Here is a 288,358-nt window from a genome sequence, read left to right as displayed (position 1 = left end):
TACATGGGCCAGTACCAGCCCTGGTTCCCGACATCTGTTGGGGGCCTTGGAATGTATCGTCCATGAGTAAGAGGGACGACTGTATATATTTCCACCCAGGGCTGCAGAGATGAGGTTCTAATAATGATAGCTAATATTTATCAAATATTTAATAGGCACTGCTGCACTGGCCAAGTCTTTCACACGTATTATCCAACCTATATTTTGACACAGGTACTAATATCAGTGACAGTTACAGTGAGGGGATTGAGAAGCAGTGGAGTAAGGTGAACAATATTGAGTAATTAGTATGAATCAAGAATGATTGTTCAGGAGACTTCCCCGGCAGTCCTGGGAACCGCTGCAACTAGAGAAAACCCTCGCACAGCAATGAAGAAGCAGCGCAGCCAAAAATAAATATTTTTTTTAAAACCTAGAAAAAAAATTTTTAAACAGGGAAAACAATAGCTAACATTTTTGCGTATTTGCCACATGCCTGGCTCTGTCTCGCCCTTTATAAGCAATGACTTTAGCTCATTTAATTCTGGCAAGAACAATCATGAAATAGGTAGTGAGATGTTGAATACACAAATAGACAATGGCCGGACCGTCTATGACAGTGAACTCTGACCCACGACCTCTGCAGCAGCCACTCCGAGAAGCCAAACCACAATGTCTGCAACAATTGACCCAGACTGGCCAGGATTTGACGAATGACACCCAAGTGCCCTGTATTTTGTTTCTACTTCCAACTCAAGACCAAACAGAGAAAGCCCAATATGAGCTGAAAACCCACAGCAAAGTATGACCCGATTCTAGTTCGCAACACTCCCTCTGCTTTCCCAGTCAGTACCCTACAATCAGAGCTCAGCTGACTCTCTTTCCTTACTAGAAAGTTAACCCAAGTGGTGGTGGCTGATTCGCCTGAGTAGCAAGCTCTGAGTCAGTTACTCTGCTCATTCTCACTGGGGTCGGCTCGGCTCATTTCTACTGTAGGACAGTTTAGGGCCCTTTTGCAGAAGACAAGAGGCACAGAGAGGCTAGGAAGCAGATACCTGAGTCACAAGGATGGTAGTTATCAGAGATGGGATTCCATCTCTGGCCACAGACTTCCCTGGAACCCCACCTACTGACCAAAGGCAGCCCTGGTAACCTGAGACGGAAAGCAAGTAGGGATCATCCAGAGCGCAGTGTGTGATTTGTGCTGCGTAGATTAGCCAGTACGTTTACCAAGAGGCTACACTGAGCTGTTGCTGTTACTCTTTTTCAGGAGTCAATCTGATCCTTTAAAGAAACTACATGAAAGTCACTCAGTCGAATCCAACTCTTTGCGACCCCATGGACTATACTGACCATGGAATTCTCCAGGCCAGAATACTGGCGTGGGGAGCCTTTCACTTCTCCAGGGGATCGTCCCAACCCAGAGATCGAACCCAGGTCTTCCCCACTGCAGGCAGCTGAGCCACAAGGGAACCCTTAAAGGAACTAAATGGTTCCCACATTGCTAGAGCATAAGGATCACAATTCGGGGGGAGGGTGTACAGACTCCAGGCTCCCGCTCCACTTGGAAGGGATCAGAATCTCCGAGGTAGGTCTGACAGGTTAAAAAAGGCTCTTCCCCTCAGAGGAACTTAATTGCACTCTGGGAAAAAGGTGAGCTCCCTGCCCTCAGGCCTAGGGTACTGCGAGGTAATTTAAAGGCAATTGTTCTATACAAGCCTAAACAGAAAGAGGGGCAGGGGTTGGAGCGGGTACTTTATTGGGATGTACTACAGAAGGGATATTGGAGAAGGAAATGGCAACCCACTCCAGTATTCTTGCCTGGAGAATCCCAGGGATGGAGGAGCCTGGTGGACTGCCGTCTATGGAGTCTCACAGAGTTGGACACAACTGAAGCGACTTAGCAGCAGCAGCAGCACAGAAGGGATATTGGAGAAGGAAATGGCAATCCACTCCAGTATTCTTGCCTGGAGAAGCCCAGGGATGGAGGAGCCTGGTGGGCTGCAGTCCATGGGGTCACACAAAGTCGGACACGACTGAAGCTACTTAGCAGCAGCAGCGGCAGCACAGAAGGGATAACTCAGGTTATTCCTGAAATCTGAGAAAGGACACCTGACTTTTGAATACCGCCAAGGAAATATACTAGCCCTCCCACTCCTTATCCCAGGGGAATGCATTCCAAGCTCTCCAGTGGATGTCTGAAACTGCATATAGTACCACGTCCCATACAGTCTTTCTTGGTATTCATGAGGAATTGGCCAAGGACTCCCACACGCCAATCCCCAAATCCGCCAGTGCTTTAAGTCCTTCATATAAAATAATGTATAAGTTGCTTTCACATGATACGACCCTGTATACTTTACATCACCCCTAGATTACTTCTAACACCTAATACAATGTAAATACTATGTAAATAATAGCAAATACAATGTAGCAAAAAGTGTTACTCACTCACTTGTGTCCAACTCTTTGCGACTCCATGGACTGTAGCCCGCCAGGCTCCTCTGTCCATAGAATCCTCCAGGCAAGAATACTGGAGTGGGTTGCCATGCCCTTCTCCAGGGGATCTTCCTGACCCAGGGGTGGAACCTGGGTCTCCTGCATTGCAGGTGGATTCTTTACCATCTGAGCCACCAGAGAAGCCCAAATACAATGTAAATATTATGTAAACAGTTACTGCTGCTGCTAAGTCGCTTCAGTCATGTCCGACTCTGTGTGACCCCATTGACGGAAGCCCACCAGGCTCCCCGTCCCTGGGATTCTCCAGGCAAGAACACTGGAGTGGGTTGCCATTTCCTTCTCCAATGCATGAAAGTGAAAAGTGAAAGGGAAGTCGCTCAGTCGTGTCCTACTCTTAGTGACCCCATGGACTACAGCCTATCAGGCTCCTTCGTCCATGGGATTTTCCAGGCAAGAGTACTGGAGTGGGGGCCATTGCCTTCTCCGAAACAGTTGCTGGTGGGTGGCAAATTCAAGTTTTATTTCTTTGGAATTCTCTGAAATTTCTTTTCCAGAGTATTTTGGATCTGAAGTTGGCTGAATCCAAGGATGCAGGCTCCACAGATACAAAGGACCTACTACTGCATACGCTGTTTTTTTCTATACTAGTGGGTGGGTCGGAGAAGGCGATGGCACCCCACTCCAGTACTCTTGCCTGGAAAATCCCCTGGACAGAGGAGCCTGAAAGGCTGCAGTCCATGGGGTCACTGAGGGTGGGACACGACTGAGTGACTTCACTTTCACTTTTCACTTTCATGCATTGGAGAAGGAAATGGCAACCCACTCCAGTGTTCTTGCCTGGAGAATCCCAGGGACGAGGGAGCCTGGTGGGCTGCCGTCTATGGGGTCGCACAGAGTCGGACATGACTGATGCGACCTAGCAGCAGCAGCAGTGGGTGGGTAACGTGTATAGCATGGATATGAAATGGAACAACTTAGATCGGGATTTGAACCCACAGACTGGAACTCAAACCCAGACAAAACCCAGACTGAGACTTAACCCACTTTTTTTTTTTGGCTGCGCTGAGTCTCCATTGTGGTGCTCAGGTGTCTCTTGCTTTAGGGCCTGAACTGTAGAGCACACAGGCTCCGTAGCCCCCACAGCATGTACGATCTTAATTCCCCAAGCAGGAATCAAACCTGCTTCCCCTGCATTAGAAAGTGGATTCTTAACCACTGGACCACCAGGGAAGTCCCAAACCCACTGTCTTTTAATTGAAATCACCCATCTGGTTTCAGGACTTAAGGAAGCTTATATTCGTTATGTCTAACCACAGAAAGAATTCAGTGAGAGACAAAGTGAAAGATAAGAAGTGGATTTATTTAGAGAGATACTCCATAGAGAGGATGTGGTCCATCGCAAAAGGCGAGCGCGGCCCTGGAAGACACATCATCCAACAGGGTGTTGGACATCTTGCAAGGCAAGAGGCCTGGAAATATGGGGTGGTTCGGTTTCACGGGCTGGGTAATTTTATGGGCTAGGTAATCTAGGCTAATGAGTGGGAGGATTATTGCAACTGTCTTGGAGAAGGGGTGGGGATCTTCAGGAGTCGGGCCCCGCCCACCTTGCGGCCTTTTACGCTTGGTCTCCGACCGGCCTTGGCGCTGGCGGCGCGTCCTCCAGCGCATGCTAATATATTAGTACCACGTGCACATAATAAGGCGCAGGCTCCTGGAAGCCGGATGCTCCGCCATGTCGGGCCAAGCCTGGTTCAAGCCGGTGTTTGAGGTCTCCCGGGTCTGTCGTTCCTCTCCGGTTTCACGTACGCTGAACAAAGGGGTGAGTCACAACCCCGGACGGAGGGAGGCAGCGGGAGTTTCCATCACACTCTTCAGAACGGCACCCAATTTAACAGTCAGGAATTGTTTACTTCTGGAATTTTCCAATGTAATGTTTTCTGGCTAAGTTTGACCTTGGGTAGGTGGAACCTTGGAAATCGAAGTTGAGGATAGGAGGGGATGACTAGAATAGTGTGAAATTATGAACTCCCTGTTTACAAACAGCTCTGAGGAAGCTCTGCCACAGAAGGTAAATATTAGTTTACAGCAGGTTAAGTGAGGACAGGGAGAGTCTAGGGGACTAAAAGAGACATGGTATTTTCTTTGCTCTTTGGACTTGTTCTTTAGTTGGTTGTTATTGGGCATATTTGAATTTTTTCCCTCCCTCCATCAACAGCTGTTACTGTTTTTTGTGTGTTTTTTTTGGCCATTTGCACAACATGCAGGATCTTAGTTCCCTGATCAGGGATTGAACCTGGGGCCCTGGTAGTGAGAGCGCTGAGTTCTAACCACTGGTCTGCCAGGAAATTCCTGGCTTCTGAAGTTTTAAAACTGCCCAAACTTAAAAGATGTACCAGCTACACCTAAATTCTGAGCAGTACAAAGTTATCTGGCAGCAGCAAAAGGGTGTTGGCAAAAAATTGACCAGTCAGTCTAAGACAGAATTGGTATATTTTATTCAAACCAAATTTGAGGATTATAATAACCCGAAAAGAGTATCTCAGAAATCTCTGAGAACTGTTTCACCCATTAGAAGTCAAGACAGTTTACATAAGTTTTGTTTTTGTTTTAAACAGAAGGCTGTACATTAATTTTTTTATTTTTTATTTTTATTTTTTTGGAGATGGGGGCGCTGAGCCATGCAGCTTGCAGGATATATCTTAGTTCCCCTACCAGGGATTGAACCCAGGCTCTCGGCAGTGAAAGTGCAGAGTCTTAACTACCAGGAACTCCCAAAATGAGCTGTCTTGTTGATGCTAGGAGAATGTTTCTGTTTATGGTTGAGCAGCAGATATTCCTGCTGATGGGGGAGGTTTTGGTCAATGCATGGTGTGGATATATCATAGTTGGAGGAGAGAAGAAACCGAAAGAGAATTTTTAAATTGTTTAAATTTTTTTTATTTTGCCCTAAAATGCAAATTTTATTTCACAAAGAGAAAAAGGCACATCCAAAGACCACTCTAGAAAACCAGCCAACTCCCTCATAACTTCCACTAATAAAAGATGAGGGGAAGGAATCTTATTGGAAATGATTCCTCTGACAATGTGTTTCTTTTTGTGAAGGGTGCTTATTGCCTTCATTCAGTATGGTCCCAGGGATCGAACCTGGGCCTCTTGAATGGGCAGGCAGAGCCATCTGAGCCACCAGGGAAGCCCATTCAGTATGGTCGGGGGAGATAATTAGAAATACAACTTCTCAGACCCCATGCCAATCAGAATCTGAATTTTAGCAGGCTGCCAGGTGGTTTGTCTGAAGTTTAAAGTTTGCGGGCCACTGCTTTAGAAAGCCACGGCCGTTTTCCAAAAAAGCAAAATATCCTCTAGATATTTATTGGTAAGCTTTTAATTGTAGAATCGTTTTAGAGTTACAGAAAAATTATAAAAAATTTTCAGACGTCTGACACCCAATGAATATTTTGTATTAACATTTCCCCTATTAACATCTTACATTAATATGGTGCGTTTATTTTATGATTAACAAATCAATATGGATATGATATTATCACTGGAAGTCCAGAGTTTATTCATATTTCCTCAGTGTTCCCCAGTGTCCTTTCTCTCTCCTGTGAGTCCACCAAGGACAATTTAGTCTTCATGTCTCCTTAGGTCCTTTAGATTGTGACTTTTTTGTTTTAATGACCTTGAGGGTTTTGAGGAGTGCTGGTCAGGTGTTTTGCAGGATATCCCTCGGCTGGGATTTCTCTGCTATTTTTCTCATGATTCATCTGGGGTTATGGGTGTTTGGGGAAAAGACCACAGAGACACAGTGCCACTCTGCTGCTGCTGCTGGTAAGTCGCTTCAGTCGTGTCCGACTCTGTGTGACCCCATAGACGGCAGCCCACCAGGCTTCCCCGTCCCTGGGATTCTCCAGGCAAGAACACTGGAGTGGGGTGCCATTGCCACTCTTACCACATCAAATTAAGGGTGTCTGACATCCCCATGACTTATCAGCATTGAGACTGACCTTGATCATCTGGCTGAGATCCTGTTCATCGGCTTTTAATTTTTTTTAATATGCCCGATTTAGTGCATATTAACTAAAATTGATATCAGGAAGGGAACCAAAGGAGACCCCAGACAGCTGCCAGGAGCCCCAGCACGCAGGAACTGAGTCCCTGGAGGTGCTGGGCAAGTCCTCCCAGTCCTGGGTCCCCGGCTTCCGCCTCATGAGCTTCCAGACCATCTGAGCATGTGTTTTTCTGGCCTGGGTCCAGAAACCCGCTGGAGGCTAATCAGGTCCAGAAAGTGGATCGGATCTGGAGTCAGACTGGGTCTGACTTAAACTGGAATGGAGTCAATGTGATGTCGCTGGTGAATAAAATTTTTCAGGCTGAGCTAATAGGTTAAAGTTACTAAAGATAATCAAGAATTGCAGTGCCCTCAGTGGGGTCACTTAACCCTCTTAGATAAGCTTATCCGTCTATGAGATGCCTAGAGAAGGCGTTCTCAGCCAGGCACTCTTTGTAACAAGCAGAGGAATAATAACTTTACCTCCTCTACAGTTTCTGGTGACCAGCATGGAACCCTCTGGGACACCCTACTCACTCCAGAGCCCACAGACAGCATCCTGGGAAAGCTGGCGGAAGCCGACAAAGGGTAAGAACTGTTACCAAAGTCAGCTCTCGCAGATGGCAATCCGTGGTGTCTGGTTGATCCAAATTCCGCTGGCAGGACAAACATTGGTTATCATCCTTTCTTTCCCAGGAGAGCTACTGCCTTGCTGTCTCATTTTGTGTCCTGAGAACTTGGCTTGACCACCATCAGGTTGGGACCCCCAAAGTATGGCCAAAATATGCATTGCACCTCAGTTTGTGGCTGGGGTCCTACTGACTGTTACCACCCCTCAGGAGAATTGTCTAAGTCCTTCTTCCTTTTAGCTGTCTTTGAGAGTGACTCTGGATCTGCAGAGGGCAGTAGCTTTTGCCCTCTCTTTGGGGACGTCTCTTGTATTCAAGCAGTTGTTCAATACTACCAGGCATATTTACTGCTCTCTCAGCTGAAACCTGACAACATAATTGAAAGGAATTTTTTTTTTTTTAAGTAACTCTGTGGTCATACAGGAGTGGAAAAATTCTTTTCTTCCCTTCTAATTTCTTCGACTGATCTGATAATTAAAATGGTATAAGACAGATTAACAGAAGAAAAACAAATGTCGTACATCAGGAAGCCCCACAAAAATGTGAGGTTCTCTGGCAATCAGGTAGCTGAGGCTTACATGCCTAGCTAAGCAGAAAGGGGTAAGGGCCAGGAGCTTCAAAGGGGTGGGAGATGGTTCACAAGAAGATGAGAAGAATACATGTTTGGTAAACAAATGTTTGCCTTGCCATGCTGATAACACTTTCTGATGTTGACTTTAAAAAGTGCTCAATTTGAGAGGTGTGAGTTAAGTTTTATTTGGGGCAAGATGAGGACTGCAGATAGCGCTAAGAAACTGCTCCAAAGAGGCAGGAAGTAGGGTGGTGCAGGGCGGCAGGGAGGTCAGTATACAAGTGATTTTGGTGAAGGGGGGATACGTGCAATCACGCTCACATTTTTTTGCAGAATATTTCTGCTAGTCATGTGGACCAGGGATTTTAGTGCTTTAAATATGAGGAGATACAAGAACTGGGCTCATGAAATCATCTCCTGAAAATACCTAACTATAAGAACCTGTCTGGCCAATTTTTCCGTGGAGCACAGAGTGCCTCCTTTCTGCTCTCTACCCTGAACTCCTTTTGGAGATGTTGAAAATCAGCAGCTATGGAAGCACGTGATTTAATCCTTGTAGAGGTAGATGGCAAGTGCCAAGTTGTGGTTGACACTGTGTAAAAAGTTATCTCTGGTGATAGTTCTCTTCCTGGGACCAGCCCCCTATCTAAACTCTTTAAGGCAGTTCAGAGGGAGGGGTGAAGGCCAAAGCCTTTGACTGTGTGGATCACAACAAACTGTGGAAAATTTTTAATGAGATAGGAATACCAGACTGAGATTCCTGAGAAACCTGTATGCAGGTCAAGAAGAAACAGTTAGAACCGGACATGGAACAACAGACTGGTTCCAAATCGGGAAAGGGGTTTGTCAAGGCTGTATATTGTGACCCTGCTTATTTTACTTATATGTAGAATACATCATGCGAAATGTGGGGCTGGTTGAAGCACAAGCTAGAATCAAGATTGCTGGGAGAAATATCAATAATCTCAGATATGCAGATGACACCACCCTTATGTGAAGATGAACCAAAGAGCCTCTTGATGAAAGTGAAAGAGGAGAATGAAAAAGTTGACTTAAAACTCAACATTCAGAAAACTAGATCATGGCATCTGGTCCCATCACTTCATGGCAAATAGATGGGGAAACAGTGGAAACACTGAGAGATTTTATTTTCTTGGGCTTCAAAATCACTGCAGATGATGACTGCAGCCATTAAATTAAAAGACTCTTGCTCCTTGGAAGAAAAGCTATGACCAACCTAGATAGCTCATTAAAAAGCAGAGACATTGCCAACAAAGGTCCATCTAGTCAAAGCTATGGTTTTTCTAGTAGTCATGTATGGATGTGAGAGTTGGACTATAAAGAAAGTTGAGCGACAAAGAACTGATGCTTTTGAACTGTGTGTGGTTTTGGAGAAGACTCTTGAGAGTCCCTTGGACTGCAAGGAGATCCAACCAGTCCATCCTAAAGGAAATCAGTCCTGAATATTCATTGCAAGGACTGATGTTGAAGCTGAAACTCCAATACTTTGGCCACCTGATGTAAAGAACTGATTCATTGGAAAAGACCCTGATGCTGGGAAAGATTGAAGGCAGGAGGAGAAGAGGGCGACAGAGGATGAGATGGTTGGATGGCATCACCAACTCGATAGACATGAGTTTGAGTGAATTCTGGGGGCTGGTGATGGACAGGGAAGCCTGGCGTGCTGCAGTCCATGGGGTCTCAGAGTCGGACACAACTAAGTGACTGAACTGAACTGAGGGAGGGAAAAGATTATTCTTCGATCTGCTGGATCTAATTGTTTTAGCTCAAAATAACCCTCATGCCAAAGTGGCACATACTGGGATAGTATATTCTCCTCCCCTTAGTCACAAGTTGCCCAAATTGGAAGCTGATATTCGGAGACTCAGAAACTGTTTTTTAGGCCTTCTCTCTTACACTGAAGTGAAACTAAGACCCAGAGCAAAAGAAAAATATCCCAAAGCCTTTGGGGAAGTATTTACTAAAGGATTCTAAAGACACAAAGCTCTAAGGTCTAGAATATAGGAATTTTTTGATGTCCATCTTGGTAGAAGGTCTGGGCTTTCCTGGTGGCTCAGACTGTGTCTGCCTGCAGTGTGGGAGACCAGGGTTCGATTCCTGGGTTGGGAAGATCCCCTGAAGCAGGAAATGGCAACTCACTTCAGTATTCTTGCCTGGAAAATCCCATGGACAGAGGAGGCTGGTAGGCTACAGTCCTCCTGTAGGAGGGTCACAAAGAGTCAGACACGACTGAGCGACTTCACTTTCACTTTCACTTGGTGGAAGGTCTACTTCCTGATAAGAAAAAGCGAGGATAATGTCTTTGAATGGCTGGGTCAGCATCAAGATATGGTATCATTCAGGTTGCAAGCCAGTTCTTTGAAGAATTAAAAACAACTGTGTACTTGTCATGGGGCTTCCCTGGTGGCTCCGACGGTAAAGAATCTGCCTGCAATGCAGGAGACCTGAGTTCATTCCCTGGGTCGGGAAGATCCCCTGGCGAAGAGAAAGAAAGTTGGCTGGTTCCTCAGTGTTTTATTGTTATAGAGACCGAAGGAAGTCTTGTTACTAAGGTGCTTTTGTTGGGGATGACAGAGACACCCAAACAGTTGTCTCAGGACTGCTATTGACAAGCATAGACGTTAACTGACACATCTCCACCCCTTTTCCCTTGGATGGTGTGAACTCCTGTGATTCCTAGAAACTTGTGAGGCTATAAAAGGGAGGTTTCAAGAGGGAGATTGTCAGATAAGGCAGGTAAGTTTCAGTAACTCATGCTTGGCATGAAACACTGACTTTCTTTTGATCATGAGTGGCTGTGTGCACTCTGCCTCTGGTTACTGCCTAATGTGCGTAAGATGATCAGTCAGTTCCTACAAGACAGGATAATGAATTCTCTGGCCAATATTATTTGAGATAACCAGTGTTTTGCCCAAAGACTGATTGTTCTGGTTTTTGGGTTTTTTTTAATTAGATGCTTAGCTATTTATTTACTTAACTGAAGTATAGTTCATTTACAGTGTATTAGTTTCAGGTATACAGCAAAGTGATTCAGATATATCTACATATAATATATGTATATAATGTATATTGGAGAAGGCAATGGCACCCCTCTCCAGTGTCTTGCCTGGAAAATCCCATGGACAGAGGAGCCTGGTAGGCTGCAGTCCATGGGGTCGCTAAGAGTCAGACACGACTGAGCAACTTCACTTTCACTTTTCACTTTCATGCATTGGAGAAGGAAATGGCAACCCACTCCAGTGTTCTTGCCTGAGAATCCCAGGGATGGAGGAGCCTAGTGGGCTGCCGTCTATGGGGTTGCACAGAGTCGGACATGACTGACGTGACTTAGCAGCAGCAGCAGCAGTATAATGTATATACATTCTTTGCAGATTCTTTTCCTTTATTAGTTTAGTTAGTTCAGTCACTCAGTCGTGTCCGACTCTTTGTGACCCCATGAATCGCAGCACACCTGGCCTCCCTGTCCATCACTAACTCCCGGAGTTCACTCAGACTCACGTCCATCGAGTCAGTGATGCCATCCAGCCATCTCATCCTCTGTCGTCCCCTTCTCCTCCTGCCCCCAATCCTTCCCAGCATCAGAGTCTTTTCCAGTGAGTCAACTCTTCGCATGAGGTGGCCAAAGTACTGGAGTTTCAGCTTTAGCATCATTCCTTCCAAAGAAATCCCAGGGCTGATCTCCTTCAGAATGGACTGGTTGGATCTCCTTGCAGTCCAAGGGACTCTCAAGAGTCTTCTCCAAAACCACACACAGTTCAAAAGCATCAATTCTTCGGCGCTCAGCCTTCTTCACAGTCCAACTCTCACATCCATATATGACTACTGGAAAAACCATAGCCTTGACTAGACAGACCTTTGTTGGCAAAGTAATGTCTCTGCTTTTCAATATGCTATCTAGGTTGGTCATAACTTTCCTTCCAAGGAGCAAGCGTCTTTTAATTTCATGGCTGCAGTCACTATCTGCAGTGATTTTGGGAGCCCCCAAAAATAAAGTCTGACACTGTTTCCACTGTTTCCCCATCTATTTCCTATGAAGTGATGGGACCAGATGCCATGATCTTCATTTTCTGAATGTTGAGTTTTAAGACAACTTTTTCACTCTCCTCTTTCACTTTCTTCAAGAGGCTTTTTAGTTCCTCTTCACTTTCTGCCATAAAGGTGGTGTCATCTGCATATCTGAGGTTATTGATAGTTTCCTTTATAGGTTATTACAAATATTAGGTATAGTTTTCTGTGTTATACAGTAGGTCCTTGTTTATTATCTATTTTATATATAGTATTGTATATGTATTAATCCCAAACTCCTAATTTATTCCTCCCTACCCCCTTTCCCCTTTGGTAACCATAAGTTTGTTTTTATGTCTGTGGGTCTATTTCTGTTTTGTATATAAGTTCATTTGATTTTTTCTAAGATTCCACATATAAGCCATATCACATGATAATCGTCTTTCTCGGTCCAGCTTACTTCACTTAGTATGATACTCTCTAGGCCATCCACGTTGCAGAAAGTGGCACTGTTTTATTCTTTTTATGGCTGAGTAATATTTCATTGTAGGTATGTAGCACATCTTTATCCATTCACCTGTCAATCAACATTTAGGTTGATCTAGATCTTGGCTGTTGTGAATTGCACAAGAGTGATACATGCACAGTCCATTGGGGTGCATGTATCATTTTGAATTATAGTTTTTTCCCCAGATATATGCCTGGGAGTGGGACTGCGGCATCATATAGTAAGCCTGCTTTTAGTATTTTTTAAGAAGCCTCCATACTGTTCTCCATGATGGCTACACCAATTTACCTTCCCATTAACAGTGTAGGAGGTGGATGGTCACTCGTTTTTCTCTACGTTCTTTTCTGCATTTATTATTTGTAGACTTTTTGATGATGGCCATTGCAATTGGAATGAAATGATACCTCAAGCATTCTGGGTCTATGTCAGGTTATGTTCATTGTATCATTAGCACAAATTGATTAGAGAAGTCACAGTCCCTAACACTCCCACTGCTGATTACTCAGCCATGGAGCTGCCATTATGCAGTCCAGTAGAACGATCACTTGATCAATGTGTCCTGGAAGCCATCCACAAGTATTCTTTGTAAACAAGTTTCCAGAGGCAGAACAGACTAGTCTGTAGACAATAAATGAGCTAATAATCAACTTTCTGTTTTAGAATGAGAGCTTCCCTGGTGGTTCAAATGGTAAAGAATCCACCTGCAATCTGGAGACCTAGGTTTGATCCCTGTGTCGAGAAGATCCCCTGGAGAAGGGAATAGCTACCCACTCTAGTATTCTGGGCTGGAAAATCCCGTGGACAGAGAAGTCTAGCAGGCTTCCATGGGGTCACAAAGAGTCAAACATGACTGAGCAACTAACACTTTCACTTTTACTGGTTTGGATTGAAATGAGTGGGGAAAACAGAGTGTAAAAGACCCCCCAAGGCTTACCCATCTCTGGTCCAGCCTTGTGATGGCAGCATTAGCCCCACAGGCCTTGCAGAAGGCCACCACACGGTCTGTACTGAGCCCCAGCACATAGCCGGCCTCCCCAAGGGAGCCATCAACCACCACAAAGATTTGGGGTCAGACTGGTACTATCACCATTCTCATAAGGTCATCTATAAACTGAGATCATGCAGCGGGACAATGGAGCCTGTGTCCCGCAACCACCGAGCCCACAGGCTGCAACTGAAGAAAGCCCAAGCACCACAGCAGAGACAGCACAGCCACAGTTTAAAAAAATTTTTTAATTAATTTAAAGAAACATAATTTTATTTGTCACAATAGTTTTATTAACTCAGGATTATAGCTACAACTTACAACAATGCTAGTTATTATCCTAGGCATTGTGCTAAAAGGTTGACATGCACTCTTGCATTCAGTCTCCAAAGTTCCATGAAGTAGGTTATTACTAGGCCCATTTTATAGTTGAGAAAGATGAGGATTGAAGAAGTGAAGTGACTTGTTCAGTATCAAAGGACTAGTTAAGTGCCAGAGTCGTAACGGAAGCATAGGTCTCCTACTGAAGCCAATGCTTTTGCCTCTCCTTTGGTAGGTGCTGGAGCTGCAGAAAGCAATAAAACACAAAGTTTGCCCTCAGACCTGCAAAGTTAGATGACTCGTGTGCAGAAATAATTGTTGAAGTAGAATGTAATCTTTTGCCCATTTTTAAATTGGATGATATTTTTATTGTTGACTTGTAAATAGGTCTCTGTGTAGCCTAGATACAAATCTGTTATCAGATGCATGACTTACAAATATTTTATCCCTTTCTGTTGGTTGTCTTTTCATTTTTTTCATAGTGTCTTGTGAAAAATCAGAAGTTTTTAATTTTTTTAATTAAATTTTTAATTTTGATGGTCAATTTATCTGTTGCTTTCATTGTTGCTTGCTGCTGCTGCTGCTAAGTCGCTTCAGTCATGTCCGAAAAAGACATGACTTTTGTATGTTCTGTATGTTCTGGTTGTGGGCATTGCCATATGCATCTTAGAACCAACTTGTCAATTTCGTGTCGACTCTTCGCGACCCCATAGATGGCAGCCCACCAGGCTCCCCCGTCCCTGGGATTCTCCAGGCAAGAATGCTGGAGTGGGTTGCCATTTCCTTCTCCAAGGCATGAAAGTGAAAAGTGAAAGTGAAGTTGCTCAGTCATGTCTGACTCTTAGCAACCCCATGGACTGCAGCCTACCAGGCTCCTCTGTCCATGGGATTTTCCAGGCAAGAGTACTCGAGTGGGGTGCCATTGCCTTCTCCACATTGTTGCTTGAACTGTTGTCTAATCCAGGTCACAAAGATTTGCACCTATATCTTCTTCTAAGATTTTTATTGTCTTAGCTTTTCCATTGAGGTCTTGGATCTCTTTTTAGTTAATCTACTATACAGTGGAAGGACATGTTCCAAATTGACTATGATGCATGTTGACTGTCCAATTGTCCTGGCATCGTTTATTGAAAAGATTATTTCCCCCCATTGAATGATCTTAGCACTCTAGTCAAAAATCACTTGCCCATAAGTATACAAGTTTATTGCTGAACTCTATTCCACTGATATATGTCCATGCTTATACCAATATCTGGATTACTCCAGCTTTGTAGTAACTTTTGAGGTCAAGGTATGTAAGTTCTCCAGTTTTTTGTAAGTTCTCTTTTTTTGTTCTTTTTCCAGATTGTTTGGTATGTTCTGGTTGTGGGCATTGCCATATGCATCTTAGAACCAACTTGTCAATTTCTATATGTGTTTTTGCTTCTGCCAAGATGCCAACTTGGATTTTGACCCTGATTGCACTGATTCTCTAGATCAATTTGGGGATTCAGGTTAGGGGGAACTCAGTCTATGTCAGACTCCAAGCTGGGCACTCTACTGGCATTATTTCACTGCATTCTCCAAGAGCCCTATGATGTAGTGATTACCATGTGCATTTTACAGATGAGGACAGAGAGGCTTTTAGAGTGTCAGAAGGCAGGTTTCTCAATAAGTAAATTCAGAAATGAGATTTTCATGCTGCAGTTTTGTTGGGGGCAGGTGAGGGGGATGTCTCCAGGACCAGCACCAAGGGAGGAGAGGAAGAAGTTGAAATGGAATGCAGTTACAACAGAGGCCTCAGCTGACCCTGTGCAAAGAGCTAAAGCTGGGATGTCCTTTCAGCAAGGCCCAGAACTGAGGCAAGGGGCCAGGTCTTTGTCTCTCCTCATCATTATGAGGTTCCCCAGGACATGGTGTAACCCTGAGTGAAGCAGCTCCCCTTAGTGGAGGGCGGCTGCTCAGGAGGCTTCATCTGTGAGCAGCTGGGAGCCAGCACTCCCAGCAGCTGGGGTGAGTGCCTGCATCCCAGAAGGGAGTCTGGGTGCACCGCTGCATCTACTGGAAGGCTGTTCTCTCTCATCCTAGGCCATGAAGATAGTCAGTGCTGAAGGGTAACATTGGAAGTCCACCAACCTCACTCTAGACTATGAACTGGAGTGGACACCTTATTCCCACATATATTAATTTACTAATATCATTTGATTCCATAATCAGCCCAGTTAACTTATAGTTTGGGCCTAAGAATATAAGTAGATTTTATAAGAAGAAATTTAACTCAAAAATTACAATATTATTTGAGATTGTTTTTGATATCATGCTAAAAGACAGCACATATTAAAAGTGAGTGTTCACTGTTAAAAAGGAATCTCTAGGACTGATTTTGGTTGCTTATTCTGACTAAATCTACACCTTGGGAAAAAAATTCCTGTCATTTTAATCTTCTTCTCATTGTTCTCTGAATACTCAGGAAATTTCTTTTCTCAGAGCCACCTGATATTTGAGTTTTGAGTACTTACCTCTAAAAAGATGAGGCCCACCCATCTCCAGGCCTCAGAACTCGGTTTGCAGCAGATGGTGATGCTTTTCATCTTCTGAGCATCTCCTACGAGCAATGAACCTGGGCAGTGTCCTTCTGCCTGCACTATCTCATGAAATCATCACAAAACTTCAATTGAGTGGGAATATTAATTTCATTTTCTAGATGTCCTCAAATATTATCTGCATTTTACAGATGAGAAAACTGAGTCAGCTTGTGGGCTGCTTCCTCCCTGTCAAAAAGGTGGCTTGATAATTAGCTTTGCCATTACAAGGCAAGGAGAGAAGACAGTCATGTCCATCACCTGTCACTGGACCCCTGTGGTCAGCTGGTGTTGGCAGTTGAAAGGGTAAGACAAGGAGCAGTGGATTTTCCCAGACCCCTCCTCCCTCACCTTGGTGCCCAGAAGAAGGCAGAAGCCAGACCGCTGCCCTTTCCTCCCCAGGAAGCAGGTGCTCCTGGAAGACTCCAACCTAGATGAAAAAGTGGCCTGGCTGTTGGGCCAGAAACCCTCTCTGTCGTTGAGGTTCACTCCCAGTGGCTGGAGATGCCACCGAAAGACGCGCTCTGCGCGGGCGTTCTGAAGCATCGGCTTCAGCACCCGTCCCAGGTGGACAGCGACGAGCGCAGCAGCCCGCCTCACCCTCCCTGCGCGGCCACTGCGCGCGCCTCCAGCACCAGCACCTCGGTGCTGTCGGGCCACGCGATCGCCTTGCATACCGCCCTGTGCCTCCTTGCCCAGGCCTGCCAGGGGCTGTGTGCACGTGTCCAGAGCTGCAGGTGCTCCCCAAGGCAGGGCTCCCTATGTGGCCCCCTCTGTTGCCTCTCTCAGGGCTTCTAGGCATGTCCGTGGGGAGGCAGCAAGAACATGTAAAAACTTCCCCAAGCGGGTGCTGATAAGTATACCCCTTCACGTCATAAAGGGCTCTAGTCCCCGTTGAAGTCTGTCTTGCTTCTGGAGATTTTCTAAAACCCTGTTTTGTTTTAAAATGCATTCATCCTGTTTTGTAATTATATATATTTCTGGTAACTTTTTATTTCATGCTGGTCTCCACTCCCAGTTTTTAGCACAGCTTGAATTTGTGTAACTCAAATGAATATAAAATGAAAGTGAAAGTTACTCAGTCACGTCCAACTCTTTGCTACCCCATGGACTGTATAGTCCATGGAATTCTCCAGGCCAGAAAACTGGAGTGGCTGGGCTTTCCCTTCTCCAGGGGATCTTCCCAACCCAGGGATTGAACCCAGGTCTTCCACATTGCAGGCGGATTCTTTACCAGCTGAGCCGCAAGGGAAGCCAAATGAATATAACAAATAATATTACCTGGTACCAAGTACTTCTCTCACTTCCACCATCCCACTCTTAACTGAATAATTAATATATCCGAAATCAACTATTACCAGCTATTAACTCTGTGTTTATTTTTAATCCTAACAGTTTTCTAAGGTAAATATTAAGAATCCCTTCACATTGTTTTACTTTTATTGTTTATTGATAAATTAGGAATGTATTCAGACAGGTAAAATGATTTGTTCAGGTCACAGAGCATGCATGCTGGTATTCAAACCCAGGACGAGCTGACTCCAAATTTAGTGGTGTTACAGGGCATGCTGCCTCTTCAGTTAGCACAATCCTTTCGGAAAGCGATTTCACACCATGATCCAAAGTGGCTAAGATTATTCCTATCCTTTGATTTAACAATTCCACTTCTGGAAATCTGTCTTTCTTTGCTTAGGTTTATTTTTATTTTGTTTTTGGCTGCTCAGCACTGCATGTGGAGATTTTAGTTCCCCAGCAAGGATCGAACCCTTGCCCCTGGAGTGGAAAAGTGGAGTCTTAACCACTGGACTGCCTGGAAATCTATCTTAACAAGGGAGAAAAATCTACAGTCAAAGAGAAAAAAAATTGCCAAAAAATATTCATTAGAGCATTATTTACAGAATAAAAATGAAAAGCAAAATTTCTATTTATTTACATAAAGACTAAACATTTATATTTAGAAGTTTAAGTGAAATTCCACTCATAAATGGCAAAATGGTAAAGAATCTGCCTACCACTGCAGGAGATGCCAGAGATGTGGGTTTGATTCCTGGAGGAGGAAATGGCAACCCACTTAAGTCTTCTTGCCTGGAGAATCCCATGGACAGAGGAGGCTGGTGGGCTACAGTCCATGAGGTCGCTAAGAGTCAAACGTGACTTAGTGACTGAGCCTTCGTTCATTCATTTATGTGCTCAATTAACATTGGAATATTATGGAACCATAGAAAGTGCATTATGGAAAAGCTAGGAAAATGGTTATAAGTAAAATAAAGCAGGATATAACATTGCCTAATGATGTAACCTGTACCTTGCATGGAAGGTGGTAAAAAGATACTGCTGGATACATGTGCTGAATAACTATTAACTAGATAAATGAATAAAAAAGACCAAGGTAAAGGATAATTTCTAATTTTTTCCCCCCTACTCTTCAGATTTTTCTTTCGTGAGATGTTTTGGTTATTTGATGGAACAAAGCTCGTCATTTTCTTAAAGATGCGATATCCAGAGTGCTTGCTTGCTCAGCAATTATATTTTCAGATTTCTGTGGATGATCTATCATTTCTGTTGAGAGAGGAGGAAGTGAGGACCCAAACGTTTATTCTTACCTGAAATCACGCATGTAGTGAGTGTGGAGTCTAGGTCTTCTGACTCCAAGTCCCTTGACCTTAACTGACCTTGACCTGGGCTGGCATTGGGAGACAGGAAATTGAATTCCAGTCCCTGCTCTGTCCCCAGCTTGCTGGGTGATTTGGGGTTAGTCAATGTTCTTGGGGTCTCTCTAGGACTTTTGCCCTGAAGATTGATGGATCGCTTTCTTTTCCATCCTCTTTCAACAGCCGGGGGAGTGTATTACAAAAGTTGTCTGTTCTATCTGGCAATACTCCCTCTCGTCACTCCATCTTTCATCTCCTTGTTTGATTTCCTTCCTGTGTCATTTTAATTGTGTCATTTGTTATGCCACGTTGTCATGTCAGTCCTTTGACATTTCGTCATATTTTCTGAGATGATCTTGTTTTTTTCTTTGCTTGTTTACTGTTTGTTTGCCTCTCTAGATGTAAGCTCTGCAAAGTCATAACCTAGGCTATCCTGGTCAGTGTGCCAACTCCAGCTAGCTCAGATGCAAAAGGAAAGGGATTGTACAGTAGCACAGAGAATTTGCAGAAATAAAAACCAGGGCTTTAAGAATGATCAACTCAGCATTTTGTGAAAACACACACTCATTTTCTCTCTCTCTCTCTGTCTCTCCCCTTCCCTGTTTTCCCTCTCCACCCTGTCATTTCTCATCACTGCTTATCTATGTTTGGCTTCATTCTGCACATTGCATCCAACTGGAAGGGAAGAATTCTGTCAGAAGCCTAAATTCTCTTTGTTCCTGTTTAATGTTTCTAGCAAAAATAAAATAGCAAAAAGCGTTTGATGACTCCCAGTGGCATTGGCAATCACTGGGAAAGATTCTGAATGGGTTTGCCTGGAATATGCATGCCTCTCTGGACCAGTAGATGTGTTAGCTCTGCTTGTTTGAATGTGGGCACATTTTCTCTTACTGTTAGTGTATGTTCAATGTGGTGTTTCTTTGTGAGAATCTGTTTAAATCAGTGCCCATTTTGTGGGTTTCAGTTTTAGGTTAAACTAGATAGTAATAACCTGTAAATTCACAATTTTCATATGTAATTAGAGCTACTAATATTTTTTTCCTGGACTCCAGTGGCAAGTCCTGCTCTCCTCCTGTGAGTTAGTATAGATACCATCCCTTACTTCCTTTATGTCCTTACGTATTATGTACCATGGTGCTTTATAGTTAGTAGGTGTCCTTTGAATCTCTGACATCAGATTAAATTAATAATTTAAATAGCTAAAATTAGTGGGCTTCTTTATCTGTTAGATGTACTTAAGTTGGTGAGAATACAAAAGTTCTGTGTAATCAGAGAGCAGGAAAGACTTTGTATCTTTATTTTTAGCATAAGAACTTCTATTCAACTTAAGCCTTTGAGCCTTGAGCTACGTTTTCCTTCAGATCACTAAGTTGAGTCTCAATTACTGTTTCCTTTAACTAATTGATTATTTTGTAGATCATATAACGATATGGCTGGAAGCATCTGTGATGGGTGGGAAAATTGCTCTCAGTATTGTTCTTCACACAGATTAACTGTAGGTCCTACCCTTGACTTGAGTTAAAGGGGAACAGACCTGAATCAGCAGAGACTGTCTCTGGGCAAGTAGTTACAGGTTCAGACCCTTGCTCTCAGACTGTGGTGTGTGGTCCAGCCCTGTTGGCTTCCACTAGATGCTTTTAGAAGTGAGGAATCTGGGGCCTCAGCCCAGACCTATGGGATCTGCAACTTGAAAAGATTCCCACGCGGAGACTGTGGTTGCATTGGAAGAGGAAATTGATCAGGGTCAACCAAAAACAACGGCGGGTACAACTTTTAAAAAGTTCTCTTCCTCCGTCTCCACTTTACTTCTTTATTCTCAAGTAAAACTATCCTTACAGTACATCTAAATCACCAGTTTGATCAAATCTAGTGCATTTCTCCCCCAGTTTCTTCAAGTCTGATGTAAACCAACATAGTTTGAATAACTGCAGACAATACCCATATAACCCCACATTGATCAGAATTCAGGCTTTATTATTATTGTACAGTGTGAAGAACTAAAACTTAACTCCAAGCATACATAATTAAGTTTATAAAGAAGGATTTTGTTCCCAAAACATATTCAACATTTAAAGGAAAAAAAAAAGATGTTTATGTGAAGAACAGAATATACCTAGAATTGTTTGCTTCTAAAAAACCCATTTTCCCCAAGCCTTAACTTCATAATTTCTTATTAAACAATGGCATTACATTACACAATCTAAACAATTTAGGGGGAGCAGCACTTGGCAGAATAAAAAAATAGTATAGATGTACATGTAACTCAAAAAAGGTTTTTTAAATCCACCTACCAACTTTCAATGTAAATATAGATTTTTCTCCTAATAGACTTAAATATATGATTGTTAAAATATATATCTGTGTAAAATATATTTTAAAAAAGGAAACTAAGATGTATAATATCCGCTGTTGATTTCATAAAACTAAAGCAGGGGGAAAGGAGACTTTAAAAAGTTTCTCTTTTTCTGTAGTCTGGTACTCTGTTCTGCCTTTGGTTTACCTATTCAGGTTGGAAACTGTAATGTCATACTGGGGTGGAAACTGACCAAATATGCTGCCTTAACATTTCCTTTCAGATCTTTACTGGGAACTTAAAACAAAACAAAACAAAACGATGTGTATATCACTGGGGGCGGGGGCAGGAGTCGAGTGGGTTTGAAGAAAACAGAGTTAAACCAGAGCTTATCTGAGACCTCTGTGTGTCCATGTGACAGAGCAGTTACATGTCCCACCAGGGGATGCTGCGACTCAAGCAAAGGGTGACGGCTAATGAGATGCTGTCACTAGGGAGGAGCAGACCGAGCATCAGACTGAAAAGGTTTTGGATTATGTAGCACCTCATCACTCAGATACATACGAACCCTTTAACAGAAAATCTTCCAGGTAGCCTACAGCTTGCTTTTCTGGCCATTGTCTTTTTAATACACACCTGGTCTATACAAGGAAGAGCGACCAGGAATGAGGAAGATCTAATAGCCCATTTTTGCAGAAGCTGCTTGAGCAGTGTGTACATGACGGAATGATTATTTCCCGATCCCCCAATCCCCGTGGAGGGCAAAAATCACAATACAATGTGGTAGCAAGCTTGGCTGTCTCTCGTATTCCTAGGGACATCACCTCCCCTATGACGATTTTGAACCATTCTTGAGAACCATCAGCCTGTAAATCATGACCGGTCTTTCTGGGAAGATGTACCTGAGAAGGGACTATTGGGGGATGGTGAACTCACATATGTACCTCTTGCTGCTGTGACAGGCCTCGTCACTCCACTTGCCCTGAGCTGCCTGGGAGAAGAGGGCACAATTTTCCCGCTTGCCACCGTTAGGCTGTGCCTGGTCCCAGTTAAGGAAGGAGATGGCAAGCCCATTGACGTCAACAAACTTGCCTTCTGCGACCATGTCGTTGATGCCCAGCCAAAAGTCATTGACCCCAGGCAGGCTCCTTTTACCATAGTCTCGGAGGGCGTTGATTTCATCCGCGCTTCTGGGTACAACCAGGGTCCCGCCCTTGGAAATGCAGTCTTCATTGGCTTCGTGGAAGTGCTTCGAGCCTTCCGCGGCAAGGTAGCACTTCTTGTGAAATTTTGTGCCTCGGAGACAGACTGTAAAGATGTGAGATTTGGCATATTAACATGCTGTGGGAGTATAATAATCTAGAACTGGCCCTGGCCAATAGCAGCAGATAGTTGTGGAAAGGATGATGCATAGAGACAATGGTGAGTCAGCGTGTAATGAAGACTCTGTGCACAGAGTCAGACACTGTGCCCAGCATTTTATATAAATGAACCTGTATCATGATCACAACTGTCCCATGATGTGGGATTCTTATTACACTGTCCTTACATATCAGGGTAGTGAAGCTTGGGGCTTCCCTGTGCCTCAGTGGTAAAGAATCTGCCAGCCAATGCAGGAGACACGCGTTCGATTCCTGGATCCCAAAGATGCCCTGGAGGAGGAAATAGCTACCCACTCCAGTATTCTTGCCTGGATAATCCAATGGACAGAGGAGCCTGGTGGGCTACAGTCCACGGGGTCACAGAGTCAGACACGACTGAAGCAACTGAACGCACAATATAATGAAGCTCAAAAGAGTTGTTAGCATATAAAAAGGTGACTTACATTGCATGTAAGATTACAGCAGATAACTGAGCCCACAGCACATAACAATAAGCTAAATATTGTTTATCTTATCCAGGATATAAGCCAAATATAAAGATAGTTTTAAGGCATAGCATTGGAGAATCAGGCTTCAGGGCTGTACTGCCTCAGCTTAGGTGTCAGTTCTGATATGTATTATCTGTGTCAGCCTTAATTTCCCTGTGCCTCAGTTTCCTCATCTGTAAACTGAGAAGAATTATAGCAGCATCTGTCTCATAAATTATTGAAGGATTAATGTGCTGATGATGGATATGAGTTTGAGCAAGCTCCGGGCGATGGTGATGGACAGGGAAACCTGCAGTCCATGCAGTTGCACACGACTGAGCGACTGAACTGGGTTGATGTTTATAAAGTATTATTATAGCCCCCAACTATAGCTGAAGGGTTAACCAAGCTCTTTCCCCTTCTGCAAACTCATTTGACGTTCCTTTAACTTCCTGATTCTGTTCCCAGGAAACTTGATAAAGGGACCTGCCAGCAGCGTAACTAGGCAATATTGCTTATGGTAAAAATGGCTCAAGACTGGTAGCATACAGCTGGCCTGGGAGCTGTCAATGTGCCGAGCTCAATCGCTCAGGTGCGTCTGACTCTTTGGTCACCCCATGGACTGCAGCCCTCCAGAATCCTTTGCCCATGGGATTTCCTAGGCAAGAAGACTGGAGTGAGTTGCTATTTCCTTCTGCAGGGAATCTTCCTGACCCAGGGACTGAACCCATGTCTTCCATGTCTCCTGCACTGTAGGGGGATTCTTTACCACTGAGCCCCCTGGGGAGCCCTGGGGGCCATAAATAGCTGATGAAAAAGCCGTAACTTTGGTCTTCCTTGAAGGCATTAACTCGTATGATTGGGCAGCTCTCTTCTGGGACCCTCAAAGCTCTGCCTTTGGAGTTGCTATGACAGCATTCCTCCCTGAGGATGTGAACATTGCAGGCCAAGGTGTTCCTGAGTCTGCCCAGCGTGGCTCTCATTTCCTCGCCCTGGGAGCTTCATAGGCTACTGGGAGCTCTGCTGCTGCTGCTAAGTTGCTTCAGTCGTGTCCGACTCTGTGCGACCCCATAGATGGCAGCCCACCAGGCTCCCCCATCCCTGGAATTCTCCAGGCAAGAACACTGGAGTGGGTTGCCATTAGGAACACTCACTGCTGCCCCCTGCTGGCAAGCTCTTCTCCAGAGCATCTGACCCACTCAGTGTGGCCAGAGCTGAGTCCTGTGACCCTGGGTTTAGTTCCACCTCGGCTGAGCTCTCAGTGGGTTATTTTGTTGTCGTTGTTTAGTTGCTAAGTCATGTCCGACTCTTGTGGCCCCATGGACTGTAGTCCGTCAGGCTTCTCTGTCCATGGGATCTCCCAGGCAAGAATACTGAAGTAGGTTGCCATTTCCTCCTCCAGAGGGTCTTCCTGACCCAGGGATCAAACTCAGGTCTCCTGCATTGGCAGGCGGATTCTTTACCACTGAGTTGCCTGGGGACCTAAACATCTTAGTAAACAGCTAAAGGAATGCTGGCTATTTTATCTAGTTAATACTTGCTTCAGTTTTGTTCCATTGCCTAATAAAGAATTAGGAGGACTTCCCTGGTGGTCCAGTGGTTAAGACTCTGTGCTCCCAAAGCAGGGGGAAAGAGTTCCATCCTAGGTCAGGAAACTAAGATCAGGCATCTCGCATGTTGCACAGCACAGCAAAAAAAAAAAAAAAAAAAAAAAAAAGGATGGACTTCTAAAATGTATAAATAATGCCTGGTTTGATTTTTATTCCACTCATTGAGAGGTGAAGGAAGTGGAAAATCAAGCTGATTTCCCAAAACATTCATCCTCCCAGCTTTTGAATCCTTTGTCCTGGACTCATCTCTGCCTTGTCAATGTCTCTCTCTCTCTCTTTTTTAAAATCTCACCTAGAATGACATGCACTCTCAATGTGGTTTGAATTGCTGCCTAATCACAATTTCTTTTCCTATCTTGTTGAGATAAGACGAGTCTCACCTGTCTGCAGGGCTTGGATTTCCTTCAGGGCATTGACTTCTCTCCAGAGCTTTTCCACTTGAGTCTTCAGGTCTCCATCCTTCTCTGAGGATTTTTTAGAGTGGGATGGGGTAGGATGAATAAAACAACATATGATTAAAATAAAGTACAAATAAAACAAAATAAGATAAAGTTTCAGGATACAGAACATAAGCCGAGGGTGATTTTGATGAAACTGAGCCCAGAGTACATGAAAAACAATGAATGAACACAAGTTGTTCAGGAAGATTTGCAAGGGTTTGGTGGGGGTAATAATACTGGAAGTTTCTTCTATGAGGTGGGGCGCCTGTCTGTCTCTCCAGCCGTATCCCGTGTGACTCACTGTCCATCACTAGACTTTAGACTCGTTGATTTTCAATGCACTCTAGAACATCGCAGGACCCTTCGAGTGTGTTCTTTCTGCCTGGGACACTCTTGGTCCAGGTCTTGTCCTTTTTCTTTTTCTTAAGACTTCAGTTTTATTTTATTTTGGCCTCACAGCATGTGGGATCTTAGTTCCCCAACCAAGGATCAAACTCTCACGCTGTGCATTGGAAGCATGGAATGTTAACCACTGGACTGCCAGGGAACTCCCTTATCCATCGTCTTATCAAGCTTAAACATCTCCTCTTCTGAGAAGACTTTCTGATCATCCTCTCTACATCTCTCTGGCTGGTCTCTTTCCTTGAACCTTTGTTTTTCTTCCACACACTTTCTCCAATCTATAATCATGTTTCTTTACTTACTTAATTTTATCTCTCTGGTTGTCCATGGTATTCCTGATGTTTCACATGATGCTTGGCACATAATCAATCTCATAACGTTTATTGAGTGAATAAATGATGGCATACAAAATACTTTCATGTTATTTTCATTTAGTCTTCAAAGATAGTTAGGAATGGAGGAAAATGAGATTCCCACTGAAGAGTGAGAATGAACTCAATAAGCTAAATTGGCAAGTGGTAGAACTCATACTCAGACTTAATTGGGTCTCTAAGTCCCCTGGCCTCAATACCCCTACTCAACTGATGCTCCCATGTAATGGCTCCTAGCAGGGTTAAGTGGTTTTCATGGAGAAGTATGGAAAGGCAGTGATAAACAGCCCTATGAAAATACTTCTGTGTTAAGGACTAGCAATTTACTTAGTCTTGGATGTCCCCTGATTAGGCTAATCTTCATGGCTCTCCTTGGGTATAAGTAAGGAGTAGGAAATTAGTAACTTTGACTAATCAAAAATCCAGACCTGCTGGGCAGTGTCTTAGAAACTGAAAACTTGTGAGCTCTTCAAAAGCAGGAATGATAATAAATAAATCTTAATACACAGTTAAAAATATTAAAGCCACCATACACTGTGTGCCAGGAGCTGAATTCTTTCAATGTTACTATGAAATAGACAATATCACTTCAGAAAAAAAGAGAGGCACAGAAAACTGAATGAACCTGTCGAAGACCACCCAGCTGTAAGGTGCAGCGTTGGGATTTGAATCTTGCTGTCTTCAAATCTGTTCTCTTTCCACTCCTCCCATCTGTTTCTGCACAGTGATCACCTTTACCTGCTTGGTCCCTACTACGTAGCCTCAAGCAGCTAAGACACTTAAAGCTTGATATGGCTGTTCCCAGCTGCCTCTTTGCGGGGGTACCAGTTGGAGAATCTGTGTTCTGTCTTGGGTGTTTTCAGGACAGGCCAGTATCCAAACATGGCTGACTCATCTCCCCCTTAAACATGTGCTTTGCAAGTCAGGTGTTCCCACATTCAGGTTGGGAAATGCCTCCTGGGGTATCCAGGCACGGACATCCATTCTTAAGGCATCCAATAGCTCAGCTGCTGCTGCTGCTAAGTCGCTTCAGTCGTGTCCGACTCTGTGCGACCCCACAGACAGCAGCCCACTAGGCTCCCCCATCCCTGGGATTCTCCAGGCAAGAACACTGGAGTGGGTTGCCATTTCCTTCTCCAATGCATGAAAGTGAAAAAATAAAGTAAAGTCGCTCAGTCGTGCCCGACTCTTAGCGACCCCATGGACTGCAGCCTACCAGGCTCCTCTGTCCATGGATTTTCAAGGCAAGAGTACTGGAGTGGGGTGCCGTTGCCTTCTCTGATAACTCAGCTGAGAAGCACAATAACAAGGGTTTCCTCAACAGGGCCATTCAACCCAGAATAAATATAGGGGTGCATTCACCAACAGCCAGTGGCTGTTGGAGGCCAGACTTGCAAAGACTGCTAAGTTTTCTTCCAGGTTACAAGTTGTGAGCCATACAGATGTCACCCCAGTTCCTCCCAGCTTCCAGCTCTACACTATTTGAGTAAATGGCCTCCACAGGGGAGCTGTAAACATTGTAATTAACATGAAGGCACATGAATTAATATTAGGCTCCTGGGAGACCATTATGGAAATCGTTATCCAGGTGGCTTGGAGTCTGCTTCTGTCCTTTGTGAGAAATGTGGTTGTGTTTTGTCAAAATGAATGCAGGGAACAACTATATCACTAAATAGAGATTATATTTAATTCATTACTACAACATAACTTGCATTGCTCAACCTAATTTGTTGAGGCCCATGAAGTGAATAGCAGGGGAAACTTGTTTTTGGAGCTAAATCACTGTTACCATTTTAAGTTTTTTAAAGGCTCCCTTTCATTTTATTATTGTTGTTCTCCAAAAATAGGTACCGGATAAGAATACAAAAATAATTGCTGGAAAAAATGACCAGTAAATACATGAAAAAATATCTCAACCTCATTAATAAGCAAAGAGATGCAAATTAAAAGTCTTTTGGGGTTTTGTTAGGCTGGCACAGCTTAAACTGACGATAGGTCAGGTTGTCAAGGTGTGTGTGCATGTTAGGCCCTCAGTCGTGTCTGACTTTGAGACTCCCTGGGCTGTAGCCCACCATTTTCCTCTGTCCATGGGATTTTCCAGGCAGGAATAGTGGAATGAGTTGCCGTTTCCTTCTCCAGGGGTTCCTTCTGACCCAGGATTGAACCTGGGTCTCCTGTCCTGCATTGCAGGCCAATTATTTAACTTTTGAGCCACAAGAGAAACTCAGTAGGTGCTCTCATATACTGAAGTTGAGAACACAAGTTCATGCTACCGTTTTGAAAGACAGGTGGTGTAACTAACTTACCATTTTACTTCTAGAGAAGTATCATCACGATATTCTAGCATTGGGATCAATATCTATGTACAAAGCAATTCACTGAGGCATTGGATCAAAAAGAGATAGATTTGATGAACATAAAGCTTCACCAAGAAAGAAGAGATTAAATAAGCCATAACCCATCCACACATGGAATGTTACGCAGCTTTTAAAAGGACTGAGGAATGCCTTATATGTGAGGTTATCCAAGAGTTAACAGATAAAATCAACTAATTTGTCTGCCAAGTACTTTAGACAGCCAACACTTATTTTGTTAAAAGTAGGGCTTCCCGGGTGTCAGAGTAGTAAAGAATCCGCCTGCCAAGTGGGAGACTCGGGTTTGACTCCTGGGTTGAGAAGATCCCCTGAAAAAGGAAAAGGCAACCCACTCCAGTATTCTTGCTAGGAAAATCCCATGGACAGAGGAGCCTGGTGGGGCTACAGTCCATGGGGTCACAAAGAGTCAGACACGACTTAGCAACTAAACAACAACAAATCAATTTTTAATTGGGCATTAAAGAAAACTCTGGGAATATTATCTCTTAGCAGTTAATCGTGGTTAATTCTATGGAAAGAATTGAGAGCAAAAAAAATGACTTTTGCTTTTGCTTTCATAAGATTTGGTATTATTTCCAGGCACTTTAAAAGAACTGTTTAACGGTTTAGGCTAATGGCTTCGCGTATTGTAGAATCTACTTTCTTGGGTCTCACAGCAAAAAATGAGCCAAACTGCTTTGGAAGGATGATATCTAGGATTGGACCCAGTCGGTTAAAAAGCAAACAAAAGCATGTGTGTGCACTTGTGTGTGTGTGTGCTTTGGAGGATAGAACATAATGCCCTGAACTGTAGTTATTTCAGAAACACCCACAGAGAACACACACACACATTCACATATTCACACCCCTGCTGGGTGATCACCAGCTGACCACGCCTTCTTCATGGCAAAGAGAGGCTGGCGACAAAACATGCCTCATCACCCAGCAGAAATGCCACATCTCTCCCCTTCCCGTCCCTGCCTTTGTCTTCCACAAGATGCTTCATCGCTCATGAGGGATATTTTAATCTCTCTTTAAAGGAGGTAACAGAGAAGTGTAGTATTTCTTTAGGAAAAAAAAATTCCATTTAAGAGGGATGGGCTGGGGTGGGCCATGGGAGGGCAGTTCAGAAGGGAGGGGACGTGTGTATACCTGGCTGATTCATGGTGATGTGTGGCAGAGGCCAGCACAGTGTTATAAAGCAGTTATCAAAAAACCAAAAAGAAATCTTACATCAGACTAAAGCAGGGCACTTCATAATCTTAACAACATGACACAGCAAGAGAAGCTCCCTTCTCACCAGCCAGCCATTCGTTTGTGTTAAATCAAGACTTTAACTTTGCTGGTATTACTGTTTGTGTGTTGTTCCTAATGAAGTGAAATTGATGAGGAAATAGTGTCAATATTTACCTTGAAATCTCTTGCATGAAAATAACTCAGAATGAGATGCACATCACACCACGCCTTTCTCGATGATTTAGTTTTGATTTAGTTTCAGTGTGTTGCGTGTATCTTGCCATTATCTCTGTTCCTTGCAAGACTTTTCAGCTCTTTTAAACCAATTCAGGGCTTCCCTGGTGGCTCAGTGGTAAAGAATCTGCCTGAAAAGCAGGAGACCCTGGTTCGATCCCTGAGACAGGAAGATCTCCTGGAGAAGGGAATGGCAAGCCACTACAGTACACTTGCGTGGAGAATCCCAAGGACAGAGGAACCTGGTGGGCTACAGTCTATGGGGTCATAAAGAGTTGGACACAACTGAACGACTGACACTTTCACTTTTTCAATCCAATTCAAGCCACCCCAAATTGGGATTGCTTGGAGATTGTTTTGCATTAACATATTTTCAAATGCTGTATGACTTGTGTGTTGAAATATTTTTAAGTGAAAGACTTAAAACTTCTCTATGACATGAAGAAGCTTAAACATATAATATAGATTGTCCTTATATTCCCAGGGATATGAAAATATATCTATTGATGAAACAAAAGTCACATTACCAATAGCTCTATCCTCTACTACACATTGAATAAGATTATAATTATCTTACAGATGAATTTGAACAGCTGTACAATATCTATGAGTGAAACAGTATACTCTGTTAATTGATTTGTTCTACTTGATCCCTCATTCCAAATAGCAGGCGTTGTATCCAGGTTGTCACACTCTAATGAACATTCTCTTGCCTAAGCTCACCTGATGAAGGATATACAATACAGAAAGTCTTTTTGCAAGAGCCTTTTTTATCCTACGAACCCAGAATCCTCCCATATGATTCCCTTAAATGTCAAACAGTCCCAGAGAATTAAGAGGTCACTCTGTCCCCTGAAAATGCCAGATCCGCATGAAGACATGGTAACCCCCACCAGAGATGGTCTCCGGGGGGGAGTCTGGAAATGAACGTCATCCACCTCCTCCCCACCCTGAGCAAGCCCAGAGTTCTGCTGGATGGAGGCACCTTGTTACCTTTCACTCGGCGTTTGCTGTGCTTCCTGGCTTTGAGCTTGGATGCGTGGCAGCTGGTTAAGTCCAGGAGCAAGGTGATAACCAGGATGTAAATTACAAGTCCATTCTTTGCCATGGCTGTGGGGCGAGTCTGACAGCCACCGTGCCCGTGCCTCTAGAGTACTAAGGGCAGAGTAGACGTCACAGCCACATCTTGCCCTGAGATGCCTGGGGCCAGCTTTATAAAAGCGCGCTGTGCAGCTTGGCTGGGATCCTGCTGACGGAAAGTTTGAGTGCCTCTGCTGGCTGCAGCATAAGGTGGCCCCTGTTCTCATGTCTCGTTTAGGCATTAAAAAAAAAATTCCTGCGAAGAAAATTTTCCTACTTGACTTGCCTTTTCAGAGCATATCAGAGTTTATAAAGGGACTAAAAAGTTTTGTCTTTCTTTTCTTTCCTTTTTTTTCAATCTAAAGTCCGGGAAGCTTGGGGTCTCTCTGTGAAGACTCTGAGGAAGTCTTTGGTTTGGAGCTCTGCAGTTCACTTAATATTCTGAGAAGTGCGTTCAATGACATACACAGATCTAGGAAAGTTACTGTGTGGGAGTATGTGCATGTTATGCCAGAGCACCACCTGTGTGTCTACCCACACTCGTGTGTCTACACAGCTCATATGGAGCTTGGTAAGAGTTCATTCACACGGAGTAATGGAGATAGTCAGAGGGCCTCCTATTAGGATTTTCTGGGTTTAGCAAGAGTTAAATTCTTGGGGAAACACACCTTAGAAAGAAAAGAAAGACAGTGAATTTTTTCCATAAAAATTAATGTAAAATATCAACCATCACTATCTCTCGGGTCTCCACCAACTAACACTTTATTCCTTTGAAATTATCTCAAACACTTAACAAACACTTTCAAAGGAAATACAGAAATTACAGAGAAATACAGTGAAAGACTTGCTGTAATTATTCTTACCTGGACAATAAATGGGCTTTAGGAAAAGTACTGAGAACCAGGGACTTCCCAGGTGGTAAAGAATCCGCCTGCCAAGCAGTAGACTTGGATTCAGTCCCTGGGTTGGGAAGATCCCCTGGAGGAAGAAATGGCAACCCACTCCAGTATTCTTGCCTGGGAAATCCCACGGACAGAGGAGCCTGGTAGACTACAATCCATGAGGTCGCAGAGAGTCAGACATGACTTAGTGACTAAACAACAACAGTAACAACTGAGAACCAGGTAGACTCTTATGACAAAATAAGGAACTTCCAGGAGTGTGTCCAAGGTAGACCCTGGGGAAAGACCTCCGTCCTGACTGACTGACATCACTATCTGGATCACCAGGTGTGGATGGAGGGCAGGGTTTGTAGGTTTTGGAAGGTCCCAAGGACCAAACTCATTGTATCTCTTTTTTTTTTTTTTTCTTTTGGAGACAATCCAGGAAGAATCAAGGGGTGATTCATTTCTTCTGAATCTTAGTGAGGGAAACCAGTCTAATCCATCTTGATTTCCCTCCTGCTAAAGCCACCTTGTAGACTACCTACAATACTGACGTCGAAGTAAGACCAGTGACGTAGGAAAATCTAACATAATGTATGAAATAAAAAATAACGTGTGAGTTTAAAAATAAAGATTTTATTTATAATGTAAACTCGTACTGATGTGGGCAATCTATATATAGGCCATTGAGAGCATCTTGGACACAAACTTGAGCTGGGTTCATATTTTACTCTCAACCGTTTAGCAGCTGTGGGCTCTTAGGCACGTTACCGAACCTCTCTGAGTCTTTTCTCATCTTAATAATGGGTTAGCTAGGGATGCTAACTTTACAGCGTTGTTGGAAAGAGTCAACAAAGTTATGACAATAAGCATTCAGTGTGATGTCCAGTGCTTAATAATAGCGATGATGATAATAGTAATAATGCCCGTAATTTCCTTAACGTAATTTATAGTCGTGCAGTAATGCCACACGTTTTTAGTCTTCACAGCAAGCCTGTGGTATACACATTCTCTGCATTTTACGGATGACTGAAACTGAGCCGCAGAAAATTGAAGCAGATTTGCTCAGTGTCACTCAGGTCCCAAGAGTGGGAGTTGAATTTAAAATCTAGTTCTGAGTGACCCAGAGGATACTTCTTTTGACCTGGGAAACATGTGTTTTGATTTGACAAGGGAAAAAGGATCAGTGTTTTACAACTATCTTGTGATTGATCCAAAAGCTTTCTGCCAGCTTCTCAAATCCTTTACTCTGAGAAGAGATTTCAAGTTACAGACAGTAGTGGATAGCTAATGATTCCTCTTAGATCTTTGGTCTGTCCTGTGCTAAAGCTAGGCTTATCTTAAAAAAAAAAAAATCCGTATTGTTTTAAGCTGTTTTCCCTTTCCAGGAAAGCCTCGGACACTTTCCTGATTTGTTTGTTGTTAGCCAGATCCGAAAGCCAGATTCCATGCTTGCTTCTAAAATTAGCAAACAATTTTTAGAGCAGTTTTTTTTTTTTTCTAAATAAATCCAGGTTTATTTTTTATCACCCATCTTTTATTTTAATTGAAATTAGTGAATTTACAATTCTGTGTTTTAAGTGTACAGCGAGTGGTTCAGTTAGACATGTTAGTTAGCATTAGCCACTCAATCGTGTCTGACTCTTTGTGACCCCATGGATTGTAGCCCACCAGGCTCCTCTTGTCATGGAATTCTCCAGGCAAGGATACTGGAGTGGGTTGCCATTCCCTTCTCCAGGGGATCTTCCCAACCCAAGGATCGAACCCAGGTCTCTAGCATTGCAAGCACATTCTTTACCATCTGAGTCCCCAGAGAAGCCCTCAGTAAATGTACATATATTCTTTTTCAGATTCTTTTCCATTATAGGTTATTACAAGGTTTTGAGTATAGTTTCCTTTGCTATACAGTAGTAATAGTAGTTATCTATTTTATACAGCGCAGTATGTGTATGGTAATCCCAAAGTCCTAATTTATCTCCTTTTCCCTTTGATAACTCTAAGTTTGTTTTCTATGTCTGTGAGTCCCTTTCTGTTTTGTAAATAAGTTCATTTATATCTGGAGCAGTTTTAGATTTACAGAAACATTGAGCAGAGAGTATTGAGAATTCCCATAGATCTCCTCTTCCCACCCTGCCGCGCAACCCCAGTTTCTCTTATTATTACTGCCTTGCATGTGTGTGTGGTATGGTTCCTCTGTCCATGGGAGTCTCCAGGCAAGAATACTGGAGTGGGTTGCCATGCCCTCCTCTAGGGGATCTTCCCAAGCCAGGGATCGAACCCATGTCTCATTGTATCTCTCGCTTTGGCAGGTAGGTGCTGGACCACTAGCGCCAGCTGGAAAGCTCATGTTATTAGCTGACGTCTGTAGTTACATTAGGATCCACTTTTTCACTTGGAGAGTTCTGCGGGTTTGGGCAAATAAATGTATAATGTTGCAGCCAGCAGTACAGTAGCATGGAGGGTAGTTTCATGAAAGCCCACAATTTTTGTTCTAATTAAATATTTGAGTATCCACCTCTTCCTCGCTGCTAATGCCTGAGACTGCTTAGGACTCCCTCCTGTCTGTCCTGATCTCCTGCACACTCTCCTGAGATGCCCGAGTTCCTTCTCCAGGCTTCAGACTCCGTCTGGGACTCTCCACTCTGACCTGTCCACCTGGAACTCCTCCTTCAGCCTCACAGCCCTACTGCTCATGTGATGCTTCCAGCTGGATCTCAGAAGACACCTTCAACTCATGATGCTTTAAATGCAGTTCTGCATTCTTCCCCTACTCATGTCCCATGGTTTTTAAATTTACTTTTATTTGTTTTTCTGTGTGTGCTGCACCTCATGGCTTGCAGGATCTTAGTTCTCAGATCAGAGATTGAACCCGGGCCACTACTATAAAACTGCCAAGTCTTCTTAACCCCTGGACCACCAGGGGATTGCCCCATGAATTTTAAAAGGTCCCATTCTTCCTGAGCCCCCTGTATCAGAGTTAATGTTCCACCGTGTGCCAGTTCCAAAACCTGGGTGTCGTCTTGGAGCCATTGGCACTCACTGTTGCCCTGCACACCCCTCTCCACGGCCTGGCCAACAGCACATGCTCCTGTGGTCCCTGCCTCCACGTGCCTTTGTCATCTCTCCTGCCATCATCCCGCCCTGAGGCACTAAGAGCTCCCACCCTAACCCGTCTCATCCCTGAGATGGAGCTGGGCTCCCGTCCAACTCACAGGAACTAGCCACAGGTCACTGATATGATCGTCACTCTCCTACTGAAAACGCTCCACATCTTTCTATGGAAGCTTAGACTTCTCGCCGTAGTTTCCAAGGCCCTCTTACCTGCCAAGAACTTATCTAGTTCTTCCTGCTGACTTTCTCCAGTCATCGAGACCTTTTTTCAGCCTTGACTCATTTTTAATTCCTCCATCCACCCCACCATTCCTTTCCACATATTTTTTTCCCTGCCACCCTATCTCATCCCTAGGGCTTCCCAGGTGGCTTAGTGGGTAAAGAAACCACCTGCCAAGGCAGAGATGGGTGTTCAATCCCAGGGTTGGGAAGACCCCCCTGGAGAAAGGCATGGCAACCCATGCCAGTATTCTGGCCTGGAGATTCCCACGGACAGATGAGCCTGGTGGGCTATAGTCCACGGGGTCGCAGAGAATTGGACATGAATGAAGCCACTGAGCCTACGCGTACATGTGCATACCATCCCTTCCCAAACTTGACATGTGCCCAGATCGGTAACGTTCAGTGTATGGCTTCCTATTTTCATGTCTGAACTCCCAGACACGTCTTCTCTAACTGCCCAGTCTAGGAAGGTCCTGCCCTGTTTTCTCCACCAAAGGACTCTGCTTCCTTTATAGCCCTTATCACAATTTGGGACTGACTTCTAAATGTTTTTACTTTGTTGATCTCCTGCAGGATGTCAGTCTCACCAGCTAGGCTGTAAACTCCCAGACGGCTGTGGCTGGGTCAGATTAACTCGACTTTGCACATGGTGTAGTATTTGACACTTAGTATTTGCTCAATGAAACATTTACTGGTGTGGGGCAGGACAGTTTTGCTTTGCTTCCCTGCCTTCCCACCTCTCCTCCGAGGCTCCAGTAGCAAGGCACTTGGCCCAGGAAACAGCATCTCAACTCATGGAAGAGGAAAGAGCCTGAGGCTCTTGTTTGGAGGAATAACACTTGGAGTCATGCTAAGAAACCACCCATCTCAGCACTGGGGACGTTGCAGGTGCTTGGCCCTGAGACCAGACAGGGATGGGAACTTTCCTTTCCTCCTGGAGAGACATCCGGTCCAGGGGAAAACAGTGGAAACTCAACGTCTGCACAATCGGCTTGGAGAAGAGGGGGAGGGTAGGGGGAGGGGGAGAGTCAGATCTGAGGATATTCTCAAGGTAAGGATTTTTGTCCCTGTCCCCAGTGTGATTCCCATCAGACATGGCCCACCCCTTGAGGTGGACCCCCACCCCCCAAGACTGCCAAAGGAAAAGCAGGAAGAGAAATGACGGTGACCTGGAAAGAAGGCCGTCGTGAGCCACACACACATCAAAGTGACAGGGCGGGCGGGGCGGACGGGGGATCTGGGCCGCCCCGACCTGGCCCTTGGGAAAGACGGGCCTCGCTGGGTTTTCCTGGAGGCCGAACAGTCGCTCTTTTATGGAGCAGCATGTTGTCATCAGCTTGTCCCCTGGGCTGCACCTGGGCCTCTGAAAGGGCTATTTAAGAAAAAGCCGACATTTACAGCCAGGGAATAGGAGCTATAAAAATATTGCCTTTAGTCCCAAAATGTTTGGTGAGGATTTTAAAACTGTCACCAGGGTTTTCTTTTCTTTATTAAGTTGCTGTTTACAATAGGTCCCCTGGTCGCCCAGCGTCACCGGTGTGTTGCTATTTTAAAGCCGCTTCAGGCTGTTTTTCCGAGGATTAGATTCTAGCAAATGTCCATCTGGCCCCGTGGCTCTTTGCTGTTCATCCTCAAGGTGGAACACACGCGAGGGCTGCGTTCAGAACCCGGGGCAACATTCAGGGGGAGGTGATGGAATGAACGTGGAAATAGCAGGAGCAAGGCTGAGCTGCTTGGAGGAAAGACTGGTGACGGTAGATGTGCAGGCTGCCTTCTTCCCATGCAGGGCTCTGATCTGTAGCTGTGACCCGTGGCCCTGGAATTTGAAGAGAAGGCTGGGGCAGCTCTGGAGACAGTAAAGGCTCCAGCGTAGAACAGAGATAAAGAACAAGGGCACTGATAGTTTTGGGGTTAAAACTTCAGATCTGGTCCAGCAGATAAAACTCTGTGCGTCTGCTCCAGGGACACAAGTTCAATTCTTGGTTGGGGAACCAAGATCCCACAGGCCACATGGCATGACCAAAAAAAAAAAACATATTTCATATAAGTTATTAGTTATATGACAACAGTCAGAGTTTGTCAACTCTCTGAACCTTGGTTTCTTCATCTGTCTTGTGGAATGGTTGAGAAAACCAGAGTGTGTGTATAAAACATACAAGCCACAACTTACCACAACAGGTGATGGATGAAAGGGCTTCCCTCACTCGCGTCATACAGATGCTTGAGGCACCAGCCCCGTCCCACCCCCAGCCCTACAGATTTGGTCCCATTGGTTCTTGCACAGAACATACTTCTATCTAAGGGCTTCTACACACTTTGTACTTATCTTGTATTTGTTTTCCCCACATGTGTTATCTCGGACAAGGATCCTGTCCTGTTCCCTTCTGATTTCCTAGACCAGCGCAGTCTGATGTAAGTGTTCAGTGGCCACTTGCAGCTAGTAGCTGCCAGGTTGGATAGCACAATTTTGGAGCTTCAAAACTGGCTGATGCTTAGTGGACACTTGTAAATGTGTGTTGCATGAAATGACCAACCAAGAGGGTTTGGAGTAAAGAGATGAGTGATTTATATTCCTTCAATCCTATCCAATCCCTGGGTCAGGAAGGTCCCCCGAGAAGGGAGTGGCTACCCACTCCAGTATTCTTGCCTTGAGAACCCCATGGACAGAGGAGCCTGGCAGCCCATGGGGTTGCAACGGAGTCAGACACAACTGACCATGCAACACACAATCTTATCTGAACTACTATGCTAAGATTTTCTTTTTTAACCTAAATAGAGTAAGAAAGGGCCTTTTCAGGTGGTGCTAGTGGTAAAGAACCTGCCCGCCATTGCAGGAGACATAAGAGATGAAGGTTCAATCCCTGGGTCGGGAAGATGCCCTGGAGGAGAGCATGGCAACCCACTCCAACATTCTTGCCTGGAGAATCCCATGGACAGAGGAGCCTGGCGGGCTACAGTCCATGGGGTCACAAAGAGTCGGACACGACTGAAGCAACTTAGCACACATGAATGCATGCAGTAAGGAGGCATTGTTATCCTTGTCTTGTAGAAGGTGAGACGTAGTCTTAGAGAATGAAACGGTTTTTCTTAGAATCCTCAGTTTCTAAGTGTCCATCAAATGGGGGTCTCCCACTCAGGAATCAGCAGTGGGGTGAGGCCCACCTGGCAGTGAAGGAGGATTTGGGGCTTCATGGGCTTACCTAGGAGATCAGTGTGAAAATTTCTGGTAAAGTTGGGGTAGTGGAATCTCAAGTTTAGGAGACACTTGTAGTCATATATTTGAACTTGAGGCGTGAGTCCCTGTCCAGTCTACTTTGAATGCTTCTCATGATGGAGGGCTCACTACCCAGCAGGGCAGCCAGTTCTTCTGCTAGAAAGTCCTGCCGTTCCTTCCTCCGTGCCTTCTCCCAGCTTTCTTTCTTGGATGCCAGCCCCAGTTTAGTTCATGAAGGCCCCTGAGGTTGCTCTGTCTCTCCTGCCCATTTGCCACTATCCCGCCACTGCCCCAAGTTCCTCGGGTTCTCCCTGACGTTGGTTACACGGCCCCTCCCAAGGCCGAATCCCTCTGCTCTGCCCCAGGCCTGTGGGAGTCACTCCTCTGGGCCAGTGTGTGGTGCGTGATCTCATTTTCACCCAGCTCCCTCCCCTCTCGCAGGACCTCTATCCACCCTGCCTCCATATGGAGCCTCTCAGATGGTGGCTGAAGCTGCCGCTTCCTTGGCCCCAAACAGACACCTCACTGTGTCCTTGCTTCCCACGCTGGTGTGCGGTTGTGAAAAGTGTGCAGACGACATCATCCCGACCTGGGGGTGAGTCGTGGTGGCTCGCTCATTTGCTAGCTCTGTGATTTGGGCGAGCTCATTAACCTCTCTGATCCTCATGCTCCTGTAATTTGGGGACCATAATGACTATATGCCAACATGATTGGAAAGATTAAAAAGATGCCCTAGAAGCAATCAACAGAGTGGCTGATACAGAAGAGAGATTTCATATGCGGGCTTGCTATTAATAAATCATTCATCATTATTACACTGTCCCAGCTTTTAACGACTTCACCCTGAAGTCGCCCACCCTGCCCCCGCCCTGGCCACCCCCGCTATCCCATCCTCCAAATACTTACGGTAGCAAACAGTGCACTTTTCATGGAAGGCAAACACTGGTCTCTCGGTCTGTTTTTCTTAGGTGTACCGATGGTCCAGATTTATTGTGAGCTGTGCCTGGCCCTGCTGCCAAGGTAGTTTGAGAACACAAATAAGTCAGTCTTCATCTCCCGTCCACCGAGAACAAGGTGGGCCCACAGTGGGAAAAGCCTCCACTGCTCCTCTCTGTGGGTCTCCCGGGGGGCTCCATGGACATCGTGCTCAGCCTTCAGGGGGCAACAGTGAGGCCCTTGTTCTCCCTCGGAGTTCAGGGGCTTGTGACCCCGCCTGTGCTCCAAGCAAGGTGACAGCGGGCTGCAGTGACCCTCTGAGAAGGCCCGCCTCTCTGGAAAATTAGCTCAGTTTCCAGCTTTAAATCCATGACGGCTTACTGGCGGAAACTTAGCAACAGAAGTCCAGTCACCTCATGTTCCCCTTCAGTGGGCTTGAGTACACAGTCAAGCTATTCCTGTTGGTTGAGATGATGTAAAAAGGATGGCCTTGGGGTCACTTTTCCAGCACATGCTTCCTGAGACTGAAACCCTAAGTGGGTAACCAGAGGAAACCAGGTCCATGGGATCTGATTATCAGAAGGAATAGGAAAAGGAGAAAAAGCTGGGCGGGTTATAGGTGCAAGGTGTTACTTACACTTTTTTTGACTCTGAGTAATTGTGAGGAAGAGAGGCAGCAGGTGGGGAAGACATGAAAGTCGTGTCCGACTCTTTGCTACCCCATGGGGGTCTATACAGTCCATGGAATTCTCCAGGCCAGAATACTGGAGTGGGTAGCCTTTACCTTCTCCAGGGGATCTTCCCAACCCAGGGATCGAACCCAGGTCTTCTGCATTGCAGGTGGCTTCTTTACCAGCTGGGCCATGAGGGAAGCCCAAGAATACTGGAGTGGGCAGCCTATCCCTTCTCCAGGGGATCTTCTCAACCCAGGGATGGAACTGGGGTCTCCCACATTGCAGGTGGATTCTTTACCAACTGAGCCACCAGGGAAGCAGATGGAGGGGGTGAAAATCAGTTTGATGTTGGACGAGTCAGTCTTAAGGTTTTCATGGGACACTCAGCTGCGTCTGTCTCATTGATGATTGGATGTGATGGTTGGACACTTGAATGAGATAGAAAAAGAGAGTTCCATAAATGCATCAATCATTTGTTAATAGAGAATCAATGACATGTTAATAGTGGGAAATTGATGATGGGGATGAAGCCAGGATACTCAGATGGTGAAAAGAGTAGAATCAGCAGATGTTGAAGGGGTGGAAAGAGACAGGAAAGGGCTTCAGTGGCCAGAAAAGCCAGAGAAAACCTGTATTTCCCTCTACTGAGTCAACAGACTGTGTTTTAAAAATCTCAGATGAAGTTTCCTAGGGAGGAGAGAGAAGGAACTGGCAAATAGGTCAAAGAAGCAAAATAGGAAAAAGACTAAAATAAACACTGGTCTTGGGAGTAAGAAAAATGACTTGAAGCAATTTCTGTAATGCATTAGACATGGAAGCCAGACTGCAGCTAAGTAGAGATTCAAAAGTTAATTTTTTAAAAAGAGTTTTTATGAAAGAGGAGTTTTAGGTTCACAGCAAACTTGACTGAAAGGTACAGAGATTTTCCACGCCCTGCATAGGTCCCCGCTTGTGTGCTGGGTCAGAAGGGGAGGACGTGTTGGTGCGCAAGACGACAGGGGATCTGGCCCCCGTCCGCAGGCTCCCCCCGGGCCTGGCTTCTCTCTCATCCCCTGCGCCACCCAGATCCAGCCTCACAGTCCTGCACAGACCTCACTCCTCGTGCAGGAATGTGCTGGCCATGGCCACACACATCCATGCCCACAGGCTGCTGACCAGGGGGCGGCCCCCCTGCAAGCTCTGGGCTGGGAGGGGCTGGTTAAGGCCACAGACTCTGGAACCAAACGGCCTTGGATTGAGTCCCAGCTTTGACTTTTCAGTTGTGTGTCATTGCTGCAAGAGAAGGTGGAACAGCAGTACCTACCTCTTAGGTGGAGACTGACTTCGTCACAACACAGAAAATACTTAGAATGGTGCCTGGCCAATGGCAAGTGCTAACAATGCTTATCAAGTAGGTGGGAATGTTGAGTGATTCTAACCCTGGGCTGAAGTTTTTGTCTCAGAGTGAGGTGGATTCTCCATTTAGTGAGTTTTCTCAGACCTTCTGCGGGAACCTGGCCTCCACATTCTCCCCTAATATAATAGGGGCAGGAGGAGGCTGGCTGAGAGCTCAGAGAAACCCTGAGAAGCAGGCTTGCAGGTGGGTCTGCGACAACCCGATGACCCGAGTTATTATACACTGTTTTAATGGATACATTAAAATGCAAAGGTAGGAAGTCAAGAAACTCCTGGAGTAACAGGCAAATTTGGCCTTGGAGTACAGAATGAAGCAGGGCAGAAGCTAATAGAGTTTTGCCAAGAGACTGTACTGGTCATAGCAAACACTCTCTTCCAACAACACAAGAGAAGACTCTACACATTGACATCACCAGATGGCCAACACCAAAATCAGATTGATTATATTCTTTGCAGCCAAAGATGGAGAAGCTCTATACAGTCAGCAAAAACAAGACTGGGAGCTGACTGTGGCTCAGACCATGAACTCCTTACTGCCAAATTCAGACTTAAATTGAAGAAAGTAGGGGAAACCACTAGACCATTCAGGTATGACCTAAATCAAATCCTTTATGATTATACAGTGGAAGTGAGAAATAGATTTAAGGAACTAGATCTGATAGAGTGCCTGATGAACTATGGATGGAGGTTCATGACATTGTACTGGAGACAGGGATCAAGACCATCCCCAAGAAAAAGAAGTGCAAAAAAGCAAAATAGCTGTCTGAGGAAGCCTTACAAATAGCTGTGAAAAGAAGAGAAGTGAAAAGCAAAGGAGAAAAGGAAAGATATACCCATTTGAATGCAGAGTTCCAAAGAATAGCAAGGAGAGATAAGAAAGCCTTCCTCAGTGATCAGTGCAAAGAAATAGAGGAAAACAATAGAATGGGAAAGACTAGAGATCTCTTCAAGAAAATTAGAGATACCAAGGGAACATTTCATGCAAAGATGGGCTCAATAAAGGACAAAAATGGTATGGACCTAACAGAAGCAGAAGATATTAAGAAGAGATGGCAAGAATACACAGAAGAACTGTAGAAAAAAGATCTTCACGACGAAGATAATCACAATGGTATGATCACTCACCTAGAGCCAGACATCCTGGAATGTGAAGTCAAATGGGCCTTAGGAAGCATCACTACGAACAAAGCTAGTGGAGGTGATGGAATTCCAGTTGAGCTATTTCAAATCCTAAAAGATGATGCTATGAAAGTGCTGCACTCAATATGCCAGCAAATTTGGAAAACTCAGCAGTGGCCACAGGGCTGGAAAAGGTCAGTTTTCATTCCAATCCCAAAGAAAGGCAATGCCAAAGAATGCTCAAACTACTGCACAATTGCACTCATTTCACACGCTAGTAAAGTAATACTCAGAATTCTCCAAGCCAGGCTTCAGCAATATGTAACCATGAACTTCCAGATGTTCAAGCTTGTTTAAGAAAAGGCAGAGGAACCAGATATCAAATTGCCAACATCCATTGGATCATCAGAAAAGCAAGAGAGTTCCAGAAAAACATCTATTTCTGCTTTATTGCCTATGCCAAAGCCTTTGATTCTGTAGATCACAATAAATTGAAAATTCTGAAAGAGATGGGAATACCAGACCACCTGACCTGCCTCTTGAGAAATCCATGTGCAGGTCAGGAAGAACTGGACATGGAACAACAGACTGGTTCCAAATAGGAAAAGGAGTACGTCAAGGCTGTATACCATCACCGTCACCCTTCTTATTTAACTTATATGCAGAGTACATCATGAGAAATGCTGGGCTGGATGAAGCACAAGCTGGAATCAAGATTGCTGGGAGAAATATCAATAACCTCAGATATGCAGATGACACCACCCTTATGGCAGAAAGTGAAGAAGAACTAAAGAGCCTCTTGATGAAAGTGAAAGAGAAGAGTGAAAAAGTTGGCTTAAAGCTCAACATTCAGAAAATGAAGATCATGGCATCCGGTCCCATCACTTCATGGCAAATAGATGGGGAAACAGTGAAAACAGTGGCTGACTTTATTTTTCTGGGCTCCAAAATCACTGCAGATGGTGACTGCAGCCACGAAATTAAAAGACCCTTACTCCTTGGAAGAAAAGTTATGACCAACCTAGACAGCATATTAAAAAGCAGAGACATTACTTTGCCAACAAATGTCTGTCTAGTCAAGGCTATGGTTTTTCCAGTGGTCATGTATGGATGTGAGAGTTGGACTGTGAAGAAAGCTGAGCGCCCAAGAATTGATGCTTTTGAACTGTAGTGTTGGAAAAGACTCTTGAGAGTCCCTTGGACTGCAAGGAGATCCACCCTAAAGGAGTCCATCCTAAAGGAAATCAGTCCTGAGTGTTCACTGGAAGGACTGATGTTGAAGCTGAAACTCCAATACTTTGGCCACCTGATGCAAAGAGCTGACTCATTTGAAAAGACCCTGATGCTGGGAAAGACTGAAGGCAGAAAAAGGGGACGACAGAGGATGAGATGGCTGGATGGCATCACCGACTCAATGGACATGGGTTTGAGTGGACTCTGGGAATTAGTGATGGATAGGGAGGCCTGGCATGCTGCGGTCCATGGGGTTGCAAAGAGTCAGACAACGACTGAGCAACTGAACTGAGCTGAACTGAACTGAGTATTTCATGTGCCCTACTTTACTAAAACTTCTTCACTTGTTTTAATTTCCAGTTTTTCCTTTATTGTAAATAATGATGAGATGAACATCTTTGTGTGTTAATCCTTTTTTTTTTTTCCCTACATCCAGTACTTGTCTTAGGAGGCACAATTCTGTAAGTGGATTTACTGAAAGGCAGTAGAGTCTGATGCTTAACAACACGGACTAGAGCCTGACTGCCTGGGTTCACAGCTGGGCTCTGCCACCAGCTCTCAGGTCATGGGCAGTTTTCTGAGCTGTTCCACATTTTTGTCTCCCATCTTTATTTTTTTTTATTTTATTTTATTTTTAAACCTCAAACACTGTATTAGTTTTGCCAAACATCAAAACGAATCCGCCACAGGTCTCCCATCTTTAAAAAGGACAATGTGTGTGTTAGTTATTCAGTCGTGTCTGGCTCTTTGCAACCCCACAAACTGTAGCCTGCCAGGCCTGTCTGTCAATGGGATTGTCCAGGCAAGAATACTGGAATGGATTGCCATTCCCTTCTCCAGAAGATCTTTCCAACCTAGGGATCAAGCCCTGGACTCCTGCACCTCAGGCAGATTCTTTACTATTTGAGCTAAAAAGGACAATAGACGTACTTAAAATACAAGTTTATTGTGGAGCTTAAATAAGTTAGTACTTTTAAAGCCCTTACTTAGGACGATGTTTAGCAATATTGCTGGACTAAAGGGAATGACTACTCTAAGATTCTTAATACATAATTGCTAATTATATCCCATGGGAAAGAGGAGTAGGTCTTAGCTTTTCTCCTTCCCAGGAGGCGGGGACAGTGATTGGATCGGGTCAGCTTCAGGACAGATCAGGCCGCGTGGATCAGCCCTCAGGGTTGTTAGTTCTTGGAAGTGTCCCACATAGAAATGGCTAGCTCTTTCTTTTGCCTCTTCCTATGAGCTTCCTTCTCATGGTAGTTAAGTCCTGAGATGTGGATCTAGCAAAGGGAGACACAGAGGCTCTTAAATTCGGGGTAGGTTTCAGAGCGCAGGACACTGGGGTGCTCTGTAGTAGAGTCTGAGCCTCAAGCTCTGTTCTAACCGAGTTGCTTCTTGTGTTCATTCCCCACTGTCCCTCATGCCTGGGGCAGGAGGGATGGGTGGGTCAAGGCAGGATGCCTTGTATCAAATTGTCAACATCCATTGGATCATCAGAAAAGCAAGAGAGTTCCAGAAAAACATCTATTTCTGCTTTATTGCCTATGCCAAAGCCTTTGAGCTGTTCTCTGACCATAATATCGTCTAATAGTGCCCCAGGGCCATCATCCTTAGCTCTATTTTAAAAGGCTGTGTCCATTTTCCCATTAGGAAAAAATTTGTAAGAGGTGGATTTCAATTTTATATTTTTTCTTAGTGGTGTGGAGAGGTCCTTCAAGTTAGGGAGCAGGATGGCTGGGCGTAATGGGGGTGGTGCTGGCATCCAGAAAATACTGATCTTATTTTCAGAGTCAAAGATTTGGGGCTTTAGAATATGAACCAGCTTTTCTTTCCTTTCAGGAAACCACTTGCACATCCATTCTGAAAGTCTGGTAAACATGAAGGAGTCAGTGTTTTATGAGTGTCTAGTTTTCATCTCGGGACATCCAATTTGCATTGGATGTCGTTCCTTGCTGCAGGGCTCCTTCCAGTGGAAACCAGACAGGAAATGTTCCCAGAGCCTGGCCGCTTGGGTGTGGAGACAGCAAGTCCAGGGGGCAGTCTGATGGTTTTGAAAGACCCACTTTCACCACGCCTGCTTCCTTCTGTAATTTATGTCTGCCCAAAGCGACCAGGCCATCCTCCAAAATATATAACAGATAGCTGGAATTGTTGAAAAACCCAATACTTGCCTTGAGTATCCCTTAGTGGAAATAAAGGAGCAAACAAGTCTCTGGCTTGCATCTGTTGACAGTAGTTTAGAAGGAGTAAACAAAACAATTTTTTTAATGCCCCAAATTGAAAGGGGATTACTCAAAGGGGAATTAGTCTATTGGACTTTTAAACCATCATTAAAATTCTGCTGTAAAAGAATACTGATCAACATGGAAAATTCCTACAGTATATTTCTAAAAGGGAAAAGGCAATTATAAACAGAATTTACACGCACCGTAATTTGGGTCGTTTGTTGTTTAACAGCACGTGTATATCTTGTTAGATCGCACATCTCCTGTTTCGTACTCAAGGATGCAGGCTCTGGAATAAGTGACTCCATGAAGTCCATTTTCATGCCTCCTCAGTCTCTCTTGTTTCTTTCTTTCTTTCTTTCTTTTATTTATTTATTTTTGCTATTCAGAAATAGAAATCCATTCGATAGAAATCACTGTAAGCAGGTTATTTTTCAGTTTTCCACTGACTTTTATTTGTAAATCTGTCCCAGGGATGTTCAATTGACTTGTTGGGTATAACCGCTTAATGAACCAAGATGTTGGATATTTAGCAAGTGGAATGTCCTGCTATGAATGATAAATCCCACGACAGGGGGATTGTGCTTCTCCTTTCTTTTATTTAACTGACAGGGCTCGATTAAATATTAATTGACTCTCCTGGAAACGGCCAGAGTTTAGTGCTATAATTGAGGCCCATCTTCATAACTTAGGATTCATGCTCCTTACTGCTTCCTCCAGAATAATAATGCCATTTCCCCCAAGGCTTGTCAAGTCAGGGAGGATAGATAGAGCAGCGGGAGGAAGGTGACACGTGTCACACCTGGTTTGCTGGGACCACTGATTGGTTTTGGCTGGAATATGGTGCCAGTCTGCATACCTCTTTCAGACTTGTCCATTTGTTAAGTATCAGTTGACTCCTTCCAGGAGGGTTTCTAGGTACAAGGATACAAGAGTAAACTCACAGACAAAACCTCTGCCCATGTAGAACGTAAATTCCAATGTTTCCTGATGCTGGCTATTTTGAGAATTATTATGTGTTTTCTCAGTTAAATGCTCACAATTACTAAATGAAATTTTTAAATGTGCTAGTAAGCACATTTAAATAGGCTAAATAGGATCAGTCCTCCAATCTTGGCCTCCTGCATCCTCTTGTCCAAACAGCGGCCCAGGGGCAGCTTAATATAGCAGAAAGCAATGGAATCTGGAATTGGTCAGAACCTGGATTGGGGGTCCCGCCTTGCCACTGATGAGCTATGTGACCCTGGAGGATTAACCTGTTGAGTCCAGTTCTCTCGTCTGCAAGATGGAGATTATGCTTGTACCGTGTTGTGTGATGATCAAAGGCAAAAATAGATTTGAAGGGAGTTTGTAAACAGTAAAGTACCACATAAACAATGATCATCATCACACGGAAAATTGGGTAAGAGCCTAGTAATCTAAAAATGTTTTCAACTTGGTGTATGTATGTGTGTACATAAGAAATTAATATCAGCGGAGCTTAAAAAAATATACTCACAATGAGGAAGCCCATCCTAGGCTTTAAGAATCTGAAACTCCAGGATTGAGCCCCTCCCTGGACAGGTGAGGGCTTCCCTGGTGGCTCAGATGGTAAAGAATCCCCCTGCAATGTGGGAGACCTGGGTTCCATCCCTGGGTTGGGAAGATCCCTTGAAGAAGGGAATGGCTACCCACTCCAGTTTGCTGGCCTGGAGAATTTCATGGACAGAGGAGTCTGGCAGGCAACAGTCCATGGGGTCACAAAGAGTCGGACACGACTGAGTGACTTTCACTTTCACTGGACAGGTGTAGTGTCAAAAGGCCCCGTAGGTGTTTCAGATGTATATATACCCTGTATCATGTGGAGTAAGAAATGTTTGAGATGAGCTATAAGAGGAGTTGACATGGGATCTTGTGTAAGTCACTCCCCTGCTTCTGGGGCCTCAGTTCCATCACTGGGAATGACCTAAAAGGATTGCTAAGGTTCCTCCCAGCTCTACAAGACAGCCCAGCAAAGCCTTAGAACCTCCGTAGGAGCCTGACCATGATGCTGGACCAGTGGATCAGAGCCAAGTGGAGGGTGAGGTGGCAGGAGCACCAAGGGCAAGTCCAAGCTGCTCTGGGGAGGGGCGGGGCAGGAGGCGGGGCTGGGGCGGGGCTTGGGGGCTGCCTGGGAGGCTTCCTTGACCAGCCTTGAATGTCCTTCCAGGCTAAAGCTTGTTATGGGGTAGTGGGTGGGGAGAAATGGAGGAGGCCTCTTTTACAAAAGGCCTTGCACTTAGACTTTTCACCTTATCTTCAAATGCACATATTTACACTGTCATAGAAATTCATAGGTAGGATTGGGGGAAAAAAATCATGCAACTACAGATCTGGAGAAGATTCTTGAGAGTCCCTTGGACAGCAAAGAGATCAAACCAGTCAATCCTAAAGGAAATCAACCCTGAATATTCATTAGGAGGACTGATGCTGAAGCTGAAACTCCCATGCTCTGGCCACCTCATGCGAAGAACTGACTCATTGAAAAAGACCCTGATGCTAGGAAAAGTTCAGGGCAGGAGGAGAAAGGGGTGACAGAGGATGAGATGGTTGGATGACATCATTGACTCGATGGACATGACATGAGTTTGAGCAAACTCTGGGAGATGGTGAAGGACAGGGAAGCCTGGCGTGCTGCAGTCCGTGGGGTTGCAAAGAGTCAGACACAACCTAGTGACTGAACAACAGCAACAACAGATCTGTGTATTTTTGTAAATACAGCCTTTCTTACATTCTTTAAATGAATGGATAGTCTCAAAAGCAGGAGTGGCAGGCTTTCCTTTCTCTCTTCCTGCACTCTCCCCAGACCACCGCACTTGAGAGATCCTGCGCCCCTGACCTGCAGAGTCAGATGTGGACAGGGCTTTCTGGGGGTAAGATGACACTGGCCGGTCCAGCCTCAGAGCTCACTTCCTTTGCAGGAGGAGCACTGAATTTCAGCCCCTTCAGGGTCCTGGGGCTATTTGGGGGGCCATTTGAAGGCTTCTGTCTACATCTTGGGTCTGCAGGTGCTAGGAAGGGGCTGTCGGGGTGGCTGACAGATGGTTTCTCTTTCCGTCTGAGTGTTCTGGTGTGGAAGAAACAAAACTTCTGTTGATGAGTCACTGCTGAAGCCGGCTGTAGCCAGCATTTAAGTAGGAACAGCTGGCTGTAGAAAATATTGTCACCACCCAGAAGTGAGATCTGGTTTAAAACTGTTGTGAGCAAAGTGGATTTCTCACAGGCGACACCAGGGTGTTCAGTTACATGCACTGGCCCGTCTTCTCAGTCAAGTGCTTGCAGGAAAGTCAGACCGCCCCAGCGTCTGGCCTCCAAGGCCTCCAGCTGCCGGGCAGACCAAAGCTTCTACAGACCTTGTTTGCAGACAGCAGGCTTCCCTGCAGTTTGGTGTGCAGAGCACTGGGGTGCATACATTAAAGAATGTCGGATGACACAGTGAGACGGCCATTCCCCTTGCCAGCTCCCTTTCACTGTTGATGATGGTGTCCGGCAGACAGTCTAAATTTCATGTCATTCTGGCTTATAATTCTTCTAAGACTTGCTAATCTCTTTTTTATTAACCAGGCACTGGCCTCAAGTTCAGAGACTTCAATGGACTATAGTTTTTTCTTTCTTTCCTGACCAAAAGGCATGTGGATCCCTGACCAGGGATCCAACCCGTGTCCCCTGCAGTGGAAGCATAGAGTCTTCAGCCCTGAACTCCCAGGAAGTCCCATATGGACAATAGTTTTTAACCAGACTCTACTAGTATGTATTACTATATTAATCTTGTATTATTCTTTGGGTCATTTTTTATTTTGATATAATTTCCAACTTAGAGAAAAGTTGCAAAAGCAGTGTAAGGAACTCCTTTCTACCTATGATCCAGTGTCATGTACTGGCTGCATTTTGCACCCCTGGCTTTGTCATTTTTTTTTTTTTCCCCTCAGGATATTGTTTTGGAATTTTAGAGACATCATTTCCTGTTACACCTAAGTCTTTAAGTGTGTGTTTCCTGAGAGCCAGGACACTCTCTAGCATGGACACAACACAGCTCTCACAAGCAGGCGGTGTGCCGCCGAAGCACTGTTACTGTGGACCCTGCAGTTCCCCGGTGACTTCAGCGGCCGTCCCAGGAGCGTCCCTTTACAGCTCGTGCGCTGCCACCCAGCGCATAGTCCAGTACGGGGTCACACACCAGCCGTAGCTGTTCCGTTATCTCCTTAGGCTCTCAGTTTGTAATAGTGCTTCAGCCTTTCTTTGACTCTCTGGAGTGTTACTGAAGAAAGCAGGACACTTCTTTGTTTTCTTAGAACATTCTTCAGTTTGGGGTTGTCTGCTATCTCCTCCTGAGTAAATTCAGTCTGCGTATTTTGGCAGGAATATCATAGAAGTGATCCTGTGTCCTTCTCGGTCCATCCTATTAGGAAGCATCTGTTGTCAACTGGTCCCTTTGGATGAGAGAATGCCTTTGATCACTTGGTTAAGGTTATCGCCTGCCAGGTTTCTCAACTACAAGGTTATCACTTTTCCCCGCATTTGGGGGGAAAATATTTTGAGACTAGGTAAATAAACTGTTTCTCATCAAATTTTCACCAAGTAGCTAATTTGCTAAGTCTGTCATTTCACTTGCTTTCGTTTGTTGGCATTTTATTGCAGTCAACACATTGTTTATTGACGGACTCACAGATTTTTATTTTATTCATGGCTTAAATTGAATTACTATCATTATTTATTTTGAGGTTCAAATTACTTGATGTTTGGGCAGTGGGAGTTCATAATCTGGCTCCATGTATTAATGCTTATGATTGCTCTCTCTTTTCTATTCTTGGCAAGCAGTATTGATTTTCCATTTATGGTAGGAAGGAAATTTTAAAATACATATTTTAAATCATCAAAAGGTTGGTATGTAAATAGCTGAAATTTGGGAGATACTGCTTTTGTATTAGGAGGTATGTTGGCTCTATTTTTTAAAATTTTGTACTTTAAATATTTGATAATTGTGTCCCAATTAAGAGCTTGGAGCATTTCCCAAGTGGCTACATTTGGACATATACACTCTGTCCCTTATTGTTTATCCCCAGGTTCATCTTATCATTTACCTTTTACAGAGGGGGCAACAGTGGCCTAGAGAGGGTCACCTGTTCGAGGTCAGGCAACTGTAAGAGTCAGGATCCTAACTCGGGGCGTCTGTCTTCAGAGTCCCTGCCTTTGGCCATCAAGATACAAGTAGGGTGGAGTCAGTTCTTGACAGGCGAAGCCTAGAGCGTCCTTTACTTTCATTCCAGGGAGACTGTCTTACCCCCAGGACAGACGCCCCCTTTCTCAGCTCCGTACCATGCAGTCCCCTGCATCCCTCCCTCCGGGCTGCTAGCCTTTCTTGGTCATTGCTGTTCCTCTTTCGCGCCGCGAGCTCTGTGCCTGGCGGTGGCCAGGCTGTATTTACCTCTGAATCCTTCAGAACACAAAGAACAGGGCCATGCACTTAGGCAAAGCTTCGTAAATATTTGTAGAATTTAATTGAGTCACCTTAGTAATTTTTACCTTAGCAGAGTTAGTTTTATAGACAGATAGACAGCGATAGAGATCCTGAGTAATAATGGGCATTCTGATGTACTCCTTAAAAAAATTTTTTTTATTGTGGTAAAAGTCACATGAAACATACTATTTTAACCATATTTAATTGTACAGTTCAGTGGTACTAAGTACATTCATGTGCGTGTGTGTGCATGCTAAGTCGCTTCAGTTGTGTCCAACTCTTTGCAACCCCATGGACCGTAGCCTGTCAGGCTCCTCTGTCCCTGGGATTCTGTAGGCAAGAGTACTGGAAGGGGTTGCCATGCCCTCCTCCAGGGGATCTTCCCGACCCAGGGGTCAAACCTGGGTCTCTTATATCTCCTGGCGGCACTAGTGGTAAAGTACATTCACACTATTGTGCAAAGCTAGTTAATAATTAAAAACTCAGTGTCGATTAGATGGTGCATAGGCTTCCTGCCTTGCTAGCTGACTAATCTGAAAGAATCCTTGGAATTTTCTGACTTCTGCCCCTAAAACAATAGACAAACCAGCTCTTAACATCCGTAGTCAACCTGAGCCTGAGCCTTGGCTCAGAAAATAGTGTTTGTGCTTGTTTTTGTGAAGGATGAACAGATCAGCTTGACTGCCATTATGGGATGGTCTTCCCCCCGCTTCACAGCACAGCCCTTTAACTCATCAGGGTGGCTGGGCACCATCCTGCAGGCCGTGGATAGAATGCCCCAGAGTCAGGGAGACAGCACTAATCCCTTCTTACTCCCTGGGCAGGCTTTTGAAAAGCTAAGGAGAGCTGGCCCCCAAAGTCTCTCTAATTGTCACTTGCTGTGCTTTGGAATAATTGTCTCCAACTTGTTAAGCATTTTCAATGACTTGAGCGTTGGAGAGAGCTTAGCTTGACTTCTGGCCCAAATTCTGGAAACTCAGTTGCTATATGTAGTTGGGGGCACTTTATTTAATTTCTCTGGCTTCATACATGCGTGCGTGTGTGTATTTATTTATTTTGTGATGCCATGCAGCTTATGGGATCTTAGTTCTCTGGTGAGGGATTGAATCTCAGTCCTCGGCGGTGACAGTGCCTATTCCTAATCACTGGACCACCAGGGGATTTCCTGGCTTCATTTTCTCATCAGTAAGGTGGGGATAGTGTCACTAACTTAAGGTTGTTATGAGTATTTGGTGAAGTTAATACATGCAAAATGCTGTTTTTATTTGCATTCCCCCAAAGTAGCCCTTTGCTCCAAAGAATAGCAAGGAGAGATAAGAAAGCCTTCCTAAGTGAACAAGGCAAAGAAATAGAAGAAAACAATAGAACAGGAAAGACTAGAGATCTTGTCAAGAAAATTAGAGATACCAAGGGAAAAGTTATGCAAAGATAGGCACAATAAAGGACAGAAATTGTTTGGACCTAACAGAAGCAGAAGATATTAAGCAGATATGACAAGAATACACAGAAGAATTATACAAAAAAGATCTTAATGACCCAGATAACCACAATGGTTATCTAGATGATCACTCACCTAGAGTCAGATATCCTGGAGTGTGAAGTCAAATGGGCTTTAGGAAGCATCACTACAAACAAAGCTAGTGGAAGGTGATGGAATTCCAGTTGAGCTATTTCAAATCCTAAAAGATGATGTTATGAAAGTGCTGCACTCAATATGCCCAGAAATATGAAAAACTCAGCAGTGATCACAGGACTGGAAAAGGTCAGTTTTCATTCCAATCCCAAAGAAAGGCAATGCCAAAGAATGCTCAAACTACTGCACAATTGCACTCATTTCACATTGCTAGCAAAGTAATGCTCAAAATTCTCCAAGCCAAGCTTCAACAGTACGTGAACCAAGAACTTCCAGATGTTCAAGCTGGATTTAGAAAAGGCAGAGGAACCAGAGATCAAATTGCCAACATCCATTGGATCATAGAAAAAGAGAGTTCCAGAAAAATGTCTACTTTTGCTTCATTGTCTATGTTAAAGCCTTTGGCTGTGTGGATCACAACAAACTGTGGGAAAATCTTAAAGAGATGGGAATACCAGACTACCTTACCTGCCTCCTGAGAAATCTGTATGCAGGTCAAGAAGCAACAGTTAGAACCATATATGGAACAACGGGCTGGCTCCAAATTGGGAAAGAAGTACTTAAGGCTATATATTGTCACCCTGCTTATTTAACTTATATGCAGAGTACATCATGCGAAATGCCAGACTGGATGAAGTACAAGCTAGAATCAAGATTGCAGGGAGAAATATCAATCACCTCAGATATGCAGATCACACCACCCTTATGGCAGAAAGTGAAGAGGAACTAAAGAGCCTCTTGATGAAAGTGGAAGAGGAGAGTGAAAAAGTTGGCTTAAAACTCAACATTCAAAAAACTAAGATCATGGCATCTGGTCCCATCACTTCATGGGAAATAGATGGGGAAACAGTGGTAACAGTGACAGACTTTATTTTCTTGGACTCCAAAACCACTGCAGATGGCAATTGCAGTCACAAAATTAAAAGACACTTGCTTCTTGGAAACTTGTTTTCTATGACAAACCTAGACAGCATATTAAAAAGCAGAGATATTGCTTTGCTGACAAAGGTCCTGTATATCTTCAAAGCTATGATTTTTCCAGTAGTCATATATGGATCTGAGAGTTGGACCATAAAGAAGGCTGAATGCCAAATTAATGCTTTTGAGCTGTGGTGTTGGAGAAGACTCTTGAGAGTTCCTTGGACTGAAAGGAGATCCAATCAGTCAATCCTAAAGGAAATCAGTCCTGAATATTCATTAGAAGGACTGATGCTGAAGCTGAAGTTCCAATACTTTGGCCACCTGATGTGAAGAACTGACTCATTGGAAAAGACCCTGATGCTGAGAAAGACTGAAGGCAGGAGAAGAAGGGGACGACAGAAGATGAGATGGTTAGATGGCATCACCGACTCAATGGACATGAGTTTTAGCAAGCTCTGGGAGATGGTGAAGGACAGGGAAGCCTGGCGTGCTGCCATTCATGGGGTCGCAGAGAGTTGGACACGACTGAGTGACTGAACAACAAAAATAGCCCCCCAGGTGAGGACTCGGGTGCAGCTTATTTGGTGGTCTCAGGAAGCAGGAGTGGGGGTGTAGGGAGAAGGAGATAAGGAAGGAAGAACAGCCAGTGCACTTGCTAATGAGTAAGTCACAATTGTGACAACTTGGGGTCGACCCCCACGAGGGGGCCCTTCAGACACCGTGTGGAGCATGGAAAGGGAATCTGAGCACTGATCTACTGGCTGCCATTCTGCATGGCTGAGGCTGCCCCTGGGGGTGTGGCTCGCCTGCCCCCAGTCCCCACCACAGTAATTCTGGCTTACCTTGGTGCACTTGTGCCCTGTGGCACTGGAGTGGAAAGAAAGCATAAAGAAGAAAGACCAAGGCAGGTGCTTGAGTGATCCGCTGTCCATGGATAGGAACTGTCCACGGGCATAGTGGACTCGGGTGTCAAGTGAACCAAGGCAAAAGAGCAGAGAGGTGTCAGTGGTGGTTCCCACAGGGGCTTAAAACAGAGTCCAGAAAATAAAACTAGTAAAACACCAACACAAACAAACAAAAAAACCAGTGTCTGGTATACAACCAATGTTCAGTAGACCGGAGCTACAGTAGACCCAGTTTTAACTGCCCAGCGTCCTATCCCGTGAGGCTCTAACTCTCTGTGACTTGAGGTGGTTCTGGTAGGACTGTCAATCCGGTTGTCTGCACCTACCATGACCAGGTACATGGGTAGTCACATGACCCAGACTGACCAATCAGAAGAGCCATCCCTCTGCTTCAATGATTGGTTGATGGATGGGCATGTGACCCAAGCTGGCTAGTCAGAACCTTCCTGAGAGTGCTTTGGCTCACACCAGAGCTAATGGAGAGGAAGTTGTGCTTAGGAGGGGGTGGTGAAGGGAGTGTGGAGGAAAGTATGCAAGGGAGGAATGACCACCTCCCCAGGAGGCTGTGAGGTTGAAACTGGTAGTCCCCATCTTCCCTAGCTTCTGAGAAGAAACCTTTCTGTTATATGGAGTCCTGGACTCTATAGACAGAACTTTACTCTGTGACCTAGTGAACATGAGCAAGCTACCTCTCTGGAATTTAATGTCCTTGATCTATAAGCAGGAACGATATCTATATTTTGAGGTAATGTTTTGATTCAGTGAGAGCATGTGTAAAATGCCTGGCAAAGAGCAAATCCTCAGTAAATGTGTGATTCACTTTCATGCTTTGCCTTGATTTGATTTCACTCTATGAAAATCTCCAAACTCTAAGGTGGGATACTATTTTGAAAATGACCCCAAGCTTTATGCCCATGAGCATTTGTAAGTATGCTACCTGGGTCATTGTCCTCTGTTGGTTTTGACTCCGAGCTCCAGTAGTGATTTACATTTGAGGGGCACCTCTGGACAAATGGCCCCCCTCTTAGGGAAAAGCTTACATCACCGGCCCCTCTTTGTTTCACTCCTGAAAGAAAGAGGTTCCCCCTCCCCCCCACATTCATGTCAGTTTAGTGCTGCTGAAATTCGTGATCAAATGTGTTATAGGTGGACTCTGGCAGGGGGGTGGGGGACTTGCTAAAGAATCGTGATTCTGATAGGACCCCTGCAATCTGATCTGCCTCCCAAAGCTAGAAGAAGGTCTCTGCATGCATGCTCAGTCATGTCCGACTCTTTGTGACCCCGAGGACTGCAGCCCACCAGGCTCCTCTGTCCATGGAATTCTCCAGGCAAGAATACTGGAGTGGGTTGCCATTCCTTCAGGGGATCTTCCCGACCCAGGGATTGAACCCGTGTCCCTTGCGTCTCCTGCATTGGCAGGTGGATTCTTTACCACTTGAACCACCTGAACCATATAAATAATGGTGTTCATCTGGGGGAGATTTCTCATGATCTCCTCTTACTTGAGAACATTCTCCATTAATCCCTGGGTTAATCCCTTTGTTTAGTACAAAATCCAGAATCTTTGAAAGGATATTAATGTATTTCTGTAATTCAGCCATATTAATCATTTGTCTCTTCTCCCGATGCATGCAGTAGCTAAATGGACCATTCCATGAACTCGGCCTGCACTTTCCCACTAATGCGCCTAAAGATAGTTCCTTCTCCTGGACCACTCTCTTCCCCTGTTCCTGATGAACATGGTTCATCAAATATAGCACTGTTGACTGCTCAGACCACACCACCTCTCTGTACCAAGGCAGGCTCTACAAATAGATTGCTGTTTGCACTAGTGAGAAAACTTATTTGTTGTTACATCATTCAACTGTAAACTCCTGAAGGGCTGGAATAGACTGTCTACTTATTTTTCCTGCTAAAATACTAAAAATACTGTGCTGAGAACATGTTTGTTGAATGAATGAAAAAAAAAAAAAAAAACCCTTGTTTTGAAAGCATCTGCCATCTGATTTCCAGATTGGAACATGTGGGTCATGGTTTCAATCTGGCTATATAAACACTTTACATTTCATCTTCATAACAATTCTAGGACATAGACCATATGATCATCTTCAGTAGTGAAGTGAAGTGAAGTGGCTCAGTCATACCCAACTCTTTGCAACCCCATGGACTGTAGCCTACCATGCTTCTCCGTCCATGGGAGTTTCCAGGCAAGACTACTGGAGTAGGTTGCCATTTCCTTCTCCAAGGAAGGAAATTCCCTTCATTTCAGTAGGGGAAAGCTCAAATGCCAAGCATTTTACCCAAATTTGATTCTTGATTTGCAGGATTCCAAGGCGTGTGCTCTCAGTCGCTGCACACGTGAGAGCATATGCGTGTGGTGTGTTTGGGTTTCTCTTGCTCCTATCTGAGTCACTCTTTTGTTTGGGTGTTTGGGAGCCAATTTGAATAACTCATAGGACAAATTTCCCAGAATATTTGATTGGATCATAATAAGAGCTTTGCTCATTCTGCTCAAGACAGAGAAGGTAAAACATTTACGCCTTAGAGAATTCAAGCTGCTATAGCAAAATATCATAGACTGGGTAGCCTCCAAACAGCAAAACTGTATTTTTCAGGGTGCCAGCATGGTCGAGTGTTTGAGAGAAAGTGCTCTTCTGGGTTGAGGACTGCCAGTAAATGAGGGAGCGGGGGGAGCCAGTTTTCTCATGGCTGTTTTATCTATCTGTGTTAGTTTTCAGTTGTGTCTGCTTCTTTGCAACCCCATGGACTGGGGCCTGCCAGGCTCCTCTGTTCATGGAATTTTCCAGGAGAATACTGGAGTGAGTAGCTATTCTTTTCTCCAGGGGATCTTCCCAGCCCAGGGATTGAATCCTTTTCTCCTGCATTGCAGGCAGATTCTTTATTGTCTGAGCCACCAGGGAAGCCCCTCATGACCCTTATAAGGGCACTAATCCCATTCATGAGGTCCACCCTCAAGACCTCACCTAATCCTGATTACCTCCCCAAAGCCCACCTCCTAACACTATCACACGAGGAAAGAGAAGGATTTCAAACTATGAATTTTGGAGGGACACACTGAGTCTATAACAACTTCTTTCTTTTCCCACAAGCAAATCTGAAAGTGAAATAGTGAGATCTATGTATTATCTGTTGTTTAAGAAAAGGAAGCTATTGAGTATTTCCTAATCACCCCATTTTCCCAGCCCTTGTCATGCTCACTAGGTACGCTTACTCCTTGGAAGGAAAGTTATGACCAACCTAGACAGCATATTGAAAAGCAGAGACATTACTTTGCCAACAAAGGTCTGTCTAGTCAAGGCTATGGTTTTTCCAGTAGTCATGTATGGATGTGAGAGTTGGACTATAAAGAAAGCTGAGCACAGAAGAATTGATGCTTTTGAACTGTGGTGTTGGAGAAGACTCTTGAGAGTCCCTTGCACTGCAAGGCGATCCAACCAGTCCATCCTAAAGGAGATCAGTCCTGAGTGTTCATTGGAAGGACTGATGCTGAAGCTGAAACTCCAATACTTTGGCCACCTGATGTGAAGAGTTGACTCATTGGAAAAGACCCTGATACTGGGAAAGATTGAAGGCGGGAGGAGAAGGGGACAACAGAGGATGAGATGGTTGGATGGCATCACCGACTCGATGGACATGGGTCTGGGTGAACTCTGGGAGTTGGTGATGGACAGGGAGGCCTGGCGTGCTGCAGTTCGTGGGGTAGCAAAGAGTCGGACACCACTGAGCAACTGAACTGAACTGAACCTAAGGTACCAAGCTCTGTGCCGTGTGCTTTTATACTCATGAACGACACTAAGTCAGCTTGAAAGACTGCACTCAGGGCTTGCCTGGTGGTCCAGTGGTTGACTTTGCACTGTCGATGCCGGGGGCGTGGTTCTGATCCCAGATCAAGGAACTAAGATCTCATGCTCCCTGGTACTGTCAGAAAAAGAGAGAGATGCACTCAGCCATCACCTCCCCGTGTGCACTGTCCTCAGCATCGTCTTCCATCAGCGTCAGACCCTCTGCTCTGCCCCACCCTCTGCCCCCTAACATTGCCTCTTTGAATCTGTGTTACATATCTTGGTGTAACATTTCTTTTTGAAAAACATTGCATTTCTTTTTTTTATTTTTTATTTTTGAGTCTTTTTTTGGTTTTAATTGGAGGCTAATTACAATATTGTGGTGGTTTTTGCCATAAATTCACATGAATCAGCCATGGGTGTACATGTGTTCCCCATCCTGAACCTCCCTCCCAACTCCCTCCCCATCCTATCCCTCAGGTTCATCCCAGTGCACCAGCCCTGAGCACCCTGTCTCATGCATCCAACCTGGACTGGCGATCTAATTTATATATGATAATATTACATGTTTCAATGCCATTCTCTCAAATCATCCCACCCTCGCCTTCTCCCACAGAGTCCAAAAGTCTGTTCTTTACATCAGTATCTCTTTCGCTGTCTTGCATATAGGGTCATCGTTACCATCTTTCTAAATTCCACATATATGCGTTAATATACTGTATTGGTGTTTTTCTTTCTGACTTACTTCACTCTGTATAATAGGAATGCATGAGTCTTTTATAGTCAATTTTTCAAAATATCTGGAAGGATTTGGAGTCAGCTCTTAGCTTTCCAACATTTATATTTATAGCACATTGTAATTTACATTTACCTTGCCTGAAAATGTTTGGTGGTAACTTTGTAACATATTTTCTTACTTGGTTAATATTTTTGATATTTCCTGGTACTGATCTTTAACTCAGCTTTGCAGATAGTTATGTGTTGGTTCTGCATTATCTTGTTGGAACTTCTGGTTTTTAGCATTCATGCTGAAGATGACCAATAAAACATCATTATTAGGCAATTATGAGTTTCCTTCAAAGATAAAGGCCTTCTCCATGGCAAACCGCTCATTTAGGCTGGAAAGGATGACATATGCCTGGCAAGGGTGCTGCCACTGCTCTTCCTGTGCCTGTGGCAAGATCATTAAGCCACTTCTCCACCTCAGAATCTCTTGGCATTCCAAAGGAAATCTGATTGTTATTTCTGGTCTAGAAACTCCGAGCTATCCTGAGCCTTCTACATGATCCCCAAACTCTAAACAGGAATCAGGAGACTGCCTCCCTCTCTCCCACCATTCTACTTCCAAACATCTTTTGAATATATATTTTTGTCTTCTTCATGTACCTTGTGCAAACTCTCATCCAGGTCTTTGGCAGGTCTAAGGTAGCCCATCAGATTCAAGGTGCAATGGATCTTTCAGACTCCAATACCTCTAGCTTCCCTCCATCCTCCACTCTGCTGCCCAGGTGGTATAGAACTCAGAGCTTATTTATGACTTTTTATTTTAAACATTTCCAACTGTGCCCTACTCTTATGGGGTAACACCCGAATCTCTTAGACTGGTAATCAAGACCCTTAAAAATCAAGCCCCAGTCTGTCCTTTCATTTTAGTCTTCACTCACCTAATCTCATGTATCCCTGTTCCAAACTATTTCCCATCAGTTCAGTTCAGTTCAGTAACTCAGTCATGTTCAACTCTTTGCGACCCCATCACCAACTCCCAGAATCCACCCAAACCCATGTCCATTGAGTCGGTGATGCCATCCAACCATCTTATCCTCTGTCGTCCCCTTCTCCTCCTGCCCTCAATCTTTCCCAGCATCAGGGTCTTTTCCAATGAGTCAGCTGTTCGCATCAGGTGGCCAAAGCATTGGAGTTTCAGCTTCAACATCAGTCCTTCCAATGAACACTCAGGACTGATCTCCTTTAGGATGGACTGGTTGGATCTCCTTGCAGTCCAAGGGACTCTCAAGAGTCTTCTCCAACACCACAGTTCAAAAGCATCAATTCTTCTGTGCTCAGCTTTCTTTCTTTACTTGGTTGCACTGGGTCTTAGTTGTGGGAGTCTTAGGCACCGGGCCACCAGGGAAATCCCTTGGTGTCCATTTCTGCCCTTCCTCTAGACCTGTTGTCCAAGATGGAAGAGCATCAGGGAATCAACACACTTGTTAGGAGTTGCTCTCATCCACTGATACTTGGAAGTTAATGGAGAAATACATCCTCTTCCTCAGGTGAGTTAGTTGTAGGTCTCTTCCAGTAGTCACCTGCTCACAGACGCACCTGAAGTGGCTTCTCCTCTTCCAGTCTTATATCCCCTCTCCCCTCATCTGTGCTTCTTGGGGTCACCTCCCAGTACTGCTGACTTTCAAATCCTTGTTTCAGTGTCTGATTCTGGATGACCCGAACCAGGGCAAAGGAATCAAGGGGCTTGCTATCTACCTCCGGATCACCTTTAGGCTTATCTCCTATCCCTCCTCCCACTGAACCCCACATTTACCCTTTGTAATCACTTCCCACACCCCCAGGCTTTCATGTCACCCCACTGCATACCCTTGTTCCCTCCCCTGGAAATCCAGGATTATTCATTTGGCATTCAAAGACCTCCATGCCCTGTTTGGGCTTCACCTCATGCCTTTCTCCAGCCCCAGTCCAGCCCCACACAGGGGAGTGTGTATTTCAGCTGCAGGGCTCTGTTCCCCATCCTGCCAAAATGACCTTCAGTGATCCCACCTCCTGGCTTTTGCACAGATGTTTTCCTCTGCCCCAAATGGTACATGAAAGTTTTGCCTCCATTCCTGGTCTACTTTTGTCCACGTGGCTGAAAAGAGTCTTATTCCCAGCTACAGGTCCTGCTCCCCACTCTCAGATTTGCAAGTGAAGACACGGGTTCTAGTTTATGCTGCAGTTTTTTGCTGAACTGGGCTTCCCTGTGATAGCACACCAGCGCTGGCTGTGCGAGGTCATGCGCCTTACACGGAGTGCGGGGGCATTAAGTGAGGACAGAATGAGAACGCCCTTTGCACACTGATCTTGTAAGACTAACACGCACAATGTGACTAACTTTTCTGCCTTGTTAATTCAAGTTTATGTATGTGGCATTTTATTAACATGAGACCTAGCTCTAATATTTTGGGCTTCCTACCGAGAAGGAAGGAAGAAGCCTCCCTAATCATGAATTCCTCCTTCACAAAACCTTTGCCCTTGGAGATTCACTTCTGTGCATCTCTTTGATAACCTTGAGGGTATTGATTTGATCATAAAAAGGAAAATGGTTGAAATGTGTGAGGTTTAAAATAGCACTTCACTGCACACTTGGATCACAGGCTGGACTGAAAAAATGCTTCTTGATGTGCATATTATTTGCTGCAAAACAAAACAAATGGCCAAATGTATCCTTGAAATCAGAGGAAAGGGAATCCCTGAAGAGTTTCTAGTGAGAAGGGATGGTAACTTGAAGTGCATTGTATGTTACCCCTTATTTGAGCCAAGAAGCATATGGGGCAGGTAAGGGCAAGGATTCTACTGTGGCTTTAAATCCTGGCTCCACCACTTCCTAGCTGTGTGATCTTAGTGCAAAACCTGTCTTCAGTTTTTTCACCTGTAAAATGGGCATAACAATGGACCCCACTTCTTAAGGTTGTTGGGAGGGTAAGAGAGTGTCTTTATATATACATATATGTACAAGGTGTGTGTGTGTGTGTGCGTGCACATGTGTATGTATGTATATTCAGCTTGAGGGAAGCTAAGTGCCTTTTTTCAAAGCTGGTGCTTATTCGCTCAGTTGCTGAGTCGTGTCTGACTTTTTGCCATCCGTGGACTGGATTCTCCAGGAAAGAATACTGGAATGGGTTGCCATTCTCTTCTCCAGGGGATCTTTCTGACCCAGGGGTTGAACCCCAGGCTCCTGCATTGCAGGCAGATTCTCTACCATGTGAGCCACCAGAGAAGCCCCTTTAAAAGCTTGTCTCATCTCAACTCCTATTTTTTCTATGTAGCCTTTAGTTCCCTCATTGGAGGATTCTTCTCGGACGTGTTTTTTTTTTTTTTTTTTTTTTAATATTTTCTTTTTTAGCCACTGGTGCCTTGCGTTTTAATAGCAGGGCTGTTTTTGCAACAACTATGTATGTAGAATAACTGATGCCAGGCAAGGGTATGCTATGCTGAATACTTTTATTTGTATTTTTTAATGTAAACATGATTTGCTTTGTAGGCACAAGATAACGAAAGCTCTAAAGCCACAAATACATTAGACAATGCTTCAGTTCCCTCGTATCAAGCTGACATTATGGAGAAGCCTGCACAGTTCCTTTAAGGCAACCTGAGACATTCTGTACACTTCCTTCAGGAAAACAACCACGTGGCGGCAAAGATGCTTCAAACAAGAGTGTTAAATGGTTCATTTTGATACTTTAATTTTTCCCCCCGGTCTTCATGGCATTAGTTGATCTTATTGGTCAAACACTAGTTTTCTCTTCTCCTTCTGTATTTCACGGAGACAAAAGGGATTTCTTTAACTTACTGGCACAATATGTGATTAAAGTTGAAAAAACAGACTTGGGGAAGAAGGTCTTTTCATGCTAACCCACTGGACATAACAAAGGGCATTTGGCTTCTGAACGGACAGTTCTGTCTCCCCAGCCAGAGAAGAGACTTGGAATGCTCACTTGTCTGCTCCCCCAGCCCAAGAAAATGCCATTTCTGTCTAGCTCACCAGGAATGCCGCTTGGGTAGCGGCTCTTCTTAAGACCTCAGGGGACACTTGGCTGTGGGAGAAACAGGGCCAGTAGCACAGCATTTAGCAAAAGTGTTGGGAGAAGGGGCAATACCACCTCTATGTTATCTTTCTCAAGTGGCCAAGACCTGGAACACTGGCGTGTCCTGGAGTAGGAAGAGAAGCTGATGCTGGCGTCTTCTTTTGAGATACACGTGCCCCTTTGCTCATCAGATGGCATCACCCTTTCTCATCTTCATAGCTTATGTGTATGTACAATGAGGAGACACTTCTTTCAGATAAATATCTGGCATAAATAAGTCATCATCACAAGCTTAAGATAGGGGGGGAAAAGCACATGTTCAGGGAGGTGACATTTGTTACAAAGGGACTTAGGAAATAAACAGGTAATTGCTGAGATGCGTTCATTGCCATCACTTGGGGAAAGAGTGGGTTCTACCCTAAGGCTCAGTGGTGGAGAGATCGGGCAATGTGGGAGCCCTCTGGTAACTGTGTGGGCTCCTGTGTCTGCAGATTGGTCTGCTAGTGATGGAATCGACCCCTTGGTTCAGCTGGACCGGGAGAAGGTGATGAGGACTCCCCCCCCACAATCTCCATGGATTCACTGACTCTCTTTCTCTTCCTCCAGAGGAACTGTTCGCCTCAAGCCATATCAAGTGGGGTGGGGCTAGGGGTGGACTCCTTAGGAATTTGGGAGCTGGAAAGTTCATCAAGGGTGTGTGATCAAGTAGTTTGGTCCCTGATTTCTGAAAAGCAGGGTCTTGCAAAGAGTCTGCACCATGATTTTTTATTTCAGAGGAGAGGAACGCACATTTGGCATCAGATAATAAACATCAACCTTTTGTATCACTAGAGTTTGTTACATGTAGGAACATGCTTTGGCAAGAAAAAAGATACTTATTGATTTTTCCCCCCAAATAGGGCTCAAAAGGGGGGTCTTCCCTGGGGGAGGAGGGGAATCTACGGTAAAGGTGGTTATCCGGTACCTGGAAATGAAAAGAGGAAGAAGGGTAATGCCATGGCAAGTGTGCAAACAGAGGCAGGTCTCAGGAGTGACTTTGAAATAGTCCTGCACCTGGCGCATTTTCTTAAAATGAAATCTATACAGCAGCGAGAGGATTTTGCTCTCATGATGGGGTTTCAGAGGAGGAATCCCTGTGGCTGGTCCTCACACTTTGCTGTTGACTCATCTTCTGTCCTAAAAAATGCACATCTCTTCCCCTATGTTTGTGGTTAAGAACCAGTGAAGGGATCAAGCATCAGAGGGTGGGAGGAGGTTCTTCCAACCTTTTGACCATGAAACGCCTGAATGAAGGTGAAGAGGTTGCCTCTTCAGTGGGAGGAAGTAGAGTACGACTTGGGGAGATTCTACAATTAATGGGCTCGTGAAAACATCTCCCGGCCTACCCTCTTTCTGCCGGCCAAACCGGCAAGTGCTCCTGTCGGAAGTATGGGCGGCTGGCAGCAAAAAGGATCACTGGCCCGAAGAATTCTCGGATCTGGACGGTGCTCTCTGGTAACACGATATCAACCCCAAATCGTCTTTGCCCACGTCTGGCCTCCTAAGCGACGGACCTGTGGGCTCGTATCAATTTGCAAGGCTGTTCTAGAACTGTCAAGAAAGACCCAAAGATGGATGGTTTTGAAACAGAGAAGAGGGCAGAGTGTAAAATACACAGTTGGGGGAGGGACGTAATACCGCGTGATATGGGCTTGGCACTTAATTTCAAAAACAACAGTGATCAACAGCTTTTTTTTTTTTAGCTCGGCTGACAGCAGACAAACACGACACGCACTGGACTACAGCGTTTGTTCACTGGGGCACAGGAGGGTTTTCTCAGCTGGGTCCTCTTCTCCCAGAGCATCCGTCTGTCCTCCTGCCTGGGCCGCAGGCTACTGGATGAAGGGCATCCTCTCCTTGTTCTCGCTGTCTCCCTCGTGGTCCTCCTCCTCTTCGCCCGCCTCGCTGGTCTCTGTGCTGTCATTGGCCATCTGTAATCCAACAGAAACAGGGATTGGCCCCTGACTCTCAGCACCACCCCTCCCTCGTGGTCTAACCTGGAGCTGGACTTTCTCTCTCGGCTACTGACGAATGCGGGGCCTTCTCCCTGGAGCTCCACCCCTCCACCCTCCTGCCTGCGCAAGCCTGCTTCTCCTTTAGCACGCATCCTGCCTCCTCAAGGAAGCCTTCCCAGACTTCTCTAATGGCAACAGTCCCCCTGTTGTGAGCGCTCCTCTGTGGCCCGGATCCATGGCTACTGTGTCCCATCTATACACATGGCTTGTGGACAGATGACACCCTGCCCCGCTGTGGGAAATGCAGGCGACACGGCAGATGACCCAGGCTCCTGCTTTCTTCCGTTTTATCTTCTGCAGCTAGCACAGTGCCGGACACACGCAGGAAGGCAATGCACGTTTTAGAACAGTGAACACATAATGGTGAGAGTTCTTCCTTATTAGTACACACGCCATATTCACCACCGTGCAGGTACCTCATGTCCATCACCCCGCTTTTTCTCAACAGCCATGATGTAGTAGCCATAGCAATAACTATTGCTGGCAGTTGTTTTGCAGCGGTGCAAAGGGAGACTCAGAGGTGATGTGCAAGTGGGAAGTCGTGAGGCAGCGGAGGTCAGCAGGCTGCAGAGAAGGTGGCCAGCCCTCTCTGGGGCCGGGGCAGACGCCAGGCCTGGGGCGTGGGCGCCGTCTGACGCCACGGGGTGTGCAGGCAGCAGCTCCCTCTAGGCTCTGACCCCGCGCGCGGCGTCAGATGAGCCCTGCTGCGCTCGCCCGTCCCTATCAGGAGAAGGCCCCGGCAGAACAGATGCTCCCGGTGCTCGTCTGCATGTCCACTTCCGGACCTTCAGCCAGCCTGCTGCCCCCATGCCTTGGACCCCAGACGGTTTCGAGTGGCGGGTGTGTGCCCTGCAGTGGGTTCAGTGGGGCAGACTCAGGGCGTTTGACGCCCCCTGAGCTCTGACGGGTGGCCGTTCTGCCGGAGAGTGTGCCCCTGGGAGCCCCTCACTGAACATACCCACACACACACACACGTGCTGTGGGGCAGTGACGCGGCCCCACAGAGCCCAGACCCTGTGCTGTTTGCTCTCCCTAGAAATACCCTCACCACTGGCTGCCTCTCCTTCAAGCCTCCTCTCCATCCAGGAGGGACGGGCCCCTCCCGCCAAGAGATGCTCCCCGGGCCGCAGGTCTGAGCTGGCCCATCTGCCGTCAGCTCAGGTCCCAGGGGTGAAACTCCCCCTGAACTCCAGCAATGAGGACAACGACACCTGCCATGGCACGGCATGGGCTTTCACTCGGAAAGGTGGCTTTGCAGCTCCTGTCCTGTTGAGAATATGCCTGTGGTCAAGCAGGCCTTCCTACCAGCCCCACCACCCAGCAGGACCTCAGGTGTAATGGGCGGGCAGGAAGCCAGGAACAACTCTGGTGCTTGAGCGCAATAAGCTGTCCAGCCAGGACTGAAATAGACTCGGTCACGGGTTTAAAAAACAGAACACAGGTGCACAGAACACCTGCAATTCTAGCCTAACCATGACCCCTTATCTGCCTCCAAACACTTGCTGGCCCAGTCCTGGGACTTAGAAAGCATTTAGAAAATTATATCCAGATTGTTATCAGTCACTTCCATGTTGTAAAATATCCTCTCACTAAACTGTCCTTCATTGTGTGAAATGGCCATCATACCCAAACCACATTCTGGTTACAAAAGCAAGGAAAAACTTTTTAAGCATGCACGTTGGACTAAAACATGCCAGGATTTTAGTTCTTCCTCTTTCATCAACCATTGATTCAGCTCCAAAGCTAAACATGGGAGAAAACAAACCAAAAATCTTCCCGAGTATTTTCTTGCTTAAATCTTTCCTAGAACTTAGTTTGTATGAGACAAAGTTTTATGTGTGTCATTGTAACTGACTTATGAGGGCGTATTCAGATCCAGTTTACAGACGGTGGAGCTGAAGCCAGAGTAACAACGACTGCCCAGGTCATGCAGGGGTTCAGAGCAGGGCTCAGGATCCATGCAGCCTGGGGGCAGTCTGCGTGTTGACCGGCACTCTGCAGAGCCCCTCAAAGGACCCTTGCAAGAGGGTCTGGGATGTGTGTGTGTGACATGCTTCACCCCTGAGGGACAGGGTGTGTGTGGGGGGGTCCCCGCATGTAAGGTGTGGTCCTGGTAAGAGAAAACAAAAGCCCTGGGGCCAGCAGGAGGCAGCTCGGAGGCAGGTGGCATCACTCTGTTGGGGATCTGAATGTGAGTTTATGAACCTTTACCAGGAATTCCTCCCACCTGTAACCAAGAGTGAGCTCGGGTAAGGGGCACGGGCTATGGTTTCTGTCCTCTCCCTTCTGCCCTTGGATCGTTCTGGAAATGTTCTCGCCGAAGCCTTTTCCTTTCCTTATTGGCGTTCATCCCATCTGTGACTAATCCCTCACTCACTTACCTAAGGTCTCCCCCACCAGCCCCAGCAGAGAGCTGAGAGAGCTGAGAGCAGGGAGCTCTCCTCCACCCTCCGTGTGCCTGCCTCTGAAAACCCTCTCCTGCCGCAGCGAACAGATGCCTCTGCTTCGACTCACCAGTGGCGTCGGGGTCTTTTCTACGTCCAGAATTAACTTGCCGATGTTCCCTCGGTCGTGGATTCGCTGCATGGCTTCCTTCACCTGGGAGACAGGGAGACAAAGGTGAGGTGAGACGTCACCCAGGTGACAGGCTCAGTTTAGTCGCTCAGTCGTGTCCGACTCTTTGCGACCCCATGGACTGCAGCACGCCAGGCCTCCCTGTCCATCACCAGCTCCCGGGGTTTACTCAGACTCATGCCCATCGAGTTGGTGATGCCATCCAGGTGACAAGAGGACCTGGACAAGCCAAACCACTCGCTGTCCACCAGGGGGAGCTGCAGTCCAGGTTTAGCAGCTCAACCGGCGATGGTTCCCAACTTAAATTCTGGTTGTCACTCACACTCTTTGTTGTTATGCAAGCAGTTAGGTTTCCTGGGTCTAAAAAATGAGCGTGATAGCTCCAGAAATGAAAAGAGGAACGTTTCTTTAAAAAAAAGAAAAAGAACTGGGGGAGGAAAGGTCTGTGGGGTTCCAAGAGTTACATGCTGCAGAACGTGTCAGGGCCCATTAACCAGAGCAAATTTTGACCAATAAAATTATAAAATTATTTTTCTAGGGTCATTTGTGCCCAGCTTACTCAAATGTTACATAATCTGGTTTGCAGTTTGGCAAAAATGGCCCATGACCCAGGAACATTTTTCCCACCCGAGTGGAGGCTTCTCCAGACTAGCATTTTCCCCAGTGAGGGGACTTCCTGTTTCTCCCCAAGTGACGAGGGCTTGTCAGACAAGCACACAGGCGCCTCCTGGGCCCCCTTTGCAAAGGCAGGTGTGGATGGAGTGTGATGGGGGCTTCCAGCATTTCATTGTTGCTGTATGGAAAATGAGCACTCGGGGGTGCTGTGGGGGTGAAATAAAAGAAGGAAATGGTAACAACGCCAAGCTTGGCGTGGATAAATCCTCAGTAAAATCTAAATGGGAATGCAACATCTCTTGATTTTTTTTTTAAAGAAACAACAGATCTAGTTAAAATATTTTCCCTGAAGTTTCCGTTTTAAACATCTTTGTTCATGCATTCATTCAATCCACAAATATTCACTAATTGTTGCTTATAGGCTAGGTGCCATATCTTAAAAAAAATTTTTTTTAAGTAAATTAGGTTGTCTGCCTTTGAGGAACTCAATCTGGAGTTTATGGAGCAGTGTTTGCTTATAGAAAAACCAAAGCCAGCTTCCCATTTGAATGAAAACTTGAGAGAGCCATTAAGAGGTGCATATTCTAATTGCTTTTGTAGGACTTTTGTCCTAAAGACACAATTCAAATTATGGGGAAAAAATTACCACAGAAAAGATACTCAGTTGCTTTCAATGGCAAAACATTGGAGCAACTTATATGTCACAGAATAAAGGAATGGTCAAGTAAATCGAAGTTCTGACATATATCTACCAATTGGAAATGTTTTGTGGCTGTTAAAGTGCTAATTATAAAGACTGTGCAGTAGGATTAAATGCCTTTATAATACAGTTAAATGAGAAAATCGAGGTGCATCTCTTTACATCTCCATAAAAACGTGGGCATCCTACAGTAACTAGAAAGAGATTTAGATATAAAACATGATGTAGGGGAAATAGGCGCCTTTCAATTCTAATGTCCAAACATGTTTATCTGGTAACCTGTTGTCAAACCAGTGTTCATTATAAATTCAGTGTATCTTTAAACGCGTTCTTTGGACAAGGTAGCGTTGGTTAGAATCAGCCTCTTTTGTAGACTGATGGCACCATGTGACTGCTGAGTTCCCTGCCCCTGATACATAATCCAGGAGGTTTCTCCCATTTCCGTGGTGAACATTGCTTTCCGAGTGCTTTCATATTTTGGTGCTGACAACTAGTGTTTACTAAGAATCTTTAAATATTGTGGCAGGCAGCGTCTAAAACTGCTCCCAACCCCTCCTGGGACTCACCTCCATGTGTATCCCCACGGCCCCCCCGCCCCTTCCGCCCTCACCATTAAATGTGAGCTGGACCCAGCAACCTGCTTCTAACAAACTGAGTATAGCAAAAGTGATGGGATGTCCCTTCCTGATTCGGTTATGAAAGACTGACTTCTGTCTTGCAGTCTGTCTCTTTCTCTGGCTCTTGCTTTCTTGTTCTGATGACACACATTGCCATGTCGTGAGCTGCTCTATGGAGAGGCCCCCCCATCACCGTGGCAAGGAATGGAGGGAGAACTCTAGCCAACAGCCAATGAGAAGCTGATCCCCGCCATCCAAAAGCCCCCAGGCTCTGGATCCTGCCGACAGCCAATGAGAGGGCTTGGAAGCAGATCCTCCCTCAGTCCAGCCCTGAAATGAGGCCACAGCCTTGGCTGACACCTTGACTGCAGCCAGAGGACCCAGCTAAGCCCTGCCCAGAGTCCTCACCCACAGGAACAGAGATCATGGAGTTATTTTAAGTCAGTAAGTCTTAGGGATAATTTGTCATGCAGCCACAGATAATTAATACATTGTTACCTCGAATGTATAATTCTTCCCTTGCAAGGTACATATTATCCCATTCTACAGATCAGTACCTTGATGCTCAAAGACATAAGCAATTTGTCCAAAGGTTACATGGCTATGGGCGACAGAATCATGTTTCTGATTCAGTTTTGTCAGACTTCAAAAACCAATGCTTTTCCCCAGTTCTGCCCAGAACATGCGGCTTCCTTTGATGCTCACATAATGATTTCCCAGAATTCAGTTGTTTATTACCCAGGCAAGTTATTAAACACCTGCAAACTCCTTGGAGATTAGGAACTGTTTTTAAACTGCTTCTCCAATAAGGTAGAGCCCAGGGAGACAGAAAAGCTGATTGTGGTGCTAGGAAAAGAGCTCCCTGCCGGGCTGGCTCTAATCTGCATATTTTTTGTAGATTGCTTTCTGAAATGAACTGACGCCTTGAAGTTCCGTACATGGGGGATGGAGAAAGGATTAGGAATCTGATCCCCAGTCATGCTGTTTGAGTTTACAGTCCTCCTGGGCTGCTGTTGGGGGTAGGAAGAATCTTTTATGACCGCTCTCAGAGGGAAAGAAACTCAGTACCATTTTTTGATCAATTCTTGATGAAGCACAGCGTGAGGCATTTTACACATGTTGCTTCATTTTATCTGCACCTCAAGCCTCTTAGGTGACCACAGGCAGGCATCAGAGTTTCAACAGAAAGAAACCCGAAGATGAAAAATCGAAGGGGTCTGTGGCAAGTCATCATCTGAATGGTGTGGGAACCACGTGGGAATTGAGAGTGCAGCTTGCCCTTTCTAGGACTCTGGGAAAACCAGAGCAGATGGGTCTCGGCTGTGTGCACCCCAAAGCTTCCCTCCAACGACATCATCAAAAGATAAAATCTGCAAAGAGAGATGTTGCTCCCAAGTTGCCAGTTTATGAGCTGAAGCACCTGTGTGGGTGACAGTGCCCAGAAGATGGAAGTGACAACGTTCAGAAAGCTACTGATCTGCCTCGTGGCTGCCAGGGAGCTTTTTCTACAGCACGCCTCTGCTTGGAGCCTCTCCCCACTGCATTCAGGAGGAACATCCAGCCAGTGTGGCACAGCCTGTCACAGTGACCACTAGCTGCACGCGACACTGAGCACTTGAACCACGGCCGTCCCAGCTGTGATGTGCTGGGGTGTGAAATACACAACGCACTTCAGTGATTTAATCATAATGAAAAGGAGTGCAGACTCTGTGCTTCATGTCAGGAGATGGCCAGTGCATGCTCAGTGCATGGAGCAGGGCGCCAAAGCCAGTGCTCTGGGGCAGCCCAGAGGGATGGGGGGGGAAGGCGGTGGGGGGCTCAGGATGGGGGACACATGAGTGCCCATGGCTGATTCGTGTCGACGTATGGCAAAAACCACCACAATATTGTAAAGGAATTATCATCCAATTAAAATCATTGATTTAAAAATTTTGAAACAATAGCATTTTAAATATCCTGGGTAAAGGATAACATATGATTAAAGTTAATTTCACCTATTTCTACATTTCTGCCTGTGAAAGTGAAAATGTTAGTTGCTCAGTCATGTCTGACTCTTTGTCACCCTATGGATTGTAGCCCACCAGGCTCCTCTGTCCATGGGATTCTCCAGGTAAGAATACTGGTGGGTTGCAGTGCCCTCCAGGGGATCTTCCTGACCCAGGGATCGAGCCCACATCTCTTATGTCTCCTGTGTTTTTTGGCAGGAGGTTTTTTCGGGTTTTGTTGGGTTCTTTACCACTAGTACCACCTAGGAAGCCCCAGTTAGACCCAATTAGAAGTGTAAAAAGAAGCTGCTGAGATTCATTTTAATAATATATTTTCTTTAACGAGATTATCTATTATCTTATATACCTTATATCTATAATCTTATTATCTTATCTATTATCTATCTGTGGAGAAGGAAATGGCAACCCACTCCAGTGTTCTTGCCTGGAGAATCCCAGGGACGGGGGAGCCTGGTGGGCTGCTGTCTATGGGGTCACACAGAGTCGGACACAACTGAAGCGACTTAGCAGCAGCAGCAGCATTATTTATCTGAAATATTATCATTTCAATGTATGCTCAATATAAGAAAAGCTATGGATAAAATATCAAGTGTTTGGAATCCAGGGTGTACTTTACTCTTAGCGCATGTCTCAGTTCAGACCAGCTACACTTCAGTTGCTCACATCTGCCGTATTGGAGAGTACAGCCTGGATGGCATGACAATGGCACCAACCTCAGGGATCCCAGTGCAGAGGAGCGTCTGGCATACGACAGCTTGCAGAACGAATGAATGAACGAACAAAGGAGTCGATTTGTGGGGAGAGTAAGACATCACACGGCTGAGCCAGCCCAGAGGTTTCTGTCTGGTCTATGCCACGTCCCAGAGCCCCCAGCCCAGGTGGCCTGCTTGGTGGCTGCCAGGGCGGCCCAATGCAGTCTGCTCATAATCAGGGCGTGGTCCCCCACCCAGGCTGAGACACCCCTGCCAGCTGCGGGAGAGATGGACTGACTGCAGCCAGGATCCCAGCTGTGGGGCTGGCCAGAGCTGGTCTCAGCAGCTGGATTCTCCAGCCCAAGAGGATGGTGGCAGGAGGCAGGGGTGATATCCCCACTTCTCAGGCTCTGCTTTGACTCAGCAACATCATTCCAGCAAGCTGCTTCACCTCTTTGCTCCCCATCTTCTTGATGTGTTATTCTGTCCACCTGTTCATTCGGTCGGTCACTCAGCCAACAGTGCCAAAGCCCTTTTCCAGGAGCTGTGTGCAGAGTGGTGGTCGAAACAGACACACTCGCTCTGTCCAGAAGGAATCACAGTTTCACTTACTAAACAGGCTAATCGTCGTAAGAGTTTCATGATCTAAAAATTGTTTATTTCACCCCAGTGGGTGACAGTCCATCACAGTTGGTCATGTACCTCTAGTTTGTGTTTCAACCAAGTCCCGTAGCGTTCAAGTTGGTGTTCACGCATGACCCCTGGGGAAAACGTGATTCGCTCAGACTGTGTTCACAGAGGAACACTAGCTGTGGTCGTTCTTCTTTCCTCCTGCGACGGATCTAGGAGAAGTGGTTTTCTGGAAGTTGCGGAAAATGATGATGAGCAAACCCACAAGATCCCAGCCATCATGAAGCTCATGGTCTTAATCAAAATGACTCAAATAAATGTAGGCTTGCCACTGGGTAATTCCGAGATGGTGTTAAGAGAACGTGGATAGGGGAACTGACCTGGTTGGGAAGATCATGGAAAACTCCTCTGAAGAAGCAACAGTTGAGCTGGGTTTTAAAGGATGAGTAGAAACATGACTAGGAAAAGAAGGGAGAGAGGACCATCGCAAGAAGAGGGGGCCAAGTATGAAAGGAGAGACTGCAAAGAGGCTAGGGACATGAGGACAGAGAACAAAAGTGAGCATTGGGCAAGATGCTGGAGAAGTTGGCCGGGGGTGTTGGTACTACATTCCTGAGCTTGCCAGGGTGCAGTTGTCCAGGGCCACTCACACAGATCTACACCCTCCAGTCATCTTCAGACTGGTCAGTTCCTTCATGCTTGAGCAATGAGGGTTAATGATGCTCCATCTTTGTTTTGGGTCTCATTTAATGTTTCCCAATATTTCATTTCCTTTTCCATGTTGTGAAAGGCACACATTCATTAGAGTACAAATGATACCACTTAATAACCAAAGCATTTGGCTTGTGCTATGAATAGTAATAAGCCTAGCCACCTAAAAGAGGAAAAAAAAATTAAGATGGATTATTCCATGGATCACTGTGTCTATTAGATGATAAATTAAAAGCTTTGAAAAGGAAGAAATGAGTAATACTCTAATTAAGAAGCACATCTACCCAATTCGTATTTGGAAGATAACTCATATTAATGACATTCATCTTTGGGAGGAATGGATGATTGCTTAAAATCCAAAGTGGGTGTGGAAAAGTAACACATTTATTGCAGGTAGACTTGAAATCTGGGGCTTATGTTCTGTCGAGAAGCTGTGAGAATCTAAAGTGAGTGAGCCCTGAGATTTTGACCTATATGGAAGAGTGACTGAAAAAGCAAAATGTCCAGAATCATGGATTGACCCACTGGGAAGGTGGAAAAAAAATCAAACACAACTCATGTTTGGATTAGATGCAAATGGATCTGTGCAATGACGCAAGGCGTGGGTTAAGGTGGGGCATTTAAGGGGGTGCTCACTCCCAAGGTCATTTGAGTGGTGGTTTAGCACCCAAGAGTGAGTGCGTCCTTAAATTTTGCACCCTGGTCACCTGCCTTGCCCCATTCTAGTTCTGGCACTGCATGGAAGCCAAATATTGTTAAAAGAAGGAGACAATAAGTTGTCATTTTAAAAGAAGTGTCTGCTTGGCCACAAAATAGCGTGGATGGTCCAAGAAGATTTTTAAAGGGCCATTGGTAGGAGCATGGGTTTAGAAGAGGGGCAGGATATTTGGAGAGTGAGGAAAAGGGAAGACAAAACAGCAAGACAATAGAATCAGATGAAGCAACTGGTCCTTTTTTCCTTGGGAACCTAGATGACGTTGACACTGATGATCAAGTATGCATTGCGGTCATGAGGAGTTCAAATGAAGTAAACATTGAGTTAAAAGCCAGAATTATTCTGCAGAAATCTACAACCCATAATCAAGCTGCACTGTATATTCTAGTCCAATTGTATTTTGAACTAAAGCAAAAGATGAAAAAAAAAAATCTAGTGAAATGCCTCCAACATTTTTGATTTTCTTTAACAATGCTCCCCAGTGTCAAATTTGGATGGTGGAATAGAATTAAGCTGGACACTTCAAGGACGCTTATTCCAACATATAAGTGAGGTCTGGGGGGAAGATTAAAAAAAAATGCGTGAAATGATTCTTGTTCCCTGCAGAAAAAAAAAATCTGCTGTACAATCTGTAAGAGAAATGTTTGAAGTGTGACGGGCACAGAAGAGGAAGCAATTGGGGTTAGGAGAAGGATGAAAATCAGGGGAAAACTCTTGGCAGGAATGAACTTACAGACTGAGACTTGAAGGTCAAGGAGAAGTTTGTCACTCAGCCAAGGAGAAGGACATAGAAATATTAAGAGTTTAAGGAAATATTGCTCTGCTCCAAGAATGAGTCATTGACAGCCACCAGAACTCTGAGGGCGATGCTGGTGACGATGCTTTCAAAATCCTCTTGAATTAAGATTCTCAAGTCTGCTGCAAATGGGTTACATCATCGCTTGAGCTCCTGCTACTCCTGAAATCCCACACAACAGTGGTAGAACTTACAGAATATCATGTCAACTGATTCTTGCTTCCAATCCTTTAGCAAAATCCTCCAGCCAGGGAGAGAAACTCTTATTCCTGCTTGGAGGACTCTAGTTCCTTACTAATAAGGTCATCCCCTTGCCTCCAGATAATACTAGTTTTATTCATTCCCTAATGGATAATGACACCTGAAGGTTTTGTGTTCCATGACACTTGAAGGATTTCCCTTGGAACGATGAAACGTGCAAGTTATGATAAAGGGTTAGAACTATAAGGAGGCCAAAGACCCTTCAAAATCTTGAAAGTTCTCGTCTTTCCAAAGGGATGACGGCCAGAGCTGCTGGCATTTAGGAAACTACAGTTTAGAAGGCAGAGGTGACCTTTCCTTAGACTTCCATAGAAAGGGCTTGTTTGCAGACTTCACTTTCACACATTGGAGAAGGAAATGGCAACCCACTCCAGTGTTCTTGCCTGGAGAATCCCAGGGACAGGGGAGCCTGGTGGGCTGCCGTCTATGGGGTCGCACAGAGTCGGACACGACTGAATCGACTTAGCAGCAGCAGGCTGTTTGGGGAGCATTTTTGTACCTAAGGGAACTGAGATGACATTGACTGTCTCATGTAGACATGGCTGTCATTTAGATAAGGGTTAGGATGTCCAGGGTGCAAAATGAGCGGTGGTCAACAGAGGCAGATATGCCTGGGACAACTTGTCTGGGGACTGTAGGATTCAAGGAGTAGAAATAAAAGAGTAATTGTGTTTGTATAAGAGGCATTTGCAAGCAAAGCACTCCAGTAGAAAGCTGATCCTCCACTACTTTGAAGGGGATCTTGGGGATCCTCCACTAAGACAGGAAGGAAAAGAAGGTTTTAGGCTCTGGACTGCAGTGATATAACCTGCCCTCAGGTTACATTAGGAGAAGGTGAGAGTCTCAGGGAAAGGGCCAAATCTGAAACTCAGGTAACTGTAAATGGCCAGGCAGTGGCAGTGCATCCCCCTGGGGCTGTGGGGGACGACGCTGGCTCTCATCACAGCAGCCGGCACATGACAGATGCTCAGCAGGCGCTTCACCAAGCAGAGCACTTTCCGCGCCTGATCTCTGTGAGGGGAGCGGGAGCTTGTCAGACTGTCAATCAAGGGTACGGACAAATAGCCTCTCTTTTCTCCTGGAGCCCCTGTTGCTTGCGGAGGAGAGCTGAGATCACACTGAGGTCTGGCAAAGTGACGTGGCTTGTGCCAAGTCAAGCTGTGGGAAGTGATGATGTCAGCTTCAAACCGAGCCCTGTGAAGCCCCAGGGCGAGGTGCACTGTTGCCGGGTGTGTGGAGCCAGGAGGAGGCAGGAGGTGGGGAGGAGGGGCCATGGGGCACCCTGTAGGGTGTGGTATTTCCTCTGCACTTCCACACGCACCCTGTTGCTCCTGGGTTGTAACACTTAATGCCACTCTCTCTTGAAGAGTTTCTCAAGCTAGGAAGCACTGACTTTTGGAGTCAGAATTCTTGGTTGCGGGGGCTGTCCTGTGCATCACAGAACATGTAGCAGCGTCTCTGAGCTCTACTCACTAGATGCCAGTAGCACCCCCATTGTGACAAAGGAAAATGTCCCCAGGCATTTGCCAGATGTCCCCTGGAGGGAAAGAGTCAGCTCTAGCTGAGACGGTGTGAGGTCTTAGTCCGCTCTCCACACCTCCCATTCAAGGGCAGAACCTGCCTCCGCACAGTACGCACAGGACACCTTGGCCAGGGACTTGCCACCAGAGACTGGTTTCCGCTCCATCCTCAGGACTAGGAAGAGAATGTGGTACACGGTGGGTGCTGCGTGGTCTCTGACCTCAAAACACTCATTGGTTAGGTCAGGTTTTCATAAAATGTGGACGGAAGACAACTTGTATCAATGGGGTCACCACTGATGAACCTATTTGCAGGGCAGCACAGGCTTGTGGACACAGTGGGGGCAGGACGGGGGAGCAAATTGACAGAGTAGCATGGAAACATACACTTTACCATGTGTAGAAAAGATAGCCAGTGGGAATTTGCTGTTACGACACAGGGAGCTCAAACCCCATGCTCTGTGACAACCTAGAGGGGTGGGATGGGTGGGAGGTGCGAGGGAGGTTCCAGAGGGAGGAGGCGACATGTGTATACCTGTGGCTGACTCATGTTGATGTATGGCAGAAACCAACACGATATTGTAAAGCAATTATCCTCCAGTTAAATACATTTTTAGAAAAGTGTGTTGGCTTCAGCTTAGACCTGTTTGTTGAGAATGCAGAGGCACGCCACTCCGGGCGATCCTGGGGGTCTGATGTTTTAGACTCTTGACCTAACTGGTGCTTCATGTAACAAATATCCACTGCCCACCACAACTGAGGCTCTGGGCTTGACTGACTCGCAGCGAGAAATAAGAAAGACCAGTCCCTCCCCAGGAGAGCTAAGATCTCTCTGCGAGGGCTGGGGTCTGGTATACCATGTTTCAGTATCTGGATAGGACCTGTTTGGCACGTGGCTTAAATATCACTGCATGTAGGAAAGTAGCAGAGAGTCACAGTTACAGCCCTTCTCATTCCAGGGCAACTGAGAACGAATTAGCTCAGCTTTGATTCTGCACACCTGTGTGGACATCACACAACTTGCTTTCTGCTCAGCGCATGAAGAAAGCTTCAGGAAAGCTAAAGGCCTGAAATCAAGGTGTCAGGAGGATGGCTTCCTAGCAAAGGCTCCAAGGCAGAATCTTTTTCCAGCCTCTCTCCTAGCTTCTGGGGGTTGCTGACAATGCTTGCTGTCCTTGGCTTGCAGCCACAGCATTCTGATCTCTGCCTCTGTCATCACGTGCCCTTCCTTTCTGTGTTTCTGTGCCTTCCCTCTTCTTATAAGGACAGCTCATATTAGATTAAGGGCTTATCCTATTCCAGGATGACCTCATCTGAACTCAGCCCTCTGCAGCTCAGCTGTATTGAAATACATCTGCAGCGAGCCTAGCTCCACACTCATGTTCTAAGGTTCAGGGAAGGACATGAATTGAAGGACACACCTATCCAAGCTGAGACAGGTAGTAACACCTTTAAGTTTTTCTTTTTAAACCTTTTTTAAATTATAAAATAAAACACATACACAGACAGCCACACATGTATAGTTTGTAAGCATGCAGGTAAAGAAACAGAACTTTGCTGGACGTCCCCAAGGCCTCCCTGTGTGTTCTGTCACAGCCCCAACTCCCTCCCCTTCTCCACTGCATCCTGACTTTAAGAGCTATCACTTCCTCGTATTTCTTTTGTTTTTCACCTAACTGTACATCCCTAGGAGAAGGCAATGGCACCCCACTCCAGTACTCTTGCCTGGAAAATCCCATGGACGGAGGAGCCTGGTAGGCGGCAGTCCATGGGGTCGCTAAGAGTCGGACAGGACTGAGTGACTTCCCTTTCCCTTTTCACTTTCATGCATTGGAGAGGGAAATGGCAACCCACTCCAGTGTTCTTGCCTGGAGAATCCCAGGGATAGGGAGCCTGGTGGACTGCCACTATGGGGTCACACAGAGTCGGACACGACTGAAGCGACTTAGCAACAGCAGCAGCAGCAGTACATCCCTAGGCACCGGCGATTTGTCTTGTGCCATTTGAAAAAACATACACCTTCAGGTCTTTTTAAATCCACAGGCTGTCCTATTTCATTATTGCTGCTGTTCCTTCCAAGTCGAAAAGTCTGGGTTGCTTGGCGGTGGTTTCCTTCCCACGGTCTGGATTCTGTGAACTGCAGGCAACCAGTACTGTCCAGCAGGGCCCCCTGTGCTCTGCATTTCCTTCAGGTTGGTAGGAGGTCTGATCAGACTGAGACCGTGGGTGCTGCTGTGTCCTCTGGGAGACACACGTGGCTGGTTGGCCCTCTTTTCCTGATGTTCAGTGCCCAGACCCATTAATTTAGTGGGGGTTGTGAAATTCTGATTCCAAGACTCTGTGTTCATTTATTACCTGCCTTCATTTTATAAGGAGCCATGCCCTTCATCTGTTTAGTTGATTATGACTGGTGAACAGCTCCTATAGGAATGGGAGGATAAATAACGTGATTCTTTCCTTGGGTTTACTAAGAGCAGCAGCCTTTTCAAAGAAGCAAAATTAAGGAACTTGAGTAAAGCTTTATGCGTAAAACATTCACTAACTGAATATTACTAAATTCTTATTTGATATTTAAAAGGAAAAAATTGGAAGCAAAACATGTCTATCAATGTCTATCAGGATGGTTAAGGGAATTATAGGATAACCCTGAAAGGTCACCTCATCCCATTTCTTATTGACATGCTAAGGAGAAAGAGTAATTATATATTCAATGTGCATACCTTCATAGAATACATATTAATGTAAAGAATAAATGAGAGCTTATATCAACCCAGCTACCCTGGATATATCTGTAGTAGGATTATGGCTAGTTTTTATTTTCTCCATTATACTTTTCCTGTTTTTTATCTTTTTTTTTTTTCAATTACAATGGAGTTTATGCTGAAATAGTAAGAACACAGATACAGTGTAAAAGCTACAGATCAAGCTGAAGGTAGGTTAGAGATCTGCTGTACCCTCCAGAGAAGCGCCAAGAGAGAGGCCACGGTGAGGAGGGGCGGTGGTGAGGAGAAGGGGTCAGAGTAGCTGGGGAAGGCTTCGCGGCGGGAGGAAGACCCCGGAAGACGTACTACTTGGATGGGGGAAGAAAGAACCCTGAGGCAGCAGCGTGAACACAGGCGGGGAAGCAGGAATGAAGACGGTGTGAGGCGCGGCCCGGCCCTGCCGGAGCAGCGCCCAGGCCTAGAGACCCCGCGAGCTGCGGATGCAGGGGCCCCGGGGACGCGGCAGGGCCGGCCCAGAGCCTGGCTGCATTTCTCCTCCACAGGCTGCACTTGCTGACGCCGGACAGGCAGCCGTGGCACTTGCAGGCTTTCCCACGCACCTTAGTCCATGCAGCAGGCAGCAGAGGAGCAAGCCTCTGAGGGCACAGAGGCCGCGGCAGGCCTGCGGAGGGCGACTCTCAGATCGGCCTCAGCACTCGGGCTTTGAAAGTAAGGCCCTGTGTCAGGCTTCCAGTCTGAATCCCCATCTACTATTTCGAGGCGGCATGAAGTGCTACAAATGGAAAGACTGTGGGAAGATCCTCCGATGTAACTCAAAGCTCCTTCGGCACCAGAGGAACCACACTGGGGAGAAGCCCTTCAAGTGTAAGGAGCGCGGCAAAGCGGTCGAGTCCAGCTACGCCTTATCGGCCTTCCCTGGTGGCTCAGACGGTAAAGAACCTGGCTTCAATGCAGGAGACCCGGGTTCAGTCCCCAGGTTGGGAAGATCCCCTGGAGGAGGAAGTGGCACCCCACTCCAGTGTTCTTGCCTGGAGAATCCCCATGGACAGAGGAGTCTGGTGGGCTACAGTCCATGGGGTCGGAAAGAGTCGGACACGACTGAGCGACTTCACTTTCACTTTTACCACTGTATCATACACGAGAAAATTCCCAGGGTTTCTCCTGGGCGTGGATGCGCCGCTGGACAATACAAAAGTGACCTACACCCGACACCTTTCCAGCACTCCTCCCATTTAGCTTCTCCCCCGTGCGTAGCCTCGGTGCTGCAGGTAGGTGGCGCTCCGACGGAAAGCCTGCCACACTCCTTACACGCACAGGGCTTCTCCCCCGTGCAGATCCTCTGATGCTGGGTCAGCGTGGTGTTGGAACGCAGGCCTTCGCCAGGCTCCTTACATTCGTAGGGTCCTACCACCAGCTCCCCTGTCTTGATGCGGGACTTGCCATCTCAAAACCTCTGCTTCCCAGGGATTGGGGTCCCCTGGAGCTTACCCTCTCTTCAGCTGGGAGACCAGATCGGGTCTGGAGGATGGAGACACCAGGGAAGCCACATTTGTATAATTCTCCAGCGTCACCTCCCTGCACAGGGCCCTCTGTGTAGAGTCCAGACTGGCCCACTGGTTCTGAGTGAAACACATAGCCACGTCCTCAGAGGTCACTGGCTCCTGAGGCCAAGTGGTTTGGAGCATGGCTGTTGTCCATGGCTCTGTGCACTCTTCCCAGTTTGCAAAAGCAGGAACCTTAAACGCCTCTTCCCATCTGAACCCCAGGAAGCGGGTCTCTCAAAGATCATGCAGATCCGAGTGCTGGGGCCCAGAGCACATCTCGGTCTTTCTTTTTATCTTTATTTTTTAAGCCACACTATTAAAGTATAATTGCCATATAAAAAGCTGTACATAGTTAATGGTTACAACCCAATGAACTTGAGGATAAGTATACACCTGTGAAACCATCACCACCGTCATGGCCATAAACATATCCGTCACCCCTCACCATTCTCTCTCACCCTTTTTATCACAGTTATTATTTGGGGGTAAGAACAATTAGGAGATGCTGAGGATGTGGGTTCAATCCCTGAGTTGCGACGATCCCTTAATTCTTGCCTGGGAAATCCCATGGACAGAGGAGCCCAGTGGACTGCAGTCCATGGGATCGCAAGGAGTCAGACACCACTGGGCAACTAAACACACAGACACAAGAACAATTAATATAAGCTCTACCCTCGTAGCAGACGTTAAGTACATTGTATAGTATTGTTAGCTATGGGCACTACGCCACATTAGCAGATCTCCAAAACTTACATATCCTGCATAAAACTTTGTTCCCTTTGACCACCTCCTCTCCTTCTCCCACCGACCCAAACCCCTGGTACACACCCTCTGCTCTCTGCTTCTGTGATTTTGCCAGTTTAGATTCCACGTACAAGCGAGATCATGTTTGTGTGTGTGTCTTTTTTAAAAGGTCCACGGTGAGCATGTATTCATGGAGAATACGTTTTAAAAGTGGTGGTGGGTAAAGCACCACCTCCACTTTGATTATCAGGACAGTGAAGGGAGGTTGCAGAGCAGGGCGGAGGGGGACGGAAGCCCACGGGGGTCTGGAGCCTTTCACAGAGTTGTGTAAGTGGCTTCAAAGTGAAACTCACCACCAGCTGCACAAGGGAAGCCGTGTGCTGCCGTAATCAGCAGCCTCACGCGTCGCGCGCCTTCCCCAGGATGTCCATCAACCAGTGCAGCAGAGACAAAGGCTCTCAGAGGACACTTCACCGTCCCCCTCCTTCTCCCCTCCCTTAGCTGACTCTCTCCAGTCCACCGATACCCAAACTTGACCTCAGTTGCAGCAAGCACCCCCCGGGGGTCTTTGCTCCCACCTCCCGGTGTGTTCTCTCCACCTCCATCGCTGTCTAGTTCAAGGCCCCATCACCTCCCTCCGGGATGACTTTTCCAGCCTCCTATTTGATCTCTGGGGCTCCAGTGTCTCCACGTTCCAATCTGTTCTTCAACTGCCAGAGCTATGATTAGTGGTTGATACATTTGTATGTCTCTTGTGTCTCAAATGCTTGGGACTTGGGCAGTAGATTCAGTAAGTAAAATGGTAATGATGGTGATTTTAACGGCTAACATGAGTAAAGATGATGGTAATGATGGTATGATGCTGATTTTAGTGGCTAACACCAACCACTCAGCACACAAGCTGGGCAAATGCCAAGCATCAAGTGTTTTTTGCAGAATAGTCCATTTGCTCCTCATTGTAACCCTCTGATGGATGTGCCATGATTATTCTCACGTTACAGACACGGAACAGGAGGACCAGGGAGGTTAGTCTGCCCAAGGTCACAGGCAGTGTAGGCAGAAGGGGTAGGATTTTCACCTAGACGGCTGATGAAATGTTGTTAGATGAAATGACATCGTGTCTGGGATGTGCCTTAAAATACTCCAGAAAAGCCGTTGGGGAGGGGAGACAGCAAAGGAGACAAGCTGACCAGGGGTTCATCACGTGAAGGCTGCCTCCATGGGTACCTGGCTGGTGGGGGCGGAGGTGGGTCAGGATTTGCTGCTTGTTTGAAATTTCCCAAAAAAGGTTCTAAAATATGAACTTTGAGTTCTGTTCCCCAAACAACAGATGCGGTACCCAAATGCTCAACGGTGTGTGTTGGATGCTGATGTTATGAGTGAGGGGTTTGGGCTGGAGAAGGTAGAGGTCTTCGCCCATTTCCCCAGATACAATCATGTTATTCTTTCCAGCAAATAACACGGCTTTGTGAGGGTAATAGATTCCAGTATTGGATACCTACCCCACGCCAGGCAGCATTCAGCTAGATGAACACACACAGGCAACCCCTTCCCCAGACAACACCCCCCCACCCCACTGGCTGCCACGGTGGGGACTCCACCCACACAGTCCATCCAGGACAGTGTGGGGAGAGCTACATTCTGGGCCTGAATGAAGAGCCCAGGGGGGTGGGAAATGACGCTACTTAGAGAAAAATGGCATTTTCCTGGGGCTTGTAAAGGTGGGAGGCGTTTTCTTGGAAGAGAAAATGTACACACCGAGTCCTGAAAGGGGAAAATGGCTCATGCAGGGACCCGAGAGTCAGTGAAGGGGACGCTGTGCCGAGCTGTGTTGGCGGGGCTCTCTTCGGTCGGGGCTGGGGGGCTCAGACCTGACTGGAGGTGAGTCTTGAGAAGATGGCCCGGGAGGGATGCCCGCAGGTGAGGCAGGGGACGAGGAGAGAGGGGGAGAGCAGCGGGACCTGGGAGTCAGGGCAGCTGTGAAGTGGAACTGACAAGATCCATGGTGGGATACTGCAATAGGCTGTCTATCCCACCGGACCTGTGCTATCATTTCAGGCTCTTTGGAAGTCATCTAATTCCTCAAAGGGAAGAAAGAGCCTCTAAAAAGACCTATGCTTAGAAAGGTTCTCCATCAAAGCAGAGAGGAGAGCTGAGGTCATCTGAATTATCCTTGTCCATTTTAATCAGCATTGGAAACAGATGACTCTGCTAAGGCCTGGAACCTTCCTTCTGTTGGAGTCTGCATGACCCTAAAGTCGAATTTTTAATGATCTCTGCCGCTTTGCCGAGGCGTGGAGGGGCATCTGGGGCTAACCTGTTCCTTCCTGCATTGTCCTGGCTTGTCTGGCAGCTGAGATTTTTCCTCTAAGCACCAAGGAGTATCTATTAGCCTGAGGTTGCATTGCTATGGCAATGAGACAGAAAACAGGCTCAATACACTGGGGGGAAAAGTCAAGGGATGAGGGAGGTTTTGTCTTCCAGACACTTTCCTTTCCCGCTCAGGGGCCCACTGTCTCAGCTGGCAGGGCCATGCCTTGGGCTGGGGTGACCAGGCTACTCTGAATTCACAGGTGGTCACAGGGACTGAAACCCAGGGGACAGCTTTAGGACAACAGTCAGATCCTCGGGAGTCATGGAATGAGGGTGGATCTGGGAAGGTCCCCACAGCTAAGAGTTGGGTAGAGGTTGGGAAGGTGGGTGGCAGTTCACCCACATTTATACAAAACTGAAGTCATATCCGCACCAAGCAGTGTAGGAAATGCTTGCAGAGTCTACATAGTCTTTAAAGCACCTTGTAAAGTATTTAAAATTCTCTGACCTAACAATTCCACTTTTGAGAATATATCTTAAGGAAGTAGTCCTACATTTGGAATAACAAGAAGAGAAAAAAAACTTTATATCCAAAATACTTATTGCAGCTATAACAATAAAAATAAAAGTGACCTGGATGTCCAGGAGTGGGGAGGGCAGTTGAATAAACCCTGACATAAACATTTGTTGGAATAATATGTGACCATGAGTTTGAGGAAACTCAGGGAGACAGTGAAGGACAGGGAAGCCCGGCGTGCTGCGGTCACGGGGTCGCAAAGAGCCAGACACGATTTAGCAACTGAAGAACAATAAAGGTTAAAAGTGCTGAGAGACTCTATTAGAGGAGGGGGAAGCAGTCTGTAAAAGTTTTTACAGTGTGCTTATCATTTCTGAAAAATGTCAATGCCCTGAACAAAAGAAAATCAAAACAAACCCCCAAATGCACAAAAGAAAAATATTGGAAGGAAAAAAAATAAGGTTATTTTGGATGATGGGAATTAGACAGTTTTGTCTGCTTTGCTTTTCTTTTCTTTGAAGGGGTATATTTTTAAATGTCTGCATTGAGTATGACATTTTTCCTATTGGGAGAAAACATTTCTTCAATGGTTTTAGCACTTTTCTTTTTGTAACTTATTTTTTATTGAAGTATAGTTGATTTGCCACGTTGTGTTGGTTTCTAGTGTACAGCAATGTGATTCAGTTAGAGAGAGAGAGAGGGAGAGAGAGGGCAGGGAGAGAGACAGAGAGTTTATTACAGGGTATCAGAGTTCCCTGTGCGCTCAGTGGGTCCTTATTGTTTATCTGTTTTACATATTACAGCAGGTATCTGTGAATCCCAAACTCCTAAGTTATTCCTCCCTTCCTCTCCCCTCGCAGCCACAGTCTGTTCTCTATGTCTGTCGGTCTGCTTCTTTTATAGATAAGTTCACTTATGTTAGATTTAGAGTCCACACTTAAGTGATGTGTGGGATTTGCCGTTCTCAGTCTGACTTTCTTCCTTTAGGATGAGCGTCTCTGGGCGCACCCTGCTGGCTGCAGATGGCACTATGCCGTTCTTTCTGGCTGAGCAGTGGCCTATTGTGCGCCCTCGTCTATCCACTCCTGTCAGTGAGCGCTTGCATTGTCTCCATGACTTGGCTGAGGTAAATAGTGCTGCTGTGAACTTTGGGGTGCATGCATTTCTTCCAACTACAGTTTTGTCTAGATACATTCCTGGGGGAGAGAATTGCTGGAGCTTTTAGTTTTTTTTTTTTAAAGATTTCCTTGGTGCCTCAGATGGTAAAGCATCTGCCTACAATGCAGGAGACCCAGGTTCGATCCCTGGGTTGGGAAGATCCTCTGGAGAAGGAAATGGCAACCCACTCCAGTACTCTTGCCTGGAAAATCCCATGGACGGAGGAGTGTGGGAGGCTATGGTCCATGGTGTTGCAAAGAGTCGGACACAACTGAGCAACTCCACTTCACTTCTTAGTTTTTTAAGGAACATCCACACTGTTCCCCATAGCAGCTGTAGCAATTTACATCCCAACCAACAGAGCAGGAGGCTTCACTTTTCTCCACACCCTCAGCAGTATCTGTTACTTTTGTAGGCTTTTTAGTAATGGCCATTCTGACTGATGTGTGGTCACTGTAGTTTTGATTTGCACTTCTCTAATAATTAGTGATGTAGAGCATCTTTTCATGTGCCCACTGGCCATCTGTATGTGGATGAAAATAACTTTTTTAAAAAGTTCTACAGTCTGGAATTGGTCATGCTTCCAAGTGAATGAGTCAATGGTCTCACCAAGTACAGATCCCAGAAGTCACTTACTACACTATTTTTCAGACGCTTCTATTGTCAATGAAATCCTAGGCATTTCTGTAAAACCAAATGATACAGTATTTTGGCTCCCATGGACTTGACAGAGCAGGTCTGTTCACTTCCTGATGTTCCGTAATTGAGCACTCTGAACAGACCCTGACTCAACCCAGATCACCTGTACGAACCAGGGCAGACAGGCCTGTGTACAACGTAGTCTATATAACCAGGCTCGTTGGTTTTCATTGCGTGGGATTCCTCACAGGTTTTAAGGAAATCATCGCACAGAGGAAGAGCGCTTGGGAGAGGGTTCAGCTCATGACTGCATGAGTGTAGGTGGGACTGAGCAACCCGCCCCGTGGAGGACCCATCAGCCTGGGTTGCTTTCCCCTCCTGCTGCTCATCAGGGTACAGCCTTGGCACAAAGAAGAGGCAGGCATACGCGCCTCTCAGCCACCCACGGCTGTTTAAAACACTGAAACAGATCTAAAATAATGTGGATGAAAATAGCTACTTCAACTCTGATTATTGCAGGCAATATAATAGCAATAGATAGTCATGATTATAATGGTTATGTCTATTGAGTGCTTACAACATGCCAGCAGTAACATGCTAACTGGCTTGCAGGCATCATCTCCCTTAATCTCCACATCGACTCTGTACATGGCGGGTCATTATTTCTACTTTACAGAGGACAAAACTGAGAACCCTAGAACTTAATATGCTCAAGGTGACACAGCTTAAAAAAAAAAAAAAACAAAAACTAGAAGAGCTAGGATGTAAAGATGGGAACTAGAGGATTAAAGCCTGTTCCGTCGAGACCGTTTAGTCATTTAGCTTCTAACAAGTCTGGACATGATGCAGCACTGCCATTTTAAAGGGTGAGGAAACCGAAGCTAAGAGAGGTTGAGACGCTTTCCCAGCATCGTACAGCTAGAAGGCAGCATAGCTGGGATTCGAACCCAGCCAGTGTCTCTGCAGTCGGCTCCCTTCCCCACTGCGACTGCACTGTGGCCCCGTCACCTAGCGCGACAAATAATGTCAGGCAAATATTTCATCTCTAACACTTAACATCAGACGTAGTGCAGAGCAGACGCTTAAAAAGATTTGTGGAAAGGATGAATAATGGACAGGTAAGTGTCGAGTCACTGAAAGCCAGACAAGGAGCCTCTATCCATCTCAAACCAAACAATCAACTGGCAATCACGCATCTTGGAATCACTATTGAAGGAGTGGGTACATCAAAGTGTCCATCCACACCTATGACTGCAGAGGTCTAAAGAAATATGTCACCCCCTGAGTGATTGGTTTTGCTCTTCCAGAAACTGGGTGCTGCTCCATGGGGTTGCCTTGCTGGGAGGTGTCTCTGAATGTCAGATAGGAAGCAGTCACCAGGTAGGAGAAAGTGAGGGGGGAGATACAGTGGAGAGATGAAGGAAGCCCCCTTGCAATCCCAAGTAGATGGTCCCCAACCCTCCCAAGGGAGCCTGAGATTATTTCCAACGCCCGGAGGCTGTGCCAGGCATTCCTTCTCAGGATGGAAGCTGAAGGGTTTTCTCTAGGATTACAGTAGAATCAATTCAGCCTCCTGAGTGGCCCAGCTCCCTAACTCCTTACAGGGGGGTTTTCAACCTCGACATTAGTGACATTCCGGGCTGGATGACTCTGTGGCACGTGGAGCTGTCCTGCCTATTGCAGGATATTTAGCACCGTTCCTGCCCTCTGCTCACTAGACACCTGCAGTGTCCTCCCAGGCATGAGGACCCAGAGTGCCTCCAGACCCTGCCAGTAGTCCCTGGAGGACAGAATCTCTCCCAGATGGGAACCGCTGCCTTGCAAGTAGGCATTAGCGACTAGAAGCTGGAGGGGAGCCTGTCAGTCATCCTGGGCCCCCCGTTTAACTTGATCCTTCTAAGCCAGGAGGTCACTAAGTGGAGAAGGGGAGGGAGAGGGCTGTGGATGCAAGGCTTCTCTTCCCCCAAGGAATTACCTCTCCTTCAAAGATTTCAAACTCCCAGATAGCTCAGTGGTAAAGAATCCACCTGACAACGTAGGTGACGCAGGAGACAAGGGTTCAATTCCTGGGTTGGGAGGATCCCCTGGAAAAGGAAATGGCAACCAACTCCCGTATTCTTGACTGGAGAATCCCATGGACAGAGGAGCCTGGCGGCCTACAGTCCATGAGGTTGCAAAGAGTTGGACACTATTGAAGGGATGAAGCACACACAGATTTCACAGGTCACCGCTGTCATTGCCACTCTGACCTCTAGAGGGTGCTGATGTCCTTCACTGTCTGCCGCAAGCCTGGTGCTGTTCAGTTCGTTCAGTTCAGTTCAGTTCAGTTCAGTCAGTTCAGTCGCTCAGTCGTGACCGACTCTTTGCGACACCATGGACTGCAGCACTCCAGGCTTCCCTGTCCTCCACTATATTCTGGAGCTTACTCAAACTCATGTCAATGGAGTCGATGATGCCATCCAGCCACCTCATCACCTGTCACCCCCTTTCTCCTTTGGCCTTCAATCTTTTCCAGCATCAGGGTCTTTTCCAATGAGTCAGCTCTTCACATTGGGTGGCCAAAGTATTGGAGTTTCAGCTTCAACATCAGTCCTTCCAAAGAATATTCAGGGTTGATTTCCTTTAGGATGGGCTGGTTTGATCTCCTTGCAGTCCTAGGGACTCTCAAGTCTTCTCCAACACCACAGTTCAAAAGCATCAATTCTTCGGTGCTCAGCTTTCTTTATGGTTCAACTCTCGCATCCATACATGACCACTGGAAAAACCATAGCTTTGACTAGACGGACCTTCTTCGGCAAAGTAATGTCTCTGCTTTTTAATATGCTGTCTAGGTTGGTCAGTGCTTCCCCCATGGCTCAGTGGTAAAAAATCCAGCTGTAATGCAGGAGACGCAGGAGACTCACATTCGGTCCCTGGATCAGGAAGATCCCCTGGAGGAGGGCATGGAAACCCACTGCAGTACTCTTGCCTGGAGAATCCCGTGGACAGAAGAGCCTGGAGGGCTACAGTCCATGGGGTTGCAAAGAGTTGGACACATCCGAAGTGACTGAGCACACAGGCATGCACACACCAGGTTTGTCGTAGCTTTCCTTCCAAGGAGCAAGTGCCTTTTAAGTTCATGGCTGCAATCCGAGTGCTGACTGAGACCTGGGTTTAAATCCCAGCTCCATTACTCACCAGCTTTATAACTTTGGGTGTGTTCTGTAATCTCTCTGCCCCAAAGCTGCTTATCTGTAGAACAGTGATAATCGTTACCAGCAACTATATATAGCCTTGGGGGCCAGCGTGAGCTGGCATGAGAAGGCATCTTACCTGGAAAGTATCTTTGCGACCCCAGGGACTGTAGCCCACCAGGCTCCTCTGTCTGGGGGATTCTCCAGGCCAGAATACTGGACTGGGTTGCCATGCCTTCCTCCAGGGGATCTTCCCAACCCAGGGACTGAACCCAGGTCTCCCACATCGCAGGCGGATTCTTTACCGTCTGAGCCAGCAGGAAGGCCGTCTTGCCTGGTGCCTTCCACATAATCCCATAGCGACTGTAAGCGGTGGCCACATCCAGCGTGTGCTGGAGCCACTCTTACCGGTCCAGGGAAGTCTACTGTGCACATTTCTTCCCCAATCTCAGTTCAGTGAAGTCACGTCGGTTGCTTGAAATCAGCCACGGTGGGAATATTTACACCAGAGAAACAGGCAAACAGCGACAAACCAGCGCGTGATAGCACATACGGCTTGAGCCTCAATCTGTGTGATTTAGACGAAGGGGGGCAGGTGCTCCCACAGACAGAGAGTAACTGCTGAGGCATCCAAGCTGCCTCTGGCCCATTCTGCCTCCAGAGGGCCCAGCAAGCAGACCACACGAAAGGCTGGGTCTCATCTTCAAGGTGCTGAACAGCCAGTGACTTTTGCTTCATCCAGGTACCTCCTCCTAAGTACAGGGAGCATATTTAATAACACATTGAAAAGAAAACTCCGTGCTACTTCCATAAATGCGGGGGTGGGGGGGAAGATCGGAATTGTTTGCCATTAAAAGCCAAACAGGTGGCATAGATTCTTTACTGTCTGAGCCACTAGTGAATCTGTAAAGAGGTTTAAACAAGCTCAAAATAGCATGGAAAGCGTTAAGGGAGCCACCTGCCAATGCAGGAGACACAAGAGATGCAGGTTTGATCCCTGGGTTGGGAAGAGCCCCTGGAGAAGAAAATGGCCACCCGCTCCAGTATTCCATGCCTGGAGAATTCCATGGACAGAGGAGCCTGGCTGGTGGTCTACAGTCCATGGGGTCACCAAAAACTCAGACACAACTGAGTGACACTCATGAAAGCCAAACATAACGAGTAAGACAAAAGGAAACGTTTTTGTCACACTCTAGCTTGATGCCCTTGCCTCCCTGAAGATGAGAACCCAGGGTCTGTTCTCTCTTGGTTCAAAAAGGAGAGGACATGTGTCCTAGAGTTGTGGAAGCACACGGGCTCCCTGCTGACTGTTCTCCTGGTGTAATCAGAGGATTGAGGGAGGAAATGCAAAGGTCATATTCTTCTCATTACATGATTCAATGTGAAGCTGCTGCTGCTGCTAAGTCACTTCAGTCATGTCCGACTCTGTGTGACCCCATAGACGGCAGCCCACCAGGCCCCCCCACCCCTGGGATTCTCCAGGCAAGAACACTGGAGTGGGTTGCCATTTCCTTCTCCAATGCATGAAAGTGAAAAGTGAAAGTGAAGTCGCTCAGTCGTGTCCCACCCTCAGCGACTCCATGGACTGCAGCCCACCAGGCTCCTCCATCCATGGGATTCTCCAGGCAAGAGCAAGCCCTACTCCACTGGTGAAAGGAGGGCTTTATTGGGGAAACACTGTGTTAGATGATGCTAGAAGATTTGAAGACAGAAAAAAAAATGATCATTTTTTAAAAATGAAGCATCATTGAGCCAAATGCAAAGTTCATATTAACTTTAAAGCTAACATCAGTGGCACATTGAAGCCACCTTGTACTGGCTCATGGGGCTCAATGGTTAAATTTTCAGGGATTTAGCTAATCAGTTGACAGTGCATCCGTTGCTTGGAATTGGCCGGGGGGAGCTTTTACACGACGGAAATTGACAAACACTACAAATCAGAGCTTCCCACAAGCCCAAGATCTGATTATGAAAACATTCACAAGTGTGCTACTCGCTAATGCTTTCCATGCTATTTTGAACTTGTTTAAACCTCTTTACGGCATCCCTGTGGCTCAGACAGTAAAGAATCTGCCTGCAATGCAGAAGACCATCTACAATGCATGAGACATGGGTTCAATCCCTAGGTTGGGAAGATCCCCCTGGAGGAGGGCATGGCAACCCACTAAGCCACTCCAGTATTCTTGCCTGGAGAATCCCATGGACAGAGAAGCCTGGTGGGCCACAATCCATAGGGTCTCAAAGAGGCGGGCACAACTGAGTGTCTAGCACAGGAGTACACACACACCCCTTTAGGTTATGGCCTTAGACAGCCAGGAACATCCATTCCTTCTCTTACCTCAGAGTTTGTGTGCAACAACTTGAGATACACAGAGTAACAAACATCCTTAAAGTCTGATGAGCTCATTTCCATTATAGCATCTTAAAGAGGAGTGATAGAAACCACTGCTGAGAAATTGCCGTAATTGATTATTGTATATAAAGTACACTGACAATCCTTATTTCCAACCCACACTCTTTAATGAGCTATTTTAGTGCTGGTTCTGCTAAATGCTTGGAATTTATAATGCCCTGGAAACTCATCAATTTTTAAGGGTGCAATCAATGACTGACTATTAGGGGAAAAGCAGCAACAACAAACATGCAAGATACGAGACGATGAAATGAGTGCAGAAAGCTACACCCTTGGTAATCCCTCATGTCACTACCATATGTTTTATTCCAAGCCTTTCTGCGTATGTTTTGGTCCAGAGCCTCAACTCCTTTGGTCTTTACTTGTGTGTATGCATGCGTGTGTGTGTGCTCAGCCATGTCTGACTCTTTGCAACCCTGTGGACTGAAGCCCGCCAGCTTCCTCTTACCATGGGATTTCCCAGGCAAGGATACTGGACTGGGTTGCCATTTCTTACTCCAGAGGATCTTCCTGACCTGGGGATCTCTTGAGTCCTTGAAATCTAGAGATCTCTTGAGTCCGCATTGGCAGGCGGGTTCTTTACCACTGTGCCACCTGGGAAGCCCTGATCTTTATTTACCCAGAAAGCAAAAGGGAGACACACCCTGGTCACTTGATTTGGGGAAAATGGTTGGGCTCTGGAATTTAGCTTCTATCCCCTGTGACTCTATCCCCTTTGCGGTATTACTGCGATGGTGAATGTGCAGCAACGCTTTTGTTATGGAGCTCACGGGTGGGGAGTGGGCACCCTGCTGATTCTGGTGGAACTGCTCCCAACACAGCTGATTTGAATCTACTGGGCACCATCACGGGGGCAGAGCTGGAAGCCCTCAGGAGCTGGCGCACACAGGCTTCAGCACTCACTGCTGCAGAGAGCAGCTCCAAGAAATCTCCGGTCCTTCTAACGTTTTGGAGACCTGGTAGGTAGGTGCTCTTTCCTTCAGAGAGCTGTAGATGGTGTCGACCTCGGAAATAAACCAGCCAGTTGTTTCACCAGCAAAATGTGTTTATTTGGGAATAGCAGGGAATTGCAATGCGACGGGACAGGTGAGCTATGGTGAAATTTGCAGGCGAGCTGGGAGAGACAAAGAGAAGGTCAGCTTTTCTCTGGCTTTAGGAGGAAACTGGGGAGAGTTTTGAAGGAAACCTTCACTGGAGAAGAAGAGTTGGAGGCTGTGGCAGTTTCTCATTGGCTCCAAGTGGTTATTAGAGCCTTGCTGCCGGGGGCAGGGAGGGAACTTCCTTTTTCTTACAAGCAGGGGATAAAATTCTACAAGTAAGAAATGTCCTTCCTTGTCAAAACAATTCCAATCTTCCTTCTCCCTGCCGGTGAGGCTGGCTGAGTGGCACTCACGTGGGAAAGCCCCCTTCAGGGCTTTCTGACTCCATTTACAATGAGTTTTCCTTCATTTTCACAAAGGGTAGTTTGCCATTTACAGGCTTGGAAAGGTGATGGCAAATGCCAGCCAGCAACGGACGGGTTACTCCACTGTCCAGGGTTTATTGCTCATTATTTTTCTCTCCACTCACTCACTCATCTCCCGCCTCCCCCACACACAGTAGAATGTAAGCACTGAAGATATTTGGGGGGGGGGGGTTCCATTTTGTTTACATGTAGCCAAAGTGCCTAAAACAGCCTGACAAATAAGTGGAATTTCAATAAATATCTGTCAAATTAATATCCAGTAGGCAAAGACATAAGACAGAGCTTAGAGCAGCTTCCCAACTTGCAGTGGGCTTTAGGGTCACTGGGACGCATAATAAAATCGAAGACCCCAGACCTATCTCTGCTGCTACTGCTACTGCTAAGTCGCTTCAGTCGTGTCCGACTCTGTGCGACCCCATAGATGGCAGCCCACCAGGCTCCCCCGTCCCTGGGATTCTCCAGGCAAGAGCACTGGAGTGGGTTGCCATTTCCTATCTCTAGGCTCCTCTAACTCACTGGGTTGGAGGCGGGGCTCAGAAATTGGCCCAAGGAGTGCACACCTTGAAAAACCCTGCCTGTCCAAGGGAACAACTGTGGCCATTGCTTATAGGAGAAAGGCTTCTGCCCATCATTTCAGAGTCACCCTTCCCAGGCGGTGGCTCCAAGCCGGGTGGACCCACCAGTAGGAGCCTGGGCAGAGGGGAAGGAGCCAAGCTGTGTGGTCTCTCTGGGTGGGTTCAGACCCACTTCAGTATCGGGGTTTTTCCAGTGCGTGGCTTCAGCATCCAGTAGGCTTGGTGATGAAATGAGCACCCATTCCACCTGCTGAGAGCAATGCTGAAGTCTAGAATTGCATGTTTTCCCAGTCCCTAAACTTTCAGTGACTTAGCATCTTCCTTCATGAGACTGTCGTTCTGTCTCACATCTCTGGGCACATTTTCTCCAGTGATTGTCGACTCTATACCATGGGCTTAGTAGCCTCTTTTGAATTTTCACCTGGTAGGGGCGTCAGCTTGTCTCTCAATTTGTGTGAATCCAGAGATTCAAGAGGCTTTCTCCTGGTGTCAGAACTTGGCCCCTTCCCTTTGCTCTTGGCTTTACCCAAAGGTGGCAAGGTTGGGGGAGGGGCATGTGTGATGTGGCATAAAGAGCTGCTGTGTGGTGATTTGGGAAGATTCAGGCTCCTCTCACTGGACTTTGTAATCCTGGGCATATCAAGAAGCCACTCTGAGCCTCTCTTTCTTCAGCTCGAACATGGGCAGTATATTGCTTCAGAGCTATAGAGGGAATTTAGCTACAGAAGTACAGGTGTTCTTTAACCTTAAGTCTCAGGATATTACAATAACCAGGAGGATCCAGAGTCTGGAAGCACCTACTGTACCATGCGGAGAAGGCAATGGCACCCCACTCCAGCACTCCTGCCTGGAAAAGCCCATGGACAGAGGAGCCTGGTGGGCTCCAGTCCATGCAGTCGCGAAGAGTTAGACACAACTGAGTGACTTCATTTTCACTTTTCACTTTCATGCATTGGAGAAGGAAATGGCAACCCACTCCAGTGTTCTTCCTTGGAGAATCCCAGGGACGGCGGAGCCTGGTGGGCTGCCATCTACGGGGTCGCACAGAGTCGGACATGACTGAAGCGACTTAGCAGCAGCAGCAGCAGCAACTGTACCATGAGGTCTTTCCCCCATCAGTCTAGGGAATTTGTAAGATAAGTCATTGGTGCTATGATCTCTTTACAACCTTATCTTTCCTCCCACCTTCTTCCTACCTGCTTCCCCCCACCCCCCAGGCATATGTCACTGACATTTGGAGGAGGAAGTCGTGAGGTGTCAATAAGGAGAGGGAGGCAGGATGCTCTGGAGAAGGAAATGATTATTCATTAAGTAACTAGTATGCTTTGACAGTGCAGAGCACTCTAGATACACCATCACACCACAAGTCTAACAGCCCTGCAAACAGATGTTACCACTTCACTCTGATGGATGGAAACGCTGGAGCTCAGAGGGAGTGGACATCTTATCCAGGGTCCCGCAGGTAGTTTATGCCAGAGATGGGCTTCAAATTCCGGTCAGCTTAACTTTATGACCAAGTATTGATTTTACTGAGCAACTCTGTCTCTGGCAATAATGGCTGGAGACACAACCCAGGAAGTCTAAACCTCTTTCTCATGCTTTCCACTTTTCTTTTTAAAAAAAAAAAAAAAAAAACCTTTTAAATAATTTCATTGATTTATTTCTTTTGGCTGTTCTGGGTCTCCGTTGCTCCTGCTTGGGCTTTTCTCTCGTTGTGACAAGCGGGGGCTCCTCTCTGGTCGTGGTGCCTGGGCTTCTCATTGCAGGGGCTTCTTGAGGGCACTCGGGCTTCCATAGCTGTGGCTCCCGAGCTGTAGACGGCAGGCTCAGCAGCTGTGGCACATGGGTTTAACTGCTCCAGGGCATGTGGGATCCTCCCAGACCAGGCATCGAACCCATGTCTTCTGCATTGGAGGGGAAACTCTTTACCACCGAGCCACCAGGGAAGCCCTTTTCTTTTTTATAAGTTATTTTATTTACTAATTTTAATTTTATTTTATTTATTAATTTTTAAATTAAAGTGTAGTTGGTTTACAATGTTGAGTTCGTTTCAGGTGGGCAGCACAGTGGTGCATACACATACACATATTGTGTTTTTCAGATTCTTTTCCCTTACAGGTTATTATTGAGTATAGTTGAGTATAGTTCTCTTGTGCTACACAGTAGGCCCTTGCTATTTAGTTCACATACTGTAGAGTATATATGTTAATCTCAAACTTCTAATTTACCCCTCCCCCGGCCCTCTTTGGTAACCATAAGCCTGTTTTCTATGTCTGTGGGTCTATTTCTGTTTTGTAAATAAATTCATTTGTATTATTTCCCACTTCTCTTTCTGATCTTCATTCTCCCCCTACCCCTTCTCATTCTCTCTCTCTCTGAGATTTGGGGTAAGGTGAAGGTTTTCTCTTAAACATTACTGAATCGTTAGTGAAGAAGGACGGGGGACAAGGTTTCTTCTGATTGGGAAGGGTTAAAAAATTCTTGATGCCCTGAAGAGGTGGCTTTCCCCTGATTTCCCAAAGAGTTGTAATTCTGTAGAATATCAGTTCTGTTACCTGCACTGCCAATTTATTTCATTATCTGTAATAAGCAGTAATGACATTTCTTAATTGCATTCCATAAAAATCTCAATTATCACTTTAGAATTACATCAGATTAGATGAAGCGACATCTCCCACAACCAGAAAGAAATTTCACTCTTCAAATGAAACTTTGATTATGTTTTTCAGAGATGCCCTATGCTCTAGAATCAGTTGGCTGGTTTCAATTGAAAGGAAGAACCAAGTGAAATAAACTACTTTTGGTGAGGCAAAAGAAAGAGAGAAAACAAAAATTGCCTGAAGGAATGTTCTTCGGGACCATAAGGAAACAGAGCATCTTGATGTGTTTTTCTCTCACTCAGAAATGAGGACTAGATCAGAGTTCCTTTTGCTGGTAGTGTGAGAGGCAGGTCCATTAAGCTTCCATGAAATTGTTCCCCAGCCTGTGCTTCTCCACGAGACCTGGCCCTGCTTCCTGACACTTCCATCGCCTTATACAGGACATGCCATAATTGGCACCTCCTGCTTGACCCTGAAGCTCTAAGTTGGCACCCAACTGAGCACTTTTCATCTTACCGTTGAACCATAAACCATCCTGTCTCTCTCTGTCCTCTCTGATGTCATTCCTGGTTTTTCATGGTGGTTATTGTTCAGTGTTTTTCAGAAGACTGTTCCACATACCATCTTAGTTCCTTTTGCTGCTGTAACCAATTACCACAAACTTAATGGCCAAAGTCAATACAGACTTATTATCTTACGGTTCTGGAGATCAGAAGCCCATAATGGCTTTCACTGGGGTAAAATCACGGTGTCAGCAGGGCTGTGTTCCTTCTGGATGATCTAGGACGATCTGTTTCTTTGGATTCCACCTGCATCCCTTGGCTTGTGGCCCCTTCCTCTATCTTCAGAGCCAGCAGCATCTGCAAACCTCTCTGACCCTCATGCTCCATCTTCCAAGGACCCTTGTGATTACAACAGACCACCCTGGATAATCCAGGAAAACCTCCCTGTCTCAAGATTTATACCTGAGTCACCTCTGTAAACTCCCTCTTGTCACATATCATACTCACAAGTTCCAGGGGTTAGGACATGGACATATTTGGGGCCATTATTCTACCTATGGGGCTTCCCTGGTGGCTCGGTGGTAAAGACTCTGCCTGCGATACAGGAGACACAGAAGATGTGGGTTCGGTCCCTGAGCTACAGTTTCCCCACTAAAAGAGGAACCGAGATATATTGCAGGTTTGTTATAAATTCAGGTGAGACAGAGTCATGAAACCACAGGATGTGACACCTGAAGTAAGCTATCAAGTAAATTTCCATTTCTTCCTCTGCCTACTGAAATTTGCAAGAATTTAGGGGCTTGAAGTAGGGACGCTTGTGCTACCCACATCTGGTTCCCCTCTCCTTCCTGGACGCCCAGGAAAACTACATTTCCCAGCCTCCTTGCAGTGAGGGGGACCACATGACCAGATTTAGCCAATGAGATTTGCATGGGAGGAATGCCCCAAGTCCTCAGGATCTCACTGCCTCATCAACCACGTGGAGACTTAGCATGTGCCCATCCTAACATTCCTCCTCCTGTGTGCCAGCTCAGCATTCCTGGTTAAGAAAGGCCCCCTTTGTCTTTCCCCTTTGGATTTCTGTGAATTCATGGAGGCAAATAAGAATGCAGGTTTGTGGGCAGAGCAAAGACACAAGCCTGGGGGTTCACAAGCCATGAGCCATGACATCTCAGCCATTGCTTCACTGGTAGGAGGCTATGTCCTTCTCCCTGGCACTCACTGTTTCTACTGTGGGTCCCAAATGATGAAGCACCGTCGTGTTCTTCCCCTCGAGTCGGAATCATTGCATCGCTAGGATCTGACATTCTGGTGGCAGAGACAGAGCTATCTGTTTGTAAAGAAATTAGTTTTCCAAGCTGTGTTCCAGGGAACACCTGTGCCTCAGGAAATTGCATTAAGTGAGCTGCAAAGAAAAAGGCTTCCACAGTCAAATAAGGACAGTGCAGTACATTCTCTGATCAAGGAGTCCTGAGGGAAAGAAATTTGCTGAACTTTGTTTCACCTAGCGTTTCTTAAACTTTGTTTCAAACTCACAGGATACATTCCCTGATTTCTTCTCCCTACCTTGCAACAAAAGAATAAGAATCCCAAAATTGCCTTGCACTCTATGTCCAGGTATGGATGAATAATGAGAACCCAAGGCAAAATAATATATTGGTAACTCCATTAGTGGTGAAACAGGCAGCCTAAAACCATGACAGTCATGATACATTCCGCACCCTATCCCCTCCCCACCACATTCAATCAGAAATTTTCTTATCAAAAATAGCAAGTTAAAATCAACATAGCTGCTTAAGTGTAGAAGTTGGGTTTTCTCCCTATATTTTAAATTTTAACGTAATGACTACTAAGCCTGCCAGGTGCCAGCATTCACATAGCTATGTGATTTCCATGCCCCTCAGGGCTTTGTAAGGTGTAACTACATAGCTAGACTTTGCAATTTCCAACTAGGATTCCACTATACAAATAGTGGAATGTAGAGTTTTTTTGCATGTATAATTTTTATCCCTCTGCGAAGTCACTTTCTAAAAAGTATAGTTAAAACTGTGATTTTGCACAAAATTTATGGCATTGTATAGCAGTTCAGTTGCTCAGATGTGTCTGACTCTTTGCATCCCTATGGACACCAGACCAGGCCTTCCTGTCAATCAACAACTCCCAGAGCTTGTTCAAACTCATGTCCATCGATTTGGTGATGTCATCCAACCATCTCATCCTCTGTCATCCCCTTCTCCTCCTTCTCTCAGTCTTTCCCAGCATCAGGGTCTTCTCCAATGAGTTGGTTCTTCCCATCAGGTGGCCAAAGTATTAGAACTTTAGCTTCAGCATCAGTCCTTCCAAAGAATATTCAGGACTGATTTCCTTTAGAATTGACTGGTTGGATCTTCTTGCAGTCCAAGGGACTCTCAAGAGTCTTCTCCAACACCACATTTCAAAAGCATCAATTCTTCGGCACTCAGTTTTCTTTATGGTCCAACTCTCACATCCATACGTGACTACTGGAAAAACCACAGCTTTGACTTTGGAGTCTCCGGCAGAGACGTGGGTCGGCGGTGGCCTGCTGCAGGGCTGGGGGCACTGAGTGCTGCAGTGCATCATGGGAACTTCTGAAGGAGGTCACCGTGATCTTCATTACCTCCACCATAGTTTGGTCTCAGGTCAAACCACAGGGAGGGAACACAGTCCCGCCCATCAACAGAAAATTGGGTTAAAGATTTACTGAGCATGGCCCCACCCATCAGAACAAGACACAGTTTTCCATTCAGTCAGTCTCTCCCATCAGGAAGCTTCCATAAGCCCCTTATCCTTCTCCATCAGAGGGCAGACAGAATGAAAACCACAATCACAGAAAACTGATCAAACTGATCACATGGACCACAGCCTTGTCTAACTCAATGAAACCATGGGCCACCCAAGAGTGGTGGAGAGTTCTGACAAAACATGGCCCACTGGAGAAGGGAATGGCAAACCGCTTTGGTATTCTTGCCTTGAGAACCCCATGAGCAGTATGAAAATGGCATTGCATAGGTCTCATATAACTAACTGGTGAATTTTGCACACAGCAAATAGAGTATTTGACCTCAGAACCCTTTTCTTTCCCTCCGCTGAGTTACTTTTTAACATTTCCCAGGCCGTACTCTTCCAGGGAACACACTTCAGAAAATCTGATGTAAAAGTTAATTCTATGTAAACCATTGTCAGTTGTTTCACAGACAGAAAATGTGTGACTTTGGCAGAATTACTTCCTATCTCTGGGCCTCAGTTAGCTTCTCTATTAAAAAGGAAGCTATTGAAATAGTTAAAGCCCAGAATCTTCCAGCATCCTCTCTTCAGTGTACAAGAATGTCATTTTGTATGTAGCCAAGCTGCTGAATGGAGGCTTCCCTGGTGGCTCAGTGGTAAAGAACCCACCTGACAATGCAGGAGATGTGGGTTCGATCCCTGGCTCGAGAAGATCCCCTAGAGAAGGAAATGGCAACCCACCCCAGTATTCTTGCCTGGGAACTTCCATGGACAGAGGAGCCTGGTGGGTAGAGTCCATGGGGTTGCAAAGAGTTGGACACAGCTTAGCGGCTGAACAACTGGACATGACATCAAGGTGTCATCCATATGACCCTGCCGACTCCAAATCTTTCTCACGGGCCATGGCAGAGAGTCATTCAAAGGACAAGGTCAGACACAAGTCCTGCTGGTCCTCCTCGCTGTGATGAGAGACGGGCCAGTGGACGGGACAAGAGGAGGTGGCCCTTGTGCAGGAAAGCGCTGACCCCAACATCCCTAAGAACACCAGTAGTGGTAATAGTGGGGGATATCTAGTGGCTGCCACTGAACAGGAAACAGAAAGAATACAGGCTAGGGGTCAAATTCGGTGGTTCATCCCAAGAATGATGAGTATGTGCATGGGGGTGGCTGAGTGATTCACCCCAGGAAGTATGAGGAATACGAGCTGGGGGTACTGGTGATCCATGCCAAGCACGATCAGAAATTGGGCTTGTGGGTGGAGGTGTCAGTGGCTCCTGCCAAGAAGGATAAGGGGTGTGGGTTGGAGGAGGGGCTGGGTTGGTGGTGCATTCCAGAAAGGGTAAAGAGCATGGGCTCTGGATGTGGCTTGGAGGTTCATTTGGAAATATGGGGCTTTTTTTTTCTGGAAGGACATGCAGGAAGCAGAGTGCATTGTGCTGGGTTGGACAGCGGCTTGGAGGGCAGGTTTTGGATTCAATTCTGCTGGCTTCAAGTCCCAATCCTATCATTTACCAGCTGAGTCTTCTCGGATAATTTGCATAACCTCTAAGTATTTCCTCAACTATACCGTGGCGGTAATTACAGCCCCCTACACTATGTCATCATATGAAGACTACAGCGCTTGGGAGGGATGAGGGTGGCCTTGGTGTCATTCTGTTAGGGGTCTCCATCCCACCAAACAGTTCTCTTCTGATCCCCTATCTGCCACCCTCCCCGTTCTGCAGATGTCAGTGGTTTGAGATAATGCCGACTGCTTGGGAAAATGGGGCTCTTCTTTTCCATTTGAAATTTACTTTTATATTTTAAATATTCTCTGGAACACATCCACGATCTGCTAGAGCTGAGAATTGCTGCCAAGGCTTTATTTATGAAGTATTAAACACCGAAAGAAATTCACCATGCCTTGAGACTCCTTAGGGAATAATACAAATAGATGGCCTTAAAAACAAATGCACAGAGCGATCGTATAACTCCGGTTTCTATCAAAGCAGAAAAAAATGTTGCTGATCCTTCCCTCACTAATGACCCCCGTCTGGAAGACAGCGCCCCACTGCTGAGGTGGCCCTGAGTCTAGCAAATGATTATTGATGGAGAGGGAGGAGGATTTCTGGAAACAGAAGGATGTCATATTCCATCCATCCAGAGAAGTCAGAGCTCAAATAAGGACCAGAGTGTGTCAGTACCATGCAGCTTAAAAGTAACAAGGGTATCCTGGTACAGCAACTGGGACGTTGCAGACACTCATTTTAAAAGAAAAACAAGCTTACATTTCTGACTCCACTATTAATCAACTCCTCTTAATCAAGATAAGATGTTTTGTGCAACTGGTTTTATAACTGATTTTGGTGAGTAATATCAAACAAGTCATCCAAAGAGCACTTGCTTTCATATCTTATTTCCTTGACCATAACTGTATTTTTTTTTTTTTCCACATGTCACTGTGGTGGAGAGAGTGAGGGACAGATGATTTAAGGGGAAAAGGTTGGATGTAAAACCCAAGATTTTCCGGGTTTCCGAGATGTCAGCGACAGAACATTTGTACATGACTTCTGTCTCACAATAACATGGTGTTATAGAAAAGTTCAACACTCGATGGATGAGCTTTTAGAAGCTGAGGGACAACCTCCCTCCATTTCTGAGTCCTGCCCCATCCACGTTAGAATAATTGTTGTTGTTCAGTCACAAAATTGTGTCTGACTCTTTGTGACCCCATGGACTGCAGCATGCCAGCCTCCTCTGTCCTTCACTATCTCCCGGAGTTTGCTCAAATTCATGTCCATTGAGTTAGTGACGCCATCCAACCATCTCATCCTCTGTCACCCCCTTCTCCTTTTGCCGTCAATTTTTCCCAGCATCAGGCTCTTTTCCAATGCGTTCAAATAATAGTAAGAGAGAAATACTAGCAGTAGCAAGAGTGGAATGAGTGAACAATGAATGCGTTTTCGTAAGTGCTCGCCACTGTGCTAGGTGATTGTATAGCTTTTCTCATTGAAAATTATCTGACGCTCATTTGTCAGAAAGGAGGCTGGTGATCAGAGAAATGATGATTTCCCTGGAGTCTTAAACGAAACACACGGTCCACAGTCAGGTCCCACTGTCCTCACGCCTTCACAGAGGGAGACCAACTCTGGGGTCTTTGATTGGGCTCAACATTAAAATGACTTTGCCAATAAGTCCTGCTGTGACAATGTTCTGCTTGAGCCAAAGAAACACCAAAGATATGAAATTTTGCTCTATTATTCTAACAGTGCAAAGAGGAGGAGTCTCATTGTAAAGGGAAGGATTGAACTGGAGGTCAAAGGACTTGATTTTCATGAACAAAAAGGATCAGAACCAGGGGTCAGAAATGCCAAGAATTTGAAAAGAATTTTGAAAACTTGATGGCTATGGCAGTTTTATTTTCTAAACTGCAGGTCAGGACAGCTGGCCTGATGCCAATTAGTGGGCAACCAGAGGGAGTCAGCACAGATTTGTGGCTAAGAGTGCAGCCTCTGGAGATGGACTCACTGGTTTTGATCCTGGTTCTACTTCTTACTAGCTGTTCAACCTCCATCATATTACTGAAACTTGCTGAGCCTCAGTTTCTCTATCTGTAAAACAGGCACAATAGCAAAACTCTCTTTATGCAAAGCCCACTAAACCATGTAATGGGTACTAAGTTCTGCACTCAGTAAATAAGTAAGACATTCCTAACTAAGCAGACAGGGTTTCCCTGGTGGCTCAGTGGTAAAGAACCCACCAGCCAATGCAGGAAACTCGAGTTCAATCCCTGAGTTGGGAAGATCCCCTGGAGAAGGAAATGGCAACCCACTCCAGTATTCTTGCCTGGGAACTTTCGTGAACAGAGGAGCCTGACGGCCTACAGTCCATGGAGTGGCAAAAGACTCGGACATGACTTAGTAACTGAACACTCATGAACTAGGCAGACAGCTGAAATATGTAAATGTGTAGAGGACTTTAAAGCTCCAGAGGAAGCAGTTGGTTGATCTCTAACTTTAGGGGCAGCCAGGTTGGAGTGACCTACGGAGACAGAGTCCCTTTCCAGGTCACATGTAGAGGGAGAGGTGCCCCTGCACAAGAGACTGCAGAAGAATGAGACAGGGTCGAGTCTCTGGGCCGAAAGCAAAGGCTCAGTCAGAGCTGTAGGTTGGGAAAGTGCTCAGTCAGAAAAGCCACTGGGCGTGGGAGGAGGAGGGGCTGGGGAGAGCTGTGGAGCCAATTTTATTTCTATTCTGAGATACATAAGAAAAAATCTGGCCGCATTTCCATGCGCTTAATCAACCACCGCATCTCTGAGTGTTCTATTTTTTTTCCATTATTTTTTAATGATGAATCATTGGCAGGAAAGGATCAAATGAACACGTACCATTGATGATCAAAGGACCAAATAAAGCATCTAGTCAATTTCATGGTCAAGGACTTTCAAAGCAAGAGGTGGGGGAGGGAATTAAAGAAAGATGATGCTTCTGGCGTTTTATGTTGTTTTAAAGATTTCTCAAAGGGCACCCATCTTGTGATCTAGCAATGACTCCCTAAGTCCACAATGTATTTTATTCTTTCAATTTCCTTTAGTCTCCCCTCTAGACTTTACATCATTTGCAATGCTGGGGAAAAAGCAAAATTGATTTCAGGAAGGGAAACTGTGAAAAATGGTATGGGTTAGTCTCATCTCCTGCTGAGTTCATTTTATTAAACGAAGCAGAAAAATCACCAGAGCCTGGGAAGCTGAAATGGTCCCTTTTTCTTAAATTAGTTCTGGGCAGAGACGAGCAGCGTTTACTGAATGAAGAATTCTGCATCCATGGACCCCTTTCATCCCCTCAACAAGCCTTTACCTTAAAGGGACGGGGGAGCCTGGTGGGCTGCCGTCTATGGGGTTGCACAGAGTCGGACACGACTGAAGAGACTTAGCAGCAGCAACAGCAGCCTGGTTTTCTAAAGAGTTCAAGCAACTTGATCAAGTTCAAATAATAACTATTTGGTTAAGCTGAGATCAGACTCCAATCAACATAGGGGACAGAGAGTGCTGTAACCAGGGCTAGAACCAGGATGGGGCAAGATGTAAGGAGGCTCCCAGAGGCTCAAGGCTGTACCTGAACCCGGGAGAAAGTAAGCATCTCCTTAACTTTTGCTCCCTGTGTGCTTCACAGCGCCAGCTCAGTCCGTCCATCCACCCTGCTCACCCATCCACCCAGCTGTCAGCATCGATTGATGGCAGGGGGCGGGGACGCAAAGGAGCCTCCTGTGAGCCGGACACTGCTGGGAGCTTTATGCACACAAAGGGCCGCCCATCCTCTTACACGCCTTACCTGCAGTGTACACATGCTTGTGAAAAAGTGCAAGTGTTAGTCGCCCAGTTGTATCTGACTCTGTGCGAACCCGTGGACTGTAGCCCACCACGCTCCTCCGTCCATGGGATTCTCCAGGCAAGAATCCTGGAGTGGGTAGCCATTCCCTTCTCCAGGGGACTCTTCCTGAACCAGGGGTTGAACCCCGGTCTCCTGCATTGCAGGCAGATTCTTTACCGTCTGAGCCACCTGGGAAGCATGTTTAGGTAGAAACAGTTGTATGCACCAGAATGCCTTTTCCACCAAGAGGGCCGTATATTTTTAAAGAAATCCTTTAATTAAAAGAAACAGGACAGAGAATGGGCTGGCCTTCTCCTTGGTCCAGAGCTTAGGTATTTGCTAAGACCAAGTCCAGAGGGAAGAAAAGAAATTACTCTGCCAGCCAGAGGGAAATGAATGTGATAGTCCGGGAGGCAGGTTGAGAGGAGATAGAGAGAAGAGAGATTGGGTGGCAGCTCAAAGACTGGGGGTTCTTGCCGCTTGATGTGACCCCTACCCCCATTGTCAAATGCTCCTGAATTGCCAGCAAATTTACTAAGGTTCAAAATGTGTGTGTATGTGTGCAGTGGGGGCGGGGTGGCAGGTGTATTACGGGACTCAGTGAAGGTGCCGTGTTGGTGCCTGTGTGATCCCAGGTGAAACAGAGACCCTGCCCATAGACACAGGGAAGACCACCAGATCCTAAGCCCCAGGAAATAGCAAATATGGAATGAAGAGTTTCAGGCTGAGTCAATACAGCTCTTTAAGGGGAAGTGGGGGCCCTCGACAGACATCTGAATTATGGAGAAATGGAGACAGTGAGGTTCAGAGAGGCTGAGTCAAGTGCTCGATATCCCAGAGCAAGTCGGAGGTGGGCTGCAGCCTCAGGCATGCCCGTTTCACAGCTGCAGAGACGGGCATCATCACCCACGCTGGGAAAAGGGCAAGTGGGGCCGGGGCCCAAACCTGGAGGGGGACGGCAGGGCTGGCGGCAAGGGGCCAGCCTGACACTGTACAAGCCCAGTGTGGGCCAGCGTGTGCCTGGGAAGCCCACAGCAGCTGCCCTGGATGGCTTTCTCCACGGTCACTTTTTTTTTTTTCAATGAAGACCGTGTGTTTTCAGAAGCTGTGCCCTCAACTTGGGTAGAATCTTTGGGCCAAAAGGAGGCCTTAGTAGGTGTCCTAGCCCATCTGCTTTGTTTTACACGTCGAGAAATCGAGGCCCAGAGCAGGAAGCCCTGTGCCCGGGTGGGAGGCTGGCTTCTGAAAAATGCCAAAGGGATTCTCACAGAACAGAGCAGAAAAAGCCCGGCAAGTGAGAAAGTCTGCTTAACCTGATAAAATTAACCCCCCAGGGACAGGGATTTGAAGACCTGATTCCAGGCCCCTGGAGTCGTTCCTTTGGGTGGGTGCTCCTTTGGGTGGGTGCTCTTGGCTGCCCAGCAGGTCCCTGACTGCCGCTCCATACTGCTGCCTGAGAACCGCCCCCAGCTGTCCCCTGGCCATGGAGCTGCCCTCTGGAAGCTGAAGATCTGGGGGTCTTCAGGCCCCGCTGTGGCGGAGGCATGGTGAGCTCGGGGAGCTTTCCAAAGCCCACCTCTGTGACAGGACAGAGCTGCCTCTGAGAGGCCTCCGGGGCTGGTGTGGGCTCCTCAAGATGGAGTGCCTGTAGAGACTGCCCAAGATTCTGAATTGAATAGATTTGGGCGGGGCCCCCGAATCTGCATTACAAAGCTCCCAGAAATTCCCCCTTGGGTGGTTCACAGACCACACTTGGAAGGGCACTGGTACAGAGCAAGCTGGGCGGGCTGGGAGCTACGTGGCTGCGTGGCTGTGGGGAAGGAGCTGGTCCCCCTCTGTGCTCAGTGATATCTCCTGTGGTGGCTGCTGCGTCTTCCTCCTCTTTTTCCTCCTCTCTCCCTCCTCTTCCTGTTCCTCTCCTTCTCCTCCTCCACCTTTATGATCCAACTGGAAGTCCAAAATTCATGAACAGAATTTCTACTACAAAACGTAAAATAAAAGGCTGCTGATTGCGGTTAAGCTTCCTCTCTCATCACACGGGAAGTGTTTCAGGAAGTCGAATGAGGCTTTAGGAAAAGTGCCCAATAGGGCCTGGCACACAGTAGGGAGGCACTTGGAAACACAGACCCTTCTCCCTCTTGGACCCTATTTGAGAGCAGAATCCTTTCCTGCTTCTCCCACCTATGACTCTTCCCTGCCAGCAAAGTCCACGTCACTGCTCTTTCCATGGCGTCCCAGCTGTGATGAGCCGCCCGCAGCCGCCTGTCTTTTCATCCTATGGAATGAATTGCCTCCCCTTCTGAGGCCGAGGTGAAGAATGTTCGCTTGCAGCCATTAGTAGGCAGCGCGTTTCTAAAAATGGTCCGGGCTCTCTTTGTTCAGTTGCAACCTGTCTTAGCTCAGCTGCCTTGAAGGAACTGGCCTTGGTAATTACTGTAATTCTGTGGCTCTGAGTAGCTCAGCTTGAAGATGATGCCTTTTAATTCCCAGGCATTTTAAAAGCCGCATATATTTCACACACACACACATACAGAGTTATTCTTTTTAGCAAATGCAATGTTCCACATGCTTGAATTTTACACACACACACACACACAGAGTTATTCTTTTTAGCAAATGCAATGTTCCACACGCTTGAATTTTCCAGGTAGTCACGACTTGTCTCAATAGATGCTAATCTGAAAAGTTTCTCTAAAGTGTCCACAATTCCCTAATTGTTATTTATTTCATTAGGATTTGGGGGGGACTGAGAAAAATGCATATGCCCAAAAGTCTCAAAGTGATCACATTAGGACAAAGGAGAGATATTAATAGAGAGATAAAATAAAGCCAGGGGTCGGATGGGCAGGTAAAACGCACAGAACAGGCCGTGTGCAGGCTTGCAGGGCAGCTTACATCCAGGTCTCACCGGCACCGTGAAAGGGGGACACGGTTCACAACAGGACTCGGGGTCCCCCAATGACCAGCACCAACCAGCCTCTTAAGAGAAACACAGTTCCATCTCCCGCTGGATGGTTTTCTCCCATGTGTCCTCAGAACTGGGACTGTCTAGAATGGATAAGTCCTTAATACCCCTAGGAGATACACAACGGAATTTCTTCTTATAGCTATACCTCTGGCTACACGATAGGAAAAATGTCAGCACGGCTGAGTAAAAGCAGCTCCACGAGGACTTGGAGCAACAGGGTTTTGATTTATAACAGTGTTCTTGGGCTCTGACGTGCTCACCAGAAAAGAGTAGAAAGACTGTCACCACTTGCTTCCCTCCCAGGTCCCATGACACACGTTATCACCTCTAAGAAGGAGCCTTTTTTTCTTCTAAGACAAGTTTTGGCCTCAGAATCCTTCCTAGCAGATTTTCAGGTAGCTACTGGAAACCTACTGACATTGGTATATGAGATAAAATTTATTGGCTACTGCTGGTCTAGAAGGATGGATATTTGTGTTAACTTCTGATGGATTCACTCTGTGTGTGTGTGTATACACACTATATATATGTACATCCATATATACACATATTATATATGTATAATACATAAACAGGCTTTCCAGGTGGCTCAGTGGGAAAGAATCTGCCTACCAAGCAGGAGATTCAAGTTTGATCCCTGTCCTGGGAAGATCCCCTGGAGAAGGAAATGGCAACCCACTGCAGCATTCTTGCCTGGAAAATCCCATGGACAGAGGAGCCTGGTTGGCTACAGACCATGGGGTTGCAAAAGAGTTGAACACAACTTAGTGACTAAAGAACAACAACAATACCTACCCAGACATATTATATATCCACACATATAGTTAGATATGTATAGTCTTCTGAGAATCGAATTTGGATACATTTGGATACAGCATTCATCCTTCTGAGAAGATACAACACAAGGTCATCATTATGATTGTCAAGTAATGTCTTCAATTCTAATAAGTTAGTGGGGATTTTCCAAGCACTAATTAGGTGCATGGAATTAGTGTCAATCACTCAGTCATGTCCGACTCTTTGCGGCTCCATGGACTATAGCCCGCCAGGCTCCTCTATCCATGGGATTCTTCAGGCAAGAATACTGGAGTGAGTAGCCATTCCCTTCTCCAGGGGATCTTCCTGACCCAGGGATCGAACCCAGGTCTCCTGCATTGGAGTCAGATTCTTTACCATCTGAGCCACCAGGGAAGCCCTATGGAGTTACTTTGCTTTTACTATAAACAGCAGCTCTGTTTTGGGGGAGGGCTTTGGGCAGCTTTTTGGAGTCTACTCTGCGCTTCCCTCCCCCGTTGCTGGGCTACTGGCTATCTCTCTGGACCTGACTCCATCAGTTTCCTCTACCTTTTGAAACTTCAGATACCATAACAGACCAAGATGCGCAGCAGTTAGAACTGTGTGAAAAGTACAAGTCCCCAGGAGCTGAGCTAGGTCTCGCCTGACTGGGCAGATGCTTTTGGCCCCTCTCTGTGCTCCCAACAGCAGTCACTTTGCCATTCCATCTGGACTTCTGGCTGCATTATTCAGATACAGTTTGCTTTTTAGATAAATGACATATATTGAGCCTGTCTTAATAGTTCCAGGTATTTCTTCTTTCTGAACTGCTGCTCTGTATACCCAAGAGCCAAGGAGATTTAGCTAGTAAGGGATATCTTACAATGCTTCTCCCTTTCCCTGTCACAGTGGTCTTACCTCTTTCCTGCACAGAGATTCACTTTAGCTCATGCTACCTAAGAGCCATCACTTGAAGGAATGGGATCTCAGAAGGCAGCTCAGACTCCCCCAGGAACCCTCACATAGCCCCACAGCCTGTTTCCCAAATCCCAGCCCTGAGAAGCAGGGAATGGGGTCTTCTAAGGGCCACATATTTGCATCTCAAATTCATTTTAAACCCTCTGCCTGGCAACACAGTTGCTGTTCCCATCCCAGCTCCAGACTCTTATTTCTGTTAATTAGAGAGTGTTTTGTTTCCACTTATCAGCCCAGCATCCTTTCCAATCAAAACACAATTCTGGTCTGAGTCCAACACCCATCACCAAGGGGCCTCGTTGGGTTTACCAATCAGGAAGCACAAGCAGCTTTGTGTTTCTCTCTGGGTACCCAGGTTGTCAGCAAAGCATCTGGACACACACAGGCATACACACACATGCTCATCTAGAGCTCTGAGAGGACTCTTCATTGGTGGCTGGTTGGTTTCAATGCTCCTTCCCTTCCCCATTGGCACAGCCTCTACTGTGAAAGAAGATACAGATGCCTGAGCACCGCTTATGGAGCCAAGGCTCTTACACAAGAAGCTAGAGAGAGAGAGACACACACACATATTCCAAACATTTACTCAGACCCTGTCCTGGCCAAATATTCTGTTATGCATTCTGAACCCCAAGATGATTAAAGGAAGGTTCCCCCTCCAAGGAGCTCAAAATTGAAGGCAAAGTAGGAACTATGTCGACTGTGGTAAGAGGTAAGACAAAGTCAATCAGGGGGTCCCGGAAACAGTGGAAGGATGGTTGACTCTTGTTGGGGAGTAAACAAGTAAGGCTCCCTAGAGGAGGTGATGTTTGGTTTGAGTCTGAAAGAATTCCTGGTAGAACAAGATTTTCTTTCTCTGCTTGTGCCCTTCCTCCCTACCCTCCTCATCCATGGTGTTTATTTGTGTGTGTGTGTGTGTGTGTGTGGTGTGAGGGGCTAGCCTCTGGGTAAGAGACTAGCAAGAAACAGGCACCTTAGTAGAATAGTAACATGTTAAAGTTGTATTCTATGGCAGGCATCAATGTCAGTAAGAGGAAATGTGGATGCTGTTTTGTACTGCACGCAAGGCAACATGCCTCTCTGGTTACACAGCAGGCTGAAGACTGGAGTGATATGCAGCAGTGCTACTCCAGGATGGAGCCAGGGCCCTGTGGGGTGTCAGGGGAGGAGAATGACCCGGGAGATGGTGGGGTAGACAGAAGATGAGGAAGCCCTGGAGCTCATACCTACTAGACCATCTCAGTTCAGTCACCCAGTCATGTTGTCCCACTCTTTGTGATCCCATGAATCGCAGCATGCATTCCCTGTCCACCACTAACTCCTGGAACTTGCTCAAACTCATGTCCATCAAGTCAGTGATGCCATCCAACCATTTCATCCTCTGTCGTTCCCTTCTCCTCCTTCCCTCAATCTTTGCCAGCATCTGTATCTTCTCCAATGAGTCAGTTCTTATCAGGTGGCCAAAGTATTGGAGTTTCAGCTTCAGCATCAGTTCTTTCAATGAATATTCAGGATTGATCTCCTTTAGAATGGACTGGTTGGATCTCCTTGCAGTCCAAGGGGCTCTCAAGAGTCTTCTCCAGCACCACAGTTCAAAAGCATCAATTCTTCAGCACTCAGCCTTCCTTATGGTCTGATTCTCACATCCATACATGACTACTGGAAAAACCATAGCTTTGACTAGACCATTTATGGACTGCAAACTCAAGGCACCTTGTTTGCTGTCCTGTGGGAGGCACACTCATGGTCAGCTTGGGAGTGGGGGGAGGATAGCAGGACAGATACACTTCCTTCCCCCTTTAAGCCTGTATTTTCAGGGATGGAGCTGGATGTTGAGGAATAATTGGAAGAGGAGGCTTCTCATCCCCCCACAGCTCTGGTTGCCTGAGTGCACCATGGGTAGCACCTAGACTCCCAGCATGCATCTGGCCCTAATGTTCTCAGGCTGGCCAGGGAAGACTGGGGGTCCAGGAACAGAGGCAGGGAGAGAGATGGCCAGTGAAAGCATCTAACTAAGGGAAAATGATGAGGATGAGAGCAGTGGCTGTAGGAGTGAAGAGAAAGTACTGGATTCAAGAGAAACGTAGAGGGAGGAATGGACCAAACAGTGTTTGCATAGGTGTGTGCGGCGGCAGAGACATTTCTCCCATGGCCGCTTGTATGTACGGTAGTACCATTAAGTGGGATATAATGGGGAAAACATTTCTAAGCTTCTTGGACCCACTGTATCTCCTTTTCCTGAACTCTGAGACGACACAGAATAAACAGCTTGCTGGGCCAGCTGCAGTGGGGTCAGCGAGAGAACCTTCCAGCGCCTTCAGCCAATTAGCAAATCCCTCAATGCTTCCACTTTGCATTCCCATAACTTCCCTGTTCACATGCTTATTGGGCCGTGAAATTCTTCAGTGTGTGTCTTTGGATAGAAAAGATTTGGGCTTCTGTCTCTGCCGTTTATTTCCCTGCCTCATTGGGGGACAAATAACTGATCATTTCCTAGGATGATGGCAGGGGGCTGCCTAGGTTCTAGAGGGTCAAATCAGCTGATTTCTCCATTCCCAAGGCTCCCTTACGTATGAAGATGGGGAGACTGGAAATTCAGAATCCTTGCAACCTGCAAGTCTCCCGCTGAAAGGCAGAGCAAATCGTATGCCTTCCTCATCACTCCTTAGTGTACTTCTATAATAATAATGTCTCGTGTGTGCTCAGTCGTGTCTGACTGTGCAACTCCATGGGCTGTAGCCCACCAGGCTCCTCTGTCCATGGGATTTCCCAGGCAAGAATACTGGAGTGGGTTGCTGTTTCCTCCTCCACAGGATCTTCCTGACCCAGGGATCAAACCCTCATCCCTTGCATCTCCAACACTGGCAGTCAGATTCTTAACCATCATGCCACCTGGGAAGCCCATTCCAAGAAATTCACTGGAACCAAAAAGCAAGGCAGCAGAGTAGAAAGACCTTCAGATTAGACAGAAAGGACCTGAATCCCTCTGCACGCCGTCTCAGTCTTTTAGAGCCTCAGTTTTGTCCTATCCAGCCTTGTAAACTGCCTATTAATAGAAACTACAAACAAAACATAAAGAAAATGTGGTTAAGTCTCTGAGCTGCACTGAAAATTGCCTTCTTCAATGCAATGATTTGAAGTTGAACAGGGGGGTCTTTGGGATTGCTTTGGGATGAATTTTATTATCTCTGTTAAATCTGGAGTGGGATCCAGCCAAGTCCCTTTAGCAATTTTTATTACCCAGCATTAAAGGTGATACAGTTAAAGGAAGTACTTTAATAAAAGGTAATATCACTGAAATTATAAAGCACAGATATGTCTTTCCCCTGTAATAACTGTATCTTAGCACTCAAGATAGATCACCCCTCCCTTTTTCATCTTATTCGATTCTCCTCCCCTTCTGATTCTACCTCCCATCTTAATACTTCTCAGCAGATGAGCCTAGATTTCCTCTAACCTCCTCCTCTATTCTCCTCTCATCCTCTTTCCAAATTGGCCCTCAATTAATGAAGTGAGTCTTCCAAGATGACTCTGAGAATCAGGTTATTTTTCAGAGGCTCCGTTAGGCCAAGGAGACGATCACTCCTGAGTATCTCTTATCTAAATCCTTCAACTGCTGGTGGGTGAATAATAAACTGTGATTCACTGGAGTAATACGCAGAGACTTTTTTTTTTAGTTTAATCAAAGCAGCATCTGTTAGAGCCGCTGCTCGCCTGGGTATAACAGTGAGAATGACTAATGTCACCAGAGTGCCATCATCATGAATCAGAGGTCACTCTCCACACAAGATGCCCACAACACAGTGGAGGGAGGCTGGGGTCAGTTTGAACATATGCCTACCTTAAAAGAAAAAAAAAGGAACAAAATTCAATATGTCCTAAGAAGGATCCTCTTAGGCATAGGTTTTAAAAAACGAAAACCTCTGCTATAGAGTCTTTTGCAAACCTCATTTTTTCTTCTTTGAAATTTTGACAAGTGAAAACAGTATCTAAATGCCAGTTTATAAAACTCCCTCACATGTATTCTTTTCACTTAGTTAAATCACCTTATTTATGGACATTTGGTGCCCAAACAACAAAAATATTATTTAGAGGAAACTCTTGCAGTATTTTTAAATCATTTTTAAAAAATGTAATTGGAGGATAATTGCTTTACAATGTTGTATTGGTTTCTGCCACACAACAGCACGAGTCAGCCGTAAGTATACATGCATGAATGCTAAGTCGCTTCAGCTGTATCCAACTCTTCATAAGTCTATGGAGTATAGCCTGCCAGGCTCCTCTGTCCATGGGATTCTCCAGGCAAGAATACCGGAGTGGGTTGCCATGCCCTCCTCCAGGGGATCTTCCAGACCCAGGGATCGAACCTGCGTCCCTTACGTCTCCTGCATTGACAGGCAAGTTCTTTACCACCAGTGCAGCCTGGGAAGCCTCCTATATTTCCATACACATGCTTACTAGAAACATTACTGACATAAAATATGTATAGTCCCCAATTTTAAGTGATCATAAAATATGTAATGTACTCTTTATGAAATCTATATAATGAATTGAACCCCACAGAATGCTCTCATTGATTTTTGCCCACCCATGGTGGCCCATCTGTAACCAACCTGTGGCCACAATTCAATCATGATTTGACAAATTGATTTTTGCCCTACCCTAATCCAATTACTCACTACCCGATAGATTTGTTGTTGTTGATCCTGATATGTGATTGATCTCTGATCTGCTGCTGAACTATTCCTTACCCGCTTATAAATCTGTACTCGGTCCCCTGTAATCTCTTTCCTAGTCCACACTGGCCACGACACATTTTAAAAGTTTAACCTGAGCTAGCCATGTTTTCTCCATTCCTTTCCCAAGTTTGGACAGTCGACAAAAAGATAAATGATAAATCAAGCGCTGATTTCTGTGGTGTAAATACTCCCAACCAGGCTGTTTTATGAGCTTTCCCGAGTGACGTCACTGCAAGCAATTAGGAAGCAGTACACACAGCAGGCCACTGCGCAGAACTTTCCCCGCAGATAAAACAAGCATTAAGGAACCCCAAGCGCATACAGAGTCAAGCGTAGTAAAATAATTAAGAAGTGGTGAGTTTTAAGTATTTGTGACCTTTGTCTGCAATAAAATTTTTTACCGTAAGTTTATATGCTTCAGTATTTCATATAACAGTTATGTTGATTGACCAGCTCACCAAGTTCCCGAACGTCTGACAATAGGCCCTTGTGAGCAGGTAGGAGCCAGCCCCGGCACACCACGCCATCGGTGTTGGGATTCCGAGTGCTGAGCGTGGTCTGGGCAGCAGTCAGAGTTCTTGGTGCTTGCTGTGTGAGTGGCTTTTTAGCTCTCAAAAGGGCTGGTGAGCAAAGAGCTTGAGAAAATAAGACCACCGTCAGACATTTTTCTCACTGAACTGCTCCAGGCACCAAGCTGGATGAGGGGAAGTGATGGTCCCTGGGCTGATAGTGGAGACATGAGTCAAGTCATGGAAGCTGCCCGTCGCCTCTTGGTTCCTTCCTTGTTGTATATAACCAAGGAGCTTGGCTGATTAGCAGCTGGATTCCCCTGTTTTCTCCTCAGCACAGACACGGGCCAACCAGAGCTATTGTGTGTCTGAGACCGAGGTTATGTTTCTCATGGTCAGTTAACAAACTGGCATTCTGGTTTGGACACTGGTCTTATGGGTGGCGCAGGCTGAGTTAGATGCTGGCTGGCCATTGCAAACTAGCTTGGGGGTTCTGTCCTATTGCATGATAGTAAATGTGCACAGATAACTGTTACCAGCAAGGCTTCAGAGTCAGACTGCTTGTGTTCAGATGCCAGTGGCTAGCCGTGTGCCCCCAGGAAAGTTATTCAGTTTCTCTAAGACTCTGCCTCATCATCTATAACATGGGGTAGTCACTGCACCTTATAATCTTGTAAAGATTCAACATGAAATTGCACATTAGAGCTCTTTGCACAGTGCCGTGCAGATAGTATGAGCTCAAATGATGTAAAATGATGATAATAACAGTACTATGGTAGTATCCTAACAATTTTGGAAAATGGTAGTTCAACTACTATTAATGAGGTTTCTTTAATACAGGACTCCAAAAAGTCTGTAAGATCTCAGAATGCCCACTGTCACACTAAGAAGCAATCTTGCATGCTGCTTTCCAAAACCACTAATCCTGGCATTTCTGAAACACTCCCTGAGATGCCCGTTTTTAACATTTGTTGAAATTTCCCTTCAGGAGAAAAGAGGGGCTGCTATTCCCCAGCTTTTCACTTTCCCTCCCTTGAGGCAGAATTCTTGTTGATCCCTACACCCCAGAGGCAGAGAGTCAAGTAGAGTTATAGGGACCCTCATTTTTCCTATTGAAAGAATTCACATGTCTGCAAAGAGTATTCCAACTCAGACTGAATTTCACCTTGTTGGTCCTTCTTGGCTTCCAAAAGACATCAGAAGAGGAATCTCTTAACACCACCCTCTCTAGCAGTTGGGTTGTTGACATAGTCTTGATGTGACTTCCATTTGTTTTCTTCCAGAAGCCTGAGACGTTCCTATAGGACTGCACTCAGGACGAAGGAGGGGAGGGTGAGCTGGAGGCTGGGCTGACAGGCAGAAGTAGCATGCACGCATGGAAAGGGTCAGAGCCCTGTGGTTGGGTCCACACCCACCTCCTCCACTGAGCAGATGGGTAGTCTCACACCAGAGGCTGACTCTTTCTAAGCCTGCATCTCCTGAACTGCCATAGCTGGACTGTTGTGAGTGGACTGCACAAGAAAATACAGGTAGAGTGTTCAACACTTAGTAGCTCACAAGTCTTCACGAGTCTTACTGCAGAGAAGTGAGGAAAAGAAGCACAGAAGGGGATGTCCCTGGTGGTCTAGTGGTTAAGAATTCACCTGCCAATGCAGGGGTCATAGGTTCAATCCCCAGTCAGGGAAGATTCTACCTGCCGCAGGACAACTAAGCCCAAGCTCCCCAACTACTGAACTCTCATGCCCTAGAGCCAGTGCTCTGCAACGAAGGGCAGCTCCCGCTCGCCGCAGCTAGAAAAGCCCGTGTGTACCAACCGAGACCCAGTGCAGCCAAAAACAAATAAATGAATACTTTTTAAAAAGAAGTGCAGAAGGAGGTGAGGATTGGAGGAAACAGGCAATTTCATAAAAACTGTCATCACCTACTTTTAAAAGAAAGCCTCTCTAAAAAGAAGTGACTTATCTTTCATGTCTTATTGTGTGATCTTGGGCAAGTTACTTACCTCCTCTGTGTCTCATTTTCTATCCAGTTGAATATCGATAAATAATACCACCTACTTCCTGTGGTTACTGGCAGGATGAAATGAGGTACGGAGCACACAAAGGGGTTGGGATGGTGCCCAGTTTGTAGCAAATGCTCACAGTGTTCTCTCCACCATCATCACCACCATTATTATCAGCGTCCTTCGCCCGGCTCCTCTTGTTTGCCCTTTCTTCTCCCTCAGCTCTACTTTCCTTTTCATCGGTCAAGCCATTAGCAGAGCCTCACTGTCAGAAGATGAACACCCATCCTCCTGCAGGTTCCGCAAGTGTTCTTGACTTTTTCCAAGCTCTGACAGCTGCTGTTGTCTGGGCTTTCAATGGCAATTAATCACAGAGAGCCTTCTGGAGGCTCCTCTGTTGCTGTCTGAGCTGTCACCCCAGTCCTTCACTGCAACTCCGTGCTTGTATTGCCATTCTCTCTACACAGGCACTAAGCAATGATTCCAGGCCCTCTTTTAATCATCGATGGTGAGAAACAGCTTTCCACAGACCTAAGCTGCCCCGCTCGGGGGCAAAGAGCATGTACTCTCCTCAGCACTTTTCCTTGAGGGAAAAGAGAGGAGAGGAGAGAAACAGACAGGTTCCAAATTGGGAAAGGAGTACGTCAAGGCTGTATATTGTCACCCTGCTTATTTCACTTCTATGCAGAGTACATCATGAGAAATGCTGAGCTGGAGGAAGCACAAGCTGGAATCAAGATTCCGGGAGAAATATCAATAACCTTAGATATACAGATGACACCACCCTTATGGCAGAAAACAAAGAAGCACTAATGAGGCTCTTGATGAAAGACGAGAGTGAATACGTTTACTTAAAACTCAACATTCAGAAAACTAAGATCATGGTATCCAGTCCCATCACTTCATGGCAAAAAGATGGGGAAACAATGGAAACAGTGAGAGACTTTATTTTCTTGGGCTTCAAAATCACTGCAGATGGTGACTGCAGCCATGAAATTAAAAGATGCTTGCTCCTTGGAAGAAAAGCTATGACCAACCTAGATAGCATATTAAAAGCAGAGACATTACTTTGCCAGCAAAGGTCCATCTAGTTAAGGCTATGGTTTTTCTTGTGGTCATGTATGGATGTGAGAGTTGGACTATAAAGAAAGCTGAGCACTGAAGAATTGATGCTTTTGAACTGTGGTGTTGGAAAAGACTCTTGAGAGTCCCTTGGACTGCAAAGAGATCAAACCAGTCAACCCTAAAGGAAATCAGTCCTGAATATTCATTGGAACGACTGATGTTGAAGATGAAACTCCAATATTTTGGCCACCTGATGCGACGAACTGACTCATTGGAAAACCCCCTGATGCTGGGAAAGACTGAAGGCGGGAGGAGAAGGGGATGACAGAGGATGAGATGGTTGGATGGCATCACTGACTCAATGGACATGAGTTTGAGTAAACTTTGGGAGTTGGTGATGGAGAGGGAAGCCTGCCGTCCATGGGGTCGCAGAGTCAGACACGACTGAGCAACTGAACTGAACTGAACTAAGCAAAGATTAAGGAAGTTTCAGGCCCTGTGCCAGTAAATCCAATGTCGGGAACATCGATTCAACACAGTGTCTGCCCCTGTCTTTAGGAAGCTTAGGGTTTGGTGGGGAAACCGGAAGATAAGAAGACAGTGTATCTGGAAGCACAGGGTGTGTACAGGAGCTGGAGGTGGGAGTCTGCGTAAGGAGAGCTTAACAGAGGCCTGAAGAACAAGGCAGGAATGGACCTGAGGCCTGGCACTGCTAAGGGAGGGAGCTTCTGCCTGGATATTGATTTTTAAAATATTTATTTGATTTCCAATATTTGTTAGTTTCAGGTATACAGCACAGTGATTCAGTTACACTAAATATATGTATGATGTACACATGAAGCAAAAGTCGCTCAGTTGTGTCTGACTCTTTGTGACCCCACAGACTATACAGTCCATGGAATTCTCCAGGCCAGAATACTGGAGGAGGTAGTTGCTCCCTTCTCCAGAGGACGTTCCCAACCCAGGGATGGAACCCAGGTCTCCCACATCGCAGGCGGACTCTTTACCTCATCCAGTATTCTGGCCTGGGAAATCCCGTGGGCAGAGGGGCCTGGCAGGCTACAGTCCACCGGGTCGCAATGGAGTCATGCACGACTTAACAACTGAACAACAGCAACAATACACACCTTCTTTTTCAAATTCTTTTCCCTTGGAGGGTATGACAAAATATTGAGTATACTTCCCTGCTCTATCCAGTAGGTTCTTATTGGTCGAATGTTCATTTTTTTATACAGTCTCCTAGTAAACATTCCGGAATGTTCTGAGATGATTTCCCCAGTTGCACTGCACAAGGTAGGCAAGCCGGCACAGAGCCAGGGTTTCTCCACACAGGAGACCAGCCGAAGCGAGGTCTCTGCCTGATGGTGCTTGAGGGACCCCACCCTCCAATCGCTATCCTATCACTGGCCAACCCGGGGACCTTGGTACCAGGAGACGTGTCTCAGGGGAGTCAGCTCTGACAGCCGATGGTGTGCATCTCTCCCCAGCTGTGCACTCATGATGGTAACTCAATCCTGGTCTTGATGGAAAGCATTTGCAACAGGGAAATTGGCAAATTCTCCCCATCAGGGAGTTCTTTTCCAAGGCTAGCTGTTAAACAGCTTGCAGCGCACCACTCTGAGCACCTTGCACTCGAGTGCTGCCTCTTGCAAGACCTACCGCTTTCGAGGTCTCCAGATCTTATTCTGCTAGAGAAACTTTCCATCCATTGGATTGGACCCTCTTGCACAGCACTTGAAATCCTCTGGGTGCCCTTCATTCTCCAGCTATTGCTGCTGGGACCCATTCCGTGCGATGCTGACCAGCTTCACGCAGGCGCAGCTGACAGTGCTCTGGGCCCTGCCCGTACCCGGCCTTCACCTGCAGTGTCCCCGACGTGCGTGCAGGGGAAGCCATCCTCATACACGCGCAGTCCTGGGGGCCTGGTGCCTGTGGGGCCACCTGACTGATGGGGAGTGACAGTCAATGGACACCCTGTGGTTTCCCAGGGAGACGGTTCTGAGACGCATTTCCTAAGTCTCCCCAGGAACCCGGCCGTCTTCCTGCGTCTTCTCATGCCATCCACCCATCACAGCCAGTCTGACTAAGGCAGGTAAGGAGATGAAGGCTCAGAGAGTCAGGGACTTGTCTAAGATCACCATTCTCGGTGGTGGAGGAGGTGGGATTTGAACCCACTTCCTGGAAACAGTGTGTCTCTCCACGTCTGCGCATTGCCTCTGCCTGTCAAGTCGGTCTTGCCAGCTCACCCTGCCTTTCTTCCTCCTGAGAGTGGCTTCTAGGGGAACACCCCAGGCTCTAGGAATTATGCGGTTGGAAACCGCTATAGCAATAGCTGCCTCTGATAATAGTCTTTCCTTCATGTCCTGAATGCTCTGCATCCCTTTCACTTTTCCTCCCTGCCATCGTTTCTCACATAAATTCTTGCACCCAAGCGTGTACCCCAGGCTCTGCATTGAAGGGATCTCAGCCTAAGACATCATCTGAGTCTGTTGATGCCTGTCCGTAAGTCACAGGACTCTCCCCTTGTGACAGCAGTCATAAGCAGGAAGTGGCCTGGTGATGGAGAACCAGGTCAAGGTGACTGACCTCCTCTTTGAAGGAAGCCTTGCCTGCTTCCCCCCAAGACCTTGTCACACTTTGTTCCCATGGGAATCAATTGCACTGGAATGGATCAATTTACACATCAGACCTCTCTCCCTAGAGACTCTGGAAGAGGAAACATTTTCCATTATTTTCTTCATCTTACAACATCCCCTAGCACAGAGTAGGTATCAAAAACATTTGGGGGACTTCCCTGGTGTTCCAGTGGCTAAAATTCTGCGCTCCCAATGCAGGGGGCTTGGGTTCAGTCCCCCATCGGGGAACTAGATCCCACAAGCTGCAACTGAGAGTTTGGGTGACACAACAGAAGATCCTGTGTGCTGCAATGAAGGGGGAAGATTTCATGTGCCACAGTTAAGACCTCCCTCTGCCAAATAAATAATGTTTAAAAATAAGTAAATAAACTTCGAAGAATGAATGCAGAGAGCATCCCCCCTCCGGCCCCCGCAAAAAAAAAAAAAAATATTTAGCACATGTTTGTTAAAAATGTTTGCGCACAACTAGGGAAAGTCATTCATTTGACACTCATTGTTGGTAGAAGGTGGGGAAGGGCATTCCTGATGTGAGCCAAGGCCATCCAAACACCACAGAGCGATGGTGAGCAGAAACTCAAACTACAGGCAAGGAAAGGTACAAAATTAAACCCGCAGCAATCAAGAAAATACTCAGCCAGCACCTCCTAGAGCCAGTAAAACGCTTGGAATGTCAGCGCGAGAAGCAGCCATCAACTAGTTTGCTTAAGTATTTTTTTACATGTATCGCTGCCTTGGTCTTCACGGCTGTGCGGGCTCGTCTTGGTTGCAGAGAAGGGGGCTACTCTCTCGCTGTGGTGCGTGGGCTTCTCACTGCAGCGGCTTCTCTTGTGGTTCCCGGGTGCCGGGGCGCAGCCTCAGTCGCGGTAGCCCAGGGACTTAGTTTCTCTATGCTAGGTGGGACCTTCCTGGACCAGGGGCTGAACCTGCGCCTCCGTCACTGGCAGGAGGATTCTTAACCGCTGAGCCACCAGGGGAGACCGATCACTCTTTTTTTAAAGGCATGTTTCTCAACACTGCAGGAGTGTAAGTTTATAATCACTTTGGGGGAAGTACAAACCTAGGTGATGAAAGTTACAGTGAGGGAGTCCTATTTGCAGCGCTTTGAGGATGATCCCATCACACCACAAGCCTAAATTGCAGCTAATGATATAAACAGAATAATGATGTGGGGAAGCCTGCCAGCCTAGGAACGAGAAGGAAGAGAGTCAACTGATGGGTAAATAATAAGGCTGCAGAGGACGCTGAAAAATGGCAGCCACGTGGAAGCCAGGGGCAGGAAAGCAACTTAAAAATGGACCCAAACAGGAAAACCATCGCAGCAGGGGTAGCAGAGGCTACTCCGTGCTTGCTCTTAGAAGCGTCCTCTAAGGAGGAGCTGAAGAAATCCCCTCGTCCCATTTTTAAACACGAAAAATAAACATCTTGACCAAAAAAAAAAAAAAAAAGAGCGTAATTTCAAGGTATCTCCTTTTACCTCTTACTTCTTCTGTCTTGATTCTGCCTTAGGTTTTTGGTTTTTTTTTTTTAATTCTTCTTCTTTAAAGACAATGAAGATCTACCAACATATTGAATGCACCTTTTTCTTCTTCTAAAACGTTGGATTGCGAGCACCTAAACCTTCAGCTGTCTAACAAGTTGCCAACAAGAGGTAGATAAATAAAGCCTGCACCCCTGACGGGGAGGGTGTGGTTTATAAGGGTCTCACCACCATGAGAGCACTCGAGCAGAGCTGAAGGCCTGCCATCTGCCACCAGTATTTCTCATGAATGTGCTCACCAGTGAGCTTGCAACGAAATACTGTGACTGTCTATTTACATGTCTACCACCAGCTGATGTTTGCTCCTTGAGGGTACCCTGCTTTTCTGTCTCTTCAGGGCCTAACTCTGGGCTTTGGTAAATAGTAAGTGCTCAGTAAATGCAAGCTGGTTTGAAAAACTATTGTGTGCAACTATATGGAAATTGAAAAAAAATAAAACACCTTAAATGAAAAACAAGTCAAGGAAGGAATCCAAAGGCACCTAAACAGTATTGGAGGCACATTGCTTTACCCCGTTTTTATATTAGAAAGAAAAGAAGGATTAAACTAAGTCTCTTTAGGTAATTCAGGGAGTGTTATGAACTGAATGCTTGTGTCCCTGCAAAATTCCTGTGTTGACGCCCTAACCCTTCAATGGCCCAAAGCAAAGACCTCCTCCATTTCGTTGTGGTTTCACGTCCCTCCTTAGATAAGCATCATAATATTCTCCTAACGTGCTCACACAGGCTCAGGAGGGATCTGGACCGCTTGCAGCTGTCAGGGTGGAGGGGAAGAAGATGTACAGGAATAAAACCGAGAATGAGTGCGTTAGGACAGCAGCAGTAGTTTTGTTTGCTGTTGTTTAGCTGCCCAGTCGTGCCCGACGCTTTTGTGACCCCATGGGCTGTAGCCTGCCAGGCTCTTCTGTCCATGGGATTTCCCAGGTAAGAAAACTGGAGTGGTCTGCAATTTCCTTCTCCAGGGGATCTTCCCAACCCAGAGATCAAACCTGCATCTCCTGCATTGGCAGGTGGATTCTTTACCGCTGAGCCACCAGGGAAGCCTTAGGGTAGCCCAATTATGAGTGATATTTTTTCTTTTTCTTCTATTTCCTAAATGAGTGTTGTGGTCATATGAAATTTATATCATTTAATCTTTTAATTGCAAGAAAAAATTATGCTGGGGAAATAGGCAAAACACACATAATCACAGCACACACACAAATACACAAACATACACCCTACACACAAACACACACAGATTCACAAACACAAAGACACACACATCACACACACACACACACACACACACACACAAACAAACACATACTCATGAACACACAAAGACACATGAACTCCAAAGTAAGAAACCTTTCTTGGATTCCTGGTTCTACCACTTGGTACCATTTATCTTCCTCAGTCCCTCTTTGTAAAAATCTGTATAATGGGCACAACTCCTGACCTGCCTATCTCTGTGGGATAACTGTGGGGCTCAGTGCCCACAAGGCAAGTAAAATGCTGTGTAGATAGAAGGGGTATGGTGGGTGCAGCCTCTGTGAATCGTCACCTTTACTTCCCACCACACCCTTGGACACAGTGACGTGGATGGTAAAGAGGATCATTTGGAACATATCCACTTTCCAAGAATAAAAGTGCAGTGATCAGCCCAACCAGCTCATAATTCACGGCCACTGGGGCAAGGCAGAGAGGGAGCTGGTGAGACCCAAGTGCTGGCCTGGGAGTCAAGGGAATTTGTGCTGTACTCAAGTCTCACGTCCCGGAGGAGGGTCCGCACCCCTCACCTGAGTCTTCTCATCTGAGACGTGGGCAGAGCAACACCCACCCCAGAAAGCCGAGGCGGGCATGACATGACTGAAGGCAGTTCACCACGGCCCCATCCTCACCCAAGAGCTGTTTGACAACGCATGTGAGGTGATGTAAATGACACACGTTTGGGAAGAGACAGGGACAGGAAGAAATGAACGAAAAGTTAGAGGAAGCCCCCACCCCGAGGCATCTGTATACAGCACCTGCTTTACTGCTGCCCCAGAGTTTAACACCGGCAGGAAGCATGAGGGTCATCGGCCCCACTTTACAGAGGAAGAAAACCAAGGCTTGAGGTTCAGAGTCAACTGTCTACACTCACAGAAGTTCGGGATGGATGCACAAGGGCTTTGAAAACCAGTCTCACCCCTGACTCAGGAAGCATCCAACTGGGGAGTCGGGGTGAGCAGGACGTAGGGCTGGGGTAGCCACCCCCTTACAGGAGGGGCTGAGCCTTGGCTGTGAGATCGGATGAAGGACAGAGCCAGCCTGGGAGTCGAGGTTCGGCTCCACCGCTTCTCCGCCGTGTGACCTCATCTGGGCTATGTAACCCTCTCTCCGAGCCTCGGTCTCCCCATCTGTAAAACGGGTGACATCATGTCTCCATCCAGGACAGTCGGGAGTCTAGGCAAGTGAAGTGCTCGGTGCAGACAGCCACCTGCACCCACCGCTGCCACTTTGTCACTTGTCCAGGACTCGCAGCTGCACATTTAGAGTTTATTAAATGACTAACCAGAGCACAGCACTTTCCTGGCAGAGCCTCCCCCAACAAGCTGACAGTTTAGAAACCCGAGACGAGACGGGTGGAGGCTCCGAGGATCCAAACAGCAGCATGTATTTTTCGTCCATGCTGCTCTGAGCTTCTGTGCCTCGAAGCGGCGCCCACGGGAATGAAGGGAAAGCATGAGGCTAGGGCCCCGGTTAGCCTGCCTACATCACGCAGTGGCAAATGGAGGGGGAAATCAGCCCAGGGGCTCAGCTGCTGAGGAACAGAAAGATGGGACACCCCCCCATCCCACCCCTTGGATATGGTGAGAGAGGCTGACTTTTACTCAGGGCAGTGACCCCACAGAGGAGGCACTGCTATTACCCCATCTCACAGATGGAGAAAGCGAGGCCTCAGGAAGTGAAATACCTTTCTCAAGAACTCACAGTTATCACTGGAGGACCTGAATGATTCAGGAACCTGCCCTTTTAAGCCTAAGGCGAAATTGTGCGTCTGCAGCCCTTCATAGTTCACAAACTATTTTTCTGTTTGATCTTGTCTGACTCACCATTTGCTATGGATTGAATTGTGTCCCATCCTCTCCCACCCCCTGCAAGTTTGCATGCGTGCTAAGTCGCTTCAGTCAGGTCCGACTCTTGGCAACCCCGTGGACTTGTAGCCCACCAGGCTCCTCTGTCCATGGGGTTCTCCAGGCAAGAACACTGGAGTGAAGACCTCCTCCATTGGATCTTCCTGGCCCAGGGATCAAACCCACATCTTTTACATCTCCTGCAATTAGCAAATGGGTTCTTTACCACTAATGCCAACTGGGAAGCCCTCAAAGTCCTAACCCCCTAGGACCTCACAATGTGACCGTGTCTGAAAACAGGGTCGCTGAAAATAAAATTAGTAGGGTTCACCCTAGAGCAGGGTGGGCCTTATCCAATATGACCTATGTCCTTAGAAGAAGAGGAAATGTGGACCACCCCCACACACACACACACAAGAGCACCCCATGTGAAAAGGAAGGCGGAGAGGGACGACGACGCTTCTACACGCCAAGAAATGCCAAAGACGGCTAGCAAACCACCAGACATGGGGTGAGAGGCCGGAACAGCCTCCCTAACAACCCTCAGAGGAAACTAATTCTGTTGACACATGGATTTCTGACTTCTGGCCCCCAGACCTGGGAGACAGTAAATGTCTGTTGTTATTCAGTTTGGGATACTTTGTTATGCCAGCTCTAGGAAACAAATATATAACTCTTCTGAGAAATAGGGTCAGTTGTTCCTATTTTATTTTATTAAAAAAATTTTTTATTTAAAAAATTTTGGCTATACCTCGCAGCATGAAGGATCTTAGTTCCTTGGCCAGGTATCCAAGCCTGTACTCCATGCAGTGAGAGCAGGGTGTCTTAACCATTGGACCACCAGGGAAGCCCCCAGTTGTTCATATTTTATAGGTAAGAAAAGGAGACTCAGAAAAGAAGTGTTAGAGGCCAAACAGCCAGAAGCGAGAGGGTCAGGAAACCCAATGCGTTTGTTTACTGTCCCAAAGCTTATCCCATCTGATTGGTGCTGCTCTCACATATTATAATATGAAATTAAAAGGCACTTGCTCCTTGGAAGCAAAGCTATGACCAACCTAGACAAACCTAGTATTAAAAAGCAGAGACATTACTTTGCCAGCAAAGGTCCATCTAGTCAAAGCTATGGTTTTTCCAGTGGTCATGTATGGATGTGAGAGTTGGACTATAAAGAAAGCTGAGCGTGGAAGAATTGATGTTTTTGAACTGTGGTGTTGGAGAAGACTCTTGAGAGTTCCTTGGACTGCAAGGAGATCCAACCAGTCCATCCTAAAGGAGATCAGTCCTGAATATTCTTTGGAAGGACTGATGTTGAAGCTGAAGCTCCAATACTTTGGGCACTTGATGCAAAGAACTGACTCATAAGAAAAGACATTGATGCTGGTAAAGATTGAAGGCAGGAGGAGAAGGGGATGACAGAGGATGAGATGGCTGGATGGCATCACTGACTCAATGAGGTTGAGCAAGCTCTGGGAGATGGTGAAGGCCAGGGAAGCCTGGTGTGCTGCAGTCAGTCCATGGGATCGCAAAGAGTAGGACATGACTGAGTGGCTGAGCAACATATTGGCAGAGTGCTTTACAGTTTGCAAGGATTCAACATCTATCCTTCGATGGCACAAGAACCACAAAATCCTTTGCAATTACAGGGAATGTGGTAGCAGCCCCATTTCCAGTGGAGGAAAGGGGTGCTTAGGGAGGAGGATGGATTTCAGAAGGTGAAACTGAAATCAACACCCACAGTGTGTTCACCTGCTGTGGTGTGACCTTTATTCCTGCATTCCCTGATTTAAATGTCTGTTCTCCTGCTCACATGATCCTGGTCTGAAGAACAGTTATTTATCCCTCTTCTCTGGTCTAGCGAATAGGCCAGAATCTGTGATGAACACATCAGGACAGATACCTCGAAAAATGTTTGAAAACAGTCCTTTGATGCCACCTTGCAGGTAAGACATGTACCCTGATTCCCCCACCTCCTAGGAAGGCAAGCGGAAGCAAACAGACGTGTCCCTGTCCAGCCTCTGGAAGCAGCAGAATCTTGTCCAGGTCTTGGAAGAACACAGCAAAGAGCAGCCTACACTGACTCCATCCCCGGCTCGCGAGGAAATCCAGTTCTGTGACTCGTTTTCAGCTAGATAACAGGCGTGAAGGCGAAAACAATCATTTCCTTCACAACAGACGTGTATTCAGAGCTGAGCTCCCAGACCTCTTAACAGGGAGTGCCAGACTGCAAAAAACCTAATCCTGCAACACACCGGGGCCTCTGGCGGTGATGAGTTTGTGTGGCTAGGGCCTGAGTGGCCGGCGACCTGCCCTGAGACCCCAGGCACCTTCTGCACTCCATCCTTGCTTGATACCTTGTCTGAGAATCCCTGACTGCAAAGACCACGACCCCACGGGGAACACACTTGCGACGGCGCTGTAATAACAGCTTGCCAGCTCTTACTCTCCATCCAGCTGTGGGCGCAGCGCCTTTTGGTTCCACCAGACTGACGGAAGGTACTGTTATCGTCACAGGTGACTGTGAGCGTGTCAGTGAGGGTGGCTAACCCCTGGGACCCGAAAGCAGGGTTCCTAAGTGGGGGCTGGTCAGGGCAAGGTTAGGGGACGTCGGGGGTGTTTTTGCAGAGGAGTCAACAGTGCCCCTGAGTCTTGACAGGTGAGCAGGAATTTTGCAGAAGGACAAAGAAGAGGGGAGGGCGTGGCAGGTGGAGATAAGAGGAGGGATAAAAGCAAGGAGGCAACAGAGACTTGGGTCTTGGAAGAAGCACCATGGTCCCGGAGGCTGGAGTGATGGGGAGCTGGGCGGTTGGTGGGGATTTCTCCCTACCCCACCTTCTCCCGAGGCCTGCCTTCCTGGCCTCCCATCTCTGCGTTCCGCCCAATGCATGCCTTTCAAGGCTTGGATGCTCCCACCTCGGTCTCTCTCTAGCTTCCAGGCCCGTCTGTGGGCCGAGGTGTGCACTGGTCACGCTCCCATCCAGCTCCACCCCTCGAGGGCTCACCTCCCGCTCGTGTAATTATCTGACTGCTCCTCTCAGCTTTCAGAGCCCGGGCCCTGTTAAGTATCTGTTGAATGGATGGCATGCTGATTTCCAACTGTTGCTCTGGTACATCAGCACAAACTCACAGTTAACACAAAGCAAATGTACTCTTCTACGGTTCTGCAGGTCAGAAGCTTGAAATCAGCCAAGGGCATAGAAACCAAGGCGTCCGCGGGCCTGGTTTCTTCTGGAGGCCGGGGCTTCCCTGTCCTTTCTGGTTTCTAGAGACCACCTGCCCTCCCTGGCTTGTGTCCCCACATCACATGGCCTCTCCCTGCTCCGCTTCCTTGCTCATGTCTCCTCCGACTCCCCTGACTCCCTCGTGAGGACTCGCGGGATAGGATCAGTCTCTCCCAAACAGTCCAGGGAAGTCTCCTCATTGCAAAACCCTTAATTTCATCACATGAGCAGGGTCCCTTTGCTACATAAGGGAGCATACTCAAAGACTTCGGGGATTAGGATGTGGACATCTTGAAGGGGCTGTTATTCATCTTGCCACGGAGGAGGATGCTAATGCAGGGGGCTCGATCTGCTGGACAACTAGAGTGGGGTGAGAGCAGGTGCACGGCAGCGCTGGGGAGCATGATGGTGCTGACACGTTTGAGGTGCAGAAAACCTGTGAGGTAGGACTCCCTGGTGGCTCAGATGGTAAAGCATCTGCCTACGATGTGGGAGACCCGGGTTCAAGCCCTGGGTCGGGAAGATCTCCTGGAGAAGGAAATGGCAACCCCCTCCAGTATCCTTGCCTGGAAAATCCCATGGATGGAAGTAGGCTCCTCCATCCATGGTGTTGCAAAGAGTCGGACACGACTGATCGACTTCACTTCCACTTTCACACCTGTGAGCAGGGCATGCCGGGAGAACTCGTGTGGAAATTGGAAAGCTGTGCATGGGGGACTGATTATGTTAAAGTGAACAGTCTAGGGTTTCACTTGAAAGAAAGGGGGACATGCTGCAAAAAAAAAAAAAAAAAAAAAGGAAGGGACACAAAGCAAGCCTACTGGTTACTTCTGTGGCCTTGGTTTCCTTGTCTGAAAACCGGGAGGATGGGCTAGGCTGAATGTCTGGTTCCATCAGGCCATGCAGCTAGGATGTGAGTAGGGCCCGAGGCCAGTGATCTGACTGCCCAAACTGTAGCCCCTTCCCTGCTCTCCTGTCCTCTTAGCCCATCCTTAAACAGCCCTGCTCTCTCTCCCTCCTCCTGTGTGTGTCTGCATTGAGAGACACTTCACACAGCACACGACTCCCCCAGAGGGCGCAGAGCGGTGGCTTTTAGTGTCTTCACAGGCTTGTGCAACTGTCATTGGCTTTAGAACAGGTTTATCTCGCTAAACAGAAATGCCCCCGAGCCCATGGAACCCATGACCTACTTGCTAAGCAGCCCTTCTGTGGGCCTGCTCCTCCCGGCTTCTGCCAGTCCTTTCCTCTGCTCGCTGCCAAATGGGAGGCTCACGCTGGCTGTCAGCCTGTCCTACCCACGCATTCACTTCCTGACCCTCTGCCTTCAGACTTTTGCCCACATCATTCTACTGAAAGGCTTTCTGAAAGGTCAACAGTGACCCCTGGGCCAGATTCAAAGGCTTTTCCTCGGTACCTCCCAACTGGTCAGCAGTCTGGACACTAAGGACCTGCCGATGGTCATGGTGGTCCCTTTACCGGCCCCCACGCCCTCCCCTGCCTGGGACGCCTCATCTTTTACGGGCAGTGTGAAGGGTGGGGATGGGGTTCTGGCCTTACCCTCCTCCTTCTTCAGTAGAAGCTAATGCCTGTGATCTGAATGCCAGCTTCACCGCACACCAGCCCTGTGAGCCTGGGCAGCTTACTTCATCTAAGCCCTCTTTCTTTATTGGTACTTCAGGAAGAGTAACAGTACCTACCCCTTGGGGTTGCAATGAGGATTAAGTGGGTTAATTCATGGAAAGTGCTTGCTTGGAGAACTCCTGGGGACATTTGTTCTCGTTTAGGCGCTCAGTTGTGTCTGACTCTCTGTGACCAACCCCCTGGACTGCAGCCCGCCGGGCTCCTGGCTGTCCATGGGATTTCCCAGGCCACTGGGCACATACAAGCATGCTATGATAAGTGTTTGCTAATATTAGTTTGCTCCTTTTATTCAATGAGTTTATTCATAGTCATTTTTTTTTTTCAATAACTTCTATGCATTGGACTTCCCTGGGGTTCAAATTTCCATTAAATTCAATTGTAAGCAAGGACTTTGGGCATGGATAACTCCCCCCAAAGCCTCACTTTTGCAACCTATAAGATGAAGATCATAGTAGCTGGGTCTTAGGCTTGTTGCATGCTCAGTCTCTGGCTTAGCTGTGTCTGACTCTTTTGCAACCCCATGGACTGTAGCTCACCAGGCTCCTCTGCCGTAGAGTTTTCCAGGCAAGAATAGTGGAGTGAGTTGCCATTTCTTTCTCCAGGGGATATTCCCTATCCAGGGATCCAGGGACATGTCTCCGGCATTGGTAGGGGGATTCTTTACCACTGTGCCCCCTGGGAAGCCTTAGGGATTTTGGAGAATTTAAATAAATTAATCCATGCAAAACCCCATGCAGTATACAGTCCATGGAATTCTCCAGGCCAGAATACTGGCATTAGCCTATCCCTTCTCCAGGGGATCTTCCCAACCCAGGGATTGAACCCAAGTCTCCTGCATTGCAGGCGGATTCTTTACCAGCTGAGCCGCCAGGGAAGCCCCAGAACAATGCCTGGAATGTAGTAAATCCTCTAGAAATGTCAGCAGTAGTGGCAGTTGTAATTATCCTGCCTTCTCTCAAGTTCAGGTGCGTTTGACTTGCCCATGGACATCACTTGCTGTTCTACCATCACTTTAAACCAAACCCACATCTGAGCACGTTAATTTTTTCACAGCAGCTTCCATCACTGCTAACCCGGATCACACTGCGAGCAAGCGCAGTCCCGGTTTCCCAGACTGACTGATCATTGGTCATCTCGCTTCCCCTTTGTCCTTTATATCGGCTTTCCATCCTTCCCAATGACTCGCATTCGCTCATTCTCTCCCATTCCACAGCTTCCACTTTTGCGTGGGGCTTGTCCACCCAGGCGTAAAAATGTGCAGTTACCTCCTGCCTGCCCCAGTCCATCCTCCAAACCAATGAGTACACGACATACCTGCATGCATTACGTGCTTCAACATGACGCTGCCAAGCACTCTCCCTACACCCAGCTGGGCCTCTGAAGGAGCTCCTAAATCTTCTCATTTATTTATTTTTGGCTGCGTGCAGTCTTTGTTGCTGCATGCGGGCTTTCTCTAGTTGCGGCGAGTGGGGCTACTCTGTAGTGGACCGAGGGCTTCTCATTGTGGTGGCGTCTCTTGTTTCGGGGCACAGGCTCTGGGGCACTCGGGCTTCAGTAGTTTCGGCGCACGGGCTCAGCTGCCTTACACACGTGGGACTTCCAAGACCAGGGATCGAGCCCATGTCCCCTGCATTGACAGGCGGATTCTTAACCACTGGACACCCAGGGAAATCCCAAGGGCTTGTAAATCTTTAAAAGAGGTCTCTACCAGCCAACTGCCGTCTGCCATAATTAAGTGGGACTTTCCGTGGTTTCTTCTTCAGTCTTTGCCTCTTGGTTTTGGCTTGGGTATCTGTTTCAGATAATTGGCTTCATCCTTTTTTACCTCCCCAGTCTGGTATTGGAGTTGAAGTCTGGGAGTTCTTTAAAAGCGACAACCACACCCTCACCCATCCTTGCCTCTTGAGCCATTCCACCCTCCCTGTCACTGGTTCAACAGTAATCTCCCTTTTATCATGTCAACCTCTTGCTCTGTGTCAGATAAGGGTCCCTAAACGAACTCAGCATCACATTATTTTTCCTTCATTTATTCTTTTAGGCAGACCTCTATCTTTGTAGGTTTCATGATGTCATAGAATGAAAGACACATGTATAATTAAGCCACAGCTAATAACATGAAGGGGAAAATTCAGGGGACCCATAATGAGAGATTGGAGCACTTAAATCAAATAAATGACTGCATTTGGGCAGTGAACTTCACTATAGCCAAGGCAAAGAGAGACACACAAGGAAGGGCATAATTAACATAATTTACTAAGGGTAATCATACCAGATTGCTAGGGAAACAAATTCCTTTCCTACCTTCAAACAGGAGGATGATATCATCTCACAGACCAGCTCCAGGAGAATTTCTGCAGTGATGGGAATGTCCTTCCATCTCTGCATGGTCCAAGATGGTAGCCACTAGCCACAGGCAATTACTGACCACTTGAAATATGGCCAAGGAACTGAATTTTTCATTTGACTTAATTAAATTTGGAGAGCTACCTGTGGCTAATGGTACCATAATTAGAGTGTAATCACAGACTTATATGTAAATAATATTATAAAATATCTTTAATGGAATATTATAAAATTGTCAAGACCTTCCTGCAACCCTGTATTTGTTTGCTAGGGCTTCCATAAGAAAATATTGCAGACTTGGAGGTGGTATTAAATAACAGAAATGTATTTTCTCAAATCCTGGAGGCTGGAAGTCCAAGATCACAGTGTAGGTGGGGTTGGATGCATTCTGGGCCTCTTTCCTGGGCTTGCAGATAGCCATCTTTTCATGAGACCATGTCCTCACTTAGTCTTTATGCAAACATCCCCCATGTCTCTCTTCAACCTAATCTTTCTTCTTATAAGGATACCAGCTGGGTTGTATTAGGGTTACTCAAAGGCCTTATTTTAATTATCTCTTTAAAGGCCTGTCTCTAAATACAGTCCCATTCTGTGGTACTGGGATTTGCAGCTTTAACATGTGAATATCAGGGAGTACACAATTCAGCTCATAACAGTTTCCTCTGTGTGCTATTAAATAGCAGTCAGGTAAAGGCATTTGTGATCGGAAGCCATAGCTGTATACTCCAGGCGTCTATCCTTCTAGTGCCATACTTGGGGCCAAGGTGTGCTTCTAAGGAATTGAGAGATGAAATGACGTCATATTCCTTAGGCCACAGTCTCTAAATAACAATCTTCTCACCCAGAATGTCAACTCATTCTCCTTTAAAGTGAAGTCTCTCAGTTGTGTCCAACTCTTTGCAACCCCCTGGACTGTAGCCTACCAGGCTCCTCCATCCGTGGGATTTTCCAGGCAAGAATACTGGAGTGGGTTGCCATTTCTTTCTCCAGATCTTCCCGACCCAAGGATTGAATCCGGATCTCCCCCATTGTAGGCGGACGCTTTACCATCTGAGCCTGGCAGCAAAGGCAAGGCCAGTTCAAACCCGAGATTTGAACTCCATTGAGCAGATCGGCCTTATTTCTTCTCGTCCTTTGTTCCCGTTCCTCGGCTTTGTTCAGACTTCTCTACCCCAGGTACCCCATACTCATTCCCACTTCTCTGATTTTCTTCACACTGTCCCTCCTGATGGAAATACTTTGCTTTTATTAACCCCAACATCATCTTAAGAATCTATATTCCGCTAATCTTAACCAAGACCTAACTCATTCTCAAAACCATCTCTGAGCATTCATTCTTCCTTAACACCACTCTCCTCTGTTTTCAAATTCCAGTCACACTTGAAACTGACATCCCAAAATTGAAAATGCAGTTCTTCTGTTTCATAGGTCTTAGGGATTGTCTCAGGAATGAAATCATAAATGTAAGGGTCAGGGAACAAGTGACCTATCCCTTCTGTAGATGTGACATCTTAATACAGTATGAGCACATAGTAGGTGCCCAATAATGTCTCTGCTGCTTGATTGACAGATGTATTTTTCTCTCCCTTTCCCATCTCTGAACTGTTTTTCCAGTTTTATGTACAGCTGCACATTTAGTATCTGGAGCCAAAGCTGTGTATAACATTTACAATAAAGTTGAAGATAGATGGCTAAAAAGGAACCCTAATCATCTCTGATATTATCAAATCCTCTAGTTTGAGTTCTCAGAGAGCCCAAGAAAATTTTCTTTTAATCTCTATGGGCTTCCTGTCCCATAGATGAAGTTATAGAGCTGGCCTGAGAAGTAATTTTGTGAACTCATTTACCAAAGGGGATGGGGGAGACTCACTGTAGTCATCCTTCAGAGGTTTGCAAGTAATAAGCATGCTCTGTTCTCTTCAAGCCCAGAAGAGCTGTGTGGGCTTGATAAATAGCCAAGCTTGGCCCAAGTGCAGCTTCTAAAATGCTGTCTGTAAATACTGCTGAAGAGAACCATCAAAAAGTTGGTGGGTGTTGCTGATGAGTGACTGTGGGTGCTTTTGTTAGCAAACAGGGCAGCAGCCGTCTCTCTCCACTCTGTGAATGACTAGCCTGCTACAGGGACTATAATTCCTCCAATATGACGTCTTTGATTTTCTTTAATCAAATCAAATTCACTAGTTATTTTTGGCTATGCTGGGTCTTCACTGTTGCACGGGCTTTTCTCTAATTGTGGTACTCAGGCTTCTCATTGCAGTGGCTTGTCTTGTTGTGGAGCAGACTCTAGGGCACACGGGCTTCAGTGCTTGCAGCTCCTGGACTCTAGAGCACAGGCTCAATAGTTGTGGTGCAAGGGCTTATTTGCACCAAGGCCTAGGATGAGATGGCTGGATGGCATCACTGACTCGATGGACGTGAGTCTGGGTGAACTCCGGGAGTTGGTGAGGGACAGGGAGGCCTGGCGTGCTGTGATTCATGGGGTCCCAAAGAGTCAGATACAACTGAGCGACTGATCTGATCTGATGTGATATGGAATCTTTGAGCAGGGTTCGAACCTGAATCTCCTGCATTGACAGGTGAATTCTTTACCACTGAGCCACCAGGGAAGCCTCAATACAGCTTCATATAAAGTGGTGGTTCTCAACTAGGGAAGGTTCTGCCTTCTCCCTGTCCCTCCTGGGGAACATTTGGCAATGGCTGGAAACAGTGTTTCTTGTCATAGCTGGCAGTGGGGCCGGGGAGCTATAGGTTTAGTGGGAGCAAAACCACCCCCAGAGGGGTGAGAATTGGCTCCTGGAGGATTTTTTTTTAAAAGTCTTACACTTTTAATATGTGTAAAGCAGAAATATACATACAGGACATAGATAGATGATAGGTGGGTAGGTAGGTAGATGGTGTATCTGTGGGACTAAAGTTTCACAGAGGAGGTTAATTAAGAAAAAAGTATTAAAAAAAAAAAACTCCATAGGGGACAATAACTTTAAAAGGTTGAAAAGACTGCTTTGTAGAAACTTCTCCCCACTCTCCTCCACTTATTTGCCAACATATACCCTAATTTATTCCTTCCAGAACTTACTGCAGTTGGAGAATACCCTACTTACTTTTGTTCACTTGGGTTTTTCTTTTTTTGGGGGGGGGCTGTTATTTTTTAAATTATGAAAGTGTGATAACACATTTACAGGAGACTTGGAAAATATGGAGCAAGGTTACATTTAGTTCCACTATACATTACAATTATTTTTTAAGTAGATAAATTAATATTTTTAGTTGGTGTTTCAATATCAAACTCTCAAAAATTAATAGAATGAATATATAGAAAAGTAGAAGGACGTAGTAGACCTGAAAAGCACTATGAACCAATTCAACATAATTCAGATTTATACAATTTTCACACAACGGTAGGATACAGATTCTATTCAAGTTCCCATAGACTATAAACTAGGAGACACTGGAACATATCCAGGGACATAAAACAAGGTGCAAACATGTCATGTCTAAAAGCGTTACTTGAGTTTTTCTGCCCCACCCCTCTGAAAGTAAGCTTGAAACAGGGACCTTGGCCAACTGCTTGCCACTGTGACCCCCAACAATGCATAGTGTTGGGCATGCAATTGTTATTCAGTTCACATTTGGTGATTCAAGAACATTGTAAGCAAGGAATGATTTCCAATACCAGACCAAGGACCCACTGGATCAACCAGACCCCTCTTCAATTGTAAGCCTCACTTCAAGGCTACCAGATTTGTTGGATCCCTTCTGGAAACTAAGCTGAAGTCCCCTTCTTTGCTCCACAGTCAAGTTAATCTCTTATACCTGGTCTCCACTAGCCCAAGTTTACCCTTCTCCCCGACCTCTGAGACCAGCCATTCTACAGTCTAGCCCTTTTCTCTTCCAATGAGAGACCACAGTGAATACCACACAGATGTCTGACCCATTAAATTAAAACATTTTCAAGAAAAATATAACCGTAGGCTAACCATCTTGGAAATTACACAGCAGAGGAAACGTATGATTATCTGATTTGACTTGGCAATCAATGGAATTACAGTGAACACGGGCAGAAGAAAAAAGACTGGAAGGAAGTAAACCAAAATATTAACAGTGTTACCCATCTCTGGAATGTGGATTTTCGGTTTATTTTTTCCTATGTTTTTGGATAATTTAGGAGTTTCTTTTAATAAGCACACATTTCTTTTACCATAAAAGAGAAGGGGTTTTGGTGGCTGGGTTTTTAAAGCACCATTTATGATACTGCTGTGTCAAGGAGGCATATATAGGCTTGATCCACGGATCCAGGACTGGCCCTATTTGATTACATGGTGATTCCCACAAAAATATTTTGGGTGGGAGGGATTTCTGTGCTCAGGAAAGCCATTGGATTTTGGCCAACCTAGTCCTTTAGGCAAACAGCACCAAGTTTCATGCCAGGATGATGGCTACTATTTGTCCCAAAGAATATTTTATATTTGTTAGATTTTTCATAAATGTCCCTGATTCCCCAAAATACAAGACATTCATTCATGCTATATGCAAAAACCAACCAAACAAACAAAAGAACACAAGCCCACATCTTTCACAGTATTTTCCAAGGGCTTCTTGGCTGCCTGAAGCCAAGCTCGTGACATCCGGACCAAGGAAGATTTCTTAATGAAATGTCTCTTGAAGCCCAGACCACATTTCTACATTTCTTCCTCACGGGTGGCTCCCATGACTGACTTCCCAAATATCCAAAACCACTCCTGTCCTGAAGAATTTTCTAGATACTCCCTCCTCCTAGCCCATCTCCCCGGAACCACTGCAGCCGTTCACACTTCAGTATTTGAGGAGTTCTTGTTTTGTGTGATCAAGGAATGCTTTCAAATACCAGAACTTCGGCAGATCGGTTAATGAAAAGACTCAAACACTAGATCTAGCAATTCGTGAATAATTACAGTGCCCAGGGTGAAGCTAACGACATCTGGAAGGGGATCCAAGCACCCGGCTTGGCACACAAATTATTTCAGCTCTGAGTCATTGTCTGCTCTGACCTCGGTCTCATATACCCGCAAGTGAGGATGTAATTGATGTTGCAACAATGTACACGCTCTCTTGGAGTCCAGGCGAATCGTACATACCCATCAAAGTTCAGTGACCTACTGGGAAAGGTCCATGGCACAAGAGGCATATTGACACACGTGGTTTAAGAACCACTATGAAACTTGAAGTATATCTTACATTCATAGCACTCCACACTCTAGGACAATGACATTTAGGATCCTCATTTAAAACAAACAAGCCTGGGGGCGGGGGTAAGAATCCCTTAATAAAAGATTGGATCTGGCTACCCAAATCTGCCAGAATTAAAAGGAAGAGACTATCTGCTGGGGGAAACATCATCCTTACCTCCTCCAGGGCCCATAGAGAGTCCACCACGGGCTTGATCTTCTTCTGGTTGTAGAGTGCAATGAGCTTGTCCACCACTCCCCGAATGAGGCCAGCACGGCCCTGTTTGAAGAGCAGGTTTAGAAGGGAAAACCCAGCGATGACTTTGTTCTCTTCATATAGCTTGATGGGGTTCACCTTCTCGACTTGCCACCACTGGAAAGAGAGAAGGTGTGGGTGACAAGGAGTCAGTGCTGGGCAGGCTGGGGGGATTCCAGTCGGCCAGGAGGTACCTCTGGCTGGTGGATTTTTGTAAGTGCCTCCTACGCAGGGCACTGCCATGAGTGCACAGCGATGCTTCGAAGATGCTCAGGATCTAGGTCGGGGAGAGCCCTTTACTAAGACAGCTCCTAGGCCACATGTGACCAGACTGCTGAGTCACACAGTTGGAATCGTGATCTGGAGCTAGATCCTGCATGACAATCTGCTCCCAGTTACTCTCCAGGCTTCATTTTTCTCAGTGACGGACCATGGCAGGATACGGCCTCTGAGGTTTCCTGGAAGAATTTAGCCTAAAGCACTTGGCTTAATGGATGGTGGTGGTGGTGGTGATGGGCTGGTGAAGGGAGCAGGATGGCAGAGAAGTCCAAGCGAGGTGGGGGTGCGGTGGGGTGCCTGTGAAAGCAGCTTTCCTTGCTGGGTACAGCAGCAAGGCTGGGGAGGGGGGAGGGGGCTTGGAAAACACCAGATCAAGAAGAAAAGAGAAGCATAGCAGAGGAAGAAGGAACAGCATGATGGAGTGATGAAGCCAGAGTGTTGGGACTAAATTGGTGGTCCTCAGCTAAGGGCAGTTTTACCCTCCCACCTCCCAAAGGACATTTGGTAAATGTTTGGGAATTTTTTTTGTTGTGATAACTCAAGGCGGGGAATGAACTAGCATCTACTGGGAAGAAGCCAGTGTGTGTGTGTGCTCACTCAGGTCCAACTCTTTACTACCCCTTGAACTATAGCCCGCCAGCCTCCTCTGTCCATGGAATTTTCTAGGCAAGAATGCTGGAGTGGGTTACTGGAGTATTTCCTACTCCTGGGATCTTCCCAACCCAGGGATAAAACCCATGTCTTGCATCTCCTGCATTGGCAGGTGGATTCTTTGCCACTGCACCACCTGGGAATTGGAAAAAGCCAGGGATGTTGCTAAAATCCTGCAATACACAGGGCAGGTCCTTGAGACAAAATTATCCATCCACAAATGTCACTAGCACTAAGGTCCTAAGTGGGAAAGCCGCACCTGACAAGTATGGCTGCCTTATTTCCTGTCTCCCGTCTTCCACTTTAGACATGAAAAATAAGTGAGTGAAAGTGAAAGTTACTCAGTCGTGTCTGACTCTTTGCAAACCCATGAACTATACAGTCCATGGAATTCTCCAGGCCAGAATACTGGAGTGGGTAGCCTTTCCCTTCTCCAGGGGGTCTTCCCAACCCAGGGGTTGAACCCAGGTCTCCCGCATTGCAGGCAGATTCTTTAGCAGCTGAGCCACCAGGAAAGCCCAAGAATACTGGAGTGGGTAGCCTATCCCTTCTCCAGCAGATCTTCCCGTCACAGGGATCTAACTAGGGTCTCTTGCATTGCACGTGGATTCTTTACCAGCTGAGCTATCAGGGAAGCCATAAGTAGGAAAAATAAATAGATAACCCATTAACAAACCACAGAAATATTTATCCAATTGCTTTTCTCTGTCTTGATTATGTCCCCTTTGGTTCTTGTTAGACTTTAGAAATTTGAAGTTCCAGCTTCCGGAGGACTCTTAAGAGATTAAAATGGTTACTAACTAGTTTAATACAGAAGGCAAAGAGCCATGTGATGGACACTTAGGAACATTTATGATATTAACATTTATGTTATGGTTTGTTTCCTTTACATCCTGCCTCCTTCCAGGATTGAGGAAGCTCAAAAAAGTAAAATACTTTTAAAAGCGGGGACATGAGATGGTTGGAAAATAAGTCTAAGAAAGACAGGTTGTCAACAGGGGTAAGGTTCATGCCCAACATTTTCACCAAAACCCAGTCCCCAGGGGCCGCAGGGCCGGCTCTAGAAGAGACATGTATTTGGCCTGGGCTGCTTGCCACAGACACGGAGGCAGAGAAATGATTAATAACTTGATTCATAGTGTATACATAGTGCTTCCAGCAGCGTTTGTGAAATGGAAGCTCACTGAGCCTATAGTTGCTGCCCAGTCGTGGTTAAGTGAGTTCCAGAGTCCAGCGCCTGGTTCTGAGTCCCAGTCTGTCACTCACGAGGCATGCAACTGTAAGCAAGTCGCTGAACCTGTGTTCAGTGTCCCCACCATACCTCACAGGGGGAATAAGTGTGTTAATACATACAAACGACTTAGCTCAGCATCTGGCACGTAGTATGTGGTCTATAATCTTTTTCTCATCAGAAGTTGGAGAGATATTCTGGCTTGAGTGAGTAAGAGTTTTGGATCTGGAGTCAGACTGCTCTTGAAATGTTGATTTCAATTGTTATTATCATTACCCTTATGATCTAAAAACAGATGGCATGTGAACACACACTCTGTAAGAGTTTTAAGTGGGAACATCAGTAGGATAGCTGTGTGAGAAATTCCTGTATGAGTCCAACTATGTCTTCGATTTCTAAGCTTTTCTCCAATGTACAGAAGAAAATGCCTTTCTAGAACCTTCCAGAACAAAGCCAACATTCCACTGCCTCAGCATGCCCTACCTTCAATTTGCTTCTAACCGACCAACTAATATTGAACCCGGCCTCTGAAAGGGAACGAACTTGATTCTTGACCTCCAGCTATAAAGCCTTCTGGTAATCAGAAGCCTTGTTCTGGGCAGGAGAATCTTACCCTCCATCCTGGCTGTCTTTATAAGCGCCTTCATCAAACCTGGGCACACTGCAATTATTTCATTAACACTGTGTGTTGTGATTGTGCATGTAGGGGAGAAAGGGAAAACACTTCTTACAACTGTATGTAATTTCAGAGCAATTTGGTTCCCCACAGCAGGCCGTCAGCATCACATTAATTACAGCCACAGCAATGAAACAGCTGCCAAGGACACAAAGCCTGTCTTCAGGGGACATGATCCAGACAGCATCCCTCATTAAGCTCCATTCTTGCTCCCCTGTTTATCCCACGGCTGCGTAATCCTTGACTTGAACTTTGAAGTTCAAACGCAAGCAGAGGCCCTTTCATTCCACTCTCAGGGCAGGAAGTATTGATCATTCCACAATCAGGGGGCGTTTGGGGATAAAGCCTTTGGCAATCAGAGTTGGCACTTTGAGGGCATCTGGATACCTCCACAGTGTCATGCTGAGAGTAAATTCTAAACCCCTTGCCCCGGCTTTGTCTGACTGCCCTATTCATAATGCCTCCACCCCATCCTGCTCTTTTCTGTTGCAACACCCTATCTTCATCCCTTTCAGAGATGTTATGCCAAGCATCTTATTAATATGTGTTACTTATTTCAGCTTGTCTCCTTCCCTCCCAAGGACATCAAGTGCACCAGCCTAATTCACTGCGGTGCCTGGTGCTTGGCACAGCACCACAAACAGTAGATGCTCAGAAGATGCTCACAAAGCGAGTGAGTCCATCAGCATCTCACTGGCTGCTGGGGAGAGTAGAGGAGAGAGGACGAAGGCAGGCTCTGATGAGACGCTGCCACTCCTTGTTGTGGGAGTGGAGGTAAAAATGCAGGTTCAATTCCAAATTAGTTTAATTCTAGCAACTGTAGCTCTAGGTGGGAATGCAGACCTGAGTAGGTTCGTGATGCAGTGAATGTACCAGGAACATGGCTTCTCAATTGCAGACACAGTAACCACTGTATTCAGAACATGAGCATCTACGCTAGTGGTTCACACACTTGCCCCTATCACAATACTGCCCCAGGAGCTTGCGAAAATTTGAGGCCCCATTGTATCTCCCAGCCAGTAGAATAAGGATACGGAGAAATGTCAGGCAGCCCTGGAGACCCGGTTAGAAAGTAGCCAAACTGAAAGGCTGGTCTCTCCATGGACCAAACAAACTTCACTAATGCTAGGTTTATTCTTGACCAATGATTAAGAACACCAACAATCTCTGTTGAAATTAAAAAAAAAAAAAAGCTTTCTGGAGTTTCTCTGACTCTCTCACCTCTTTGCTTCATTTGAACAAAAGCGCCCCAAGTCACAGTCCTGACCATGTGTAATGAGCAGGGTGGGAACACAGGCTGTCTTGCAAATGAATGATGCAGATGAAAGACAAACAAGAGTTAGCCTATCAGGTCCATGTCCTTAGAAGAGCTTACAGCATGCCAAGCACCACACCGCCCCCGTACATTAGACGTGCATGGATACTTACCGATTTTGCAAAGCTGAAGAAGCTCTTGGTCTCTCCAGTCACCATGTTGGATGAACCTGCAAAGGGAAGACTCCTAAGTCAAGCTCATGAAAATCAATCTCTTGGTTCACATGGAAGAATGGCAGTTGTTTGGCCCCAAACTGTCAAGAGCTTGAAAATAAATTTAATTCAGCCTTGGAAAAGTGAGGGAAAAGGAGGGGGTGGGTGGTGTCAAGCCGACAATTTTAACTAAGATCTAATTTAACTAACTGGATCAAAGAGGAAGTAACATTTCTCAAGGCGACCGTTTCATCACTTGGGAAAATTGGTCACGTGGCAAAAATGTGATTTAAGCCAACATTCTAATAAAGTGATGGGCTGCCAAAACGTCTTGTTGGTTCCATTCTTGGAGACTGAGAAATGAACTCATTTGTGAGCTTCCTTTATGGTTTTAATTTGACTCCTTGGTGAGTGAGAGGCTTGGGGAGATGACATTGACTGGGCATTTAAGTGGTGGGGAGAGGCAGGGCTGGGCTAGAATTTAGATGGATGGAAAAATAGGGTACAGAGCAACAGGTGAGGGTGAAAACAGGTTCAGAAGCCAAGGAAATGGTGTGACTCATGTTACCTCCAAAGAGGTCTGGGCAGAAAGGAGAAAACCATTTGAGACCAAAAGTGTAGGTAACCGAGCTTTGCTAGTGAGAACAAGTGATATTCAGAGGGAAGACAGGAAGCTGAGTCAGGGAAGCTTCCCTGAGATGCTCGTGCGGAAAGAAAAGACCTCCTCCTGGGTTCTGGGTTGGGTGGAAGGTGAGAGATACTATACAATATTGGTGCCTTTTCAACAACTCCTCTGTTTTGTCCCCACAGATTTGGGACTAAGATCTTCTCAGAGAACCGGTAAATGAAAAAAACAATGTCTGTCTTAAACTCACTTCTTTGGCATTGGTGAACTTGCTTCTCCTTTTATGGCGTGGCTTTTATGGGATACAAACATCACAGCACTAGGCTTTGATTACTTAGTAGCCAAGTGATTGATATAATGAATTAGATACTTGTGATATGATCGAGTTGTATTACACCAGAGTGACATCGGGAAACTAAGGCAAAAAAACAGAACTAGTACATGAGCAAGGATGGATAAAGTGTTCATCTGCATTTGACTCACATGTCGGTCATAGCCAATATCCATACATTGTACATTGACATTCATAGCTTCTGTTATCAATAGTAATAATTTTAAAATTATGCATCCGCCTCTGAAAACTTTCAACTACTAATACATGGCCACTACTGATAATGCCAGAATACTCCAGCAACGAAAACTTCTTCCTTCTCTTTCTGTCACAATGATCTGATGACGACAAAGTGATGCTTGGCCGCTTATACCTCTCCCGGATCCCTTTTATAAACTTCTCAGCAAATAGTACAGAACTGAGTATTTTTTTCCTGAGTTATACAGAACTAAGGCTCAATTTTCTATTCTATTCCCATGGGACAGAGTGCCAAAAATCTCACACACTGGAGAACCCCAAGATCATACGGCTTTGGAATGTGACATCTGGCTTCAGATATGTTTTTTTTTCCTTTGTGGAGACTAATGTTTAAATTGCTTTCTATGCCTATAACAAAGAGAAGAAGAAGGGGAAGGGGAAGGAGGAGAAAGAGGAGGTGGTGTTGGAGGAGGAAGACGAGGCGAGGAAGAAGAAGAGGGAGAAAAGAGAAAGAGGAGGCTCTGGGGTCTCATTCTTCTGGAGGAAACCTCTCCCAGATGTCCTTCATAAATCCCCCCAGACCCAAGAGCATATAAGTGAATGTAGAGGCAGATGTGGAATTCATCCCTTCAGAGCTTCTGTCTTGATTAGGACATACAGGAGTAGTTTAGAGGAAGGAAATCTTGTACTTTGCAACTTCATCTTCAGTAATGAAGCTCTTCCCATTTATCCCCACCCCCACCTGCATCCTATCCACTCCTCTCCATCCTCCTGCGGGTCCTTTATTGCTTCATTTTTGGAACTTCCTTTGAAGCTATTTGTATTTCCCTCCTGTGCCACCTACTGTGTTCAGGTTCCATCTCATCACTACCTTGGCTTGGCCTTGCTTTATTTCTTGTAGAATGAGACATGCTTATAGGATAATAGTGCAGTAGGCACTTTTAGAATAGAAAACAATGAACAGCCATAGCAATATCATAGAAAACATGAAAAAGTTGAGAGCACCCCCATCTTATTCTGCCAACATATCAGCACATCTCGTCTTTCAGAGCTTCTGCAAGCACACATGCTTCTGTTGAGCACTCACCATATAAAATGTAGGTCCCCAGTGGTTTGAGAAGGCTGAGGCCTTTCCCGGTGTTGTCCCCACAGAGGCAATCCAAAACAATATCCACTCCTTCAGCAGAGATTCTAAATGGCAAGACAATAAAGTAAAATATTGTAACCTGTCAGGGAACAAACTGTTAGTCCCTCTCCCCTCCCATGTCATACTGTTGACTCTCAGGAACACAGAGAGCTCTGAAAGCATCAAGACGTACAGCAGAAGCCTTGGAGGCAGAGGTATCCTCCTGAGTCCGTCTCGAAGAATTTCACAAAGCTGGAGGATGCTAAGCCCAGCGGGTGGTGCCAGCGTGGAAGGTCACAGTCTGTCTAGCCACCTTACTCAACATCTCTGAGCCTCCGCTTTCTCCTTTGGAAAGTGGACCTAGCATGTCTTTTTGTGCTAGGAATGAAGTGAGATGAAAAATATGGTGCTTGGCCGATTGCCAACCACAAAACAGTCACTCTGTTTTGTGACTGTCAATCAACAACTCATATTTATGGAGCTTGGGTCGTGTGCCCGACTCTGTCCAAGGTGCTGAAGACAAATGGTACAACCAGCAAGCTCCCTGTCTTCATGGGGCTTCCAGTCTAGCAGGGTTTGCCTTTTTCCTTCTCCACCTCCCTCCTCAGTGAATCTATAAAGGCATACTAATTTAACTTGCAAACTTCTGTTTGTCCAATCTCCAGGTTCAACCTATAAATACACTCTCAGAGGAAGAGGGTTAAATAGAGGGGATCTTCCTACAGTGATGGAAGGTTCCAGCATAGAGGGAATCCACATCCGTCCTCTATTAGGAAGATTCCTTCATCCGTTTATTTATTTAACATTTAGCAATTCACTTACTCATGCACTTAATAAACACGTACTGGGCTTCCTGGGTTAAAAGAGATTATGCAGGAGGGGCTGTAGGACTGGAACTCTTGGGAGATGTGTAGGGAAAATATTCCTGCCCACGGAGTTACCAGCTGTGGCTGGACCCTGCTCTGGTCAGACAAGAAAGGCATTTCCTCAGGTTTGTGAGTTTGCAGGGGCTATCTTGTCTTAGCACATCACTCAGTTTTTCTACCCCCTTCCCCATCCTTCAGCAAAGTTCAGCCACTACCACTAGCTGATGTCACCAGCTGTGTCCACAGTGGCGCCAACTAGGAAATTATACATGCACCTCCAGGGTTCAGACGCGAAGGTGACCTTCTCATGCCAGCAAGAGCTGAGTCTAACAAGAGTGTGCCCTTTAAAAGCCCTCAGGCCTTGTCCAAAACCCAGCCCACTACAGACGCCCTTCCAAAGTGATCAGCTTTGCTTTCTACCCAATAGAGGGCTTATCTCATGGGTGTGTCTGTTCAAGTTCCATCTGTAAATTAGCAACTGATGCTTTTGAACTGTGATGTTGGAGAAGACTCTTGAGAGTCCCTTGGACTGCAAGGAGATCCAACCAGTCCATCCTAAAGGAGATCGGTCCTGGGATTTCTTTGGAAGGAATGATGCTAAAGCTGAAACTCCAGTACTTTGGCCACCTCATGCGAAGAGTTAACTTATTGGAAAAGACTCTGATGCTGGGAGGGATTGGGGGCAGGAGGAGAAGGGGACGACAGAGGATGAGATGGCAGGATGGCATCACCGACTCGATGGACGTGAGTCTGGGTGAACTCCGGGAGTTGGTGATGGACAGGGAGGTCTGGTGTGCTGCGATTCATGGGGTTGCAAAGAGTTGGACACGACTGAGCGACTGAACTGAACTGAATGAACAAAATTGATTGCTTCATGTGAAAAAAATGCTCAATGTTGCTAATTATTAGAGAAATGCAAATCAAAACTACAATGAGGTATCACCTCAGAGCGGTCAGAATGTTCATCATCAAAAAGTCTACAAACAATAAACTCCGCAGAGGGTGTGGAAAAAAGGGAGCCCTCCTACACTTTCGGTGGCATTGTAAATTAGTGCAGCCGCTGTGGAAAAACAATATGGAGGTTTCTTAAAAAACTAAAAATAGAACTACCATATGATCCAGTAGTCCCACTCCTGAGCATGTATCTGGAAGAAAACACAATTCAAAAAGATACATGCATCCCCATGTTCATTGCAGCACTATTTACAACAACCAAGACATGGAGGCAGCCTAAATGTCCACTGACAGAGGAATGGATAAAGAGGATGTAGCATACACAGACAGACACACAATGCAACATTGTGTCATGAAAAAGAATGAAATAATACCATTTGCAGCAACATGGATGGACCTAGAAATTATCATACCAACTGAAGTAAGTCAGAAAGAGAAAGACAAATATCGTATGATATCACTTACATGTGGAATTTTAAAAAATGGTACAAATGAATTTATTTACAAAACAGAAGCAGACTCATGGACTTATAAAACAAACTATGGCTACCAAAGGGGAAAGGTTGGGGGAGGAATAAATGAGGAGATTGGGATTAAAAAAAATAAATTGTAGTAAGGGTATTTCATTTCATCAAACTTTTATTTCCATTTACATATTTTAAAAATATGTGAATGAGGGTGTGTGAGTTTATATGAACATGCAGAAGGATATGTGCATGAAACAAATGTGTGTGTAAATAAGTACTAAGTCTGAACCACTATAAGATGAATTTTTCATGGTGTGCAATAACAGAAGAAAGTGGTTACAAACTTTCCTTGGTAAATGTTCTTTTCTTCTGGTTTGTACACTAATTGAAATGAAGCTATTTAGAATGTTAAAAATTTTTTAAAAAGGGAGGGAGCCTGCTGCACAGCGGGGCTGGAGAGGCAGCAGGAGGCGGTGCACAGGGGAGCTGCGCGCCTTCCTTTCTCACGTCCACAGGTCAATTTTGCTCCCTCCCGTGGAAGTGAGAGCCTGCCCTGCCCCTCCTAGCCAGCCCTCCTGGACCAAGTCCTCCCCGTGAACTTCACTTCCCTAAGACCCTTCCCTCGGCCTGCAGGATGCCGCCCAGGTGCAGGAGTGGCCTCCCCGACACAAGGCTGTTCACACCTTCCGGGGCATCCGCGCTGGCCCTGCCTGTCCTCTGCTCCCCACTTCCTGTCCGGGGCTCCTCACATCCACATTCTGCTCATGGGCCTACAACCTCTCCTCTGCCCATCCCAGTTCCTTGCACTGGCTGCCTGGCCTCAGCCTGTGGCTCCAGCCTCTGGACTGTGGTTCTGCAGAAATGCAGGGCACGCCCACAGAAACACGTGACCATATGCTCCGCCCACTTCCCTATCCTCGCCACCCTAGACACCCTGACTTTCTAGCTATTCCTAAAACCCCACATTCAAGAGCACCTACTGTGTGCCAGGCGCAGCACTGTCTCATCTCATGAGGCCTGGTGTCAATCCTGAGACTCAGGGCCAGTTATACCCATTTGATGGATGAGGAAACTGAGGCTCAGTGGAGTCAGTTGACTGTGTGGGGAATAGGAGGGCCCTGGTTTGAACGGGACGCCAAGGGAGAGCCCCAGAGATGGAGTAGGTTTTGTAGGGTGGGTTGTGGCCAGCCCGGGGGTGACTACCACTGCCACTTATAGTGCCCGGTGGAGGCTGAGCAGAGTCGGGCAGTGCGCAGGGCTTGAAATCGGCCAGCAGTTCGCTTCCATTGCTGTCATCACACCTTTTGAAGTCAGTGGTGCAGTGCGGCGAAGGGAAGGCAGGAGATGGCTTCTGTGGATGAGAAGCTGGGTACAGGCTGGCGTCATTCCTGGGGGCCCTGAGGGTGAGAACGCCACCGACCCAATTTGGTTACAGAAGTCAAACCTGCGAGACAGACATTGCTCCTTTAAGGGCCAGCAATGTTCCTTCAGGTGAGAGCGGCAGAATGGAAAAGCGCTCCATCCCCTTGTTTACTCACTAGAAGCGCAGTCAGTGGATCGGACTGACTGCATCTAGTTAAAATGCTCAGGCCCCGCAAGTAGGGACTTCCCTGGTGGCTCAAACAGTAAAGAACCTGCCTGCAATGCAGGAGACCTGGGTTCAACTCCTGGGTGGGGAAGATCCCCTGGAGAAGGGAACGGCAACCCACTCCAGCATTCTTGCCTGGAGAATCCCATTGACAGAGGAGTCTGGCAGCCTGCAGTCCATGGGGTCACGCCGGATATGACTGAACAACTAACACTGAACAACTTTCTTTCCACAGGGAGGCTTGGGTCAGGTCCTCCCTTGCTCATCCTTCCATTGACAAGCACCTTAGCAGCATCTTTTAAAGGAAAAATCATGAATATCACAAGCAGAGCTACGCAGCTCGTCAGAGGCACAGAGACCATCCTCATTTCTGAGCTGCCCCCAGGGCTCCAGTTTCTGGGAATGTCCACCTTGCCTGCATAATTACACAAACACAGAGAGGGCAGAGTTAAAGGCAGCAGTTCCTACTCTGCTTTCTCCTGCTGTCATAAATCTCTGCAGACTTAAGAAGCAAACAGAAATAGCCCCAGCTCGGAGAGTCTCTATGCCAAATTCAGCAGCAAGATATTTTGGGATGGCTGATCCGAGATTTTCCTGTCTGTCTGTCCTTGGTCCCCAACCCCCTGCTCCTTTTCTGAAAGTGACGACTCTTTGCGTCTCACCCACTCGGATCAGTGGGGGATTTCTCCTGAGTGGTAGCCTTTGCCATTGAGACATTACTGGGTAAGCGGCCCTTCGACTTTGTCAATCAAGAGATCAATTCCCCTTTATCATCGTAACTTCCATTTCCAGCTGGGTCCTTGGGCTCTCCTGCAAGTCTTCTCGTTCAGAATCCCCTTTTCTCTGAGAACTCATCCATGTCATGGCTTTAACCATCACCTCTGAACTCATGACACAGGGATGAGGCGATTTCAGCGCGCCTGGCACACAGTAGGCTGCTTAGTAAAAGTTCACTGCGATGCCTCCCACCTGCACTTAGCAAAACCACCTCTAGGAGGGAACCCTTTCTCTATTGTTTTCTCTCCTCTCTCTCCTGCTGGCTAGGCTTTTGTTAATTTCCACTTGGCCTCAGTTTCTTTATTTGTAGGATGTGGAATTTCCATCTTGCTGGAAACACATCAAATGGTCTCACTAAGATGCTCAAAAGAGCGAAAGGACTGACGCAGACCTGGCGTGGGACTCACTCCCCGCCTCTCTACGGACTAGGATACTTCCCAGTCTTCGAGCTCCCACGCGGGGGCTGTCCCCCTCTGTGCTCCCTCTGGTATTTTTTCTCTCCTCTTTATTTTTAAAACCCTTACAGTCAGATGCACACAATTCAAAGCTTCGAACTCTTCCACTTTGTTTCATCTCCTGAAACAAAGAACATACTCATCTCTCTCCTGAAAAGAGAAGGGGGAGTGACATAAAGGCTAGGTCTGTATTATAAGTATTTCACCTTATTCCCTTTAGAATGTCTGGTTCTAGGCTGCAGACATGTTCAAAAGAAGCAGACTGACGGACTGGTTGATGAAAGAATTTCCGTCCCAAGAAATTTTACGCTATTATTTTTTTCTAGTTGATCACACACAACATTGTGTAACAAACAATATCCACGGATCAGAAAAGAAGGAAAAGTCACTCTGCATTCCACTCCTGTTGCATCTTAGTGGGTGGATTTTTTTTCCCTTTCATTTTATGTCCGTACACGCCAAGGATTTATACAAAGCTGTGATCACAGTGTAGCTGGAATTTGGCATACTGCTTTTTTCACTCAATATGCTACTATGGATATTTTTTTCATTTTCTGACAGAGTCTTCATAACTAGCATTTTTTTTAGGGGCTGCATAATACTCAAGTGTGTGGGTGTAGTGTAATCTACCGAGCTGTTTCCCTTCTGTTGTTGATGGGGGCTGGTTCTGAATTTTCACTATTATAGACGATGCTGTAATTCACGCTGTCGGTCCATCCTGGGCGCCTACAGCGAGGCAGAAGGAGTACTTGGCTCTGCAATAGGCAATATGGACCTGTGGCTTTTATCTTCTTCAGGATTATTTCCTGAGGGTAGGATTCATGGGACAGAGAGTTGAAATATACCTGTGACTTCTCAAGTCATTTTTAGGCTAATCCTAGGATCTCTACTTAAAAACTCAAGGAAGTGTTGGAGGTCATGTTGGCAGGATGGTGGTCGGAGGAGATACTCTCAGATGCTGTTATCTTCCACTTTTCTGACATCAGCAGAAATCATCGATTCTGGGCTAATGGGAGCAGGTCAAGTACAGTGAGGGGATGAGGGGATGGTTCAGCTCCTGGGGTGTGGGGGCCACAGAGGCTCCCTGGTATGGACGGCCACCTCTTCAGAAGAGCTGCCATACCCTGCTTCTCTTCTGCTGCTACCTCCCAAATCCTCTGACCACATCCTCCAGCCGCACTGGTCTCCTTGCAGATTCTGCAACTGACCAAGTCTTTCCTGACCCTGGGCCTTCGCACACGCCATTCCCCTTGGTCAGAAATGCTCTTCCTTTGGCCCGATTCTCATCCCTCAGTTCTCAGTCCAAATCTCACCCTTCGATGGATGACACATCTGATTTCCCCATGTGCCTGTGCTTATTTCACTAGCACCTTGCATTTCTCCACCAGAGTGCATACCAAAACTATAAAGCAATGAACCTTTCAATATCTTTTGTCCTGTCTTCCCCACTGAGACTGTAAGCTCCTTGAAGACAGTGATTCTCAAGGTGGTTTCTGCTGGATCTGCTGCCCTAGCAGAGTACCTGGCCCACCACAGATACTTGGTATTTACTAAGTTAAGTTGGTCAGGGCAGGAACAGAGAAAGGGATGCTTGCCAAAATATCACTTCAGAGGATGAAAGAAAAGAGGACGGAAGGGATCAGATCACAGCTTGAAAGATACAAGCTAAAGAAAGGAAGGAACTTCCCCGGGGGCTACTCAGTAAAGAATGCACCTGCCAAAGCAGGAGACTCGGGTTCAATTCCTGGTCCGAGAAGATCCTAGATGCCACGGAGCGACTAAGCCCGTGTGCCGCAAGCACTGTGCCTGAATGCTGCAACTCCTGAAGCCCGTGCACCCAAAGCCTGTGCTCCACAACAAGAGAAGCCACCACAACGAGATGCCCGAGAGCCACAACCACAGAAAGTCACTCCCTCTCGCTGCAACCAGACAAAGCCTGCGAGTAGCAGCATCCAAGACCCAGCGAGCCAAAAAAAAAAGGAATAAAGAACCACCTGAGGGGTATAAGAGTAGGCAAAAATATATTCTGAGAGTCTTTCAGACTACTATATATAAAATAAATAAGCAACAAGCATTTACTGTATAGCACAGGGAACTCTATTCAATATTCTGTAACTACCTACACTGGAAAACAGAATCATCTATACTTAAATTTTTTACAAAATGCCTGCGATCTCTGGACATCTGAGAAATGGATGGTGAAGTTCTAATATCTAGCTTTTAAGCTCTCTTTTCACACCCCATGGGAAATACTGGGGCAACCTTAAATAGCATGTAGATCTCCCCATTCAATATCTAAAAACAAATTGGGGAATTCAGACCATCAGAAGGCTTTCCTTTCCAAGAAACTTCCCAAGTTTCACCTAATCTGGTCCAAATCTATCACTTCAAGCAACCAGATCTCCTGTCTTGCAGCCCTTAATCAGGGGTGTGGAGAAAATGGTTTCTTTGTTATGATGTTAGCTAGACAACTTAATCGTTTGTAGCTTACAATTTTGTGCTGGAGACTGAAAATACATAAACAGTGGCTCTGGGACCTGGCTGAATCCTCCCAGGGACTGCGAGTGGAGCAGAGCCTGGGAATCTGCCTTGAATGCTCAGAATCAGCAGGGGGAGACCCACAGATCATCTGCAAGTGTGGCAGCAGCTGAGTGTGCCATCTGATCCCCTGTGTTGGCATGCACGTGGCCGTGATCAACGGCTTCAGGATCACAGGTAGAATATGGATCTGGTTATAAACCAAAGTCTCCCCTGTGGAGACTGCAACAGCCAGCAGACTGACGCCTCTGCCTTCAGACTCCCGTCTCCCATTCATTCTCCCTGCAGCACCAGGGACTGTTTCAAGCCCATGTCCCATTTGTCACCACCGTGGTCCTTTGGTGGCTCTCAGTCACACCCAGGTTGGAGTCCACATCCCCTGGGGCTGTTATGTGAATGCATGAGAAATAAACTTCTCTGTGTTAAGGTCATGTTGTAGCAGCTCTCACAATTCAGCTTGGTGAGTTACTTAACGTCTCAGTTCCTTGGGTTTATCATCTCCAAAATGGGGATAATAATAAGGTTGTTGAGAGGATTAGATGAGCGAATTACATGTGAAATAGCCCAGAGCTAGTAATATGCATGTTCAGCATTATGGCATTATGACACTGAGAAAGAGAGCGTGCGTGCATGCTCAGTTGCTAAGTCGTGTCTGACTGCAATCCCATAGACTGTAGCCCGCCAGGCTCCTCTGTCCATGGGATTTCCCAGGCAAGAATTCTGGAGTAGGTTGCTGTTCCCTTCTCCAGAGGATCTTCCCGACCTAGGGATCGAACCCGGGTCTCCTGTGTTGGCAGGCAGATTCTTTACCACTGAGCTGATGACTATTATTAGCCCTCCTCTAAATGAATGCCCCTGTTGTTTAAGAAGGGGCTTCCTTGATAGCTCAGTTGGTAAAGAATCCACCTGCAATGCTGGAGACCCCGGTCTGATTCCTGGGTTGGGAAGATCCCCTGGAGAAGGGATAGGCTACCCAACTCCAGTATTCTTGGGGTTCCCTGGTGGCTCAGCTGGTAAAGAATCCTCCTGCAATGCAGGAGACCTGGGCCTATACAGTCCATGAGGTCGCAAAGAGTCAGACACAACTGAGAGAAATTCTTTAAGAGAGAAGCGCAAGGACCATCCCGGTGCTCTTTACAACAAACATCTTACCTCTTCACTTCCTGCACATAGTCTGCGTTTCTGTCGAAGAGGTGGGTCACGGAGTCCTTGATAGCTTCGTGCTTGAAAGTAGAAGCTGTTCCAAAGACGGTCACGTTGGGAACAGTGGAGCACAGCTGAGCCACAGCTTGGCCCTAGAAGTGAAATATAACAGACAAGTCACACAGGAGAGCTACCACCCGACAGCTAGTCTTGCTGGGCGAAAAGCAGGATTTCTCGGCCTTGGCGCTATTGACCTTTATTTTTTGGCTGGACTGGTCTTCATTGCAGGGGGCTGAACTGTGCATTGTGAGATGTTTAGCAGGATCCCTGGCCTCCACCTACACGGTACCAGCAGCATGCCCCCAGCTGTGACAACCAAAAGTATCTCCAGTCAACATGGCTCGTTATTAGATGCAAATCAAAACTACAGCGAGATACCACCTCACACTGGTCAGAATGCCCATCATCAAAAAATCCACAAACAAATGCTGGAGAAGGTGTGGAGAAAAGGGAACCCTCTTGCACTGTTGGTGGGAGTGTAAATTGACACAGCCAGTATGGCGATTCCTTAAAAATACTAGGAATAAAACTAGAATAGGACCCAGCAATTCCCACTACTGGGCATATACCCTGAGGAAACCAAACTGAAAAAGATACAGGTACTGCGGTATTCATCATAGCACTATTTACAATAGCTAGGACATGGAAGCACCTAAATGTGTATCAACATATGAATGGATAAAGAAGCTGTGGTACATATACACAGTGAAACATTACTCAGCCATAAGAAGGAGCACATTTGAGTCAGTTCTAATGAGGTGGATGAACCTAGAGCCTATTATACAAAGCAAAGTAAGTCAGAAAGAGAAAAGCAAATATCGTATATTAACACACATATATGGAATCTAGAAAGAGGCACTGATGAACCTATTTGCAGGGCAGCATCGGATGGGCTGGAAGAAGCACAAGCTGGAATCAAGACTGCCGGGAGAAATATCAATAACCTCAGATATGCAGATGACACCACCCTTATGGCAGAAAGTGAAGAGGAACTAAAAAGCCTCTTGATGACAGTAAAAGAGGAGAGTGAAAAAGTCGGCTTAAAGCTCAACATTCAGAAAACGAGGATCATGGCATCTGGTCCCATCACTTCATGGGAAATAGATGGGGAAACAGTGGAAACAGTGTCAGACTTTATTTTTCTGGGCTCCAAAATCACTGCAGATGGTGACTGCAGCCATGAAATTAAAAGATGCTTACTCCTTGGAAGGAAAGTTATGACCAACCTAGATAGCATATTGAAAAGCAGAGACATTATTTTGCCAACAAAGGTCCATCTAGTCAAGGCTATGGTTTTTCCTGTGGTCATGTATGGATGTGAGAGTTGGACTGTGAAGAAGGCTGAGCGCCAAAGAATTGATGCTTTTGAACTGTGGTGTTGGAGAAGACTCTTGAGAGTCCCTTGGCCTGCAGGGAGATCCAACCAATCCATTCTGAAGGAGATCAGCCCTGGGTGTTCTTTGGAAGGAATGATGCTAAAGCTGAAACTCCAGTACTTTGGCCACCTCATGCGAAGAGTTGACTCATTGGAAAAGACTCTGATGCTGGGAGGGATTGGGGGCAGGAGGAGAAGGGGACGACAGAGGATGAGATGGCTGGATGGCATCACTGACTCGATAGACGTGAATCTGAGTGAACTCCAGGAGTTGGTGATGGACAGGGAGGCCTGGTGTGCTGCAATTCATGGGGTCGCAAAGAGTCAGACACGACTGAGTGACTGAACTGAACTGAACTGAACTGAATGGAGATGCAGACACAGAGAACAGACCTATGGACACAGGGATAGGGAGGAAGGAGAAGGTGGGACAAATGTGAAACAGATAGCCCACGGGAACTTGCTGCCTGACTCGGGGAGCTCAGACTGGGGCTTTGTAACAAGCTAGAAGGCTGGGATGTGGTGGGAGGTGGGCGGAGGTTCAGAGGGAGGGGACATACGTATATCTATGGCCGATTCATGTTGGTGGGTGTATGGATGGCAGAAACCAATACTGTGGAGCAATTACCTTTCAGTTAAAGAATAAATGAATTTAAAAAATATCTCCAGACGTTTCAAAATGTCCCCTGGGAAACACGATCCCCCCCAGTTGAGAACCACTGGTATAGAGGAAGGAGAGCCAGCAAAACCCTGGTACCAGACGTAACAATGATCATTTAACTATCTGGACTTCAGGTTCTCCATCTATAAATCAGCACTGATATTACCTACACCCCCAGGGATCTTGGAGGATGTCCTAGTTTGGATTCCCCAGAAGCAGATCCTGAGGCAAGGATTTTGAGAGCAAGTCCTTTATCTGGAATAGGATTACAGGAAATACCAGGGTATTAAGACAGAAGTAGAAGGCAGTCAATAAACAAATCAACCCTGAATATTCATTGGAAGGACTGTTACTGAAGCTCTAATACTTTGGCCACTTAATGCACAGAGTTGACTCACCGGAAAAGACCCCGATGCTGGGAAATATTGAGGGAAGGAGGAGAAGGGGGTGACAGAGGATGAGATGGTTGGACGGCATCACTGACTCAATGAACATGAGTTTGAGCAAACTCTGGAAGACAGTAAAGGAAAGAGGAGCCTGGTGTGCTGCAGTCCATGGAGTCGCAGAGAGTCCGACATGACTGAGTGACTGAACAACAACCTTTATCTGGAATAGGATTGCAGGAAACACCGGGATATCAGGACAGAAATGGAAGGCAGTCAATAAAGGCTGTGTTTATCAAGTCAGCATCCACCATGGGAACTGGAACTGGGTCCCTCTGAGGACCTCCAGGAGCAAATGCAGATTGCACCTTGCATTATCCCAACCAAGCGGTGAGGAAGCTGGAGTATTTATCCACCAAATTTCCATCTGATACGGGTTCAGGGTTGCTTCTGCAGCAGTAACCCTTAGGCATGTCTGGCTTGTCCTTAGAGACCAAGCGTGCTTCCACAGCCAGTTAGGAGCCCTAAGTGAGCAAATTGTACCACACTGAGTGCAGAGAAGGTGTGGTGTGGCTGACAGCCTCTGCTCCGGGGTGTGGAATGAGGTAACATGTGACACAGGTCAGTGCCTGGCACAAAACATGGGACTCAGTCACTGTTAATCATCCGTACCCCATAGTAGCTTATTACAGCCTGAGCTGAGATGTCCAACCGTATGAAGAAAAAGCCAGTACTTGAGGTTTAAATACCAAATGATTCAAGAGAGATCACAAAAGTAGTTAGGAATGGGTAATCTTCCCATGTCCTTTTTCAGTATGGTCAGAAGTTTGAGTCAGTAGACAAAATACTGTGATCGATCGCATGCATTCACAAACCTTCCAGTAAAACCCAATTTGCTAATTAGGATGCATCCTAAAACCAAATACTATCTTTTTCCAGTGTTCCATCAACCATCTTCATGAGGCAGAAATTATTAAGGAGGGAAATCATTCCACCAAAGGCATCTGTGATATGAATTACTGCCTCTCGCTTTATTTACATTTTCATGTTGGTGGACTCAATCAGGCTGGAAGGTCAATTTGTGGAAATACGATTCTTCCCAACATTTGCAATGAAAGGTAACATTGAGAGCATCAGAAAATGTCAGATTTATAAACTCATCTGGTTACCCCCTCCCCCTCATTGTTTATAGAGCAGGGACAGGGGACTTGGAAAGGTTAAGGTGACCCAGTTCTTCTGAGGCAGACCTGAGATGCAAAGCAAAGTCTCTTGACTTCCAGCTACTGCCATTTTCTATTATGCCACGCTGTCTACTTATTTTGACATTTTGCACTAAGTGGACTTTTATGTTGCTGTCTAAAATAGACACATTACTGACATGCTCGCTTGGAGGTCAACACATCAGAAAATGGCCATGAACCTGAGACTCTAGACAGGCTGTACTTCTCTGCTCTAAGAATAGCTTTGGTATTTTGGTTAATTTCTTCTTAAAAACATTTTATTTATTTATTTTTGGCTGCGTTCGGGCTTTCTCTAGTTGTGGCAAGTGGGGGCTCCTCTCCAGCTGCAGTGTGGGGGCTTCTCGTTGAGGCGGCCTCTCTGGGTGCAGAGCATGGGCTCCCGGGCGTGCAGCACTCAGTACTTGCACACGTGGGCTCTAGACTGTGGGCTCAGTAGCCGTGGCACACGGGCTCAGCAGCCCCGGGGCCACTTAGTTTCCCCTTAGTTGCCCCAACAAGGGACCGAAGCCGTGTCCCCAGCATTGGCAGGCAGATTCTCTTTTCTTGGCAGGAGGATTCTTAATTACTGAACTACCACGGAAGTCTGGTTCATTTCTTTATCTCCTGATTTTAGAGAACAAAAAAGGGATTATCCTTCCTATGCATGCGTCCTGAGTTGCTTCAGTGGCATCTGACTCTGTGACCCTGTGGGCTATAGCCCACCAGAGTGTAAATGTCAGCAACGAATGTGACGATCCTTGAAGATTCGACAGGTACTGTTAGTACTGCTGGGGTGAGAGCTTAGAGCTGGTGCTCATAGCTGTGTAGTCCCTCCTGCCTTCTGTCCTTAAGCAAGTGAGTCAAAGTGTCCGACTCTTGCGGCCCCATGGACTGTAGCCCGCCAGGCTCCTCTGTCCATGGAATTCTCCAGGCCAGAATACTGGGGTGGGTAGCCGTTCCCTTCTCCAGGGGATCTTCCCAACCCAGGGATCGAACCCAGGTCTCCTGCATTGCAGGAGGATTCTTTACCATCTGAGCCACCAGGGAAGCATTAAGCAAACCTGACATTTATCCACTCAACTCCTTTTCAGATTCCTACTATATGCTGCCTCGTCACACTGTGTAACAGAGGCTGGAGCAGCAGACTCCTGATACACCTTCATCTCTCTAGGCACACCGAGGTCCACGGTTGTGTACTGAACTACATCTTACCAGCTGTCTTCACCTGGCTCTCCGGAAACCACACGTCAGACTCAAGCAATCCAAAACATAACTAGTGGCTCTCTCCAAAAGAGTTACTCCTTGTATGAGCTTGCGAGGGCTGCCGTCACGAAATGCCACAGGCTGGGCGGCTTAACCAACAGGACTTTGCTGTTTCACGGTTCTGAGGCTAGAGGTCTGAACTCCAGTGTCAGCAGGGCTGGCTCCTTCTAATGACCATGAGGGAGGGAGCAGACCAAGGCCTCCCTCCCCGGTGGTCTTCTCCTTGGGTGTCCTCACACTGGTCTCTCCCTGTGCCCATCTGTGTCCACAAATCCCCTTCTTGTAAGGACAGCAGCCTTGTGGTTTAAGGCTTACCCTCATGACCTCATTGTAACTCAATGACCTCTGTGAAGATCCTGCCTCCAAACAAGGGCACATTTTGAGGGTGCTGGGGTTTAGGATTTTAATTTATGAACTGGACGAGGGCAGGGGGACACGATTCAACCCCACACACTCCTCCCGCTGCATTTTCTGCCTCAGTGGATGGAGCTGCACCATTCACACATTGCTAAAGAGAGAAATCTAGGAGTTGTGCTGAACTCCTCTTCCAAATGGCACAGATTGCTTCCCCTCACCATCTCTTGCGACTGCCACTTCCTCCCCTGGACTATGACAACACCCTTCTCACCGGCCTGGCTGTTTCCACGTGGACTTCGCACCGTGAAGGGCAATTTTCCTCAAACACACCACTGAGCATTTCTCACGTGCTGCAAGGCTTCCCAACGCCTGTCCCACCTCCGGATGAAATGCACACCCTGTAGGTGACCGCACAAGCCCAGCCCCCCGGGATCGACCCAGTCACCTTGCTAAGAGACAGCCTCCGCCTTGCCAATATCCACTCCCTAGCTACACATACTTGCGCCGTCAATGACAGTGGCCCTGACCCTCATCCCAAGGCGTTCGCAGAATAAGCCTTCAACCTTCTTTTACTGAGGAAGGAGCTGAGGTTCACGGAAGTCGGGGGCCTGGGCCAAGGCCACCAGGGTACGATGCGGCAGAACTTGATGTGCTGTGCTCGCCGGCTGAGCGACCCTGAGTAACCGTCCGCTCCTCTGCATTTTATAGTATATGCATCATATGGCACTATATAAATTCTAAGACTGCTGTGGGGCCGTATGACATAATGCATCCACAGGCTTAGCACCGGAACACTCAATAAGCATTTGCACCCATTACCACTAGGACTCCTATTGCCGGTTTTCTCCGTATTATTATGGTTATACGGGCAGTGGGAGCAGATCCACAATCTACTGCTACTCCATAGCCCCACATGCTGCTTGCAGCAGTGCCGCTTTCCCCGAATGCGTCCCCTCCCCTGTCACGCCCTGGCTGTCCACTCCCTTCTGCAGCTCACAGTGCTTGCTCTGAGGCCGCCCGTCTTCCAGCATCCCAGGCAGACCCTGTCCCCTCTTCCAGGGCCACCACTGAACGTCCTCCAGGACAGCAGCCACCGCCGCCTTCTGCGGCTGCTCGCGGACCCGTCCGTGTGCCAGAGACGGTGCCTCGTGGGCTCCACACCCCAGTGCCCAGGGCAGAGCCTGGCACGAAGCAGGTGTTTGGTAAAGTGTGTTGAACTGATGCACAAGAAATAACAGGGGTTTGATGTAATGGGGAAGCCCCTTGTCACTTTGCAGATTTCTTTGTTTTTCAGCTTTGCAGAGCAGGAATAAAGCATAGATTTAACATTCAGCATTACTAGTCTCTGGCCCAAGCAGAAATTTACCATTTTCATTTTAAAGAGAAAGATACATGTGGTAATAAAATGAAGTGACAGAAGTAACTGGGTTACCTACATATTTATATTATTATGTAATATATGTGAGCACTAAATGTAATATATAATACATAAACATATTATATAATATAATTACAGTCAGCCCTCATGGATACTGATTCTGCATCTGTGGAGGCAACAATTGGTGATTTGAAAATATTCTGGAAAAATTAATTCCAAAAGGTTCCAGAAAATAAAACTTGAATTTACCACATGCTGGCAACTATTTACATAGAATTTATCTTGTATTAGGGCTTATAAGTAATCTTGAGATGATTTAAAGTACATGGAGGATGTGCATAGGTTATATGCAAACACTATCCCATTTTATATAAAAGACTTGAGCATCCTTGGATTTGGGTTTCTGTTGGGGGAAGGGTGTGGTCCTGTGGATGCCAAGGGACAACTGTGTATATATAATTATGTTATACAATATATAGATATGCATATATGAATGGGCTTCCCAGATGCCGCTAGTGGTAAAGAACCTGCCTGACAATGCAGGAGACAGGAGAGATTTGAGTTCGATCCCTGGGTCGGGAAGATCCCCTGGAGGAGGGCATGGCAATCCGCTCCAGTATTCTTGCCTGGAGAATCCCATGGACAGAGGAGCCTTGTGGGCTACAGTCCCTGGGGTTGCAAAGAGTCAGACACAGCTGAGCACACATGCATGCATATATATAATATAAATGCACATATAATTACCATAGTATACAAGTAGCATATGTAATATTCGCTCAGTCATGTCCGACTCTTTGCGACCCCACGGACTGCAGCCTACCAGGCTCTTCCATCCATGGGATTTTCCAGGCAAGAGTGCTGGAGTGGGGTGCCATTTCCTTCTCCAGAGGATCTTCCTGACCCACGGATCGAAGCCAGGTCTCCCGCATTGTAGGCAGATGTTTTACCGTCTGAGATTATAATGTCTATTATTATATAAATAATGATGGGTAGTAAACACAAGTTCAGTGCACCTCTATTTGCAGCACTCCCACCCCCTCTTTTAACTCTTAATTAATTCACTCAGGCAATGAGAGGCCCTTGCAAGATCCTCAGTGATTTTCTAAAATAAATAATACCCACCATTCTGTACTTAAGCAGAAAAGTGCTCTCCCTCACATTTATAGAAAATCTGTACCCTCCCTTCTCCAACTCCCAAGGTGAATGCAAGATCAGCATCTAATTTATCCTCGGTTTCTCCCACGTGCCTGGCAAACAGCATGGACTCAATAAACATTTGCGGAAGACGGAGTGAATTTTCAATAAAAAGGATTTTGCAATTTACCTGCAGACCCAGAACATAAAATGAACAAGACAATCTAGTCTCCCAGCAACAGCAGTAAATGGAGATTTGCATGTACTTGTTTCTAATTGATTCCCCTTCCCTTGTAGGATGTAAGAGCTTGCAGCAAGCCTCTGCCTCCCTTCCCTGCAGTGGTAACAGCGGCGTGGTTCCTGCCTCCCACCTTGTGCCAGGTACCGGGCTAAAGAGCTGCCTTAAATCCTTAAATCACTTGTAGGACACTTCGTTTCTCTTTTATACGTGAAAATGGGGATTCAGAGAGGAAAAGAACCTGTCCAGGGTTATGGCGCCTGTACGTGATAAGGCTGGGGTCAGACTCAGCTGTCCCTGACTCCATGGCCACTCTGCTATTAGTCTTTTCCTCCATCCTGCTAAGCACTCAAGTTGCTGACATGGAAATCTTAGAGAAAGCCATGGGTCCTTGACATCAGTCTGGAAGGCTTCATTGATCTACTCTGGATAGCTCTGTCTCAGGTTGAGACAGGTGAACAGATTTCAACCAGCTCGGTCCTAATCCCAGGGCTATTGAGGTCTCCTCAAGCAAGCACAGACAGTGGGAAATCCAGGGCCAATAATTTCGAGGAAGTTGTTTGTGGGGGGCGGGGAGGGGCGGGTCCTGCAATTCGACTCTTATCAACGGACTGGCAGTTCAAAGCAAGATCTTATTCTAGAAAGTTTGGGCACAGTAGATGAACAATTTGAGGAGGAGGTCGCTGTTTTAGTTGCTCAGTTGTGTCCAACTCTTTGTAACCCCGTGGACTGTAGCCCTCCAGGCTCCTCTGTCCATGGGATTCTCCAGGCGAGAATGCTGGAGTGGGTTGCCATTGCCTTCTCCAGGGGATCGTCCCAACCCATGGTTCAAAGCTCCACCTCCTGCTTGGCAGGCGGGTTCCTTACCACTGTGCCACCTGGGAAGGTCAGAGGAGCAGGTACATCTGTGTAACAGGCTTAGTACATGCCTGAGACATATTCAGCTTGTTACACGACAGTTTTTAACACAGCTGTCCTGGAATTAGGACCGAGCCTGGCTGAAATTCTGGTTACCCCCCCAACCTGAATTTAGAATGGATGCTCTCCCTTATGTGTAGAATCTAAAAAGGCATGCTACAAATGAACTTGTTTACAAGACAGAAGCAGACTCACAGACTTAGAGAGGAACTTACGGTTGCTGGGGAGGAGGGGGAATGAGGGAAGAGATAGGGAGTTTGGGATGGACATGTACACACTGCTGTATTTAAAATGGATCACCAACAAGGACCTACTGTATACCACAGGGGACTCTGCTCAACGTTATGTGGCAGCCCAGATGGGAGGGTTTAGGGGGAGAATGGAAACATGGCTGAGTCCCTATGCTGTCCACCTGAGGCCATCACAACACTGCTAACTGGTCACACTCCAGTACAAAACTAAAAGTTCAATTTTAAAAAATCTAAAAAATCTTAACAGACTTTTGGACACAGTAGGGGAAGGAGAGGGTGGGATGATTTGAGAGAAAAGGATTGAAACATATGCATTACCATATGTGAAATAGATAGCCAGCGTGAGTTTGCTGTATGATGCAGGGAACCCAAAGCTGGTGCTCTGTGACAACCGAGAGGAGTGGGATGGGCGGGGGGTGTGGTTCAAGAGGGAGGGGACATATGTATCCCTAGGGCCGATTCATGTTGATGTACGCCAAAAACCATGACAATATTGTAAAGTAATTATCCTCGAATTAAAAAAAAAAAAGAAAAGAAAAAAATCTTTGATTATGGAATAGGCGCTCCTATCAGGGCACTGAGATGCAGGATGCAGCATCAGATTCTCAAGTAAGGAGGAGACAATGGAAAGATGGCTTCAAAGGGCCTCTCTGATGCAGAGGTTCTCTACCTCCTCATCATATGCCACAACTCTAGCTCTGGACAGACTGAGCATATGGGGAAAATGCCAAGTCTTTCCTGAGCACCACACCCTCTGACCACAGGACCTTTCACACGCAGGCCCCCTGCCAGTAGCCCTCTCCCCTGTCTTTCTCTTGGCTGATTCCCGGTCATCCTTTGAGCCTCAGCCTCTTTGTCACTTCTTTGTTGCTCATTCCATCATTAGAGGGCTATTTCATGACTGCCTCTAATAGGTTAGACCCTAACCCTAGCCCTATGGGAGTTCCTGGAAACATAAAGGTGAACAAGTTATAAATGGTCCCTATCACTTTGGGGCTTGCATTCCTCTAGAGGCAACAGATATTAATAAAATAAAGATACTATTAAAAGTACAGTCATACACTTAAACAGTGGAGTGAGAATGCCAGTTCCAACCACTGAACCACTGGGATAAGACCACGTGGGCACACTGCACTCTTGGAAAATAGGGGGCACACACTCCAGCGCATGTGGACATGTGGAGGGAAAGACTAGACAAAATGGGAACTTGAACTTGATCCCTGTGGTCTCTCAAGTGCCATGATTTCTAGGTCACACAGACTGGTTCTTAGCTGGTCTATAAAAAAATCTATTTGAAAAGCCTCCCAAAGAGAATGAGACTTTACACAGTATCCTACATTTAGTGAAAAATGGAATTTTCTACTGCTAACTTGACATTTCCAAGATCACTTATAGAAGAGAGTTAGGGTTATCTCTTCCACGAGTTGTGTTTGATTTTAAACAGCTCCTGGAAGCCACCAATCATTCTTGTGGTCAAAGAATGGAAAAGAATGAGCTTGGGGTATATAGAGGAGACGCCTGGAGGAAACAGTGAGGGTGGACTGTTGTGTTCCCAAGAACCACCAGTTTACTTTTTCATCTTTGTCAAGGCAGAAAGGCACTTGGACCAGGAGAGACAAATGACTGTTATCACAAAATTTAGTACACTGGAGACCTGAGCCCTCCTTATGCTTTTCATATGACAATACTGAGTCCCACACTGGGATTCAGACACGGGTTTAGAAACTCTTCTTTTTCCCCAGATCAGGGCTGTCATTTGCCTGCTCAGCAATTCGCTTGACGCAATTGTTGTAAGAAGAGCAAATTCACATCCCACTGCGTGGGCTGATCCATGTGACCCGCCATCAAAGGCAGCAAAGAACATTCTATGCTTTCCCCTAGTACGTTTTCAGAATCAGCTCCTCTTTATCTTGTCCGTCGCTGCAAAACTCTTGAACTACACATGACACTCCCTGTAACATGTATGTGCTGAGCATCCCTACAGCGAGAAGTTCCAGGGGGCAGTGGCTGAGGGAGAAGAGAGAGGAGGAAAAAAGTGAAGATCAATGGAGACAGGCCTTTTTCAATTGCTCAAGGTCTCGTGGCACTGGAGAGACAACAGAGGATGAGATGGTTGAATGGCATCACCGACTTGATGGACGTGAGTTTGATCCAGTTCCAGGAGTTGGTGATGGACAGGGAGGCCTGGCATGCTGCAGTCCGTGGGGTCACCAAGAGTCGGACATGACTGAGCGACTGAACTGAACTGAAGGTCTAAATATGGATTTTTTTTTTAATCCAAAAAAGCAGTAGACACATTTCTCTGGGAAGACCTGGTGGATGATCCCTTTGATCGATGATTGATTTTATCTGTTATACAGCTCAATGCTTCCCCTTGTGAGCTGCTAATGCCACCTCCCTTCATCTGCAGACTTGTTAGAAATGCAGGTCCTCAGGCCCCCGCCCCAGACCTGCAGAATCAGAATCCCCAGGGGGTGGAGCCTGGCATCAGAGGTTTAACAAGCCTCCCAGGAGCTCCTGATGCCACTCATCCTTCACGGCGCCATTCCACTTGCCATGATTCAGAGGCTAAGGCCCCTGGGATGCTCTGAATTCCCTAATGGCACATGTTTTATTTCAAGCCAGGATGGCGCCTAGTTATTTGTCCGTATTTTATAAGTTCCAGAGGGTGATTCTAATGTGCAGGGTCTGCTGAGATCCAGTGCTCTATAAAGTCTCCTTCTTCTAATTTGGTCAGTTACAGCCTTGACTATGCACCTCCCCGATGGCTCAGGGTGTAAAGAATCCACCTGCAGTGCAGGAGACACAGGAGACACAGGTTTGATTGCTGGGTTGGGAAGATCCCCCAGAGGAGGAAATGGCAACCCACTCCAGTATCCTTGCCTGGAGAATCCTGTGGACAGAGGAGCCTAGTGGGCTACAGTCCATGGGGACACAAAGAATCAAATACGACTGATGACTGAGCACAGCACAGCCTTGACTACAATCCACTTCCTCCCTTCTGAGTCGAGGTTGACGTCAGAGCCCATGGGTTTAGCGTGTGAGATCCTGTAGGTGAGGATATGACTAACAGTCTTCTATAAGTCAGAGAGGCAGAAGAGAAAACTGTCGCCCCTCTATCAGCATGGTCTGAGGCTCTGCAGGCCTGGAGACGTTCAGCCTCCCTGCTCCTGGGGCCTCGATGAGGCTGCTGAACACCCAGGTCAATTTCACTGATTGGAAGTAATAGACATTTCCCGGCCACCCACAGCTCTGCCCATCCATTGATGGCAAGGTGAATATTTAACGTTTTTCCTCTGCTCAGGCTGCACTGAGTTCACAGAACAGGCTCTCAGGTGAGAAGCAGTGGGGCAAGGTGGTGAAGAGTCTAGATTTATTTACCCAGTGTCATCTGCGCAGAGCTTCCTGTGTACAGGGCAGGGTTCTCTGCGCTCCGCAAACACCAGCTCATTCCATCCGCATCCCATCCTCGATGAGGAGGGTACCACTTCATCCTCATCTTCCAGAAGGAAGAACTGAGGCACAGAGAAGTGATGTAACCTCCCAAAGGCACACAGTAACAACCGAGACTAGATCTGAACCCACGTCGCCTGGCTCCAGCGTCCACAGCCTTAACCTCTGCCCTGAGCTGCAGGACAGTAGTGGGTCTGGGGGCTACGAGGAGAGAAGGAAGGGGAAGCATCTCTCACTGGCCGGGTGCTCTTTGCCAAGCACTGTGCCAGGACCTTCCACACACACCTCATTTCACCCTCCCAGCAAAATACTCCCGGCACGAAGACAGACTCAGAAGGATCAAGCTTATCCTGCTAGTTGCTGGAAACCGAGGCTCAGAGAGGCTAAAACTAGAGGCAGGAAGTGATGGGATCTAAACCCAAGCCTCCTGTCACTAAAGCCCAAGTTCTTTGTTCTGACACCAAAACAATTGCATAGAAACGAGACCCATCCATGGCTGCAGAGCAAGCTAGAGCTCTTGGACCCCAGACTCACTTCTGTCCTGGAGCTGCTGTGTAAGCTGGTTGACCCCTAGATTCTTCTTCTCTAATTCAGGGATAATAACATTTACTCAATGAGGTCAACTGTGGGTCAAAGGAGGCAACACGTGTGATGTGATTCACCACAGAAGACTCAGAACAGGTGCTCAATAACCAGGCTTCCAAAGCCACCTCTTCCAGGAAGCCATCCTGGAGATCCCTAGTGGAGTTAATATCTCCTCATTGCTCAGTTGTGTCTGCTCTTTGTGACCCCATGGACTGCAGCATGCCAGGCTTCCCTGTCCTTCACTATCTCCTGGAGTTTGCTCAAATTCATGTCCATTGAGTCAGTGATGCCATCCAACCATCTCATCCTCTGTTGCCCCCTTCTCTTTCTGCCTTCAATCTTTCCCAGCATCTGGGTCTTTTCCAATGAGTCAGCTCTTCGCATCAGGTGGCCAGAGTACTGAAGCTTCAGCTTTAGCATCAGTCCTTCTGATGAATATTCAGGGTTGATTTCCTTTAGGATTGACTGGTTTATCTCCTTGCTGTACAAGGGGCTCACAAGAGTCTTCAACACCACAGTTCGAAAGCATCAAATATCTCTTGCTTTGCCCTAAAACTCATACACGTCACTCTTCAACCATCTTCCACTCTGTGCTGTGATTCTCCTTCCCTCCTCCTCCCTCCTGTTCCTGTCTCTTTCTTTTGAAAAATCTCTTTCTCTTGTGTCTCCCACGAGCCTATCAGCTCCTATAGGGGAGGACCATGTCTTATTTACCTTTATCCACAGCAGTGAGTCGCATTGTACAGGTCTCAGTATCTTCATGTCGAATGGATAAAGTAGCAGAAGAGATGGAAGTTTGGTGGCAAAGGGCAAGGTGGTCACAGAGGACCCACGATGTCAGAGGGCGACTGAGGGCTGGGACTGCACACGTGTGCCCTTTCTAGAAGAGGAGGCTTGGAAGGATGGTCCTAGCTGCTGCCCAGAAGGCTTCCTTGCTTTCTCCCTTGCTTAGATGCTGATCTGCCCCACATGCCTTGGGCAGTTCTGACTTTCCATCAATGACGGGAAATGGGCTGGAAATGTATGTACTCACGCTACGGATGGGCTGTGTGACTGTGGAAGGATATTTCATTTCTCGGCGCCTCCATGGTCTCATCTATAAAACAGAGAACGGACTATCGACTCCAAATGTTGGTCTGAGGCTCACACACAGACAGATGAGTACTCAGCCCAGTGCCAGGCAGCGAGCGGAAGCCCAGCACATGATTAGTGCCCTTGTGCAGTCCTCACATGCATGCTGTTATCTTCCGCCTCCGGTTAAGCCCCACGTGGACTGCAAGGCAGGGAGCTGAATTGGAAGGGTTTAGTTTAGGGCCACCACTCTCCCCTTCTCTACCTCCAGGCAGGCACAGCTGTGAGCCTTGGCAACCGAAGTGTGGGCATCTGTATTGTAGATGTTTAAAGTTTTCTGTAAATTATGTGATGTTTTGACATGTTAAGAGCCTCACTGGCTGGGGAGAGGCAGGCCCCTCCTGGGCTTTCCAATTCAATAACAAAGGGCTCCCCAGGGAGCCAAGGGCACTCTTTGATATGCAAACTAACCAATCCAGAGTCCCTCTCTTCCTCAGTATGTGTAGCTGGTTCATACACCCCCAAGGCAACTCTCTTCTGCCTTATCCAACCCTCAGCCAGATAGGAGGCCTGTAATTGTTGTTGTTTGGTAGCTAGGTTGTGTCCCACTATTTGGGACCCCAGGGACTGCAGCACACCAGCCTTCCCTGTCCTTCACTATCTCCCGGAGTTTCTTCAAACTCATGTCCACTGAGTTGATGATGCCATCCAACCATCTCATCCTCTGTTGCCCCCTTCTCCTGCCCTCAATCTTTCCCAGCATCAGGGTCTTTTCCATTGAGTTCACTCTGCATCAGGTGGCCAAAGTACTGGGAGTTTCAGCTTCAGCATCAGTCCTTCTGAAGAATATTCACGGTTGATTAGTGACCGGCCCTATAGCCCAATCCCCGCTGAAATGCTTCAGAATAGCCAGTCCTTGACTGTCCACCCAGCCCAGCCTGGCCTTTCCCACAGAAACCCCAGTAAAAGTCATAGCCAGTGTCTGCCCCGCTCCTTCCTTCTGCCTCCTGAGCACCCCGAGGTCTTTCCTTTTCCTTGCGCGTGTGGTGTGCTCCTGTCTCTAGGACTAGAGAGTATCATAACCTTCATTTTCCTGAGCCTTCCTCTGTCTCCACCACCTGGGTTTGCATCGGACTGACCATCTCATAAAAGAATATAAAACAGCATTCCTCTCTGTTGCCCCAGGGGTTGAGTGTTTCTGTGCCATGTACAGCCTGCCCAACTGCACACGGTAACTCTGCTAACCAGCCCTCCTGCGGATCCGTATCTTTCATTGGGACAATTTTCCCATAGACACCCGGGTACCCATAGGACAATCCAGAGCCCACACTGCCTGAGGACTGGACTCTGGGAACCACATGGCTGGAATCCTGGCCAGGGAGCCAGTCCAGGCTGCCAGATGGCAAAGTCCCCTTCACAGGGCTCTAAATCGTGGTGGGTCAGAGCCACTTCCAGGCTGGCTGCCTTCCACGCAGTGCATCTGGATACATTTCCTGGATGATTACTGTTGCACAGTGGGATGCCAGATTCACGGTTCCCAGCCAAATTATAGTTTGTACTCACATTTCGGAGCTGTGGTTTTGATAAATGTGTCTATTTCAACCCAAAACTTGTTAGGTAGGGTGAGCATATAATGCATCATCCAAAACGGGATACTCTTTGAGAGCAGGGGCTGAGTGGGATGCTGTTACTAACTTGGCTCACTCAACATGCAGAAAGTGGAAGTGCCCTAGGTAAACTGGGTGGCCACACCAATTACTGGGCTTCCCTAGTGGCTCAGATGGGAAAGCATCTGCCTGCAATGCAGGAGACTGGGGTACTATCCCTGGGTCGGGAAGATACCATTCTAGTATTCTTGCCTGGAAAACGCCATGGACAGAGGAGCCTTCTGGGCTACAGTCCATGGGGTGACAAGAGTTGGACATGACTTAGCAACTAAAACACACACACACACACACACCCCTATTGTGTGAGTGCCCTAATATCAAGTCAAGGACCAGAAGGAACAGGGTGGCCAGGAGCAAAGGGCAAAGGTGTAGGCATCCATTAAGACTTGGACTTTGACCCTTGATTGACCACTTACCACCCGTGGGCTGTGGCCCAATGCTTCTCAACTGACAGCTTGATCTCTAGAGTTGGGATGATAATACCTACCTCTGTGTGCTAAATAGGGATTCCCAGTTGGTACTAGTGGTAAAAAACCCATGTGTCAATGCAGGAGATGCCGGAGACAAGGGTTTGATCCCTGGGTTGGGAAGATCCCCTGGAAGAGAGCATGGCAACCCACTCCAGTGTTCTTGCCTGGAGAATCCCATGGACAGAGGAGCCTGGAGGGCTACAGTCCACGGGGTCTCAGAGAGTCGAACACGACTGAAGCGACTTAGCACACACGCATGTGCTACATAGACAAACAGAAGTGCTGCCCGAGTTCAAGTACAAAGTGGGGGCTTAGGCAGTAAAAGTTCACTTCCCTGCCCGACGACTACACTGTCCACACCCTAACCCCGGGGGCTTGTGAAACCAACTCGTGGCTGTGCCTGGGAGGCAGTAAGAGCCCCTGCTCAGGATGACGGTTTTCACGACTCAGTGCTCTGGCTTTGTGCCTTTTTCTGAGTGTCCCTGTTTGTTGAAGGCACCTCATTAGTCAGGCCTCTGGGCAGGACCAAGAGCCGGACCTTGCTTTCAGCTCCCGTCAGATACGAGGACAAGTCCACAGGAAAGCCCCGACCCCGGGCATGAAATAATCAGACCCTCAAGCCCCTGCTCCCGCTGCCAGCTCTCCTGGATCAGACATCTGGGCTCTTTCTGCGGCTGCCAATCCCTTGACTGAAGTTCTGAAACTGGTGTGGGTGTGGAGCTCGTGACACCTGGAAGGTGGTGTCAGATGTTCCAGGTGAGAGTGTGTTTCAGACTCAGTCCCATAGGGAAGAGAAGCACCATCTCCAGAGAGGAATTCCCACTGGAGTGTTTAGCCCTGTCCGATCCACCTTTTCTTCCTCTCCAACCCCTCATGATCTGTTCTCTTTAAAGAGCAGCTCACTTCCCAAAGCTTCGTCCTGCTGTTTCATACGAACAGCAGACTTTCACAGTCCACTGACTTTCTTTGTAAATGCAATAAATGTACAGCTATTTAACTCTTAATATTGTTTATCAAGCCATCTCCCTTGGGTAAACATTAACACCACCAGTTTCTACATCATGTCTTGGATCACCTCTTTATCTGGAGCCCCCATCACAGCAATAGGCATGCAGAAGGCTTTCATAAAACGTGGGAGTGAATGAATGAATGAAAATCTCTGCATTTTTTCCTTCTCTGACACATCTTGAGATCAAATTGCCAATATCCATTGGATCATCGAAAAAGCAAGAGAGCTCCAGAAAAACATCTACTTCTGATTTATTGACTATGCCAAAGCCTTTGACTGTGTGGATCGCAACAAACTGTGGAAAATTCTTAAAGAGATGGCCACCTGACCTGCCTCCTGAGAAATCTGTAAGCAGGTCAAGAAGCAACAGCTAGAACTGGACATGGAAAAACAGACTGGTTCCAAATCAGAAAAGGACAATGTCAAGGCTATATTGTCACCCTGCTTATTTAACTTACATGCATAGTACATTATGTGAAATGCCGGGCTGGATGAAGCACAAGCTGGATTCAAGATTGCCGGGAGAAATATCAGTAACCTCAGATATGCAGATGACACCACCCTTATGGCAGAAAGTGAAGAACTAAAAGGCCTCTTGATGAAGGGGAAAGAGGAGAGTGAAAAAGTTGGCTTAAAACTCAACATTCAGAAAACTAAGATCATGGCATCTGGTCCCATCACTTCATGGCAAATAAATGGAAACAGTGGCAGACTATTTTCTTCGGCTCCCAAATCACTGCAGATGATGACTGCAGCCATGAAATTAAAAGATACTTGTTCCTTGGAAGAAAATCTATGATCAACCTAGATAGCATATTAAAAAGCAGAGACATTACTTTGCCAACAAAGCTCTGCCTAGTCAAGGCTATGGTTTTTCCAGTAGTCAAGTATGGATGTGAGAGTTGGACTATAAAGAAAGCTGAGTGCTGAAGAATTGATGCTTTTGAACTATGGTGTTGGAGAAGACTCTTGCGATGCTTCAAGGAGATCCAACCAGTCCATCCTAAAGGATATCAATCGTGGGTGTTCATTGGAAGGACTGATCCTGAAGCTGAACCCCAATACTTTGGCTACCTGATGTGAAGAACTGACTCATTGGAAAAGACCCTGATGCTGGGAAAGATTGAAGGCGGGAGGAGAAGGGGACGACAGAGGATGAGATGCTTGGACAGCATCATCGACTTGATGGACATGAGTTTGGGTAAACTCCGGGAGCTGGTGATGGACAGGGAGGCCTGGTGTGCTGCAGTTCATGGGGTTGCAAAGAGTCAGACATAACTGAGCGACTGAACTGAACTGAACTGAACTGACCTGACACATCTTAGTAAGGGAATACCATGTTTCTTTCATGGTATCCTTTTCACTGTTGTATAAATTTTGCTTGTTTATTTATTGTTCTATTCAGTGAAAATGCATGTGTTGTGGACATAAATCAATGTTGTGCATAGAAATCAAGTTGGTTTGTACACATTTCCTCTGTGCCACATGCTGCACTGGGTTCTAGGAAACCTTAGTGGGAGGTTCTGGCCTTTGGGGTACCCCTGGCCACACTCATCAGCCATCTGGAAATGGACCAGTCCTGTGAGTCCTCAGAACCCTAACCTCTCACGCATGCATGGTAGCAGTGCCCTGCTTAAGGTGGGTGTGAGGAAAGAAGAATGTGACCCCATGGAGGCCTGGGCATCCGGCCTAGCACCAGGCAGCAGGATAGTTAAGGATTTCAACACCTGTTTCCCCAGCAAGATCTACACCCAGGCCGCCATGCGGCACTCAGGGGCTGCAGGTTGACCTGTGAGAAGCCTGGGGGACCAAGAGAGCAGGGGACAGAGTGGTTTCTGTCCCCTTCCTCCTCCCCCACACCTACTACTTTTGGCCACCAAATATTTATAGGCTGCAGTCAATGAAGGCGCTTACAAAGGTACACAGCTCTCACGGGTCCAGAGTTTCCTAAATGTTTCCTCATTCTCTGAAAGCTCTAGGTAAGACTGAAGCTATTATTTCCCCAAGCACAGGACAAACTGATCACATTAGTAAATTCTCCAGGTAGGTGAGAGAACGCGATGGCACGTTTGGCAGGATCTATGCTGATCTCTTGGAGAAGGCAATGGCACCCCACTCCAGTACTTTTGCCTGGAAAATCCCATGGACGGTGGAGCCTGATGGGCTGCAGTCCATGGGGTCGCTAAGAGTCGGACAGAACTGAGCAACTTCACTTTCACTTTTCACTTTCATGCATTGGAGAAGGAAATGGCAACCTGCTCCAGTGTTCTTGCCTGGAGAATCCCAGGGACGGTGGAGCCTGATGGGCTGCCGTCTATGGGGTCGCACAGAGTCGGACACGACTGAAGCGACTTAGCAGCAGCATGCTGATCTCTACTAAGCTCTTTAAAAAATATATTATTTGAAAGCTGCACATGTTAGTGTTCCTCATAAAGAATGAAATTGGGAAAATACAGAAAACAATAAAAATGCCAACCATCATGCCAGTCTCAGAGATAAATATGCTACATAAATTGACTCTTTTTGTTCCAGTAGTTGTCTGACATGTATAGATTAGTATCTGGTTGTCTACAGAATTGAAATCACACTGAATATACCACTGTGTACCCTGATTATTTTTTTCTAAGCTTACACCATGAGCACATTCGTGGGTCATGAAACATTCTTTAACATCATTATGTTGAATGGTTGGGGAATATTCTATTGTGGGATACACTATAATTCCTTGTAACCAATCCATATCTTAGAGGAAATTATAATTCCATACTTCAGTGACCATCTTGGAATGTAGATCTTTGATGGTAAGTTTCAGATGGCAGGGTCTGTATCTGCTTTATTTGCCACTGCGTACTTTGGGCCCAGCCCAGTGTTGGATAGACTAAACAGTCAATGTTTGAATACAGACTTGCCACTCGTTTGACTAACTCCTTGATTATTTCCTTATTAGACACTGCCAGTAGATAGGGTTCTATCCTATAGTTGACATGGCAACCCTACCACTATAAATTATGAGGTCCACCAGCTTAGTATAGTTCTAAAGAGGAGATGTGGGAGGCAAAGCAGGAATTCCAAACTCGGGAGTCCACAGACTGATAAAGCAGAGAGAGTCGATGGACTGATAAAGTAGAGCAAGCCGACGGCCGTCTCTGCTTTGAATAATACATTTTGGGACTGGGAAATCCATCGTGGTTCCTGACTTAATAGCTGACAAGCTAGTTTAAGTAATGAAACAGTGTCTACGTGTGGTTCACATTTTGACAACATGGTCATTTGTTAATTCCACATACTTAATAAACGTATCCTTCTCTGTGTAATTAGGAATCTCATTATCATTGCACAGATGCTGTCTGCCTGGAACAGGTGAAGTTCATCAATTTAATTAGATCAAACAATTAAAAATGGCCAAGCACCCACTCACTCCAGCTGGACCCTGTACTACATGCTAGAAGCAGAGAGATGCCTAAGACTCACTGTGAACCTCAAGATTTAGATGAGAAGACTGGAGAACAATTGCAGTACCTGATATATGGAGGTAGGTGATGGGTGGATGGATGGATAAATGGATGGATGAGGTCTGATGAAGGCATTATCCGTAATACAATTGTGAAACATTCTTTAACATCATTATTTTGAATGGTTGGGAATATTCAAACTGTTGAAGCTGTAGAAATGGAAAAGCAGGGAAGGCTTCCATGGGGAAGTGATTTTTAAATGATGAACAGGAATTTGTCAGAGAAACAAGGGGAGCTGGGAAAGGCTGTCGGGAGTGAAAATGCATGGTTGCAAGGGGAAGATGAACAGACGAGTATGGCTGGAGATGAAAAAGTTGGTGGCAGATGATGGAGAGAGGTGCTTGAGTTCATCTTTGGCCGATCATGACTTGTTCAAAGGTTTTGGGTTTCCCCCTAAGGACACCCTAAAATGAAGATATGTGTGCACATGGTTTCTTTGGCAATTGATCCCAGGAAGTAAGATGAAGCAGTAAGGCAGTGAGGCAGGAGAGAGGAAAACCTATCAACCTATAAAGCAGCTTAGCCCAGTGACTAGCTGGAGTGTACTTCTAGTGGGGATCTTCTAAACCATGCAGGACACACCTGGTAATTCTCCCAGTTCAGGGATTTATCTGCCAACTCCCATCATGCACTTGAGGACACTCCTGGGAGTGTTAACTCCTAGACACTTCCACCTTGCATCAAGCCAGGGCCAAGTTGCAAACCAGAAAACGACCTCAGGCAGAGAACTGCAGGAATCTGATGGCATGAGCTGGGGCTATACACTGACCTCAGGGGGGTTGGCTGGGCAAGGGGGGCATCTAAAGCTTAGTGGGTAACAAGCTAGATCTCGGCATGACAACACTGTGATTCAGTTCAGTTCAGTTCAGTTCACTCGCTCAGTCATGTCTGACTCTTTGCGATCCCATGGACTGCAGCACTCTAGCCTCCCTGTCCATCACCAACTCTCAGAGCTTACTCACACTCATGTCCATCAAGTCAGTGATGCCAACCATCTCATCCTCTGTCATCCCCTTCTCCTCCCACCTTCAATCTTTCCCAGCATCAGTGTCGTTTCCAATGAGTCAGTTCTTCGCATCAGGTGGCCAAAGTATTGGTTTCTGCTTCAGCATCAGTCCTTCCAATGAACATTCAGGACTGATCTCCTTTAGGATGGACTGATTTATCTCCTTGCAGTCCAAGAGACTCTTAAGAGTCTTCTACACCACAGTTCAAAAGCATCAAATCTTTGGTGCTCAGCTTTCTTTATAGTCCAACTCTCACATCCATGCATGACTACTGGAAAAACCACAGCCTTGACTAGACGGACCTTTGTTGGCAAAGTAATGTCTCTGCTTTTTAATATGCTGTCTAGGTTGGTAATAGCTTTTCTTCCAAGGAGCAAGTGTCTTTTAATTTCATGGCTGCAGTCATCATCTGCAGTGATTTTGGAGCCCAAGAAAATAAAGTCTGTCACTGTTTCCATTGTTTCCCCATCTATTTGCCATGAAGTGATGGGACCAGATGCCATGATCTTAGTTTTCTGAAAGTTGAGTTTTAAGCCAAGTTTTCCACTCTTCTCTTTCACTTTCATCAAGAGGCTCTTTAGTTCTTCTTCATGTTCCGCCATAAGGGTGGTATCATCTGCATATCTGAGGTTATTGATGTTTCTCCAAACAATCATGATTATACAAGAATAATCTTCTTCCAGTGACTTAATACCATCAGTAATTCCTGCCTTGGGTGTTCACTGTTTCCTAAAGCCTGCAATGGACTTCTTTCTTGCTTTTCATGTAATTGCAACCTGTCTCTGCTTAAATGTCACCCACTCAGTGAGGTCATCTTTGATGATTCAGTCTGCAGTGTGTCTTCCTCTGTGATTATTCTATAATAGCATCTTGATCCTTTCAGGTGTATATCATGTAGTATGCATTCATGTATGCATACATGCATATGTATAGGCATATGTATCGGAGAAGGCAGTGGCACCCCACTCCAGTACTCTTGCCTGGAAAATCTCATGGATGGAGGAGCCTGGTGGGCTGCAGTCCATGGGGTCGCTAAGAGTCAGACACGACTGAGCGACTTCACTTTCACTTTTCACTTTCGTGCATTGGAGAAGGAAATGGCAACCCACTCCAGTGTTCTTGCCTGGAGAATCCCAGGGACGGGGGAGCCTGGTGGGCTGCCGTCTATGGGGTCGCACAGAGTCGGACACGACTGAAGCGACTTAGCAGCAGCAGCAGCAGGCATATGTATGCTTGTGTATATATAACGTATGTCCACATGTGCATACACTTGTTTGCTCTTTGGCTGTGTGCCTGTCCCCATTATTTGCCATTGCATTCTAGACACCTAACATGTTGCCTGGCACATAGCAAGTGCCCAGTGAGGTCTGCTGGGTAAAGGCATCGGGGCAACAACCTGCCTCCTGTACCTTCTGGCAGAGGAAGTCTTCCCCATTGTCCTGGGGCTGGGGGGATGGGGAAGAGCCCTGAGCAGTGGCGGGTTTTGGGGGGTGGAGGTGGGGGGTGGTAGGTAGGTGGGAAGACTAGCCTCTGCTTGGCCCTGGGAAGGGAAGTCCAGGTCTTGGCACTGCACGGAGCCACTTTCTCATCGTGGGGATGGGCTCTAGAGAACAGGGCTCCTTTCAGTTGCATCTCTTGGGGCTTAAAATATTTGCCCTCCTTAATGCATTCCTGCCTGGATGCATCCCTTAATCTCCTCAAATCCAGGATTTCAGCCTCACTGGTGTAATTAGCTCCTTGGAAGGTTTAAGAGTTTTTGTGTGAGAGCTTGGTGGCCCCTGGGAAGGAAGGACTGCCAAACCAAATCTGAATTTTGCTAAATCTGGCAACCCTACTGGGCTTGACCTTCTGCTGGGGCCCCGGAGAGTTGGGGGGGAAAGTGGCTGTCCCTCCAAGCTGGCTTGGTGCGTACCACGCCCCCTCCCCTCTACCCCTACAGACTTCACTCCTGCCCCGCACTGCCCACCTGGCTTCTCAGAGGCCAGTGTGACCCCATACACCATCAAAGGAAACAGCTTGTAGCAAGGTCCCTTCAGTGTGCCAAAAATAGGCAGTTGGCAGAAATCCTGAGCAGATGGGTAGACCTTACCTGCTGTCTCCTTCCTATTTCCGGACCTGCCTTAGAGGTTTAAACACAGGCTTTGAGAAAGACCCTTCTGAGTGTGAATCCTGTTTCCGTCTTTGCCAACCATGTGGCTTTGGCTAAGGAACTTCACTTCCACAAGCCTCAGTATCCTGAACCGCAAAACGGGTTGATGATAATGGTAAATACCACATAGGGTGGTTGTCAGCCACATAAAATGAGTGCAAGGTACTTGGCAGCACATGTTGTAAAAAATTAAGCAACACATACATTCCTGTGCTTAAATTTGTGTATGAAAATGAAGTTGCTCAGTTATGTCTGACTCTGCTTGCCAGGCTGCTCTGTCCATGGGATTTTCCAGGCAAGAATACCAGAGTGGGTTGCCATTATAATTCACAAAATTTGAAAAATTGAAATTTTATAACTAAATTTAAAAACTGCTACTAGGTATTATCTTGGATCTCATTTATTCATCAGTTTGTCTGTTCAAAGAGTTATGAATAAAACTCAAATCGTGGTGCTGAGAGTACGAGTGGGGGAGGGTCTTGGGAAGCCAGCGTGACAGGCAGCTCAGGGCCCCTGTGAGAGAGCCTTGTCTTCCTTCCTCACTCATCACTGCCCACACACTACTTGCAGCTCCACGCTTTCCGTGACCTTCTGTGCCGTGTTTCCCGGCAGCCTGGAAAACTCACCTTTATCTGTAAGAATTCTGCTGACATAGCATCCCTCCCGCATAAAGAATTAACCCTTCTTTCTCCCAAGTGCTTCGATTAGTGCAGACTCCACATTCTAGTTCATGTATGCAGTTGTTTATCCATCTCCTCCAGAGAGCTGGGAGTCCTCACAAGGCAGGAACTGTCTTATGCAACTTTGTCCCTGCAGAGGCCTCTCCCGGACCAAGCACAGGCCGGGCACCTGTATATATCACTCTATTTCAATGGACTCTCAGGTTTATTCAGCCCCAGGGAAGAGTTCTCCTTCCTTGGAAAAGTGTGACTAGCCTGATTTTGAAAGCCCTTGATAGCATCCCCTGATGGACAGTCTTGGGTATCACTTTTTATTGCTGTTGTTGTTATTTAGTTGCTAAGTTGTGTCCAACTCTTTGTGACCACATAGACTGCAGCATTCTCCACTGTCTCCTGGAGTTTGCTCAAGTTCACGTCCACTGAGTCAGTGATGCCATCCAACCATCTCATCCTCAGTCATCCCCTTCTCCTCCTGCTCTCAATCTTTCCCAGCATCAGGGTCTTTTCCAATGAGTCGGCTCTTCACATCAGGTGGCCAAAGTATTGGAGCTTCAGCTTCAGCATCAGTCCTTCCAATGGATATACAGGACTGATTTCCTTTAGGATGGACTGGTTTGACCTCCTTGCAGTGCCAAAGACTCAAGGTACCACTCCCTCTTTCCACAAAAGTCAAGTCCAGACCTGACCTTGCATTAGCTGGACTCTTACTTTGACACCACATCCCAGCCCCAGGCTGAGCCCTGCACTGTTACCTCCCAAGGAAGAAGCCTCCAGGCTCCTCCCATCACCAAGGTCCCCTGCCTCTGTCTTCTTGTCAGAACAATGAAGCCCCAGCTCGGAAAGGCAGGGTGTTCAGGAGACAGGCTGACAGCCCAATGGAACTTTCTGTCAGCTCGCTGACATGCCTGGCATCCCCATACACCTGACTCAGCCTGACCATGGCTCGACATTTATAACAGAGAACAGGGGGCCCTTAGGTGGCCCTCCACTGCCCCCAGGACCACCACTGTTGGTGGGGGTGATGGTCCTTGGTCAGCAAGGAGGGAGTAAAAGGGCCACCACCAACTGATGTCAGAGCTACATGTGAGCAATTAGAGATGCTTGGGGAAACGTGTCATCGTCATGCAAGAGGGCTTTGAGTTGATGGTTAACTTTAAAAAAAATTATGTTTAATTGAAGGATAATTGCTTCAGAGTATTGCGTTAGTTTCTGCCATTCATCAACGTGAATCCATATAGCTCACTCCTGGTTTGAAGTGAAGTTATCGTAACCCCGATTTAGCCTGAGAATAACAAGGCAGGAAAAAAAAGTACAAAAACAAGCACGTTTATGTAATTTGAATATCTGTCTCCTTAAATCCATGCTGGACAGTCTAACATCATTTCCAACAGTACAATTAAAAATAGCTAAGTGGGCGTCATGTGCTGTGTTGACTACTTGTATAAATACTGAATGAGTTTTCTCATTTTACAAATGGGAAAAAATGAGACTTGTAAAAGAGATGATACATAATCAGCAAGTAGCAGGGCTGGGGTTTGAACCCACATCCAGGTGCCAAGGCCAGAGCCCTAACCTCATGAGTAGACATATTCTTTCCTTAGTGGCTGAGTATTTGGTCTGCACCTCTTCTGCCAGCTCACAAAAATGAATGCCTGCTCCAGGCAGAGGAACAGGACACGAATGCCAGACAGATTTTATGGATACAAAGTAAGCAATGAAGCCGAGGAGGATAAAAAGCATCCTTAGCGTCCAAATATTCCTTGTGGGCTATTTTTCTTGCTGTTTTACACTAAAGTGCGTCCCTTGCTCTCAGACCACAGACTCCCTCCCCTATCAAGAGTCAGTCCTTCCACCAGGCGGGCACGCAGCCCAGCAACATGGGATTGAGAAAAGCTCAACAGTGGAAGAGCTCACAGCTTTGAGATTTTAAAAATAACCATTCACTCCAGTGTGATACAGATGGGTACCATTTCACGAGGACTTCCCTCCTGCACACACAACAAGCTGGGTCCTACATCTGCTTTTATGAGCAAACACGGAAACGTTACAGGATAATTATGCCGTTACGCCTTCTCTCTGACGTAGGGCATGACTTGGATAGAATCACAGTTACCATTTACCGTGCTCTCACTTGGGGTTGACGTATTAAGGATTCCATTCTCTTGTTAACTGCATAACAGTCTGAGGAGGGTTGTGCTATGATGTGAATTTTACACACAGGAAAACTGAGACTTAGATTAAGCACCTTGGTTAAGATCATCCAGTAAACTGTCGAAGTTGGGATGCAAATACAGGTTGGTTGAGTTTAAACCTCTGTGCCCTAAACCTAAACTAGCATACACTAATACAGAAGGCTGAAATGAATACTAATTCTGTCTTTAATGCATGACATTTCATGTGCATTACCCACTACAATGCACCACCACCCAAATGACAGTGATATCTAATTCCTAGTGAATTCTTCCGAGTGTCAGGCTTATTAGAAGTTCCGTATCACTGATTCTCAAACTTGACCTTGCATTGGAGTCCCCTGGTGGGCTTGTTAAAACTCAGGTTGTTGGCTTCCATGCCAGAGTTTCAGACTCCATAGTTGGTCTGGGGTGAGACCCGAGGACTTGCATTTCTAACAACTTCCAGGTGATGCTGATGGTCTAGGAGCCATGCTGTGGGAAACCACAGCTCTATATGAATTTACTCACTGACTACTCACATCTCCACTTTCATCCTCATTGAAAAGATGAAGAAACCAAGGTCCTGAGGGTTAAGTAGCTTCCCCAAATAAAGAGAAATAGGCCTTTAACCTGAGCTTCTCTTCTTTAAGCCGAGCCCAGAATAGCTTTATTTCTCTTTTCTTGATACTAAAAGCAAACCCCACCATAAGAGCTGAAAGCCCAGGGCCCAGTTTTCCCAGCTTGGGGCCATATTGCAAAGTTATTCTGATGTTTTGTCTGGTGTATATCCTGGGTTTAGTAATATCAAGTGGAGCCCAAATGGTTTAGGAGAAAGAAAGTATGCACCAGCCCCATTGTGTACACACTTATTCAGCCCGCCAGCACTTACGAGCTTCTTCTGGGCACTCAGCAGTGCTCCAGACAACAGGAAGGATTCTCAGAAAGGAGAGAAGATAAGCTTCCAGAACTAAGCACAGGGCGGAGAAGCAAGGTCTAAAGGATGATCATTGTTGGGAATTCAACCAAGGAACCAGGCAGGCAAGCGGGGTATGATGATATGATGATGATAACTCATAATGGTCATCACAATAACTGTCGAGAGCCAGGTTCTCTGAAAAAGGACTCTGAGTGCAGACCTGCGGGCAGAGTGCTTATTGGGAAGTACTCGTGGGAACAGCATCTGCAAAGGAGTGAGGGAAGCAGAACTGGGCAGAGAGAGAAGTTGAGCTGTGGCATACCTGCAAAAGATGATCATGCCAGTCCCATAACTGTTTCAAAGACGGGTGAGTCCTACAGAGCTGTCTCTAGTCCTTCAGAGCTGTCTCCATGGACGCAAGGGGGCCGGGTTTCTGTAGCCCTGAGTCCAACAGTGATTAGACAGGGGCTGCCCCAGCAAGGGGCAGAAACCTTGAGCAAGGCAGCTGCCTCCCTCGACAGCTATTACTGAGGGGGGACACAGCCATGAGTTATCAGTAGCCAAAGCTTCCGGCAGCTCGGGAAAATGTGTAGCTCAGTTCTGAAGGGTGTTCTAGATGGCACAGCACAGCATCCCCTACAGTTTCATTAGGTAACATTTGAGTAATTACTAGGTTTGGGCACTGTTTACATGTTTTACATATATTAATTTATTCAAGCCTCCCAACACTATGAGATAAGTACAATAACTCTACTATACACAAGGAAATTAATAAACAGCTAAGTGGTAAGTCATAGAAATCAGGAAGTCTGTTCCAAAGACTGAACATTTAACAACTGTTAACTGTTTCTCTGACTCTTACGAATTTAAAGAAGGGAATCATGGTCGGGGTGGATGAATAGGGAGGCGAGTTGGTGCTGGTGAAGAGTGATAGGTAAGGAAGTTTTCATCTAGGAGGTAAAGACTGGCCACATCACAAGAGAGCATGGCATCACCAATGAAGGTGGACAGGACCTTAGAAACCATTGGGTCTATCTCAGTTTACAGGAGAAACATCTGGTCTACCTGATTTTACAGAAGCAGCATTGCATTACCTCATTTTATAGGAAAACCTAAGGCACAAGATGGGAAAAGGCTTACCTAGGACTATACTGTGATGCTGTCGGACCAAAGGATAGAGTCCTGCATGCCTGAATCTCTGGCATTCAGGTATCCAGAGCTCTAATTGCTCTAAAGAGAAGCTGAAGGACACTCTGGCCATCCCTCAATCACCCAGATTCCACCCTGACCCACTCAAATCTATTCACCCTTCAGCAATACAGAATCTTATAAAACTGTCAACCACAGGTTAAATTTCTGCTCAAAACCCTCCCATGACCCCACATGGCTTTTAGGATAAGGATAAAATGGTCATCATGCTGCCGTGTGGGCATTCACCTGCCAATCACTCACTGTCCCTTCTTTCTTCTTCTCCTTTCTTGCCATACTCTGGTCAGTTTCAGGAACATATTCAGATTCCACATTGTTGATTATTCTTGTAACCTCCTAACCTCCTCCCTTCACTGTTTACACCTCCCCAGCTCCTTGTCATCCTTAAATAGCAGTCCTAAGTTTGGTTCCTAAGTACAGTCATCTCTGATCCCCTAGACCAGGTGCTTAGACCTCGTATTCTATAGTCACAGCATTTACTCCCCACTTAGTGCCTATCACCACCGCCATTGATGATTGATGTGTCCCCGGTAAAGATGTATTATATCCACGAGACTGCAGGCTTCAGGATGGAGGCATCGGGTTAATGTTGCTCACTCTATAACACCCAGAGACTGACACAGTTACCTATCCTCAAGGCTTGTACTAGATAGATGAAGAAAGAAAGAGAGAGGGAGGGAGGAAAATAGAAAGAGAGAGAAGGGAGGAAAGATGAAAGGAAGGACAGAAAGGGAGAAAGGAAGGGGAGAGAGAAAAAGACAAAGGAAAGAAGAAAAAAGGAAGGAATGAGAAAAAGATAAAAGCAAGGAAGGAAGGAGAGAGAGAAATGGAGAGGGAAGAACAGAGACAGAAAGATACGAAGAAAGAAAAAGCAAGAGATAGAGATGCAGAGAAAGATGCAGATAGAGACAGAGCCAGGCAAAGAGAGATGAGAGAGACAGGGGCTGGCAGTGGGGAGGGCAGGGAATTATGAGCAAGTGTGGGGTGGAGGGTGGGAAGAACAGGGAGCAGGGTGCGAGAAGGACTCAGGCTTGTGTGAGCAAAGGTGAGGCTGAGAGTTCATCTCTCTATCCAGTCAAACGGTTGAGGAGCCCAAGCGCGGTTTGAACAGGGGCTGCGTGGGGGATTCTCTGGAGTTTCTCATGAAGTGAGCCACAGGATGGACACCGTCAGAGGGACCAGTGGCCAGCCGGGGATGGGTAGAGGGCGGGGACCACGGTTGACAGCCTGGTGGGTGCCCATGAGAACAGGCGAGGCTGCTTCTTGCTGTACATTGCACACTTTCCCAGCTGAACAGGTTTGTTTTTTTTTTTCATCTTAATATGGGCAATAATATTCTGAAAAGCAAGTGTGGCCTTTCAAGTGGGTTGCTGGGAAGTGGATGGGTCCCTGGGGTTATATAAACTCAGCAAGACTAGTCTGTCTGTTTGGAGTTCTCAGCGCGCGTCCAAGGGCTGGAAGTACGGAGGTACATTTTTCTACAAGTCTAATTATGTCTTATGTGTTTGAGGAAAGTGATGCTTGAAAAGGGGCTTGTGTGACAGCCCCGCTAATTCATGAGATCATTGTGCAGACACCTGTCTGGGAGGATGAACAAAGGATGCTGAGATCGCTTTACCTGCCCCTTGCTCCAGGTTCCAGCAACCAGCCGCCCGCTGGCGGCCTGATTTGTTGCTCTCTTGCTTCAGGCTGTTCAAGTGCCACAGTGGCCCTGAGTAATATTTTCTAACCAGAGAGTGATAATAATAACATGATGATAATAGTAATAACCGCAGCTGACACTGGTCTCCTGTACCGGCTAGCCTGCAAAGCCCACTCCATAAACCCCTTTTAAAATGCTGTACCAAAACTGAGATCGATATTATATCCATTTTTACAGATGAAGAAATAAGATCCAAGGGAGTTAAAGCACTTATTCAAGGTCTCTCACCTGGAAAACAGAGAAGCTAGGATGAAAACCAGCTCAGACTTTGGAATCTGAGCACTTGAAGTTCTGTACTGTCTCTATAACTAACGTAAATGCTGCCTTTTCCCCCTTCATTCCTTCTGCCCCTTTCTCCCTTCTTTCCCTCTACAAATACTCAGCAAGTAACCCCAGTATACTGGGCACTGGGCTGTGTGCTCAGGATATAGTGTTGAGGAGTTCACACCATCCCTGCCTTGAGGGACACGGCAGCCTAGAGCTTATTTCCAGCTGGGAAATTAACAAGAGGAGATGCTTCAGCACTAAATCCGCCTGCCTCTTGGAAGGCTGGTTGTATCAGCGGATGGCCCCCTTCTCCTCCTGAAGATAGCTCAACTCTCCTGAGTAACCCCCAAGACTGTCCTCAGCTCCTGGGGTGGGGGGAAGCCCACCGACAAAACCCAGAGAGAGGAATCCATTCCACTTCATTCTAAGCAGAAGCTGGGTTTCTCTGCACATGGCCTTCCCAGTACTTAAAAAACACGAGCTCTATATTCAAAGAGACCCAAGTACACATGCAAGCCCATCCTCTCTATGGCTGGGTGACCTGAAAGAGGTAACTCAACCTCTCTGTGTCTTAATTTCCTCTGTTATAACGGGGATGAAACAGTATCTACCTCACAGCCACTGAATGGAAATTACTGAACTCTATTTCAGCTCTTATTCCCTCATGATCTGATATATATGTTCAACGAATATTGAATGAACAAAGCCTCTGTCTCAGAGGCCAAATTTAACCTTTATAATGTTTATAATAAAGATAGTTTCTTTGGCTCACTCATGACTTACTGTAAAGAAGTTAAAAGCAACTAAAAATAAAGATCAAGTGAGGCTGATCCAGACATAGACCTAGCTTGGAAGAAATGTTTTTAGATATGTTTTTCTTAACCTAAGGTATATTGCTGACTTGTGAAAGTCAGGCAATGGCAGCCAGCATCAGAGGTTTCCAGAAGCAGGGAGGTGGGGCCTGGTGCCATGACACATCTCTGCAGCATCTTTGACATTTAGGAGGGTGAGGGCCTGTTTCTCGGGGTCAGCGGTTACAGAATGAGGGTCTTATGCATCCCAGGGGGTCCCCAGGCCACAGCCCTTCCTGCTGATGGCTGAGATGCAGTTAATCCTCATCTCTTCTATTATTCATGGATATGACATGGATATTTAAGGATATGACAGAGGCACTTTATCCTCTTAAAATTTTCAGAGATTCCGTTTCCAAGAATTGCAGGCTCCTGGGGATTCGGAGGTCTTGCTATGGTGTAGACCCTCTTATCCAGGGCATAGGGTAGGGGGCAGACAGAAGACAGGGGCGGTGCAGACAGTTTTGAGGCCGGCTCTGTGGGGCAATCTCAAGAGCGATGGATGGGGGAGTTCCTGGCCCTGGAATTCCGAGTTCAAATTTGATCCTTCCATCTAATGAACGGTTGTGGGCTTGGAAACAACTCTGAAACTCTGGATCTGGGAAATTACAATAGCTCATTTTTACTGGGTGTTTATCATGTGTAAGTATACTGCTTCAAGTTCAGAGGTACTGCCTGAGGCTGGCCATAATGTTACCCCGCTTTACAAATGAGAAAGTCGACTCTCCAAGAGGTTGGAAGATGGAGCTGGGACTAAGCTCAGGGAGCCCAGCTCTAGAACTCATGGTCTGAAGTCTTCCCTGCTACGTACTCTCTCTCGGGGATGGTTGTTATGAGGGCTACATGAATTCTGTTTACAATGACCCTGGTACACAGCTGGCATGGGTCACAACTGGGTGTCTTCGTCTCCTTCTGGCTCTGAGATCTCACGCATGTGCCCTCTAGTTGGGTGCTGAAGAGTACAGACTAAGCATAGCTGGACCATGGGATGATGGAGGGGGATATGGGTGAAACGGCCACAGGGCCTTGAAGAGGGGGCATCATTCAACTAATAATGCACACCAGATGCAGAGAGGAAACTTGGAACAATATTCAGAATGTGCAATGGCATGAGCTAGACCGCCAAAGACGGCTTACTAGGCTGAAATTTACAAGATCCCTAGCAGTGATTTTTTTTTTTTCTGAGATTAAATCAAGGATGGGACTCTCCTTAGCTCAGCAAATACGTTTTCTAGGCCATAAAAAATGGCTTGCAACAGCGTTTTGGTTCACAAGTGTTTACTGCATTTATGATGTAGCGGTAACAAATCAGTGGTAAAGAATACACCTGCCGATGCAGGAGACACAGGTTTGATCCCTGAATTAGGAAGATCCCCTGGAGAAGGAGATGGCAACCCGCTCCAGTGTCTTGCCTGGGAAATCCCATGGACAGAGAAGCCTGGCGGGCTACAGTCCATGGGGTCGCAAAGAGTCAGACATGACTGAGCGACTGACAAAGACTTGATTGGTGGCGCTACTGGTAAAGAATCCAACACAGGAGATGCAAGAGACAGTGGTTAAGTCCCTGAGTTGGGAAGATCCCCTGGAGTAGGAAGTGGGCAACCCACTCCAATATTCTTGTCTGAAAAATTCCATGGACAGAGGAGCCTGGCGGGCTAGAGTCCAAGGGGCTGCAAAGAGTTGGACACGACTGAGCAACTGAGAACACACAGAGATTTGATTAGGTGTGTTATCTTCTCGGACCATCTGACTCTGCTACTATCAGAGGAAATCAACGGTATCTTCAGAGATCGGACAGAGCAGTGGAGACTCGGGCAATTTCGATGAGAAAGTGACTGGCTCTGGATTGAATTATTTCCCTATACAATATTAAAGTTTCTTTCCAAATCACGTTTAGGTTGGCATTTCTCACTTCCTGTCTGCAAATTCTGCTTCACAGCCTCTGATAAAGTCAGACAGACGAAGTCTTGGTACCATGGGGACTGCACACTTTATATGAACTCAGTTTAGCAAACTTTATCCTAATTAGGTTGAATCTGCTTTGTCATCTGATCATCATCAAGTTAACCATATACCCAGGCCACAGCCTTTTTGGCTCTTAGAAATGTCTATAGCTGGCACTAAAGTAGAAGGTGAACAAATATGTGTTGAATGAATGAATAAATGAAGGAATGAATGATGGAGTTGTTGAGTGGAAAGAGAAGTATGTTCGAATCAGCCAGAGGAGGGTGTGAATCCTAGTTTTGCAATTTATTACTGGCTTTTAACCATGAAAAGAGAAACAACCCAGAGAAAGTAGCTCTATGAATTCATTTCCTATTGTTGCTGCAAAAAATTACCATCTAGTTCCATGGCTAAAAACAAATAAAACCAATTTATTCTTCCAGAGTTTTATATTGTAATAGGATATATATTACATTATATACAGAGGTTTTATATTGCAGTTCTGGAGATCAGAAATCCAAAATGGGTTGCCTGAGGCTAAAATCAAGGTTTTTAGCAGGGTTGTGTTCCTTCTGGAAGCTCCAGGGGAGTCCCTTTCTCTGTCTCTTTCAGCATCGAGGGGCTGCCCACAGCCCTTGGCTTATGGTCCAGCGGTGTAACATCTGAATCTCCTTCTGACTCTTTTTATCAGACCCACCTGGATAATCCAGAAGGGTCTCTCCACCTCAAGGTCCTTTCCTTAATCCCATCTGCACAATCCCTTTTGCTATATAAGGGATTAGGACCTGGATGTCTGGGGTGGGGTGGGGGGAGTCAGGATGGAGAGAGAAAGAGAGAATCACCCTGCCTACCACAGCTGTGCTGTGCACCAAGTCGCTTCAGTCACGTCTGACCCTTTGTGACCCTATGGACCATAGCCCACCAGGCTCCTCTGTCCATGGGATTCTCCAGGGAAGAACACTGGAGTGGGTTGCCATTTCCTCTTCTAGAGGATCTTCCCAACCCAGGGGTTGAACCCATGTCTCATGTCTCCTGCTGCCCACAGCAGCTGGGCCAAACTTATCCAACAGTGATGGGCAACACCCTGTACCTCTCCAGAGCATCACAGCGCATGAAAAGTACTCCCCAGGGAGCCCACCCCCACATCATGAGGGCAGTGGCTGGCTGTCTTCTCGGGAGGAATCTAGGTCTGCCCCGGAGGCGGCCCGCTGGTCTTTCCACCGTGGGGTGGTGACATGGTCTGGGCTCCCTTCAGAACCTGTTGGTTTTTTATAAGACTGTGTCACGTCCACCCCATCTCACTTGAGTGTTCACATATGTGGATATGTGCTTGGCAAAAAGACTTTCCTCTCACGGTAACCTTGAACTCCATGCTGCATGCGTATTTGTGCGTGCTAAGTCATTTCAGTTGTGTTTGATTCTTTGTGACCCTATGGACCATAGCCCACCAAGCTCCTCTGTCCATGAGATTCTCCAGGCAAGAACACTGGAGTGAGTTCCCATGCCCTTCTCTAGGGCATCTTCCCAACCTAGGGATCGAACCCATGTCTTTTGTCTCCTGCATGGGCAGGCAGGTTCTTTATCACTAGTGCCACCTGGGAAGCCCCCATGCCACATACCACCCATAAAATCTTGATTGGGAAAAATGCTATTTAGAGACCGATGCTGGGAGCCGGCATATTGCATATTGAGTGAGGATCTGTAATAGCTCAACTGGAATTCTATCACTGCCGGGAGCCAGCGTGAGGCACTCCGCCCATGACAAAGGTCATGAGGAAGGAGGCTCGGCATACGCAAAGGCGGGATCGAGCCTCAGGAGTCCCCCTGGAAATTCTCGAGCATCTACCCCCAAAACCAGAGTCTGCCTACTTTCTGCTTTGTGCTTTCACCTACACCTCTGACTTTACGGGGGGCTGTCGCCCACTACCTCTCTCTGAAAAAAGAGTTAGCGTACAGCTCCAGTTAATAATTCTTGGATGTGACAGTGTTTCAACCTACAAACTCCTTTGGAAATCCTCTAGCCTGCCTGAATAGGTTTTTCCGGCCACATGTGATTGTTCAGAGCCTCCCAACTGTGAGAGGCAGGAGATGTTCTAAACTGCCTAAACACAGATTCCTTTGAGTAGTTAAAAGATTGATTAGAAAATGTATTGGTGAAGGGTTTTTCACTTGTTGGGCCAATGTTTGCTGCTAAGTCTCCATACTCCTTACCTACTGTGTCTTTGGCAGTGTATTGATTGATATAATGGGTGTATAGAAATGTAAAATGCAGCTTTGTCCAATGCTTTTTGGAAGGCTGGTGCCTGACTTTGGAATAATCACCTTTAGAGAAAAATAAGTTTCTTAAAATGTTAACAGGCCTCCGGGCCAGAAGATGATGTCAATCACCTGAACTTTTGCATATGATAAGTTTGAAAGCCTGGCTTAGATTAGAACCAGGAACTGCTGTCCTTGCATGACTCCACCCCTTCCCCCATTATCCTCTATGCATACCTTAAGGTATAAAAACTACTTTGGAAAATAAAGTGCGGGCCTTGTTCACTGAAACTTGGTATGCCCATGTCACTCTCTCTCCCAAATTCCAGCTGAGCGTCCATCTGGAGCGCGGATGTCCTCTGCGACCATTTATTTGCCTGGGCTTCTAAGACCCACTCGAGAAGGTGTCTAAGGTGGGGCACCTTCCGCTATTCGAGAGGGCGCCTGCGGCCTCCGTGGTCAGAGCTAACCTGGTGTCACGGGTTATATTGATTTTCCGCGTAAACCAAGCCACTCAGCTTCTTTTCTCCACTGAATTTTCCTACTGAGCTATCCTTATTTCAGCCGCTTTTCTCCACTGAATTTCCTCACTGAGCTATCCTTATTCTATTACTCTTTGTATCCTTAATTAAAGTGTAATTAAGCAGTTGTTCCCTGACCCTCGCCTAGCCGTCTCTCCTTCGAATACCCTGGATCAGCCGGGGCTGGTCCCCGGCAGAGACCCAAGCACCTGAGAGCTGGGAAGTCCAACCCCACCCTTCAAGTGTCCTTGGGTTTAGCCAGACCACATCCTTTTGGCCCCAGGCTATTCACTTTCACTAAATTTTGCTTTACTTTAGTGCTATGTAAGAAGCACATTAGACTATGTAAGAAGCACACATAAGAAACAGCATCACAGAAGAAGTTGCATTTATGGTAACTGTTTTGTGAGTGGATGTTCATTACATGTCAGCATACATTTCTTATGAGAAACGACAGATAATTATCCCTGGTCTTAAAATCCAGCACTGGGAGTTCCCTGGTGGCTCGGTGGTTAAGACTCTGGGCTTTCACTGCAGGAGCATGGGTTTGATACCTGGTGGAGGAACTGAGATCCCACAACCTGCATGGCCTGGCCAAAAACAAAGTAACTAACAAACAACACCCCAGTACTGGTTATGGTTTCCCTAGTGACTCGTTTATTTCCATCAAATGACCACAAGTCCACATGGCTGATCATTTTTCTCCCTTTGCACAACCCACTCTTAGGAAGCCAAGAAGCTTCAGCAAAGCTATAAGACATCAAAGCCTGCATTATATGCCCCATTAGTTATCTACCCTCGTTGTCCCTTTTCCCCAGTTCCTTCCTGTTTCACATTTTAGTTCTTACTGTCCTTTAGTTTAGTTCAGAGTTTAGTCCTTTCGTGTCTGTGAGCCCAGAATAAGGCATGGTAAGAACTTCTGTTATTTCCCAAGACGTTTTTTTCTCTTTTGTGAGACCCAGGTCCCTGATACATTTCTCTTGGTTCCAAGAAGAACAAACTCAAATGAAAAACAAAAAATCAAAACATATAACCAAACAACGTCAATGCCGATGTTTCGACACAGACTCTCAGCAGAACTGAATCCAGCCAGCTCCACTGTAAAGCCTGGCACTGAGGTCGATAAAAGGAAAACAGGTCTCTCACACTTCACGTGCCGAGCACACCGAGCTCATAAATGCCAGCGTTCTAAATGGCTTGCTTGCTGTTAACAGATTCACTGGCACTGAAATCCTTTTCTTTTCTGGGGGATATTTAACTTTTATTGTATCTTTACTCATGGTCAAAAGACATTGGCAAATTTGCTAAAGTGATTGAAGATACTCTTCTTAAAGGCATTCCTGAAGTTTTGCCTTCATATCTTTGTATGTGAGCTTGTCTTCTTGGAAAGGAAAACCAGAAATGAGTTTTACAGTATATAAGGTTTTGGTAGTTGTAGAAAGCCAAGATTAAAAAAAAAAAAACCTTAGTAGAACCACCAATGAAAAAATCTTTAAGATATACGCAACCTAAGAGTTCATCTCTGAGTTCATAAAACGACAGAATCCTCAACACCAAGAACCTCTCACACCCTACTGGACAGTGTATCCAGACCCTCTCTTTTTAATCTCTATCCCCATAGAGCCCAAGACGTAGTATGTATTCAATGCACAGTGGCTGAGTTAATGAGTAACATCTCTCACTCTCTGTCCATGGAATTTCCCAGTCAAGACATGACTTAGTGAATGACCACAAGTACCTCTCATTCTCAAAGGTTGGAGTTCTCCAACCCCAAGACACCTAGGGGAACACAGTGCTTGCCATGGGGCAGGCGGGCAGTACATATGATGTGACTAGTACTGAGATCCATCCAAACCATGAGAGAAATCTCTGCCATTCCTGAGCTCCAGGGCAGCAATTTTAATTTCCTTCATTTCCTCCCTTGTCAAAACACACCCTCCAGGTGACATTCCTACAAGCAACTGCTCGCAGGGGTAGACGTAGGTTGAAGTCCATTCCCACGTGCTGGTACAATCTCTATCTGCCTCCCTCCCACTCAAGAAAACATATCAGAACAGAAATGAACAAGGACACCATTACTCTGGGAAGTATCACGAACTTGTGGCAACTTATTGAAAAGAGTAAATCCTCCGCTATTTTGGTATTTCAGATAATGTTAGTTGTACATGACCTATGGAGCATCTCACAGTGATTGACATGAAGATTCACTGGGATGCCAAGGCTGAGAGTGACTGCTTCTCTACAGAATCCACCACTGAGACACACCATCTAGGAGATCTTTCCAAACTCCAAAGAAACCATCTCTGAGGCTCACATTAACCCCAACACATTTGTCCTTATGAACTCTGCCACGCACATGAGATTCAGGAGAACCACACTGATCATCTATCTCTACGAATGGACACAGCTCACAAAGAAACATCATCAACTGCATGTCACTCCACCCTCTCCACCCTGACCTCGGGGAGGAGGACGCACAGCAGCCCACTCACCACGCCGCCGCCAGCCGAGTGTATGAGCACAGACATCCCTTCTCGGAGGTTGGCGACTTCGAAGAGCATCATGTAGGCGGTGACGAAGTTCATGGGGAAGGCAGCGGCCTCAGAGAAGCTCATGTCCTCGGGGATCTTGTAGACAAATTCCACAGGTGTGCACACCACCTCTGCCCAGGCGCTGTAATTGACAAATGCCATGACGCGGTCCCCGATCTGGCGAGAGGGAAGCACGGTGTGAGTGGATGTTTCTTAATCTTTTTTGAGAGATTTCTCAAATACACTTTAACGATCTAGCAAAAACTATAGAGTCCTTCCCGGGGAGGAGGTGGGGGGGGGCGGGGGCGGGGAAGAAACCTCAAACCCTAAAATATGCACACCTTCACCTCACCTGCCTTTTGAGGCATTTGTGGATGCTCTGAACCAATCTCTGCAAGCTTCCCAGAGGCCATGGAAGCCAGGGTCTCTTTCCCTCTTCCGGACCATAAATATATATGACGTGCCCCACGTTGCACGCCTTGGAATGTTAGCGTCAGAAGGTCACATTACCGATCCGACCTCTCATCTAATCTCCCTGTTTCAGGACGTGGAGGGTCAGAGGGCCAGGGCTGGGAGTCAGTCTGCTCTCTGTGGTTCTCTCGCAGCCCGTATTGATTCCCTGCCAAGCTAGTTCACTGCAGTATTTGCATCAAAGGTTAGCACCGGATTACCGATGGCATTAGATGTGAAACGTGGTGCGGCAGAAAAGTCATGTAAATCTGAGTGCAGGGAATTGAATAAAAGCAACCAGGCTCAGAGAGAAATAGGAGAATGCCCGCGGGTGTGAGGCACACACGTATCATAGGGCAGACTTATCCTAAGGCTGTCACGTGGTTTACCTCCTGATCAGATGAGGCAGGGCTGAAGACTGCGGTTTTTTTAATCAGTGGTTTACATAGCCAGACACCAGGCAGAAAAGAAAAGGGTGGTCTTCCCTTTAAAGTGATTATAATCGTGTGCTAAGTTTTTTTTTTTCCCCATAACATATCATTATTCAAGGGAAATACAAAGTAAACCATCACGAACAGCTTATAAGAGTTGCCAAGTGCTAGTTTAATGGAACCATTCTGCTATCTGATGTTAGGCTTGTACTGTGACTCTTCAGTGCAATATTCAAATTGTTACCCTCATAGTGATTTCTCAGTAAACTAATGGCTTTCATATATCTGTGTTTTAGTTTACTTTTTTTTTTAGTAATTGATTCTACTGTTTTCTTCTAGTTTAGCCTTTCTCTTTTACCTCTGTTCAACAAACAACCACAAAAGCCTCCCATGAAACTGGTTTTTTTTATAGCTCCATACTACAGATGAACAATGAGAGGTTTTTGCAGACACTTAAACTGAAGCAAAGAGAAGGTCACATCACTGATCTGACCCAAAAATCATGCAGCCAGAGAGCAGCTGGACCTGGATGGGAACATAGCAAGGCTGACTCCAGATACAAATAGTTAATTCATTACACCTAAGTGCTACAAAGAAGACACAGAGTTATATAAGTGTGTGCAACAGGGGAAACCTACCAAGTCTGGGAATATTAGTCTAAGGTCTTTAAGTTTCAGTTTCCTTGGCTCTTACATGGGTTTAATATTAGGAACAGCTCCTTATGAGATTAAATAATATAATAAGCAAGCAACCTACATGGCATGGTGCATGTAAACTGAGCAAAGAACAATCAGTTCTAACTCTTAAAAAGACTGGTTCCTGATCTCCCATGGAATTCACAGTTTAATGATCAAAAGCTAAATATTTGACCCACTGAGTTTCATGAAGCAGAGGAAGAGCTGTCTAATGAAGAAACTGATGGGTGGGAGAGGTTGTCTCATGGGCAGTGAGTGTCAATCCTTGGAAGCATTGAGAATCAAAGGATGATGTCAGGAATATCATGGCAGGTGCGAGGGCTTGGACCAGAGGATCGCTCAGGTCTAATACCGGCATCCTCCTTTTTCAGAGTCATGCAAACCTAAAGCTCTATCAGAGCACCACAGAGTAGCTGATGACATGCAGTGTAAACAGAGTGTGGGAAAAGAGTATCTCACCCACCGTGACAGTGATGGTCATGCCACCCCAGACCACCCTGACAGTAATGGTCGCGCCATCCCAGCAGAGTGGTCTGCTCCAGGCCTCCCTCTCATCTCATTATCAAAATGTCAAACAGAGGGGTCAGCCATCAGATAAACCCTAATCTCAGAGTCCAGAGGTGGGAAACTTTTTAAAAAATATCTAATTCACCTCATTATTTGATTCTGTTAGGGAAAAGAAATTAGTTTTTGGCAACGAAGCCCAAATGATTCCTTTTCTGCAGTGCTCCCAGCAATAATTTTTCAAGGCTTCCTTGTAATCGATCAAGCCAAGAGAGCTAGCTGTTCCGTGTGTTGCTGTGTGGAATTCTATCTCCAACATGATTGAAAATCTTAAGTCAGACTTACAGAGGGCATATTAGTATTGGTTTTTCTCCCCAATCACGCCCTGACTAGAAACCCGTAGGTGGCTTCTTTTATTTGTGCAGCTGAAAGGACTGGAGGAGGAGTGGAGGAGATGATGGATCAATCTGACAATAAGCAAGCCAGGGCTAACTAGCAAAAGAAAGTTCATACATAAGGGAAAATATATATAATCAGGCACAGTGATTCCTCTCTATAAACCAAGGTCAACCCATCCCTAAAATGATGGGTTGTTTATCCAGTGCTCAGGATTGATAGAGCAAACGATATGCTCTTTTCCTTTGGGACCACGTGGAGGAATGAAGAACAGATTGTATTTCTTATACGCAGCATTTTCAGGGAGAGACGGTGCTGCCTCTGGTTATATTGCCTACCTGGGGACAGAAAATGTAAAGTCATAGAGAAGAAAAGAAAAAGCACAATTACTTCTCTCTGAACGTTTTTCTGCCGTGTTATCTGGAAACCACTGACAAAAAGACAGATGAGCTGGTTGAGGGGTCCAGACATTCATCATAATGAATTTGGAGCATATTGATATTTTCAAAGTATACGGAGGCTTCAAGGCACTGAGACCAAGCAGCAGGCTCAAAATCGATTCCAAGGGGATTTTGGCATTGCCTTGTACAGGATTTTTCTTCCTGTATTAACCATACAATGCAGCATTTGCAGGTGGGGAGGAGGGGTAAAGACTGTGGGACTGTAGGAAGAGTCAAAATTCTCTAGTGGTTTGAATTCAGGTTCACCTTCTACTTGCTCTCATTCTGACCTCATGGAAAATTACCAAACCCTTCTGAACTTCATCTCTAAGGGGATAATAATCTTTACCTTGCAGGGTTGTGATGGGGCTGAAAAACAGTAACTTGCCCATGTTTCTGGTTATGGTGGATTCTCAAGTGTGAGGTCTCTTCGTCTCTCCGTGGGGAAGCACTAAAGTTGAGTGAGAGCTCTTATGCCTGGTTTCCAATGGCTTTTCTTGCTCTCAACTACCACAATTTTGTGTAGTTGATTTGCCCATAGGTTTTCAGTTTTTATAGACCAGATCCTATTTGATTTGCATGGTAATGGTAAAAAGGATCTTTTCAGTGATTAAAAATTTTGTTATTGGGAGTTATACACATGTACAAAAACAGAATTATATAATAACCCTGTGTAGATTTGTCTTACTCCCCAAGCCACCAACCCATAGCCAATTCTGTCTCATTGTCAGATACCTGTACCCTTTGTCTTTAAATTTTTCATCCAAAAATGCCCTTTCTCAATGTCTGAAATAATGACTTATAAGTGATCACTTAAATGCATTGGTTAAACAGATATTTAAAGGCACAAAATTATAAAACACAGAGGCTATTTCTCACCAACCTTTGCATTTTGTAATTAACTTCTGAGCCTGATGTGGTGGTGAAATGGGAGCCATGGGTAGAGAGAGGAGCCACGGCCAAATCCATAGTTGTATTCATTTTAATCTTTTTAAAAAAACATTTTTCTTTTTAAAAATCTTTTTAACAGCTATAAAGTGAATAAAGGGGGTGCTAAGGTTTCCCCTGGCCACTTCACCAGACTGTCGCCAGGAGTTGTAACAAGAGGGTCCCTGAGAAAGGCACGAGACACTGGGAAAGTCCTATCACTTATGAACATCGTGTGTGAAACAGATAGCTGATGGGAGCTGCTGACAGCACGGGGAGCTCCAGGCCATGCTGTGTGAGGGGCGGGGCGGGGCGGGGCGGGGGAGGTTCAGGAGTTAGGGGACATATGCGTGCCCATGGCTGACTCACTCGTATGGCAGAAATCAACACGCTACTATCAGGCAATTATCCTTCAATTGAAATAAATTTTAAAAAGCAAATAACAAGAAGACACGTTACAGATGATTTCAAATGCAGTTTGCATAATGTTTTGTTTAATCTTGTATTATTTCAATAGATTCCAGATAAATATCACCCTTTCAGTCAGAAGTCAAAACATTACCTCAAATCCTTTAACGCTGTCCCCTAGGGCTTCAACAATCCCAGAACACTCAAATCCTGGCACCAGCGGGGTCTTGGGAGGGTTGTCAATATTCCCCTGGCGCACCATCAAGTCAATGAAGTTTAAACCACTGTAAACAGCAAAACGAAAAGAGAGAAATTTACGATGAGATGGAAAGAAAGCACTGGCTTGACTCTTCTTTCCTTCCTATCCCCTCCCTCCCCTTCCTCCCCCAGTTCTTCTCTTCTTTCTTTTTTAACTTTCTGGGAAAATGTGTCTAATAGTAATGTTACTTAGCTAGATGTCACCAAGAAAGCAAAACAATGATCTCTCTAGACAACTCATGCTTTCTCAGCCCTTCAAATGGCATCTGCAGCATTCACGCTCTAATTCAAGAGAGAGCCTCGTTGTCCCCACTCACAGCCTCCTGACTCTAACTCTAAAAATGTATTGACTAGCCTGGTCATTAGCCATTCTAGCACTTAACTGAGAGTTAAAAAATACTAGGAAGAGCTTACAAGAAGAAACACAGAAAGCAGCCAGACATAATGGCCAGCCACCAATCTATGAAAAAGAAAGAGAAAAAAAGATCTAACTTAAAAGGTCTCAAAAAGACTGTCACAAGTAGCTCAGCTGGTAAAGAACCCGCCTGCAATGCAGGAGACCCCGGTTCCATTCCTGGGTCGGGAAGATCCTCTGGAGAAGGCCCAGGCTACCCACTCCAGTATTCTTAGGCTTCCTTTGTGGCTCAGCTGGTAAAGAATCCACCTGCAATGTGGGAGACCGGGGGTCTATCCCTGGATTGGGAAGACCCCTGGAGAAGGGAACGGCTACCCACTCCAGTACTCTGGCCTGAAGAATTCCAGGGTCGCAGAGTCAGACATGACTGGGCAACTTTCGCTTTCACTTTCAACCATCTCACAGACCTACACCGGCACCGTGACATAAAGGCCGGCCGTAACGGTGACTGGGAGCCATCAAGAGACCAGGCTGGGTTCACCTGCAGGACGGTGACTCGAAAGAGAGAGGTCAAAGGGACAGGCCAGTGGGTGTGGGAAGACTGGAAGGCTTGTTTCAAAAACCTGAGTTGTCTCTGGCTGAGAGAAATCGTTTGGTATTCTCTATAGACATATTGCTTTTGAAGTAAGAAAGTTATCATTAAACTATATCAAAGTCATTGCCTTGGAAATCCACATACTTGATTCTAATGATGCTACCAATGTTCCAAACTATTGGCTGTTTTTTTAAGAGCTACAATTGAGAATTGCATTTAACAGCTGTGAAGGAATGAAGTGAGAATGCATGCATGTGAAATACACGAACATTTATTTTTTTCACACCACATGTGGCTCTAACATACTTCCTGTTTTCACAAGCTGCCATCTAAGGAAGACATGGGTTGGAGAAACCAAAGTCCTCGGTCTGGCCCAAGGCCTTTGACCACAGCTTCTCTTGCAAGCAGAAGACTTGAACTCTTTCTTAAACACAGCTTGTCCGTTTCTTCCTCGGCCTCTTTGGAGCCAGGGACACAGGACGTCTACCTACCACCTCTGGTCTCCACCTGTCAGTCTCATCCATAGCAATGGATAGGGGCAAGGAGGGTGACTTCCTTGAAAGGTGGATTAGAGTCACCCCTTTCTCAAGGTTTTTCTAGCCACAAATAAGGCCAGATTCACATATTCCCCCCACCGAAGTATCTCTGACGTGTGCCCTTTCTGAAGACAGCTGCATGCCTCACACTTCTTGGCTCCCGGAATACCTGGCATGCCTCGTACCCACAGCAACATAGTAGGTACTAAAGCAACATACACTGAATGAAGGAATATTCATGAATATTCAAAAACACGTGCTGCCAGGTTGAGTACTAATGCCTTTTAGAAAACAGCCAAGGGATGCTCAGAGTCATGGACACCCTTCTGAAATGCGTGTGTAGACTTCCAACGATCCTGTTTCGATGTTTAATAGTTCTTAGGGCCACTTAGTAACCAAAATGTTCTCCAATAATGTGGCTGAATAAAGTCTCAATTCCACGACTTCTCCCTGGGTAACCTTGGGTTGGTTATGCAACCTCTCTAAGCCTCAGTTTCCTCATCTGTGAAATGGGGGTTATGAGAGCACCTGTATCACAGGGTTGTTGGGAAAACTGATGAGAGTCAGGCATTGTGCCAAGTAAAAAGTACGTATTCAATAATAATAATATCCGTGTCTTCTATTAAGAAGGCTGAAGTGTGAGATATATTTTGGGAAGATTCCCATTAAATAAGAGTGAAAAATCGTTTCAGAGCTGAAATGGGAAAACTTGAGCTATCTGTAAGCTTCGCTTCTGTGAAATAGCCCATTTTCCAACACAATCAAATAAATAAAGCATCACTGTATAACAATAAAAGGAATTTCTACGTCCCAAATCAAACACTCCATCTCATTTCACACATATTTCAGCTCACCATGTTATATCCTCCATGTGAAAACATGATTTCCCAAGACCCCTGATGGAGAAATGGCAGAAGAGATGACTTGACAGTGTTGTAAATGTGCCAGCCCCTTGGACAAGGTTTCAGCTGAGATGCCTGTCACACTGCTCCGTAGGGCAGCCTTCAGTTTCCATCCAGCATGAAGCGGGTGCAGTGATTATAAATGAGGAAGCAGCTACTCAATGCCAGAGAGAAGGGCCAAGACTTATAGAGCCTTATATAAGGGCTTAGCCTCTATAAGGGCCAAGACCTTACAGAGCCAGGAGCACCCCATTGCCTTAGTGAGGCATGCAGTCAGGATGGTGGAGGAAGCCAGTCACCTTCAGGATGGAAACATGAAGGAGGTGTGTCCCACGTGAGGGGGGATGGGTCAGTGTTGTTTATCTCAGCAGAGAGGAAGTGACGAGGTGGTGACGAAGCCCCTTTATGCTACATCAGACCTGTTTCATGGTGTCTGCCCATGCACCTCCTCCTCAAATGGGGCCAACCAGCATTTACTGAGGGCTTCATTTGGGGCAGAGACTGGGATAAACAGTTTCCTTTTGTTATTTAAGACTCAACAACACTCCTACAAAGTATGAACTATCATACCCACTTTTCAGATGAGGAAACTTAGGCTCAACAAGTTACTTGTGTAAAGTCTCATGTGTGGAAACTGTCAAAGTCAGGATCCAAATCCAAGCCAAGTCCAGAACCGGGGACCTCACAGATGACACCCTAGTCCCTCTTCACAGGGACTTCATCCACTGCCCTTGATGAAGGGGGCCACATCCGGGGACCACATTTATAACTTCCTATCTCTTTGCCAGCTGACTGTACCAGTGATTGGACCCAGTGTTGGAGGAGTGGCCGTTCCTAGTTTGAGCAGGAGCCCATTCAGCATAAAGCAAACGAGCTGGTCCAAGAACTGGATCTCAGAAACTATGAATTGGAAAACATGCATCAAGAAAACAACTTGGTACCAGAGAGGATGTCAAAAGATAGGACTGAGCCAGGTCGCAGAGCCAACCCAGCAGCTTCCACCAGGGTCAGCTATACACACCTCACTGCTGAATTATCAAGGATGGAAGAGTCCACTCTTCACCTGGGGTGCCACCTTGCCCCATGTGCCCCCTGCCGTCAGATATCTAAGGGGTCCTTGGATACTTCACATATGTGTTCATTGGGTTATGTGTGTGGTTTCTGCCTCATGAACCCAAAATACAAATGAAAACAAATACTAGAATCAATATCCGTAAATCACTCACTGGACAAGCATTAATGACCTCATTTTTTTTTTTTTCCCAAGCAAAACAAGTAACATTGTTTAGCAATAATAAGTTCCTTGCCCAAGACCACACAGACAGTGAATGGTGAAGGAATGGACTTAAACTTGGGTCTGTCAAACACGTTTTTATTCCCACCCCCTCAGGAAAAAACACAGGGGCATATCAAGCCATGCATCATCATTATAATAGTTTCTAATTTTCTCTACAATTCCCTGGTGGCTCAGATGGTAAAGCGCCTGTCTACAATGCAGGAGACCTGGGTTCAATCCCTAGGTCGGGAAGATTCCCTGGAGAAGGAAACGGCAACCCACTCCAGTACTACTCTTGCCTAGAAAATCCCATGGACGGAGGAGCTTGGTGCAGGCTACTGTCCATGGGGTCGCAAAGAGTCGGGCACGACTGAGCGACTTCACTTTCACCTTTGGGATTCTGAGGCGGGGGGCAATGACTATGCCTGATGATTCGGGCCCACACCAGGGGTGACTGTCAGATGTCTTTCTTGCTGACTTTTTATGTGACTCTCTTAAACATCTGAAGTGAAGTGAAGTGAAGTGAAGTCGCTCAGTCGTGTCCGACTCTTTGTGACCCCATGGACTGTAGCCTACTACGCTCCTCTGTCCATGGGATTTTCCAGGCAACAGTACTGGAGTGGGTTGCCATTTCCTTCTCCAGGGGATCTTCCTGACCCAGGGATCGAACCCAGGTCCCCTGCACTGTAGGCCGATGCTTTACTGTCTGAGCCACCAGGGAAATCCACCAGGGAAGTCCTTAAACATCTGAGAGCACTGCAAAAAGAAATAGTGCTGCAAGGCGCTTGATGCGGAAATGCAATCCTGCGTTTCTCCACGACTGATACAGCTATAAAAGTAAGGCTTTTTTTCCCTCCCATATTAAATTATTAGTCAAATAAGAGGCTTAAAGTGTTATTACTGAGATTTACAGTGTTTCAGACATATAGCAAAGTGATTTAGTTTTTTATATATGTATATATACATATATACCATGTGTGTATATATATATATATATATACACACACACACACAGTTTTTCAGATTCTTTCCCACCATAGATTATTAAAAGATATTAAACATAGCTATGGTTTTTCCAGTAGTCATGTATGGATGTGAGAGTTGGACTGTGAAGAAAACTGAGCGCCGAAGAATTGATGCTTTTGGACTGTGGTGTTGGAGAAGACTCTTGAGAGTCTCTTGGACTGCAAGGAGGTCCAACCAGTCCATTCTGAAGGAGATCAGCCCTGGATGTTCTTTGGAAGGACTGATGCTAAAGCTGAAACTCCAGTACTTTGGCCACACTGGGAGGGATTGGGGGCAGGAGGAGAAGGGGACAACAGAGGATGAGATGGCTGGATGGCATCACCAACTCGATGGACGTGGGTTTGGATGAACTCCGGGAGTTGGTGACAGGGACATCTGGCGTGCTGTGATTCATGGGGTCGCAAAGAGTCGGACACAACTGAGCAACTAAACTGAATTGAACTGCAACATAGCTCCTTTGCTGTAGTAGATCCCTTTTTTAATCTATTTGATAGACAGTAGTGTATATCCGCTAATCCTAAATTCCTAAATTTATCCTTCCACCGCCCCCCCTCCTCTTTGGTAACCATATGTTTGTTTTCTTTGTGAGTCTATTTTTGTTTTTTAAATAAGCTCAAATGTGTCAGTTTTCAGACTGCACATATAAATGACACTGTATAATACTTGTCTTTCTCTGTCTTGCTTGCCTCACTTAGTATGATGGTCTGTGAGCTCATCCATGCTGTTGCATATGGCGTCATTTCGTTCTTTTTTATGGCTGAGTGATCTTCCATCATATGTATGCATGTATCAGGCGTGTGTGCATGCTCAGTCGCTTCAGTGCCGTCCGACTCTCTGCAACCCTATGGACTGCAGCCCGCCAGGCTCCTCTGTCCATGGGATTCTCCAGGCAAGAATACTGGAGTGGGTTGCCATGCCCTCCTCCAGGGGATCTTCCCAACCCAGGGATTGATTCCATGTTTCTTATGTCTCCTGCACTGGCAAGCGGGTTCTTTACCGCTAGCACCACCCGGGAAGCCCAGGTATATACCACATCTTCTTTATCCATTCATCTGTCGATGGACATTTAGGTTGTTCCCACGTCTTGACTATTGTAAACAGCACTGCAATGAACATAGGGGTGTGTATCTTCTCAAAGTATAGTTCTATGCCCAGGAGGGGCATTGCAGGATCAAATGGCAACTCTATTTTTAGATTTTTAAGGAATCTCCCTGATGTTCTCCATAGGGGCTGTACCAATTTACATTCCCACCAACAATGTAGGTGGGCTCCCTTTTCTGTATACCCTCTTCAGCATTTATTATTTGTTGGTTTTTCAGTGATGCTATTCTGATACTTCATTGTGGGCTTGAGTTACATTTCGTTACTAATTAGCAATGTTAGGCATCTTTTCACGTGCCTGTTGCTTGTTTTGAATGTCTTCTCTGCAGAAATGTCTGTTTAGGTCTTCAGCCCACTTTTGGATTGGATTACTTGGTTTGTTGATATTGGGTTGTATGAGCTGTTTGTATAATTTGGAAATCTGTCACTTGTCAGTTGCACCATTTGGAAATATTTTTTCCAAGCCTGTAGGTTGTCTTTTCATTTTGTTTATGGTTTCCTTTGCCATGCAAAAGCTTCTGAGTTATTTCTTCAAGGACACCACTAAGTGGATGACTGAAAAATCAGCCCAGCTATCAGTTCAGTTAGTCAGTTCAGTGGCTCAGTCATGTCCAACTCTTTGCGACGCCATGAATCGCAGCATGCCAGGCCTCCCTGTCCATCACCAACTCCTGGAGTTCACTCAGACTCACATCCATTGAGTCAGTGATGCCATCTAGCCATCTCATCCTCTGTTGTCCCCTTCTCCTCCTGCCCCCAATCCCTCCCAGCATCAGAGTCTTTTCCAATGAGTCAACTCTTCACATTAGGTGGCTAAAGTACTGGAGTTTCAGCTTTAGCATCATTCCTTCCAAAGAAATCCCAGGGCTGATCTCCTTCAGAATGGACTGGTTGGATCTCCTTGCAGTCCAAGGGACTCTCAAGAGTCTTCTCCAACACCACAGCTCAAAAGCACCAATTCTTCGGCTCTCAGCTTTCTTCACTGTCCAACTCTCACATCCATACACGACCACTGGAAAAACCATAGCCTTGACTAGATGGATGTTTGTTGAGAAAGTAAAGTCTCTGCTTTTCAATATGCTATCTAGGTTGGTCATAACTTTCCTTTCAAGGAGTAAGTGTCTTTTAATTTCATGGCTGCAATCACCATCTGCAGTTATTTCAGAGCCCAAAAAAAAAAAGTCTGACACTGTTTCCACTGTTTCCCCATCTATTTCCCATGAAGTTATGGGACCAGATGCCCAGCTATAGTTTATTAATTTTCCAGTTTGAGAGAAAATTGGCCCAAAGAGGGATTTAGCAAAGAAGAGCAAGTAGATGTGGAGAAAGTCCCCTTCTATTTTCCAGGTGAAGGTAAGGTGAAGGTTGCTCATAAGAAAGGGTTTTGGATTTCTTGCCGTCTTGTTCTTCCCAGAGGCCATCAGTATCCTTGGCACAGATCACTAGACAAAGGACAATGTGATGAAAATCTTGAAAATCTTCCAGAATCCTACTTCTCTACTAATGCACCTCAATAGACCCCAGTCATATATTTTGACCTCACACTCAATAGGAATCCCTAATCTTGCCCCATCTTTGGTTCAGTTGAGAGATACATGGTCACAGAAACCACCTTCAGAAACCCCCTGTTTTACTTTCTGAGGGATTGTTGAACATATCATTTGTTACAATATACGTTCTCTTCTTTATGAAGACTGGGGATTTTCCCTCAAATTTCAACACAGAGGTTTAGTTTACATGGGTCTCACAGGCCCAGCACGGTGTAGAAACTGATCATATTTGTTTCTTTTCATTGGCTACTAGGAAGCTCCAGGCCAAAGTTGTAGCACCCCTCCCTGAAAACAGCAGAGCTTTCTGGAATTCATTCTCTATGTCATTCTAACACTCACCATCATCTTAACTTTCTGAATGCTTTGGGGTTTCCATTTTTAAAAGTCTTAGGCTCTATTATCTTAGATCTCAAACTTGATTGTACACCAGAATTCGGAGGAGTTCTTATTAAAACAGATGGCCGGGTCCCACTCCTGCACTGTTGACTAAGCTGGTCTAGGGCGAGGGTCAAGAATCTGCATTTCTAACAAGCTTCCTGCTGCTGCTGCTGCCGCCGCTGCTCTGGGAAGCACACTTAGCCCCTGCTGTACCACTTCTTTTAAAGCTATCTCAAGTTGTCTTTGGGATGAGACAAGGTAAAAATTAATAGATGATGATTAAGTAGATAAGAAAATGAAAAGCTCTCTCATAGTCCTCTAAAGCAGCTGAATGTTTTGATCCTAGTCCAAAGAATTATATTACTCTTGTTAAATGTGGTCTTATTAGATTAGGTTCATCGTTCTGATTTGTCTGCCTCTTTCCTGGATCCTGATTCTTTCATCCAAAAAATTGGCTCTTCCTTTTGGATATGTAGCCTCTGAGAATGCAGATATCAAGCCATTGACTTTTCTGTCCAAATTGCTGATAAAAATTTTGGACTGGCTGTCACATTCCTGGTTACTAAGGGTATTTGTGAAGACCACAACGAGATGTCATGGAGAAAATTCAAGATATAGAACCAGTTGACATGTTTTAAGTTTCTTCAATTCATGAACTCTATGATTCTCTGAAACATCTCCAAGATACTGGCATGGCCAAAAAGTCCTTCCAGGTTTTTCCAGAGTGAACTTCTTGGCCAACCCAATACTTTGAATTCACGTTTAACAAGATCTGTGTAAGTTAGTGAGCCCCACTCTTCGCGAGCAAAGGCAGTCAACCCCCCTCCCCACTCCCAGCAGAAGTTGCTGACCACGTGGGCGCAGTCTGAGCAAGTTTCAGGTACAGTAATTTTCTGGATGCATGTCATGACCATCATAGCTCCCCCCCTCCCATGCACACACACACACAAATCCCCCTTCCCCGGCCCACAAATCCCCAGATGTGCATACTCTGGTCCTAGCTCTGAGAGTGTTTTACCCAGGCACACATTCTCATGTGTGATCAGCACTGAGAAAAATTGGTCTAAGTAACCTCAAATCAGCTGTTCTCACAAAGAAGACTTTTTAAGAAGAGATAGGTCCTTTCTGTGATGGGTTCTCATGTAGGGCTTTGTGATGGTTGGAGGGGCCCGATAAACTAGCAGATCTCTAGAAACCCTCATTCTAATTCCTCAGATGATAAGGATGGGGAGAAAAGGAATTATTTGTGGCTAAGTCTTGTAATAGATAACATTTATGGGGTGCATACTATGTATCAGACATGGTGTTAAATGTCTGTAAGTGTGATACTTAATTTTTACAGCAACCATAACAAGGCTGAGAGATACACATTACCCACATTTTACAGAGAACAATACAGAGGCACATCAAGGTTTATAAAGCCAAGAGGTGAAGGCAAGTGATGTCTGCAGAGGCTACTGCCCTTTGCTTTCCTTTAGAGAGACCTTCACTCAGTGTTTCCAGTTACAGAGAGGGGACTTCTCAACTCACATGCACCCTGAGCACTTACTGTGTCCTGAGCAGATACTTAGTACTGGACGTCTAAGAACTGGGGGCTCAGTTTCTCATGGGGAAACAGAATCGTGGAAGCTGATTACAACACAGTGGGATGAGTGGTTCGACAGAAGTGTAGCCAGAGAGCTCACCTGGCCACCAGGAGATGGACTCACAGACGAGATAACCGTGGAGTCAGAACAAGGACTGTCAACAAGGTTTTCTCAAAGAACTCTTAGCTTTGGTGACACCCTCTGTGAAAGTGATGGCTTCCCTGATAGCTCAGTTGGTAAAGAATCTGCCTGCAATGCAGGAGACCCCAGATCGATTCCTGGGTCGGGAAGATCCTCTGGAGAAGGGATAGGCTACCCACTCCAGTATTCCAGCCTGGAGAATTCCATGGTCTGTATAGAGTCAGACATGGGATCACAAAGAGTCAGACACGAATGAGCAACTTCCATAAGAAAGTGAAAGTGAAAGCCGCTCAGTCATGACTCTTCGTGACCCCATGGACTATACAGTCCATGGAATTCTCCTGCATTGCAGGCGGATTCTTTACCAGCTGAGCTACCAGGGAAGTTCTATAGTCAGAGCTAAATGTAAACCCTTAGCTATTGCTTTCTGGCTTCTCCACAAGGGGGTTGCTTCATCTCCCTGAACCTTAGTTCTCTCATCTCAAACACGCGTGGGTAGCAGCCTCGCGCTGCCGGGGTTGGTGCGGATCCACGTGCCAGGACCTTGTGAAGCGGGGCCTCGCTCCCCGCGGTACTCAGTGAGCGTGAGCTCCTGCCGTTGTCATCAGCGCACAGAGAAGGCGTCATGCGTCAGGCTCCCTGGGAAGCAGACTCTGAGACTCAGCTTTGCATGCAGGAGGGTCGATAGGAGGCACCCCAGAGAACAACACCTACCCAGCGGCGAGGGAAGCTGGACTGAGTGGATGGAGAGGTTGAAACACTGACGTGGTAGTAAAAAAGGACATAGTTTATCCGCGGAAAGTTCTAGAGCTAAGATGGGACCTCAAGTCATGATGAATCCAGGCAAGGGGGCTGGACCTTTTTACGTCATGTCAACTGCTCATTGGATGAGAGCTGTCCCCGGGAGGAGCTCTGATCTCAGGCAAGGGTACTTCCTTCTGCTGAGGGCAACTCCTCAGCAGGGACCTAGCTGCGAGCCCCCAGCAGCCAGCACTCGCTGTAGCTGGGGGAAGGAGCTCTTCAGTCCTAAAAGGGGGTTCTGGGTGGTGTACCCCAGCATCCACCATGAGAGGGGTGTTGCGGTCTTCCTCTGCAGGGTTTTATTCCTCGGCTGGCCCAGAGCAGTGGTCACTGATGGTGAGAATTTACAGAGGTGTCCTTTGCGTGGTGGTTTCTGAGAAGGAAAGGTCTAGGGTTCTTATGACCAATGCTGGGAAGGAAGAAGAGGATGATATCTTTAAACTGGGATCTGAAGGATGAGAGGCAAAGAGGGAAGGGAAAGGGAGGACTTGAAGAGATCAAAGTGTCAAGGACATGACAAACTAAGAAAAAAAGAGAAGGGGAAAGGCGGACGAACTATCAAAACACACGCAGGAGTTGATCTTAAATGTTCTCACTATAGAAAAGAAATGGTGACTTTCTGATAGCATGAAAGCGGCTAATGGGGCGGTGGTAATCATTTTGCAATTTACAACTGTATCAAATCAACACTTTAAACTTACACAATGTTATACATCAGTCATATCTCAGTGATGCTGGGGCAAAGGAAAAAAAAAGTCTTTTACAGGGCTTAATAGATAATTTTCAGCTATGAAAAATGTACATGCAGGGTTAGTAAACTGCTTGGGGAAATCCATGAAAAATAGTAGCTCGGGGCTTTCTCTGTGTCTAGAAGGTGGGGATCACTGGATACTGGTGGAGACCCAGACACCAGAGGGAACATGGTCAGACACCACGTGGGGAGTCTAGAATTCCCTCTGCTTGGTGAGCTCACTGCCCAGCAGCCATCGCAGCCTGGCCCGGAGGCTCCCAACGTGTGGCTTTGCGCTGAGCCACAGCAGCCTGGAAGCTGTGCCGTTGCTTTTTTTTTTTTTAACATTATTTAATTTTTATTTATTTGGTGGTTACCTCAAACTGCTTTGCCCTTTGTTCAGCTCTCCTCTGGCTGCTGCGATATTCCTCAAAGCACTGAATTCTGAACCCAAGGGGGTGGGGCCAAAGAAACACAGGTTTGAGTCATTCCCTCATTTTCCCAGAACTGAAGATTTTGGTTTTGTTTCTTAATCACAGCTGATAGCTTAAAAACATCTAGGACCATAATCATTGATCTCAGAAAATCTTGCTCCCAATTCTTCTTCTTCGTCCTTTTTTCAGCCCTATTTTTTTGGCTTTGTTTAAGCAAAATGGGTGTCTGAGAAGGTCTTACAAATATCTGGGAAAAGAAGAGAAGTGAAAAGCAAAGGAGAAAAGGAAAGATATACCCATTTGAATGCAGAGTTCCAAAGAATAGCAAGGAGAGATAAGAAAGCCTTCCGCAGTGATCACTGCAAAGAAATAGAGGAAAACAATAGAATGGGAAAGACTTGAGAGATCTCTTCAAGAAAATTAGAGATACCAAGGGAACATTTCATGCAAAGATGGGCTCAATAAAGGACAGAAATGGTATGGACCTAACAGAAGCAGAAGATATTAAGAAGAGGTGGCAAGAATACAGAAGAACTGTACAAAAAAGATCTTCATGACCCAGATAATCATGATGTTGTGATCACTCACCTAGAGCCAGACATCCTGGGATGCAAAATCAAGCGGGCCTTAGGAAGCATCACTACAAATAAAGCTAGTGGTGGTGATGGAATTCCAGTTGAGCTATTTCAAATCCTAAAAGATGATGCTGTGAAAGTGCTGCACTCAGTATGCCAGCAAATTTGGCAAACTCAGCAGTGGCCACAGGACTGGAAAAGGTCAGTTTTCATTCCAATCCCAAAGAAAGGCAATGCCAAAGAATGCTCAAACTACTGCACAATTGCACTCATCTCACACACTAGTAAAGTAATGCTCAAAATTCTCCAAGCCAGACTTCAGCAATACATGAACTATGAACTTCCAGATGTTCAAGCTGGTTTTAGAAGAGGCAGAGGAACCAGAGATCAAATTGCCAACATCCGCTGGAGCATCAAAAAAGCAAGAGTTCCAGAAAAACATCTATTTCTGCTCTACTGACTATGCCAAGGCCTTTGACTGTGTGGATCACAATAAACTGTGGAAAATTCTGAAAGAGATGGGACTATCAGACCACCTGACCTGCCTCTTGAGAAACCTGTATGCAGGTCAGGAAGGAACAGTTAGAACTGGACATGGAACAACAGACTGGTTCCAAATAGGAAAAGGAGTACGTCAAGGCTGCATATTGTCACCCTGCTTATTTAACTTATATGCAGGGTACATCATGAGAAATGCTGGGCTGGAAGAAGCACAAGCTGGAATCAAGATTGCCGGGAGAAATATCAATCACCTCAGATATGCAGATGACACCATCCTTATGGCAGAGAGTGAAGAAGAACTAAAGAGCCTCTTGATAAAAGTGAAAGAGGAGAGTGAAAAAGTTGGCTTAAAGCTCAACATTCAGAAAACAAAGATCATAGCATCCAGTCCCATCACTTCATGGGAAATAGATGGGGAAACACTGGCTGACTTTATTTTTCTGGGCTCCAAAATCACTGCAGATGGTGATTACAGCCATGAAATTAAAAGATACTTACTCCTTGGAAGGAAAGTTATGACCAACTTATACAGCATATTTAAAAGCAGAGACATTACTTTGCCAACAAAGGTCCATCTAGTCAAGGCTATGGTTTTTCCAGTGGCCATGTATGGATGTGAGAGTTGGACTGTGAAGAAAGCTGAGCGCTGAAGAATTGATGCTTTTGAACTGTGGTGTTGGAGAAGACTCTTAAGAGTCTCTTGGACTGCAAGAGATCCAACCAGTCCATCCTAAAGGAGATCAGTCCTGGGTGTTCATTGGAAGGACTGATGTTGAAGCTGAAACTCCAATACTTTGACCACCCGATGCAAAGAGGTGACTCATTTGAAAAGACCCTGATGCTGGGGAAAGATTGAGGGCAGGAGGAGAAGGGGATGATAGAGGATGAGATGGCTGGATGGCATTACCAACTCTACGGACATGGGTTTGGGTGGACTCCGGGAGTTGTTGATGGACAGGGAGGCCTGGCATGCTGTGGTTCATGGGCTCGCAAGGAGTCGGACACGACTGAGTGACTGAACTGAACTAAAGCACCCATTTTATTATGTCAAGACTATGAAAAGAGATCGATACAAATCTGCTACGGAAGGAAAAACTCTTGTCTAAAGCAAAGAAAACTTTCATGCACATCTCAAATGGCACCTTTTACTGGAGAACAGACAGAATTGTCCTGGGTGGACCTCAGGAGAGAGAAACCACCTGAGCTCCATCTGAGGTTGGAAAGAGCGTGTTAGGACAGATGCAGATAACAATCTAGTGGTTACCAGTGGGGAGAGAAGGGAGAATGGCAAGGAAGGGGTAGAGAATGAAGAGGTAAAAACTACCATGTGTAAATAAATGGGCTCCCCAGTTGGTGCTAGTGGTGAAGAACCCGTCTTCCAATGAAGGAAACATGAGAGACACGAGTTCGATCCCTGGGTTAGGAAGGTTCCCTGGAGGAGGGCATGGCAGCCCACTCCAATACTCTTGCCTGGAGAATCGCTATGGATAGAGGAGCCTGTCAGGCTATGGTCCATAGGGTCGCAAAGAGTTGGGAACGACTGAAGTAACTTAGCACACACAGCACATAAAATAAATGAGCTACAAGTACATATTGTCCAACACAAGGAATGCAGCCAACAGTTCACAGTAACTATACATGAAGTATACTTTTAAAACTGTGAATCACTATGCTATGTACCTGAAACTTACATAATATTGTACATCAACTATACCTAAATAAAAAAGGAATGCAAAAATAAAAAATTATAGAAAAGAGGGAGTAACCTCCAAACAAACAGTTTTGCTTCTGCTAAGATGTTCGTCAGTTAGCATGCAGACTACTCTTCAAATCCTTCAACCAAGAATAAACAACTAAAATATGACATTTGAATTGACTAAATGATTTCAAGTGATATGTAAGCAAAAGAGACAGAAGGGAAATTTTCAACTAAAAAAATATTCAATTCCACCATATTTTCTAAACAGACTGTCATCTTTGATGCTAAAACATAGCATGGGATAGTGTTAAGAGTCCAAATTCTAAAATGAACTTCCTGGCTTAAAAATCTGACTCCTCTACTTAACAACGCAACAAAAGCCGCAGAACCAGAAAACTTTTCAGTTACGACTCCACCATTTTCCTTCTGTCTGCATAGAAAATAAATATAGAGATTTTTTTTTTTAAGTGTGTTATGGATGCTCAGGCTACCTTCTTGCCACCCCTGGCCATGGCTCCTGACAGCAGTCTCCTCCATGTCTGGGTCCATGTATTCCTGCCTACCTTGTTTAACCATTATTTTTAGATGTGAGGCCTGAAGTCCTCGGACACATCTGATGTGTTTTGTCATCAACCACTTCTTAAGTGAACGGTGCTGTTTTTGCCCAGCCCAGATGCCTGCATCTCTAACACAGGGACTGACGGTGCGCTGACCAAGCTTGAGCTGAGGTTGTTCCTCAGAGACAGGAAACACGTCCCCATCACAGGTCCACATTAGTATTCGAAACACATGTTGGTTTAATATTTCAAACACAGAACAAAATGGCCAAGGAGATACACGGAGAATCTAAATAAGAACAGCCATTCTCAGCAGAAACCGAAAAGCGTGGCATGAGTGTGTCCAGGAAAAATTCTCCCTGATGCCGACATGGACCCCTTGATTTCTGGACCTGGAGGAATTTATTTACTCTCAGCCTATCCTGGGAACACAGCAGGTGTTTATTGCCAAGGAGATTCCCAGAAAGGTTAAGATCTCTGCAGTCCGGGTTAGATGTTGATGGAGTCACTGACTTCAAACAGGTGCCTGGCCGTGACTGGTTGTGCAGAGCATTCAAACGCATTTAATTGAAATTCAACAGACCTTTCACGACTTGGGGCTTGGCTCGGGACTAATGCGACAACGGTGACAATGCACCTCTGCTTCCCAAGAGTTTGGAGACCAACAAAATAAGCGCCTTCACAGCATGACAGTTGCCCTGCAGGCCGTGGGGCACAGCTGGCACAGGCCGGGCAGTTATAATCCACCACGCAGCAGTCGTGCAGGTCCCACAGCGAAGCGCCACCCAGGCGTGGCGGCGCCCTCTGCTCCCATTCTCCCGAGCTCTCCAGCGTCATTCCACCACGGAAGGGAGACGGTATCACCAGACCGTGCAGACTGCTTCCTGCCTGACCTCTCACTGCAGCCCCGGAGGCGAGGAGGGCTCCCCCAGACAAACACTCCATTTTTGCCACAACGTGACGGTTATCTCCTGTCACTGATGCTGATAAAAGCTTTGCTCCATAAAACAGTTATGTCAGTAGGGAAATAAGTAGGCTAAGACTAGAACAACACAGTCCAATAGAACATTCTGCCACGGTGAAAATATTCTGTGTGTGTTCTGTTCAACGTGGCAGCCACTAGCCATGTGTGATTACCAAATGCTTGAGATGTGGACAGTGTGGGTGAAGCACTGGATTTTTAATTTTAATCAGTATTTAAATTTAATTAACCTTTATTAGAGACATGCAAATCAAAGCTATCATGCCTGTCAGAGTGGCCACCATTAAAAAGTAACAAGCACTGGAGAGGGTATTGAGAACGGGAACCCTCTTATGCTATTGCTTGGAATGTTAATTGGTGCAGCCCCTATGGAAAATAGTCTGGAAGTTCCTTAAAAATCTAAAAATAGAACTACCATATGACCCAGCAGTCCTACTCCTGGGCATATAAATGGAAAAGATGAAAACTCTAATTTAAGAAGATGCATGTACCATAGTGTTCACTGAGATTCACAATAGCAAAGCTTTGGAAGCAACATAAATGTCCACCAACAGATGAACGGACAAAGAGGATGCAGTGCACATATACAACGGAATGTCACTCAGCCACAGAAAGGAATGAAATAATGGCATCCGCAGCAACACATGGGCTTAGAGATTATCAACCAAGTGAAGTAAGTCAGAGAAAGACCAATACCATATGAGATCACTGATATGTGGACTCTCAAATATGACACAAATAATCTTACTAACGAAACAGAAGTAGACTCACAGACACAGAAAACAAGCTGGTGGGTACCAAAGGGGAAGGGGGTGAGGGAGGGACAGGTTGGGAGTTTGGAATTAGCACATACAAACTACTGTTTACGAAATAGATAAGAGACACGATCCTACTCTAGAGCAAAGGGGACTGTATTCAAATTTTGTGATAAACCAAAACGGAAGGATTTCTCTGGTAGTTCAGGAGCTAACAATCCACCTGCCAATGCAGGGAACGTGGGTTCAATCCCTGGTCCAGGAAGATTCCATGTGCTCCAGGGCAGCTAAGCCTGTGTGCACAACTCCTGAGCCTGTGCTCTGGAGCCAGGGAACTGCAGCTACTGAGCCCACGTGCAGCAACTCCCAAAGCCCGTGTACCTAGAGCCCGTGCTCCACAGCAAGAGACGCCTCTGCAGTGAGAAGCCCGAGCTCCACAAGCAGAGAGGAGCCCCCCTCGCTGCAACTAGAGAAAGTCTGCACGCAGCAACAAAGACCCAGAGCAGCCAAAAATAAAATAAAATCTAAAGCCATAATGGAAAAAATATGAAAAAGAACATATATATATATATATATATGCAAAACTGAATTGTGTTGCTGTATATCAGAAACTAATAACATTGTAAATCAACTAAACTTCAGTAAAAAATTTAATTAGCTTAAGAAGGAGACAGTAGCAATACCGCTACCCTGATGTCTTCCCGGTGGACAACTCGAAGGGGGAGTCTCCCTTAAAATCCATCTTTCAACGTTCACTGCTTAGCCCAGGGCACATTCTAGCCTTGCCAATAAGGATTCCTCCACTGAAGGTGTTAAGTAGGAAAATACTGAGGCACGATTCAAGCTCTTTCCTTCCTCCTGCTAAAGGGAGTTACTGGTTGGCAGCCTTGTCAGTAGTCAGGGTAAAACTGAGAAGATCAAAGACCTGCTTGATTGATGTGCTTTGGGAAGAGCAAATATTTATCCTGGAAGATAAAAGAAGAGATGTGAAAGGTGAGCAAAGATAGATGCAAGAGACAAGAGAGAGCGAGGGCAGGGTTTGAGCGTCTGAGAGAGTTTGAAGAGCACAGGGAGAGAGTTTGGAGGGAGAGGAGGCATTGAGGGGGCGGAATGTCTAAATGGGAAGAGAAATTTTCGAGATGTTTCCTCTGCAGCACGAATAGTTCCAGCTTTGGCTTTTCTAAAGGACTCAATAGAATTTGACAGGGCTTCTCAATTATATTGAAAAATTGGGTTTCTATTCAAGAGTGAATCATCCCAGCTAAATCTGGGCTACAAAAGGGAAAACAGAATAGGAACAGGAATGAAAAATGTTAAAAGAGCAAAAGTAAGAGTGTCCTGTAAGTGCCATAGGCTGAAGGCCGAGACGGTGACTCCAAGCCAGTGAGAGGGTGCAAATTTGCCTCTGCTATTTATTTCCTAGGAAGGAGCAGTCCCAGGGCATGGACCGTCTCCTCTGTGATCAGAGAGAACGGTTCTCCAGGATCTGAAAGCAGATAAACCTGAACAGAATGTTTTGGGAAGAGGGGGCATGTTTTTAGCTGTATTACACATCCCGGGTTCTGGCTGCAGAAACACTGAGTCACAGCTTATTACAAGGTCCCCAGTCGGAACAATTTCAGTCAGTTTAGCTGGAGGATAAAGAGAATCCAATTACGAAATCGTTGAGACCAGTCATAGGAACGGTGGATTTAATAGCTCCCCATTAGCTGATTGACCTAGGGATAGCATAGATAAATGAAAAGCAATTCTTTCTGATCTTAGGGATTTTTTTTTTTAAGTCTGTTAGTTGATGGATAGTCTGTTTTAAGAAGGAGATGTGTCTGCATCGGGAGGGCGGGGAGAAGGTTTTGCAGTTTGCAAGCTTCATCAGAGCTTACTGTAGAATTTAGACTGAGCCACTGGGGTTGTCCCACTACGTATCTATTTGCATGAAGAGCAGCCTGGGATAAGATAAGCCTGGGAAAGAAGAGAAACACTCACGCTAAGGGAAATGCGAGTTGGAGAATAGAAGCCTAGATGAAGAAGCCTATGGTAATGCAAGTGGGAAGCTTGACTCTGAATGTGGGCTTTGGTACAACTCAGCCCTTCAACTTCAAGGGCTCATGACGAGTGGGTATAAAGTAAGTGAAGAAAACCCTGGCTCAAATCCCAGCTCTTTGTCTCAAGAGTTTCATCATCTTTAGCAAGTTCTTTATTTCTCTGATCCTTTTCCTTCATCAGCAAATGTTGGGTATCATGCTAAGTGCACGTGTGCATGCGAAGTCGCTTGGGTTGTGTCAGACTCTGCGACTCCATGGACTGCAGCCCACCAGGCTCCTCCGTCCATGGGATTCTCCAGGCAAGAATACTGGAGTGGGTTGCCATGCCCTCCTCCAGGGGATCTTCCTGACCTGGGGATTGAACCGGCATCTCTTGCGTCCCCTGCATTGGCAGGCAGGTTCTTTACCACTAGCACCACCTGGGAAATTTCTATAAAACCCTTAACGTGGTGCTGTGAGAAATCACTCAGTAAGGGTCATTGTGATAATAACGATGATAAATAATGAATGACAAGAGTGTCATTATTATTAGCTCCAAACAGCAGAAACATTGATAAGGAGGCTGGCACATGCTGCTTTAGAACCTGTATTGGGTAGAAAGGGGGCCGCATTCTCAGCAGAAGGCCAGGCTCCACCTCAGCAGAAAGCCAGGCTCCACCTGGGATGGAGAAGAAACGGGAAATACACTGGGTGACTTCAGTGTACTGGGAGGAGCAGAGCAGAGCAACAGGAGATGGTTACAATCAAGGGGAACCAGAACTGTGTTCTGAGAGTCCAGGCCACAGCAGCTAAGATACCCTTGCAACGATGTGGGAGGCATTGAAGGTGGGGGTCCTGATACCTACTAAGGAAGGTCAGAACAGAGTCAAGGACATACCATTTGTTCTAAAAGGTTATTTTCCCCCCAGTAGTTTGAAATATTTATTCCTTTATTTTCCAGTTGTACTGAGCTATATTTGACACACTGTATTAATTTAAGGTGTACAGCATAATGATTCGATGTGTGCGTATCTTACACAGGATTGTCACATCACTGTTTACTTTAGGGAAACGTCTGAACAGCCAGGCTGGTGGAGACTCGGGTCCCCAGGTGTGCGAGCATGGCAGGAACACTTGAATTACTGCTCTTGGGGTAACCCTCGCCAGAAGCAGCACCCTGGGCTCTTGGAGAGAGCCCCGGCTGCAGCTCCCAGTGGAGCTGGGTGACAGTCAGGAGGAAACCACAGAGCGTCTTGAGAAGGTAGAGGCCCACATCTCCCCGCCTCGGCGGAGTGGTTATGAGAGGGCTCAAGAAGCGACCTTCTGGCTTCAAGAGAACAAACTGTGTCAGAGAGAAGTAAAACTCCCCCAAACACAGCTCCTTTGGTATTCTTTCAAATCCCCGTTCAAAGACCTGCACGCTGGAGGGAGGTAGACTCAGAGAAAGCTAAGATGCCAGAGGAGAGCGCAAAGGAACACGGGCTCGGACGGGCCACTGTTTGTATTAGGAAAGTGACATTTACAAGTGAGACAGCCACCGCTGCCGAAATGTACACCCGACGCTCTGGGTAACATATTCACTCACTCCCCCAAACGCTGATTGTGCGCCGACTGTTACGGAAGCGCCAGGCATGGTGTTCATCAGTTAGCGGAGAGTAGAGAACACTTCTGGAATGTCTAAGATGACCAGAGATTCAAAAGATGATGGGCCTTAAAGTTGAAAACAGTATATATGTTATTTAATATGATTCAATGACTTGGTGCTGAGGGACATCAAGTCCCAAGAGAGGGCATGGAGCTGCCTTCCCCAGTGCCCCCTCTGATTCTTCACTTTTTTCTGGACAAAGAAGCATCTCCCATCCACCATGATGGCTACCATTTTGATCAGTCCAGTGTGTTTCTTACCTATGTGCGTCATCTGATAACTGCCCTCCATCCCATTTACAGCATCTACCCCACATTCAACACACACACACACACACACACACACACACACACACACACACACATGCGTGCTTCATGAGTTCCTGGCTGGGCTGTTGAGCTCAGTGCTCCCTTCTTTTAGGTCAGAACAAGAGGGCGTGAGACACCAATGTGGCCAATCATTACGCCTTACTCCCTCAGGCCAGACAGAGAGAGACCCAAGGGCTGGTTTGTGATTTATGAGGGGTCAATTGGATCCCTTCCCTGACATATGAAAACTGGGAGAAGAAAGTTCTGTTTGCATCGGGGCTTGCTAAACTCTCAGGAGGCAGTGGGGGTGAAAGGTCTCCATCTTTCCAGGTCTCAGGAAGGCAGCTGATCGCAGTAACCCACGAGGAAAGAGAAGACAAGAGAGGGAAGGGGAAGGGAAAGGGAGCACCTAGGAGTCCAGGGACTAGTTCACCAAGGTGAACTTCCTTCAGCATGGCTGAAAGGAAGGACGGAGAGGTAGGAGCAGAAGCGACTGGTCTTCCTTCTGAAGGCCCCTGAGCTTGGCCCAGCCCCTGCAGCACAGTCGGAGCACCGTACATTTTGGTCCCACTCACTCTCGTTCCCTCGGGAACGCATCTGGATGTTCGTGTTTATGTCATGCCATGGTGGCACAGCCTGTCCAGGCTACTGTGTTTTTTTTTTAATCTGACAGCATTTGGTCTCAGTTGCGGTGGGATCTCCTAGTTACGGCATGTCATCTCAAGTTACCTTGCGATCTAGTTCCCTGACCAGGGATCAAACCCAGGCCGCCTGCATTGGAAGCTCAGAGTCCTGGCCACCTGGACCTCCAGGGAAGTCCCTCAGCTACTTTTGATTTTAGGGTCTTATACCCTTTAGGGGAGACAGGTGGAGTCTGAATACGGACTCCATTCAGAAAACTTTATGACTTAAGGAGGGACTTTCTAATGTCCTATTTTTTTTTTCATCTCCTTCCCACCATTAATATATATTAAACATATACTGTACGACAAGGACTCCATTCATTCAACAGATATGAAATGTGCCAACATCATTGCCAAATACTTTAGACACAATCTAAAATTACCCCATAAGGACTATAATTATACCCATATTACAGCTTAGCAAACTGAGGTTTCAAAAGAGGAAGTCATTTTCCCAAGGTGACAGAGGTTGCTAAATTCAAGGACTTGACCACGTCTGTTTCACCCCAAACATTAACCCTTTTATAACCCCAAAGCATCCTGCCTCCCAGCCAGTTTGGATGTCCAGTCAGTGCCAGCCCCCAAAATGAATCACTATCAGTCTTTTCGCAGAAGAGAATTATCCTACAAGGGACTCTGGAGGAGGGGAGCAGTCAGCATTAAGAGGACTCGGTGCTTTAATTTGCAGAGGAAGCAGTGGCTCACATGTTTCTCCCCCTGGACAGTGCTGGGGAAGGGGCTGAGGCTGAGGGGTCAAGGAGCTGGAGAACAGAATTCCCCCCGCAGACTCTCATCTAGAAAAACATCACGTTCAAAGATGAAACAGCTCCTTTCACTGGAGCATCTATTTTGTCTCTTGGGCCTTCAAACATTAAACATTAAATTTACTCATTTTAATACCGTGGCTGAAACTGATGTTCTGTGTGAGATCACATACAGAGGAATCAGACTAATTCGAGATTACATGCCTGCTGCCCTTTCCTAGGAAGAGCCTCTTCTTGTTTCTAATTAAACTTTTTCTTCTATGACAAATGCCAAGATGCCAAGAAAGACCTGTACGAAGAATAAGAAGTGGCAGGAACTTGGGGTCACGAGGGCGTTCTTCCCCATGCCTGGGTGAGCTTTGTTGTTGGCATGAATGTCAGTGATCTGCCCAAAGGTCATGGGATTTTGGTTCCGCTGGATGGGTGCAAACCAGACTCCAGAGGTTGGGCCGTTTTGCACGCCCAGCTATCAGAGAAATCTGTGCTGTCACCCACGGATGGGTGTGCAGAGAGTTGGTGTCAGGGTAGCATACATTCATCCTAGTCCATTCCCAACCCTGGGCACAAGACTCAAAAGCCAGCACCCTACTCCAGCTGTGCGTGTTGTTGGATGGGAGGTGATCAGGACAGGGCACTGGAGGATGGGGGTCGAGTCCAGTAACAGAGGAAGGAAAATAACTGACTCACTATGTGCAAGGAGCAGTGAGGACGGTCAGAGACCCTCAGCCGGTCTTCAAAGTAACACCAAAGAGAGGGTGTCATTCTTACCGAGGGGAGGCTACGGGCGAGGTGTCAGTGTTATCTGCTCACCATCACCCAGCTGCAGGGAGGCAGGATTAGAGTCTGAACTCAGATCTGTTGTAGGTCCTTACTCTTCCCATTTCATCTCTGAATCCCTTTTTCCTTACCTAGAAATTAAGGATGACAGCCTCATGGGTGAGCGTCTGATGGGAAATGACAAGGATGATAGTCTTTTTTGCTGCAAAGATGCTGCCGGTGGAGGGGAGGGTGAACTTGAGTCCTCACTCCCATTGCCCACCATGAGCCCCCTGCCTTTGGCTTCCATCTAATGAAGATCAGGCTGCTGTTTATGGGAACCTGCTCTATGTCAGACGTCCGATAAGATGTTCTGCGCCTCCTCTATCTATGAAGTAGAAGAAACCCCGATCCTGGGCTTCCTTTCTTCCTCAAAGTGCTGGGGAGACGGGAAGTCCATTCCACTATCGGATCAGAGCGGACATTGTCACCATCACCAGCTCCTCGGGGAGGACACAGTTAACGGAAAAAGGCAAACTCGGATGGACAAGAAAGACCCCTGATGCAGCGCTCCACCTTCTCATCCCCAAACGGGGCCCAGTGTGACTCTGGAGAGTCATCCTTTCCTGTCAAATCCTGATGACCCCGTCCAACACAGAGCACTTTATTCCAGTCTCTGTGCCAGAGTGGCTCCCAGCTCGGGTACTGGGACCCTCCAAACAATTTCTCAGTTTTACAAACATCTGCGTCGCTTAACCTCATACAGTCCATTTATTTATTTCAATAAACACAGAGAATAGCATTGTTGTTGTTCAGCCACTCAGTTGTGTCCCACTCTTTATGACCCCATTGACTACAGCACGCCAGGATTCTGTCCTCCACTATCTCCCAGAGCTTGCTCAAACTCATTCCATTCAGTGGGTGATGCCATCCAACCGTCTCATCCTCTGTCGCCACCCCCCCCCCGCTCCTGCCTTCAATCTTTCCCAGCACCAGGGTCTTTTGCAGTGAGTTGGCTCTTTGCAACTTGACCTCATACACCCCAGTTATTTATTCGAATAGACACAGGGAAGAGCATATTGGCCATGTTTCACTGGCTTAACCTTTCATGCTGTCTTCTTTGGGATACCCTGAGCTCAAGTTGCTGGTGTAGCCATAGACCAGTGGAGGAAATGCAGCAGAGGAAGGAACTTAAATGTCTTGAGTGGTGATCATATTTAATCAGCATGAGTATTCTGGGTCAACCATAGTAATGTAATTCTAAGTGGATCCCAAAAGCATTCCAGACCCCAGAAATGGCGAGGAAGTAGATGTGGCCCAGAAGCACGATGGCCGCTTTGGGAGGCAAGATGACAGCATGCAACTTAAAATATATATTTATTTTTAATTATTTTTGGCCCGCTGGGTCTTTGTGGCTGCGCACGGGCTTTCTCTTGTCGTGGCTCCTGGCTGCTCATTGCAGCGGCTTCTCTGGTTGCAGAGCACAGGCTCTGGAATACAGGTTCCCTGCTGCGGTGCATGGGCTTAGTTGCTCCGCCGCATGTAGGATCTTCCCGGAGCAGAGACTGCACTGGTGTTCCCTGCATTGCAACATGGAGTCTCAACCGCTGGACCACCAGGGAAGCCCCATCATGCAGTTCTGAGGGCGATCAGCTATGCTTCAAGTCAGTCCAGTGCATCCCATGGTTCTTTCTCTGTATTTCCAATTCCAGTCTTTGTGTCTGTCTGCCTTTCTGAGTCTGTGGGTCTTTCATTGCCTCTGTCTGTTCTCTCTTTCTACTCTGTGTTTGTCACTGTGTCCCTCAGATCATAGAGTCCAGAACAAGGCAGACTTAGATTTTTATGTTGCTTGTCCACCTAAAAATTTGCAATCTTAACATATCTCTGAATGCCAGTTCCCCCATCTTTAAAATGGAGACTGTAACACTGATGTTGTTGATGCTGTTGAGTGGCCGTAAGGATAAAATGAAGCAAAGTATATAGCAGGCAACTCAGTGGCTGCCTCATCACCAGCAGCCAATGGCTGGGCTCCCAGCCCATCTGCAGTGCACCTGACCTTCATGATGTATCAGGATCCCACCAATCTCTTGGCTTTCTTCTAGCATGGCCCGCCCTCGGCCCATTTTCAGATCAGCCAATGGAGCCATGACTGGCTGCAACTATTTTTCATCCAGTTGGTCTCATTCCAGCAGCTTCACGTGGCCTCTTGCTGTAAATCAGTCTGGGAAAATAAATGTCCCCAATCCATTAGAGCCTTTCCACCACAAGCCAAACAGACAGGCTTGTTAATGGCCACTTAAGTAGGTTCCTGCAGCCCAGTCTGGGGACCCTCAACCTCAAATCCTCCCAGCTCCTGTCCAAGAGAAGCGCCACTGTGGCAAGACCCCTGGCAGCAAAGGTGTAGACAGGACCCTGAGCAATTGCCGGGGACTGGGGGAGGAGAGGCCACAGACCCTGGTGTGTCTACAACAGTCCCAGTTTGTGCCTGCTGTCCCAGAGCAGTTATTAACAGTGTCCCTTTCATCCTTCAGAGTGGTGCTGATAACCTGTAAGGGGAACCTGTGGAAACCAAGAAAGCAGTTTGAACAATACCATCTAGCATTTGTTGGCCTCTTGCTCTGGCATCACCACAAAGGTCCTGATGCACCGTGTCGCATTGAAACCCCCTTACAACACTCTACACTTGTTGTTCGGTTGTTAAGTCGAGTCTGACTCTTTGCAACCCCGTGGACTGCGGCACGCCAGGCTCCCTTGTCCTTCACTATCTCCCAAGTTAGTTCAAATTCATGTTCATAGACTCAGTGATGCTATCTAACCGTCTCATCCTTTGCCACCCTCCTCTCCTTTTGCCTTCAGTCTTTCCCAGCATCAGGGTTTTTGCCAATGAGTCAGCTCTTCACATCAGGTGGCCAAAGTACTGGAGCTTCAGTACCAGTCCTTCCAATGAAGTCCTTCAGGGTTGATCTCCTTGCGGAATGACTGGCTTGGCTCTGAAGGGCGGTGCTATTATTATTTCCCTTCTATAGACCAGGAAGCCCATGGTTAGAGCAGTAAGCGACGGGGTCAAGGTCAGCCAGTGTAGAGGACACTGTTCGCGCCTCACCCAGATCTCTGTCACCAGCCAGCACACCCGTCCCCCAGCTGGCTGTCGGAGTTTAGAGCAGCCCTGTTCCTCCTTCCATGAGTTACAGAGGCTCCACACCCCCACTCAGGAAGCAGCCCAGAGCCCATCACTGACCGATGACAGGGCGGGGAGCCCAGAAGGCTCCCCCCACTGCTACAAGGTCAGATTGACTCTGTGGTGCAACTTGTGGTCTGGAACTCCTGGAGGGATCCAGATGAGACCAACCTTTGCTTCACTCCTTCCCCTGTCCTATCCTGCTCCCCTTCTCCTGAAAGGACACCCCCTCCCCCAACCATCAACCTCTTCAAACAGCATTCCTGTCTCAGGCTGTGCCTGCAGGGGACCAGTCCTAGGACAGCCGGGTAGCAGGGGGTGAGCTAGGCTCACATCTAGGAAGGTCTCACTCTTCATCTCTAAGTAGATGTGATGCAACATTGCCTGTATTATGACATACATGATTAAAATGATGGCCTCCAAGTCATTAGGTTGCCAGCAGGTCTATCACACAGGCATCAGTGTGACAACAATCACAACTACTGTTTGCTGTTGTTGTTCAGTTGCTGAGTTGTGTCAGACTCTTTGCAACCCCACGGACTGCAGCACGCCAGGCTTCCCTGTCCTTCACTATCTACCGGAATACACTCAAACTCATGTCCATTGAGTCAGTGATGCTATCTAACCATCTCATCCTCTGTCGCCCCCTTTCTCCCCTTGCCCTCAATACTTCCCAGCATCAGGATCTTTACCGATGACTTGGCTCAATGCATCAAGTGGCCAAAGGACTGGAGCTTCAGCTTTAGCATCAGTCCTTCCAATGAATATTCAGGGTTGATTTCCTTTAGGATTGACTGGTTTGATCTCCTCGGTGTCAAGGGACTCTCATGAGTCTTCTCCAACACCACAGTTCTTGCTGCTAACCTTGAGCCCATCTCTTTCTTGCATCCGAACCTCTGAACACTATAGTGTTCATCTTATTAATTCCATTTTGCAGTCGAGGCAGGAAAAGCTTAGAGAAGTTAAGAGAGATGCTCACCAAGGTTACACAGATCTATCTTTCTCCAAAGGCCACACGCTTTTTGCACTTGGCCAGTTAAATCACTTGCTGTGCAAATTGTTCACTGAATGGCTGATGAAATGGGTTCCCTAGAAACAATGATGTTCTGGTAACAATTCAGATGGAAGACTGGGCTACCCTTCCCACCCTGTACAGCCCACAGTGGTTCTTTCTGAGCCATGTTTAACCATCAAGCCTTCACTTTAGGGAGAAAGCTGGATTACTCTTGGGACAGCCAGAGAACATTTCCTTAAGCCAGACATAAACAGATTAAAAGGGTTTCCCAAGTGGCACATAAAGAACCTGCCTGCCAATGCAGGAGACATAAGAGATGCGGATTCCATCCCTGGGTCAGGAAGGTCCCCTGGAGGAGGGCATGGCAACCCACTCCAGTATTCTTGCCTGGAGAATCCCATGGAGAGAGAAGCCTGGCGGGCTACAGTCCACGGGGTTGCAAAGAGTCAGACACGACTGAAGTGACTGAGCACCCGTGCAAACAGATCAAAGCCACATTCACTGAAGAAAGGGAAGAAAACAAGGTTATGTGTCAAAGGTCCGGAGAAGTAAACTACATCTCTTCTGGCTTTTCAACAGAGGGAGACAAAATAAGAGGAAAAGAGCAGAGCTTTAAGGAGAAATAAACTAGGATTCAAATCCTAGCTTCATTACCTGTGTGATGTTTTTAGCAAATTACTCAACATCTCCAAGTCTCAGTTTGATTTACCATAATACCTACTGTGTTAGACCACAGATGAGAGTGGGGAAATGAGATGAAATATGTATGTCCCCCTGCCTTCTCTCTTCCATTTCCACAAAATTCATATGGTAATCAACTTGGACCCTCATTTCAGGTCTGAATGATACTAGTTCAGATGGACTATGCCTTATTTTCCAGCAAAAAGCAGATCCTATTTGATGATAAAAGGTTTCCATTAAAAATAGAGAACCGAGAGAGAACGGATAAGAGGGGAAACTTCATCCAAGAGGCCATCAGCTGATTCATAAAACTACAGAATGAGTCATCCTGGCTCCCAAGGCTAATCTTACAATCAATGGGCATCTCTGGCCAGCCAATCCTAGCCCAGTGGAGAAAGAAGGGCCCAGCGGGCAAGCCTCACAAACCTATTCCAATCCCTCCCTGCAAAACCGATAAACTCTGCTTCCAGCTTGAGTGAAATGAAAATCAACCTGGGCCCTTTGCAGTACTGTTTTCCCTCCCTCGTCCAGCATCATCTCCCACCCCTCATGGCTTGTGGGCTTTCTAAACAACTGGGGCGGGGGGATCTGCGGTGATTCTACTCAGTGTGTGTGTGTGTGTGTGTGTGTGTCTCTCTCTCTCTGTGTCTGTGTATGTGTGTGTGTCTGTGTGTGTGTGCAGCTCCAAAAAAGCAGGCTTCTGTGTCTGGCTTTGAAAATCAATCTCCCAGCCTTCATCCTGACATTTATTATTTCCAAACCCTTCAGGTCCTCTTGGCATTTATGCAGGAAGCAAAAGGCTGGAGAACCCAGGTCTATTTGTCCTGCAGATGATGATCTTTTAACAAAAAAGTAGCTTCAATATTTTTACTCTCTGTATATACACTCTGACAAAGAGTCCTAGAACCCAGTCCTCAATTTGAATGAGGGTCATAAATCACACACACACACACACACACACACACACACGTAATATTTTTGATTGGTGGTTGAGGAAGGAGAATTAATCAATACACAGGTTTAATTTTACTAGGTAGACATACTTCCACCAGACATGACTCAACAATCTCCCTCCAGGCACCTTTCCCCCATCCTTCCATCCAACAAAAACTGAGTCATTCAGCAAGATACACTGGGTGCCAAGCTTTGTGCTGGGCATTGGGAATTTATCAGTGAGCATGTATCAGAGGCACGCTCTGCCTTCTGGATCAGCCAGCTTGGTTCAGCAAGAGTTAACAAGATAGACCTGTATAGGATCCCCCAGTTGGCCAAAGCCGCCTCTGCCACCCTGAATTCCCCTGGGAGAGGCCCCTGTGTTTAGAGTCAAATGCGCCCAGCCCCCTGTGTGAGAAGTGAGCCAGAGACCAGTGCCTGCCTCTCTCCAGCCACCTTCCAGTCTGAAGAATGAAACCCGCACCTGCCCTCAAAGTGGCAAAGCGGAGGGGAAGCTCCTCTGCACTCTTCCTGCCTCTAGACTGTTCCTAGATGCTGAGTTTGGGGGGCTAACCAGTGAGCTGGCTGCTGCTTTTAGGGAGCTGGGTCTGTTGGGGGCTTTAAAGAACGGTGATGGGAAGGGATGGGCCCATCTCAGGGTGCTAACAGCAAGTTCCCCAGGAAAGCTTTCCACGCTGCAGCATACAACTCACAGCGCTGGTCCAGTGAGCCCTTCCGGGGTGAGCCCTCTCCCTGGAACTCCAGGGAAATGACTATACAGTGATAGCACAATCGATGTTTAAACACTCCAGGAGGAATCCCGGCCCGGTGAGGGTCTGACGTTCCCCGGGGCGGGGTGGGGACAGGAAGGGGGTACTAAGGAGATGGAAGCAGGAGTTAGAAGATTCAGCTGTTTTGTTTGTTTGTGCTTTTCCTCTTCAGAGAAACACAGAAGACGCTGGTGGGCAAGAGGGGGATTAAGTAGCAGTGCTGGCCTTCCCTCTCACCAGGCTTAAACGCTGGGTACCTAAAATGCTTCCTTCCCAGTTCCTTTCCCAGTATGAGACCACAAGGAGGGAGTGTACAGCGGTGAGGAAGAAGGACGCATTTCCCCAGCCCGGCTCTCCGACCCCAGCCCCAAAGGGAAAACTGCCTAGAGGTTGAAAAAGATGCCATATCAAATCCTGGCCATGCAGCTTAGTGGCAGCCAGCTGATCTTGGGCAAACCACTCTCTGAGCCCCGGCTGCCGCACCTGTGACAAGGGGACAACGATGATGCCTAACTCTCTGGGTCCCAGGAACTATTAAATAAGATCGCACACGTAAAACTCTTTTAAGAACCCATGGCAGGTACGCAGTGAGCCGACGGTTACGCTTTTCTAACCATGTTAGCATCAAACCTTCCTCTCTTGGCCCCTGAGCTGTCCTACTCCACGGAGAGCTCCCGTGGCGCGATTATCCAGACCCTGAGCGCTGGGCGCCACCGGCCACCCTTCCCCTCCCCGGAGCTCACCACCTCCTCCGGTCACCCCCAGATCTGGCTTGGGGAGAGCGAGGGCTTGCCTGCCAGCCTCCTTCCCAGCATCAGCGGGCCAAGGGGCGGCGGGGGAGGCTCGGAGAGCCGGTGAGGGCGCGCGGGGGGCCGCCCAAGGAGGCTTTTCCCCTCGGGCAGCGTGCCTGCCGAGGCTCTGCCAGCCGCTCCCCCGGAGCTCTGAGCGCGCAAAGAGAGAGAGAGAGAAAGAAAGCAAGAAAGGCGCGGATACTGGACCAGGCTTTGACGCGGATCTTGAGCTCGCCGTCCTGCGGCTCGGGCATGGCCTTCCTGGTGACCCGCAGCTTGTTGAGCCCCCCGAAGCCGGCCAGTACCACGGCGCGCATCTCCTGGGCGTCCCCGAGGCGGTGAGAGCCGCCGCCGCCGCCGCCCTCGGCCGGCTCCTTGCCTGCCTCCTTTTCGATCATCTGCTCCGTCTCCTCCGCCTTCTCCACGCCTTCCTTGGCCATGGCGCGCGGGGGCGCGGGGCGCACGGGCTGCGGCTGCTGCGGCGCTTGGGGGCTCGGGGACCCTCGCTCGCGGGTTCCTCCTGTTGAATGCGGGATGCTCGGCGGCGCAATGGCTGCAGCCTCTGCGAGCCGCGCCGCGGTCCACGGACTCCGCCGTAATCCTCCCAAGAGCCGCGCGCCCTGCCTCGCTGCCCTCCTCTCTGTTCTGCCCGAGCAAAGCCTCAGCTCCCGCCTCTCAGCCAGTTTCACACCAAGCTCTTGATCGTAGAACCCAGAGCCCAGATCCGCCAAAAAAAACTCGTGAATAAAACACACAGAGAGAGGACGCCTTGTCCTCCGCCGTGGACGCAATACTTCATTATATACGGCGCGGGCTGGGCGCCTTGAAATGGACAGAGATGAAATGTCTGGGCCGGGAGGACGCCTCCCCGCCCCAAGGTGGCCTCCTCTCCCACCGACGTGCGGGGGCCGGGGGACTGACGGGAAACGCGCTGTTTCCCAAACCACCGGTCCGGGTTAGAAGGACGGAGAGGTTCGGGAAACTGGAAACTGGAAATCCCACTGGCTGCCCTGAGGAGTCCAGATCCAGGTCTTTGCACTTGGGACCTCCAGCGATGCCCCTTACCTGGGATCGCGAGGAGCATCTCACGATGGCTAACTCTCACCACCCGACCCGTTTGGGGCCGTTGAAGAGGCTCCAAAATAGAGTTCAGTACCAGAAAGGGGTTCTGTTCTTGATCTGACTCAACAGAAGATCAGATCACTGTTTACACACACACACACACACACACACACCTGCAACGCAGATGTGTACACACACACAAACACACAGAGCAATACCTGGCTTCTTGTCTTCTGTTAGCGAGTCCTTTTGAAAAAAGCTCATAGAAGCACTTAGATTTTTTTTTTTTTTAAGGAAAAAAATGGGGTATTCCCTTGCAGCAGTTTAAAGAAAGATGCAGTTGAGGAGTGATAGGTGTATATTCTGGTTATGAGCCAAAAAACCTAGGTCTTTGAAGAAGACCTCAGGGAGCAGGGGCCTTGAGCCAGACCTTGAAGGTGAACCAGGTTCCTCAGATAGGTGATCTCAAGCACCTTCAAACACATAGCAAGGTGGCAGGTGAAAGGACTACTGGGAAGACACTGGTTTGTTCTGTGTGAGCTGATCATTGGCTGTGTTTGACAGTTGCTGGAGACTAGGCTTGAAAAGTTGGTTGGAACCAGCTTTTGAGGATTTTTACATATTGTGTTATAAAAGTTAAGACATAATCAGCCCTGACTCAACAGAAGGCAGTGGGCACCACTGGAGTCTTAAAAAAAGGGGGGTGCATGGCATCACCAGATTGCATTTCAGGATAACAAGTTTGGAGGTAAACGCGTGATGGTTTGGACAATAGAGTTACTGGAAGCATGGAGATAAGTTAGGGACTCGAGTGCAGACAAAAATCAATCAATCGACAAATCATTCAGTAAATAAGAGCCTCAGCTGAGGCAATGGCTGTAGGGTAGAAGAGAGGAGATTGGAAGGAGGCTGAATAGACAAGACTTGGCTAGTGGATCGAACATTTGATTGTAAACCAAATTGCCCAAATCATTAAGTCTGTTGACATTGTGCGGTATAGTGTTCAGGCCGGATTCTATCCTGACAAGCATTGGAGTGCCAGTGCTTTATTTGGGAGGTGTTCCCAGGAAGCTTCCATCAGGAAGTCAGGAAGTGATCAGGGAAGCAATTGAAGCCAACACAAGGAGCGTGACCACAGGAACATGGGGGCCCCATGCCCAGAGACAGTGTGGGACATGCTCAGCACCATCTCATCCAAGGAGTAAGAACATGGGTGCTTTAAACTAAGCTTTCTGCTGATCTGCTAAGGGCTATCCTGGAAGTGTTAGCTCCCTGGTGCTTTCAGCCTGCCCCTCGTACCTGTGCTGAGATGTTCCAGGCAGGGTGCTCTCCATAGAAAGCCGTTATCTTAGACAGGGAATGGTGAGTTCAGAGGGGCTTTGGGACTGGCATTGATAACATCTTCAAGGTGTGGTCTTGATTTGCGGGTATCTACTCTTCTAGACTCTTTATGTATCTTTTGTAATTTCATTCTCAGAATAAACCTTATTAGGTAAGCATCATTGTTCCCACTTTCCAGAAGAGAAAAGTGAGTCTTAACATGGTGAATTATCCTGCTCAAAGGAGCACAGTGACTGTGGTGGGGTACATAACCAGCTCCAAATGGATGTGCTTAGCTTCTCACCATGCATGCTTATTTGGATGGATAATACTCCATGGCATTTTATGTTATCTGGCCCTTTGTTGGCCTCCTAATATTTCTGTCCCATTAGGGCCCCTTGCCTTGATTCTGAGGGCTTTCCTTTAAGAATAGAAAGTTAATCTACTTTGCACTCAGTACACAGCATGTTTAAGAGAAGTGTTTGCCTTATAATATGTTAAAAGGAATATGATTACTCCCTCCAAGGGAATCTTCTGGCTGTTTATAAACACCAGATTATAATTGGTTTGCAGCTGATTGTCACAACAGCGAAGAGGAAACACACCACAGTCTACTGCTGTTGGAGGAATACCTTCTTCTGAGTCCTGTGCTTAACCTGGATGGTTAAGTACTCTCAAATCTTCTCCTCTTTGGTGGAATGTGCTAAAAGCTATGCGGCAAGGCATCTGTCCAAATAAACACAATAAATCTGCTTTCAATTTATAAAATTGATTCCTTGGGCACTGGCTTTAGAACTTCAGTTGCGAAATACCTTCCTTTGTAGGGCAATGTCACCACAGCGGCCACTGCTGGTAAAATGCAGTATTACAACTCAGCTCTATTAACTTGTATATGAGGTAGGAACAGGGGTGTGTACCTTGTGGGAGGGGTGTAGGGGGTCTAAATAGGAACCCCTCACAATATAAGCCATCTTAGGGGAGTGCCACACAAAAGAAGTGAGATCTTTGGGCAATAATATACGGGAAACAATCTTAGTACGATTTCTGAATGGTTTTCTAAGATACTTGAAAAGTATCTATCTTCCAGAGCGATGTTACCTGGGGCAAATAGTCAATGTCTTCAACTGTATCCTTTAATAAGATTTCTTCTATTGTATTGCCCTCAATACAATTAGAGTCATTTATTATAATACATTGTTTAATGTAAAAAATAATCCTGTGCCATAGGTACGGTGTGTATATGTGTATGTACTCAGTTGCTCAGTCATATCTGACTTTTTGTGGCCCCATAGGCTGTAGCCTGCCAGACTCCTCTGCCCACGGAATTTTCCAGGCAAGAATACTGGAGTGGGTTCCTATTCCCTATTTCAGGGATATTCTCGACCCACAGACAGGAACTATTATCCTCATTTTACCCAGGAAAAAATTTAATAGAAACTGAGTAACTTCTCCAAGGTCACCTACTTAGTCTGGCAGAGCTGGGATTTGAAGTGCAAGGCATTTGACTCTAAAGTGTGGATGCTTAACCACCCTGCATAATATTTATGATTTTATAAGCTGTTATGGGTTTCAAAAATGCCATAGAATAGATTGAGGAAGAAGACAAATTCATAAGGTCAGTAATGAAGAACAGTTAATGGTTGATGGCCATTGAAAGATCTTAGTAATATCCAAGAGCTCATATTAAAGGATGTATGCTGTAATTTCTTATAGTTTGTATTGATGTAATTTAAAAGTCAATGAAGCATGATTGCCACAAATATAGCATTATCTTCAGAGATGTACTGAATAAGTGTGCAGCCCATCCTGAAAGAGGTAGAATAAACTTCCTATTTATATCTCATAGAATTAGTCATAGAGGGTTAACTCTAGACATGTCAGAGGGAAAATGTGAACTGATATTCTTCATCACTTTTTGAGTGCTGACCTTGTACTACTACTAAGTACTGGAGATAGAATGGGGAATAAGACAAACATATTCTCAGTACTGGGATTCCCAGGTGGTGCAATGCAGAAGACTCAGGAGAGCCAGGTTTAATCCCTGGGTCGAGAAGATCCCCTGGAGGAGGAAATGGCAACCCACTCCAGTATTCTTGCCTGGAGAATTGCATGGACAGAGAAGCCTGGCAGGCTCCAGTCCATATGGTCGCAAAGAGTCAGACCTGACTGAAGCTACTTAGCATGCACGCGTTCTCATCACCAGTGGAACAAATAGAGGCGACATATATTGGTCTAGCTTGAGTTCCCCAGAAGCAAACCTTTTATAATTTAAAGATTTGAGTGTAAATGGCTTATTTGAGTGATGATGCTGGGAAGTAGGTGTCTGTGGAATTGATATAGGGAATGGAAAGAAGTCAGTGCAAGGTACACCATCTAGCAGGTTACCTCTGTCATTGACTCAGGTTAAATCGTGCTGGAGAACTCTGCATGACACTATAGAACACACCTCAAAGGCATCACAGTCGAGAGGTAAGGTAAATGGACTACCAACTCCTGTCAGTCCTTGGCCAAGGGCTGTTTCTCCGGGGTGCTAAGCATCTATCCTTTTCTGGTCTGCCCTGTACATGACGGTTTTGGAACTGGCAGCTAACCAAGCTATTCTGAAAGAGTTGCAGGTGTTTTGGTTTAAACCCATTGGACCACTGTTCATGGCAGCAGTGAGTTCTAAGAGGGTATACGTGGAACAAAGCAATCTCTCCTATTGCTATGACTCCCCCCAAAAAAATCACACAGATAATTAATCATTTACTAGTATAAGCACTGTAAAGAAGAAATAGAATGTTCTCTCTGAAAGGTCAGGGAAGGCTGTAATATTCAGCTACAAATAACAAAAGCCTCAAGATAAAAAGTGGCTTAAAGAAGACAGAATACACATAAGGATGGTATGGAGTCTCCCCAGTCATCGAGGATCAATGTTCCTTCCAGTTCTGTACTTCACCCAGATGAGGGACTGACCCTCATTCTCATGGTTTAAAATGCACCCCTCACATCCATGTTCCAGGTAGCGAGAGCAAGACTTGTGGGAGGAGGGAGAAAGATCCACATGCTTCTTTTTTTTTTCTTTTTTTAATTTTATTTTAAACTTTACATAACTGTATTAGTTTTGCCAAATATCAAAATGAATCCGCCACAGGTATACATGTGTTCCCCATCCTGAACCCCCCTCCCTCCTCCCTCCCCATTCCATCCCTCTGGGTCGTCCCAGTGCACCAGCCCCAAGCATCCAGTATCGTGCATCGAACCTGGACTGGCAACTCGTTTCATACATGATATTTTACATGTTTCAATGCCATTCTCCCAAATCTTCCCACCCTCTCCCTCTCTCACAGAGTCCATAAGACTGTTCTATACATCAGTGTCTCTTTTGCTGTCTCGTACACAGGGTTATTGTTACCATCTTTCTAAATTCCATATATATGCGTTAGTATACTGTATTGGTGTTTTTCTTTCTGGCTTACTTCACTCTGTATAATAGGTTCCAGTTTTTAAAGAAATGAGGAGACAGCCAAAATACATCTGAAAGTAAAAGTCTTTCAGTCATGTCCAACTCTTTGCGACCCCATGGGCTGTAGCCCGCCAGGTTCCTCTGTCCATGGAATTCTCCAGGCCAGAAAACTGGAGTGGGTAGCCATTCCCTTCTCCAAGGGATCTTCTCAACCCAGGGATCAAACCCAGATCTCCTACATTGCAGGCAGATTCTTTACCATCTGAGCCACCAAGGAAGACCAAGAATACTTGAGTGGGTAGCCTATCCCTTCTCTGGGGGATTTTCCAGACCCAGGAATTGAACCAGGGTCTCCTGCATTGCAGGCGGATTCTTTACCAGCTGAGCTACCAGGGAAGCCTCACCTCTTATTAACCAGAGCCTAGTCACATGGCCATATCCTGACACAAAGGAAACCGGGAGATGCAGGCTTTTTTCTTAATTAAGTGACAACACTGGAGGTAACAAAGTTCTATCATTGATAGGGAAGAGGAGAGATTCTATTGGGAGGTATAGGAGGGGTATATAGAGAGGCCACTGAGAGGCCTTCAAGAAATGAATGATAAGAATACAGGTTAATCCTCATAACTTCTGAAAGGGCAACATTGTCCAAGGATCTCAATTCTGTGACTCAATCTTGCTCTCCTAACAACTCCTTTTAGAGAGGTTTTCACCCTCTTGGATGTTTCTCTTCAAAGGGACTTGTCTGTAATTTTATAATGAAAGTTAATAGAACACTCAATTCTCTTCCTGTAACCAAAAGATGCTGCTCCTGAGAGCATTTTAGCTCTTTGTGAGCCCAATCACGTATGAATACAATTAGAAGTGTTTCACCTGCTCTTACTCATTTATCCCTAAGTTGCTGCTATCCACGGAGACATGATCTTATCGATCGTTTAGTATTATTTGGTAAACACCATCAGCTAAGTGAGGAGAACAATACGATGCACGGGACTGAGTATACTACCCATCATGAGTAAGGAATCTCGATCAAGTAGCTTATGTTTCTGAAGCCTTGTTCACCCTAAAACATTTGGGAGTGGTTTCTTTTACCCCTCCCCCTGAATTTTATCGAGGGCTTTCCCCCTAGTGTGAGACTTTATGATTTCTTGCATGTATCATCACCAAAATGATGCTGTCTGCTTCTTTCAAGTGCTGCAGAGAGCTGTGTTTTCCCTGAAGTACTTTGCTATAGATCATTGTGAATAATGGTAATGGGATGCGGATGTAAAATTTAGGTTCAGAAGTAAACAAAGCATTTACTCCTCAGATGGAGTCCAAGAGAAATGCAGAAGAGGGAGTATTCCCTCCCCTGCTCCAGCCTCACAATTTCTGTGCTTATAAGCTGAAAGCATCATGCTACAAATCAGGAATGAAATCACCCTGCAGCTAACTCAGTCTCTATTTCCCTAATGTCTCTGGTTTGGGCTAAGAGCTGATTTTCCTGAGAGTTTGTTTCCATTGTTGTTGGATTGGCCCATATCCAGTTGGTTGGAGCTTTCTCAGAGCGATGACTGCGTGAAACTACAGGATCTCCATGTAAACTGAAAATACTCAATGTGAGAAGGGCACAGTTTGCCTTTTCTCTTCTGAGATTAAAGGATCAAACCCCAGGAAATAGGGAAAGCTCTCTAGGAGCTCTACCCTGTTCCTTTTAGTATGCCTCTCCACAAAATTTAGTAGGGTGACTCACACAAAGTAAGTGGGCAAGAAATCATATCCATTCATCACCCAGCCAGCCTTCCATCGGCCATCCATCGTTCACATGTACATCCATCCATCTATCCATCAATTACACATCATCCATCCATCACCCATCCATTTATCCATCCACCCACTCATCATCTATCCAGCTCCTATATTCTTACTATACAATAAGCAAAGTGGAAGGAACACATACCTTGTTTCCAGAACTTGTTCATATCCCAGTTTTCCGTTCACTAACTATCTGGCTTCTAGGCTCCAAGAGGTTGAGAGAATCGCCCAAATCGGATGAGAGTCAGAAGACCTAATTTTCAGGCACGATGTGAAGAAGTGCATGTCATTCTATGTCAAATTCTTCCCAGCATTATTTGAAGCACTTGATCAATGGATAATAATTTCCTCTCTGCTTCCTTCATGGGTGAGGCCTGGTACTTATCCTGAGAGGGAAGCAGGCACACAAACAACATGGGAAGATGTCCCGGGAGGTGGGACAGGGTAGATGGAGAATAAGTGCTTAGGCTGTGCAGCTGGATGGGCTGTATCCCACTCCTGGCGTGAGCTCTCCCCAGCTGGGTAACCATGGGCTAACTCCTTTTCTGCTGCTTTATTGTCTATTCTGTAAGGTATGGATAGTCATCACACCTATTCTACATATTTGAGGGAAAATTTTAAATAAGTAATCCAAATAAATGTCTGTGCTTAGAAAAATTACTCTTTATATGTTAGTGCTTTGTGGCTGCCTTTGCCGTTTGCTGTTATTCACTCACTAAGTCATGTCTGACTCTTCGAGATCCCATGGACTGGGCTCATCTGCCCTTGTCACAGCACTTAGTATTTCAGTGACTGTGTTTAATTCATAAAGTTCCAATACAGGCTTTGTCAAAGTATATTCTACAGAACAGTAGTTTCTTGGAATACCGGTTGGTGCCAGGGTAAAAGAGAGTTCTGTGATGACCAAATTGTCTTGAGTCACTCTAGGTCAAGTTCAGTTCAGCAGCTTTCTTCAGTACAGGGTCTTTTAGGTTCTTTTTAAATGGAGATACAGAATGCAGCTTCACCCCATTTTCTTGACTTCCAGGCTTTTTACCTTGAAGACTAGCATTCTGCCAGATGTCTTTTGGGAAAAGATGCTCTAGACAAATCAATGGATAACTATTTTTGAATGTCTATTCAGGGATAGCAGAAAATAGCAGGATCTGCCCTCAATAAGCTGAGAGCCGTACTTGAGGGAAAAGACTTAAAACACTAAGCTGGGGTCCAGAAAGATTATGAAACCAGTACAGTGGGTCTGATGAGGGAAACAATAGGGAGTGGTGGGGACTGTGGCAAAGAGGGATACAGGTAGTCATTCTAAAGGCCATCAGCTCAACTTCGGTCTCGTATTGCCATGTGAGGGGGCGTGCTCCATGTTGGCAAGTATTCTAAATGTTCAAAAGAAGCCAGGAGTCTGGGTTTTTATGTGAAATTGCCCCAATTTTTAAAATCCTGACAAATATTACATAGAATGAACAGAGCATACCTGTGAACCAGATTTAACCCATGCAGCACCAATTTGTAATTTTCGCCCTAAGCTCTGAGTTCTTAGCCAGGGGTGATTTTGGCCCCCTTGGGAACAATTTGACAATGTCTAGAGACATTGTTGGTTGTCATGAACGGTGCTACAGATGTCTAAGGGGCAGAGGGTAAGTATGCTGCTAAACATCCTACAAGGCACAGAACTGCCCCCTAAATAAAGAATTATTCAGCCCCCACCCATGGTCAGTCATGCGAAAGTTGATAAAGCTTGCTCTAAATCATGACTCCTTAGACCCCGCGAGCAAGGCAGCCCATAGTTTTGACTTGCTGCCTGTGTGACTTTGGAAATGTCCTTGTTCCTGCTGGTAAAAGAAGATACTTGGACTAATTGATGCTCAAGGGACCTTCCAGCCCAGGGGACTGAGGTCGCATCAGTTATCAATGTTGGCAGTGGCCTGGCACACGGGCTCTCACTGCAGAGACGACATTGATCAGAAATGATAGGTCCCGAAATGACACACACTGGGAGACTGTTCCCAGCCTGGGATACTGTTTGTCCTTTTGATGAGTTCAGAAGCCCGTTTCCTGCAGGTCTCAGTCCAGACACTTGAGTAAATTAGAAGCTGATTTTAGAAGGCTGCTAAATCATCCTGGGCAATTTTGTTGCAGAGATCGCTCATATTTTATTGAAGGAAAAAAAATCAAAGGACACACTTTAATTTAATATACCACTGCCTTTCCAAATAAAGATAGTCCAGTGGATATTGATTTGGGGTTTTGGCATTGCATGAGCCTGCTTATCCAGTTGGTTATCAAGAGCAAAGTTTTTTGGTTCTTTGTTTTTATCTTGAGGGTTTAATTCAATCAAGTCTGCAGTGGAATTGAGGTAGGCTGCAGGACGAGGTTCTGGGCGCGGGGGTTGGATGCTTTGACCAGAATAAGCAGTGATGAATGAGGGATGGGACAGAGTCAATGAAGGTAATGAAGGCTGGAGTCTCCAACAATACTCTCAGCACATTAATGCTAAAGTCTGCTCTGACCCTATCTCCAGACTCTGAGTCAGCCACTGCACAGTCTGCCTGGTGTGACATCATCCCTCCTTCCCACAAGGCACTGCAGGGTTTCTCAAAGAGATAAATTACTAGGGAAAAAGGGTTTTCTGCGTCCCTGGAGAGGTAGAGGCTGGGATATTGTTTAGGGCCTCCTGGACCCTGACCCTGTTTCCCATGGTCCTGAGAAAGGAAGTTGTGACCTTTGATGGCGCTGAACTTCAGGAACCAGGGGAGCCAAGTGCTTGCAACATTTTCTTTAACAGCAATGCATGGAGATTGTTAGAGTAGGTTCTTCTGGAAGGATGATATGAGCTTGAGGATACAAGAGCAGTGGCCAAGCCAACCCCCGCCCCCCCACTCGCTGTGATGGATAGTGTCATCTGCAGCCCTGTCCTGTTAGGGGTTCTGGGGGACAGAGGAACTGCACCAAACATGCTCCCTCTGACCCTTCTCTGGGTGTCAATAACTCTTCCAATAACTCCCTGTCTCCTTAGCCTATTTCCTATAGGAAATCAATCTAATTGTATGGCAGGCATAAGAGTGAATACACAGAACCCCGGCCCATCGCTAACACACTTGACGTGCAGGTCAAGGCACGGTGCTCACTGCTGTGCAGGCGTCTTGGTTATGGTTTCCCCTAACACAGACTCTTGACCCTAGGATTTGATCCTGGCAGTTTGTTTGGGGGAAGAACCCAGGAAACCCTGGTAATGGAGTTGGGAGGGTTAGGGACTGAGGACAAACAGAAAAATGGGTGCATTTTCAATCAAGTGACACCTGGGACTCATCCCCACAGGGGAATTACAGAAAGCAGTGCACAACATGCTTTTGAGGTGTTCCAAACGGGCACTGAGGAAGCTGGGGCATCTATCCACCGAGAAGTTCTTGAGAGCCGCTTTCAGAAGCACTGACTTTTCAGAACGGCTGGCCTGCTCTGCTTTCAGACCAGTCAGGCTCTGAGAGCAAAAGCCCTCGGGCAGAGAGCAGCAGGTGTTCACTGGCAGCAGCTTTAGGAGTGCAGAGCTAAGTGTCCAGGGCAGAGGGTGGGCAGGGCGGGCAGCTGCTGTAACATATTGATTTAAATTATTATTATCATCCTACCACTTACATGAATGCAAGCCAACTGTAATATCCTTATGCCTACAGCTCTTATAAACAACTCCATAAAAGCCAAATATGCTTACATATTATATCTTTAAGCAGTAAAAAGCAATATAAATCAAAATGACGACAGTAACCCTGCGTGATGGGTGGTGGTGTTTGGTCAACTAAAGTCAAGCTTTGCAATACAAATGTGATCCTGACTTCCAAAGCAGCAGGTTGTTTTGAATCCAGAATTCCAATTCAGTACAGTTCAGTTGCTCAGTCCGACTCTTTGTGACCCCATGGACTGCAGCACACCAGGCTTCCCTGTCCATCACCAACTCCCGGAGCTTGCTCAGACTCATGTCCATCAAGTCAGTGATGCCATCCAACCATCTCATCCTCTGTCATCCCCTTCTCCTCCTGCCTTCAATCTTTCCCAGCATGAGGGTCTTTTCCAATAAGTCAGTTCTTCACATCAGGTGGCCAAAGTATTGGAACTTCAGCTTAAGCATCAATCTTTCCAGTGAATATTCAGGACTGATTTCCTTTAGGATTGACTGGTTTGATCTCCTTGCAGTCCAAGGGACTCTAAACTCCAGTTACATCTTAGAATAACTAGAGTTCCCCTCCAACTTTTCTAAATTCTAGTTGCTACAAAAAGTCAGTCCTGCAGCGATGAGGTCATCTGGCCTCCATGGGACATGACTGCATTATTTTATGCTGTCTTTGTATCAGTCAAGTATAAAACTTGAAACTGATTTAACATAGAAAGGAAAGGGATTATGTGGAGGGTGTTGGGAAGCTCACAGGGTCCCTGGGGAGGCTGTAGAACCATGCAAGATGGTAAGCAGCCAGGACCCCAGCTGACAACATGCCACAGAATCTGTCTGGTGAGGGCACTGCTCTGGCCATTTCTGATAAATGTGGGACTTCTTTGCTTGTGTAAGCATTACCACCAACAGATATTGGGTACCACTGCCACTCCATCACGCTGTTGCCACTAAAATCTTGACCTTGCTGCCACTGCTCCAGCCAGCCACCACCTGAATCAAATCTCTGCTACCTTGCTTCAGAGCCCAGGTTGGGCGTGAGTCTGATTGGTGGCTTGGACCATGAGCCTGCACCCTCACTGGGAAGGTACCTGGCAAAGCAAACATGTTGCATCATCAGGTTCTAGAGTGGGACTCAAGGTTTGCCTACTTCCAGGTTCAAGGTGGGGGTATACCCCAGACATAGGAAGAAAGTTCAGATGCTAGGTAGCCAAAAAAGTGTGACTAGTGTCCACCTGGGCTTCCCAGGTGGCTCAGTGGTAAAGAATCCGCCTGCCAATGCAGGAGACCCAGGAGATGCCGTTTTGATCCCTAGGTGGGGAAGGTCTCCTGGAACAGGAAATGGCAACCTACTGCAGTATTCTTGCTGGGAAAATGCCATGGACAGAGGAGCCTGGCGGGCTGCAGCCCATGGGGTTGCACAGAGTCGGACATGACTGAGCCCTTTCAGTGTCCACTACAGTCTTTTCTTTTCCTTTTCTAATTTGTTATTCAGTCGCCCAGTCGTGTCCAACTCTTTGCAACCCGTGGACTGCAGCACACCAGGCTTCCCTGTCCATCACCAACTCCCAGAGCTTGCTCAGACTCATGTCCATCAAGTCGGTGATGCCATCCAACCATCTCATCCTCTGATGCCCTCTTCTCCTTCTGCCCTCAACCTTTCCCAGCATCAGGGACTTTTCCAATGAGTCGTCTGTTTGCATCAGATGACCAAAATACTGGAGTTTCAGCTTCAACATCAGTCCTTCCAATGAGAACTCAGGGTTGATTTCTTTTAAGATAGACTGACTTGACAGCAAGGAGATCAAACCTGTCAGTCTTAAAATTAACATGTTGCAATTAGAGAGGCTGAAGAAAAGCTTGATGAGCTAGTCACAGTCCACTGAAAGTATTCCAAAAGATTTTCAAAGTGGTCAAACTGTTAAAAACTGTTTTAACATTCCCAAAATAGAGAAATGCAAAGTGCTCAGCACATCAAGGCAATATAGTCTCAACTCCATACGTGTTACTATGTATCATCCTAGAAGGAAAGGGTTATGTCTTATTTTTTCTCTGTGGATAAGGATAGACATTGGCTATATTCACTCAAAACTTAGATATAGTTCCATGTATTTTGGTATCTACTATTACTGCTAAAAGTTTAGGAAGTTTATTATCTTAGTGATTTTTTTTTAATGTTTTTTGAATTAGGCGTGAAACTTCTAATCCAATTCTGAGAATATAAAGTAATACTCTGTTGTTAAAAAAAAAAAACCCAGGAAATTAACATGTGATACAACATTACTAATTAAATTACATATTTTGTTTAAATTTCACAAAATTTTATGCTGGTGTCCATTATTTGTTTTCATACCTTACTCAAGACTCCACATTGTATTTAATTGGGTTAAGCAGCTTCAAATTCTGGTACGCAACAAATTTGCCACATGCAACAATTTCTGGTAAATTCTCTTTTCATTTTTATTCTATTACAAATATTTTCTAATTTTCCTTGTTATGCCTCCTTAGATACACTCATCATTTAAAAGCGGACATTCAATTTCCAAATACATGGGATTTTTAAAAAGTATCTTTGATATTAATTTCTCATTTAAACACTTTCTTCTCTGCAATCATATGCACACACACAAAAGAATAGGCATTGACTGAAAGAGGGAAAGGAGGTGGCGAGGGGAAGGGGAAGGAAACAGCTTGCATTAGGTGTTAAGCTCTTAAACATGAGTAGATTGGGGCACTGAGTTAGAAGGCACCATTTGGCTCTTCCTCTTTTGAGAAATGCAGTTTCTAGGACAGAACAGAAGAGAATCCCACTTGATGTGGGAAGAGGGACTAAGAAAAGGTATTTTGAAGCTCAGCTATGGTTTGAAGAAAGATCCATGAGTGTAAAACCAAAGTACTTATAAGAATCCCAAATATTCTAGAGAAAAAAGTGCTGAAGGGAACACTCTAGGGTAACTTGGCTCTCCACAGTCTTTGCCTTGGAAATGAAACTCAAAGGAAATCTCCTCATCAAGACCCCTTGAGAAGTAGCTTTGGGTGACTTCAGAAAACACCTTAGAGCTTCTTCAGGGTAGTGGGGATGAAGTTTTGTTATTTTTGATAAAACATCCTAGGGTCCCAGGTAAATTTACTTTACCAACTTTCTCTAATTATGTAAAAATAAAATTATTCCCATGACAAAGTACTGGAAACAGATGGGCTGCATAATCTATCCAAGATTTTTCCATCTGTGTTTTTAGGCATCTGGGCATTCACTTGGGATTTCACAGAAAGGCATATGCTCAGAAATGAAAGTCGTTTTCAGATAAACACAGCTCACAGGAGAAGACCATCCCTACTCATGGAAAAGGCCCAAGACAGACAATCTGGACAGGGCAGTGATTTATTTAAGGTTATTCCAATTGGTAAGCCAAAAGCATTTAATTTTAAATCAAATTTAAATGCTGACATCCTTTCTTTGGCCACACTTGAAAAGTGTGTTTGTGTGTGTGTGTGTGTGTCTTTGAATGCTACATAAGCCAGTGTGCCTTGGGAATAAGAGGACCCTCTAGATGTGATAAGGACCATGACTAACCCCCACGCCAAGTGCAGACACCACCGACAGGGTTAGGGTGGGACAAGCGGGGCTGAGCTTTGCAAAGCCAGGGATGGATCTGGTCTTTACCAAGATACTGACATTACAGTTATTGTGGATTTTTGTGTTCACTGTGATGTCTAGAGATAATGTATTAGAATATTCTTTCCCTTGATTACTTTGCCATCGCCTGAAATCTTGTATCTGAGGTGGGTGCCTCCCTCACTGCACCCTAGTGGTGGCTTACCTACAGCAAGGTTTTCCAAGGTTTACGTAGGTCACACACAATGTCATGTTAGGTGGTCCATTGCCATGACATTAAATAACACTAGCCTTTCATGAGAAAGGGATTTTTTTTTTTCCTTTTCTCATTTTTCCCCAAGCCTTTTGACCAAGTTAAGTGGAAAGTGAAGGTCAGGTGCCAGCAAGAATTTGATACTTTTCTAACACTTGCTAATCTTTTAGCAGTAAGTGATTAGACTTTGGGCTCAAATAACTGGAGGTGTGCTAGTAACTTCTATTTGCCCTGCGTGTCCACTCTCCTTTTCTTTCTACCAAAGCTCTGTGCCCTGGGAGGCTGATCTTCATGGAAACCACTGGAAGACATAACAGGCTTACTCGATTGTTAGTTTCTAATAACGGGAAATGCCAGCAGGTGATGGGAAGCCTGGAGGAGGAGAAACATTCCGGATCCTTGCTCCCCATCCCCTCCACTGCCCCATCTGTCATGCACAGAAGCCACAGCTCTCTCCAGGCAGCCTTCCTTCTGCAGACCTTGCTCTCTGTGTGTTTCAGCAACCGCTTCTCCTCCTCTTTCCCTCCTAATGGAAGGGTTGCCAGAAAAATACAGGATGTCCAGGTAATTTGAATTTCAGAGAGCAACAAACAATTTCAGTGCAAGTAGATACCAAATATTTCCTTAGGCGGAGTTATATTAAAAATTATTTGCTATTTTCTGAAAATTGCTGTTGTTCAGTTGCTAAGTTGTGTCAACTCTTTGTGACCCCATGGACTGCAGCACACCAGGCTTTCTTGTCCTTCACTGTCTTCCAGAGTTTGCTCAAATTCATGTCCATTGAGTCAGTGATGCCATCCAACCATCTCATCCTCTGTCATCCACTTCTCCTCCTGCCCTCAGTCTTTCCCAACATCAGGATCTTTTCCAATGAGTCGGCTCTTCGCATCAGGTGGGCAAAGTATTGGAGCTTCAGCTTCAGCAGTAGTCCTTTCAATGAGTATTCAAGGTTGATTTCCTTTAGATTGACTGGTTTGATCTCCTTGCAGTCCAAGGGACTCTCAAGAGTCTTCTCCAGCACCATAACTTCAAAGCATCAATTCTTTGGCGCTCAGCTTTCTTTATAGTCCAACTCTCACATCCATACGTGATTACTGGAAAAACCATAGCTTTGACCATACAGACCCTTGTCATCAAATTATTTGTTGTTTTAACTGGACAGTCCATACTTCTATTGGCTCAATATACTAAAGCTACCCTAGAGGGTCCTTGCTCTCAACTCTTGCAGCCCCTTGTTAGTTTCCCATAACCCTGCCCACATCTTTGTTAGTAGTCTCTCCAGTAACTCTCCTCAGTGTCCCCATTGCAGGGTGTCCTCTGTTTGTTGATGAGCCCTGGACGCGGCCTGGTAAACACTGCTCTCTGGCTGGAATTTATGCCACTGTTTTGTCTCTCACTTTGACTTTACCTTCTCTCGGTGGCAAGTGATATTGGTATTCCTTTCATGGCAGTGAAATATATTTTCCCTTTAAGATAAGCGTATTTCAGTTTGCAAATGGGACACCGCAAGGACAAAACCACACGGAGCTGGTACACAAGCTGGCTGGCTTTAGAGGAAACACTCAGGGCTGAAAAGCCTGGCATCTGGACTCAGACCAACTCTAGTTGGAATTCCAGCAACACGGGGTTGTTGAGAAGATGAGATGAGACCAGGAATGCCAAGGCCTGGGCTGGGTGTGGGGGCCCTGTTCACAGCAGTGCTGTATTTACATACCAGGAAGGTGCACACCGTCAGCCTCCCAGAGACGTCAAGCGACTCACCCGTGGGCACAGAGCAAGTGGGGGGACGTCTGAGAGCAGAGGGCAGGCACCTGGCCCTCTGCCCAGTGTGACCAGAGGACCAGCGGCCCGGCTGCGCTGTGTGCGGAGAAAACGCCGTGTCAGCTTTGACCCTGCAGTCTGTCTGGTGGCAGCAGTCTGACTTCATGACTGGGGTTTTGGATTGCTGGAGTGAAGGCCTTTAAGTCTGGGCAAGTTGCTATTTCAGAGGGAGATGCTGAAGACCCATTTTTTCCCCCTTGGGTTTAAAGAAGGAAAGCATGACCTCATTCACTAGTGAATGAATGAGTGAGTGGATGGATGGATGAATGAATTCAGAGAAATGAGAGGGGAGTGTCAACCTGCCAAACTGTTTGCAGTCCCTGTCCTCCCATCTCCTGAACATTCCCCAACAAGCTTTAGTTGAAACTCTGTGGCATCTTCTCCCCTCCTGCAACCTACCTTAGGAGGCTAGATCTGGCCTGATCTTGGTTTGCTTGGGCTTCCTTGGTGGCTCAGATGGTAAAGAATCCACCTGCAATGTAAGAGACCTGGGTTTGATCCCTGGGTTGGGGAGATCCCCTGGAGGAGGGCATGGCAACCCACTCCAGTGTTCTTGCCTGGAGAATCCCTCAGACAGAGCAGCCCAGCAGGCTACAGCCCATGGTGTTGCAAAGAGTCAGACACAACCGAGCGACTAAGAGCAGCACAGCACAAATAGCAGCCAGGAGCCTACTAGGCGCAAAGCGCATCATAAGGCAGAGAGACTGAGCCCCAAGAATGGACAGGAAATAATGAGGGTTTCCCTTTTCCCCAGCCCCGGACAGGGAGAGCAGCTATAAGCCACTGCTCATACCTGGCAGCGCTAGGGACTCCCACACCTCCTCTCCTTCCACCCTCACCATCTTCAGAGCCCTGAGATGCTGAAAAAGCCTCTGATGGCGCTGGCATCATCACGCGTGTACTGTGAAAGCCTCCACCCGCACGGTTGGCAGGGCTAGCGTTGCCTTCACATCCAGCTGTGGAGGCTGAGACTTAGTTGGTGTCTTGCCCACATGTGCCACATGCTATGTGCTGTGACTCGCTCAAATCAGGATTAAAACCCAGACTCCAGGTTGTATCCCATCAGCCCCCTGTGCAATGGTGGTAAAGGGATTTGCTCATAAAGCTGGAAAGAGGCAGAGTGAGATTTGAATCCACATTTTGGATCTTACACAATTATATTTCTTAAGGAATGTAGGGTGTTAAAATCTGGGCACTTATGTTTCTGTTGCACTGAGTTAAAGTACCCGAAAAGTGCCATGGAACAAAAGAGAGAGAAAGGGGGAGAATGAGAGAGAAAGAGAGCACAACAGAAAGATCACCGGAGGTAAGGCAGCCGTGAAGGCTGGCCAGGAGCAGGGCGGGGTGGCTGCGTGGAGCTGACGTTGCAGCGGAAGGACATCAGGGGCCAAGCCTGGCGGTTAGGGGACGGCACGGGGCACGGGGACGTCCTCTGCACGCCACTCTCACCCGGCCCTGCTGGCAGACTTTCTGGTCTGTGTCCATCTGGGGCACAAGAATCTTCAGGATTCTGCAGAAATCTCCCTTCTGGTACTGCACTGTGATGTTTCTCAATTCACAGCCACCTGCCACACGCGTCTTCTGCCCCTCTGTCCTCCAGTTTGCAAGACACAGAGCTCACTGGGGCAGCTAAGAGCAGGTAGAAGTCGCATGAATAGAGGGACAATCAACTCCCAGGCAGGAAACGCTTTGTATCTAATATTCATTCTATCTTTCCTGGTGAGCGGTGGTGGGAATGGATGTCCAGGGCCCAGCATGGACATCCCCTGTGACCCTGGAAGGGACAAGCCCCTCCTTGCAGGGCATGAGTCAGCCAGGTGACCAGACAGTTCTATTTCCTATTTTGGAAAGAAACAACATTCTTTTTATGGCAAAAATCTGTTGTATCAGACCCTCTTTTTTGAAGCTAGGAACATCCTGATTTTCCTATTTGCCTTTTTTGATGAAAGCACAAAGCTAAAAGCTTTGCATTTTTCCATCTTCTTTGCAGCATGGTCCTTTCTTTTTTTTTTTTTTTTCATTTTATCTTCACTGTGTTTCTTTTTTTTTCTTTTTTTTTTTAATTTTATTTTATTTTTAAACTTTACATAACTGTATTAGTGTTGCCAAATATCAAAATGAATCCGCCACAGGTATACATGTGTTCCCCATCCTGAACCCTCCTCCCTCCTCCCTCCCCATTCCATCCCTCTGGGTCGTCCCAGTGCACCAGCCCCAAGCATCCAGTATCGTGCATCGAACTGGACTGGCAACTCGTTTCATACATGATATTTTACATGTTTCAATGCCATTCTCCCAAATCTTCCCACCCTCTCCCTCTCCCACAGAGTCCATAAGACTGTTCTATACATCAGTGTCTCTTTTGCTGTCTCGTACACAGGGTTATTGTTACCATCTTTCTAAATTCCATATATATGCGTTAGTATACTGTATTGGTGTTTTTCTTTCTGGCTTACTTCACTCTGTATAATAGGCTCCAGTTTCATCCGCCTCATTAGAACTGATTCAAATGTATTCTTTTTAATGGCTGAATAATACTCCATTGTGTATATGTACCACAGCTTTCTTATCCATTCATCTGCTGATGGACATCTAGGTTGCGCAGCATGGTCCTTTCAAAAATGGGAAATAATAAGTAATGTTTGCACAGTTTACAAAGGGACTTAGCACTTTTGATCCTTCATGTAACTAATCGGAGGGACAGATGTTCACTGGCGTCAAGCGAGTCACTGAGCCCTGGGTACAGCTGAGTGATCTGAGGCTTGAGTTGGTTAGAAAGAGTCGGGGATGAGGGTTGAGCAAATGCAAAACTTCCTGTGTTTGAGTCAGCACATGTCGCATTATATCCTGTTGTCTCTGGTGATATTTCTCCCTCACTTAAATTGTTGTTCAGTCACTAAGTTGTGTCTGACTCTTTGCTCTTCACAGTCTCTGGGAGCTTGCTCAAACTCATGCCCATTGAGTCAGTGATGCCATACAACCATCTCATCCTCTGTCTCCCCTTCTCCTCTTGCCCTCAATCTTTCCCAGCATAAGGATCTTTTCCAGTGAGTTGGCTTTTTGGATCAGGGGGCCAAAGTATTAAATTAGAAAGCACATAACCCTTCCACTTAGTGCAATGGTGACCATGTCACTGGGGCTTAAAAGGTATTGGGTGGTGATGTTGGTTAGCGACTTCCCTGGTGGTCCAGTGGTTAAGACTGGTTTCCAGTGCAGGGGGTGTGGGTTTCATCCTGGTTGGGGGGCTTGAGGTCAAAAAACCAAAACATAAAACAGAAGCAACATTATAACAAATTCAATTAAGACTTCAAAAGTGATCCGCATTAAAAAGATCTTTAAAAAAGCAAAAAAGATGTTGGCTATCTAATTTCTTAAGTAATTGCTGCGGTTGTCTTCATCACTTCTCTGCCGCACTCGGGCATCCGTCCCAGTGGCAGAGGCTCTGTGACTTGGGAGGCAGGACGACATGATGGAAGGATGTGGAGTTTGCAGCTGACTGGTGTTCATGTTGCCTTGGGTGTGTTGCTTAAGTCACTTCACCCTTGATCGTTTTGCTAGAGTGATGGGACAACCAGACTCTCCATTTAGTCTTAAATTGCAGATCACTAAAGGAATTTAGAGCATGGTGACCAACATTTTAAAAATGAAATAAAGTAGAGCAGAATGGAACAGAAAATGCTTTGGCACCCTACACTCAGCGTGCACTGTGATGGGACGGCCCCCGCATATATGCATACCATGTGCTGCAACATCAGATGAATTTCTTACTGTGGGTGAAATTCAGTAGTCTCAAAAACTCTGTTGTAAAGATTAGACATAGTTAAGATAAGGCAAGCCTATCCACGTAGTGAGTGGTCAAATGATTGTTGTGACCAGCTGCCTCTTTGTCCCCTCCATGTCCAGGGAAGCCAGGAAAATCCATGGGCTGTCCATCTACATGGAACCAATAGTCCACTGATCTCAGAGTACCACAGGACAGCTCAGGTGGCTAAGGCTGTGTTCCTTAATCCTGCTGACTGTCAGAACTGCCTGGAGATGCCCATTCGAAAGGCAGATGACTAAGATCTGCATGCACCTTCTGAATCTGAGACACACCAGGCTTGTCTTGAAGGAGTCAAGCCTTCTAGGCATGCTGTGCCCAGAGCTCTCTTTGCCATTTCATACCTGGCATCCCCTCCCTGGTTAAAAAGGATTGAAACAGCAGCTGGTGTGTTGATGATCACTGAACAGCTGTGCCCCAGCTCAGACCAGAGTGGCATCTGATTGAAATAAAACACCTTGTTTTTCTGGGTCCCTTTTTCTCCAGCAGTTCGAGGGTGAAGCTGCACGAGAGGGATGATGAGTGGAAATATATTGAAACACCTGCAATGAACTGAGAAGTTAATTTAATTGTGCCGAGCTTTTGCAAAATAGTTTCAACACTGTTGCCAGAAAGGCATCTCTTCAATGATGCTCTGATCTTCTCAGTCCCGATTTTTAACCCTTTAACAATTGCTTGCACTCTCTAGGATGGACACCCATTTTCTTGGTGAGACACTCAAAACCCTTGCTGATGCGATCCTCATCGACTGGTTTCAGACTTAGACTCTAGTTCCCCTAACACTGAGAGCTCCTTGAATATGTTTTGTTGTTTTATGTCTCCAAGGCTGTTCAGATGCTGTTCCCTCTGCTTAGAATGTCTCTCCCCATCTCAATCACCGGCTGAATCTGAATTTCTATTCAGTTTTCTTACTGTGGACTCATTTACCTCTTCTGTGAAAATTTCAAGGTTAATTACCTGTTCTGCTGAAAACATATGAATCTGAGGGATATGTCCGTAAATACTCAGTTATAATAAATTATAGTCTGTTTCTTTGCCCCCCATCTACTAATGGGGGCATCTATTAATTATGATATTCACTAAAGGAATAAAAATGTTAACCAACTTTTATTACTAAAGACCTATTAAGTGCCAAATTAGAGACTCAGGCATAGTGGCTTGCACTCTGGGCCTCCCAAATCTCCACACCCTAACCCCCGCAACCTGCAAATATCACCTTAATGTGAGTACATGATGGATCTTCAGATGATAACCCAGATAATCCTGGACTGTCTGGCTGGGTCTCAAATGTAAACAAAGGTCCTCATAAAGAGGCAGCGGAGAGAGAGACACAAGGCCACATGGAGCTGAAGCAAGGTGCGGCTGATAGTCCTGGAGGTGGAGGAGGACGCCACCGGCCGAGGAATGCGGCTCTAGAAGCCGGGAAAGGTGACAGAACAGAGCCTCCCTTGTTGGCCTTGGCCCTGCCAGTGCTCTGGTTTCAGCCCTGAAGAAACTGCTTTCCGACTTCTCACTTGGAGAAGCTCTAGAGACTAAATCGGTGCTGCTTTAAGCCACTGAATTTGTGATAACTTGTTCCAGTAGCAGTAAGAGTCTCATCCATTATCTGCCATGTATTATGGGACAGAAATTACAGATGGTAATTAATTACAGGGGAAGAGTGAACCAGAGCAGGCCTGCTCAAACTTTGGTATGTACGAGAATCGCCAGGAATGGCTACAGTGCAGACTCTCATTCACTGAGTCTGGGGATGGGTCTGAAATTCCACATTTCTCACAAGCTCCAGAGTGAGGAGCATGGTGCTTATCCAGGGACCACATTTTGAGTAACAGTGGACTAGAGAGCAGGGGGTGAACACAAATCAGACCGATCAGAATGAAGAGTCTTAGAGAGCCAGGTGTGGGCACAGAGTTCTGGAGATAGGAAGCTGTTGGGCGAGTCTGTGCTAAGATGGCCCCAAATGGGCATGAGACCTGCCTTTATCACTTAGTGCCCTCTTGGTGGAGAGTTTGGAGGCCGCTCACTTTCAGTGCCTCTATTACTTCCAACAACCTTGAAGAACAGACACGGTAATGCTCCTCTGACAAATGAGTGCATGAAGGATTATAAGGTTAAAGGACTTTGGCCACATCCACCAGGGATGAGAGGCGATGGGTCCAGAAGTTTCTAACTCCCAAATGAGTAGGGGTTTTCCCTACTTTTCTCCCCCGCTTTTTCTCAATAGTGGATAATACACAGATGCGATGGAGAGCCTCAAATCCCCCAAGAAAATATGCTCATGTTACAGGGATTGATACTGGATTTGCCAAGATCCAGGCTGAGATGGAACCGGAGCTTTTGCCAAGGCATCTTTTAGGTAAAGAGGCAGTCCAAGTGCTGAGTGGGCTTGTCCTGCACAAGGCCGGGGGTAAGGGGTGAAAAAATACAAGTCATCCTCTTTCATTTGGTGGGTGGAGGAGAAATTGGAAGAGAAATTTGGTGGCTGGCTGGCCCACACCCAGCCCTTAAATAGGGCTGTCCCCAGAGGTCAGATCAGAGAAGCCAAGGGCATTCAGCAAACTCAAGAAACAGGAACAGGGATGAAACGTGAAGAGAAATTGCAGATCCAGAGCCAGAATGGAACAGAAATGGTATCAGGAGCCAAGCTGGGGTCACAGAGGGAAACCGTGTCCTTCACCCCTCATCAGGCCTGTGGCTGGCTTGGGTGGGTCTCCTCACCTGTACATAGGAAAACAGTTATACCAATGCCGTAGGTGTGGTGATAATCAGAACTGACTTACGTGAAGCTCCATCATTCTCATGCCATCACGAAAATGACTGATTCCTTCAAACAGTCAAGATGTCTGTGGTTGGTCTTGATGTGCTGTTGATTCTATAGTCCCAGATGAAAGAGAATGACCTAACATATGAGTTTCTCACAAGTTCTGAATAGCCAAGTCCTGTATTCGCAAGCTTTTCTTGCCATTGTTTTTGTATTGTTCTACGGCACAAAACATATGGAAGTTCTTGAATTTTCCCCAAATTACTCGAGATCATCAGAGGCTCAGAGTTGAAAGGAGAGAGTACATCAGAACAAAGAAGTTTTAATTTTGTGGTGACACCATTCACTTCTGGCTGGTATTTATGCAATGCATGATACAAAAGGGCCTTCCTAATTCCTCCTGCACCCACCTTCTTAGCCTACCGTCTAGGCCTTGTGTCTTAATCCCAAAGGCTACTTTTTCTTGCCTGGGCAGCAGATTTTATAGATTCTAGAGGGCACTAGTGGAGGATAATTGTATTGTTGGCATTAGGGAGTATTGTGGATGGCAACCATACAAGTATTTCTCGCCTGGAGAAGCCCATGGGCAGAGGAGCTGGTGGGCTACAGTCCATAGGGTCACAAAGAGTCAGACACAGCTGAAGCAACTTGGCACACATGCGTGCACACTGTGGATTTCTAAAAAAATATGTCTTACAAATAGAAGTGGATCGAGCTCCAGCTTTACTTGAAGAACTGGTTGATCTTCTCTGGGTTTGTTGTAAATCTGTAAAGTGGGGCTGGAAATAGCATCAATCTACCTCCTAGTCTTCGTGAGGGTTTTATAGGAAAATGCTGCTGCTGCTGCTGCTGCTGCTAAGTCGCTTCAGTCGTGTCCGACTCTGTGCGACCCCATAGACGGCAGCCCACCAGGCTCCCCCATCCCTGAGATCCTCCAGGCAAGAACACTGGAGTGGGTTGCCATTTCCTTCTCCAGTGGATGAAAGTGAAAAGTGAAAGTGAAGCCGTTCAGTCGTGTCTGACTCTTAGCGACCCCATGGACTGCAGCCCACCAGGCTCCTCCAACCATGGGATTCTCCAGGCAAGAGTACCGGAGTGGGGTGCCATTGCTAGAAGAGCATTCAGATCAGGTTCAGTAAACTTTTTTCTATATAGGGTCAGAGAGTAAATACTTGGGGGCTTTGTAGATCATAGGTGTCTGTGGCAATACTCAGCTCTATCAATGTAGAGCCAAAGTGGCCACAGGCCATTATTTATGTAAATAAATGGGCATGGCTGGTGTTCTAATAAACCTTTATTGACCAAAATAAGCCTTGGGCCTTAGTTTGTAATTCTCTGCTTTAGAACAATACCAGTAAGCCTTCAAAAGAGGTAATAGCAATTAGGATTCTTTGCTATCGCTGTTAGGAGCATCATTATATGGACCTAATCCTTACTCTTTCAGCTACCAGTTCTCCAAAATTGGGGCTGGTCTCATTCATTTTTATCCTCTTTGGAGCAGTTGTTTTAATAGGAGTGCTAGGAGGGAGAGGGGCATTCTTTCCTTTGGGCTTTAAATCTGACAACAGAACCCTATAATCCAACTGTTTTGTATATGGTATGTATATTAGTCACTCAGTCGTGTCTGACTATTTGCAAATCCATGGACCGTAGCCCGCCAGGCTTCTCTGTCCATGGAATTCTCCAGGCAAGAATACTGGAGTGGGTTGCCATTTCCTTCTCTAGGGGATCTTCCTGACCCAGGGATTGAACCCAGGTCTCCTGCGTTGCAGGCAGTAGCTTTACCCTCTGAGCTACTAGGGAAGCTAGTTTTGTGTATTGCTTTTAAAAAATATGTTGGCCCCTTCATGAGTTCATTTTTAGTGATTAAATCTTAAGAGAAACTGAGAATAAATTGAGAAATAAATAACAGACAGCATAGTTCATTTCTCGTAATAGCACAGCCAAGAATCAATGGAGAGCTGGAGAAGGGAAACTTTATACAGAACAATTTACTGCAAAGTATGAGCAAATCAAGATAATCTAATTGTTTACTTTTGATTGTCCCTGAGGGCCGAGTACTTACAGCCAAGAGAATTTATCTGAAGAGTTTAGTCCTAGAAACACAACTTTTTTGGCCCTACTAGCAGAACACAAGCATTAATTCCACAGTGTCGCATGCCCTCTGAACATCGATGGCCTTATGTTCCAAAGAAAAAGTTCATCAGGGAGATTATCTGCTGATATGTTATTAGCTGGAAGTCAAACTTAATGAATTTTGTCAGATTGCCTCGAGTAGAGATAGAAGAGTATAGAATTTTCTGGCAATTTCCACTCTGTCATCTGCTTAGCATTTTTTTCTTAATGTTACTCCTAGGGATCTTCTGAATTTAACACTGCCTGGAATTCTCAGGGCACACGATTGAACAGTAGGGTATTTCCCCCTACTTCCATAATATCCTTTAAAATATCTAAAAATTTGCTGCCCAAACAAGAAAATCAATACTGGGATCTGTGACAGGAACCTCAAAAGAAGTAATTGGGGCAAGGCAAAGATGTTGATCATTAATGCATTTGATGTTAGGGTTCCTTTGGTTATAAGACATGGGGCCCCAATTCAGACTAGCTTAAGCAAAAATAATTATATGGACAGATGTAACTGGGACACTCAGTAATGGCTGATGGCCAAGGGTGATAGGAACTCATGCTGGGCAGATCACAAGTCCAGCTACTGCAGAGCTCGACCATGATAAACACGATTTCTCTCCCCTTGGTCTTTCATGAGAAATTTGATGGAGAACCAGGAATCACTTCTGCCATGGAGATCCTCATTTAAATAGCCATGGATTCTTAGAAAAGCATTGAACATCACCAAATATCCTGACTCCTGGGGTACAACATGGATAACTGGTCCAGTGTTGCATACAGGATTGTTGTTGTGTGTTCAGTCCCTAAGTCATGTCTGACTCCTTGCAACCCCGTGGATTGCAACACACCAGCCTTCCCTGTCCCTCACTATGTCCCAGAGTTTGCTAAAACTCATGTCCATTGAGTTGATGATGCCATCCAACCATCTCATCCTCTGTTGCCCTTTTCTCCTTCTGCCTTCAATCTTTCCCAGCATCAGGGTCTTTTCAAATGAGTCAGTTCTTCGCATCAGGTGGCCAAAGTATTGGACCTTCACTGTCAGCATCAGTCCTTCCAATGAATATTCAGGGTTGACTTCCTTCAGCATTGACTGGTCTGATCTCCTTGCAGTCCAAGGGACTCTCAAGTGTCTTCTCCAGCAGCACAATTATAAGGCATCAGTTCGTTGGCGCTCAGCCTTCTTTATGGTCCAACTCTCACATCTGTACATGACTACTGGAAAAACCATAGCTTTGACTATACGGACCTTTGTCAGCAAAGTGATGTCTCTGCTTTTTAATATACTTTCTAGGTTTGTCATTCCTTTCTTTCCAAGGAGCAAGTATCTTTTAATTTCATGGCTGTAGTCACTGTCCGTAGTGATTTTGGAGCCCAAGAAAATAAAATCTGTCACTGCTTCCACTTTTTCCCCATCTGTTTGCCATGAAGTGATGGGACTGGATACCATGATCTTAGTCTTTTCAATGCTGAGTTTCAAGTCAGCTTGAAACAACATAGGATTGTAAGGACAACTAAACAAGAAGCAGCATGAAAGCACCGCAAAGACAAGCGCGACTCATGTGCTGTTTGATAAATGGCAACCCACTCCAGTGTTCTTGCCTGGAGAATCCCAGGGATGGCGGAGCCTGGTGGGCTGCTGTCTATGGGGTCACACAGAGTCGGACATGACTGAAGCGACTTAGCAGCAGCAGCAACAGACTCAACTCCTTCCAGGAGGAGTGTATAGAAGAGAAGGCTATGGGAAAACAGTTGCCTGATCATTGTGGGCAGAGGATTGAAGGTTTTCAAAATCTATGATCCCATGATAGAACTTGCTTAGTTTTATATTAAGAATCTGTGGAATGAGAAGCAAGTGTCTCCTGCACGCGAAGGCTCAGACTTCTTTAGTTACTATGCATATATTTTTTTCTCAAATAATTACACACATCTGGCCTTAATTTAAATCCATATCTTCAGTTCAGGAAGCTCGTGATTGTCACGTGGCTTTGAAATTTTGCCTGATTACAAACTTTATTTCCCTAATCTTGGTGGACAAGTTTAGGGTTTTTTTTTTTTTTTTAATTGGAGTGTGATTGCTTTACAATGTTGTGTTAGTTTCTGTTGTACAATGAAGTGACTCAACTATATGTGTACACATATCCCCTCCCTCTTGGACCTCCCTTCCATTCCCCACCCCACCCATCTTGGTCATCACAGAGCACCGAGCTGAGCTTCCCGTTCTTTATAGCAGGTTCCTTCCCAGTTCAGTTCGGTTCAGTCACTCAGTTGTGTCTGACTCTTTGTGACCCCATGGACTGCAGCACACGAAGCCTCCCTGTTCATCACCAGCTCCCAGAGTTTACTCAAACTTTTTCTGTCCATTGACTCAGCGATGCCATCCATCCAGCTCATCCTCTGGTTCCTACTAGCTACCTATATACAACGGAATATTACTCAGCCATAAAAAGGAACAGAATTGGGTCACTTGTAGAGATGAGGATGGACCTAGAAACTGTTGTACAGAGTGAAGAAAGTTAGAAAGAGCAAAACAAATATTGTATAATAGTGCCTATATGTGGAATCTAGAAAAACGGTACAGATGAGCCTATTTCCAGGGCAGGAATAGGGATGGAGATGTAGAGAACAGACAAAGGGAGTAGTTTTGTAAGAGGGATATAGCAAAATCGTTCAAGACAAGTAAGTGGCAAGAGCCTCAGAGCCCTTCTATGGAGGCATGCTCACGGGTACCACTGAAGTGGCAGAAGGATTAGCAGACATCACTGTTCATTTTGTGTGATGATCTGCCTTTTCAAAAATTCCAAAGAAACCTCTGGTTCTTTGTCCAACCTCAGTCTGTTATTCTAGACTCTTTCTCTCACAGGTTGGTTTTCTCCTAGGGGCCCTGAGGTTCTCCTGGCAACTTGGTCTATTCCATCAAGCTCTGACATGCGTGTGCACAGCTGTATCCAGTTGCTGGCACATTTCAATTTGCTTTCCCAGGACAGGGTTCAGACCCCTTGTGAATCAGTGGATGAGAACAGATGCCCAAGAGAGGGAGCAGTCACAGCCCCACATATAGAAAAACTTCTTCAACTTCTCTGAGTGTTTTGTCATTGTTTTGTTGGTAAGTCCTCTGTGACCCCCATGGACAGCAGCCTGCCAGGCTCTTTTGTGAGATTTTCCAGGCAAGAATTCTGGAGTGGGTTGCATTCCCTTCTCCACATGATCTGCCTGACCCAGGGGTTGAACCCATGTTTCCTGCTTGAAAGGCAGATTCTTTACCTCTGAGCCACCAGGGAAGCCTCTGAGTGTTTTACACACGACCAATTTGTAATGCAGGTATGTAATTACAGTACACTGCTGGGATGTGGCATTGCCCATCAGCTAAGCCAGTGCCTGCAAAGATGTACCAAGGATTACTGTTATCTGAGCACCCCAGCTGAATTCACCAGCAGAAAATCTTGGATTCAGAACTTGAATTTTTACTTCTTTTTTTTTTTCCACTTAGGGATTGGTATTTTTTTTAATTAAAAAACTCTCTCCTCCACACAAACATTCTAAGTCCTTATATTTGACAGCCTTTCAAAATTTTTTCTGTTAAAGGATAAGCCCAACCACCCTTTCTGAGAATACCATTTTAAACACTTGGACAAATGTCCTCCTAAACAGAGATATGAGTAAAATTATTTGACAAAAAATGAAGTCATATATTTTTCTGTAATTTATCATAGTTTATTTAAACAATTCACAAGTTGTTGCATGTCTAGATTGCCCTCATTTTTTCCCCCTAATACAAATGTAGAGCTGGACTACTTAGCTAGAGTAAAGTAGATATTTTTTAAAAAGAAAAAACCATTAGCAATTATAAAAGATCATTCAGTTCAGTCAGTTCAGTCACTCAGTCATGTCCAACTCTTTGTGACCCCATGAATTGCAGCACGCCAGGCCTCCCTGTCCATCACCAACTCCCGGAGTTCACTCAAACTCACGTCCATCGAGTCGGTGATGCCATCCAGCCATCTCATCCTCTGTCGTCCCCTACTCCTCCTGCCCCCAATCCCTCCCAGCATCAGGCTCTTTTCCAATGAGTCAACTCTTCGCATGAGGTGGCCAAAGTACTGGAGTTTCAGCTTTAGCATCATTCCTTCCAAAGAACACCCAGGGCTGATCTCCTTTAGAATGGACTGGTTGGATCTCCCTGCAGTCCAAGGGACTCTGAAGAGTCTTCTCCAACACCACAGTTCAAAAGCATCAATTCTTCAGCACTCAGCTTTCTTCACAGTCCAACTCTCACATCCATACATGACCACTGGATAAACCATAGCCTTGACTAGATGAACCTTTGTTGGCAAAGTAATGTGTCTGCTTTTTAATATGCTATCTAGGTTGGTCATAACTTTTTTTCCAGGGAGCAAGTCTTTTAATTTCATGGCTGCAATCACCATCTGCAGTGATTTTGGAGCCCCCAAAAATAAAGTCTGACACTGTTTCCACTGTTTCCCCATCTATTTCCCATGAAGTGATGGGACCAGATGCCATGATCTTCATTTTCTGAATGTTGAGCTTTAAGCCAACTTTTTCACTCTCCTCTTTCATTTTTATCAAGAGGCTTTTTAGTTCCTCTTCACTTTCTGCCATAAGGGTGGTGTCATCTGCATATTTGAGGTTATTGATATTTCTCCCGGCAATCTTGATTCCAACTTGTGCTTCTTCCAGCCCCGAGTTTCTCATGATGTACTCTGCATAGAAGTTAAATAAGCAAGGTGACAATATACACAGAAGAACTGTACAAAAAAGATCTTCACAACCCAGATAATCACGATGGTGTGATCACTGACCTAGAGCCAGACATCCTGGAATGTGAAGTCAAGTGGGCCTTAGAAAGCATCACTATGAACAAAGCTAGTGGAGGTGATGGAATTCCAGTTGAGTTATTTCAAATCCTGAAAGATGATGCTGTGAAAGTGCTGCACTCAATATGCCAGCAAATTTGGAAAACTCAGCAGTGGCCACAGGACTGGAAAAGGTCAGTTTTCATTCCAATCCCAAAGAAAGGCAATGCCAAAGAATGCTCAAACTACCGCACAATTGCACTCATCTCACACGCTAGTAAAGTAATGCTCAAAATTCTCCACGCCAGGCTTCAGCAATACGTGAACTGTGAACTTCCAGATGTTCAAGCTGGTTTTAGAAAACGCAGAGGAACCAGAGATTAAATTGCCAACATCTGCTGGATCATCGAAAAAGCAAGAGAGTTCCAGAAAAACATCTATTTCTGCTTTATTGACTATGCCAAAGCCTTTGACTGTGTGGATCACAAGAAACTGTGGAAAAATCTAAAAGAGATGGGAATACCAGACCACCTGACCTGCCTCTTGAGAATCCTGTATGAAGGTCAGAAAGCAACAGTTAGAACTGGACATGGAACAACAGACTGGTTCCAACTAGGAAAAGGAATACATCAAGGCTGTATATTGTCACCCTGCTTATTTAACTTATAAAAGATCATTAAGGACACAAAATGATTACAAAATTGTCCTATAGTGAAACAAATTATCAGTATTGAATAGTACCAAAAATAAAAACTGAAGTGCTTGGGCAAATGTTTTACCTAATCACTGATCTGATTTCATTATTGTGCTGACCTACTTCTTTGAGGCAACATGACTTGACCATTAGTTTTCAACAAAATTAATTCGCTCATCTATGCAGGATACATTTATTGAGTTCCTGGCAGGAAGTAAAATATAATAAAAAAAAAGGCCCACACATTGCCAGAGCTTATGCTCTGCAGAGGACAGAGGGGGGAAACAAATAAATAAATACATATACAAAAATATCAGATACAAAAATGGTGTGCAGAAAATTAAAACACGAGCGCGTCACAGGGAGGGGTTCAGGGTGAGACTTTCCCAGGAAAGGAAGAGTATACTGAGAATTGATGATAAACTTGTGCCAGTCATGCAGGGAGCCTGGGGAAGCCCACTCCAGGGACAAGGACCGCTGATGCAAAAACCCTGTGGTGGCAGTGAGCTTGGCATGTTTCAGGAAGACAAGGAAGGTCGGATACATTTTAGTTCACCAAGGGAGCTGGAGAGGTAGACCAGGATGAGAAGGTCAGAGGTAGGGAGGGTCCAGGTTGTGCCAGTTTTGTTAACCAGGAAAGAAGTTTGCAATTTATTATAGGCAACATTGGAAGGTACTAGAAGGTCTTAAGCCAAGAAGTGACAAAGATGTTACTCATGTTTTCACATGATCACTCTAGATGCTGCAAAAAGGATGGAGCACAGGGGGCAAAAACAGACTAATTAGGAGACTGTTGTAGGTCCAGGTGGGAGGTCATGATGGCTGGACCACCTGCCACGGAGGAGGTGGGAGAACTGGATGAACCTGGGATATGAATTGGACACAGAATGAACAAGACTTGCTGATGGAATGCAAATGAGGGATGCAGGAGATAAAAAGAGCCAATGAAACAATGGAGAATAGTGACTGTGTCTGCTAAGCGTTTTCTGTATAATCAAAGCTATGGTTTTTCCAGTAGTCATGTATGGATGTGAGAGCTGAACCATAAAGAAGGCTGAGCACTGAAGAATTGATGATTTTGAATGGTAGTGCTGGAGAAGACTCTTGAGAGTCCCTTGGATAGCAAGGAGATCAAACCAGTCCATCCTAAAGGAAATCAACCCTGAATACTCACTGAAAGGACTGATGCTAAAACTGAAGCTCCAATACTTTGGCCACCTGATGTGAAGAGCCAGCTCATTGGAAAAGACCCTGATGTTGGGAAAGATTGAGTGAAGGAGGCAAAGGGGGTGACAGAGCATGAGATGGTTGGATGGCATCACTGACTCAATGGACATGAGTTTGAGCAAGTTCCAGGAGACAGTGAAGGACAAAGGAGCCAGGTGTGCGGCAATGTGTGGGGTCACAGAATCGGACATGACTTAGCGACTGAACAACAATAACAATAAGCATTTTCCTGAAAAATAGCATGTTTGGACATCTATTATAATATGATGCACAGGGTGATTTTTTTTTCTCATAATAAAAAATGCATTCCATTTGTTAAGTACCTACCATGTCCTGGCCCCTCTTCCTTACTGTGTGTGTAGAGGGAATGCAAAGATAGCCATTGAATTAAATTCTCTTCCTTTCACCTCACTTAATAAATTACAACATAACCCCTATTTTCCATATGGCCTCTGCCCCTCTGAGGATTGCATTGCCAAGGAAACAGATTGCTAAGCAGAGGCACTGTAGCTAAATCCTATTAAACATGCAATATTTCAAACAAACTGCATAAAGCCAACAAGCACTTGGGTTTGGAATATTGGCTTCCAAATGTCCCCCTCCTAATGCTTGACCATATACATAATAAGGTGCAATATTTAGATGCCTAATTCTACCCAGAGCTCTAGACTTGTACATTCCTGCCCCAAATCCCTGCTCTGAATGTCAGAATTTTTTAATTAATCTCCCCAAATGGTATTTTCACATAATGAACTCTCTGCACGCTGCTAACTTCAAACAGTAGACAAAAAGCGATTCTTTTCTTTTCCTCAGTCACATTTTTCCTTTGTAAAACATTCAGCAAAACTGGTTAATTACCTGTATGGGTTCAAATAGAGTTGGAGAGGGTCCAGAGTTCAAGATTTCAGAAGTAGACATTGTTTACAGACCAGCTAGAGCAAATATGCTTTACACCTAAGAAACTGAGGTTCAGAAACATTGATTTATGTGTCCAAGGTCACACAGAATATGAATGGGCAGTGACAGGGTCAATGCCCACTTCCCCTGGCTGGTGACCCACTGGGATCTCTGTTTCAAGGCTGTTCTCACCACCTGTCTTCTAAAAGTCATCCTGACTACTCCTTTAATATAAATTCCTCATGTCCAACTCTCACCTACAGCCTTTGCAACCCAGCCTTGCTCACCCATCTTTATTTTCATTCCTACCTTCCCTCTGCCCAAGCCTCAAATGCAGCTTCTTACTCCAAGTCCTGATTTTATCGTTCACTCCCATCACCATTTCTTGGGCTCATCTATCTCCTTACATAATCAATGCATTTACACATCAAATGGGTTTTGCACAAATAGGTTCTTTAAACCCACAGTGCCCATGAACCTTGGCTGTCCTTACTTCACTCTGTCACTTCATTGAAAAAAGAAAGAAAGATCCAGTAGAGTGAGAAAAAGGTGTTACTGGAGTTAATGTACCATGTATAGATAAATTCTTTATTTGGGAAAATTCACTGCTCGGCCTATTGAATATGCAAGATGAGTCCCAGTGGGCATGAGATACAAAGAATCAAATAGGTAGCTTCAGCCTTCCTGCAAAAGAAATAAGTATCTTGCTGGTGGTGTGAGCAAACAGAGAAGACCAAGGCTACGCAAAAGTATTGAGAAATACATCAACCTGGAACCCAGTTTGACATAAATGGACAGGACCTTTTAAGAACAAGAAAACATAATACTCAAATATAAGTTCTGCAATTTACATTTACCTGGCTGATACCCCTATATCTCCAACTAAAGTCACTCAGAGATTTATGTAAAAGGCAATACTGGGGAAAACAAGGAGTGGTGGTCGTCCTGGACGTGGGTTGACACTACAGTAAAGGAGATTTGGAAGAACGTCAAGGCACAGGATGCAGAAAGAAGGTTCATAGAAGCTGGAAACTGAACCAGAGATGATTGGAGAAATGTGAGCCTCTAAGGGTTTGAACAAATCGTAGGAGACCACTAAGCTTTGCACTTAAATTACCACGGGGACTCCAGTCAAGTTTACCTAGATCTGAAGGAGATGAGCCCCACATATATCCAAGCATTGGGAATAGAAGGAAGAGGAGATTGAATTCTTATGTTCTGGTAGCTCTTAGGAAAGTACATCAAGACAGCTAGGTATGGAAATGACGACAAGGCAAAACCTGGTTAAAGATACGAGCTATTCACTCATGTTGACTTTTGGTAGGGCACTTAATATACTTTATCCAGTAAACAGGAGATGATTCACAATGATATTAGACCACCTTACATTAACTTTTATCAGATTGACTGTTGGGAAGAGACTGATTTTTTTCTTTGGCCTACTGAATTGGCTATTTGATTAGAAATAACTGCCTTTATATTTATACAGTTTTATTCTTTCATTGAATACATATCTATGGAGCATCTCTCTCTCTCTCTTTTTTTTTTTTTTTTTTTTTTGGCTAAGAATTGCAGGAAGTGCTTGGCGTACAATGATGGACCACAACTGAGACATGATTCGTCATTATGGAGCTCAGAGTCTAGAAGAGGAGAGAAGCATCAGTCATAGAATCAGACAAAGCATTATAATATTGTAACTGTGATAGGAGTTATAGGAGAGGTATATGGTACCAAGAGAACACAGAACCAGTGGAAGGGGACAGAGAGGAGCTTCCCTAAGAAGCTGAGATCTGAACAACCAGTAGGAGTTAATAATAGGCAAAGGCAAATGGGAAATCATGCCAGATAGAAGGGTCAGCATGTGCAAGAGTCCGGTGGGGTCCATGAGCTGAAGCAAGGCCAGTGTGTTAGGAGCAGGTGAGCAGGTGAGTAGGCAGGCGCCACATGAAACAGACAGCTGGAGAGGCAGACAGGAACCAGAACACAGAGCTTACAAGCTCCATTCCTCTTCCTCATAAAAGCAACGAAAAGCCATCAGGATATCTCAAGGAAAACATGATCATACTTCAAGGTTGAATAAACAACGGGCTGTAGAGGACAATGGGCAGAGTGATGGTAATTACCGCATGGATATTTTGCACAAGGCTGTGATGGCTGAAACTAAGCTAATGTCAGTAGAGATAGGAAGAACCAGATTCGACAAATATTCTGAAGGTAAATTCAATAGAGTTCAGCAGAAGTTTGGATATATGAGGATCTTAGTTTGGGTTTACTTAGAAATAAACTCTGAGACAAAGACTCAACTTAATGGAATATACAAGGCACACTGGTATGGGGGTGGGGAAGAGAGACAAGGGAAGGAAGGCAACCACTAAAAAGTGAGGTATTAAGCCAGTTACTGTGGGCTTCCCTAGAGGCTCAGCAGGTAGACTCTGCCTGTGATGCAGAAGATGCAGGAGATGGGGGTTTGATCCCTGGGTCGGGAAGATCCCTTGGAGGAGGGCGTGGCAACCCACTCCGGTATTTTTGCCTAGAAAATCTCATGGACAGAAGAGCCTGGCGGGCTACAGTCCATGGGGTCAAAAGAGTCGGACACGACTTAGCAACTGAGCACACGCAGAAGCCAGTCATTGTAGTCAGTGACTGGAGTAGGGCTTGGTTCATTCTGAGATCCAGGGAAGAATCATGCTTCAGGATTATCTGGCTCAAGAGGTGAAGAAACTGGTTTTTTGTTTTTTTTTAATAGCTCTTCTAGGTCTCTTTTTAAAAAAACTATGTATTTGTTTATTAGCTGCACGGAGTCTTCCTTGCTGCACATGGCCTTTTCTCTAGTTGTGCTGAGCCGGGCCTTCTCTCTAGTTGCGGTGTGAGGGCTTCTCACTGCGGTGGCTTCTATTGTTGCCAAGCACCGGCTCCAGAGCTCAGGCTTCATAGTAGTGGCTATTAGGCTTTGTTGTTCCGTGGCACGTGGGGTCTTCCTGGACCAGAGATCGAACCCACGTCCCCTGCATAGGCAGGCAAATTCTTAACCATTGGACTACCAGGGAAGTCCAAAGCTGGGCTATTGATACACCAAATTCTACCAGTCATTGGTTGAAGGCCTAACCCTAACCCATCACTTCATGGGAAATAGATGGGGAAACAATGGAAACAGTGTCAGACTTTATTTTTTGTGGCTCCAAAATCACTTCAGATGGTGATTGCAGCCATGAAATTAAAAGACTTGCTCCCTGGAAAAAAAGTTATGACCAACATAGACAGCATATTAAAAAGCAGAGACATTACTTTGCCAACAAAGGTCCGTCTAGTCAAGGCTATGGTTTTACCTGTGGTCATGTATGGATGTGAGAGTTGGACTGTGAAGAAAGCTGAGCGCCGAAGAATTGGTGCTTTTGAACTGTGGTGTTGGAGAAGACTCTTGAGAGTCCCTTGGACTGCAAGGAGATCCAACCACTGCATTCTAAAGGAGATCAGCCCTGGGATTTCTTTGGAAGGAATGATGCTAAACCTGAAACTCCAGTACTTTGGCCACCTCATGCGAAGAGTTGACTCATTGGAAAAGACCCTGATGCTGGGAGGGATTGGGGGCAGGAGGAGAAGGGGACGACAGAGGATGAGATGGCTGGATGGCATCACTGACTCGATGGACGTGTGTTTGAGTGAACTCCGGGAGTTGGTGATGGACAGGGAGGCCTGGAGTGCTGCGATTCATGGGGTTGCAAAGAGTTGGACACGACTGAGCAACTGAACTGAACTGAACTGAACTGATGACGGCCCTTATTTTCTGGCACTTCCTGGCCACCTGCTGTGAGCTTAGAAAAAGTTGTCAGGAACAGAGATGTAAGAGTTGGCTCTTAGAAGTGGTCTGGAGCTCGCGACAGTGGTAGGACCCGAGGGATATATGGGTGGGACCCAGACTGTGTCTGTTGGAGGGGGTAAGGGTGAGAGTCAAAGGCAACTTAGGGGACTTCCCTGGTGGTCCAGTGGCTGGAACTCTGCACTCACAATGCAAGGGCCCAGGTTCAATCCCTGGTCAGGGAGCTAGAGCCCACATGCTGCAACTAAGACCCCGAACAGCAAAAAAAAAAAAAAAAGAGGCAACTTAGATTTCTGGGTTGAGCTGCTGAGATAAATGTTGCATGCCAGGCCCTGGGAAGGCCGACAAGCTACATCCCCTGCCTTCATGGCATCTCCAGTCTAGCAACTGAGCTAGTTCATGAGAACACAGAATGGTGCTCTCCAGGGAACAGGCACACAGACTCTGACTGGTCCTAATCTCAAGGGAATTACTGAGGGGACAAATCTGATTAACTGAGTTTGGGTTGGGTGCCAATCCAGAGCAGTCAACAGGGGACTGTTTCCACCTTACTCCTGAGACAGAGTGGAGAGCTAGCCCTAAACTAGGAGGTGGTTATAGAAGCTGCAGGTTTTAGCTTTCTAGGGCTGGTATAATGAATGACCATGAACTTGGTGGCTTTAAACAACAGAAATACCTTCTGTCACAGCTCTGGAGGCCAGAAGTTCAAAATCAAGGTACAGTCAGGGCCATGCTTCCCCTGAAGTCTCTAGGAAAGGAGACCCTTTCTGGTCTCTCCAACTTCTCCTGGCTGCTGGTGTCCCTTGGCATGTGGTAGCATCACTCCATCTCAGGCTCCATCTTCAACCTTCCTCTCCTTTCATTTATAAGGACAGAAGTCATTGCACTTAGAGTCCATCCTAAGTTCAGGATGGTCTCCTTTTAAGATCCTTAACTTAATTACATCTGCCAAGACTCTATTTCCAGTTAAAGTCACTTCCCAGGTACTGGTGGGTAGGACTTGGGTGTCTTCTTGGGTCTTCCCAAGTGGCTCAGTGGTAAAAGAACATGCCTGACAATGCAATAGATATGGGTTTGATCCCTGGGTCATAAAGATCCCCTGGAGTAGGAAATGGCAGCCCACTCCAGTATTCTTGCCTGGAAAATCCAGGAGAGGATTTGGTGGGCTATAGTCCATGGGGCCACAAACAATCGGACATGACTTAGCAACTGAGCATGCATGCATTCAATTCAATACAGAGGGCTAAAATCAGTATTTGTTCACAACAGGTTAGGAGTTCTAGCAAATCTTCAGTTTAGCACCTGGTCTGATGTTAAGCCATATGGATTTATAGTCAGAAAAAAAAATGTAGGTGATTTCCCATAATGCTTTTATGAGCTCTATGGGATGTAGCAGATTTAGAAGAAAAACCTAGGCTGGTAGAAGGAGATGAAATGAGCCCAGAGCAGAATTTGTTAATAAACTAAAAAAGAAATGCAAATGAATTAAGAAGGTAGAACAGAACAATCAGAAGAGAAACTTCAAGTTTCCTGTGCAAAACAAGTCAAAAAGAGAAGAAGTGGAAACAGGGGTACCATTGACAGTCATGATGAAATAAGGGATAAAAGCTCAAAGATATAAAATGAAAAATGAGGAAAACCACAGTCAAGGGAATATCTATACAATGAAAATTTATGGACTTGAGTATGAGACCTTTAAAAGGATCTTTAAGTTGCTTCAGGAAATATTTCTTCTTCCAGTCGTTCCTAGTGGAATCTCTGACATGAAAACTACTGCCTACATCAAAGACATGTCCACCACGTACTGGTCATCTCTAACAAACACATGAAAAGATGCTCAACATCATTATTATCAGAGAAATGAAAATCAAAACCACAATGAGGTACCATCTCACACTGGTCAGAATGCTGCTAAGTCACTTCAGTTGTGTCCAACTCTGTGCGGCCCCATAGATGGCAGCCCACCAGGCTCCCCCGTCCCTGGGATTCTCCAGGCAAGAACACTGGAGTGGGTTGCCATTTCCTTCTCCAATGCATGAAAGTGAAAAGTGAAAGTGAAGTCGCTCAGTCGTGTCTGACTCTAGTGACCCCATGGACTGCAGCCTACCAGGCTCCTCCATCCATGGGATTTTCTAGGCAAAAGTACTGGAGTGGGGTGCCATTGCCTTCTCCCCGGTCAGAATGGCTGCTATCCAAAAGTCTACAAACAATAAATGCTGGAGAGGGTGCAGAGAAAAGGGAAACCTCTTACACTGTTGGTGGGAATGCAAACTAATACAGCCACTATGGAGAACTGGGAATAAAACTGCCATGCTATGCTAAGTCACTTCAGAAGTGAAAAGTGAAAGGGAAGTCGCTCAGTCGTGTCTGACTCTTAGTGACCCTATGGATTGCAGCCTAACAGGCTCCTCCGTCCATGGGATTTTCCAAGAAAGAGTACTGGAATGGGGTGCCATTGCCTTCTCCAAAAACTGCCATACAACCTAGCAATCCCACTGCTGGGCGTACACACCAAGGAAACCAGAATTGAAAGAGACACGTGTACCCCAATGTTCATCGTGGCACTGTTCACAATAGTTAGACATGGAAGCAACCTAGATGTCCATTGGCAGATGAATGAATAAGAAAGCTGTGGTACATGTGCACAATGGAGTATTACTCAGCCATTAAAAAGAACACATTTGAATCAGTTCTAATGAGGCGGATGAAATTGGAGCCTATTATACAGAGTGAAGTAAGTCAGAAAGGAAAACACCAATATAGTATATTAATGTATATATATGGAATTTAGAAAGATGGTAATGATGACCCTATATGCAAAACAGCAAAAGAGACACAGATATAAAGAACAGACTTTTGGACTCTGTGGGAGAATGCAAGGGTGGGATGATTTGAGAGAATAGCACTGAAACATGTATATTACCATATGGAAATAGATGACCAGTCCAAGTTAGATGCATGAAACAGGGCACTCAAAGCCAGTGCTCTGGGACAACCTGAGGGATGGGATGTGGAGGGAGGTGGGAGGGGGGTTCAGGATGGGGGACACGTGCACCTGTGGCTGATTCATGTCAATGTATGGCAAAAGCCATCAATATTGTGATTAGCCTCCAATTAAAATAAATTAATTCATTTTTAAAACTCAGAAACTATTTTAAAAAAAAGTTCTGGCCATCTAACCTTTAAACTCTAACTTCTTGGGCTTACTCCTCAGCATGCATGTGGGCCAAAATAGTTCCTGAACGTCTATCATCCTCTGTCATGGTTCAAATTCTTTGGAAAATGTAATGCACTTAGCTCAGCTACTTAAGTTGTTATTGTTCAGTTGTTAAGTCCTGTCCAACTCTTTGTGACCCCAAGGACTGCAGCACACCAGGCTCCTCTGTCCTCCACTATCTCCTGGAGTTTGCTCAAACTCATGTCCATTGAGTCAGTGATGCCATCCAACCATCTCATCCTCTGTCATCCCCTTCTCCTCCTGCCCTCAATCTTTCTCAGCATCAGGGTCTTTTCCAATTGGTTGGCTCTTTGCATCAGGTGGCCAAAGTATTGGAGCTTTCAGCTTCAGCATCGGTCCTTCCAGTGAATATTCAGGGTTGATTTCCTTCAGGATTGACTGGTTTGATCTCCTTGATATGCAAGGGACTCTCAAGAGTCTTCTCCAGTACCACGATTTAAAAGCATCAATTCTTTGTGCTCAGCCTTCTTTTTGGTCCAACTCTTACATCTGTACATGACTTTGTTGGCAAAGTGATGTCTCTGCTTTTTAATTCCTATCTAGGTCATCTGTTTAAATAGACCACATGAGTCACAGGTTTCATGCATTCTTAGTCATAGCCAATTCTTTGCAACGGCATGGACTGTAGTCCGCCAGGCTCCTCTGTCCATGGGATTTCCCAGGCAAGAATACTACAGTGAGTTGCCGTTTTCTTCTACAAAGTCATGGATTCTTGGCTATCAAATTAGATGCTACCTTTGGGTTGACCATGGATCCCTGGTCCATTCACCAGAGGCCAGGGGAAGTCAGACTGAGGGGTTGCATGGCCTGTGGATCTGTTATATATATGTGTGCTCAGTTGCTCAGTCGTGTCCAACTCTTTATGGCCCCTTGGACTGTAGCCCTCTAGGCTCCTCTGTCCATGGAATTTTCCAGGCAAGAATGCTAGAGTGGTTGCCATTTCCTTCTCCAGAGGATCCTCCTGATCTAGCGATAGAATCCACATCTCTTGTGTCTCCTGTATTGGCAGACAATTCTTTACCATTGTGTCACCTGGGAAGCCTATAGAGAGAGAGAGAGCGAGAGAGAGACAGAGAGAGAGAGAGAGGTATGCAAAGGGGTGTGATGAAGCAGTGTCTGTGCTACATAATAGGGCTGGTTGGAGGAGTGGGCATAGAGGACTTGAGCCTTAAGTCTGAGGGGTGTGCAACCATGGAACGGCAGACAGAGCTGTCCAAGTGGTGATGAGGGGGCAATCAAGATTTCTGAATGGAGGACTTCCATGGCGGTCCAGTGGTTAAGACTCCTCACTCCCACTGCAGGGGGCCTGGGTCCGACCCCAGGTCCCTGGTTGGGGAATTTCCACATCCTGCACGGTGCACCAGAAACAAAGATTTCTGAATGGAGTCTATACACAGACCCCAGGTGGGACCCTAGGGGCTGATCACTCCAGCAGTTGTATCAAAACTCCGTGCTAGTCTCAGATAGGAAACCAGCTGGAAACAAGAAAAAGACTTGAATTACATTTAATCATATCATCTGAAGGGTGGAGGAATGTTGAGCCATCTCAGTTCTTTACCCGGAAAGCTGGTACCGTGAAAGGAGTTGTCATACGAGCAAGGATGCCAGCACTCTCATTTATTAATTGGTATGCTCCACTTTAATTAAAATCATCATAGCTAATGACTCATTTCAATGTGTGCTGCAGCAGCTGAATAAACTGGAGGACATGACAAAGGGGAAAATAAACTCGGCTCTCTCTCAATGTTTTCAGCTTTGCTTTCCCTTTCCCATGTAGTGATTCAAGGGGAAGGTTAACATAACCCTTCTATTCTTGCCTCTGTCCCTAGGAAGTGAGCCTTATGTTGAGTGAGTGAGTATAGTAGAATATGAGCTGTGAAATTCATACATGTGTATTTGGATGTTGGCTCTGTGACCATGGGCTAATATTTAACTTCTCTGATTCTCAAATTTTCTGGGAATAATACTACTACTCACTGCAGAGATTCGGTAGAGGGTTAAATGAAATAATCAAAATGAAGGGCCAGGTTTATAATTGTTGTTCAGTCACTCCATGGTACTGACTCTTTGTGACCCCGTGGACTGCAGCACGCCAGGCTTCTCTGTCTTTCACTATCTCCCAGAGTTTGCTCAAACTCAAGGTTTATAACAGGTGCTCAATAAATGATAGTCCCCATCATCAGCACCATCATCTCATTCACCTGGGTAGCATCTCCTTATCCGTCAGCCCGGCTCAGCCACCGCGTCCTCAGGGACGGCTTCTCTGAGTCCCTCCTCCCTCTATGTGTTCATTCCCATCACGTGACTGTATTGGAGTCTGCCGTTTACTCGGGTGCCCAACTGGTGGACACAGTTAAGCAACTGTTCTTTAGGATTGAAATGAAAATAGTATTTTTCTAGTACTTAGTATATTTTCAAATGGCTACCAAGTTAGGAGGACATAAACACTTGTTAAATCGTTCACATATAGTAACATAACAAACCAAATTATTAGGTGTTTTCCTTTGGCCTAGATATACTGTGAAAAAAATGACTGAGATGCCAAGGGTACTCACTGTGAACCAAGAAAATTCATGAACTTCTGGTGTAGGAAAAATGATATTCAGAACTAGAGAAATAGCAATGCTTATTATTACCATTATAATGTCCTAGCTATAATAATACCATAATTACCAGCTAACAGTAACACTGTTACTATTTCCTAGGCATTATTCTAAGCATTTGGGTGTGCTTTAAATAAGAAGGTCACATGTACTAACTCTTAATCCCATCAACAGACCTAAAGTAAAGAGTTTCTCTCTCCCACATTAGAGAGGAGGAGACCTGTAGAGGATGAGTAACTTGCTAAAGGTCACTGAATGGATGGATGCCTTAGCTGGGATTCAAATCTAGGCATCCTGACTCCCCACTCAGACTTAACCACCTGCTTACCAAGGCCACAGGGATGCAAAGAAAAGAGTTGAGATGCCTGGATGGCAGAATGCACAGATTTTAGGGACTGGAGACAGTAAGTGTTTGGGGATGTCCGTCCAGCCCACTTTCTTCAGGAATGCTCCCACCCAGACCCACCTGACTCGGGGGCCTTTGGGAGACACGTGGAACTGTGGCCCCAGCTCTGAGCCTTGCCCTTGAACATGTCCCCAGGTTCCTGGAAACCTGCCAGGTGAGCCAAACAGGGCCAAGTGGAGTCCCCTCTAAAGAATTAGGGGCTGGAGCACTGAGTTTCTGTTGCTTTTCTCTGTCTGTATCAATAACTCAGGAAGATGGTTATCATCATAAGAATGGCAGGATGCAGAAGTCAAGATGCACCTCCTCTTGCTTTCGAGGTAGAGGTTTGCCCCCTGACGACTTTTTAATTGGGGGATAATTGCTTTACAGTATTGTGTTAATTCTGCCATACACGAAGTGAGTCAGCTCTATGGACATAGATATCCCCTCCCCGTTGGACTTTCCCCCCGCCACTACCCCATTGCACCCTTCTAGGTCATCACAGAGCACCAAACTGAACGCCCTAAGCTGTACAGCGCCCTAAGCTGTACAGCGGCATCCCGCTAGCTATCTATTTTACACATCAGCTTGGCTCTGTTCAGTCGCTCAGCTGTGTCCGACTCTGCGACCCCATGAACTGTGGCACGCCAGGCCTCCCTGTCCATCACCAACTCCCAGGGCATACTCAAACTCATGTCCATTGAGTCGGTGATGCCATCCAACCATCTCATCCTCTGTCGTCCCCTTCTCCTCCTGCCTTCAGTCTTTCCCAGCATCAGGGTCCTTTCCAATAAGTCAGTTCTTCGCACGAGGTGGCCCAAGTACCGGAGCTTCAGTTGTACACATGGTAGTGTATATATGTGAATCCTCCCCGTCCCACCCTCCCAATTCATCCCACCCTCCCCGTCCACCACCCATGTCCCTTCTCTAAGTCTGTGTCTCTAAACCTGGCCTGGAAATAGATTCATCTGTACCATTTTTCTAGATTCTACATATATACATTAATAAACAGTATTTGTTTTTCTGACATGCTTCACTCTGTATGACCGACTCTAGGTCCATCCACATCGCTCCTTGAGGTTGATTTGTTCAGTGGTTCTGCAGAGTTTGTGAGATCAGTGCTCTGCCAATAGTTTCTTTGAGTCAGACTTCCTAAATGTCTGGCCATTGTAACAGGATATTTAACTAGAACCCTGAACATGACTCTCATGAAATAAACCACTGAAAAGGGGGTGGGCGATACCTCCACACTGTGGTGTTGGTGTAGTGCAGTCAGTCAGTCATGTCCAGGTCTTTCTGACCCTGTGGACTGTAGCCTGCCAGGCTCCTGTCTGTGGGATTATCCCGGCAGGAATACTGGAGCGGGTCGCCATTTCCTCCTCCAGGGGATCTTCTTGACCCAGGGATTGAACCCGCGTGTCTCCTGCCTTGCAGGCAGATTCTTTTCTGACTGAGCCAGTTGGGTGGCCATGCATGTCACTCAGAGTGAGGACTTAGGTTGGGTCATCTCCACTTAGAAACTAGGCAGGTCTGTGGTGTTTGCATAAACAGTTCGGAAAGTTCTGCACTACCAGAGGTCAACCATTTACCCAGCAATTATGCTGCTGTCAGATTGTAAATACATATTTGCAAATTCCTCTATAATTGTTTGGAAAAAATGTAGGCCTGTTCCTGCAGGGCTGGTTATAGAATGTTAACGGGTTAACTCACTCAACATCTGCTTTCGAGGCTGCAGCCAGATTTGCACCGTTTCAACATTTACGGGCATAAAGCTGCAGATTGAATGTTTTCCTCCGCCAGCTCTCAGAAAATCAGAATTCAGCAGCAATGGACAGTGGCATGGCTGACTAAATGGATTCAGCGTGTGGGCACCGTATTTTCAGCTACAACACAGGACCCCCTCGGTCCCTGATCTGGTCCAGGATGGCTAACACCTTAATTAAGGAAAGAAATCTCTGCTAACTCTAAAGTTTGACATACGATGATGCCCCTGTAAGAAGTAATAGATTTCAAGGCGTGCGATTCAGAATATATGTCTCTCTGACCTCTGATTTGATGGTTGTCCTTGAAATGCGTGTTTTTCTGCTATCATATTAAGGCAGATAATCTGCCCTGATTGTCAGCCTCTCATATTCTTTCAGCTATTTTGGATCATGACTGTCAAACCCCACCAACACCCAAAGTCGTCTTGTGCATGTCCCAGGAACCATATGTTAAATGTCAGATCATCTTGAATTCTAATTACTGACAACACCTCAAGTTTGGGTGAATATCCATCCAACCATTTTCAAGAGTTATGGTGTATTATTCAGGCTATAGCTCTGCTGTAACAAAATGACCCCAATTACAGTGGCAGAAATGACAGAGCTTTCTTTTTCTCCCATGTAACAGTCCCAAAGGAATAGCCCAGGATGGCAGGTTGCTTTGCTCCACAGTCTTTCAGAGATCCAAGCTCTTACATCTTTTAGCTCTGACTTTCCTGCAGGAATTGTCTTATCTGTAAAGTCAAGGCTGGGCTGCAGATAAATCATGGAAAAGGCAATCGAGGGAGTTTGGTTTATCTCTTAAATTGAAATTGGAGATGACCAGCAAGAACGATTTCACATCCCATTGGCCTAAATTCAATTTCAGAGCTACATTTAACTGCACTGGAACTTAGTCAATGCTGGTTCTGCCTGGGGAGCTATGGGCTCAGCTTCAACTCTACAGCCAAGGAGGAGGGTGTGTTCTGATGGCTGGTCAGGAGTTTCTGTCACACCTAACAACAGAGAGAGAGAGGTTACCTCGTACAAATAAGATCAATGCCACATGGTCATACATTCAACAATATTTTTAAAATATTAGTTTTATTTATTTGTCTGTGCTGGGTCTTAGTTGCAGCATATGGGATCTAGTTCTCTGCCCAGGGATTGAACTCAGGCCCCCTGCTTTGGGAGCTCAGAGTCTTAGCCACTGGACCACTTTTCTTACACATGTAAGAAAAGTATTGTCACACATATTGGGGATTAAACTATGCAATAGTATAAACACATTTTTCTACTTTTGAAAGACTTTTGCTTTTTCAGACAGTAGAGGGCAACTGGGAAAAAGGCAAGGTTTTTTACCTTCAAGCTGCAGTAAAAATATTCACACCTGTCAAATTCCAACAGCTGGTCAAATCATTGTTCCGTGGCTAAGCCCACAAGAACACTGCTCAGAGAGTCATTTGGGTGTTGGTCTCATAAATCATAACTTGCTCAGAGCATGTTTCTGAGGCTTCAGGAAGGACTCTTCAAAGGGTGGAATCAAATCGCTGAGATTAAAGTCAACCTCAAAGGAAGGTTTCTCCCCCAAAATCACTAAGGCGATAAACACGGCACATCTTGCGGTCAGTCCCCGGATGCAGTACGTCACACCATCTTCAGGGTCCGTGTACTCAAAGCAGTGAACAATAACACGACGACCGCAGCGTGTCAGGTGACTCTGATGGTAAACACGGGGACGCAGGAAGTAGTCCAGAGGCACCAGGAACACGTTCTTAACTTCATCCGGGTTCGGTCTGGCCTCAAAGTTGGAGTCTATAAATCCTACAACTGGCGTTATCCACATATCCTTCTGAAAGCAGAACACGAAGACACTGAGACGTGAGAGATACAGTTTCAAAAAAAAAAAAAAAAGTATGTCTAAACGCATGCTAAGCTAAGCTAAGCCACTTTAGTCATGTCCGACTCTGTACGACCCCATAGACAGCAGCCCACCAGGCTCCCCCATCCCTGGGATTCTCCAGGCAAGAACACTGGAGTGGGTTGCCATTTCCCTCTCCAATGCATGAAAGTGAAAAGTGAAAGTGAAGTCGCTCAGTCGTGTCTGACTCTTAGCGACCCCATGGACTGCAGCCTACCAGGCTCCTCTGCCCATGGGATTTTCCAGGCAAGAGTACTGGAGTGGAGTGCCACTGCCTTCTCCCAAACGCATGCTACTTCAGCATAAACTAAGCTCACAGGCCAGAGCAGTCTGTGACATAAAACTTCTTCTATAAGTGAACTTTATGTCCCTTAAATGGAGGTGTGGGCTTCCCTGGCTCAGTGGTAAAGAATCCGCCTGCCAATGCAGATTGGAGACAGGAGACGTGGGTTCGATCCCTGGGTCGAGAAGGTCCCCTGGAGAAGGAAATGGCAACCTACTCCAGTATTCCTGCCTGGAGAATCTCATGGACAGAGGAGCCTAGGAGGCTAGCTGGCGGGGAGATTTCTATTTATAACCACCACTGTTCTGAAATGAACGCAGGGTGCTGTTCCCTGAAAGATTCTACCTGGAGTCTTGCAGGGGAGGCCTGCGGTTTAGTGTAGGAGCTGATGGGGGTGGCATGACCTTGAATGAGAAAGGGAGACGAATTAGGGAATTCCTGAGAGTGGGTGGGGAAATCCAGGGAGACACTGTGGGGCTGGGCTCCTACAGGAGGACCAATATGCCTGTGGGAGTTCTTGAGGGAGGGCAGCTAATGCATGTTGAAGAGCAGTGATGACTCAGATGGTTAACTGAATTAATGACGCAAGTCAACATCTGGACCGGGAGCGGAGGAGGGGTGCGCGGGCTCAAGACGTCGTAAGGTGGGACGTCTGGGGTCGTGAGCTGCCCCGAGGCCCGGACCCAGCAGCAGCCCTCACTGTGCTCGGCCTGCCTGACAGCCTCTTCTGTCACAAGGTCCCCTCAAGCAGCCACTGAGATGAAGGCTCAGATGCCAGGGGTTTCTTAAGGAAGAGCTTGAGGACAAAGGATTGAGGGCGGGAGCAAGGAAGCCAAGAAGGGATGCTGCGGGCAGCTCCAGCGTATAAAGTGTACTTCGGTCTGTCCCGGGAGATGATGAGGGAGCTGGGCTTTCATCCCCGGCCTCTGCCTGGCCAGGAGTAAATCAAGTCAGTGCTGACCCATGGGGGCGGGGTGCGGCTCCAGGAGCCTGAGGGCATGAGTACCGAGAGAGAACCAGAGTGTGTGTGTGTGTCTGTGTGTGTCAGAAACACAGCCTAAGAGGACTGTTACCGCTTATATACAGAATCGAGAAAAGTGGCACTGATGAACCTACGTGCAGGAAGGGAATGGAGCCCCAGACAGAGAGTGGACTCGTGGACACAGAGGGGCAAGGAGAGGGCGGGCGACGGCAGAAAGCAGCATCGCCGTCTGCACACTCCCCTGTGTCAGACAGACGGCTGGCGAGGAGCTGCTGTGTGATACGCGGAGGCCAGCCTGGCGCTCTGCGGTGACCTAGACGGGTGGCATGGGGGAAGGGAGGGAGGCTCCAGAGGGAGGTGATACATGTATAATTACTGCTGATTTGCATTGTTGTATGGCGGAAACCCACACTACACTGTAAAGCAAATTTCCTCCAGTTAAGAAATAAAAAAAAAAAAAAAAAAAGCATCTGGACAGGGCCTGGAGTGTCGCTCACCGTTTATCCGTGGCTGCTCTCTCCATTCAAACCCCACAGCCTGTGGGCCCCTCGTCTAGAATCCATCAACCTCCCCCAGGTTCTTCATAACAACCTGCTCCTGAAGAAGCTTTACCAATGGAAACTGGATCAGAAAAAAACTTGCCCATGGCCACACCCAGCTCCCACTTGGCAGAAGCCAGGATTCTACCCTAGGCCTGCTGCCCACATGCTGGAGTCGAGTGCTCAAGTTCTATCAAAATGCTGGTCACCAAATCTCCAAGCTGGCACACCAGTAAGCGGCCTGGAGACCACGGGGCAGCATCCCCAGCTGTGGCTCAGGCCCTTCAGAGGTCTCAGGGCCACGCCTATTAGGCAGGTGCCTGGGCAGGAACTTTCATGGCCAGTGCCAGCCCTTGAACTGGCATGTCAGAGTCTAAGGAAATTAGTGCAGGAAAGAAAAAGAATCAAAGCAAAGCCTCAAAGGGAGATCAGGGTTTAAGACTGAATGTTCTAGATAGGGAGTCAGGCACGCTCAACAGGGTTCAAGCTTAGCAAAGTAAGAGAGACTGTGGAAACTTATGGCTGAAGTAGCAACTCTGCACATCCCATGTCTAAAAACACAGGTGTCTGAAATGGCAGGAAAAAGGTGGTATGTGGCAGACACCCCAGGACCCATAAAAGCCTGGATTTTGCCCATTTGCTGAGTTGAAATCCCAGAGACTGGCTTCTGCTCTGGAAATAGGATGAGCCAGGCTTTAGAGCTCCTGGAAGAAACTGCAGACTATTAGAAACAGCCTTGGAAGTCAGGACACACCACTGAAATGTTACAGGAATCGGGCCTTCAGGAAGCGAACAAAAGGATGGAGACTGGGAGTTATGGGCCATGTGCAGAGAAAAAGGGGAACTGTCCCTCAAGGCCTTTGTAGAGAGAAGCTCATACATGTATGATACAGTGACATGTATGAAGGTTGGTTGAGGGCTGGAAGGCCTGGGAGGGTTAACACCAGGCATGGGGAAAAGCCAGTGACACCCCAAAACATCTCCAGGCATTGCCCTGTGTGTGTTCCCCAAGAGAGAAAATTACCCCCAGTCAAGAATTAGAATTCTGACTGAATTAGAATAGGCTTCTAGGCATTAAATAAATGGCACTTTTGAACCATATTTAAAAGATTTGCGAAGTCCAAAAAACAAAACGACCCTCGCTGGCACTTCTAAATACAGTACATCCTCCTTGAAAGCCTTTCTTCATTCTAATTTCTCGGTGGTGTGATTGGCATTATAGCAGGAGCAGGTCATTTGAACACACACACACACCTGTGAGAACTGTTGTATGTGATCCCCTTACGGGTGAACTCAGCAACCCTGGGGACCTTGGAAATGGACTTACTCTCATTTGGGGAACCCATAACCATTACGTGTTTTGTCAAGAGAGTTCTAAAATAAATCTCTAAGATGTCCCAGGAGATTTGCAGCTATCCCCTGAAAAGGGCTCCCATTAGAAAACACAGAGGAAGTAACTGGCATACGTCTTGTCTTAATCCAATGTTACTTTTCTGTCTCGTTTCTTTCTCACTGAGGGCACATTTATGGAATGGCCTTCTTCCAAGCTAAATCTCCTGGGAGTGGTGACCTCTCTATTCTTAAAATGGACCCAATTAGGACAGATGTCAGCATCATTGATCGTCACAAAGGGCAATCTGGCTTTCTAATTTTTAGGCATCAGTGGAATTCTTCCTTTGACATAAAAATTCACATGAAAGCCCAATACTATTTAAAAAAAAATTATACCGATTCTGATAGGTGATGAGTGAAGTTCACCTCTGGGGGATTATTCTTCCCCCAAGCCTGTAACCTTTGCTTAACCAGGAGAATAGTATCAGATAAACCCAAATTGAGGAGAGTGGAAGAACACACCTGACCTGTGCCAGTCACAAGTGTCAAGGCCATGAGAACAGGGTAGTCTAAGGAACTGGCCCAGACCAGAGAATGAGGAGACACGGCAACCAAGCACAACATGGTGTCCTGCGTGAGATCCCGGACAGAAAGGGGCACATCGGTAGAAAAACTAGTGAAAGGCAAGTAAAGCGTGGAGTTCAGTGATGGTAGAGTGCTGACACTGATTTCTTGGTTGTCACCAATGTGCCACAGTGATGTCCGATGTCAGCAACAGGGGGACCTGAGCATGGCTACGTGAGAACTCTCTGTGAAATCGGTAACCATTCGAAAATTACAAGTATACATGGAAAATTTTAGACCAGTCAAATAATTCTGTTATGCAACTTTAAATTTACCCTATTTACGTCTTCTGCCCTCCTCCAGGGGATCTTCCCGACGTGGGTTTGACCCCTGGGTTGGGAAGATCCCCGGAGGAGGGCATGGCAACCCACTCCAGTATTCTGGCCTGGAGAATCCCACGGACAGAGGAGCCTGGCAGGCTACAGTCCATGGGGTCACCAAGAATTGGACACGACTATAGTGCCACCTGCTACTTAGTATAACAGTGAGAGTGTTGTGATCAGCTCATATGAAATGAGGTCCAGCTCTATCAGTCCCAGGACCCCTTTCATTGTTATGTTTGTTTCATATATACTATCAAATCCTGCTTCAAACAGAAATGCAGTTACAAGTAGTGACTGTTTCTAGACAGCTTCCCTAGATCTCAGGATATTGCTCAATCTATGTGATATGGAGAAGCCTGGTTCCATGGTATATGCAAGAATGAGTACCTTCAGTGGCCTCCGAGGGGCTAAAATTTGGTATGTGGCATGCTCAAGTGTGTGTTACTTTTCTCAAGAGAATTCTCAAAAATAAACCCATCTGGAGAAAACTGTGAACTGAATGTCAACGAAAGAACACTGAGGCATCTACAGGGTTCCACAGCACCCAGTCTGAAAACTGCTGATGGCGTTCAGCCCTTTCATTTCTGGATGGGGAAGGAGGGGCCCAGATAGGAAGTGGGGGTTGCCCAAGGCCTCTTAGCCCAGCGGGGGCAAAGTCCACACATGAGCCAGAGTCTCTTGACTCTGTACCGCATGCTTGAGGGTCGTGGGATCCTGAAGATAGTCTACCTACTGCGAGCTCACACGAGTCTAAGCCAGACAGCTCCATCCCCAGCCTTACATCAAACGGCAGTGGCATCAGGCAGCAGACCACCTCCACTTGATGAGGACGCAGCCCCACTTCCTCCTGGGCCTCCCGGAGAGCCGTGGCCACGTCGTCCGCGTCCGTAGGTTCGCACTTACCTCCAGGAAAGCAGACCTCTCCGGGTGACCTTCTCAGCTGGATATGGAAGGAACAGAGCCGCCGTGTGGGATTCCAAGTTTGGTACCACTCACTTACTCAACAAGTATGTGCTGAATTTCTGTCTTGTGCCAGAGACCATTCCCATACTTGTGGCAACCAGTAGGGAATAAGACCAAAAAGAAAAGTTTTTCTTGTTTTTAAACTTGAGTCCTTTAAAAAAATTGAACTAGGAGAACTACCCTCACTTCTGATTTTTCTCTCCTTGCCCTCCAAAGATAGCACACACACACACACACACACACACACACAGATTTACACTGATGGAGAAAAAAGGCAAAAGGATAATGAAAAGGGCAGGGTTCTGAATGGATAACCTTTATCGAGCGCTTACTGGTCTGGGCACAATGCTTCAGATGGATTTCTTGTCAATGAGTCTGAACAGTTCTATAAGCAACTATTTTTTAAAATTGAGATGAAATGTTATTCCTTAACTTAAAAAATATATTTTTTAAAGTACAGTTGATCTACAATGTGGTGTTAGTTTCTGGTATACAGCAAAGTGATCTGGATACACATATACACACACTATACCTGGGGTGGGATTAATCTAAAACAGTGGCTCTTGGTGGGGGCAGTTTTACGCCCCCCATCCCTGCCAAGAGAGCAGGCGATATCTGGAGACATATGTGGTTGTCACAAAGTGTGTGTGTTGTCTGTGTGTGTGTTACTGGCTTCTAGTGGATAGAGGCCAGGGATGTTGTTAAACATCCCATAATGTACAGGGTAACTCTCACAACAAAGAATTATCCAGCCCGAATGGCAATGACTAGATAAGAAACTCTGGCATAAAAGTATTTTAAATTACTTGCTAGCTCAATTGCTTATTTTACTTTCCAAAACTTCTCCGTAAAAAGCCACATGATTCTGTGGCTTCATGTACCCCTTGAACATCACAACTTTGAAAGCCAACTGAGAATCTGGAACCTCAAACTATGTGCCAGTGACCACATTTCATGGGGTTTTCAAACATCCTGACACCTTAAGGTCAGGAAACTTTTCGTCACTTACCTTCTCTGACCGGAGGGTGAACAACAGGTAAAGTTTCCCATCTTTAGCCAACAATGGTAGAAGGATCGAACATTTGTTAGATGAACAGTGAGAATATTCAGTCCCAGAGTCATGCTTTTTTAAGCGGGCCTTAGCGTCATCTATCAAACTGTTTCTAAAATGGAAACAAACCACACAGTTTAGTAACCAGAGTTATGATAAAAAGCTCCTAAACTGCATGAGTTTCTGCTTTGTTATGTGTCCTGGTATTTAGCATTTCTAGTCTCAGTGTACTTTTTAATAATATGACAGCAATAATAATACCCAAATCATGTGACTTTTGGTAAGATAAAGTGAGGCAAAAATTACTAAGAACCCAATTTAGTACCTGAGTTCACTTTAAAATCTAAATTAATTTTGAATGATGGTAAAATATTCTTTCAATTGTGCAATAGTTCAGTGCTGAAACCCACAGTAATACTCAGGAAGACAGATTTGCAGAGCAAGTTCATTGTTACAAAGGTTAAACCATAGTAAGGTTAAGGGCTTTCTCTTAACCTGGCCCTTAGGTCACATTATCAAACCCTTGTCTTCAAATACCTTATAACACTGGTTCCCAAACTTATGCAGCAACAGAGTCACCCAGAGGGCATGTTACAACAAAGACCGCTGGGTACACTTGTGACTTAGTAAAATCCAAGTATTTAGGCTTTAACCACACATTGTTCTCTGAATTCATAACTATGGGTTAAGGCAGTTTTGTGTAAGGGGCAAAAGCTGGTGTTTAAGTGAGCCAGACTGGTTTCAAAGTGTTAGGACTGACCTCTCTAAGCCCCCCTTTCCTGATGTGTGACATGTTGAGGATGTTTGTAAGGATTAAATGATACAGTTCTGTGGCTGCCATTTAAATGTCTCAGTCCTTAGATGCTTGCCAGAGATGTGTGCTATTTCTTGCCTCTTTCTAGGAGGTAGGATGCTCAATAATGTATTTAGGAAACTGCAGTGGGTGTTGAAAGTGCCCCAATGGCCTGAAGAGTCACAGGAATGCTGGCACTGGAGGGGACTCCAGAGCACATCCTAGTGCACACAGGCCGGTGTCCAGACAAGGAAACTAGAATTTCCGACCAGCAATGTGAGGGACTGCTTAAAAGTGTGGTGCCCAGAACTGACCACAGGGACCAGCAGAAGCAACAGTCTGCAAAACCGTCCACATAAGGAGCTGGTGCTCGGAGTAATCGCCAGGTAAACACGACTGTCGGTACATTCTGTACTACATTCTGGGTGGGCTCAAGTGAAAACACGATCACGTTCCAGGCTCAGAGAGTTTGTGTAACTGAGGCTGGAAGTAGCCCGGGGACCTTGAACCGGGCGCTGCCTGGTGCGGGCTCGCTGTCCGACGGCTGAGGCTCGGCGAGCGGAAGAGGGAAGCCCTCGAGGGCTGTGCGCCCCCCAAGTGTGCAAACCCGGCTCTGTCTTTGGCGGGGGAAGGCGCGAAGGCCCGGGGACCCTGCGAGCTGCCAAAGGAGGTGAGCGTCCGGAGCGTGGGGCTCCGGAAGGAGGGCAGGCGGGACCCGCAACAAGTAGCCAGAAGGCCCCGGCCACCCACGGCCCGCAACCTGTCCGGCCGCGCAGTGATCAAGGCAGGGCCAGGCCCGGCTCGGGGTGCCAGAGGTCGGGGAGGCCTTACCTGACCGGTTCCTGGGGAGGGCCGGGTCGCGACATCGTCCCGGGAAAAGTTCGCTTCTTGCCAGCAACGCCTCCCAGGGAACTCTGCCGGACGAGCATGCGCAGAGCAGCTCCGGGCCTGGGGCGGGGAGAGAGGCGGGCCCGGGGCTGGGGGCGGGGCCTGGCTTAGGTCGCAGGGCGGGACCGAGAGCCGCAGGCTGAAGATCGGGGCGGGGCGGGGCTAGTGGGGCGGGCCGAGGCGTGGGGGGCAGGGCTAGTGGGGGCTTAAGGCCCCGCCTTCCTGGTCGCGCAGAGCTTCTTCCTGCTTTCCCTCAAAGGCACGAGCTAAAGGAAGAATTCTGAAATTGACAGTTGTTGAAAAGGGGGAAAGGGAGAGAATGCAGTGCTGGTGACTTGAGAGAATTCTAACATTCGTACTCACCGTTGCTAGGAGGTCAAGTTGGTTCAGTTTTTCTGAACAGCAGTCCACACATGTTTACCCAGCATCTACTTGCAGGCCGGACGGTGAGTGAACAGACACGGAGCTTACAGTCAAATAGGAGAGAGGGAGACAGAACTCAGACAATTACCTAGATGAAGCCCTTAGTCCCTGGGGAGCATGTGAGGGAGAAGCAAATCAGAGAAAGCTTCCCAGAGAGACTGGTATCCGAGCTGACCCGGAAAGCTGCTGTTCTTGAAGTGTGGTCCTGGGAGAAGCCGCGACCGTCCACATCAGCAGCGTGTGTGTGCTGTTAAAAATGGATAGACTCTCGGGTCCCACCCAGGAGATGCTGGATCAGAAACTGGGTGTATAGCACGGTGAGCTGTATTGTAAGGGAGTTCTGTTGCTCTGAGAGGGAGAAGGGCAGGGGGGAGAGTTTCAGGAAAAAGAATGAATTTGTGCAAAGATCCCAGAAGTGGCTGAAGAAGATCAGTGAGAGGGAGCCTGGTTTGAGCTGACATTCAAGAGATTAATTCCGAGATGGAAGGCTAAGGCTGACTTCTCCATCCTGTACAGGAGGTGCAATGCCCAGGGCCCCCCATAATTTCAGGACTCCATGAAAAATGTTTTAATTTTCATTTCTTTCTTTCTTTTTTTGCCACCTTGAATGGCCTATGCAGTGAAAGCACCAAGTCGTAACTACTGAATTGCCAGGGAATTCCTTAATTTTAATTTCTTTCAAAAGAAGAAAATGAATATAATAAGAAGCAGTATACAATAATGAATTCTGCTTGGGTTATATTCATCTTTAACCAATGCAGTCCTAAAATAACATTCATTTTATTATTTAATGGAGAAAGGTCCATAAAACCAAAATTACCTAGGGCCCATGAAAATTACAGTGTGGCCCTGGTCGTGGGAGGGTTGGGCCACAGTTTCCAAGACCTCCAAGACCACTGAGCTCAGCTGTTCACCTTGCCAGTTTGCCAAGGCTGGGAAAGCCCAAACCAAAAGCTTGATGGCATCCTAAGAATAGTGATGATAGTTGTTCTCTTAAATGTTAATGTACTTAGTCCTCTGAGCAACCCCATGAAGTAAGGTTATTCCCACAGAGGTATTGCCATCCTCACTCTCCAGATCAGGAAATTTAAAAATGTCTCTTGCTTGGGGAACTTCCCTAGTGATACAGTGGTTAAGACTGGATGCTTCCCATGCAGGGGGCGTGGGTTCCATTCCTGGTCGGGGAACTAAACCCATATGCTGTGGGCATGGCAAAAACAAAAACAATATCTTGCTTAAGGTCACACAGCTAGGGGTTAAGGTTAGATCATTCTGACCTCTTGAGTTCATTTATTTTGATGCAACCTCTCGCAAGCAACTGGCCTGTGAATTATGTGGATCTGATTGGCAGTGAGACAGAGATGAATCGACATATCCATTGCAGAGATACTTTGTGCCAGGCATGTCTAAAGTGCAGCCCCCTGACCCCCAAGACCTCTTAGTTTGTTGGGGATGATAATGAATGTGTAGTGTGCTCTAGCTCTGTATAAAAAGAGTGAAGATGGAGTTGGGGGCTGGAGATTATTGTTCAAGCATTCTATTTTCTCTTCTTTTGCCCATCCTTTGGTTGAATCCTCCTTTTGAAGATGAACAAACTGAGGCTCATAGTGGGTCAGTGCCTTGCCCATAGTCACACAGCAGGGAGCTGGCACTCGAGTAGGTTTTGAGGGCTAGGTGGGGTTTCAAGAGGCCAAAGTGGGGGCAGTGGCATTCCAGGCAGAGGGAACAGCAGAAACCAAAGCTTGAGTGAAGAGTTTCAGAGAGTCAAGGAGTGCAGCGTGGCTGGAACAAAAAGGGCATCTTGCAGAGTGGAGCCCTGGGAAGAGTGGAGAAAGCTTTGGAAACCACAGCAAGATGGAGGTTGAACTTCTTTCTGAAGGAAGAAGAATGAACAGGTCTGGGTTTTCAGGAAGATCTCTGTGGAATCATGGTGGGAGATGGATTAGAAGTGAAGAGAAATTGGGGGGCAATTGGAGGCGGGAGCTCTTCTAAAAGTCCAGACTGAAAAAACCAGAAAAAAAAAAATGCTTTAAACCTTCTGAAAAATACCTATCCATTCTCTGACATCAGAAAGGAGGAGGTCTGGATTGCCTTTGTGTAAAAAAGCAGCATCCTGAGATGCTTTGCTGTGTACCAAGGCTAAATGCAGGGCATCTGCTTTCAATCAGAAATACTGCTCGAAAAACACTTAGCTGTTACGGCTTTTGTAATGCTGGAAGCTATAGCATTACAAGGTAAAATGCATCTCTCTCCCTCTCTCTCTCTCTCTCTCTATATATATATGTATATATATATGTGTGTGTGTGTGTGTGTGTGTGTGTATATGCAAAACAATACAGGATTCAAGGTTAATGGGCAGTGTCTTCTAGGGGAAATAACTTGTCTCTGTAGCTTTTGCACACAGATATGTTGGTAGCGACATAAATTCTGGAAAATGTGTTGAAGAAAAACAAAGCTATAAAAAGGTTCAGGCCAGCCTGCAAAGCCAACACCTCCATGTGCATTTCAGTCAAAGAGGCACATCCCGAGGGCCAGGGTGGACCTTATCTGCAGTCCACCCACCTGGAAACTTAATTTGAGCAGCACCTTAAGGCCAGGTCTGGGTGGTGCAGAGATCAAGAAAATACCAACCAGCCTTTGGAGCAAAGGATGTCTGGGGAAAAAGACCTACACAAACAATTAGCTTTAATGCCAGAAAAGTGCTCTAATCCAGGAGGGTGGGGGCAGAGTACTCTGGAGAGTGAGGAGTGGTGGGGAAGGGATTAATTCTGCCTGGGAGTAGGCAGTGGGCTCCAGGTAGAATGTGGAGGGAAAGTAAGATAATAGGAAACACTAAGCACTTAGTGTTATTTTCCCAGGAAATAAAGCTCAAGTATAGTGGAAATTCCTAATAATGTACTTTCACAGCCTTGAGAAATTTCACAGAAATAGCACCTGGAAAAACGGCATATGTTAAGAAACTGTGTTTTTCTTAAGAATAATCTCCTTGTTACAAACCTCAAGGCCAACCCCAGAAGGGAGTATGACTGGGATCATGAAGGTGTAGACCTTGGAACACCGGGTCAGTGTCAGGCATGAACGCTGCCTACACACTTGCTAATTGTTCCCGAGACTAGCCCAGAAGGGACCCTCTGGGGTCAAAACAAGGAGATTTGGACTATGTCGGTGTAGTGCCTGAGAAAGATAAGATCAAAGACAGTCTTGCAGTCTGCACAAAGGAACAAAAGCTAGACTCCGAGTGGATGCTGCCCCGCAGTCCAGTAGAGGCTGCTGGCCCCCTGACCCACTGCACCAGATTTTGCGTTGTCTTCATTGTCGTCGCTTGCTTCTCGACCATTAGGGCAACAACATTCAAGAAATGGGAGTTTCCTCTGCTCCTTCCTCAGTTTGCAAAGGTCTCTAAATTCCTGCTGGGAAGTGTCAGAGGGGAGCTTTCAGGTTCGTTCTCACATATCAGTCAGGGGATGATGGTTACAAGTGCTGGGCTGGGCCCTGCAGACGAGTCTCCATCACCTCCCTCCACCTCCCACCCCTCTCCCCAGCAAATCAGAGAGAGTTAAGGAGGCACAGACTTGGCCCTTCTAACAGAGGAAGGTGTATTTATTTATTTTTGGCTGCACAGGGTCTTCGTTGCTGAGTCTGGGCTTTCTCTAGTTGTGGCGAGCTTTCTCTAGTTGGGGTGCGAGGCCTTCTTATCGTGCTGGCTTCCCTTGTTGTGGAACACGGGCTCAGGACACGTGGGCTTCAGCACCTGCAGCCCGTGGACTTAGTTGCCCTGCAGCATGTGAGATCTTCCCGGACCAGGGATCAAACCCATGTTCCCCACTTTGGCAGGAAGATTCTTAGCCACTGGACCACCAGGGAAGCCCTAGTAGAGGAAGTAGACAGAGTTCTTTGAAGATTAGGTTGAAACAGAAATTCCTTTTTGAACAGGTCAGGGGTCCTCAGTCTCAAAAATTATCCGGGGGCAAGGATGCTGCGTGGACATCTAAGTGCCCTGAATCCCACCCCACGGATATTTTATCTCAGGGTGGAAATTCATCTAGGAACATGCATTTCTGAGCAAGCTTCTAGGTGATTCTGATGTACCAGCAAAGGCACTAGTTTAAATGCTCCCAAGGGAGTGCTCCCAAGGGAGATGAGATGTTTGATGCTGAAAGGATAAAAGTCACCACCTTCTAACACTGGGTGATGTAGCAGCCCTAGAGGGAAGGCAGATGGGGGCCAGCCAGTGCCAGGAGCCATCATTCCTGGTAGCAATGCGACCATTTTCCTTTAAGGGCTTGGGAGCTGGCAACTCAGGCAGGTCCATCTCAGCAGAGACTCCAGGGCAGTTGAGCGGATTGTTCTGTACAAAGTTGGCTGGGGTGGACGGATCCCTACTTAATTGGAATATGGAAAAAATAAAAGAGTAAAAATCAGTCAGGCCCAGGAAGTCTGGATAGACACTGGAGCCAAGAAGTCAGTGACCTGAGACAGTCCTTGATTTTTCTGGCAGCAGGTGTGGACTGGGAACAAAAGATTAGATAGGGATTATTGGGAAAAATGCTTCTAGAACAGCCCCAGACTACAAAAGTGTAAATCACTGGGAATTTATTTCCCAGTACTGCCAATGTGATTTTTCAAAGTAATTCATGATGCTTTTTCATTCATGTTTAATTTTCATTGTGTAATAACAATAAAACAGATATATGATTGCATATTAAGATGCCTTAAATCTCTGAGTTTCTTTGATCCAGGCCTGCCAAAAACTGACAATAACTGATGAGCGCCCATCTTTCACAGATTTCTCTACTCTTGTCAGGTCTTATTTCTGTGCACCTTTAGAAATGACATAGAGATTAGTTATATTTGATTCCTTAACAGTCATGTAATCTTTGTGTAATGGAACAATCAAGTAGGTTTAATTGCCAGTAACAACTGTGCTGGGAAATTTGTAATCTAAATGAAGGCTCAGCCTAGAATGCACGGAATGGCATGACTGCACAACACGATGAGAAGCAGTCTGGTCTCAATTAGCATGTGAATTAGTTAGCAAATTGGCTTAAGGTTTTCCAGCGCATGTGGGAAGCTCAGCCTCAGTGGAAGAAACAGATTCTACTCTACAGGGAATTCTGCAGAATTCCTCTGTGCCTTCACCTTGGCCTTGAGTCTGCCCACCAGGAGCTCAGCATTCAACCCTGATTGAACCCCATTGCTTGTACAGGTTGGTGAGAGGAGATGGAAACTTACATCCCTCCCCAGTCCAGACTCCACCACTTACCTAGCGTGGTGCCTTCTCCAACCCACTCTTTCTGCCTCAGCAGAAAGCATGCTATCTGTGCTCTGCTCTCAGGGCTGCAGTGTCTCTTGGTGTATCTGGGATAATGAACACTGCGAGGTGGACAAACTCTTTAAGAAGCATGCAATCCATCTGCGGCTAGCCTCTGGTTCCTTGCTGATCCTTTGGCCGGGTTGCCTTTTTTTTAAAAAAAAATTTTTTTAATTAGTTAATTAATGTATTTTTGGCTGGGTCGGATCTTTGTTGCTGCCCTGGCTCCTTCTCCAATCGTGGGGCTGCTCTCTA

At 46.2% G+C, this 288,358-nt stretch overlaps 3 protein-coding genes and 2 non-coding genes across 7 annotated transcripts; 2 read left to right on the top strand and 3 right to left on the bottom strand.

The window, feature by feature from the left end:
* Positions 1–21,847: 21,847 nt before the first annotated feature.
* On the bottom strand, positions 21,848–30,730 carry CLEC3A (C-type lectin domain family 3 member A). The gene is made up of 3 exons (XM_006074051.3): positions 30,522–30,730; positions 24,872–24,955; positions 21,848–22,340 (listed from the first exon to the last, which is right to left on the bottom strand). The coding sequence occupies exons 1-3, from the start codon at positions 30,634–30,636 to the stop codon at positions 21,946–21,948; spliced, it is 594 nt and encodes a 197-aa protein (XP_006074113.1). The 5' UTR covers positions 30,637–30,730; the 3' UTR covers positions 21,848–21,945.
* Positions 30,731–62,554: 31,824 nt separating this feature from the next.
* Positions 62,555–228,169, bottom strand: VAT1L (vesicle amine transport 1 like). The gene is made up of 9 exons (XM_006074050.3): positions 227,793–228,169; positions 197,457–197,586; positions 193,013–193,228; positions 153,852–153,994; positions 145,016–145,119; positions 142,736–142,791; positions 138,393–138,587; positions 67,724–67,807; positions 62,555–65,125 (listed from the first exon to the last, which is right to left on the bottom strand). Exons 1-9 carry the CDS (start codon positions 228,023–228,025, stop codon positions 65,027–65,029), a joined length of 1,260 nt encoding a protein of 419 aa, XP_006074112.1. The 5' UTR covers positions 228,026–228,169; the 3' UTR covers positions 62,555–65,026.
* Positions 193,907–194,062, top strand: LOC112580479. Its single transcript, XR_003104877.2, has one exon. It is a non-coding gene; the product is annotated as a small nucleolar RNA SNORA15 (small nucleolar RNA).
* Positions 228,170–264,854: 36,685 nt separating the features above from the next.
* Positions 264,855–264,926, top strand: TRNAV-CAC. The gene has a single exon. It is a non-coding gene; the product is annotated as a tRNA-Val (tRNA).
* An 8,293-nt stretch (positions 264,927–273,219) lies between these two features.
* NUDT7 (nudix hydrolase 7) lies at positions 273,220–282,443 on the bottom strand. 3 transcript variants are annotated; one of them, XR_003104462.3, is made up of 5 exons: positions 282,313–282,443; positions 280,647–280,800; positions 279,456–279,614; positions 274,033–274,522; positions 273,220–273,686 (listed from the first exon to the last, which is right to left on the bottom strand). XR_003104462.3 is itself a non-coding variant. In XM_025268435.3 (4 exons), exons 1-4 carry the CDS (start codon positions 282,408–282,410, stop codon positions 274,154–274,156), a joined length of 780 nt encoding a protein of 259 aa, XP_025124220.3. In that variant the 5' UTR covers positions 282,411–282,443; the 3' UTR covers positions 273,958–274,153. The 3 variants fall into 3 exon arrangements, 2 of the variants coding, with proteins under 2 accessions (XP_025124220.3, XP_025124221.3); XM_025268435.3 differs by lacking the exon at positions 273,220–273,686 and having other exon boundaries at positions 273,958–274,522; XM_025268436.3 differs by lacking the exons at positions 273,220–273,686; positions 279,456–279,614 and having other exon boundaries at positions 273,958–274,522.
* Positions 282,444–288,358: the final 5,915 nt, after the last annotated feature.

The sequence above is a fragment of the Bubalus bubalis genome, chromosome 18 (assembly GCF_019923935.1).
Source record: "Bubalus bubalis isolate 160015118507 breed Murrah chromosome 18, NDDB_SH_1, whole genome shotgun sequence".
Lineage (NCBI taxonomy): Eukaryota > Metazoa > Chordata > Mammalia > Artiodactyla > Bovidae > Bubalus > Bubalus bubalis.
The sequence above is the reverse complement of the archived record's forward strand: the minus strand, read 5'-3'. Positions and strand labels throughout refer to the sequence as shown.

What these genes read in the sequence shown, in the direction of transcription:
- CLEC3A (XM_006074051.3), bottom strand. Translation starts at nt 30,636, where the DNA reads ATGGCAAAGAATGGACTTGTAATTTACATCCTGGTTATCACCTTGCTC. An exon ending in CAGCAAACGCCGAGTGAAAG is followed by an intron (nt 24,956 to 30,521) that starts GTAACAAGGTGC and finishes AAAAATCCTCAG; the next exon opens with AGAAGGATGGAGACCTGAAG. An exon ending in AATCCAAGCCCTGCAGACAG is followed by an intron (nt 22,341 to 24,871) that starts GTGAGACTCGTC and finishes ACATCTTTACAG; the next exon opens with TCTGTCTCCGAGGCACAAAA.
- VAT1L (XM_006074050.3), bottom strand. Translation starts at nt 228,025, where the DNA reads ATGGCCAAGGAAGGCGTGGAGAAGGCGGAGGAGACGGAGCAGATGATC. An exon ending in AAGATCCGCGTCAAAGCCTG is followed by an intron (nt 197,587 to 227,792) that starts GTCCAGTATCCG and finishes TGCTGTTTACAG; the next exon opens with TGGTTTAAACTTCATTGACT. An exon ending in TATGTGCAGGAAGTGAAGAG is followed by an intron (nt 145,120 to 153,851) that starts GTAAGATGTTTG and finishes CTTGCCATTTAG; the next exon opens with AATCTCTGCTGAAGGAGTGG.
- NUDT7 (XM_025268435.3), bottom strand. Translation starts at nt 282,410, where the DNA reads ATGCTCGTCCGGCAGAGTTCCCTGGGAGGCGTTGCTGGCAAGAAGCGA. An exon ending in CCTCCCCAGGAACCGGTCAG is followed by an intron (nt 280,801 to 282,312) that starts GTAAGGCCTCCC and finishes TTTCCATTTTAG; the next exon opens with AAACAGTTTGATAGATGACG. An exon ending in TCACCCTCCGGTCAGAGAAG is followed by an intron (nt 279,615 to 280,646) that starts GTAAGTGACGAA and finishes TTCCATATCCAG; the next exon opens with CTGAGAAGGTCACCCGGAGA.